General features: G+C 40.4%; 1 protein-coding gene across 3 annotated transcripts; it reads left to right on the plus strand.

Annotated features, from left to right (window-relative positions):
• Nucleotides 1-2,274: 2,274 nt before the first annotated feature.
• On the plus strand, nt 2,275-141,405 carry PDGFD (platelet derived growth factor D). 3 transcript variants are annotated; one of them, XM_030477399.1, is made up of 7 exons: nt 2,275-2,783; nt 81,655-81,841; nt 85,743-85,923; nt 109,465-109,524; nt 114,085-114,286; nt 125,684-125,898; nt 137,838-141,405. In XM_030477399.1, exons 1-7 carry the CDS (start codon nt 2,654-2,656, stop codon nt 137,970-137,972), a joined length of 1,110 nt encoding a protein of 369 aa, XP_030333259.1. In that variant the 5' UTR covers nt 2,275-2,653; the 3' UTR covers nt 137,973-141,405. The 3 variants fall into 3 exon arrangements, with proteins under 3 accessions (XP_030333259.1, XP_030333260.1, XP_030333258.1); XM_030477398.1 differs by having other exon boundaries at nt 2,288-2,783; nt 81,637-81,841; XM_030477400.1 differs by lacking the exon at nt 109,465-109,524 and having other exon boundaries at nt 81,637-81,841.
• The last annotated feature ends 146,953 nt before the right edge of the window (nt 141,406-288,358 follow it).

Consider the following 288,358-nt stretch of genomic DNA (forward strand, 5'->3'; position numbering starts at 1 on the left):
GCTGCTCTATCCCAAAATCTTCCTGTAAGGCTGTACATCAAATGGAAAAATCTGGCATTTTTTTGATACTGGGGCTAAAATAAATATCTGAGAGTTGATAAAGCCGGGCCTCTGTTTGGAACCCCACAGTAATATTCCCTGGGTGTTTTCTGACCTGAGAAAAAGATTTGTCCCTTCTGCTACAAAAATATTATTGGCTTTAGAACAAAGATGCTTTGCAGAAGGAGGAACAGAAATGTGCCGTGAAAGTATGATAGGAGTTATACACAGATTCTTTTGGTATGTATCAGATATTGGTGGTGGAATCCACTTGCCTGTTTTCATCGTTCTGTAATTTATGAGGTCCCGTGCTGTTTTGCTTGAGAGTTCTCTAAGCAACAAGAACCTGTGCTGCAGAAACAGGAACTTCTCTTACACATCACAGCATAAAAAGAGTATGTACAATTTTTAAAAGAAAAAAAAAAAAAAGCTGAGAAAATCTCAGTTCTGTGCCCTGGTCAGCTTGAGGAAGTTTAAACTTAAAGTCTATAGCAAGCCACAGAGCACATTAGCCAAAGAGCTGTGGAGTGTTTTAGGTGAAAGCCTGTTCCACTCTTGTATCAAAGCTGGACCTGTGCAGCCAGGGAGATATGGGGCCAGAAAGATGACAAGAGTTTAGCTCCAGCCCAGCTCCTGGGAAGATGTATGAATTTAATATAAGAAAATTTATATGCATGAAGCTGGATATGGAAAGAGAAACAGCCTTGGAAACAGTGCCCTTTCTTGAATTGTGCAATTGCTCAGATACTGACAAAACACCTTTTGTCTGCCTTCTGGGTGGAAGATAATCTGTCCTTCCTTCTCTTCCACCTCCACCACCTCAAAACAGCTGCTGCATGCCCTCAAGGGAAAGCAATTACAAATTATAGCTCTCCGAAAGAAGGAGGACCTGAGTGAGTGAAGAATGACTTCACAAGGGGTTGTGGTAAAGGTCAGGGTATTGACCACCTCCTTTTGTCCTAAAAGGTACCGGCACTCGGAAGAGAGATTGGTAGCTGGCATCCTACTGACGTGTTCTACCAGTTCTTTGTAATGTAATTGGAAAGGGGCAAATACATTGACTGAACAGAAGACTTCTTCGGAGCTCTCCCTATCTTCATTGGCTGTGTGTCCCCTGTCTGACTTTGCTACTATTAGGATGATAGGATTGGCCACCTTTCCTCTGTTGAAATGGCCACCTAAAATATAGGCACATCTGCTCACAAATGAAGCACTGTTGGATCCTTTCCATCACCTACCACATGGGAGCAGGATTATGGTTCACTGTCAGTTTGGGGGAACATGAAAGGGATAAAGAACCATGAATTATTCATAACAGAGTTGCACCCTACTGGTTCCTTAAGACATACAAGATGTTTCAGTCCCATTGTCATCCTAACATGCTCTTGGAGAAAATATTTCATACAGCCAGAGGCGGTCCTCTCAGTGTAGCAGGACTCATCCAATATTTCTGATATGGCACTGTATTGACATTCTTCTACTAGTGAGGCAGTGTTTCATGGTGTTAAAGGTCCAGCAGCATGTAACAAGTTGTTAGACTGGCTAAGACCATATGAAACATCTTAGGACATAAATTGAGTTGGTAAGGATTTATTAGAGAACTGTTAAAACCTGATTGTTTTTTCTGTCTTCACTTGATTATTTTCATTGCAGCTAATGGAAGGAAAAAGTCTATTAAATCAGCAGTCCTCACATACCTTTGGTTTCAACTTAAAATACTTCCAGGCAGTAATACCATCTAATACAATTTTTAACACCAGACCCAGTTTAATGAAGGTCTAAGTCACTAGGAAAGAACTTCTTATGAAAAGTTTTGGGCAGTGCTTGGCAGGGCAGAAAAGCCCATATATCTGTCCCAGGGACAACTGCGGGTTTTCTTTAGCCCATGTGTTTCTTCAGCAGTTACTCCACCAAGTCTCCTCACCCACCCCAGTGTACCTCGGTGATTGAGCCACTCCAACCTAACAGGTAACCTTTACGTGGCCGCTCCGGGCTCGGGGGCGAAGGGACACTTGGGTGAGGGGCCTCTTTGCTAGCGGGGAGCCCCGGGGTCCCGTCAGGGCAGGTTCACTCCGCACCAGGACAAGCCCCCCTCGCACCACCCGCCCCTCCCGCCACTTTCTGCCCGGGCTGCAGATGGCGCGGCCGGTGGGTGCCGCCCGCCCCCCCTCGCTGCCCGAGGGCCGCCCCCTTCCCCCGGGCCGCCTCTCCCCGCCGGCCCCGCCGCGCACCGCGGGCCGCTCCCGCCGCTCCAGACCGCGGCGGCGGCTCGTGCCGAGCGGAGCGGCGCGGCGCGGCAACGGGGCGCAGGGAGCGCGGCTGCGGCAGCCCCTGCCGGGTCCCGGCACGGGCAGGGCTCACCTTGGCCGAGCCTAGCCGGCCCCTGCACCGCGGCGGAAAGTTCAGCGCTCAGGAAGTTTGGGGGCAGCTCGGAGAGTAACTCGGCTGCTGTGTCTGCTGCTTCGGGTGGCGTGCGGCTTCGGGTTGGGAAGCAACCCGCAACAACAACTAAAAAGTCCGGGAAAGGGGAAAGAACACGGGCGAGGGAAGCACCCGTGGAGGGGAAGAGCCGGGTTTTTTTGCAGAGCCACGGTCTCGTTCACAGCGGATCCCAATGCAACTGCTCATCCTCCTCCTCCTCTACGCTGTCGTCTGTGCGAACTTTTGCAGCCGTCAGGGCACCACTGCCCCTGCCCAGAGCGGATCTATAAAAGCCCTGAGGTCCTCCAATATCAGGAGAGATGGTAAGTGTCCCTCTGACTTCTTTATTCCCAAGGGCTGGATTTGCAGACGAAGCCCGGAGTCGGGAGCGCGCCCCGGAGGCTGCCGCAGCCCCTTCGCCGGGAGGAGGGGGCGGCTGTGCTCTGTCCGGGCGGGGGTCGGCGGGGGAGCGTGTGTCCAGGTGGCGGGCGGAAGGTGTGGGGGGGGCCGAGGGGGCGGCTCTGCCTGCGGCTGCACCTCCGGGTGGTCCGGAACTTCTCAGGGCAACTTCGAGGAGGTTTCCCGAGAGCCGCGGCGCCGGCGGAGCCTTCAGCGTCCGACTCCCCGAGCTGCGGGGGGCACCTTGCCCCTGACAGCGCGGGGTGCCCGGTGCCAGCTGCCGCGGAGGGCCCCCTCTGGCACCCTCGGATCCCGTCTTCTCTGCGTCCCCCTCATGTGCCAACGCCAGGGGCAGTGGGGGGAGGGCGGAGGGTTTGAGGCGGCTGCGACCCGAGCGGAGCCCTGCGGTGTCCCCCGCGGTGTCCCGTCGGGGCGCCGTGTGGGGGGCGAAGGAGCGCTCAGGGGCGGCGGCCGTTGGGCCTCGCGGGCGGTGCCGCCGTCGCCTCAGGGCGCTTTGCGGGAGCGCGGCTCCTCGCCCGGTCCCCCTGCGGCCGCAGGGTCTGGCTCCGGGCGGGCTGTTCGCCGGGTCTGCTGGGCAGTGCCCCGCCAGGACTCGCCTCGTCCCATGTGCCCGCTGCACCGTGTGAGGGAGCGGGATGCCCGGTGATGGTGAGCACCAAGGAGGGCGGCTGCCGGCTTTCGACACTGCCCTCCTGGGAGGAAGGGAGGTTTCAGCCTTCGCGTTTGAACTGTGGTGCATTTCCCGCCGCGAGCCGCCGTCAGAGGGTTTCCTGGGCAGCTGAAGTGCTGCCAGTGAGCGGTCAGTGTGGCCATGTGCGGTGGCCCCGTGGTGAATGAGGTTTCAGGCCGCGTAAGAACAGCACCACTGAAATTCTCCTTTAGAATACAGTGAATTCTTGTTCGTGATTAAAGGTAAAGAAAAGCAGGTCCTTTGGTTTGGGAAAGGCAATGAGCCTCTGGCTGCGAAGCAGCCTGTTGTGTTCCACCTTCACATAGAAGGACCTGCTTTTGCACATTGCAACGGACCTTCTTGCAGAGCAAAATGCAGGATGTTCTCCCTGAAAGTGAACAGAGTTAAGTTCAGTCTTCACACTAACATCTTCCAGTTGCCAGAATTTATATATTTCATAAACCCTTTTAAAAAACCCAGTCACTTGAGCCATTTCCAAGATTGTACTCTGTATTTGCCAGTGTTTACTTTTCAGCATGTATACAATGTGTGTAATGGGTATACAGTTGATTTAGGAAGATGTTTTTGTTTCAGCTTTGGAGCCATATTGAACTTCATAATCTTTTGTATGCCTTTCCTAGTCACTGAAAAAAGGCATAGAGAAGGTGAAGAGGCTTTTTCTTAGAACTGAGATAGTGAGCCTGGAAACAAGATAGAATTGCAGTTCCTTCTGTCTCAGAAGTCATATTTAATCTAATGGAAAATTTATGTGTTTTTAATAAAATAATACATCCCTTATTTCTGTTTTATCCTTTAAAATTATAGTGTATTTTATCAAGCTTCGTGTCTGGTTAGCCTGCCATCTTAAACTTTATGGAAGACCTGAGACTACCTCTGAACTAAGCTTAAACTCCAAACAAGCCTTTTTGTAGAAATCTGCAGTGATTTACTTAGAACTTCAAAATGTGTTTTACTCCGATCTTCTCTGCAGAGTCAGTGAAGGAACCAGTAACCCCTAATATAAATAAAATTTTCAGCTTACTGGCAGCGTGATGGATGCTTTACTCAACCGAAGATGACTTCTTGTGGTGAAATTGCTTCTTGGAGTGATTAAGAGAAGAAGCCTCTGTGAAATGATTAGTTAATTGCTCTTTTCCTACCTGTGATCCTTGAACGTTGTGATTAATCTTTGTACCTTTAAAATTATCTTCTGCAACTTGTAGTGGCTCGAACTTTCTGGGTATGGGGGTGGACTGGTACTGGGGCTGTTGGAAAGTAGCAGATCCATATGAAATTACATGCTACCTTTGCCCTGCCCTGGGCTGTATGCTGGTGAGGCCTACAGCCATAATGAAACACATCCACACCGAAGTCAGGCACCTCTGCAGTCCTGTAGCGGATGTCATCCATGTGCTGAGGAGGTAACACACTTTCAAAAAGACCACGTGCAGACGCCTAGCAGGCTGCAGCCTTGCTGTCTCATTGCTTGGGAAACCTCCTGCTTTTTCCCTTCAAAGGATGGTGTGTTCTGGTGTAGCCAGTGGAGCTAGGCACTGGGTCACAACATCTAAAGCAGATCAGCTGCTACTCACCCTGATGTTACTCAAATGAACCAAACTGTTGCTTGAGTTAGTTGACTGAAGGTCTGTATTTGTGCAGCCAAAGGCTGTGAGCTATGTTCCAAATGTTGCATGCATGTGATGAGCTCACAGCGAAGTGTTTAGACCATAGTTGGCTGTAGGCCACTAAAAGTATTTCTGTCTTTTATAATTTTCAGTGGTTTTTGTGTCTTGTTTTGGTCTAAAGTTCTGATATGGAATATCATTAAAGACATGTGGGTTGCATTGCTGAGAGAGATGGTATTTTTGCTTTGTAAATATTTGCAGACATGACAATATGGAGTAGGATCTAAGAGCACACAATACACTGGGGGTAATACGTTCCAACGATCTCTCTCAAAATGCACAACAGGGATAAAAACTAATTTAATATTATGTCCTGGGTTGGTGATCATGAATGTTATGTTGTGGAATTAAGAGAGATACTGAGGAGCAAGCAATGTCTGTTCAGCTCTCTAAAAAAATGTTATATCTTGGCAAGTCCAAGACCACCTGCACATTTTATTGTAAAAGAAAACAATCCTTTGGATTCCAGCTCTTTGTTACCTCCAAGCAAGATAAACTAGTGATACTGCATGCACAGAGCTTTAATATGGAGAGTTGGTCTTGCTTTCAGCCAAAACAAACCTTTGCACTGTGCCCAATTCAAGATTGTCTGTCTTCTTTTAGCCTAAAAGAGGCTGGTAATTGTTCTTACTTAAGACTGAGGTTGGTCTTCGAAGCAATCTATAGATGAAGGGCAGCACATAAAAAAAAAGTGCCATTTCATGGCTACCAAACCTAATTAGACTGTACTTCCTGCTGAAGGTATTAAGAATATAAATAACTTGCTTACAAGACATCCTCTTGTCCTAGTGGAAGGACAGGCGTTGATGACTCAGCTGTCCAGTGTAACACTAATCAATTATTTAAAGTGTCCTGGAGATGCCAGCCTAGTTGATAGCACATGTAGTGGTATTTGCTTAAAGTGTTTGTTAATGCGATTACCTGTTAAATCCTTTGAAGTTCGTCAGAATAGCACACAGATAGGGCTTCCAGATGCTTGTGTTGTTCTCTTTGCCTCAGTTTCCAAATTTGCAGTCTGAGGTACTACTGCCGAATTACAAGTCGACTATTTTGTTTCTGCTATTTTGCTACTATGTGCAGTTGGAGATGAAAAGTGGAGATGAAAACCACTAAGTAATATTATTTACTGTATGGTGTCTAACTGAAATGTCAGTTGCTTGTTCTTATTTGTTATTGAACAAAACGTCTGTATGAATGCTCAAGCTAGGAAAGTATGCCTCGTTTGTATACTCAGACTAAGCATCACTATACATATTTTAAACTTTAAAAAACAAAGTTTAAATAAAAGGCAGAACAGAACAGACAGCATAGTGTCAAATCATTTCAGTATATAAACAAATGAAATCCATGGAATCAGTATCTTCTGATGTGGATTTGAGACTGTAACATCAGGCAATGAGATAAGATTATGGGCTCTTGTGGTTTTCATTGGGATTAAAAAAAAAAAAGTCAAATTAGGAGTTTACAAACTGTGGTCGGTTCGTACACCACCAAAATACAAATAAAAGTTCTTTACCATTCAGGGGAAATGGGAACAGGTTTTTGCTCTTTGGTGGCCTGTCCAAAGCGATGTGTGCCATTAGCTCTACCCTCCTCTTCCCTGTGCTGGTTTGTGCCTAAACATAGGGAAAAGCATTTGATGATTTGGGCGGTATTGTCTCACCAAATAGGCGTTAACTGTCTGCTAATGGGTAAAGATATAATTGAGGGGGTTTTTTCATACTACTTTGAAACGGCTTTTGTATGACTAGTGTAGGAACCTCAGTTTTGGAATGCACGTTTTGAATTCTTTAGTAATAGGCTTATTTACATGTTTTTTTAAAAGATTTCTGGTAACATAAAATTGTGTCAACTGGAAAACAGCTATAATAAATCTGTATTTTTAAGCTTTATTTTCTTGATTGTTTTTGTAGGTTTTGTGAAAAAAAAAGAATAAAGGGTCTTTCAGGCTTCATCAGATTAAAAAAACCCCACCTTAACAATTTACGTGTAGTAATGCACTTTGGTCTACAATTGTTTGACTTTGATGATGTCTCTTATCTGTATAATTACTGTTTGGGCTGAAGTATCAAAGCTTATTGCATGAGAATTCCAACCCTGACTCAGCAGCAAGCAGTATGAAAGAATTCTGCAAAGGAGCTTTGAAACATGTTTTATCACGCAGTTGTGTATCATATAGTGGAAGCCACTGTAAACTCTCCAGCCAGTCTCTCAGCACTTGCTGTTTCTTCTTTTTTTGGTTTAAATGTAATTGTATGAAACTTAATTAGGCCAGGTAATTCTTAAAACACTTGCAGAGAAAACTTGGTGATTGTATTACTTTGATTCTTAGAAACTGAACACTGCTGAAAATTCTAAAATAATGGATTTTTTCCTACTGTGATCCCATAGAGAGGTTGTGTTATAAAACACCCAGGAATAGACATAAATAGGAAATTCTTGGGGAATCATTAGTGCAATAACATTTTTCATGTCCTTAACTTTGAGAACTTTTATAATTGCGTTAAAGTCAAGGGGCTCAGTCCTACAGGATTCTGTGATAACAAAGCTGGAATAGCTTGTATGCATGTGAGATGATGTCGAGTATAACTGTATCTTACAATGAAGCAAATGTACAAGTATTTGCAAAATTTAGAATAATAGAATAGTTTAGTTAGGAAAAAACCTTTAAGATCATCAAGTTCAACCACTGCATCCATCACTAAATCATGTCCCTAACGGCCACATGTACACATCCTTTAAATCCCTCCAGGAATGGTGACTCCACCAAGTCCATGGTGATCTTCTTTACAAGATGTTGTTAGCTATGCAATTTATGGAATTTAGGTTGAAAGAAACAGTTGTGGTTAAAATATTTCTCAGTTTTCCAGGTTGCAAGTGGAAGTTTTGAAACTAATTTACATGTTGTTTTTTTGGTAAAAAGGAACTTATAGGGAAAAGGATTCTGGAAGGCAGAAATTCTTTTTACAAAATAATATACAAATTCAGTACATTAAATTTCTAGCACTCCTTCTTCAGACTGAGTGTAAATGCTAGATTAAAGGAACAGACCTGCAAAATCAGTATTATTTACACAGCAAGAAATTCATTTTGGGAACATTAAATTAAAAGGACAGGGAATGGCTTTCATTTCATACCTATAATAATACTATATGGAAGAAGATGCAGCAGAAGTTTATGTTTTATGCTCCAGTCTTTTCATATGGATAATCTTGCTTATATTAAAATATATCTGCAGCAAATTACAGACTGATCTCTTTAACAGCAAATAAAATATCTTACAGGACTCATTCTGAACACAAGAAAAGTAGACAGCTGCCTGTGATGTCAGAGTCTGAAAGGCTTTAAAATGTCCATCTCATTGTTGCCTCCAGAGCAATTATAAGGACCTCCAGAGGTTTCTTCCAACCTCAACCATACTGGCACCTAGTCCACTGACAAAGGGGTGGCAATTGGTGGAACACATCCTGCATCAGAAGCAGTGATCATCTTCCCCGTCTCTTCTGTCCTGCTCTCCCTCTTTCCCACTGTCACTCCTTTTTCCATGTGCAGCAGTAGTAGGAACATGAAGTCTGGTTCTCCCCCATATCTGGACCTAGCTGTGTCCCTCCTTGGCTCCCTTCTCCGTTCCTTGTGTAGCAACATTCAATTTTGCCTATGCAACTGAGAAACCTTGAGTTAGCTCTCAATGTCCATAGCATATTCCTAACCCTAGAGAAGAGCTATCTGCCCCTGCTTGCTCTGGCTTTTGTGGAACTGCAGGAATTTGACACTAGGATATTAAATGAGTCCTAAGAAATACCATGAAAGTTCCATATTGGCATTCTCTGTAGTAAGAATTTGCCCACTAATGCAGGAAAATTTGGTAGTACTCCTTGTAGTTAGTTGATTCAAGCTGTATTCAAGAATTGCCTCCAAAAATCCTATTGTATTTATGAGGTTGTTTACATCATACCGCATTTTGGATAAAAGAGACCACTTATATCCCTGCTTCTGTTGAGGATCTCTTGGCTGAAATGCTGGACTGTGTTAGGTTACTTGGCAGTTTGTTTCAAATCAGTCTCCTGTTTACAAAGCTAAGGAAATGTCCTGTTTACAGTGTCAAACTGGCTAGATTTTCTTTGGGGAGTTTGCATTTGGCTCCAATATTTTTGGTAGTGAATAAATCCTACATGATCTCAAGCTTCTATTGTACTTGAGTAATCTTCAGTTTCATGCTTCGTTTTTGATCTGTGTCCCATGCTGTGAAAGCCAACATCCCCTATTTCTGCTTTGGCAGTCAGAGCTCTGCATATTTGGAGATGGTGCAGGAGAACACACTTTTACCTCTGCAGAGACTTCCTGCCAATGTATTTTAGCCCTGCTGTGCATGGGTCTTGATGATGTTAGACTCTGTAAAAATATTTAATAAACACTAGGTCCATGAAAAACTTGAAAAATAGCTGTCTTGACCTTTTTTGCACTGAAATCAATGACAAAGCTTCCATCAGCTCTTACTGTAGCAGGGTCTGGCTTACAGTTTACATGAATTAGTACAGGATAAAATAAAATGGTTAGGAATTCAGTGATAAGTTTGTTACAGGGTCATAACATCATAGAATAATTTAGGTTGGAAAAGACCCTTAAGACTGAGTCCAACCATAAACCTAACGCTGCCAAGTCCACTACTAAACCATGTCCCAGACTGCCACATCTACATGTACTTTAAATCCCTCCAGGGATGGTGACTTCCCTGGGCAGCCTGTTCCAATGCTTGACAGCGCTTCTTCCTAATATCCAATCTAAACCTCCCCTGGTGCAACTTGAGGCCATTACCTCTTGTCCTATTGCTTGTTACTTGGGAGAAGAAACCAACATCCACCTTGCTGCAACCTCCTTTCAGGTAGCTATGAAGAGTAATAAGATCTCCCCTGAGCCTTCTTTTCTCCAGGCTAACCAACCCCAGTTCCCTCAGCCACACCTCGTGAGACTTGTGCACTAAACCCTTCACCAGCTTCCTTGCTCTTTGGATGTGCTCTGGTACCTCAATGTCTTTCTTGTAGTGAGTGGCTTATGTAGATAAGCTTTACAATACTCACAATTAAGATACTCAGTTAGCGTCCGTGCACCAAAAAAAACCCCTAAATCTTTTGCACTGATAGATGTGAAGTGGTAACAGATGTAATTACAATTCATGTAGCAAAAGTACAGAACAAAGCCTCATGGGTTCAGTGTATCTAGCTGCTTTTTCTCCAATACTGACATTCTTATGTGTCACCCACAGGATATCCTACAAAAGACTTTAGCTGCAGTACATTTCTAAACAATACTTTAAGGAAACCTGTCAGTATTTTTCAGTGTCTTGCATTGTTTCTGTTTGTTTTTTAGTTTTAAAGAGGTGACCAAGAGTAATATATGTGGGTTTTTGTTATTGTTTCATCTTGGATCAGTTGCAGAGGATTTTTGTCGTACTTTAATATATTTCTAATCAGATGTCACCCACAATCAAAGTGTATTGAGGATAAAACAAAGGCCCAGACAGTTTAGAGAGAAGGAATAAAAATAGTTACAATGAATGTTGATTACTAGGACTACCGTGGAATTTGGAAACCCTTTATGTGCTGTTGTGCCCTTAATTTGTCAACCAAGAATTTGCTTGAAAGATAAGTCCTTTGCTTTAGCAAACCAGTGACGGTAGTGCTGCATGAAAACAGCAATTAGGTGGTAATAATGCCTTGAGATTCTTTGTGGAAATGGACCCAAAGCAGCTTCTTAATCATGATGTCTCAGCAGGGATAAACACTGTTAGGAATGATTTCACTAACACATCCAGATGTCAGTGAAAGGGTTTAAGACCTAATCACAGAAGCCTACAGAGAATTTGCTACTTTGAAATTGATAGAAAGCTCCAAAGTTACAGCACTGTTTCTTTTCCTGGATCAGGTTGTAGGCCTGTTCCCTTGCTGCTGGAAGTCACCTTCACATTGCTGTGTTAGGTTGCTAAATGTTTGTAAGTCAGCACAGGGGAATGCTGGTTTACTTCGCTGTTGTCCTTATGGTGTGACTTGGGGCTCCCAAACTCCCATGCCAGCATGCATCACTTGTTCTGGTAGGATGGCTCTGTAGTTATGAAAAGGGAAAAGATATTCTTTGCTCCTTCCACCTTCATAATTGCAGAGAACAGTTCTTTGTCTGGGTAGGCTTGGTTTTATTTTTGTTTGTAATTAAGATTTGTCACCCAGGTGTGCTTTTCTCACCAATTCCCATTGTTCATTAGATCCTGGAAAGTGGGAGCCAAAGTTAACCTCTTCTTCTAAGAAAGAGATAAAATTCTTGCATCACATATTTGTGAGATGGCTGCTCCCAATATATATGTGATCTGCTTTTACATAATTAGCACGTGCAAACATATGAACCTCCAAAGTAATTTCTCTGATGGTGCACACCACGTTTACTGTACAGTACACTCAGGGTGTTTTGAAGTGGTGCTTCTAAGACAACCCCACCTTTGCAGCATCCATGAGGAATGCTGAGGTGTCTTGAGTCTGTCTGTGGACCTGCATGGCAGAGCCGGGTTTTGCTGATACATCCCCATCTCCATACATACAGCCTGCCTCCCAACAGGCTTCCAGAAACACATAATTTGTTTAGCCATATGACAACATGGAAACAAGCATCACTTCAGAAAATAAACTTGTTTGCACCACAGAAGAACCTCATGCCATCCTCTAGTGCACATCTGGGGACCAATCCTGGACCTGCATTGTTCCCACAGTGGCAAGCAAAGGAGGATGAGAAGTAGATCTGTGTGACTGCTTAACCTGCTCTTTGACCAGTCCCCTGTCCACATCAATCGTTACATGTGGACAAAGACTGGAGATCCTTGCCAGGGTGCAGCCATCATTAAAATGCTGTGGCCTTGCTGCCTGTGCTGTTTTACCTCCTGCCGGTTTTCCTGCTCAGTGTTGCTACTGTTTTGAAGGCTCAGAGCTGTGTGACATACTGAGGTAAAATAGCAGGGCACATGGATAGCCATTTGTGGGGAACAGGGAATCATACAGAACAACAGTATGTTATGTCCTGCATAAAAGTCGAATATCTTGGCTTTCACATCTTTGCCTGGAAATAATTCAGTCTCCCCGCTGAAGAACCCTCAGGACAAAACAGGGAAAGCTATTATCCTGGTTTTGTTTCGTTGCACATTCTTTGGATTTTGTTTCATCTAGTGCATAAGGAAAGAGATGAAGGCTATGAAGAAGAAATAATAATGACTTGGTATGTAAATTCAGGTTTTTTTTTAAGAATTACTTTAAAGGCTTTTTTATCAATAAGTGCACGATATTTTTTAAAGGCTTGCATGTGCTGCCTTTTATTTTTGTACAAGGATCTTGTCTCAGGATTTCTCTCTGCATTGTTACAACAACAGTGCTGTTTCCTGATGCTACCGTTATTTTTTGTGCCATCATCAACTTGTGCAGGACCTGAAGTCAAACCTCGTCAGACAGATTGCTTTTCAGCTTACCTTAGGCAAGCCATTAGGTAAAATATGGGCTGAGAAAAAAAGTGTCACCTGTTTTTCTTATTTAAAGAGAGACAGAATGTATTTCTATATATGCTTTAACAATGAAGTGATTGCAAATTCAAGTACACATTGTTGTAGCTTTGGCAGTGATTTTCTAGCACCCCATTTTGAAAAAGGCCTTCAAAGATGATTGGCCAAATGAGAACAGACATACCCAGAGCTGCCTTGTTTCTAGAGAGGACAGCTAGCCTGGTCACCTGATGCAGCTTCTGCTTCTCTTCTGTTTCCACAAGCAGGAGACAAGCATTTCTTTGCTTATTTATTATAAACCAGTGTTGCCTTTTTTTAATTTTTATTTTACATTTACTGTGGCTAAAACAAGGCCTGTGCTTGAGACAAACCAGCATGACCTTCACAGTGTTGTCATTATTTTGTTGGCTTGATGTTTTTGCCAGTTTAAAATTTCTTATAATTAGCAGATAAAATAAAGGATCTGATGCCAGCATGTGAATCCAGGCAGTGCTGTAGATTGGTTTTGACAGAGGTTCCTACCCATACAGCAGCAGCTGGCACAGCTTTTCCAAGAGCATGAGTGGGCCTGCTGGAAGAGCTGACTGGAGAAACCCAGGCAGCTCCTATTCGGGACTTAGCTGAACTGTTGTCAGACAGCTACATGCCACACCTAAGATACAGTGTGCTTGCTCACCATGGATACTAATAAAGAGTTCATACCCATAATGGTTGCTGAATTATTTCACATGGAATGATGGAATGTCTTCCCCCTCCCCCCCCCCCCCCCATACATATGCACCAAATATGCACCGTTTCTGTTAAAAAGTTGGTAAATTTATAGTTTTTGATGCTGGCATCTGAGACCCAGGAAAACAAAGTTGGGAATAGACTGACAATACTGGAGGCTGAAAATTTCTATTACCTGTCAAATCCCTACATTTACTATGCTGAAAACAAAAACCCTGCCTTCACAAACCTTTTGTCAAATATTTGCTTTTATAATAAGGCAAAGGAAAGCAACCAGAAAGGAAGAACGGAAAAAAAAAAAATAAATTTAGCAACAGAAACATTTTAATTTCAACTCTTGTCAGGATGAAAAAAAAATATTGTCAGATGACTGAACACATGGGATTAACCTGAAACATTTTTAAAATGAAATTCAGAATCTCATTAGGTGGAATTGACTACACAGCCTTATTGAATGTACAAAATAAAGAAAACAAGGAGAACTAAAAATGCTATCTTTCTTTTTGTCAGGTTCATTTTGGGGCTGGACATAGCAGGACTAAAGGGTAAAACCATGCAAACTAAGCATGTGTGTTACCAGCTGCGTATGGAGTGTCAGAGGGAAGATGGGGAAGGAGCTGCAGCCCTGCCTCAATTTCCCAGTTAATCTTCCCCTTGGGTGTCCAAATACAGTGCAATAGAAAGGGTGTTACTGTAAATAATGACTAAGGCAGAGAGGCTGGAAGAAGTTGGATAGTGTGTTAAGACTCCTCCTTACTCCTGGCTCCATTCATGTCTTGCTGATGAACATGGAAGGGCATTCCCTTGTTTCAATGTGCGCTGGACAGGGCTCCCTCCTGTTCTTCCTTCTGCCCAAAGAGCTGAAGCCACAGCTTAGCCCTGTGCCAGCAAACAATCTGATATATTGCCAGATTTGACTTTTTGCAATTCCTCCACATGGTACTGCAACTTGTGCTAAGAAAAACAGATGATGTGTTCAGTCTCTGTCTTCCTCACTGAGCTGTGTGGGAAAGACAATCTACATGGGCCTCACCTGAGACGTGTATATTTTGTGTCAATGGATGCCATTTTCACTTCCCACAGAAGATGGATACTGGGTATAGATATTGTTTTCATCTTGCTCCCAAGACTGGGAAAAATAGGGCTTTAAGTATCGTGTGACTGTGCTCAATTTGTACAAAATTAATTTATTGTAATTATGACCTTATTAACGAAGTGTAGTTTCAGCTGCTGTTCACCTCTTACTAATGACTGGTAAATAAAATGCTAATCTATTATACAGCTTTTGTGTTGCAAAAGTTCAGGTATACAGGTAACTTAATTAGCACCTAATTTCCACACTACACTGAACAGTTGCTTTAATCTGAGAATTTTTAGACATCTTCGCTGAAAGGAATCAAACTGTAGTGAAACTGTTAGTGCCTCTGCAGTTTGAGTGAGGTCTATGCTTCCAGTAGTAACTGGTATTCTTACATTCATACTCTATGGATCTGTATTTGACCTTTAGTAGAGAAGAGAAGGAATAGAACTGGTTAAACTATGTATGAAACAAGAACGGTTTTTCTTCCTTGTGGTTTGTAGGGGAGAAAGGAATATTACAGAAAGCATGAGAGGCAGCATCTTCATGTGTAGTTTCCTTTAGATCTAGTGGCCAGAGCCATCCTGTATGCAAAGAACCATATATTGAGGAATCTTGAGAGAAAAGTGTCTAGCATTGTGTCTGATAAATCCATCAGGATCACTAAGTCAACACTGGGACAACAGCTGATACCATCTAATTTTGAGCACATAAATTATGAGTTATTCTTTTATAAGCTGTATTATCCTCTAGTGGTTACGGTCTCTCCCCGTGATTATTCTGGCAACTTCTAAACTAAAATGTAATCAGTACAGCTCAGCCACCTTTGGTTGCCCTTCCCATGGAGAAGTCCTCTGCCAGAAGGGTGGTTCAGGCTTGCATTCATGCTACCACTGATGGGGGTGGTAAATGGAGGTCTTAGGGCTTCTTTGGAGAGATTTCTGGTTTCCACTACTCTCAAGGATCTAGTTTTGAGACTTCAGCCATATTCTGTAATCGTCTCCTGCATCCTATTTTTCTAAGAGAGAAACAGTGGTTCCTGATCTGGGTGATTCTGTATGGACATGTATCTGTGTATGTAGCTGCTAGTCTATCCGTGGAATCGTAATCAAATGCCATGCAGTATTACTTGATGCTAGTGTAAATATCTGTGTTGCCATAGAGCAGTTTAAAGATAAAATGCAGCCTTTATGCTATAACATTTGTATTTCATTCCTTCGGCTCTTCCTGACAGAGTATTTCTAGAATAATCCTTTTCTATATGCCTCTTTTGAAAAGAATCCCTGCCACAGACCAAATGACATGATCAGCAGTGAAAAGGTTCCTGTGTCGCTTATAGTTAGGGTTTCTCTCCAACGAGTGCAAAGTGTTAGAAATTTATTGAGTTCCACTGTCCCTGGTACTATGTATAGGATCTAAGCTGATGCACATCTCTGAGTATTTGGGACCTAACTCCAAATTCAGGTGTTCAAATGATACGATTTTGTTTAACAGGCCCTTCAACCTTCTATATAAACTCTTTACAGGACTTTTTATTCTTCTAATAGACATAGAAAAGCAGGTCACATTTGCTTTGCTTCTACAGTTTTGAAACTACAGCTGGACATAAAACTTTTATACTACAGTAATAAGTGTGGTGTTCTCAGGTAAAGTCATGTTTTATATTTCAGTGAAAGTCCTTCTAATCCTATGTTGTTTTGAAGAAATGATGTGGTATCTTGATGAAATTAATAGCATTGTGAAGGTCTATCTACAATATTTTGTATTGTTTACATCTGTTGCATTACAAAATGAATGCTGGTGGGGCTGCTATGCTCTGGAGACTATTCTGCACAAATCTTCATAAAATCTGCATTTTTTTTCTTTATGATTAAATATAAATTTATTTTTATTAAAGATAGGGCTTGATTGTGTAATAAAAACATTATTAATCAAAAATGCATGCTTGCTACTTTGAAAAAGAAACCCATTTGAAATCATGACAGCTTATTTGAAGATGTGAGCAAAATGTAATACTTTGCAAGATGTAGCACATGGTATTGGATAAATGCAAAATGCTGTTTCATTGAGTTCTGTCATAGTCTACTACTTGAAATATTGCTGTTTTCTTAATCATGTATGGAACTGAAGAACTATTTATATCTCTTGACGTCAGCTTAAGTTTTGTGACCATATCACAGTAAGATCTAGTTCATTAAATACCTGTATTTTCTATATTTAGACTAGATTGAATGCTGGTGTTGGCATGTTTTTCAATTCTGAGACTTCATTTGCTGCTGTACAGATATTTTGCATTCATTATTCCTGGTTTCAGTTTGCCTGGCAAACGTAGAATTAATATTCTTTTTTTTGTTTTGTTTAGCTCACTCTAAATTGAGAAATCAGTGTGGGCTTACAAAACCCCAGAAAACAACACAAACAGAATGATTTGTTTTCTCGTTCAGTCCATAAGTAAAAATAACTCAAGTGTATGCAGTCAAGATTGCAGAGAAAAACATCCAAAATACAAAGAGGACATACCTGCATAGATGCTTTCAAAAAGAGTTAAATTTTCATCTTATTTTAGTTTGGGGTCCACAGATCATTTCAGAAACAGGTTGCTATGGTGTGAACAGGAGCAATTGGAGTTCATTGGTAGGTAGTATATTTCCTTTATTTACTAAGTCAAACTTAAATGCAAACCATGTTATGGTACTTTTTCTGATGTTTTCAACACTATCAAGGTAATTTAATTTAACTGAGAGCTATTTAAAATGCTGGGGTATGCACATTTTAATTAAATTCTGATTTCTATCCAAATGCAGCTTGATGCAAATCGCAGTCAAAACAATAATTTTCATTATTATGGATATGTTCTCTGACATCTTAAAAAATTATAAAATTCAGGATGCACAAAAAATGTATGGTGAGACAAAGTAGCTTTAAATATTACTAGACATAGCACATCTTCCTAGCGAGCAGAAAGAATTACTTGATCTTATGCTGTTATATTTAATTGCAGACAAATATGTTCTTAATGGTTGTGTCTTTAAATATTCTTTTAAAGCAAGTCTGAAAAGTAAAAATGAAAAATCAGATTAAAATTAAAGATAAAAGGTTAGGTTTCCTGTGAGTAGCTTTAAATTTCAGCCGAAATCTCAGATGTGAATTAATACATTTTCCCAAGTCCACAGTAGATCAGAAAATATATAATGAAGTCAGTCATTTTATCTCAGATCCTGACTGCAGACCTTTAAAAAGTGTGAATGTGTGTACACACGTGTACATACATCTATATGTACATGTGTGCATGTTCAAGTGCTTAAGGGATTGTTATACATTTACATTTAAATTCAGTCTGCCTTACCATGTGTTTAAATGAGGCAGAATTGTAACTGGTAGAGAAAAAAAGTTAATTTTACTGAACTTTGGTGTTTTGAAAAATGGGGCATCTTACTAAAGCTTTCCTATGTATAATTATATACTGTTCATCCTGTTTGCTTTAGATGTCTGTCTTCAGGTGGGATGAATTACTTCTGCATGTGCCTTCTTTTTGCACTCAATACAGAACAAGTCCAGGTCAAGTAGGTCACTAGCACAGCAAACTCAGAGAAGTACCTAAAAATATTCCAGTTTTTATCACTCTGAGAAATGTGAGTTGGGTCTTCTTGATCTCTTCAAAATGCTGCATCTTTAGGATAAGATCAAAGATTTCTTTAGAGTGATGAACAGTAGCATTATACTAGTTATTTCTGACTAGCAAGTGATATTAGTGTATCACTGGGACTGTGAGCTTCAGAAGTAACATTTGCTACTACTGCTTTTGGGATAAAATGTGGAGGGTTGACACTACTGTTGGAATAAGAGCATGTTTAGGATTAGATTTGGCTTCCTTTTTTTTTCAGAATCACAGGCAGTTATTAAATAGACTTAGACCAGAATATATTTGCACAAGATCTTGTGTTAGCAGTTTTTTGTATGTACAGAGGTCAACTGAGATTAATACGTATCACCCCTGCCAGCTGTTTTAGACCTCATAATGGCACTAGGCTCTGACTCATGGAGAATGAATTTGCCAGAGGTTTCTGGCAGGGTCTGAAATCACTGCTTGTAAGGAAGCAGCTCTCAGCAGTGCCTGGTTGAAGGTACACAGTCACGAAAGTTGAGCCAGAGGTTGCTGCAGAGTTGTAAGTACTGGAGGGAAAAAGGTTGGTTGAATGCTGATTCCCAAACAGCAAAGATCATTAATCTTGTTGTGGTAGCGTTCTTAGGAAGCTACTTTTGGGTGTGGGCTGGTTGTATGAACATAGAAGTGCAAACGTGAACCTACACTTTTTGAGCCCATTACCTTTCTACCTTCTGAATCTTTGCAGTTTGTCTTGCTGCTCAACTGAAGCCTCTTTCCCCTTTCCCTTTCTTCCCTCATCCTGACCGAACCCATTCAGACATGATGATAACAGAGAGACGTGTGCCTGCAGATCTCCTCTCTGGACCTGCAGCTGGATTGCATGTAATCATTGACTTCAGCATGTGTTCCTGCACCTCAGACTGTTTAATTTGGTGGCTCTCTACCACTCATATGTTTTCCCTTGTTTATCAACAGATCTAAAAGCAAAGAAAAAAAAAACCAATCCCACATATATTTAGAATTTGTTTTAAAATGTATTTTCTTGCTTAACTTAAACCTATCTAAATGCAGATATAAAATGTCTATATCTTACTGTGTTAAGGCCTTAAGCTGTAGCCAATATATTCAATGCAAATAAAATGTAATTCTTTGGACAGCAGAAGTAATGCAGTCTTAAAGTTTTGTACCTCATTGGTAGGCTGTGCTGTGAAATGTGAGCTGCATCTGAAACTTTTTCCGGTGTTCAGATATACAGTAATGTTCTCCTTCTGGATTGCCTGCTGGCCACTGAGGAGGAGGCTTGTGCTGCCTTACTGCTTCCAAGGATGCATTAATAGAGTCTCTCTTCTCTCTGTTTTTCTGCCTGTCTTCAGAAAACTAACAGAACTGAAATACCTTTGAGGCTTTTATCCTCAATTTAGCCAACAGGTTCAGTAGTTATTAGGGAAGCTCACAGATGGAAATATAGGCATACAGCAAATAAACACTGGTCATGTTATTGAGTGCTTAAGTATTAAAAAATAGATTTTGTGTATACCTACAAGTCTTTTTATGGAAGCAGTGCTGCATGAAATCAGGCCTCAGTGTTGCCTGAGCTCTCTTCCCACTGGAGCATGGGATAAAACTAGCAGTGACTTCAACGGGAATAGTGTATTGAGAGCTTTCAGAAATCCCCATCCCGTCATATTTTTATTTCTCAAAGGATTATGAATATTTCAGATAGTAGAATTTAAACACATGAAGGAAGAAAGAGTCATAGGAGGTAGGGTATTTATCTTCTTGAAAAAAAGAAAAGGAACGTCTCTTCTTCAAAATGATAATAGTCAAAAGAAGTTAGTGAAAGTAAGAGTCTGGAGAGATTCTGTGCCATTAAGAATGGACATAAGGTGTGTGTATCTCAATTTACCAATAAAGGTAGTTAATGTGTAATTCCCATATGAAAGTAGAATATGTGCGTTACACATATCATAGATGACAGACTGCATGGATGAAGTAGAGAGGTAAAGCACATTTTAGGTATTAGACTAAGTAGAAATACTATCTCAGCAGGAACACTGTGAGGTTTGTTTAGCATTGTGCAATAGCTCGGAATCCAAAACAATTGAAACTAGAAACTGAGTATTTTCTGGACATCAAAATACTGTTTCTAGTTCACAAGTACTGCATTTACAACACAAATAAAACATCATAGCTCAGCGTGCCCCATTTCATCCTTTTCAAGAAAAGATCCCAGTCTGTTCTTATTCAGACCTTCACATTATTTCCTTCCAACTACTGGTGTTTAAAAAAGTATTTGCAAACTTGGACTTTTGTCCCCACAAATAACTTGTAGTTTAAATGGTATAATTAATAATCAGTTACCTTTCCAAAGTTAAGCTTTGAAAACTTTAGGTTATGATACACCAAAAATACAAACCTGAGGAAATACAGACATGTTCAGTGGGGTCTTTCAGTCTTGCTTCTTTGTCTTACAGCTGTGAGGCATCTTTTATTTGGGTAAATAAACTGCACTAAAACAAAAAAACAACAAAAAAAAAAGTGAATAGAAATGCAGAAGTGAGAGGGTGTATGAATTATACAGTACAGAATAGCTGAAATGGGATTCTTTCTTTCACCCTCTTTGGGAATACATGATGGAACTCAGTTTAACTGAAAAACAGTGATTCTGCAGATTCTGTAGTGTTTCTGGATGTATTTACACAATAAATTCACTTGCAAAAGTTCAAGTCGTAGAAGGCCTGATTCAGAATATTTCTAAAGGGTGTTTGATTACATCTAATATGAGACAAATGGTTTAATAAGTTTTGAGCAATGCTAAGACACTTCTGGATTTCACCGTATGCCCTGGAAGATAATGACATTGCTACCATTGTTTCCAATGTGCAGAATTTGGCCCGAAATGAAACTGAATAGAAACTATCATTACATTCACAGAATGTTTATAGGGCTATGAGACCAAATAGAATTAAAAAAAATCTATAATAATAAAGATACTTTCTTTTGTTATCTAGTATTACAAAATTGCTTATGCCTATTGTGGTTTTAAGATGCCCTCTGAGGAACTTGACACAAATACTTCAAGCATAGTATAATTCTTAATTTATAGCTCAGCAGGTGCAAGCCACACATGCGTAAAAAGTACTAAGATAGTTCAGCAAAAAAGACTAAAGACTTTTGACTAAAGAATTTGGGTTGAAACAGTTTGAAGGACAGTCTCATGCCTATATAAAGGACTAGCTCTGTCTGTTTACCATGGGCCTTTGCAGAAAGTGGAGATAATATCGATATTCTTGAAATATCAGCATATACAATCAATTGAGGTGGTCAAGTGTCAGAGCTCTGAAGTTTTGCACCTCTTGGATTTTATGTTGGTTTAAGGTGGAAGAAAGGGGGCAAGAGCATTTGCTCTCATGATTTACTGGATATTAAATACCAAATTCTCCATCAGAGTGTATCCCACCTTCCAACACCCATTTTTGAAATCTTATTTTCAAGAGCTTTACTTTTTGGCTGTGAATCAAGACAAGAGTCAGGCACGTACTTCCATCCCAAAGAAGCATTAAGCGTCTTTGTGTCCATGCATGTACATTGTAAATGAAGGTCTAGCTGCAAATATTATGTAAAATCGTTGCCTAAAGGTGAAAATCTGTTTCCCAGATGCACTGTCAAATCTTCATACTAAGGACATCACAGAGCGTCCTGCTGCACGCCAGCAACTATCGCTAAGGGGGCTCTCAGCACAAGTTTCATGTCACTTCAGGATAAAACATGACCAATATTTGCATTTGTTCAGAATAACCTAATACATTTGGTATTGTTAATCGTTGGGGATTTGGGTTTGTTTTGGTTTGGTTTTGGTTTTGTTATTTTGTTTTATTTTGTTTTGTTTTTCCTTATTGAGAGGGGCATTTAAGAATGAATAAGCCTGACATAAACAGTACAATAAAAGAAGCACAAATACTTTTTTAGGGTGGAAAGACTGAGTAATCTTTCTCTTACACTGAAGCTTATTTACACTCCATGTATTATCATTATTCACATTGTGGTTGCTGCTCACGATGTGGATGTTCAGTTGAAAGACTGATCTCACCATCTCTCAGCTCTGAAAAAAAACTCAATTTTTTGAGTCTTCAAGAGCTCTCTCTTGTTTCATGCCAACTATAGCTTGTATGATTGCAGCAGAAGCAGGGTGCTACAAAGGAATGGCCTGATGTGTAAGAGCTGTAATGCTGACAGTGACTTTTCAAGTAATTCCATTGTGTGGACTTACAATATTGTTATAAATACAGGTCTATTTATCCCAGGGTATTTATTCTGCAAGAGTAGTTCCTACAGAACTTGTAAGCAAGTTTTAGACCAGAAGAAATGGCTATATTTATTCTGGCATTCTTCTTTAACCAGACTATAATATTTCACCAAATGATTACTTCATTGCAGTGACACATTTCTGATTAAGTTTAGAGCAAATTTTTGTTTCATTACATAAAAGTCCTATTTTTAAACACTTAACCTTGCTAGAATCCATTGTTAAGTTATTCCACTGGTTCAGGGTTTAATTTGATCTCATTTGCAGTCTGTTTGTCTAGACTTGTCTGAACTGTAGCAGCTTGCTGTGCTTCAAATACAAATATTTGCAATAATGGCAATGGGAACAGAAGAAGTGTACTGGCTAAGAAAATTCTCAATACGTAAATTTGCTTTAGTGTGAAAGACTTCTTAAGGCAGAAAGACAAACTTGTTCTTTATGTCAGTTTTATACACTTTTGTCACCTATGAGACTGACTAGAATTCAGATTTTTCAAGATAACTTTGCACTTTCATAATAAAGTTTAAAATAAGATGTGACATGAAGTCAAATAGCCCTGCTGTACCTATGTGAGGTATATCCCAGGATGATTTCCAGACTCAGAGCAGCTTATGATCTACTGGTGAGAAGCATGGTTATAAAACGGCATCTTTGTCAGAAGTACGTACTTTGCTTTATATCTTGGACTCTCCAGTGAGTGTTATTATTAGAAACAAAATTTTTCCCCCATGGCTTTTCTGTGTCTGTTCCTTTCCATTTGGGAGAACTGTGGAATTAGCTGTTTCCCAGCTGGTATGAGGAGCCATGTATCTCCCGTCTTCCACCTGCTAAGGTGTGTTGTGTTCCCTTTGACTTCTGCTCTCCTCTGTTCTCCTTGCAGCTGAAGAAAGTCTCATGTAGAACTTTGGAAGTGTGAACCATTATGATTCATGCTTACCAGTCCCCAGAAACCTGGACAGTGGTGGGACAGCGGCAGATCTACAGTTGTTTAAGCCACGGGCTCTGGATGACATGATTTTATGCGTAAAGTTCCTTTTTCCTCCTATCATGATCAGAGCTCTTTAAGTTTGGTTTAGGGAGTATCCACATAGGATCTCTTTCTCCAGTATGGTCATCCTTCAGATTTGGTGTGGCTTCATGAGTCATGGTTAGCCCCATGTATAACCACTCTGTGAGCAGTTAGCTCTTGCTTAACAGAAGCTTGGGGTTGTGGTAGAGTATAGGATGTCATTCCAGAAAAAGGACATTCTGAACTTAACTGGAAGTTATATTAATCAATTACTTGCTTTAATGAAACTTTCAAAGTTCAAGATAATACTCCAGAAAACTTGAGACTCCTGCAAATTCTGGAAGGAGCGAATATCAAATAGTTTCTAAGAAAAGAAAATAAAACCCCAAACCAAACCCAAGAGTAGATCGTGGAGGTGGTAGGCTTTCTGGTGGGAGAGTATTTCCAGCATTGCCTAAGATGCCAGAGACACAGTGAAACATTGGCAGTGATTTCTCTGTACGCAGTGTTAAATATTATGCTGGAAAATGGTAGCATGGGTTTCCAGTTAGTCATTACAGGAGAAATACTGATGAACTAGTGTGCCAGAAAGGGTGAAAAATAGAAACTGATATCATCTTATTTACAAGGAAATTCAGTAGAACATAGATTTGCAGGGGTTCAAAGGCACACACATGCACAGATGTTCCCTGAAGCTGCCTTACAGTTATTTTATTTTATTTTATATTTTTATCCTTGTTGAAGAATGTCCCACTGAAAAGGAGCAGAGTTGGTGACAGCTTTGGGTTCATCTCACTCAATGACTTAAGCAGTGTGTATGTGAAGCTGGCCATCTGTGTTCTGTCTGTAGGTAATGAACAATGACAGGCTCACCCTGAGAAGGCTTTACACCACCTCAGACTGATGTTAAGACAAGGTGATAGCTTTCCTGTTTTTTTCAGCTAACCTTCTGATTGTCCTGTGGGACTGGTTTTGCACAACAGAAGTCTGCATCCCCCTAACTGTTAGCATTTCAGAGCACGCTTAGCTGTTCCTTAATTTTCATTCAATGAAAAACTTTGGTTAGGGCATTTCCTTGATCTATGACCTGTCTTCTTCCTCCTTTTCCTTTTTTTTTTTTTTTTTTTTTTTTCCCCTGGGCCCTACGGACAATATATTAATTTACATTACTTTTTATACTCCATTTCTTTCTCTTTGTAAATTAATATTCTAGGTCATGTGTTGCTCTGAAGAGCTTGTAGCATGTGCTAAATGTTGCACAACGGACCAGAAATGGCTGAGATGGAAGACAGCATGGAAAAGCTGAAAGCCTTCATAAGCTGCCAATTTTTGTGTTTGTGTCCTGTTGCTAGAGAGAAGTTAATATATTTAATATATGATAGAAAAGTCTGTGAAAGGAAAGAGAGTATTCATGAGAAATGAAAAAGAAATAAGAATCCAAAATATTTACTAAGAGCCTGCTCCCTCTACCCCCCCAAATAATTTTAATAGCCTAGATTAAATGCATCTTTCCTTGTAATTTAGCAGAAGCGGCTCCGGTGCCTCAGATTTTGCACAGCACAGGCCAGAGTAAACCATGCAGCAGAAGTAGGTTAATGTGGGTGGTAGCAGAGGCTGCACAGTAGAATGAAGGGACTTGAGCAGGTATGATCACGAGTGACCTCACCGCCTGTATTTCTCTTTCCTCTGCTTCCTCACAGGACCCACACAGCAACATTAGTAGATGCAACACAGTTGCATAAAAGTCGTTCTTAATATATTTTTTTCCCCAAGGAGAACAAGCTGACCTTTCGTTTCCAGGCATCTGTCTTAGTTGTTGGTCTACTACCATTCTGTATTGCAGATACATTTCTTTCCAAGTACTAATGGTAGTAGCAAGTGGCAACATTGAGCAGAAGGTCCTGGAGGTCAGGAGGCAATGAGCTGGGGAGGGAGGGGCAGCCTGTGCTGCAGCTGGGCTTGGCAAAAGAAAAGCAGCACCAGGTACAGAGCAGGAGCAGAGGGGAGCTCCTTTACGTGCAGTTGCATGGGAGATACACATTAGATCTATCTGTTGGAGCTTGAGATGCCAGCTCCAGCCAGGATCAGGGCTGGGGGAAATCTCTGCTGGGCAGAGGATTCACTTCTATGCCCCATTTGTGTGCTAGGAAATTCACTGAAGGCAGCTTTGATTTAAAATACTCGAAATTCACTACATTGCTGCAGCAACAGTTGTTCTGTGACTAATGGATGTGCCTTTTGACGTCATTCAGTGACACTGCAGTTGTTCAGTCTTCTTTCCTTTTGCATAAAAGAGGGGAGATTTCAGTGCCTCATGGAGGAGCATGAACTTTTCTTTGTCTTATCCTTATTGATTTCCTGTTATAACTTGTAGCATAATAGTGATAATAGCTTGAGAGCACTGTTTTTCTCAGCAATAAAACGTGATAAACTACTGGTCCTTTTGTTTCTTCATTTGCCCTGTTGGCAGCCACATTAAGGCTTTTTCACATAGAACAGTGATAGTTTTATTACTTTATGCAATTAAAACAGCAGACAACCTGAGTGAAGGATGGAGGTACAAATGTAGTTCACATCTGATGCCCAGAAAATCTGGTGTCTGGAACTGGATGCTGATTCTTACACACAGTGTCAGCTTTGGTTCTGTGCTTGGTCATTCCAGCTTTTGCGACTACAGAGGAAACTCTCACTCAATTTAGACTGCGCAGGTAACTTCAGATGACTTATCCCAGCTAGTAAGCCCATTTCTCCTTGACTGCAGGGACTGTGTGTATACCCAATGTAATTTTGTATTACCTTGATTACACATTGCCACCAGCAGAAGTATAGAGCTCAGGATAGGCGGGTAAGCTTGCCTAAGGAGCTGGATTTGGTAGTTAGTTCATCTTAAGCTTTATGCTGCTGCACGTGTACTTTTACAACTCTCCAGATTTAGGTAATTTGAAGCTAATGCAGAGGTTTCCACAAGCTGCTGTTGCTGCAGACCATGGTATAATCATGTCCACGTTTTTCAGTCTCTGAGATAAGATCCATCTGAGACATAATGCATATGTAATACCTCTGGAAGTCTGTAACACCTGACTAATATCCATGTAAACTTTATATCATGGCTTTGAAGCTAGAACTATGTAAAAACTGATTAGAATTTGCTATGTCATCAGTTATTCCATCATGCCCTCAAGGCTGTACTGTTTTAATATGGTATTTCAGTACAGAGATTTTTTTTTTTTCAGATGTCAAGTTGCTGTGCTAGAAGCTGTAACAGCTTCTTCTTTGTAAAAGTTCCTAAAGAAATAGGGGGATTAATAAATATTTTTTCTTTGGGGTTTGTTAAATGAGACTAATTGATTATATGTAGCATATGCTGTTCAGGATCTTTGCACAGAAGTTAGCAGGGCTCATTGAAAGATCTTTAAAGTAGATTTGAGGATTTGAAGGGGAAAAGGGATAAAACCAGACTTGCTAGACATAAGCCTGGGGGCAGCACACCAGTGTTTGAGGGAGAGTGTGCTAGTGAGGTCCTTTTGTCTGCCATCTCAGTAGAGATAGGGGATGGAGATCCATGTGGCAGCAAAAATGCAAGGGTTGTTTGTGTATTAGAAGCCACAGAAGCACCTGAGAAAGGTCATGTAGGAATTTCTCACACCAAAAAGGTGGTGGAATCAGTAGCCCAACTGAAGTGCATCTGCAGCAATGCAAGTAGCATGGCAACAAACAGAGGGAGCTGGAAGCCTTTGTACAGCAGTAAAAACTATGATGCAGTAGCAATCACTGAAACAGGATCATGGAAGGGTTGAGGTTGGAAGGGACCACTGGAGGTCATTTACTCCAACCTCTCTGCTCAAGCAGCATCAGCTAGAGCACATTACTCAGGATTGTGTCCAGATAGCTCTTGAATATCTCCAGGGAAGGAGACTCCACAACCTCTATGGGAAACCTATTCCAATGCTCAGTCAACCTCACAATAAAGAAGTTCTTCCTCATGTTCATGTGGAACTGCCTGTGGTTTAGTTTGTTGCCTCTCTTCCTATTGCCTGGCACCACCAAGCATAGTCTGACCCCATCCTCTTGACACCGTTCAGATACTTATATACATTGATCAGACCACGATGAAGAGGTAGATGAAATATTCTATAAGTAGCCCTTATTCTCATGAGAGAATTCAACTTAGCAGATGTCTGCTGGAAGAACAATACAGCAGAGAGGAAACAGTCTAGGAGGTTCCTGGAGTGTGTGGAAGAGAACTTCCTGACACAGCTGGTGAGGGAGCCAACTAGGGAAGGCTCCCCGCTGAAGCTGTTTCTTGTGAGTGGAGAAGGACTTGTGGTAATGCAATGGTTGGAGGCCATTTGCTTGGTCTCTTCTCCCAAGTAACAAGCAATAGGACAAGGGGAAATGGCCTGAAGGTGCGCCAGGGGAGGTTTAGATTGGATATTAGGAAAGATTTCTTCACTGAAAGGGTTGTCAAGTGTTGGAACAGGCTGCCCAGAGAAGTGGTAGAGTCACAATCTCTGAAGGTATTTAAAAGATGTATAGATGTGGCACTTAGGGGCATAGTTTAGTGGCGGACTTGGCAGTGTTAGGTTTGTAAGTTGGACTTGATGATCTTAAAAGTTCGTTTCAACCTAAATGATTCTATGATTCCACTTTTCTATGTTTCTGTTTCATGTTTAAGACACACTTTTCAGCTGATTAGTTACCTTCAAACTGCTTATAAGTTAGTGACTGCAGAAAGAGGACAGAAGCCAAATGCCTTGCCCAGGGCCACAAACGAAGTACGTGCCTAATACAAAATAGTTCCTGGCTTGCTTGCTGTAGTCTCTTACATGCAGAAAGGTTATTTTCAGTTGTGCAAAGACTGCAATAACACAAAGGGCGGACCAAAGAATGTAAAAAGCAGAGGAGATGTAGCGACATTTTCTCTGCCACACTCCTCTCACTTTCAGTAATCAATAGTACTATAGAGACTTGTAGAGCCACAGTTTGCATCCAAGCCATCATATTTTAGCTTGTCATAAATCCATCCTCTACAAATGTCTAATCCTTTCTTGAACCCATTTAAACCATTACTCTCTTCCATATCCGTGTAACAGTGAGGTCTCTGAGGTAGTTATATGCTGTATAGAAACTATTTGATTTTTTGGCTGTAAACGTGCTGCCTCTGTTCCACAATATCCATTTTGTTCACTATAATGTGGCTTCCATCCTATCCCTATGCAGAGGGTATGAGGTGTCAAATAGTGGGGCTTGGGGTGCCTGGCTGTGCTTGTGCATTTATTATTGAAACAATCAGATAGTTTTTTTCAGTTAGTTTGAATTAAACCCCCTAAACCTACTTATTCCTGCTAACTAAAAAAGAGAAAATTAAAATCACACATAAACTATCTTTAATACACAACCAACTGTACTTATTATGGTGGACAGCAATAATGCACAAGGTGAGGATTAATATCCGTAGAGATCTGAATGGTTTCTTTTGTTTCTTTTTAATACCAGATTGTGGTGTGTGTGTCTGGTATTGTGTTTTAATGCTGGACCAGTTTCTTTCTCTTAGCCTCCAGCAGAGGAAGAAACAGGGAGTTAAACCTACTGTGGCTTTGGTGCGTCCCACAGAGCCGGTGCAGGTCCTTGTGTGGTAACTGGTCCCCTGAGCAGGAGAGAGACCCTGCAAGTGCAGCGGCATCGTCTCTCTGCAGGACAATGTCTTCCCAGGGTCTTTCCTTGTTTACTTGCTAGGCAGAGTTCCCTTTTGTCTGAGGATGGCATTTTTCCTGATTCCTGTTGATTATTTGTTAGAGACCTTCCCATATGTCTTCCCACAGCAGCTATACACAATACTTTGTCTATGCAGCTCAGCTCGTGCTTTTCAGTATAGATTTTCCTTTTCTCTCCTCCTTACAGAAATAGGAGGGGATGTGGCAGGTGCTTCATCTCTTTACTATGCTGGGCAGCTAGCCAGCCATTCCTGGAGAACATTTCACCTTTTGAAAGAATCTTAACAGTGGAAGGAAAAATGTCATTGTGAGACCTTTCAAGTGTTTTTGGACCACCGCTGGGCTAACAGACAAGGATCTCAAATAAATTCTATAGGCATAAAATGCCTGCTGAAAACTCATGTAACTTCTAATAGAAAATAAGAACAAAAGTTATGTTGTATTTGGAAGATGCTCTACACTAAAAAGCTGCATACCTGTCGTATTTTATATGTGATAGGTCAAAAGACTAGTAGAATGTTTAGCACTGTCTAATAAATCCTATGGCTTTTTAGAGTAATTCCTCTTGAACTCCTAACATTTATATAAATCCTAGATGTGAAATACCTGTTCTGTAGGATTGTTCTGCTACAGTCTGGATTGCTTTGTAGTGTTTTTTTTATGGTGCACTGATTAGCCATGGTGCTATCTCATGGCATTTCCCACAGTGATTTTTTCCCTACCCGGAAGATTAAATTCTGCCTTAAGATGATGATTCTTAATAACATAATGATCTTGTCATGGGATAGAGTTTGGCCTTGGGAGATATGGTTTTGTCAAGCTCCCAGCCAGGAAGAGCATCTTGGGTGTTGGCTAGGGATGGCTCCACACCCACCAGAAATAGCAGCAAAGGCCCAGGAATATTGTTTGTGTCTGTAAAACTCTTTGTGCTCAAGACATACAGGGCCACCCTGGAAGAAGCAAGCAAGATAAACAAAGACAAACTCCTGCTTTGTCTTGGGAAGCCAAGATGCTTTAGCAGCTTCTGTTTCCTCAGTGAGGATCTGAGAATTAATTGAGGTTCCTTGAGTTCAGACCTCCTGTGACATGTGGCTAGTGCTGCAACTGTCATGATGCTCAAACTCATGAGAGCAGTGAGCGGGTCTGTACTGGGTGTCTAGCACTGCAGGATACAGGTCCCCTGCAGAGAACATTGGGCAGCAGGGAGGTGTTGGGACTGTCCAGGGTGCCTAGTTTTGGGCTTGTGATCATCTCTCTGCACTGGGAGCTTGAGGGGGGTGCAGTGAACCATTTGTCCTCCTCCTGACCACTAAAACTGAGGGGGGTATCTGAGTGCACAGGGGGTGATGGGGCGTGTGGGCACCACTCCCCTTCAACATCTCAGGAATAGCAAAGGATCGCTGTAGTCACATGCAACAAAGTAAACCGTCTTGTTTTACTTTCTTGGCAGGGAGCATTGAAGTACAGAAGGTTGTTTATACAGGTAAGGCCCTGAGTAATTTCGATTTTATGCTAGTGGAAGTAAAGCATGCCAGCATTGTGTGCGTATTTGTGTCCCACCACTGGCAACAGTAACTCTCACTGCTGTTTCTACCCCTGCAGTACAGGAAGAGGTTGGGATTTTCCAGTGCCAAACCATAGAATTCAGGCAGACTTTCTGTCTGTCACAACAGTAGTCTTTTTCTTGTGCCTAAACAATGTTTGATGTGACCAAATCTTTATTTATATACTGAAGTTTTTATGAAGTAACATCTTTGAAGGAAACTTTTTAGAGTATCTCTAGACATTGAATTGCTGCAGATAGCAGACATGCACTCCCATGAGGGAGTCTGCCACCCTTTCATTTCCAGCACGGCATTCAGAGAAAGCTAGTACAGTGAGTGAAACGAGTCTCTGTTCGAGGACATGCACTTGATGCTAGCTACATCGCAGCAGTCAAAGCTCCCCCTGTTATGGTACTATATCTCTTGTGTGCAGGAATACAGCAGAGCTAAAAAATGACTGCATAACTGATTGTCAGGTGAATCTTCTTTCTTCTACATAAATTTGTCCTCTCAGAGTAATAAAGGACCTGTGATATTTTAAATTTACAGCTAGAAAAGTTTTAACAGAAATCAAATATTGCAGTAACCTTATCTCTAAAAGAGGAATTCTTCACACTGACTTTCCTCATCTTCTTTTTTGCTTAGGTGGAGTTATTTTATCTCTGTGGTGCGGATTATTTACAAATTTGAATCTGCTTCTAAGAGACAATGAGGCGGTCGTGAACGCCTCCTCTTACCTTCTTTTCCTGTTGATTTTAGTACTAAATTTTCAGTCAACTTGATTTAAGTATATGGCATTTTCTTTAGTCTGATGTACCACCCAAACCTCAGCTCAGTCAATCGCTTTTCTTGCATGGCTGCAAGGAAGGTCAGGAAACATTGTTTCCATCACTTCAGAAAGAAAAATCAAAGTAAAAAGTCTCCAGGCCAATATGCAGGTCAAACAAAGCCTGTGACTTTGCTAGAGTTCAGGTTGGTGGCAGAGCAGGGCTTTGACGTTGGGAGTACTAAACTCATGTGTTAGCTCTGGGCTTATACTTTGCAATAGCTAAACCTGCTCCTCATGCATCTGCAGTGCAGAGCTGTGGCCTCTGTCCTTTGCCAGGACTCTGTTGGTCAAATGCAGCTTGATCTGTGGTCTCTGCACCTAGCTCTCCCTGCTCGAGGCTAAGGAGACAGGCTGTAGGATTGCGCTGCAGTTACCCTCTATTCATATAGGGCACCTTCCACAGCAGCAGTTTTGCTCCATGAGCGAAGCCCTCCCCTTCTACAAGCTGTCAAGTGGCAACTGGCAGTTAGCATCCGTTTTGCAACCCAGAAACACCAGGTTCATTTAGATCCTTGACCCATACTTTTAATACAACAAACAAGTAAGAAAGAATAATGCAAGTCTCCCTGGATAATAATAAATTTCTCCTACTTGTTCAAGTCCCAACTTGCATAAGGACAAAACATCAGATTTATGGAAAAATGTTCAAAAGCAGCATTCTTAAAATGTCATTAAAAAGTCAGAACTACATTACGTATATATTTTGCCTTTCGATATTTTTTTCTGCAAGTTTTGTCATTTAAAACAAAGTGATTAATTAAACAAAAGAACTTTGTAATTAATGACTTGATCTGTTTATTTCTGATAACTGCCTTCCAGGTTTTAGAGCTGCAGTGCTCATCCTCTCAACCCATGCTTTTATTCACACGATGAAATTGGAAAGCAAGCTGTCTCTGAAGCTTTTCAGTTTAGGGTTTTTTTTTCTTCCTCAACTCTTAGTTGGTTTCAACTTGGAATTAATTATTCAGTGAACCGAAAATATTTAAATAAACTGTCAAGAAAGATACATTATCTGTATTTGCAGAAAAGACTAGTGCTGTCAGTATCTGTTTTAACACTTCTTATTCTAGGTGCTTAACCACTGTCTTCCATTTAACTTGTTACTAATAAACCACTTTAGCTATTTGACTTGTCTTAAAACTTTGACAACAAACATGTACTGTTTCAATTATTCAGTGTAAGTAAAACAGCATTAATATTTTATGTTTTAATAGATATAATTGTTTTCAATTTGACTTTAAATAGGTATATTAGAGACAGATGCATTCAAATGCAATAGCATAATTTAAACAAATAGTGGTTGGGTTCTGCTTGGTCTTTCTTAATTGATCCTTACTCACCTGTGGTCAGCCAAGAGGATTCCTGGAAGCCCAAGGTCCATCAATTTCTAGTTGTTAGGCCACAGACAGCTGAAGCTTGTGCAGAGAGACATGAGACCCCTAAGCACCCATACATAGAATCATAGAATTGTTTAGGTTGAAAAACACCTTTAAGATCATTAAATCTGACCATTAACTCAGCACTGCCAAGTCCACCACTAAGCCACGTCCCTAAGGCCCATATCTACATGTCTTTTAAATACCTCCAGGGATGGTTACTCCACCACTTCCCTCAGCAGCCTGTTCCAAAGCTTGACAACCTTTTCGGTGAAGGAATTTTTCCTAATATCCAATCTAAACCTCCCCTGGTGCAACTTTAGGCCATTTCCTCTTGTCCTATTGCTTGTTACTTTGGAGAAGAGATCGATCCTCACCTCACTATAACCTCCTTTCAGGTAGTTGTAGAGAGTGATAAGGCCCCCCCTGTGCCTCCTTTTCTCCAGGCTAAACAACCCCAGTTCCCTCAGTTGCTCCTCATAGACTTGTGGTCCAGACCCTTCACCAGCTTCGTTGCCCTTCTCTGTGCCAGCTCCAGCAACTCAATACCTCTCTTGTACTGAGGGGCCCAGAACTGAACACAGGATTCGAGGTGCAGCCTTGCTAGTGCTGAGTACAGGGGCACAATCCCTTTTTAGTCCTGCTGGCCACAGTCTTTCTGATACAAGCCAGGATTCGGCTGGCCACCTTGGCTGCCTGGACACACTGCTGGCTCATATTCAGGTGGCTGTCAACCAACATCCTTTTTCATGAGACATCTTTACAGCCACTCTTACCAGGTCAGTTGCCAGTGATTTTTTTTTTTTTTTTCATCTGTTGGTGTTTTTTATTTAGATCTGGTCTTCATTGGAGACTTTTCTAGGATGAGATTTGGAGAACAATGGATAGAAATCATGTTTGTGTCTGTTTGCCCCATGCATGTCCACATTATCACCTCCTGCATTATTTGTAATATCCACAAATAACTTCAGGTGACCTTTATGACACTTTAAAATTGTTCTGTTTCAAGGATTCTGTAGCAAATCTAGCTTACTTTTTCTTATGGCACTGAAACTTTATGTATTCTACAAAGCAGTCTTAAGGTAGTGCTCATTCAAGGTAGGTTTTTAGCCTTTCTACTTCATTCATGGACATGGAAAAGAGGGTTTCACTGTCTTGTGGTCTACAGTCTGGATGTCCCCATGTCTTCTGCCATTTCTTATGCATTTGTTTTGTACTCTGTGGCATTCTTTCTTCTGCAATCCCAGATGTTCGTCAGGAATGGTTGTGTTGTCAGAGTCCCTGCAAAACAGCTGAGCTGGGAAAACAATAGCTGAATAAATTTGATGGATTGAGCAAACATTTAATGAGGATCAAGGGAGCTGAGGAGTGAGGCTATAAGGAGCTCCTAAAGTACTGCATTTTCCCTCTGGCTCTCATCTCCGTCGCTTTGCTGGGTACAAAAGAGCTGAAGCCAGCTCTCTTTGGCATTTGAATGCAGCAAGTTGTAGCAGCTGATTCTCATCCCTGACACAGTCTGTGTATGCTTCCTGTCAGCATTGAAGTGCCATAAACATGCTGCAGTGGGGAAGGAGAGCAATCCGCTGATACAGGAATGATACAGGCCAAGAATTCAGTAGCTTTGTCACATCCCCACCGCAGACCCCACCATGAAATTCAGACTGCAAGCTCCCATTCAGTGCTACAGGAATTCCTGACCACATCTGTAGCTAGGAATTGGCCTGAGCTGATGCAGACCAGTTTTATTTTAGCTGTGTTTTGGAAGCTATTTTGCTCTTTGCAATTGTCTTGAACATGTGTAGGAAAGAAAGTACGTCAAAAATGCCACACTCTGGTGGGAATGTCTGTCATCCAACTTTTGTTCATTTAAAAGTAAATGCATCCCATTCTAAGATGCATGGAGGGTGAACCCCTTTCCAGGGTAGCCTGTCTTTGCTAGCTATAGGAAAAGCCTTCAGGTGGTAGAGATAGATACCTCTGCTTTAAATCACTATAGTTGGATGCATGTTTTTGTTATATAATTCTTTGGAGAAGAGAGGAGAGGATATTCCCTGTGTGGGTTCGAATTGGTACCTATCTTGGACTCAAAACATGAAGAGTGGGCAGGAGTGGTCCATTCACCTCTGGGAGAGTTTGGGGTCAGGAGTAGTTAGTTGCATGACACAAACACAACAGTTCAATCTTTCTGATCAGAATGCATCAGGAAAGTAAGCGTCAGCTTTGCCTTCTTTTTATGGAATTTGTTACGTAGAAATCCTGGCTCTTTGCAAGAATCTGCATTCCTTTCTATCACTATGTTGATTTCATTGTGGCTTTTCTTGTTGAGAAACTTTTGATGATCTGTTTCCAAACCTAAGAGCAAACAGTGGCCAAAATATCTGTGTCAAATCTGGTTTAGCCTCAGAACTGCCAGCTTTCTCATCCTGGTTGCTCTGAAAGCTCCACCTCTGTCATACATCCCAGCCATCATGCCTGCAGCTGAGGTATCTGCTGGGGTCTATGCCAGACCTGAGCCTCGCTGTGGGCTGGCAGTGTCTCCTCTGACACATGGAGCCAATCTCTGCCTCCAGATTCAAGCCCAGTGAGAATGAGCATAAGGAGAGCTCACCTTAGGGGCATTGTGTGAATTTCCTTTGGCGTGAAGGAGGTTTTTGGGGGTTTGTTTTACAAGCAGCATACCACTTGCACATTTCGATCCCTGTATGACACTGGATAGTTGCAGCGAGTGAAACTACGGAAGTGGCCAGAATTACAAGAAGCCTTTCAAAAGCAAAGCAGTATCGAGTTGTGGTACTTTGCCAAAATGCGTTAGGCATAGATTTTATAAAGCTGCCTTGTCTGCTAAGCCAATATAAAAGATGAAAGTGGGGGTGACCACAAGATCAGATACCAAGCTAGAGGTTCACTCCAGCTGAGAGGCAGCAATTACAGCCTGTCCAGAGGCAGAAAGCACTGCCAAACCATTCGAAAGCTTTAAGAACGCTCATGGCTTGTTCTCCAAATAATGTATGTTACAACTCCTGTTTATTTTTCATTACATTCATAAAGTGAGAGATTCTTCACATCTGGGTGACTAGTTGGAGCAAATAGAGTGTTTTTGATTTTTTTTCTTGTATAAATACATAGACCTAAATATATATATATATTCAGATTTAAGAAATTTGGTGCTGATGCAAGGCACTTTCCAGTCTTCTAATAACCTGATCACAGGGCTCTCAACAGCCTGAGTCAACTGGAATAGCTGTGCTAGTCTTATAGGCCTCTTCTTCACATTTGGGGTCAAGTAAGCAACCTTTTTTCATATGAACTCCAACTGTAAGGAAGTGATCTCACTGGCATCATATGAATTAAGGTTATTTGCAGGAAACAATACAGGAAGCTGCAGGACTGTGTTGGTGCCACTGACGTCCATTACCTACAGTACAAAAATACTGGTGTTGGTAGCAGAGTGGATCGAGTGGGTCACAGTCCGTTGTTCAGACATCTTTCACATTAGCAGTTGGGAGAGGAAAGAGATTACAGAGAGGAGACTCAGTAAAGTGATTTTGTATAAGCAGGGAAGGAAGAAACTGACTTGAGGTGCAAGGGTCACTTTTGAGGACCACATGCACCCTTTTTATTGAATGTCTATTGTATTCCATGGCTTCCTTTTAAGTAGCTATGGTGTGGTTGCTGAACCACCTGTGTTTCTAAGAAGTCAGAGCTGTAAAGGCTGGTCCATTCCTCTTGGAAAGGTGGCCCAGTGACTGTCCCTGGACTCCCACCAGCCAGCCCCAGGTGGCTGCTGGGCTTCGGGATTCTTTTGTGATGGGTGCCAGAACTCTCCTGGTCAGACTGGGATCCATCTGGCTCTGGAGATTTTAAAATTAAGCATATAAACTAGGGAAAGATTCTGTAATCTTTCATCCACAGCCGGTGGAAAGAGCTACCCACTTCTGTAAGGTGGGTCATCCAGGCCTAGAGGCAGTATCTCTGGTAGGTGGTGTGAACCACCCACTGGGTATTTCTGGTGTTCTGGTGACAGCAAGGGAAGCTTCAGCTTGATTTCACAGGACTAAGGTTGAGCCTCGATTCACTGTGAAATGGCAAGAATAAAGCTGGGTGCTGGCAAGGGCATAAGAGTGTGGCTGTGTGGGTGCTGTACAGCAATGATTTAGACACTTCCTTGCACAGAGAGAAAACAAAGCACAGTCATATCTAAAAGCTGCTGATTCCAGAGGTATATAAACAGGTTTCCTTTCCATTTCATCAAATGCGAAGTGAACTAATGTCAAATATATTCTGTTTTCTTTCCTTCTTTGAACCCTGGTAAGATTTTCCTTGTTTAAGGAATTAAATGCTTAAATGGTTTTATTTGTAATTTAGTCTGTTAATAGGGGTAGGGAGAGATGTTACCATTAAGTTTTGTTTGCTTCAAGACTTTTTGTCCCATTTTTACGTAGGATATGTTCATAAAGCCATTACTATTTTTGTAGTAAAAGTTAATGTTACTTTAATGGTTAGCTGTGCTGAAGAAGAAATTGTACCAACAGTGCAAAATTGTTATTCTGAAGCAAAAGCGCAGGGTACTTAGTACCTAATTTATGGAATTTGGACATTTAGTGGAAGTTAATTTACATGATATTTTATTAAAAAAAAAATAAAATCCCACTTATTAGAAAAAAAAACACAAAACAAAAGAAAAGAAAACAAAAACTAGCTTGTTTTTATCATGAGGACTTAAAGGTTACAAATATACATTGATCTTCTTCTTAAGGCAAAGCTGTGTTAGACATAGGGTAGTAAAACTTAACTCTTATTTGAGTCTGAAGTTCTATAGATGCATGTAAAAATGTATGCTAGAACTGTGTCACTGCCCCAGGTAGAGGCATCCCTCTGCCCATGATGGACGAACCTCCTCTCCGCCTGCCCCATCCTGTCCCTCAGCCACATAAATGCAGTGCACTAGTGCGGTGGAATTTCAAAAGCTTTGTGATTGTACAAAAATTCGAAATGTTTTTAATATTTGAAATATCTGCATTGTGTTACAGTGGAAATAATTTGTGTATTATAACTGCAACTCTGCCAATGTCTCCTCTGCAAGTGTGTTGTTTTACATTCCCAAACACATGCCAGACTTCAATCACAATACTTTTTTTTATCCTTAACATATAACCATGCTATTCCAATATGTACTTTGAAGAACAGAAAAAAAAGCTAACTTTTGCCATAGCTTTTGAGACTTCAGGCAAAGTACCATCTCAGTCAGCATTTAGGCAGTACACTGTAACTAAGATGAGACCTTTTTGTTTGCTTATAAGTGTGAATTCAGTCATTAAAAGGCAAAAGATGCCAGACGTAGACTGGAAATCAAAATACGGTTCCATGTTCATTTCCTGTAAGTTCTTTCTTCTTCTTCATCAAAAACTTCAAGAAGCTTGAATTCCTGATATAAGTTCCTCTTTCTTCTCTTGAATTAGTCACAGAGGGAGAGACTTCATAGAGGCTGTTACAGAGGGACATTGACTTCTCAGGCCAGCACTAGTTCTGTAATAATAGTTTGCTTTTAAGTACTATGCAGATGACAAAGCCCAGAGGATGTTTGAAGGTAGTAAGTATTAGGCCTCTTAACAAGAGCATGTCATGATAGGACAAGGGGGGAATTAAAGGGGCTTTAAAATGAAAGAGGGTAGATTGAGAGTAGATATTAGGAATAAGTTCTTTACTGTGAAGGCAGTGAGACACTGGAACAGGTTGCTCTGAGAAACTGTGGATTCCCTATCCTTGGAAGTGTTTGTAGCTAGTTTGGTTGGGGCTTGGAGCAACCTGGTCTAGTGGAAGGTGTCCCACCCTGTGGCAGGGAGGTTGGAACTAGATGATCTTTAAGGTCCCTTCCAACCCAAACCACTCTGTCATTCTATGATTCTAAAAGAACACTTTAAACCCCTGTGTCTGCTACAACTTCCATTGCAATGCCTATTGACCAATTCTCTGTACAATGTTAATGAGAATTATTTTGGGGACTGTTGGAGGATTTTCTTCTCTCATTAGTATAAAACAATGCCATCTGATGTGCTAACATCCCTTTTGTAGCACAGACCTGAATTGTCTGTTGCAGTAATACTCCCTTGCCTTACAGGAGTTTTGTGAGCATACATGTGTTAAAGATTTTACAATCATAGAATCATAGAATAGTTTGGGTTGGAAAGGACCTGAAGATCATCTAGTTCCAACCCCCCTGCCATGGGCAGGGACACCTCACCCTAGAACATGTCACCCAAGGCTCTGTCCACCCTGGCCTTGAACACTGCCAGGGATGGAGCATTCACAACTTCTTTGAGCAACCTGTTCCAGTGCCTCACCACCCTCACAGTAAAGAACTTCTTCCTTATATCTAACCTGAACTTCTGCTTTAAGTTTGAACCCATTACCTCTTGTGCTGGCCATAGGAAAACCACGGACATGTCCTTACGAAAACCTGTTGGGACTGAAATTTCAGGTCAGGATGTTTGTGTTCAGTTGTTCTTATATGGAATATGTTCCTGCAAAGGTAGCATTATAATACATAATTTGATATTTAGGTTTTTGGTGGATTTGGAGATGGTGGGATTTTGTCCTTTGAAGAAGCTGAGTCCATCTGGATCTTAAAGCAAGTAGCTTGGAGGCAGTCATATCCCTGGGTTAGGATTCTCTTATTTTTACCCATTCTTAATTTATTAAAAGGGATTTTGTATAGATCAGCTTACTGCGAAAGTTGTGGGTTTTTTTCTGAATATCCATAGTCAGTTTTTAAAAGGACACTTCTGTGCACCCACTAATGTGTCTTCTTTCTTCTGGAGCAGGGTGGGTTTTGTCTTCTCCACTGAGAACATGGGGCACTGCTGGTATAAAGGCAGAGTGAGCCAAAATTCTCAGACCATGCTCCTGTCCCTTATCCAGTCATTGAGAAAACATCAGGGCTAAGTTTCTTAGAATTGGAATAATAGCAGATGTCATCCAGTTTGGCTTGTAGGAAGCCTTAGATGAAGCAAATGTTTTCTGGCCTGTTCCTACTTTTTTCTGCCAAATTACCTGCTGAAGCCACCAAAAGTAGGTTCTTTGTCAGGCCTCCATGCTTTGTTTGATGTCAGATCTTCTAAAAAGAAAGTTAAGATTTATTCCCCTATAGTTTTTTTAATAACCTATCTACAAAAAATCCTTTAAAAACAAATAGGGTGTTTGGTATCAGGAATAAATGTACATTTTACATTGAAATAATCTCAGTGCCTGACCTATGGTGTATTGTTGCTGTGTAAAGAATGTATTGCAATAGGTGCAGGCTGGTTTTATGCCATCACAGTAGCTTGTATGAAACATTTATCTCATTTGGTGTGAACTAAGCAAATTATAGTAGAAGGTCATGAAATTCATAAACTCTAAGTTAGATATCTGTTTGAAGCTTGAGAGCAGATGCAGCAGTTCAAGTAACCAAAAACACTCCTGTATTGTAGTTCGTCATGTTACTGAGTTTAGTTGGTAAATGCTTTTAATGCACTGAAGATTCCCTCATTTTTTTCTTCAGTCTCATATAATGTTCAATAGTACAGTGTTCATCACCCAAAATTTCACTGATGTTCATCTTGTGGGCGATCATAGCTGAGCATCATATTGAACTAGTATATCATTTCCTCATTGATGATATTTTTTAGAAGGTGAAGTTGTTATGTGAAGAAAGATAATTCAGTTTTCTCCAATCACAATCACAAAACATTCAGCAATTTAAAAAATGTCTTAAAATGAATAGAAATTATGGCTTTTATTTCAGAAGAAACTTTAGCAATGTTAAAGGGGCAATGCCAGCTTAAAGTTTGTGTTTCAGTATGCTGGTTCCCCTTTTGCTGCTGGTAGCAGTACACATTGTAATCATGTAAGAACGTGGTTTGTAAGTTGGTTACATTCTGCAAATGTACTGAGACTGAAAGGATCAAAGAGAAGGATCACTCCCCAGTCAACAGGTCCGGTCTCTGGTTCCTGCACAGGGGAATAATGTTGCTGTGCTTGTGTTCCTGATACGATAGAGAGAAGGTTAATAGGGTTCAAAATTTCTCAATAAGAAAAAGTAAAAGCTGTTTTGCTGAAGTATGTGAAACAAACTGACATGAAAATGTACCCAGGTTTTATTAGACCTCTTCAAATACAAACAGACCTTCTAGTTTTACTATGGCAAGTGAGGGCTTCTGGACTTGATTTGTATACTATGTGACATATCCAGAGGAGTTACAAGCTCTTGAAATGTGAATGGTTTGGTCTTTGTTATGTGTGTATGTATTGAGAGGTGGAGGTAATGAAATTGTGAGTTGACCTTTTGGTACAGCAGCCCTAGCAATTGCTGCTATAATAATTATCCTCCTTTCAATTCCATGGGAAAATGGAAATTGTAGTTCTACAGATTGCTTCTAATTTTGTGCCTGAGCTTGTTTAGAGCCGTCGATCACTGAAGAGCATGTTGTCTCCTCATTGCAGCTTTTAAACAGCTTGTATCATGCCCATTATATTTGATGGCATATGATGCTGCATTCGGGCTGACCAGATCAAGCCGTTGCCACATGTGCATCCTTGCATCAGCCAAGCTGAGTTGCTTTACTCCTCTACCCGTGATGACAGGTGGTGGTGAATGCTCCTGGTTTTCCCAGTGGGAGTGAGTGACAGCCCTACCCCGAGCACTGGCCAGGGATGGAGTGGGGCTGCCTCCTGTAAGGATTGTACCATACTACCCTCTTAAAAGCACTGTGGCCACCTGAACTTAATTAGCTGATGATGATATGATGTGGCTCTGTGTTGTTCAAAGACACAATGGTACCTTTGGGGTACCATTTGAGAACAGTTTCTGACCTGTCATCGTTTGGGTTGGGTTGGGCTTAGTTGGGTTTGGTTGGATTGAGTGTTTTTGTTTGTTTGGGTTTTGTGTTGGAGTAAGGAGAGAGCATGTGCTGGTTGGTTAAGGTGACACGAGAAGTTGGTGTCTCTCTATGACACTAATTCAAGAAATACCTTTTATCCATATGTCATGTTTACTGTCTTGTCTTGTGTGTGGATTCAGGTGCTTTGCCTGAATCCACAAACTGGTTTCCTCTGGAGGTATATAACCTCAGTGAGCCAAAACTGGAGCTTTTTGTAAAGTCCTCATTTGAGCAGTAGTCCCATAGCCTTTCTGTGAATGTTTCACTTGAGTGAAGTTGTGTTAAACCAGCATAATGCCTTCAGGAAAGATCAAAGTGCCAGGCATGGGGGTCCATGGGGCTGAAGGAGGGCTCAGGGCTGTGCCGTGACTGGAATGCACTATATGGAAATGTGAAGACAGAACTGTTAACATGATGGGGTCAGAGAACAGAAAGCTGGGAGTAGATTTTGAGAGGGGTCAAAGTCAAGGTCAGAGAGTCAGCCATGGGAGAAGACTTCCAGAAGAAGTTAGTGGTAGGATAGAAAAATAGAAGACTGAAGATAACAGGAGTGGTGCTGCATCATGCTTAAGGCATAGTGATGTTGACATCACCATGTACCTCACCTCAGATGCCTCAACCGGAATGATTATGGACATTGAATTATATTTGTGCATCTAGAATTGATCCCAGTGGATCCAGGGTATAGTGTGTTTGGAGGATATAATGAAGAAAGGTTGCATTGCTACCCATGCATGTCGACAATTTAAATACAAGCAAAAGCAGCTAAACAATTTTTGAAGGTTATTGTTTTAAATTTTTGGTTGTTTTTCTTCTCTCAGCTTCTCACAGTGTTCATCTTTCTCTATAGCCACCTTAGGACTCCTGAACTCAAAAGTGCAGAACGGGTCTTTGTTTCCCTGGTATGTAGTGAACATGTTTGCAACAAAGAGATGGGCATTGCTAAAAGGAATCCTAGGGAATAGCTCTTCCCACACCCTAAAAATAATAAAACAAACCCAAACCAAAAGCAAATTCATACTAAACAAGAGGCTAAAAGGAATGTACAGGAGTCTGAAGATCTGGGTGAAATTTGGCTTCAGTGACATTAGTGGTAAAACTTCTTGATTTACCATGGAGCCAGGGTTGCAGCTTTGGATTTCATTTCCATCACTGCCATTAGATGTGCTGCCAGTCCCCCCATGTAATATGAACGCCGTGACACTTTCCCATCGTTGTAGAGTGTTGCAGGGGTCACTGTAAGGAAAGTCCATACTGAATCTGGGTACTTACTTGGTTTACAACTTACTGTTTCATTGCTGGTTTATCATGGGATAGAAAGCGTGGGGAGGTTTCACAGCTGTTTCTAGACACCTCCTGCATGGAATCTCCCCTTCCTGACAGCTGAGGCCACATCACCTTGTCTGCCATACCAGTTATTCCGCCAAACAAGACAGATAGCTACAAAAAGCTCAATGTGTTCATGTGGCTTCAATTCCCCATCTGTCTAGCATCTTGCAGCTTTTAGAGATAGAGAATTTTCCTGCGGGGTAGAAAATATTCCCTGGAGCTGTGGGATTAGGGGTGCTAATGTGGGGCCACCAGCTTGAGAGGGTATTTACAACTCAGGGAGGCCTTTTGGTTTGTTATCAGACTTGCTCGGTTTTGAAGTGACTTTTCTTGTATAGTTTGTCTTTATTTATATTGTTCTAAGTTATTGTCTCTCAAAGTTTTTCAAGCAGCTACTTATCATTGTGGAAATATATCTCCAGTTGAGAAGAGCAAATGGGCACCTCTCTTCAGACTCAGTGGGGAATTAGCTTTGTGAGTCTGTCTTATAAGCAAGCTGGATTTAGGACCTACAGTTTGCCTTCATTTTGGAAACAATATTATGCATTCAGCCAGAGTACTAGCCTATCTAGGAGTGGTAAGGCTAGCACAGCAGTTTCTGTACATGCGTGCAGTTAGGGTACAGTGAGTGCATCAAATACATTTTCCTCTGATTGTCAGTGCCCAACATGCTCTCTTTTAGGTCAGTCAAGTTACTAACTGCATTTTAATATAAATTCTAATGCCATGTGTCTTCTATCTAATATTGCATATATCTGTGCATGTAGGTATATTTTGTATGTATCTGTGAAAAATGACATCATAATCTTGCATAGATAAAGAACTTAGTAAAGTAAAATTAATCTGAAAAATTGACTTGAGAGGACAGGAAACTGCCAGTAAGTTATTAAAAGTCTACTGGTAGACAAGAAGTTAATGCCTCTTCTTCCTATTTTTAGGATTCTTCCTATTTACAGGATTAAGTGAAAGCAGTGGTGGTGCTTAAACAGTATCATATGTCAAAGAAGTGAGCACATAAGGAAGGAACATGCAAGGCTGGAAGATGTATAGTTCTGTCTGCACAGTCTCGCTGCAGTGTGGTGTGTCTGCAGCTGTGCACACCTCCTGAAGCTGGGCATCATACCCGGGCAGGGAGGAGTCACGCTTACTCACACCGGAGGGGGAAGGTGGGGAATTTAGTAGTATGGGACTCTGATATTAGAAACAAGACATTTCAGCACTAATGCTGTTAGGAGGGATTTGTGGATATGCACTTGTGCAGAGTGATCTTGGCAGCTGTATCCATTCTGGTTCTGGACGGCTACCCCCCATCCCTCCACCCTAAATACCAGCTGCTCTTCTAAAAGCATCTGCTTTTCTTCACCCAAGCACCTGCCTTCCCTACCACCCCAGGGCAGCAGCAGCCCACTCTCACCTTTTCCCTCCTTAGGTAGTCTTCTAACCCCACTGGCAATCAAAGATTAGTCCCTCCCTCTCTTCTGCAAAAATAGCAGTTTCTTCCCAATTACTCCCTCAAAGCCAGCCAGAGGAGCCCAAAGGCCTGCGAGCCGTCACGGGAGAAGGCATTTGGCTGCTCAGCCAGCAATTCTTTGTGCTGCCCAGGGAAAAGGCAGCAGGCTGAGTGGAGACACTGTGTTTGACTCACTGGCTGCCAACTGGGCCATGCTGCTTTAGCACATTCCAGCCATGAACAGTGTAAAATGATATACCAGGGGTACAGATGTGGTTTACTCGCTGGCGCTTTGCTTCCCAACATTCCTGATCCATGTAGCATGCACATCACTCATATTCTTTTCCTTTGATTGAAAAATGATGAGTAAGGAATAACTGCTTTTCTGCTATACAGGGACTTGGGTCGATTCTCTTTCTTGGCCACAGAGCAGAGATTGTGGTACAACTTCCAAGCAGTCAGAAATGCACAGTATTGCCTGTAAAGGCATCTGCTACTACACTTGTGTGGACTGCTTGTGTATATATGCCAACATGTATGCATTTTTTGCTGTCATGCTCCTAAAATGCCGTGTAATTCTGCACTGGAGGAAGCCAAGTATCAGGATTCTAGGAAAAAAAGAATCACAAAGCCACAGAATCACAGAATAGTTGAGGTCAGAAGGCACCTCTGGAGTTCATCTAGTACAAATCCCCTGCTCAAACCAGGATCAACTAGCCCAAGGCTGTGCCCAGCTGCGTCTTGAGTATCTCTAAGGATAAAACTCCACAATCCCTGTGGGCAACTCCTTCCAGCATTTAACTGTCCTTAAGAGTAAAGAAATGTTTTATATGATATTTAGATGAAATTCTGTGCTTTTCAGTTTGTGCCCATTTCCTCTTTTTCTTTGTGCACCACTGAGAAGACTCTGGCTCCATTTTCTTTACACCCTCATCAGGTGATTATACACATATATTATATACATTGATCACCCTGAGCCTTCTCTTCTCCAAGCTGAACAGTCCCAGCTCTCTCAGCCTCTCCTCGTACAACAGATACTTCAAGCCCTTAATCACCTCTGTGGCCTTTTGCTAGACTGTCTCCAGTGTGTCCATGTCTCCCTTGTACTGGGGAGCCCAGCACTGGACCCAGCACTCCAAGTGTGGCCTCACCAGTGCTGAGCAGAGGGTAAGGATCATCTCCCTTGGCCTGCTGGCAATGTTCTGCCTGATGCAGCCCAGAAGGCTGTTTCTATAGCCTTCTTTGCCACAGGGACACATTTCTGGCTAATGTTCAACTTGGTGTTCACTGGGACCTCCAGCTCCTTCTCTGCAAATCTGCTTTCCAGCTATTTGATCCCAGCCTGTCCTGGTGCACTTGGTTATTCCTTCCCAGGTGCAGGACTTGTCATTTCCATTTGTTGAACTTCATGAGGTTCTCGTCAGCCTGTTTCTTCATCCTCTTGAGGTCCCTCTGAATAGCATCACATGCGTCTGATGTATCAGCCACTCCTCCCAATTTTGTGTCATCTGTGCACTTGCTGAGGATTCATTCTGTCCCATTGCTCAGGTAATTAAAGAGGATGCTAAACAGTATTTAGAGCTGGGCATAACTGAAGAACTCTCAAACACAGGAATTTTGAAGCTTACCTGTGGAATGAGTTAAATTTTATTGAGCCATTGGTAGCTTTTATTTATTACTTTAATTTTTTTCTTGAATGAATGAAAGTTCACATCACCATTCCCTGCAAGTCTTGGTCTAGGAGGTTTGTACTATGACCTGCTCTGCTTTTGTAAGTGCCCTTGCATGAACAGTCCTTCTCTGATCCACTAAATATTATCTCATAATTCTATGCAGTGGCACCTACAATAGCAAAGTCATGCTATAGTTACTCCTGGCCAAAATGTTAACATCATTTGGAGAAAATGTGGGTTTGAATGTGGAGCGTGCAAGCACCATTCTTTCTGAAAAGACTTTTGAAGTATATGCCAAAAATAGGGGCATAATGAAAATAATATTTTTGTTCCCTCATGTTGTAGGGAGGTTTTGTTGGTTCTGTTGACATGTGTGTGTTCTTGTCACTTTGATCTCATTCTGGCCTGTACCAGTACCAGTATGGACATATGCCTTCCTGAAACTGGCTTTGGGAAGAGGCATCAGTACAGAAATGCCTCAAGTCTTGCACCTGATACTGCTTTTAACAGGTTTAGTTCCACTTTTTTCCTAGAGGTGCATTCTTTCTCAAGGACAAGCCAGTGTTGGGCTCTTGCTTTTTCAGAAAGTGACAGTGGTGATATAATCAGTTCCATACTGTCAGTGTGTCAATTCTCAGTTGGCTAGCACAGCAATAGATTAAAAACTTAAGTGGGTGGAAAACCAGCTTTAATTAATTAACATGGCTCCTAATTATTTCTAATGTTACTGTTCTCTGAGGACATAGATAGTCACCCATGAATATGCTGCATTAGTTTGGAAAAAGCTAATTTCTCCAAAGGGAAAGATAATTTTATTTTAAAAGTTAACCAGTAACAACCTATTTAGATATTTCTGTATATTTCTTTTATTGCAAGTGGATGTTGTTAGCATGGTTCAAAAACGATGGGTTACACTAAACAACATAAAACTGCTTTTTTCTGCATCTGTCCAATCTCATGGACCTCAGTTGAGGACAATATTTGCCCCAGGATGTGTTCAGGTAAGTAATTTTTTTATTGATAAGAAACTGTGCAGACTATCGTACAACGCTAAATGTTTGTTTTATTCAATATCATCCCTTTCCCCCAGAGCACTTTATGACTATCCAAGCTTTTGATCACAGTCTTTTTACATGATCAAATTCACTTTCTGTCTCTAGAGGCTACAGAGACCAAAAATCTGATATCTTTTAGAAAATTAAGCTTCAGCATTCATCTTTAGTATCTCTTTCTAGATCTGTGGCACTCCCTCTGGTGAGTACTTGCCAGGAATGCTTTCTGTGGGTATTTATAGCAGTATTTCTTTTGTAAGCTAAATCTTTTTTGATAGACTTTGGCTTTTGGGTTCATTTTTATTCCATATCTCTACTTGGGTTGTACAAGACCTCTGACATGCAGTAATCCACTGGAATGAGAGAAGAGGGTTCAGTTTACTGAAGGTTTACACAAGTTTGGGGGCTTTATGCAAGTTTTGTGATATATTCAAACAATTTTTTTCAGTATCATTATTGTTCAAGTCTTCCAGATCTTTTGCAATATATTCTGGTAATTTTTGGCTTCATAATATATTGATCATATAAATTATCTGACTAAGCAAACCATCTGGGTGGAAATGAAGATGAAGTATGTGAAATATTGAAAATGCATCAGTAGGACTGCTTCTTTAAGCTGTGCAGATAGATCATAAGTCTCAAAACAGGAGCAGAAAGATCTGCCTGGTGGCTCATCTATCTATCTATGTATTCTTCCTTGCGTGAAGATCTCTGATCCAGAACATTGGGTTGCTCAGATAATGTTTTAAGTCAACCAAGGCTGACCAATAAGAGAGCTCCAATTTTGTTTTGGAAGTTTTGTTGTCCTTTTGCAGATTTTCTTTCCATTGTGTACATATCTGATGTGACTTTCCACATGTGGGTGATTTCCCAGCACTAACTACTTGGGAATGTCCTTAGCTTGAAGAAATAAATAGGAATGTTAGATATTAGTTGCATGTTATACCTGAGAACTTCCCACTATCCATCCACACTACTAACCAGGACTATACCCCTCTCTCACCCAGAAGTAAGCATATGCTTTCTTGCTTTCCCATGGGAAAATTTCATCAAATGTGTAAGAGTCCATTACACAACTGCAAATTTAGCTTCTTTCAGAGTCCGAAGTTTTAGTCAATGTAATGACTTTCCAAAATTCCTGGTGTTTGTCATCACATTTCTATGTAGTTTTAAGCCCTGGGAAATCTCTAGCTGATAGCCTCCTCCCATTAATTTTAATTTATTTTTTACCCCTTGACTTTTGAACAGATCTGTGCCAAAAATATTGTTTTACACGGTAGTTTGGTAAAAAATGCTGCTGAATAACCTGAGTAATTTACGGATTGAAGGAGGTGATTCTGTTTTTTGTTTTCTTCCTCCAGCTGATGCATGTAATTTTTCATCCCTCCTTCTTTTTCTCTATTTCATTATCCTCACTCCTTCATTTCTGAATTTGTGATAGCTACAATAAATATGTAGAAAAAGAGCCACTCACTGCAAATGCTGCTGAGATTGCAGCTCTCTTAGAAATACCTGTGGTACCTTAAAAAGAGCTGCAACATTCAGCATGCGGCACTGTGCTCTGTGTTACGATAGCTACCCTGCTGTGAATACTAAGATAGCTAATTTAAAGATAGCTCAAATATGTTCCCTTGAGCTCCAGTGACTGGAGTGTTGACTGTGAATAAGTACTCTGATTACACGGTGAATAAGTATTCTATATAATATATGGGGTATACCCAACAAGATAATGGAAAACGGAAAAGGAAGACTGCTTTTCTTCATTTGCAGGAATTCGGATTCACTGCAGGAAATGAAAAAGGTGAGGAAAATTATGGGAGGGAGGAGCAGGACACCATCATGATAAGGATCACTGTGTTTGTTTCTTCATGTGATAGGGCAGCATTAAAATTCTGAGCATCACAGCAGCACGTGCGACATCGGTGCTTCCAGGAGCAAGCAAATATAATTCAACAGCACCTACATTTGTCAGCAGATCATGCTGTTGGGAGCGAAGGGGGAGTCCACATGAAAGCTGTTAGCATTTCTGCACTGACTTAGGGTTCCAGAATAGCGTATTGTCTAGCAATTATTTCCTTTAGAGTCGATCCAGTGAACTTTGCTCCACTTCTGCTGTCCCACATCTGTTTTGTTAGACAGCTGTAACTGGTTTAGAGTCATCATAATAAAAAAGAAACCTTTTGTCTTTCAAAGCGATCTGTAGTTTGGCAGGGAATAAAATGGCCACTTCAGCACTAGTGACAGAGAAATCTGCCTTTAATTGACAGAAGTAGCTTTCTCCAGACTCTTGTTTAGGCACACTAACTGAGAATGTGTATTCCCTGAAATACCCTAGGGGTTAGCATGTAGCATAAAAATGCAGTTTAATCTTTTGTATTTTGTAGTCTTCTTTGCTGTGTGTCTCTGTGAATTCTCCTCCCTCTTCTGCTGTAACACTCCGTTCAAGTTCATGCATTGCTATGCCGCAATGCTGTACCACAATTTCTCTCCTTTATTTTTTGCAATAAAGCACTGACTTTTTTTCATAAATCATTTGAATTTCTCTACTAGTATTTTTTGCAGGATCCTTGCTTCTGTTATGAACATAAACTCTGTGGAATAGGGTGCTTTTACAATCCAAGAAATTCCAGAGGCTCCGATCTGACCTGCAGCAACTTGAGGTCTCCTGAAATACCTTTAGAGAGCAAAATGTTATTTGATTAACTAAACACACTCAGCACAGCCTCTGAATGCTCTCCCCCTACTCTCAAACCAATGTAGAAAACAAAGACGAAACACATTTCACCATTTTTGTCACGCATCGTAAAATAATTTTCAAATCTCTAGTGCCTTCTGAAGCTGCAGACTCAGCCTTTGGTAAAAGAGAGTGTGGAGTTGCCTCTGAGCAGTGGAGATGGCAGATTTCTTCAGCAATCTTACTCTACAGCCATTCTGCCTCCCTCTGTTTTCCACAAGTTCACGTCCAACCATTCAGCAGGGAATTTACAAGCCATAAAACTGCATTATTCAGTTATGAAGTAACAGCCTCATCACGATGACTTCAGCAAGGGCTCGTAAAAGCCAGCGTCAGATTTATAAGCAGAGGAATTGCCAGCTATGTCTAACGTATGGTTCACAGTGACAGACTTGCAGTTTCTGTCAACCAATAATGTAAAATTCTTGTTAGGTAGTTTGTGGATGGTCTTTCTTTGTAAATGATAAAATCGGTTAAACCAAAGTCAAGTATTTCATACGGAGCACTTTGGGAGATAGTATTGTCCCCTTGGATGGGTTTTCTACATTGCAAATGAGCTTTCAGGTTCTTCATTGTTTTTCCTGAAAGCAGTTGTGATGCAGAAAGCAGCTGTTCTTCCATGTCACAGTGTGGTCAGTGTCTCATGGGTAGCTTAGCAATTTGCTCCTCTTTTGATACTACTTCAATGCAAGACCCAAGTGGTATGTTTACCCTGTGGGTAAAGTAGAGGACTAGGGACTTTGGAAGAGACAGAGGCTTGTTGCTTTGGTCTTTGGGTAATTGTTACCTCTATTTTTTGAAAGACAGAGGTCACATCTTCATTTTTCTGTTTCTTTTTTTTGTTTCTTTTTTTTTTTTTTTGGGCTGGGGGAGCTCATTAGGTCTACGCAATCTTTCAAAACTAATTGCCAGTGGCTCAGAAAGTTAATTTATTCCCCTCCTGCTTGAGGTTGCATTTCGTAGTGGATATTAGTGACCTGCAAAATATTAATGAAGACATCAAGCCTTTTTTTTTCCTTGCAGGGGTATGAAAAAAGGTGAAAGACGCAGAGATCCCATATATCACCCACACATATATATAGCTGGAGAGTAATCACACTGTTTACTTTGAATATTTGAGGAACTGCCCTAAGGCAAAAAAAATAGCGTAGTCTGAAGCCCATTGTTATGAACGAGCTGTACAGAGATGTTGAGAGGTTATTTGCTTTACTTCAGAATAGCTGTTGCCCATTAACCATGCCAGGACCCTCTATTGCATAAGATTATAAAAGGATTTTAAAGATCATTAAAAAATTAGGCCTTTGAAGATCATTTAGAAGGTGGTGAAAAACCACCTGCATGACCCTGGAGATCTTACTAGGCCCATGGACACTTCTGTTTTACAGATTTGCCCTGTACTATTTCAGTAGTCATGAAATCATAATTGCATTTTCAAACATTGAGACTTCATGTTAATGTTGGCATAATTCCTATCATTTCATGTAGTTACATGAAATCCTGTAACTCATGGAAGAGTGGGACGTTGTCTCATTTTTCACTCAAGAGGTGATTTGGTGACATGAGTCAACAACACTATAAAGAGAGACCATATCTGCTTTGGTTTGCTGTCATTGCCCATCTGCTGCTTCTCTGTTATTTTCAATTATTTGTCTCAAAATTAAGGAAACATAAAGACAGCTGTTCTGGTTTTGTAATAATGTTGTTCAGAGTCTTATTCTACACAATCATACAATTCTGAGCATAACATTATACAACACAAGACTACAAACAAGAATATTTCCAAGAAAAACACTCACTACACAATGAACTTTTAGCAAGTTAATAGTTCCTGACATTCATGTTTGCCTGAAGGTCAGAGTGATATGAGCCTGGTTTGAGTGAGGGACATTTTGTGTTTCCTCAGATGCCTAGTGCGGCATGAGCACGTCAGTGCTACCAGCGTGTTTGTGCACTGCAAATAATTTAGTTCTGAGGTTGCACAGAGCATTGCAGTGTGGGAGTGATGCTGAATTATGTTTCAAAATGAAACAAGATGTGGAACATAAAAGGGGGAGTGGAAGCAACTCTTCAGAGGTGGGAGCTGCGAGGCAAGGACCAGGCAATAGTCTGTACTTCTCGGGAGTGTGGTGAGCATTGCCCATGGTCCCTTAAAAGTGGTCTGAGTATTTGGTTTGTTCTCCTCTTGATGAATGTCAGGAAAAAAAGGCACAACAGTCTCTTCTTGTAACTGCTTCTAACCTTCCTTCCAAGGATGCCTTTTGAATAGCAATCTCACAAAGGTCCTTTAACACATAAAAAATTATGGTATTAAAAAAAAAAAAAGAAAAATAACAACTCTATGAAAGCATATTAAGGCATTGACATACATCAAAATACCATGTTAAGTCAAAATATCTCTTACCAATGCAACATGAAAATGTGGTGATATTTGAAGCAGCTAAAACATTACTTTGATGCTTATGAGTATACCAAAGTGTTATGATAGCCCTGGAAGCAGGGGAAGATACATCTGAAGATAAATGTTGAGCTGTACACCTTTGTGTGCACATCATAACTTAGCAAGTTTTATTTAAGAAAGGATGACAAAGTCTTTTGCAACCCTATGAGGTAGTATTATTTAGTGGTTCCGAATTACTCTTGTAGTCTGCATGGACTTTGTGATTATTAAACACTGATTAGGATTAATTGGGACTATACAGTTATATAGATATCGTAGCACTCTAGTGAATATATTAGAATACATTAGAAAGTTGGTGGTGCAAAGTGGGTCTGTGGGAGGTACATGGTTTGTATTTGCAAGGGTTGAAGCTAAAGCTTGTAGCCTTTTGTAAAAACTGATGAATGTGGTGTCAGCATGGGCCCTGCTGGTTTTGAGTAAAATAAACGATAATGATGCGTGCTATTAAGAACTGAAATTAATTAAGCACAGACAGACTTCTATGTCTGCTGCAGCAGACTGCTGTGGGCTTGGGTGTGCCCTCTCCTGTGGGATGCATGCGATCTTCCTGAGCCACACCAGCGTTGGTGGGACTGTGCGGGAGGCTGAAGGCACTGCCAGCGACCTTTTCAGCTCTCTTTCCAAGAAAATTTGCAGGATTTTGGGAACTAGGAGCTCAAATCCCTCTGTCCCAATCCCTCTGTCCCCCCATCCAAAATTCCAGGCAGATGTTGAACACATAGCTCACTGAAATCAAGTATTTGACTCTCATTAATTTTTTAAAATGTTTACTAAATTTGTTTATTTTTTTTAGCCTTTCAAAGCATTTGTATAAAAGATAGTGTAAGTTTTCTATTGATTTTATTGTGACTTCCATTTCAAAAAAGACAATTCCTACTTATTTCTTTCTGTAAAAATTGCTCAGAAGTCAGTTTTATGCTGGCACATCAGAAAATGAGACCAGTTGTACTTCAGAACAACACTTCAAAGATTTTATTGATTTTTGGGTTTTCAGAGGGATGTTTCATCAAGGGCTTTCGGTGAAGTTCTTTCTTCAACACTTCTTGTAATATACGGTGCTCTAAAAACACAATATGTCATCTTAAATGACTGACCTTCAAGGGCAAAGGCAACAATGCCTGAAGAGTTTCAAAAACGTAGAATAAGTTAAGATTAAGTATATTTGTTAGTAATGAAGATTTCTCTGTTAATAGCATTTAGAAGTATATCCTTGGAAGAAGTGAAATGTAAAAGCAGTTTTCAGTTAAAGATGTCTTCTCTGAGAGTATCTTTGTTCACCTTCTCTCTTCTCTGTGTGTGTGTGTGTCTATGTGTGCACATTTTAATCAATTTAAATCAGAGAAATCTGAATGTCATAATGTGACGAGTGCTTCATGTTGTTAATTTTTTAAAAACAAAACTGGGGTAAGGTATTTTGTGAGGTTATTTTTTCAGGTGTAATTAATATAATTTGTATATTTTATACAAGATTACTCTCTTGAGTATGTGGAAATGCTCTCAAAGTCATATGAGAAGCAGCAAGGAAGGTTGAAGGGAAAAAACAGTGTTCTGTGAGATATGAGATAAGGATTTTATTGTGAGTCTTTCAGGGTCTGGCTGTATTACTGGAGATGAGGCATGACAGAGTTATGTACTTTTCTCAGCGGAGTGTTGATAAAACCTTGTGTCACACCAAAGCAGAGGAGGTCCATGCTGGAGATGGATCAGGGAAGCTCCTTGACAACCATTTATAGTGCTCTTAAAAAAATATCTGTAGGATTATTAATGATATCTATCTGCCTTTAAAGCTAGACTTGATTCACTACCATGGCCTGGAGTTTATCCTTTTAATTCTGTGTGCAGAGTGAGGGCTCACTTGCTGGCCACCATGGCCCCAGGGAGGAGTGGTGACAGCTGCCGCTCAGCACACTCAGGGGCTGGCCTGGCACACACACTCTTGGTGGGATGTGTTTTTGGAGCAAAGATCGGCTCAGCTCAGCTCTGCTTGCAGTCCCATTGAACACCCTTAGGAATAACATCTTTTACGAAGACCTCATTCATTTCCTTTCTTTTTCCTTTTTTTTTTTTTTTTTTGAGATTAATGACTGTGCTACACTTTGACAGCTTGGGATGAGTTTTTCCAAGATAGGTATCTGCCCTGAGCCATATTATTTTAATTACTTTCTTTGGGAAAATGGTGACCAGAAAATTTCAGGCATTTCTGGGAATAAAACAAGGGAAGAAAATGTTTGTTTTCCGATCTTGATAAATGTGGTGACTTCCCTTGAGTAGCTGTAACTCCTCTGTTTTTTGATGGAGACCTGAAATTTGTCAGCGGATGGTTGGTGGTAAGGATGGTGGGCTGAGTTTCTGATAAGAAATTGCTTTTTGATGTGCTCCTCCTATGTTTATCTGAGAGAAAAGCTCAGATAAACAGTGTGTTTGTCTGTGCTCAGTGGATATTCCCTGGAGCACCTGTGGGTGCGGCCATGTAGAGCATCTCCCGCTCAAGGCTGAAGAAGACTTTCCCTGTGGTGGCAGCAGGGCTTCCATGGGGAACACAGGGCCGCATGTGCTTTCTGTGACACCCCTGCTGACTGAGTGGTGTAGGGGATCGCTGATTTGTGTGAGGGAGGCACCATATTTACCAGTGTGCACCAGGAGGAAGGGACTGCTCAGGAGGGACCCCTACACTCTGCTCCTCCATATGAAAGCAGTGGGTGATGTGCAGCCTCACCTCAGGTATGTTGTCTCCAGCACATGAACTGGAGCATGCTCTCATGCATCATTGGCTGCTGCAGCATTTGGGGTCTGGTTCGCTCCTCACAGATTCCTGACTCGTAACTCACAGTACTCTAAATACCCAAACTGGCAGCATGAAGTTGGAAATCGCACTCCTGCCATTAAACCCAGCCAGCAGTGATCGCTAATGGTGAGGGTTCTCTTTCTCACAGGTGCCCTGTGTAGGTCTGGTTTTGACTTGTGTAAAAGTGCTTAGTGACTTTATCTAAAGCTGGATGTTTGAGGGTGAGGTAACTCTGATACACACCCCTGGAGAGATTTTAGATGAATGAGGCACTTTGTCTCATGAAATTGAAATGTATGCAGATGGCTTTTTTCTTACATAAAGGGTGATCCCGCGGCTTGGGGGCTGGCAGTTGCATTTATCCTTATTAAGAAAAGGACAAAGAGCTAAGATTTGTTGTGGTCCCACAGCAGCACCAAATGGTGGCAGGGGAAGAAAAAGAATATATCAAGCCTACTCTTTTTAACCTCTTTGTTCCTCTTAAACTGTGCTAGTTTGGGGAGGGTTTGCGTAAGGAATAAGGAGAAAGAAATACCTGCAAAATCCAAGGTTGTGCTAGTAGGTGAGAACAAGCAGTCAAGTATTCTGGTTTTCAAAAAGGAGGCAAAATCAGGTAAAGTTGTCAGTATTGTCAATCCTTGCAGCCTTAAACAGCTGATGTCAAGTCTGTTGGAGGCATGAGTACTGTATCTCTGATTTTGAGTTAGCTGAAGGGAAGAAAAAAGGGTGAAAGGTGGTCTTGTCCAAGAATAGTGAACCTTGTTTTTAACACGCACAACCGAGTTAGGAGGGACCAAAGTACTCCTGATTCAGTTTAGCTCTTTGCCTCTCACTAAAAATACAAACCATTTGCTTCAAGTCGTGTATGTGAAGCCCCCATTACTCCAGTGCAGGCAGCGTGTTGACAGCAGGGCAGGCAGTCCAGGAGGCTGGTCCATTCTTCCTTAAATCAACTTGCTGTCATTATAGAGGTGATCTTAAAGTCCGGTAGCTGATTAAAACTTGTGGAAGTGGTCCCTGAGATCCTCAGCCCTCTCAGTGAGACCGGATGCTGTCATGATCTCAGTTGTACCTGGTACCTGGTTATGTCAAGGGGGGCTGAAGTTGGGAAGTTACTGCAGGTCAGGGCCTTGCCCAGGTATGAGCAGGTCAGTGGACCAGTGTGGGTCGTCTCCAGTGTCTCCAGAGAGGAGGCAGAGAAACCAGAAGCCCCATGCCCTTGCCTGCTGCCTACTACTCCAAGGTGGCCATTACTATAACCAAATTTAGGTGGGCATCCTAAAGTGAGACAATGCAGCTGTTCCTGCCAGCAGATAAACATCTTAATTTGCATCTTCTGAATAAGTAGAGCTCTGTGACAGGTTTAGTAAGATGCCTTACTTCCAGGCAGCTAAAAATCAAAGACATGACCCTTTTCAGAATGTTCACATCCCATTACTGAATATTTTTAGGTTACAAATTAAAATCAGTCTTGCTTTTTGCCATCAATACAGTTGGGCTTCTTCTTTGTTCTGAGTGCTGCATGAATGAAAAAGAAGAGGAGGTTACTCTGACCAGATCAAGTCCAACACAAGCAATGGCAGGCTAAATTTACAGACTATTGAGAACAGCCCTGCAGAGAAGGCTTGGGGGTACTGGTAGATGAAAAATTGGACACCCGGCAGTGTGTGCTTGCAGCCCAGAAAGCCAACCAGTATGCTGGGCTGCATCAAAAGGAGCGTGGCCAGCAGGTCAAAGGAGGTGATTTTCCCCCTCTACTCTGCTTTTGTGAATCCACACCTGCAGTACTGTGTCCAGCTCTGGGGGCAACACCACAAAATGAATGTGGACTTGTTAGAGCAGATCCAGAGGATGGGCCAGAAAACAGTCAGAGGGCTTGAACACCTCTCTTATGAATGTAGGCTGAGAGGAGAAGAGAAGGCTCTGGGGAGACCATATTGTAACCTTTCAACATATAAATATGGTTTATAAGAAAGGTGGAGAGAGACTTTTTACAAGGGCCTGTAGTGACAGGTCAAGAGGTAATGGTTTTAAACTGAGTTTCAGTTTAGAAGAAAGAGGGGAGGTTCAGATTGCATGTAAGGGAGAAATTTCCTATGGTGAGAGTGGTGAAGTGCTGGAATAGGTTGCTCAGAAAAGTTGTGGATGTCCCATCATTGGAATTGTTCAAGGTCGGGTTGGATGGGGCTTTAAGCAACCTCATCTAATGAGAGCTGTCCCTGCCCCTGACAGGGAGGGTGAGCTAAATGAAGGTCCCTTCCAACCCAAACCATTCTATGATTCTAAAACAAGTTAGCATAATAAACAGCAGTTGGACTGACCTTGCCATTGTAAAGTTTTCATATGCATAAAGTTTTATATGCAGGAGAGTGTGAGGAAGCATAAATAAGTTCCTCAGGGTCTGGTGGGAAGATGCATCTTATAAAATTAGATAGCAGACTAACTATACTGCATGGATTGCAGATCACAGGCCATAGTTTACCACTATAGTCATCAACAGTTTGATAGCGCATAAGAAGTTATGGGTGAGCCATAACAAATTCTACAGGCTTTGGAAGTCAGGACAAATACCTTATATTTGATATGACAGATCAGAGTGGATCAGCGAGTGAGATGAGATGATATAGTGAAAGGCCTGGGAAATGACGTCTACAGGAGGTCTCAGTTTGGATGTGAATGGTGCACAAGTTCACGTAATGGAGGTAGAGATGACAGCTTAGGCTGCATTTCAGCTGTACAGATGGCTGTGAAAGTCTGTATCCTGTTACCCAGAGAGAATCAATACAGCTTATACATGGCATAACAAATACAGGATCTGGAGTGAGAAAATGCTGCCAATGCTAAGGGCCAGAAATATAGTAACGGTGCCCCAATAAATGAGATAGAAGGCACTACCCATTTCTTTTTTCCTCATGTCAGTACAACTTTTGTCACAGATATCTGGCTGGATACAGCAAAGCTCAGCATTTGTCAGCTATTAATTGAAATGCATTATCCCAGGTTTGGAGTATTCAGCAAAGCTTTGATATCTCACTGCCTGGCAGTGACAGATTCTTAATGGCTGCTGTTGGGTTACATGAAAAAATAAGCAGAGAAGCATGTGGACATTGTGACAAGATCAGGTTTGGCAATTTCCTCAATTTTCTTCCTGCTTAGAATTGCAGAAAATCAATGTTTTCAGTCCTCAGAAATTTGACACTGTACAAGGTTTGTGGTTGTTGCATCAGTAAGGAGCTTGGCATGGTTAGCTTGGCACATGGTTGAACCACACGACTTACTCTTGAACAAGGGAAAGCAAGCAAACAAGGCATTTCAGACTCTCCCCCCTGAAAGCCATAAGAATGGTGTTTTAAAATGGCTGTCATATGTTTAAAGGCATCTCTACAGTACTTACTCGAGTAATAAAATTTGAATTCATTTTTATTAGAGTTCTACCTTTGGAACAAATATTTCTGAGAGGGAAGGGAGTGAATTTTGCATGTATTATTCATGCTTGCTAGAAAACAAAGAGAATATAGTGACCCTTGTCTTCAGGGCATTTAGGACCATATGTAACTTCAGAGATGTGACCAGTTGTACCAAGCGCTGTTGAGGGACTTAAATCCGTTTTGCAAATGTCCTCAGTCCATCCAGTCTGAAGATAGGTGAAGCCCAATGAATAGCTGCCTCTCAAGGTGAAAAATGCTGCCTATTGAATATGAACTTATGAAAATATCTATTTAAAATAAAAATATTTTCCATTATTAATATTCCTGACTAAGCATGATCTGAATGTCTTCAGAATCTCAAGGAGGAGCTGCTGGGCCCCGTAGTAGTTTTCTCTGACTTACATTATAAAGACAAGGTGCTGCTGTGAATGAAAAATCCTGCAAGGTCCCTGGAATTCTTCTTTTATAGTGTAATAGAAAACAGTCTCCCCATAATTGAACTGTACATATTTGTCTTCTAAATTGACAATTTTTGCTTTATTTACCCAAACAAAAGCTTCCTTCCTTTATAATGGACATCTTTATTACATTGCTGCTACTACTGTTGCTGTTTTAAGACATTTTCTGGATTGCACAAACCCTTACAATGCTGCCACCAAAATGGGTAGTGAGATTGTTGGTTCTAACCTTCCGTTCTTTACCTAATTCTGCAATTGCCCTGTTACATTACGTTGACCCTTCCATTTTTCTTGAATGTACCCATGTGAAGGGTATATGAAAACTACCTATGACACAAAGATTAGATAATACTTTGTTAGCAACTGTTTCTTCTATACATGTTGAACTTTTCCATCAACTTAATGAGCATTGACAAACATGCTCCTTCCAATGCTTAGGATTCAAAGTGGAATAAATTGATATAATTGCTCATCTGTTTTTCTGCTTTTTCGATATGTATGTACTTTCAAAACAGGGTGTGGAAAATGTGATTGGGATCCATAATGAATGGTAACAAGTAATGATCATCATGTCTGTCAAACGCATAAATATGCTGTCACCCTGGATAAAGCTGAAGGAATGATGTTGACCACTTGCTATATAATAATTTCTGGGAAAAGACAGGGTTAGAAATTAATGCATCTGGGAAAGCTTTCTCTGCATTCCTTTTATATTCAGTATTTTGCTTATTTGAAAGATTGCTAGCTTAAATACAATAGGCAGTCCCTGAGATCTGGTTACATCCTATTCAGCCAACATGTGCTACTAGTCCTTGTCAGAGTGCAGCTTTGACACGGCATTTGGAGAATTAAATTCGTGCCTGAATTTAGTGGAGGAAGACTGCCATTACTTTTCTGATGGCATTTTAATTAGTTTCGCTCCTTATCCCTAGAGGCATCTAGAGGAAATCGGAGTCATTAATATATACTCCATATTGCTGCTGGAGTCAAGCTGGGAGACACCTCTGTGTTTTGTTACTAATGTTTTCCTGTAAGTAGCCAAAGTGCCATACCTCTTTCCCATGTATAGGTATTAGTTACCACCAATCTATGTGGACACATACACATATATATGCGTATAATCATTTTATCAGTTGTCTCCTGATCTCTGAAATTCACAGTTAAGGTTCAGAAAAGGTAATTTTGGCATCATCTAGTCCCAACAGATGTGCCTGATCTGTCTTATTAAGACATTCAGTCTGGAACCAAGAATGGGGCTGGTTTCAGACACTCAGTCTGAAACCAAGAAAATGCTCACCATGAGCTCTTGCCCTGGCTGAAAGTCAGGTGCTTGCTGTTCATGTTAGGTTATTCTACCAATTCTCCCACTGTCTTACTGCATGGTCTCAAACTGGCCAGTTAGTTAAATGCTGAAGCCATAATATGTTTGGGAGCTGTTTGCTGGAGTGGTCTATGGATGTTGCCAAATACTGTGTGGTAAGGTTTGTAAGGAGAAAGGCAGAGATAACAGAATATCTCAGAATAATTCAGCTCAGAAGCTGAGCAAGCAAGAGAGAGACAGTAGGAAACTAATCTTCATTCGTTCTGCTGTTCACAGAACTGTTGTTTCAAACCTAATACATTTTTGCTTTGGGCTATAGCCTGTATCCTGCTGCAAGTTATAACGGGTGTTCACGATGCTCCCTTCTGGTTTTATCATCTGTGAACTGTTTGTCTGGCAATAATGTATTTGTTGATTCTTGGATACATATCAATATCTATCCCTTGTCCTCATTTTTCTCTTTATTTGCTTTTATTTAAAAAAAAAATATATATAAATTTTATGACCTGTTGATCACAGATTTAGACAATGATTTGGGTTTGGCGTGATTAGGTTATTGATTAATTTATTTATTAGGTTGTTAACTACTCCCTGTTGTCTCAAAACTGCTCTGAAAATACCTCTTGAGTGAGGTCTGAGAAGAGGGGATCCCAAACTTTAATTATTTTCTTGAAGCTATTTTATTCCGCTTTCAGCCATGGATGTCTAATGAGGATAGTCCTGTATTTCTGCCTTTTCCCCCAAGACCTGTCTAGGTATTACTGTAGGTGCATTAGCACCTTTTAAGAACAACTAAGAGACATGAACAGTAATTTGCTATCCATCTCTTATCCAGTTCCCTTTCCACAGTAGGTTTCACCAGCTTTTGCATCCATGAGATGAACAACTTAATACTGGTCTAAGTTCTGCTGCTACTAGATTGTTCTCTACAGAAATTCTTATTCTTTGGGAAATTATTTATCTCAGTATTCCATAAAGTTGGTTGATTGTCACAAGAATAATTTTTAATCACAATCGTTAACCTTTCTTTCTGGAAATTCAGTATTAGGCAAAAGCTTTGCTGAAGCAAACCGTATGGGAGAGAGTGCATTCAGGTTTGGATCTTAGGTCCCTAGTCAGTTCTGAGTCTCTTTTTCTAATATAATTTCATTATGCAGACATGGAAAAGATCATCAAAAAAGAGCATGATTGGTATCAGAAAAAGTGCTCTGAATCATTCGAATCCAGTCACAGAATGCAAATACACATAAGGCAATGCTCCACATATGATTTTGACATTTGATCATGGGGTTAAGAAAAACCAAAGTAGCATTGCCCATGGTTTCTCCCTGGCAGGAATGAATGAGTATTGCTGCTGTGTGGTTTAGACCCAGCCAGTAACGCAGCACTATGCAGCTGTTCGCTCATCCCGCCGCCTTTCCTCTCCTCTCCAGGGCAGGATGGGGAGAAGAATAGAAAGAATGTAAACCTCACGGGTTGAGATAAGAACAGTATGGGTTTTTTTAGTTTAATAAATAAAATAAAGTAAAATATAATGATAATAAAAAGAGCATTAGCAATAGCAATAATAATAATAATAATATTCAAAAACAACAAAAGAAGAAATGAAGGCTCAGAAAACACAAGTGAATCACAATACAATTGCTCTTCACCTGCTGACTGACACCCAGCCTGACCCGAGTAGCAATCGGTCCCTTCCGGGTAACTCTCCCAGTTTATATACTGGGCTGTGGTATGGAATACCCCTTTGGCTAGTTTGGGTCAGGTGTCCTGTCTCTGCTCCCTTCTGGCTTCTTGTGCCTCTCTTCACTGGCAGAACATGAGAGACTGAAAAGTCCTTGATCAGGGTAAGCGCCACTTAGCAACAACTAAAACTTCAGCTTGTTATTAGCATTGTTCTCAGACTAAAGCCAAAACACAGCACTGCACCAGCTACTAGGAAGGAAAATAACTGTTACAGCTGAAACCAGTATAATTGCATAAAACATTGCACCCTGAAGAATAGCGACTCCTTGCTCTTAGACTGTGCATAATGCTTACACAACATCCATAATTTTTGATATTCTGTCCACTGCTTCCCTTTTCTCTCATTTCTTAGCCTGTATTTTATGGTGGGTTTTTTTTTGTTTGTTTGTTTGTTTGGGTTTTTTTTAAGAAAAAACTATGGAAGTTTTTTAAAGAAATGCAGTTTCAGAGATTAGTATGGGTTTTTAGCAACCACTTTCTAGTGATAAATCCTCACAAAAATGGAAAAATGGTGAAATACAAATGATTGGTGATTAACACTGATGTCGTTTGTTCCTTTATGTGTTTGATAAAAAAGTCTATTTAAAACACAACTATAAATAATAATTGAATCTTTATGTCCAAGTTCAGATGTCATTTTGTAAGAAAAGCTTGAGCATTTTTTTTCTCCCTCTCTTTCCTCAGCTACTTTTGCACTGATTTTGTCATAAATACAGCCCCATTTTCCGGCCTTTTTCCTTCAAAGGAATCAAAGTAAAAAGTCATTTGCATCCATACTTTTGCCACTGATGGAATCTATTTTTTTTTTTTTCCAACATTTTAGGCATGTGCTGCTACCTCTGAATGGACACGGATTATTGAACAATAGTAAGATAATTCAAAGAAATCCTCAGTCTCTCAGTATGTCAAAAATACTAGCTTTCTTCTGCCTTTAAAGATTAATAGTTTCATTGGGATGTGTTCAACTCCTTTGATGTTTAAATGTTAGATGCTACAGCTCTTTCAGACAACATTAAACAGAAGCGGTGTTTCAGTTCAAGTCCTGATGGTTGGCAAAATTATCTCACTAATGTGTACACCAGCTGAAGGGACCTTGTGCACCTCTGCCTGATTCTCGCACTAAAATACTGGGTCCAGAGAATATGAGGTGAATATTGCTTGCATTTTAAATGTGATTCATGGTCAAGGTTTGGGGTTTATATTTGATTTTTTTTTCATCGTTTCTTGATGCTATCAAAACCCCAAGGGAATTTTTGCATTGACTTCAGTAGCATTTGAACAGGGCACATAGGAGTCTGAAAAATACAGTTACTTTGACAAGGAGTTGTTTTCCTTGATCTATTTGGCCAAACATTGATTTTGCTTCCACATGTGCTCTGAATGCAATTTGGAATTAATGTCTGCTTTTATTAGACAGCATCTTTTAAGGCAGAGAAGAGTGTCATGTCTTTCCTAAGCATCTTTACAGAATAGTGGTATCACAGATGCTAGAAGAGCTTCACATTCTATGTGTATTAGTTACTTCTAGAAAGTGCTCAGAAGAAATAAGGTATGATTCAACTTATGAGTTTCCAGCCCTGACATTTCACTTGCAAGCAGGAAGGAAGCCCACTGTTTAAATCAGAAATGTTTTGACCTTTCTCCATTTTCTTCAAGATGTTCACTTTCAGGAGACCAGCTCTGGTCCCAGTAGTCTGGAGAACGTATTTCACCTGTCTTTCCTGCACTCCTGAGTCCTGCATAAGAAGGAGTGAGGCCTCAAAAAATCAACATCTAAACTTCACCAATGGGGCTCAGCCACAAAGAAAAGAGAACCGATGAAAATACTTTGTGCCCAAAGGCATTTTGTTTTTTTAAGCCAATTCAGCTAGTCTAATCAAAAAAAAAACCAACCCACATTTTCTTGCAAAATTTTTTACCCTCACACCACATAGTGTTTTTCTATTGGCAAACATTAGAAATATAATTTGTAATGAATGTTAATGTGCAGTGACTATTGCTTTTCGTATATTCTCTTATCACTTACCATTGTTGCAGTGATCTGTTTTTTGTGCTCCTTCTCCACTTCTTTTTCTGTCCTGCCTGTTATTGCAATAGCTTTTGCAGAAGGCTTTTGCATAACCATATGGTGCCTAGCTCAGGAAACTCCTTGAATCCTGAGGACTACAACTCACTGCCATAACACATTTTAGGAGCAACAGCCATGTTACAAAGAGACACCTCTTCACTGAAGATGTCCCCAGGCAGTTGTGACATGATCCTTTGCCAACCCCAGGGGAAGACTTCCAAGAAGCTGTGGGCACGTATGTCCTACGTCTTAAACATTGCACAGCAGAAACCAGAGACAGGTTTGGGTTTTTTTCTAAGCATTTAATCTATGATTAAATTGGGTGCAAAAACTTTGTGTAGATCTTTATATGTTTGAAGGGGGGAGCAAACTGAGGAATGTGTTGCCTATCATCATGACCAATGATATACAAACAGTCTGGTGGTTTTCTTTGTGCGCTTGTAGAAGGAGGGGAGGGAAGGATGGCTCACACAGCAGATGATGTGATTGATCAACATGTTAACTAGTGTAGCAAAATCCCATCTGTTTATATGGTTTAAATCTTTCCCAACCATGAAAAAGGATGGGCAGAAAAGAAGCACAGAAGCAAAATCCAGCATGAATGAAAAACTTGAGCCCAATCCTGTTAATGATGAAACTAACACAGCTTCAAGGAGAATAATATCACGTCCTAAAAGACAGGCTACATGAGCATCCACAAATACCATCCTCCCCTAATTCCGCTTGGCAAGAACAGTGGGGGCTTTTCTCTCCAGATTTCTGTTTTTCATTCAGAATGTGCTTAAGCCCCTGGGTGTCTTCTGTAATAATCAATTCCCTTTCTAATGACAAGCAGGATCTAGAATAAAGGATATTATAACAAGGGAGCCTTTCATAATAACTAATTGCAACTTGATTATGGTTTGATTTTTTTCAGTTTCTGTCTGCTTGGTTTCTTTTATTCATGCTGGCAATGTCAGTGATGGGAGATAATAAAACATATTGAGATCCGGGCCTATTCTGATAATTGTATTACTTCCTGTGAAAAGGAAAACTACTTGTGCCGTGAGCAGGTTCTGTGCAGTAACAGCACCCTGTTTGCCTTGCTTCTTTCTATAGTTTTACGAAAGAAGTAGCTGAAGTAGCTTTAATTCTGAATGAAGCAATGTTTATGGTTTCTTTAATCACTATTTACTTTCAGTAAGAGAGATTTTTCAAGTAATGGGAGTAAAACATATTCTTCTGTCAATCAATCCCACCATTAAGAAAGCTATGTAGAAAACTATTATAATTTAATCATAGATGTACTCATTTAGGGAGAAAAAATCACCAGAGGCATGCATGCAGAAATGTCTTAGCTGTGTATACAGATACTCAAAAAATGCCTGTGAATATATAATTCTGCACGCACAGAAATTCAAACTATTAATATTTTGACTTTTATCACAGTATGCAGTGCTCCATGGCATGCCTGATGAAAAACTGTTGTAATCTGCTAGGAAATACCTACTAACACTTACAAATGTGGGATCAGGAGTAATTTGTTCCTAGTCAGTCTGCATGTGGGACCTCCTGGATGTGGGCTGTGGCAGAACATGGAGGATACAGCCCTGCAGAAGATACAGTGCTTCCAGGATCCCAGGCATAGGAGAAGAGAGGTGAAAGTTTTACAGAATGTGCTGGTGAAGTTCAGAAGTACAATTCTGCCAGAACTGTAGTACAGATACAATGTCCAAGTGGTATTTTTGGATGTAGACACAATTTGGGGTACAACAAATATGAGTAATGACAAATGTATTGGTTCTCCTGATAAAGCAATCCAGTGTCCAGGCCCTCTGAAATGTGAACTTTGTCTGAATCCCAAGATAATTTCAGTTCCCTTGGTAATACCTATTCAATACCTAGCCTCCTAGGACTACAGTTTGTTTCCCATTATATTTGTCAACACCTGCCATAACAGAGCTTTGATCTTTGTCTGCTGGAAGTTACTGTTTATTAACAATATTACTGCTACTGTGATAATGCTGATAATTTATAGCTCTAACAATGTCTCTTGTCTTTCCCAGCAGCCAAGCAAGCTCCCTTCTCTTATCTGCCACTGTTAAAGTTGGAGAGTAATACGACATTTAATGTCCTTCCACTAACCTTAGATATTTGTGGTAATGTTAGATGGTTTGACAGTCTTTGCCTCTTGCTCCTTTAGTTTCTGAGAGAAAACCCAGACCGCATACTTCCTCGTAATCAGCCATGCATTATGTTCTGGTAGAAAGTCATTCTCTGCAAACATTTTTACTCTCTAACAGTTAGCCCAGCTTGTGAGTACTTGTCTTTCTGAGGCAGAAAAAAATGAATCCCTATATCCATGCTGTACATTCTCCACTAAGAAAAGAAATCCCCATTTTTTTAATTTCTCTTTTCATTGTTTATCTTATTTCAAGCCTGTAATTGGCTTGACTTTTTGTCCTTCAGTATTCCTTTTAAAAAAGTGCTCTTGCCAATGGGCTTTTATGGAACCAGCTTATCCAGACTTTTTTTTTTTTCTTTTTTTTTTTGTGCTGACTCCTTCTGCCCTTGGATTTCTTGACTTATTTTTATAATACACAAAGACTGATAATTCTGCATCTTGACATAAACAGCAACCTGTATTTGGAGAATGTGAAGAGCTCAGCACATATCTAATTGATTCATAGGCTTTTAATGACTACTTGGTGTTTCTTTCAGGACTTGCTTCTTAAATGCAGTCTTTTTACGGCCACATGGAAATATTTCAGGTGATTCAAGGAGGGGAGGGAAAAAAAAAAAAAAAAACAACACAAAATCAAACAGCATGCCCAGGAATCTGCTGCTGACAAGATTTTAGGTGAATTTTCAATTCAGAACCTGAAACTATGTGTTTGTGTCGGTAACACAATGATACAATTCTAATATTACGTTAGTTTAAAAAAAAAAAGATCACAAATGGTATAGCATGTAAGTAATTTTAAAAATGGTAAACTCTGCACTTTAAAGTCATACGCTTATTTCAACATCTGCATTCTACCTCTATGTGCAGTAACAGAAATTTTGTTCAAAAGGTGTGACCAGGAAAGGAGAAAACATAACAGGAATTATGTTGCCTGGGTGAAGGCACTGATGACTGTTCTGGTAAAGGACTGAGTGTTTTCCTTTGTTCTCTGGTGGTGGCAAGGAGCTCAGGGGTCTTGCTCCTGCTGCCTGAAGGGCAGCTGCCTTCACTGTGGGCTCGCTGCTCAGCCCAGGCTCCAGGACTGTAAATCAGACCAGCTCCCTTTTAGTCATCTGAACAATACTGATTTGCACTGCTTGATGAGCTGATGTTCTCCTGAGTCATACAGTCATACAGAGTCTGCAGTACAGGTGGGTGAGGCTTTCAAGGGTGCCTTACTGACCCCAGCAAATCATAACCACACTAAAAATGATAAAAGTAGGTGGATGAAATTCACAAATTTGGCTAAATTCAACCATTACTTTTATGTCCAGAAGATAATTTGGAAATGACAAAAATGATTGATATATTATCTTTTAATGTTTGTTTAGTAATATATGGAAATAAAATGTTTTCCTTTGGATCAAACAACTCATCCCATGTTGATATAAACAGGAATCTTCCCCTCACCAGTTCAACCTGTGGATGAAAAACATCCATTATTTATTCAACAACTGTAATTAATAGGTCAGATAGTCACACCTTGAATTTCCCCTGATCATAGAATCATAGAATCAACTAGGTTGGAAAAGACCTTTAAGATCATCAAGTCCAGGCCCAGAACTGCCAAGTCCACCACTAAGCCATGTCACTGAGGGCCTCATCTACAGATTTTTTGAACACTTCCAGGGACAGTGATTCCACCACTTCTCTGAGCAACCTTTCCAATACTTGACAACCCTTTTGGTGTAGGAATTTTTCCTCATATCCAGTCTAAACCTCCCCTGATGCAGCTTGAGTATGTTTCCTTTTGTCCTATCACTTGTTACTTGAGAGAAGAGACCAGCCATCTCTTCATATCACTATGAGCTGATTTAATTCAATTTCTCTTGAGTTCAGTGTTTCACTGCACTGGGCGTTTACTGCTCCTGCTCTTTCTCAGATTCTGCAACCTGCTTTTAGAGTTTTCTCTTCTCCTTTTCATCTGCAGCTCTGGTCAGATCCTCAGCTGGTATAAATAGCTATGAACACTCTAAGGATGCTGCTGATTTACAGAAGCAAGTGGTCTGGTTCCAGGTTGTCTTACTCCTTTATGAAAATGGATTTGGTGAGCAAGCTTTGTCTGTAAATGTCTCATCTGAGTTTATTAGCATCCTAATATGCCTCAGACAAGTGGTTTTTAAGGGTGTTTTCATTTTATTTCTTAGGAGAATTTTATGTTTATTCTTTATTACTTAAATGCTGCACTGAAAAAACAAATTGTCCATTGAGATGGGTTTAGTGGAGCATTTGTTTCTTTCTTGACAGAATGGTTCTCTGCATCCATTAAAAAGTAGGAGAAAAGAAAAAGAAAGGCATTTTATTTAAAGCTTTATGTATGAAACAACCAAGTAAATGTGTATATGGGTAGACTTGAATTGGCAGGTGGGGTTTACCAGTCCCTTAATTAAAGTGAATGAATCAGGAGGACTCAAGGCCTTTACCTTGCAGCTGTGTATCAGACAAACCCTCAGCAGGCGGCAACTTGTGGGTCTGCTGGGATTTCAGGTTTCCGTGTTGCCTTTGGGGAATGTGCCTTCTGCCAGCGCATGCAAGCACTAACCCTGCTGCACCCAGGCAGGGATGGAGGGAGAAAGGGAGGACCACCTTCTCCTTGCCAAATATTTGCTGCGCAAATCTTGGTAGTGTTTGCTCATGTCAGTGTGGATTTAAAAAGTATGTATGGACCTGCAATTCGGAGAGTGCATGCAGGCAGCCCATGCTATAGCACACTCCATTCTGTCTGTAGCCTGTGAGGCTCTTGGGGAGCGCAGCAAGGACGATGGCTCTGAAACAGCTCATGAGGCTTGCAATGTAGGAAGTTTGTTTTAGTAACAAATTAGAAGTGAATGTCTGAGAAAGATGAGATGATGACATGTGAGATGAGGAGCACCCTGGGAATGCAAAAAGAGTAACCACTTTAAATCAGGTAATTCAATACAGAGGCAGGCAACTGATAGGACAGTAGTGCTACTTACGCTGCGCACAACTGATTTTAGTAACACACAGTGCAGCTGTTATTTACCAAAGATGTCAATTATTTAATTATAATTTATACTAGAAGATAGTCAAGGTCATAGTTGTGGTATTTTCTTAATTACAGCCTGAGCTATAAAGAAAACCAGAACATTTCACTCTATGGAACCCAAAAATGGTCATTGCCATTTCATCTTATTGAGTACTCTTGAGTGTTTGCTGTAAAGTAGGACTTCTGAAGTCTCTAAATCAAGAAAGGTTTAAAATTTTATCCTTTGATGGACTCTTATTCCATGGTTTCCATGGAAAAGACTGAGATAAACTCAGCAGGAATGACTGAAGCAAGTTTGGAAGTGCAAACAAACAGCAATGAAAAAAGGTCTCTGGCATTCTTTCCAACAAATAGAAACCAGAAAAATACAATTTTGACACCAAATTTGTCATTAATCCTATTTCCATATTTGTTCTGCCAAGCTGAATTTTTTGCTTTTCTTTCTCGTGTCAAACACATGAACTTTAACATTTTTCCTCTTTAGGGCAAGATTTCAATCTGGCAAGAGTGAAGTGGCTTTTAACTTATTTTCTGAGCTTTAAATGCAATAAAGAAACATTTATTATTCCTCTTCCATTTTTAATTTTTTTTTTTTTATGGAAACTGACCATATCATAGTTTTAGGCAGTATGACGGTGAATTTATTTTTATTTTCTTGGTGCTGTATCTTGTAATATCTGGCTCAAGGTTGCTGAAGCTAACAAAAAAAACCACCCCAACATCATATATTCTGTTCTTGTTATGAGTAGAGATGGACTGATGCTTATTTCTTTTTTCTTACTGGACTTTAATCCTAGATGCCATGAAATTGTGCAAAGCTAACTGAATAAGTAATTTGTTTGGATAGTCCAAAGAGCACCAAGGTAGTTTTCTGCATTTCAAGCATTAGTGTCGAAAAAAGTTTTCCTAGGAAATGGTGCAATGTGTCCCCATCTCCATTCAATAGCTCTGGTACAGAGTGTTCACAAAATGATGTGAGAGTGTTGTGTTTGTTGGATTTTCTCACCCTTTTCATCTCAGTTACATAAGCCTCTTATCAGGCTCCTCTCCGGCCAAACAGCTGGTCAGAGCTGTGTTAAATAGTCAACATGCAGCTGTGCCTTTCTAGTGGACAGGACCTCAGCGCATGACGTTCATCTAGACGTGCAACATCAATACCAGCACAGAGCTGGGATGAGACAGCAGTGAAATAGTCCTCTTTGACTTCCCCAGCTGGCACAGATGGCGAGTAGACCTTCTCACCACAAGGCTACCTGCAGCCTACAAGTCCTTGGTGGCTTGGGATTGGTCTTCATATGCTCCTACAGACCTACTCTGGTCATGCCTGAGCCAAGCATCAAAGTCACATCTGGTGTCCAGCCACATGCATACCACCGTTGTGCGCTTCAAGAACAGTAAGGCACAGCCTGCGATTTCTCCCATAAATCCTCTGCCCTGACATCTACAGGCATTTCTCCACAGCATTAGGCTTTTAGCAAGGTAGGGGCAAACTGAGTTTGGTTGATTCACCACGTTTCTCTGGAAACTTTAAGATGAGGGGGTGCTGAAGGTGTCTGCTGGTTAATGTTACATCGTCTCCTGGGTCTTCTGAAAGCTAGAGGAGTGAAATGTGCTGCTGGCGAGATCGGGAGCCGACGCTGGCTGAATTTATCATTGTAACTGCTCAATTCTTCTTCTGTCAAACGTTTCAGTGAACCCACAGTCAGAAGACAACTTTGAAGTTTGGTTTTGCCTCCAGTGTGATTACACAGGGGACTCCAGTTTTCCATTTAAAAGTGAGAGTTCATCGAAGGCCCATGAAAGTGAAGGATTATTTAATTACTTCTTGATTTGCCAACAGTGTACTCAGCTCTGTTCAGAACATAAAGATACATAATGTCTGCTCCCCATGGAGTCTTTGCAGAGTCCTGAATATCATTTCCTTCACACAGGTTTCAGTGTGTTTTCATCTGCTCATGCAGTGTTTGTTGTGGCTCTAACTTACAAACCTAAGACTAGTGAAACGTATTACAAAAGGTTTGGGAACATGTGCAGCAGAGTCCCAGTCCTGCTCTGACCACACGTTTTTTAGCTAAATGTGTGTGAGATGGAATTTATTTAATGGGTGAAATGGACAGAAAACCTTTCTCTCAGGAAGAAAACCTCCATGCACATTTTCATTTTATTGCAACCTAATTTACTAGAAAAGAAGAAAGTAACCTACAGTTTGCCTATTATTATTATTATTATTATTATTTATTTGCAGTTTCCCCATTCCATTTAGGGAGCTTCTGGGTAAAGAACAAAACCTGGTTTGTTTTCTAAGGGCATTGCCCAATAAGGGCTTTGGAATAGAAATCTGGAAAGATTTGATTTAATTTAATTTAATTTAATCTGGAAAGATTTAATTTCATTCTTTGTCCTACCACTGGTTTGCTGAACAATATAAATAGCATTTCTCTGTTCTTCCATCCTTTATGTTGTAAAGTGTAAACTTTTCAGTGGAGAGGTTATCTCTCACTTTGTTTCCATAGTGCACAACACAACGCTGATCAGAATCTCCAGCCACCACAAGATTGATGATCAACATGTTAGGTTCACACAGGCAGGGGGTAAAATGAATGAGACATCCAGGTGGGATTGCTGCAGCAGGGACTGCAAGGGGCAGCAGTACGAGGTGAGCTTGAGTGGTGGCTTAGCTCCACTATGTCTTAGGCTCTTCTTTTTTTTGTCAAACACCCCCACACAGCCTAGAAAGAATGTTTCCAATCACTTCCTCCTGGTAAACAGCCAAACAGCTGTTTTTCCAGAAAGGGCTTGGGAAGTTGGGATGTGTAAATTGAGCCTTTGGAGCCAACTCCATTTCCAATTTTGGTTTCAGCTTACAGTGATCAGGATGTGGCTGTGCTGGTGTGAGAGATTGTTGGTGCATGTGGCACAGCAGCATCTGAGCTTGTGGGCTGTGCTGATGTACATCAGCATCATCTTCCCAGCCACCGGTCCCTATATACTGACAGTGAATGAGCTCTCCTGCTCTTTCACCCCATGTAGTTTTGTTCTTTTGTACAGGACTAAGGAAATCTCCAGATGATCCTTTGGTGCAAGATCATAACAATAAAAGAAGGCCACAGCCAAGAATTTTATGAATGTGCTTGGAAACTTTGTTAAATTGCAGTATCTGTCCACATGACAGCTCTGCAGTGTTCTGATGCCAAACCTCCAGAGAAAATCCTAAGCACTTACGGGAAGGATCCTCTGCACTTAAAGTACTCAGTACTTTCAGTATGTACAACTTAAATTGCTTTCCAGACTGGGAAAATGTTTCTCAACACAGGGGTTTTATCTAAATGATGGAAAGCTGCCCCTTTGGCCCTGCTTGCGTTTTACCTCCATGCTGGGAAAAGACCTCAGTGTGTGCTGCCCTCTTGGCTCCAATGCTGTAGTTTCCAGCAGAAAAAGCCCTGAGGCGTAGGGGCAAAAAGGGAGCCATGGTGTTCTCTGGTCTAAACTGTCAGAGCCCTAGGACAATGTGCCTTGGAGGAGGCGGGAGAAATGCTGCTGGATATTTACTTTGTGACTAAGTCATGGGCTCTGGTCCCTGCTCCAAGAACTGCTTCTGCATTTTACCTCTAACCTTTTCTTTGAAAATGCACAACCCATCTTTGAAGCAGCATCCAGACCTCATCCTTGAGAGGAGGCAGAACTGGTCTGAATTGTCTCAAGCAAATAGAAGAATCACAACACAAGCTCCTATTTCCTTGGAAGAGATTTAGCTGTTAGGCTACTACAGATAAAGGAATAGAGTACAGACAATCATGTTTTAATACAGTGAGATCTGCCTTTTTTCTTTTTTAAAGATCTGGGTAACTTATAAGTACTTAGGTCTATAACACACCTGCTGTAAAGGGACTGAAATATACCCACAAGCTTTTATCTTTGTGCAGTCAGTTGATATATGGACCCTAAGAGACTAAAAGCATACCCATGGCAAACTCAGTCCAAGGAAACAAATACTATTGCCAGAATTTCCATTATAAGAAGCAACCTTTCACTCCCTTCAAGAGATTTTGGATCTTCAGTACTGACATAGAGAGTAAGGAAACTCACATTACAAGAGAAAATTGCTTTGATTTGTCTTTTGAAACAGCTTCTCCTTTTACTGCTTAATGTTCTAATGTATGACCTTCCACTTAGTAATTGCTTGTCTGTCTGCTACAATATGTTTAACATGAAAAGCCTTTCCCCCTTTGACTAGATTTTCTCTTTCCTTTTATTGACATTTTTCTGTCTTTAAGGAAATTTCACATCTTGTTGAGTCTTAGGAGTGCTTGACTGAAACAATTTCTAAAACAATATCCTAAACCAAATTTTCTTTTAAGACTTGAGCCATGCCAGACTCCTGAAGCAAAAAAGTCCTTCCTCAGTCATAAAACTTGGAAAAAAAATGAAGGGAATATGAAAATGGAGTATATTTTCATTACACCATGAGGATTTGAAGGAAGCTTCCACTAAAGTTTGCTTACTTGAAGCCACTGCCTTAAACAGGAAAATTTGGAGTGCCTAAGTCCACAGTCCACTAGTTCTTTGCAAAACAATGTGAGCCAAAGTCCAGTGTTGATATTAGTGCTTAATAGCAATTGTGTCTGCAATTTGCATCATCTTGCCACACAAGTTTGCTATGTACCAGCCTTCTCATGATGTGCCAACACTCTCTGCAAACTTCTGCTCCAGTTACAAGGTTTTCCTTAAGCTCTTTGCTCTTTCCTTAAGCAGCAGGAGAGTCATTTCCCTCTTCACTTTTTCTCATGGTTTCTCAAGGTTTTATGTATTTTTATTCTCATGATCATGGGGTTATTTGCATTAGTCTTACTCCACATCATTAGAGCTACACATTCTTGATATACACATTTTCCTTTTTCATACTTAATTATGGAATCCCAAGAGAAAAATACATTCAATTTGCTGTTGGTTTAAGAGTCCAAGAGAGATGCATTGAAACACTACCACCCATGAAAGAACTATCAGTTAAGAAAGTTTTATATTTCTTGGCCTAACATATGTTACTTTTCTATAGACACTTTTGCTTTAATAAAAGACATTCAGCATATTCTTTCATGTAGAACAAAATCTTTACCAAGAAGTCAAATAAAGGCAAGTAATACAAGTCACTGCAAAAAGCAAACATTGCAGAGTTTAATATCCCCATAAAAATAAGTAAGAAATTGTTTTCTCAATATTCATCTATGGTAGTCGGAGCAGGGCAGCCTCCATAGGGGACAAAGGAGAGTCACAGCCTTCATCCCACCAAAATGCGGTCCATCCTGTTGTTCATTTCAGGACTGTTTCTTTAGTACTGCATTCAAAATGAAGATAATGGTGACCATTCCATAGTAGAAATAATACTATTAAATACAAATAAAGTAATTCTTATTATAGCAGGAAACACTGTAACAGGCTCTCTCTATGAATTGTATTCCTGGACTTCCTTACCAATTACCCACTCGATGTTCTCATGAGTGGTCTTTGATGACGTCCTGTGCAACTGCAGATTGACTACATAATGCCAACACTCATGGGATTGCTCTGCACAGAAGCATAGGCAGACTCTTAACCATTCTGTTATAAAATGGATGTTGGCTCTGAATAGAATTTCAGATGGCTGGGTTTTTTTCAGTCTCTGATACCTTCTGTACTGGTATTCTGCTTCTTTCAACTACAACTCAATTTTTCATTGCTTTGATGCATCCTATATAGATATGAAATATATTCTTCTAGCAAAAATCTCCACACACCTCAGGAGCTTAGAGGGAGACAAGCAAGTGCTCGCAAGGTCTGAATTTGGCTGAACATGCATGCAGCATCTTTTGATATTGCCTCAGTGACAAGTCATGTTTTGTATTTGAACTCTGATGATACCTCTAGTATTTTTCATGCTCCTGTTAAAAAGAAAGGTCCTGTTGATAAAAGAAGGAGCAGGTACCTGGAACTGCTTCTTTGAAATTCAGTGGCAAGCCAACCAAACTGAGGCTTTCATCAACTCCAGTGGGGTTTGGGTCACTTCTGAATTGCTTGGTTGCTGGGTGATAAGTGACACATAGGGTGATGTTAAAATGCTGTTCTTATTTGGGTCTTGATCCAGCAAACTCCTTAAGTATGAGCTTAACTATAAGTTAGTTTGCCCTTGAAATAAACAAGGCTATTGAAGTTGTATAAAACTGAAATCAACCTGAAGTAATGCCTTGGACTGGATCCACTGACCCAATATACTCTTACATATGCATCCGTATACCAGAATAACTGTTTTCTCAGCTTAGTGCCTCCATAACAGACAGTTTACAATTTTTAGTCTGGCCAAAGTTGTGCCATTCCCATCTCATTTCTGGCAATCTCAACTCTTTGCCACGCTTGGTCTGCCACCTTGGAGATCTGGTGAATAATGGTGGGAACAGAGCTGACCTAGGAGTGTTAGGCTTCTGTCCTCAAAAGGGCAGAGATGTCTAAGGCTATTACTAGTATATAGTATTATTTTCTTCATTAGAGAGCAGAATTACAATTACTAGGATTCATTTGATTGTTTATATTTGCTAAAAAAAACCCAACAAAACAAGGTAAATGACCTTACAGTTTTATATCTTCCCAACGAGCTGTGACTAGCTATGGAATGCACTATTTTGACCATGAACTCTGTCATCTTTTCCTCTGATTTATATGGAACCTTATGGGTAACAAATAAAGTTTCTCCTTATTGCAGGAGGGTGGGGGAATAAAAAAAAAAAAAAAAGCCAATGAATATCTGAACATGCTGCCATAAATATAGCTCGCTTGGCATGCCTGTCCCTGAGATGAACTGATTTGTGGCTTGGATTCAAAAATGTTTTACTGTTCTTTGCTTCTCACTCTGTGGATTCAGCTATTTAGATGAGGCTAATTTTCAACTGAAGGCACTGAAGACCTATTATTCTCCTTGAAAGTTGTCTTATTTGTTTAAAAACTGGTGGAAAACCATTGACTGCTGTATTTGTTTCAAAGAGAGCAGCCTTGGGGGTGAAGGGTTATATCTGGAAAACTCCCATGTGCAAACTCCCAAGGTCCTTTCCTGAAAGAACAAATAGTTTCACAAGTGGTAAAATGAACTTCACATGGTTTCCAGCAACTCTCTCCTCAGCTGTAGCAGCGGATGAGCTCATCAGGTTACATTCCATGGGATTTAAGAGGGTATATTTCTTGTCATAAAGCGTGTCAGAATATGGTATCTTTTCAGCCTCTACCACTGTATCAAATTTGTTTATGTTGGCCAAACCACTTCTACAAGGGGAATAAAGACAGAAACAAACTTATACACAGGACAATACCTTAGGAAATGCAGCTAAAATTCCAGAAACCTTAGAAAAGTGGAACTAAATATGCCATATTATTGGTTAGGTCCTTAGACAAGGTCATTCTCTGAATTCTTCTTTCTGAAAGAATTGACACTTATAAACTCTTCTTCCTCAGTAGATATCCAAGAACAGATGTCAGATTAGCTATTAGCAAGCAGTAATTGCCCTTTTTTTTTTTTTTTTTTAATTTTAGTGAAGGAATTCATTGTCTGCTGAATAATGACAATAAAAGTGAACTTTCTGTAGTAAGTATGTCATGACTGGGAGTATATTTAACAGGAATGTGTCAACAGGTTGCTGAAGCTTGGAAGGAAATGCAGGCATCCAGAGCAAACACAGGATGAAATTTGTGTTTCTGAATCTTGCTGTTCATTCAGCACGGCATTAGGAGAACAGGCCCTAGCTGGAAAGGAGAAATAGTGGATCTGCTGGTCACCCACAGTGGGGAGACTTGAGGCGATCGCTATTTGCTGAAGATTGAGCTGGACTTCCCAGCTCCAGGGCTGACACCCAGCTGCCCTCTGTGCAGGGAGAAGAAGGCAAACACTTCTGAAAATGCAGCTGCTTTGAGCACTTAAATGGAAGCTCCTCTAACTTGGACAGCTGGACTATCATGTATACCACTATGTTTAAAATTAGTGGTTGGGAAAGAATTAAGAGGAAAAGAGAGATTAATTCAGATAAATAAAATATAGAGCAAGCTGCTTCCCAGTCAGTTCAAACTCTCTGTGGGGAATTGCCTCACACTGAAGGATGTCTCCCAGCTTCCTTCCACTCATCTTCCTTATGAGATAGTTTCCCTCCCCCAGTGCAAGGATGTCTTTGTAGCGCCTGCCATGTAGAATATCCTTCTTCTGTGTATTGCTTAAATGGCCTTTTTGCCTTATGACTTAACATCTACTTTTGTTCCTTGTGAAATGATATTATACGCTTTTTAGTAAATGTGACAGGCAGTGTATTACCCACTGTCATCTTTTATTTACTCCTATAAAGCAGTATGGAAAACAGTTAACATGTGACATTCAGGATACTGTAATCCTGCATAGTATTGCGTTGCAACATTGCCTTGAAAGAGGCACTGCCTTTTCCTTTGCTTACATCTTTTCCCAAGTATTTTTTATCCTGACTTTCCCCATGGCCAGTATCTGGTTTCCACAAGTTCCCCCAGTGTATCTGATGAGGACAATGCTTGTCTGCTTGGAAAGGTCTTGTAATTTTAGTCTTACATCTTAGTTGCTACAAGAAGTAGAGTAGCTGCTTACATCCCATCAAACTCTTTCCCAGATGCTTGATGATTCATGAGGCGCCAACCTCCAGAGACCAAGCTGGGGTTGACTGTGTTTCTACATTTATCCAAACCAGTTAACTCTGTAAAATCCCACTGAAAATCCCCATAGAAAACTAGTGCTTTTGGTTCCTGTCCTGGCTACCCCACTTCAGGTTGTAATTTAGTGCATGGGGAAAGGGTAAGAGAGAACCAAGCTGTTCCAGAGCTCCTGAAGAGTCTACTCCACTGTCAGGTGAAGGCTCTGAGTGGCTTTGCATTTCATCCCATGTGAATTATAGAAACAGTATTTATGTGCATTCTTGCCGAACATACTTCCTTTTTTGTGGAGAAGGCATATCTTCATACTGTAATATTTTTATATCTATCTATCTCCTGTTTTACTATACTAAGCATTGTCTCCCCATGCTTCTCTCCAGCCTTTCCTCTATAATGACTTTTTACTGTATTTACCATAATAGAAATAGCAAGCCGCTGTGCTTTGATTTTTAAGCTTTTTAACATGTGCAGCTTTGTTTCTCCATTTACCTGTTCAACTTGGATACTGCAGAGCTGCGCCAGCCATCACATTTCTGCACTGACCTTGTTCAGCTGTGATTGACTTGCTGACAGAGCACCCCAGTCTGTGGAATTCAGAGCTTAACTTAAGTGAAATGCCATGACAGAGCCTATCTTCTTGGAATACAAGAACACTGCTAACATACTTTCTCAGCTAAAGTGCACAAATTTTTTGTTTGGGGTATACATACGAGCACATTTAAAAGATACTATACCTAGCAGTCTAATCTCAGCAGCTGACAACTCCAGAGTAAAGCCTGTACTAGTACTGGCTGGGGAAAGAGAACCTTTCCCTCAGAGGCATGAAGCACATTGAACCACTCAGTCAAATGCATGCTGATAGTGGGAAAATGGCAACAGTTTGCTGTCCAAGACAGAAAAGCAAAATACTCTCAAGTATAGGCCAAGTTCTGCCATGGTTTACTGCAGTAACTTTTGTTCAGACTTGGGGAATGGCTGTTTCATTTGAAAGTGCAAAATTTGCTATCATCAAAATGGTTTTATTTTTATCCCTTTTCTTGGGTATTTTGGACATAGTTCGTTGAATACCTTGTCCTCTTGGGTTCATTGGGTGTTTACAGAGTCCAAAGGTCCTCAGAATTTCAGTAGAAACTCATTAGTGCTGGCTAGACATTTTATTTCATTCCAGATTAGGGGAGGGAGGGGGGAAACAGAGGTGTCCTTTTTTTTTTTTTTTTTTTGCTAATGGGAAAAAATAGAATAAAAGATGATAGAAAAGACTTGAGTGTAGATGTTCCTGAAGAAAATTGCAACAAAACTGATAGGTGGGTGGTCTTTGTTTTCATTGAATTGTCACATTTCCAGTGCTTGGAATTTCCAGTTGTTTGGTCAAAACAGAACAAACCAAAACTGGGTGGTTTTGCGCTTTGTGAGATACGGAGTTAGGGCTGTATTTGCTTAGAAAGGGTGGCTCAGAGTATAAGAACATTTAATCTTGAATGAAAGCATCTTAGAAAAATTTCACAATTAGATATTTGGAGATAGTTTTTACAGGAAGCCCAGACTTTTATCTTCTAAGTTTCAGGTTGTTTGTGATCTAGAATTATTACCCTGTCAGAAGAGTAACAATGAACTGTTGACACACAACCACACTTTGCTTACAGCTACATGCAGGGAGGTATTTACAGCCTGGAAACAGTGAACCGCAAGCTGAAAAATAGATGTACTTAGCATGAAGTTTGTCCTATTTCTCTGGGTTCCTGTTTTCCATAAGCATTGTGAAACATATCTATTTCTTTTGGATAAAGAGCTTAGAAACCTTCAGTCATACATAAGATTTTATTTTAAGAAAGAAAGCTTTGATTACAAGACAGATAGCTGTGGCTGTTTGCTTACTTTGGGTTTCTATTTCCAGTGTTCATAGAGTGGTTTGGTAGGAGAAATTTTCTTCCCATTTGCTCTTCCTCAGTAGCCGAATTCAGCAGAAAGCATCAGTTTTATATGTCTATTGCATGTAGTGGAACTGAAGGATGACCTGACATTCAGTGGAGTACTGGGGACAATTCTCAGTTTAAGATTAGGACACCGGAGTTCAGGTGTTTACATGAAAGCAGGTGCCCAAGTTCCCATATTAAGTACAAATTTGGTCGATGCAGTGGGGTGACTGACTCAGGACTTGTCCAGGGATAGTTCCCACAGGCTGCCAATAAGGGGCTCGGTTTGTCCACAAGACAGCACAGCTTCCATGGGAGCTGCTGGATGTGCTGCCAGGCCTCCCTCATGAAGGACTGTGTCTTAAATGGTGTAAGAAATTTCTGCTAGTAACCGAGCTGAGCCCTAGATCCCCACACACCACATGGGGAACACAGATAGCTGTCTCACAGGTAGAGGTTCATATCTGAGTTTCTCAACTAGGAATCGAACCTGGCTATGATCTGCGTGTTGTCTTGGAGCCTTCTGATTCTCAAAATTTTACCACACTAAAGTTGTCAATGCACAAAAAATAGTTATTTTTAGTTCTTTGATACTGGGAGCCAAATTCCAGTATCAGTAACAGCTCGGCAATGCAAGTGCATGATTGGAACTGAGAAGGCATTTTGACTTTTACAGACCTAGGTCTTGCCACAGTTCCTGTAATCTTTGGAGCCAGAGATTTACTGCAGCTAAGGGTTTACCTCAGTATAAGTAATCTTTAGGAACAATCGAGTATTTGCTTAGGTAGAAGTTGTGGAATTTTAATTCAGTAAAGGCTGGGCTATTTGTCTTGAAGTTAGGAAGATGGTTGGTGGGACAGTTTCTGACTTCATCGGTTACATCAGTTGTAAGCATGGAATAGCTTACATGACCCATTGACAGCAAATTATTCACACCATATAAACAAAATCAAAATGGTACCTGTGAGGAAATACTGAAGTACAATAAACAAACTTAGACTCACTCGCACACACTTTCCTGTAGCCTTTTATTGATGCTTTTGTTGAGAGGGCATCTTTTCCCAGAGCATCAAATCTGGGAAGAAGAGCTCTTTACCTTGTTGCTTCACTCCACCTCCCATTGTTCTCAAGCTTGCAACTTTCATTGAAGTTAAAATTCTGCTTTAAAACCAAAATGATGAGAATGAAGTTATATAATCTATATCAATGTAAAAGTAATTACATATTTATCATGAAATAAAGAGTATATATAGCTGAGTACTGGTTTTCTTGTTGTTTTTGGGGGGTGAATTAATAGAAAATACTGTATTTCATGTTTAATAACCACTCCTAGACCCAACTTTTTATAGACTTCAAATGCAAGTAATTTGTTCTATGTTATAAACTGTTGTGTTTTTTGCCTTCCTGTAACTGGAACAACATACTAATTTCTACAAGTTGTGACTACTAACAGAGAGCAATCACCTCACAGACTTGTACCGAAAAGAAGAGACCATCAGCATGGCAGGGAACGGCTGCATCCACAGTCCTCGCTTCCCCAGCAGTTACCCCAGGAACCTCCTGCTGACATGGCGGCTTCACTCCCCTGAGAGCACCAGGATCCAGCTGGCTTTTGATAATCAGTTTGGACTGGAGGAGCCTGAAAATGATATCTGCAGGTGAGTGGCAAGTGGAAGTTTGCAAAGGGCTCCTTAACACCACGTTCAAGCTTAAGGATGCAGCCACTGGCATGAAACTGCAAAACAAAACCTGGATATTTCTGCCTGGGTCTAGGATGGCCCTGCTTGGGGGACAGACCTCCAAGGGCTACTTCCAACTCAAACTGGTCTTTGAGTTTATAAATAAACTGAGCTGTCCTGGACTTGAAGCCGTTTTGGCAGGTTTTGGCCCTTCTGTAATATTTTAAGCACAAGGCACTTGCACACTTAAATCCAGCTACTTAACAACTCAGGTACTACTTTAACAGGATTTTGTCCTCTATCACTTCTGTCATGTTTTAGCCAGGCAAAAAACCTCTTTTTCAGTAGGTGGAGGGCTCTGGGGGGTGTGAGCAAGTAGGTATGTGTTTATATTGGGGTGTAAGGAACAGATAAAAATACACTGAAAAACCTATCTATGTTCTTCAAATTACCTGTCTTTATTGTTAAACTTCACTGGTATAATTTCTTTTAAAACTATTAAATATAGGTCCACAAACATCAGTGTACTCTGCATACTGATATATCTAAGTATATTCTACTATATCCCAATTGCTTTGTTTTCCCCTTTTAAGCAGAAGTGACCACAAGCTCAGTTGATCTGGCTCATTAACCCAGGTGGATAAATTGTTTTGCATTAGCAGAGCACAGATATGAACCTTGCCAACATTCACTGAAACAGTATAAAACCATGGAGTTTTCTGTTTATATTTCTTTTGTTCAGCTATCTGTTCTGCAGGAGAGGCTCAGGCTTCCTGTACGCTCTGCAAGGCAGATTGCTGTGATGCTACTTACATAAAAGGCTCAAGTCTCAGCTACCAGCTCTCTGCCTGATCATGTTGTTACTTACTCCTTATCTATTCAGAGAACTGGCTGTTAGGATTTCTGCACACCCAGCCTCTGCTTATCTTATGTTCTTTGTCAATTAGTTTGCATTTATAAGATTTGGCATCTCTGCAGGGTTTTACAGGGTGGATTTTTCTTTTCTTGTTTTACTTTGTTAATTTTCTATGTTACCGGTAGAGACAACCATTTCTGCAGGTTTGCTTTCCATTTAATAATAAAAGAATGCAGCCTGAAACTGGCTGTCCTTCCCTCTGCCTTGATGGTCTTGACAGCAGCTGCTCTGCTGTGGCACTGTTGGTCCACGATCAGCAGCAGAATCAGTGATGACAGTTACCTCTTAGCACTGCGAATGCTTTCCGAGATCAAGAGCCTAATGCATACAGAAGCGGACTGTTAATATTTACATAGCGGGTAAACTGTGGCTGACCTTAAAGCATTGCAACTTTGAAATAGAGGGCTAATTTACTGTGGGAAAAAAGATTAAGTAAGTCTTCTCTGTCAAGAGCCATTGAAGGTGGTGGCATGGTGAGGGGAAGTTAAGCTGTTACTGGCATTATGGGTTTGGGGACTGTCTTTTTCCAGAGCAGCAAATTTAGGATGCAGAGAGAAGCAAAGGCCTTCCGTAATGTCTGTAGAAGCTGGAGAAATATCACATTCTTCTCTGTAATAAAGCTTTCCCTGGCATTCCTGGAAGACCTTTATTTGCACAGTAGTATTTCCAGAGTGAGGAATTTCTTGGGCAGACAGCTCATGATGGCTTTAAGCCTGTTAAGTACTCTGTGCATAGTAAGATGTTTTACTAATGCTCAGTATGTTTCTCAAAACTAGGTCCTTTCTGCAGCTTCAGTCCCTGACAATCCCTGCAGTGCTGTTTTAGAGAGACAGCCAGGCATGTTTAATTGAAAGGAATGCTGAGAGCTGAGCATGTGCTTGAATACTGTGCACAGTGGACAAGTAATTCAGGACCCCTGCACCTTACCTTCCTTTTGCACTTGCTTTTGACCTTATGCTTTTTTCTTCCAGAAAATTCTTAGTGTTTTCTTTCATTTTTTGCATTAATGCTAATTATTTTAATTTGCATACTATTAAGACTGAACTGTGTGAAATTCATTCAGACTGAGGAATAAAAAGGTATACATTAGCAGAGCTGTTTCAGAAGGAGGAGAAATACTAAAGGTTTTACAGAATTTTCTAGAAGTGCTGTTAGCATTTGCAAAGGCACTTGATAAGAGATGATTCTGAAAAGCAATTAAATCACCCAGCCTCTGAGAGTCCTTGGATGCACAGAAACAACCTAGGTTGCACCTACTTCCATGGTCATCGCAGCAAAGCCTCTGCTGTTGAAAGCAGAAATAATCCCTGGAAGCCCCATTTTTCCTAGCAGTTAGTCTGTTTTACGGCCTCAAAGAGCAGGGAGGACAATTTTCACCAATGCCTACAAGGTTATCTTATTCTGAAACCTCTGCAACCCCTTATGTTAAAGTCAGCATTCACTGGCTATCGTGCTGCCCTGTGGGCAATGGTGGATGCTTGTGCAGGCAGTGCAGAGTTCTGCCCCGGTACCACATCCATACTATGAGGGAGTGGGAGTAGAGGACGCTGGAGAGAGCTTGAGACAAGATTACCTCTGGCTGGAACTAAACTTTGTTGTGTTACAAAAAATGTATGTTTCAGCAGAGTTCGGGCATATTTAAGTGATTTGGTTAAGGCAAATCTGTTATTTTCTGTTCTATGCAATTTGAGGTTGGTGAATGTAAGAGCAGCAGTGCTAATATTCTCAAGCCACGTAGTACTTGTGTGTTTTTCACATGAGCTCTCAGCAGAAAAAGAAAAACAAGTCTGTTATTAGAGTGCTCTTCAGCTCCCACAACTGGGCAGGGAGGCAGGCGCCTGGCCCACAGACTCAGGGGTGGGGAGCAGCACATTGCTAGTAAGAATTGGTTAACAGTCTTAAACTCCCTCTTTGGAGGGAACATATGTTTTGGTAATAAAAACCTTTCCTGGTAAAGACCTTAACAGTACTGTGAGGACGGCAGCTCTTCCCGTCTCTCATTGCCCCCACTCAACCGGCACCTCTTGTCATCACCTCTCCCTCACCGGCTGCAATGTGTGTGGCCTAATTCTGGCACCACAGATATTGAGGGATTGCTTTTCTTATAGGCTGAGGGAAATCATAACTTTGTTCTCTGCCCTCCTTATTCTCCAGCTGCACAAATGGACTCAGTAAATGACCCAGGCAAGTGAATAGACACACTGTGGCACTGAGTGTGGTCAATGTGTCACCTCATCCCTAGGGTTTAGTGTCTGCTGCTCTTGGCAGAGCCCTCTTTGGGCTCAGGGCACCAAGACTGTAGCATGGATGCCCAGCCAAGGTGTGACCTTTCACAAGGCAAGACGTGCTGTTGCATTTCCTCTGGTGACAGCACCCATGCAAACAGTAGAGGAGACCCCACCACGGCACACAGTGTGCCAGCCTGCCCTTTTCCACTGTCTTTCCAAACCACCTAGCAGGAGCGCCATGCCACTTACAAAGAAACTCCTAAAAAGCACCTTGCAGCTGCATGCACTGCCCTGTGTCCTTCCAGCATCTCTCTTTGCTCCCGGGCACAGTGGCAGCCCAGCTCCAGCCCTCTGACACGATATCAGAAACTGCACAAGTGCTTGCAGCTGCTCAGCTTGGGCAGCCTGCCTTAAATAATATTTTATCAGGTCTCTATATTATTTATCCACCACATGAAATGCAATGCATGGGCTTACTGTGCACTAAGCACATGCAAGTGCCTCTCATTGCTACTTTAACGTGGTAGAAAATACTGTCTGTCATGTTCCAGAAGCCCAGAAATCATCCATTTGAGCACGTCCACCATTTGTAGTATTTGTTCTAATGTTTTGCTGTTTTGCAGTGGAGTTCTGCACTGCAAAGTTGTCTTTGTGTCTTTAGCTGTGCTCCTTTCTAATTGCAACCATGTTCTGTAACCAGCGTTAGCAAAAGCTAATCCTTCAAACTGGTTCCCAGGTATGACTTTGTAGAAGTGGAAGATGTATCAGAGACCAGCACAGTTATACGAGGACGGTGGTGTGGACACAAGGAAGTACCTCCAAGAATAACATCAAGAACGAATCAGATAAAGATAACCTTCAAATCTGATGACTATTTTGTGGCTAAACCTGGATTCAAGATTTGCTACTCCCTTGTGGTAAGTCACCTAGCTGTGTCATGGGTGAGAGATAGTAGTGTAAAAGAGTGACAGTACTTGGAGACTGGATGGTGTAGCTAACTGTATTGGATCAAAACACCAATTGACTGAAAGTATTTTCAGTCCAGCAAGTACATTAATGCAGATCAAAGTTTTTTTGATATCCTGTCATTAAACATAAAATAAAGTCCAGGCCAAGATTTATACTAATAGCATGTTTCAGAAGCACCAACACTTTTCTACACTGAGGTTGCACTGCCAGTGCTTTAAGAGGTGCTGCAGAAATAGCAAAGAAATGGCTGCTCTATGAACCCCTTTTTTATGTTCATTTGAGGGCAAAAAAAATACCTTGAGGGGTTATGGCTGTGATTCTGAACGAGATGCAGAGTAGTTTATTCTACGTGCAATGAAATTCTACATGCAAAACACTGTGCTAAGGCTCAGGCTGTATTTTTAACCACATACAAACATTCTTCTTTTTATATGCAGTGACATTAGGAGCGTATCGTGTACTGTTTCAATGAGATTAAAACCTTCTTTGTTTGTATTTTGGTTTTGTCTTCAGGAAGCAGGAATGCTCATTGCTTTAAGTAGGTTTTGATAAAAATATGTATTCCTTTGTATTGTCCTGATTGATATTATAATGCTTTTGGTGCAGTGTAGCTCAAAAGAGGCAGATTTTGCAAACACTCAGGAAATGGTAAGCATTAATTTATTGTACTGTCATCATTGTATTTTTGTATCCATCACACTTCTTATTCCCTTTTTATTCAATCCGCTGTTATTTAACAAGACTAAGAAAGCCTGGAATAGCAATAACGTTAGTGCTATAACAGGAGAGATTCACTGTTCGATTAATTTCATTTCAGCCTCTCGGCTTTGCATGCATGTGTGCCTATGTATGCTAAAAAGAGTCCATAAACAGCACATTGTCAAGACAACTCTAAAGCTATAAAGGTTGTGCTCCCTTGCATTTAAATTGTTAGGCTTCTAGCAGAGTAAGGCATTGCACTGTGAGTAAATCCTGAGCTCTAATTTACACTGATTTGAACGTAATCTACTAAAACTAAAATTTAGGCTGAACAGTCTGTGGAAGACCACTGGGCAGAAAAATGAGACAGTGAAGCAGCCTCTCTTTACACTGCTCATATTTCAGTGTAGCCACAAAAACTCAGCTGCATTTAGCAAGCTTTATTCCAGACCATGTACAGCTGGTCTGATACTATTAGGCTTTCCAAAAATGAATGTTGTCACTCATAAGACACAGGACTTTCTTCACTAGAAAGCTCAGAAAAGGCTACTGTATTTATCTAATTTCAAAACTATGAGTAAACAGAGAATTTTACAGTCTAGCAAATTTATTCAGAAGAATAATCTCCAAGTTCACCCTTTGAATGAAATACTGTTTTATTCCTGAGAAAAGAACAGTAGTGGCATTTGCAAGATGGGAGATGATACGTACTTAGCTAGTCTTCAGATTCCAAGCCGTTCTACCTAAAACTGCAGGATTAATATTCATCAGAGTCAGCCCTTATTTGATAGTCCCCACAGCTGCTTAGAGTTCAGTTCATAGATATGCTGAGCACTGCTGACCCCTGAAGGTTGAAATCAATGTGCATTTTCTAGGTGGCAAACCAGGTAGCATTAATGAAGCAGGCAAAAACATATGGTATTTTGTATAAGATGAAAAGAAGGACCTTTACATTGTTGTTGTTGTTGTTTGGGGTTTTTTTTGTGTTTGTAAATTCCTCCAAAACAAGGCTACTTTTAGGGGCTTTCTTGGAAAAGGGTGCACAAGGTATGTGCAAATCTTTAACTCCTATGTTTTCTCTTACATATGGAGTTTGCCTCTCCATGGCAGTTGTTTATTTGTATACCAGACTCTGACTAATAAATTTTCCAAGGAAAATTGAAGCAAGTGATTAGGAGAGTTCACTTGAGTTTATTGATCATCTACATCTTCTGAACGTGGTGCCAGAATGGCTGGGTGAGTTTCTTCTCATTACACATGCAGCCAAACAGACTTGCAGCCTTGCTCTCTGGCCTTCTCATTTATGAATCTTCAAGGAAGTCAGTTAAGTTTGCTTCATTTGATATGGATCAAGTTTTTACTTAGTTCAGCACTCTGCATGAGGCACAAATGAGGCACTGCAGAGCTTAGCAGAAACATACTTCATTATCTACTTGTGTTTTTGTATTAACTTCATATTTCAGTGCAATTTAGAGAAACAAAAAGGGATTATTTTTCTAGAGAAGACCTAAATTAGACTTGTGTCAATGGAAATCATGTTTGTCATTATAAAACAAGGCATGCAAACTAAGCAACCCATGTAAGATGAAAAGGCTCAGTCACTCAGGATGGTGGGATTAGAATTCAAAGTGATTCTGGAAAATTAGACTGAGAAAAATACAAGGATGATCTTTAACAGGACAAGGTTGAAAGCCACACAGATGCACGGGAGTAATTAACTGTCCCAGTATAAGATAAGGGACAATGGGCAAGGGAGCAGATCTGTGAAATAAAGTCTGACCATCTAAACGCAGTGCTTAGCAACTTTTTCTTGCCAGGCCTGATTCCCTCCACTTTCTCTTCCTCTTCTCCCTGCAAGGCCAGGTTGGACAGAGCCTTGAACCACGTGGTTTAGGGCAAGGTGTCCCTGCCCATGGCAGGGGGGTTGGAACTAGATGATCTTAAGGTCCTTTCCAACCCTTACGATTCTATGATTCTATGATTCTATGATTCTACTTTGTCTACTAGTACCTCTGCCTCTGCCCTCTCTTCTGTGGGGCTGAGGGACTAGGAAGGCTAGAGGGCGAGCAATGAGGGTGATTTTGGAGGGAAGGGGGGCTGACCCAATTTGCTGCTCCCTGTCCCTGATCCGTTCTTCCCCCTTGAAGGCATAGGGTTCCTGTGTAGGGTGGGAGCTCCAAAATGGACCTGACTCCAGGAGCTTATTAGTGAGTTGACTGTGCTCCACTGCTTATCCCAAGTTGAATTAAGAGTCAAAAGTGTCCTAACATGGCTGGAAAAAGTCACACCTCCTCTGGGCTATTTGCGACAGTGCAGTTAGTAAGTATACGCAGCTGGTGCTGGTGTCAACAGACGCTTCACATTCAAATGCTCACTTATAGCTGTGCAGTTTGTTGGCTTAGCCTGAGTATCCACACAGATAAATGTCTCCCTTGAACCTCTTTAAAAATTGTCTTTTCCTTCAAGCTTCACAGGCCTAGAGTAAAAGTGGTCTTGAGCAAGCCCTGGACAGCAATTAGGCATGAGCCTCACTTAGGTGCAAATTTGCTTGAAATTCTTCCCTGCCTGCCATTATCACTTAAACTGCTTATTTCTCAAACATTTTCCTTTCTTTTTTTTTTTTTTCAGTTGGCTTAGAAACATTAATTTTCAGTATAGAAAGCACTGAGGTATTCCAGACTTTTTTTTTCTTACGTATTATATCATTTCTTGCTCTAAGGACATAGTGTTTCACAGTAAACACTGTAGAAATACATGATTCAGAGGAAGGTAAGTAATCTTAAGTTACTTACACAGTTGCTGGAGGGGAGGTAACACTGTCGTGAGAAAGGCCTCTGGGTTACACACCTTGAAGTAGGTGATGTGAAAACTCCACATTACCACAAATGTAACATTTCATTCCACTGCTGCTTGCAGTGCAGTTACCTCAATGGAGGGATCTTGCGTGTAGCAAGTAAGTATTCAGTAATTACTAAAAATACTGCATCAATTATTTTGAGATGTAGGAATGTAAATTAAGTTACACTGTTACACATGGAAAAGATCTTTGATTGATTGTAGGCATTTTATACAATCCCCTCTTTCCTTTTGAACTGAAATTCTTCCTATGTCCTGATTCTGGAAGGGAATGTTAACAAGATTGTACCCCATGTTTTACAAGTATATTAGCATGGACATTCACTAAAATAACCTAAGAACTCACCCAGGAACATGTTCCAACAATAAAGGTGAATGTTTTGAATTAAAATTCCCAACCCTGCATCTAATTTCATTTTAATGAGACAACTAGAAAATGTTGGATTCCATTTGCTAATTAAAAACATTAAGTTTATTGTAAAAGGCACATATTTGTTGTACATTTATAACAGTAAATTGTTATTGCCTTACTAGTTGTTTCATTAATCCTAAATGAAACCCATATTTTGGAACTTTGACTAAAATCATTATTGGAAACAAGGGCTACAAAAAAGCTAGGAACATATGTATATGTACAAACATGCATATATACAAAGATGTAAGGTTAAAATATATATTTACATCTTTTTACGTATATACACATATATATATATATTTGCTTTTACCTTTCTTTTCTTTATAATTCCTAACTAGGAAACATCACATGGCATTAAGAACAAGCTTTGCTTATTTGGAATTTGCAAACCAATTCTCCAAACAGTGGTGGACATCTGGTGCTAAACAGGAGAACATAAGTGCATTTGTCCCAGGATAAACTTCTGTGCCAAAACGTGTATCAGTGTGTTAGATAATGAGTAATTTTTCCTTTTTTGAAATGACATTTTTTGAATGAAGAACCCATAAAAAAATTTCCAGAATGGAGGAGGGGGGAACTTTGGGGTTTGATCCATCATGTGGAATTTTACAGAAAAGTAGTTTTCTGCTACTTTCCCAGGCTATAGGTCATCAGTCATATGATTTAAAAAAAAGAGCATTGGTCAAAAAGTGGGGTAAGACACCACAGTCAGTCTAATAAAATTTTATTACTTTCCCATGCAAAAAATATTGACCAGTCAAAGTTAGTTCAAATACCAAACTTGAGCTCTTTGATACTTTCCTGCTAAGCTCACAAGAAAATACCAAAAATTCAAAGCATAATAAGAAAATTAAAATGGGCAGAATAAGAACCTCATCCTGGTACTTGTACTCACATACAGTCACTGAATTAAGCAACTGGCTCCCTGTATTTTACCAGTTTTGTTTGTACAAGTAGTGCAGCATCAGTCTGCAGGGATTTTAAGTAAATCAATAAACTCCCTTGTAAGAGTTAACATGATCACAAAAAGATTTAGCCACCAGTGTGAATTCAGATTCATAAAGACCATAAAGAATGATTAATTCTTTATCATCGGCTACAAAACTGAATCCAGCCTGAAAGCTGCATGAGTCGTTGCTGCTGTGCTTCTGTTGTAGCTTGTCACTTCTTTCACAAAATAGACATTTCATTTCTGTCTCCAAGACAAAATATCCTGCCTGAAAACCCATATAATATATCTCATGTGACCACAGTCATGATAATGGTGCATGAATACCTTCCCTGCTTTTAGATAATCCACAGAAGGAATCCCAGTAAATTGCTGGGAGTACAAAAGGAGAGGAATGGCGGGGGCCGGGGCGGGGGTGGACGACGGATGGGAATGACAGACAGACGGGCGGGCAATGGGTTGGTTATTAAAGTGGTTGAACATGGAATAGATCTCACTATGAAGAAGCAAGAACTTACACATGGATGCTTTATCAGTTGTTTGTCTGCTGTTCTTTCTCTGATTTCAGTTTTGATTTCCTGTCTATGATAGACAGAAAAGATTTTTTTATAAATACAACCCATGTGCAAAACTCTTAACAATCTATATGATGAAACTTCTCTTTTCTTGTGTTCTGGCAGAAAACTATTTTCTGTGGTTTTGCTCAGGGCATACCATCCTCATAAAATTATCAGGCAGAGGCTTGTCTTTTAGGAGAGAAGTAATTAAGTCCTTCCTAATTAGATAAAACTTGATCAAAATCTTTAGCATTCCTTCCCAACTTTACATAAGCAGATAATTTAAGAGATTATCTATGCACAGGGTTTGGTTTGGTTTTGTTTAATTTTTATTTTTTTTTTTTTAACTCTGGAGCATCTCAGAGTAATTTTATATGGGAAGGAGGAATGCTTTTCATTTAATGAAGGTTTCTGAGAATCCAGCAAGCCTCAATCTGCTGCTTAATTCATCTCACAAGACCTAACCCATCCTTCAACAGGGTTTGATGAAGAAAGTGGTGAACAAAAGTAGGTGTCAGGGAGAAGAGGAATCAACTACAACTTGGCGTCAGAGCATGATACAAGTACTAGAGGGAAGGACTGATACAGGATCATTCAGCAATGGCAACAAAACAGCAGCAGCAGCAAAGACAAGGGAGGAGAATTAAGAATAGTCCAAGTTCAGAAATAAAGGTAATTGTGGGCAAGACAAGTGCACACAGTGGAAGAGGAAAGTCCAGAGGGAGAGAAGGGAGCAGAAGTGCCAGAATGTAATGGTCAGAGAGACAGAAGAAGCCCCAAACAAGCAAAGATTCTTGACAGCTGGAAGGAAAAAGAGAAAAAGCCAAAGAACAAAGAGTGTGTCACTGAAAATATCAAACTTAGCAAACACATCATGAAATATGAGGAATAAGCCTTCCCTCTTCACCAGGAAGATGCCCATGTGTCACTTGTTCACTAAAGTAACATGCAAACAGTTTCAGTTGGACTGAAGAAGGGTGAATGGCAATTCAGGAAACACTTTTAACAAGGGAATGAAGGGAACGAGGAGTTTGTGTAAACCGGAGGAACTGGACATCATGGTTAGGAAGGAAATGCGCCAAATGAATTGGAGATTTTAAACAGGCAGTGGACCTGAAATAGGAAAGACTGGGTCTAGGAGAGGAGAGAGGGCAGGTGTGCACCAGGTAGGGGTAAAAAGCAGGACAAAAGTAGGACCATTTCACTACATCAAGCCTCTTTGGGCAAAACCTCTGACTGAACTTGAGGAGTAATAGGCCTGGATTTGGGATGTGTCAAAGGTGAAAAAAGTCATCTGGGAACATGGTGAGGAACTGAGTTATGGCAGGGAAATACAAACCTTCTGGCAAGGAAGATACCAGAAACAGAAGCTGGTAAGCACACAGAAGTTCCTGGAAGCTGTCAGACTTCAACTGATAAAACAGTTGTTTTAATCAGAAAGGAAAATAGACCTTAGTGTCTGTGTTTTCCCAGCTGCAAGCATGTGTGCCTGGCAGCTTTGTTATTTGAATAGCATGGTGGAGAAGTGGACATTTGCTCTCCTACATCTTTGACTTGTTGACAGCTCAGTTAAAGTGTGGCTCCTTTGCAGGACATTGTCATCAATCTGTCTTAACATAATAGCAATCCTGTTTATGTCCAGTTCCTGTTGAAAATGTTGCATCTTTAATCCAGTCGTGTGTTATGCACTCTTTAAAAACAGTGCATAACTGTTCACCTAACTCGTGGTAGTGGCCAAGGACAAGAAAATGTAGCACTTCACATCTTCAAACAATTATATGAACACAAGCGTTATTTTCAAATCCAGTATCCTGTCCTAAATACTTGATTGTAACAAGACTTAGAGGCGTTGTTCATTTAGGACAGCTTTAGGTTTTGAAGGACTGCAGTTTCTGCTGGCAGTACTTACCTGTTTTAAAATCTCCTGAGGAAGTCATTGACCCAGAGGAAGTTCCTACTTTTCCAAGGTAAGTAAAAGATACAAAGACAAACCAGAAAGACACCATCATGCACAGTAACCATGTTAGCCAAAAAGAAATCATAGTTTGTTCTTTGTAGAAGCTCAAAAGGCTTATTCAACATCAACATGTTTTCTTGCAAAATACAGCAGAAGCAAATTGGAAGATGCAAATTCCAAGAAGCATGCGACCATATTAGTAACGAAATCAAACAACTACATAGTGTGTAAGAATAGCAGATAAAGGCCACAGGAATGTTGCAATTGTTGGGAAGTGTGTAATACCGGCAGAATAGTGACTTTGGGGTTTTTAATTACATGAATGAAGGGAACACCAGTCGCATAGCAACTGGCCATGATCTTGGCTAAGTGAGGGGATGTGTGAAGACTCGTGATGAGTTGTCTGTCCCTTCAGCTTGCTTCCCAGTCTACTTGCTTCCCACGCTGCTTCCAGTCTATCTAGAAACTAGTTTCTAGAACTAACATAGCTGGATACATAAAAAAAATTCTATATGAAAGCTAATCTTCTCCTTATTCTTCAAACGTCAGTTAGAGTCAAGCAATCTGTTAAATAAAAATACAGAGTATACTACAAGGTTGTATTACAGTGCTGCAAAAAGGTATTATTTAACTCCTACTGCTTTAGTGTGGCAAGGCTGGTCCCTCCTACCACTGTGGCCACAAGGGAAGAGGAAATAACCTGTTCGTCCCACGGCCTTTTCCTGTCTTTGCTCTAGATTTTACACAAAAGCTGAAGGAGCAGCTTAACTTTAATGTATGCCAACTGTGCTGGAGAAGAGCAGAAAGTCAGTCTGATTCAGGATTTTCTGCTGACAGACTTGCAGAGGAAGTGACTGGTGAATTGAAATATGCTAGATCTCCAACCTGCACTGAAGAACTTGTGAAAACCTGTCACTGCAGGTTTTGGTTGCAAGTTGCTTTTTAAATCAAAACAAGAACTGCATGTCTTCACAGTCTGGTGCAGAGGTGGACTTCTAGGCTCAACTTCATGTTTTGTATTTCACCAATACTACATCTTTGACCATGTGTCAACGTTATCTTAGAAAGCCTGCCAGCAAAATACTGCTCTTGTACTGTTCTAGCCCAAGTTTGGGTTGCAGAGTCTGTTTCAACCTTAGCACTGCTCAGTGTGGTTTTGTCATTCTTGGCAAGCCAGGGAAAACAATGCATTGTGTTTAATTGCTTACAGAATAAATCTTTGCCTTGTTTGTTGCAACAGCTGTAACTGCTGGAAGATACTTACAGCCCTGGATCAAATGATAGTGCTTGTTTTAAGATTTTTGAGTCTAAATTTAGGAGGATTGTAGGCTTTTTTTTTTTTTTTAATTTGTTTAGTAATGTATAGTGCAGCCAAAACTAGAATCCGATGATTTAAAAATGTGAAGTCATTCAGCCCATTTTTCATTAAGGACAAGAATTTTCTGTATTTAAATCCATTGGTTATTCATCTAGTATAATTTTTAAATATAATGAGCATAGGAGCATACTTCACGGAAGATGAAACCATAGACTAATAAATCACTGTTGGAAAGGCATTTTTTCTTCATTAATCAGTTTTAATTTTCCTTTTTTTTAATGCCATACCATTGCCTGCAATTACATTCCTTCCTAATTTATGATAAAGAAGCCTGTTCACTTTGTCGTGGGTGTCCATCTCCTTCAGACATTTGCAGAGTGCTCTCACACTTCTTCGCATATTGCTTAGTCAAGAAATTATGTCTGTTTTTAGCTTTTAATCTTTCCTAAAAATTCAGGCTATCCAATCCCCTCAGAGTTTTTTTATGTTCTTTTCAAAACTCCCACAGATTTTCCCAGCTTTTTACAATGTCACTGTGGTAGTGAAGGGAGCTGAATCTGGTGGTTCAAACATCACCAGGGCTGTGTTATGGGTTGAGTGTCAACTGCCACAGTACCCTGCTTAGGCAGGTCTGTGGGCAGTAGCCAGCTTGGCTGCCCTAACACTGAGAATGTATCTTTTAATGTGTTTTCCGCCATCAGCTAAGTCCTTCTTTGAGCTCCCAAGTTTCCTAGGTTCCTCCTCGTGCTCAACTTGTAATTTAGGAACACATTAGGTTGCACTTTTCCAGGGTGAACTTTCCCCTTGCTGGGTTGTGATACTTTGTGATTTTTCCATGTCCTCAGTGAAGATGGCTGTGCCTGCTGTTGCATTGCCTGCAGGTTTGGATGCAGCATCATGTCCTCGGGGAGGGTGCTGGCCTCGCAGCTGCAGCTCCAGGCCAGGCTCCACCACTGCTTGCCCTGATGCCTTCTCAGAGCCTCAGGTTTTTCCATCTCAAAGACAAGCACAACAAGTGTTTGTAAAATGCCACAAGATTAACTTCTAAAAGAGGCACACTGTGCCTCTAACAGAGGCACGCTGTGCTGCTCCTGCTTGCAGTCTGGGACACTGTGCCAGAAGGGTGGGCTTCATTGCCAAGCTGAGGCGGATGAACAAAGCCATTTGTCTGCTTTGCTCTTTTATTTGGATGCTTGCTTTTTTGTGTGCCTGACAGAATTACCTGAGATCCTCTCTAGTTTGAGAAATTGTATGATTAAAAAATGGAGAACAGGAATCCCACATTCCAAACCAGGAAGGCTGAAACAGGAAAAATTGGCTTCAGACCACACCAACCACTTGCAATTGGTTTTGTGGGTCGGAGAAGACTTGTAGCTATTCTCATCACTCCCCGTCTTCATGGGCTGCATAATAACTAGAGCTCTTGGGATGTCTACACTTCCTTTTAACAGTTCTTAGTCTTATTCTGACTCTGCAGTTCCAGACACAGATCATCACAGAAGGTCCTTCCTCCGTGCTGGAGAAGCTGGTGTGCTTGCAGGCTGGCACTGTTCTTTGCTCAGCACATTGCATGTAGCTTCAATAAACTTCATGCTACACACTATCTTTCCAAAGGCAGTCATGACACTGTATAAATCTGATTTTTATTTTCTATGCATATCATCTTTATTAAATTTACAACCTTCTGTTTTGCTCTGAGCACTCGGTAAAGTCCATGCATGTCTTCATAATAACACAGATGACATATGCCACAGGGTATTTCTGGTTTTCCCTTACACATGCATATTCACACACACATCTGTTACTAGTTGCAGGTTTCCTGTCACTTTAGACTTGATAGGATAAATCTTACTAGAAAATTCGTGGCTAAATGGCACTGTTACATAAAATAAGCCCCTGCCTGGTGCTGAGCTTTGTGCTACTGAAGTGAACACCTCCCCAAATCCAGTGCCTGTTGTTACCATAATCCTTTGCCTACAACCCCCTCTTTGTTTTTCATACTACAAATTTCTCTAGATGCTGAACTGATTTTGAACATACACGCCATGCCAAAAAACAAACAAACAAAAAAAAACAACAAAAAAAAAAACCTAACACATTTTCAATCTCTTGAAATACCAAGAAAAATGTAGTTCTGTTTTCCTTGGTTGTCAGTTTGATGACCAGTCCATGCTTAAGTAGAAAAGGTTTGAGCCTGTAACTAAACAGGCTCAGATTTTGCAACTCATCTGGAGCACTGGAAGCTAAAAATAATGTTTAGATCTGTGGAATTTGCATATCTATCTTGTTGTCAGACCATTTTAAACAGAATCAAATAACATCCAATTTTTCTGTGACCCTTGACAACAGGGGTTTGTTGGGTTTTTTTTCTATTATAACACTTTCTATTTGGGAAAATATTTTAATGGTACAAATTGATGTTTTATGGCAGACAAAACTTATTTTCCAGGTCCCCTTCTTTTCTTAAGCTGTAGAAGCCTTTTTTAGTGTATGCTAATAATACTTGTGATGGTGACAGCTGTAAACATGCTTCTTTTTAATTAATATCCAGGTCCTGATGTATTTCTTAGGTGATGTGTGGTAAAAAATACTCTGTAATGAAAGTTTTCCTTGGACTGTAGGAATCAGGCACTGTGTTGTCTCATTGCATGTTCTTGATTCTAGCATTGTTGCTGTCCAACTATCAATCATACAAAGAAGCATAAATACACGCTCTTGCAAGACCCTCTAATAAAGAACTATGTGTATCCCAAATTGTTAGCAAAGACTATTAAACAGGCTGGATGTGAGCCAAAGCATAGGCACAAGGTTGTTTGCACTGACACATTTTTAGCATGTCTGGTTTGGGGCCAACACAGGCCTCGGGCTGTTTCCAATACGCAGTTTATTGTGGCCACTCTGTTTTGCAGAGTAATAGTTATGTCCTAGGACATGATTCATACTATATCTGATCAATTTCCACCTCATTTTATTTACTAATATACATGTAGCCCAAAAGTTCTTACACATGGAAGTCAGTCTTTAATTTTCTCATTAGTGCTTGACAGCACAGTGAGTGACAGAATTAATGGCATCTGTTAGCCCTGGCTTTCAATGTTTGCAGGCTTACAGGCAATTTGAAAAGAGAATATTATCTTGGGGAGAAAAAAAAAAAAAGACAATCGCCTTGAAAATTTATTTCACACCAAGATCTGTCCAATAAGCTTGAAACAAAAAAAAAAATCCTTGGAAGAGGACAGGTAGTCTGACTGCTCTGTATGGTTTTTGTTGCATGCTGAAGAAGCTGCTTGTGATGGAAATAGGCTGCTGAAAATTTTGCTTTCTCTAGAAGTGAACAGAAATTGGGAATACTGTGTAGGTGTGAATACCTAAACCAAACAGAAAACAATTGCTGTTTTTACAGAGGAGGTGAAACTTTTGCACCCTACCGGAAATGACATCCTTATTTCAAAATGAACATTGTACTACATGTCCATATTAGCTCTGAGCTGCCTGTCCTCTAGGCAGGCATGATCAGCACAAGGTCTTATGTGTTTATCTTATGCTCATGGTTAGCAAAGAGCCTGGATATCTCAATCATATTCATATTCAGGCCTTCCACCCCTTTTCTGCATATGCATGAGTTTATACAGAAAAAAATGGTACTGTTGAGCTCTGAAGGGAAAGAAGTAAAAAGAGCAGACAGGGCAGATAATACAAAGCAGCAGAAAATAGGACAGTCTGCTCGCTATATATGTAATTTATCTCTATCAGAAATTTGTGAAAGTAAACACTCTGCCTTCCCACCTTGGCAGCAATTTTGTGTGCTGGTATTGCTACTTCAGTGCTAGTTCAGGTACATTTTCCAGGTGCATTAAGAAGTAGATTAAAAGCGGAGGAAGCACTTGTAATGCCAGTAGCTGAAATCTGGAGGATTGCATGGCTGCAGGTCTTCCTCTGGTTTAGTGGCTTTCCGGGAGGGTTTGCCATCCTGAGCAAAGATGGACAGGGTGGCCACAAGGGCTCTATTAGAACCAGCAGTAAAAACAAACTGTAGGTTTGGTACATTAAAAATGCCGTCTGGTGTTCAAGAAAGACTTAGAGTTTTGAATCAGAAAGTCTTTCTGCCAGAGGGTACAGGAGTACTCTCCCCCTGTTTTCTTCCCATACACTTGCATTGCTGATGGAGGTGAGCAACCTAAAAACCTGGCCTGCTCAGACCAGCACTCCAAGGCCAGGATGGCGTGTGTTTGGTGTTACCTTGGCATCTTTGTAGGTGGGGTATGTAGCTACCTCCTACAGTTTTTATAGATCTGATATCACACCCAAGTAGATTAAAACTGTCCGTGCCTGTTGTCTGGAGAATACCCAGCACTGGTTTCCAGAGAAGCTGCTTACACTCACAGACCTCACTCTTTTCTGAGCATGACCCTGTCCTGCACCCATGGGAAGGTGGTGAAGACAAACAGATGTTCACACACCCCCACCTCTGCCTGTGGTCCCCTGGGAGGTGGTGATTTCTGGTGGTGTGGTACTCTCTTGGTATAGGGAAGAGCATCTCCTGTATCCTGGGGGAGATTTACCGTGTGCAGGCATAAGTCACCATGCATCCCATGCCACCATGTCACATCACAGGTTAGTTTCATGGTTTTTTTGTTTGCTCAGCCCAGGCTCTTGGCACAAGTTCATTTCTGAGTCCATGTGTGCCATCAAATAGAGTTCATGGATTGTATCTTTTTCTCCATTTGCATTCTTCTAAATACGAGCTTATTTTTATTTCCTGCCTCTGCTTCTGACCTCCAGTAGTCCCAGAATATTTATTTGTATTAAACAGTGTTTACAACTTCTTCTTTTTTTTTTTTAACTTTAATGTTATTTTTTTTTTCCCAGCTTCAACTGTGTGAAATTTTCCAGGTCATTAGTATAAAACTGAAATAACCTGTTCCTCTTGATTGTCATTGTTTGGAAAATATTTAGGCCATTATAATTCTACAGCAATCCTTAGTCTATTTGGTTATGCTTGTATTTAGTTAGAATTTAAATAAAATGTGTCAAACACTAATTCTGACCCAGTGCATACCTTCCAGATCCTGAGATCATGGCCTCAGTTTAATGTTTAGAAGGATTTCCCAGGCTGGCTTTTGGTAAGCTGATCCCAAAACAGATTATATGGTTTAGTCAGATTGTTTAAAAAGTTATGACAAATGTAAGGTGTTTTCTTTTTACCTAGTGTTGATTCACTGTGTTACTTATAACGAATATTTGTAAGAATAAGCATAAGAGAAATGAGAAGTGTGACTGTTACAAAGGTACTTGTATTTAGCTTTAACAGCGTCAATGGCATTTTTAGGAATAGGCTGAAAGTCTAGTCTGGATAGCTTTCTTTTCCTTCCTCTAGCTGATGAAACCTAAGTTAAACCCATGTTGTTTGCAATAAATCTTGATAGAAATGAGCCACGGGATAGCATACCGCTGTTGGAGTCCAGATCCACAAGGCAACTTAAGTGCATTTATGCCAATGCCCACAGCATGGGCAACAAACAGGAGGAGCTGGAAGCCACTGTGCAGCAGGGAAATCATGACATAATTGCCATCACAGAAATGTGGTGGAATGATTTGCATGATTGGAGAGCTGCAATGGATGGCTACAGGCTCTTCAGAAGGGATAGGCAAGAAAAAAGGGGTGGTGGGGTGGTGTTGTATATCAGGGAGTGCATCAACTGCCTTGAACTCAGTGTTGTGAGTGAGAAGGCTGAAAGTTTGTAGGTGAAGATCAGAGGGAAGGCCAACCAAGCTGATCTCCTGGTAAGAGCCTGTTACAGGTCACCTAGCCAGGATGAAGCTACAGATCTGCTGAAGGATAGGAAGGCTCTGCAGAGGGATCTGGGCAGGTCGGATCAATTGGCTGTGGCCAATGGTATGAGGTTCAACAAGGCTTAGTGCTGGGTCCTGCATTTGGGCCACAACAACCCCATGCAATGCTGCAGCCTTGGGGAAGAGTGGCTGGAAAGCTGCTCAGTGGAAAAGGACCTGGGGGTGCTGATTGGCAGCCAGCTGAGCATGAGCCAGCTTGTGCCCAGGCAGCCAAGAAGGCCAATGGCATCCTGCAATAGTGTGTCCAACAGGGCCAGGGACAAGATCATCCCACTGTACGGTGCACTGGTGAGGCTGTACCTCGAGTACTGTGTTCAGTTCTGGGTCCCTCACTACAAGAAAGACATTGAGGTGCTGGAACGGGTGCAGAAAAGGGCAACAAAGCTGGTGAGGGGTCTGGAGAACAAGTCTTATGGGGAGCAGCTGAGGGAACCGGGATTGTTTAGTCTGGAGAAGAGAAATTCAGGGGGGACTTTATAGCTCTCTAGGAGGTTCTACTGAGATGGGGTTGGTCTCTTTTGACAAGTAACAAGCAATAGGACAAGAAGGAACAGCCTCAAGCTGCGCCAGGGGAGGTTTAGACTGGATATCAGGAAAAATTTCTTCACAAGGAGGGTAGTCAAGTAGGCCCTCAGTGATATGGTTTAGTGGTGGTCCTGGCAGTCCTGGGGACATGGTGATCTTAAAGGTATTTTCCAACCTAGTTGATTCTATTATTCTGATTCTGTGATTCTAAATCAACTGGTTTTGATCTTATAAAAAACCTGGGAAAGCTAAGATAAAATGGTTCTTATATTCTTCAGAGATTATGTATTCTTGCTATTTTTGTGATTATTGTTATAATCTTAGAAAGTTTGTTTATTGGTCCTTTTTTGTTGTCCTAGAAAAAGCAAGGCCTTCCAGTTAAAACAGGAGGGTGAACAAATTGTTTTGCTTTGCATTATCTGTGAAACATAACACATGCTCCTGCTGCATGCTTACTGCAGAATGAAACAGCATCCTCTAGGAGAGAGCTCAAAAACAAATGGATCCTTCAAAAAAAAATCAATAGGCTGGGATTGCTGCTAGGACAGCTAATGTCCCCTTACCAGTACCTTTTTACATTGTGTCCTCAGCTCTGCAATTAAATTTGCTTAGCTCCATTAGAGTTTTTCATTATTATTATCATTCCTCCCATGTTTCTTCCAAATCACATCTGAAAATGTGAGCGTGCATGTCAGAGCACTTAGCAGGTACTCCTAGTAGAACCACAGAAAAGCTGGAATATTAAATGAAATTAGGCTCTATTTGCAAATGATTATTTCCTCTGATTATAGAGTGTGCTTAAATCTATTAAAAAAAGGTAGAAACCCAAGTGGAAAGAAGACTGAAAATTAATAGGTAGCTCTTACAAGGTTTTCTTTCATTAACATTTTTCCTTATACCCATAGTACTGGGGCCTCTCAGTGCATTCCCATTTGGTATGAGTCACATCAAGAAGGAGAACCTGAAATAACCAGCTGTCACTGCCTTCTGTTAACTCTGAAAGACTTTTTTGTCCGCCTGGACACTGCTGGGCAAGTGAAGTGTCAGCTTTTTCAGTTTTGCTCAGGGCAGATTACTAGAGAGGCTGCTTCAAAAACCTGTCAGTCTGCATGGCAGAAGTCCACCAAAGCTCTCTCAAGGGCACTGGACTCTGACCTGGGAGAGATTTTTTCACTCCTGGGGTCACTCTTCCCAGGCTTTTTTCCACCTGGCAGCACGCCAACACCACGTGCAGCATCACACCAACCAGGACCCCTGTTGACGTCCACTTGCCACTGCCCTGGCAGAGCTGGGGCATCACAGGGGGATCATAGCAAGCCCTGTGAAATGGGCTGGTACTGTGGCCCAAGTATGCTTAGACACAAGGTGAGAAAGTACCCCAGTTGCCTTCAGCATCTTCTGCTGTTACTGCCAAGAGATGGGCACCATAGACTATAAGGCACAAAGAGTCACTGCTGAAGGCAAGTCTCCCGTTCTATACAATAGTAATATAAGGGGAGCAGGGAGCAGCCAGATTCTTATCTTAACAGACCTGCACTTGGCTTGCACTTCTGGATAGCGAGAAGGTGAGCTACAGCTCACATGGAAACTATGAATGCATTGGCATTGTGCAACATCAATGGCAGGAGAATGGCCAGGGCAACAGCACCCTCATTAGTCTGACCTAGAAAGCTTATAGGGCACTTGTCAACAGAGAAGGTGGTTAAAGATACAGGAAACTAGAAAAAACTCCAGGTCTCTGTATCAAAGGAGCTCATGCCAAACTGGAGGATAGTCTGGAGAGGAAGGAAATGCTGTATAGCAAATCTAATTGGACTTCAGGGGAGCATCTCACCTGGTGCTACACAGGATACGATCACTTCCTCTGAAGGAGATAGATAGCAATTAATAAAAGAGCCACAAGGCAGCCAAAGGAGAGACAGTATGCTCTAATGCAAAAGGAAGTATCCAGCCAGGGAGAGCTCACTAATGGAAGTTTCTAAAGAGTTGGTCTTATGATTGGTTTTATTTTCAGGGGAGTTTAGGGACCAGAACACAACCTTTCATAGTAGCATTTTAGTGGCTGTTGCAGCACACATGGAGCTGAATTGCGTTACTCATGAATGGGAAAATCAGAGCGTCAGATAGGAGGACTGAATGACCCTGAGCACTGGAGAATTGATTTGCAGTGAAATGCAACCGCCCAGAAAGATCAAAGAGGTCACTCATGTAGGGATTAACAACAAAAACATTTTCTGTTAAATGGCATCTCATTGGTTCACAAAAAGGGGAGAAGAAAATTTCTGAATGTAGTAGGCATAGGACCAGTGAGGAAGTATTTGCATCTTTTCCTGAATAATTTGTACAGTTTCAGTTCCCGTAGCATGGAACAACCACATCTTTCTTGGACTGTGTTCAGGGAACAGCTAGAGGACAGAGAGGGGAAAAGAGGACATTTCTTACTGAGGGCCAAGACAACTTGGCTTCTTAGTGTAATACAGCAGATTACAGAAGTCTTCAGAAGTACTGCAGGAAGCAAACCTGGGAGAGGAAGAAAAGGAAAAAGCTGGCACTTACATAAGTGCAATAAAGATAAATTTAGCTTGGAAACAGCCAACCAGTGTGAGGGGTTTGGAAATGATGACCTGGAAGAGCCTTTCAAGTTTTGTGTCCGGGTGTTTAACTGCAGAAGTAAAATTTGCCAATCAGGTAAAAATGGCAAAGGAGGGATAACAGAGAATTTACAATGAATGTTAGTTGATTTATATTTTGTTTACGATTGCTTAACTTCAGTATGCACCAGAGTAGCTATTAGCAAAGAAAATCCCTTGTAAGGAGAGGTTTCTGTGATGAATAGAAAAATTACAGGTAATGCACAATTTGCACCGCACAGCAGTGAAGTCCTGTGCACTTTCTTGTGGGTATGTGCATCAACAGGGTGTTCATTGGCAGTATAGTGTTAGATGACATCTGAGTTTTCAAAGGCATAGCTATCATCTCTTTTGTGCAAGTAATATCTGACCTTTTAGAGAGATCATTTAAATGTCAATGTGTTGGGGACTCTTAATATGCACCCAGTAATGCCTGATTCCAAAACTAGGTGAAGGATGAAGAGAAGTATTGACCAAACATAACTTATTAAATATATCTTTTGGTTTCAGTTTTACTTCAAATTTTCATAAATAAATGTATCAAACTGCAGTTAACCTAAATAATGATTACAGCCTTAAACTTTTGAAATTTTAAGTATCTTGTCCTTCCCACTCAGTTATAGCTAGTAAATGTGTCAGAACAAATCAAAGAGTTATTTTATATGTCACTTTGCACTAGCATTAACTTAGTCATAACCGATAAGGTTGTAGCTACTGATAGGTAGTGGCAACTGGGCTTCAGAAACTCAATTTATGTCTTTTTTTAAAGGGCAAGAATCATACTATCACATTAGGGATCAGATACTTTGTTGGCTGTCTGACTTTTTGTTTCTTACTTTAAAATAATGGTGTCAGGGATGGCCTGCCTTTATGGGATTACACCAAAAAATAGGAAAGAAAATTCAATATGGTTAAAGTTATTTGTTAATTTCTTATCTGTTCCAGTAACAGTTGCCATCAGTGGTAAAATGTGCTTGTACTTCCAGTTTGAAAATTAACTGCTTTCAGAGTACAACCACCTGATTTTGTTAAATGCTTTGCACTGCTAGATAAAAGAGCTTGTTGACATTGGTAATGGCCTCTTGTAGCTAACTACAGATTATTATCAGGAGAAACAAGTTACCTCTAACCTTCCTGAAAGACTCTGGCCTTCATTTAGTGTTGCAATCATTGCAAGGCATGATTTCCAGATAATGAACAATCACTGTTGCATGCTTTCCAAATTCAGCATCTTATATTTTAAAGCCTGGTCACCAGAACTGAACAGAGCAGTTACCCATTAACATAAGTAAGAAAAATGCAGCCTCTGACTTCCTAGTGAGTAGCCTGCTGTAGGAGAATAGGTATCTTTCAGCATCCTTAGGAGAAGTGGTGATAAATACCATTCTGATATGAATATGAAAACTAGCAATGTGATGAACTGAAAGTAACATTAAAGAAAAAGGCATTTTAAGGTGTATATCTCTGTGCTTTCAGTTATCTTTAAGAACAGAAATTGGAGTGTACTAACATGCTATGTAGGAAATTATAATTAATCAGTGGAAGTGTACAAACTTGAGTATTTATCATAATGATTCTTTTAAATGGAACTGTGACTTTTCTTTTGTCTCTTACTTACCTAGCGCTGTTGTTGTTACACACTGTTTTCTGAGTTTGGGGTTTATTTGCTTGAAATGCCTGTTGCTTTATGTATAAAATGTAATCTCTATAAATTCAGTGATCAGAGAAAATATTGGTAATTTTTCCTTAGTTTATTTCTGTTTTCCTCTTTCTCATCTTTACTTGCCCCAAGAACATGCCTGCATTTTCACTCTCCCCCCCTTACTTCTCTTCCACTCCTGTGACCAGGTCACAGTAGAGAAGGTTACTCCTTCAGGAGAGGACCTTATTAAACTAGTAGGCCTTAAACATCAGTCTAGGATGCTGTCTGGACTCTTCTTTACCACAACACTTTTGTGAACCTTTCCTACTCCCTGAAGCAGAGCGCATCACCTCAGTTTTTATTATCCATAGTTCATGGTTGTTTTGGCAGATAAACAATCTTTTACCAAACCTAATCTAATCACCCAGAGACTTGTTGATTCAGGGAAAGAATTTATAGAGGATCTTATAGAGATATGGGTCTGCTTCTTTTCACTGAGAGAACTGCTGGTGTGTTGTGCCCATGCTGTGGTGGTTATTGCATTTCCCAGGCATCATGCCTCATAGATGTCAAGCACCAAGACGACTAAAGACTGGTCTACAGTGATAAAGTATGTAAAAAGTGAAGAACCACAGGAATGTTAGAAAGTGCTTCTTGCTTTTAATTTGAGGACCAGGCAGTAATTCAGCATGGCTTGGAGGACTCACATGTTTTGCTGTATTTGTGATGCAGAAAAATGAGTCATGGACAACATGCTTCTCAAAGTGATGAGCTTCCCAACCTCATCCCTAGTGTCTCTCTGGTGCCTCCCTGTTCCTACCCTTGCCAAACCCAATGGCTTGACCCTGGCAGAGCCTGTGCTGATACAGGTCATGGACCCCCAAGCTGCAAACCATCTTTCACAGCAACTAGTGCTATCTGGCTCTGCAGTCTCATATATCCTGGATAGCAGTGATTTTGGCTCATGCTCTCTGTTTGTAAAAGCCCTAGGTGAAACAAAGAGTATTCCCCTTGACTCCTAGTCACTTATTAGAGATCAGTCATGGGAGACAGGCTATAGACAAAGTCTGCAAAGGAGAGAGTAGCTTACCTTTGTCTCAAACAGAGCCAAGAAAAATTTATCAATGTCCATACATATTTAACTCTAAGGACTGACTCAGGATTTTTCTGAGGTGTAATTTTGGAAGCTGAGGTATGGAAGTAATTTTTCTACAATAAAAGTAGCTGCTGTCAGAAGGTAATTACTAGCCCTGTTGTTTTGCCTGTATTTTTGCTGCTTGTAGGACAATTAATGTAATGTGTTGCTGAAGCCTCATTTAATGTTGTTATGTTACCATGACACATATACGAATATAGAAGCACTGTTGTCAGGGTGATGTAGCCAAATTATTACTACCCTGTTTTTCCATTATTTGTTTAAAAAGATCTAATTTTTGTTAATTAGATATTATAATATCTAATATAATATACAATTTTAAATATTGAAAAAAATAGTTAAGTGATCATATGCAAATTCACGTAAACAAGGTATTATGAATTTAATACATAGCACTGAAAATAGATTTGTCCTTCAGGTTCTGCTAGGGACAATGCTGAGAAAGGAAGAGAGGGTTTTGTAATGTTGAGAACCACTTTGATATTATTACTTGAAATAGCTGCAAGCAGAAGCCATAGATAATAATAATCTTCAAACTGGAGAGGTTGAAAGCTTCGAGAAGCCAAGAATGACTATAGCTGCCTTGAGTGATGGTGGAACAAAGCCATATAGTTGTGAACAGTTTATGCAGATGAAATAAAACCACAGAGTCAAAATGTGCAGTCATCAGGTTTTAGATCCAAGAAGCAGGTGGTACATGTCTATCTCAGGATTTTGGAGGGGTTCCCTGGCATCAACCATCTCAAAGAATCATAGGCTAAAGCAACAGTTTTGACATCTACAATTAGATAACACAAGGGCACCATCACTTCAAACACAAAATTATTCCTTGTCTGTGGTTTTCTCCAGACATTCAATGAGGCAGATTGTTCCTGGTTTAAAAGAATGCCTCAGAACAAAATGCCACTTTTTTCTGGAAGTGCTAAATGGAAGCTAATGACAGAGAGGAAATGATTTCTAAGTTTTACAAGTGGCAACCATTACCAAAGGACGCATGAGCTTTTCAAATCCATTTTTATTTACTTTAAGTCACGGCTTGTCAAGAACTGGGCAACGAAATGTGTAAAGAATGTGGCCAAGGTAGTCCACAGTTCCTGAATTATGTATGACCTGGTCATAGCATTTGCAGATCTCTTTACTGTTTGGGTTTTTTTAATATCTGCATTAAAAATTTCACCAATAATATTTTGCTTCTGTATTCCTAGAATAAAATTACCACTTTAGTTATTAATGCTTTAATAGCCCTGCAGTTTCAGTGGTCACTTAGTGACGTTGCAATGTGATGGGGTTTCTTCTACTGATTTTCTTTTGTGCCTCAGTACCTCCCTTAGCCCTGTTCTGCAGGGCTTCTATTTCTACTACTTCTAACACCTCAAATTTGAGAGAAAGGAGCATTTTGAGAAGAAGAAACACCAGCAATATTGAATAAACAATGACTTTTGAGATATTTGAACATTTTTCTATAGGAAATGAAAAAAATTAAAATATCATGTATATTGAGTCTGGATCTGAAAGTGGCTCTGTTTCGTCTTGACTAAAGGAGAATTTTACTGATGAACTAACAGTTTATGTGATCAATTTTCTCTTTTCCACTCCTAAGAAATAATTGAAATATATACATATATTTATGGTCCAATGCAGCATTGAGTCTAGAGAAGATCAGCAGAGCAGCTACCTTTCCATTTTCCCCTTCAGTTACCATCTGAAAAAATGCATAGCAGATACTAAGTCAGTGTAAAATGGTAAGCACAGGCACTGATCCATCTTCTTTAAGTGCTTTCATTATAAATTCTGTTATTAGAAATTAAAATCTTGGTATGCTGTCACTTCAGTCCACGTTCATTACCTGCATGCTGATCATTAGCTATTCACTGCATGTGTGTGTTTAATAACCGTTCTGTAATGCTGCCTTTTTTTCCATTTTTAATGGTTTCATTATTCCATTTGAAAATGAGTAAAAGTGCCAAAAGACTAAAGAAATGGCTACTTCATTATTTAAGTAATGATTGCTCATCACTAGTCAGACAAGTGGGTTCAGATTCAGGTGACCACATGTCAATATCTACAATTTTAACATCTGTATCTAAGCTAGTCCTCCCAGGCTCCCTTTATAGACAATGGAGAGAAAAAAACATTTTTAGAATGCAATGTCATCCGAAAGTAAGCTTCTAAAATAGATGATTTGCACCCTGGAAATGCTAGTTTCAGTTGATTGTAAATGGAAACAAGAGTGACTAGCTTAGATGTTTGCTGTGTAGATTTCCAAAGGCAGATGAGATGAATCCCATCCCTGTGCTCCAATTAATCATTAATGCCCACAGGTTTTGTGTGATGACACTTCCAATGTGAACATACTGTGGCTGTGTTTTTTGATGTAAAGGACATAGTGCTATTCAGTGCTCTGCACAGATGAGGAAGTTCTGTTCAGCACAACCACCAAAGGCAGTACACTGATGTTAGGACTGCATTTCAAATGGATTAGATTGTCCTGCTTTTCACCTTGGCTAAGTAGTACCAGAGTATTGTCACGTCCACATTCTTTCCAGAATGGATCAGTTTGAGGAACAGCATTAATACTCTGTATGTAGACATACAGAGGCAGTGTTTAATATTTCTGATGGAAGATAAATGTAATGGTCTTGACCAAATTAGATCTTGCTATGCAAAGGAACATATGATATATTACAAATAATAATAATACCTATTTTTGCCTCAGCAAGCTCACAAGGAGCTAGTTTATAAACAGTGAAAAGGGAGGACCCTGAATGGAAGCAGTATTATTTAGGAATGGCACATAGCAAGGGCCTCTTGCATTAAAGATGGTTGAAAAAGGTGACAGATAGATATTGAATGCTGAGAGACTTTTTAGGTTCTGCAGTTAATTTAGGACATTGCCTTAATGGTGATTTTTCCTGTGGGTTTTTCCCCTTAGGGTGATTTCCAGCATGCAGCCTCAGAAACCAACTGGGAGTCAGTCACAAGCTCTGTCTCAGTAAGTAATTTGTTACTATTTTGCCCATGGGTGGGATGATAGGAAGCCAACTCACTAAATGGCACCTGTACGGAGGAACCATGTATTCGCCTTTAGCAGAGGAGGGACGAAATAAGTGTTTCTCCAACTCAACCAGTGTGTTTTTAAGGAGAAAAGACTGAGGATATTCCATTAGCTGTTGTAACCACATTAGATAGCCACTGGGAAACATTTCTTGCTTTCAAGCTCATGCTGCCAAGATGAAAATACAAGATACAAACTCCTTATAATTTTCAGCTGTAAAATGTCTTAATCTAAATAGAAGACTATACTAAAACAGGCTGGCAGGAAAATGATTCTAGCTTTTCATTGTCAATAATGAGCAACCTGATGTAGTTGAAAATGTCCCTGCTCATTGCAAGGGGGTTGGACTAGATGACCTTTTAAAGTCCCTTCCAACCCAAATTTTCTATGATTCTATGATTTTTTTTAAGTGTTTGTGGTGAAGTTAGTGTAGCATCAGAATTCATAATATGGCCAGTTCTCTTCTGTGCGCTCTGCTGGCTGGTCAGCACCATGTCACAGCTCTTGTATGCTCCTCTTAAAACACGAGACAAGGGTAAGTACGTGCTCAAAGCAGACTTGAGACCAATGTTTGGAGCATCCATAGAAGAGGGTTTAGTGGTAGCGCCTTTGTTACAGTAGCTGCCAGGAGTTGCCACTGGAGGAGCAGTAAATATTGACAAATTCTACTGATTAGCGTGCAAGCCAGGCAGCAAGTAGAGAAATTATTCTGTATTGCCAAAATTAGAAGAGGTTAATCCAATCTCACTTGTGTTTACCCTTGAGCTTGCAAATAACACTTGCACTTCGTGATACAATGCATTTATAGCCTTGAACTAATTGTGTTGAAAGTTCTGAGTAGTAATGTTAGCAGGGCTGAGATCTACTTGATGTGTCAAGCAGGAGATGCCAAAACACTGTGTTACTGAGAGACATGAACTCATTTTTCATTCTAATATTGGGCTGGAAAAAAAAATCTAGAATATTTTGTTTAAAAATATGGTAGGCTGATATTTGAAAATGTAAGCCTAGGGCTCCCTCATCAGGTAACTACAAAAATGAGATTAAGTATATGGTAAACGCCATGTTATTTACCATCCTTAACACCATAAGACACAAAATACGCTAAACAATAATCCTGTATTATTTTCATATATATATAAAAGTTCATTTATCTTTCACATCTATTTGTTACTGAAAAATTGTTAATGTGTTACAGGTAGGGTAGTTCAGTACAAATATGGCAGGTAACAAGCTGATGCCCAAGGTCACTTGGAAACCTACAGCTAAACCAGAAGCAGAACCCCAGTTTCATTGGTTTTCCCATGCTATCCCCTACCTAATAAAACATATCTTCTTCCACTGCACAGCCATTGCATCCACTAGCCTTTTCTTATCCTCAGGTAAAATAATGTAGAGAGGTTGAGTGACTTTTCACAAAGGCACAATGAAAAAAGTCTGAGGACATCCAAATTCTTCAGGACAGAAAAGTTCAGGAATTCTGCTGTGGTCCTGAGGAGCAGAAGGACAAACTCAGACCTGCCAACAAGTTGGCATACTGTTCTGCTGATACTCAGTTTGCATGACAGTTTTGCTCCTCAAACCCACAGGGAACCTAAATACTCATTTTAGTATCTGGGTACATTACAACTCTCAGAATGAAAACTTTAGAGGCAGAAAATTATTTCTTTTCTGCAGTCATGTTTTGTAGTTCAGGGTAGGGTTCTTTTGTTGTTTCTTGGGGGTTTTTTTTCCTCAGAAAGCTAAAACTAATACTTTTGCCCATAACCCAGCATGGCAAATTCAGGAAAAAAAAAAAAAAGGAAATAAAATTTACTCCTTATTAGGTTAATTTCCATTACCTATGAAGTAATGTTATGACCAACAAACAGCTGTGATGCACGTTGAACTGCCTGTCAACCTCACATTACAGATAGAAAATAGAAAAGAATGGGGGAAGAGAAATCAAGGGTAAGAGCACTGACAAAAAAAAAAAAAAAGATACCTTTGTTTCCCATGAAATTGAAAATACTTTCAGTGCTAAGAAATGTAGAAGTACATAATGTAGAAAATCTTTGCTCTTCACTGCTCTTCTCTGCTTCTTGCATTTCACTCCTCCCCTTGCCTTGTTTCTGGATGTGATCTCGGAAGCCAGATTATGATGAGCACAGGTTCTTCTAAAGCTAGTGCCTTGTTCTTGGCAGGACAGAAGAGAGGCAGTTGGGTTGGCAGCTTTGAAGTTGCTTTTGGGCCTGTCACATGGTGTCACTGCCAGTAGGTTATCTGAGCTGTTGAAATAATTCCTCTTGACTAGACTGTCACTGAGAAAAAGCTAAGCTTTCTTCTGTGTGTGAATGAGGTAGCATGAATCTCTTGAGTAGGAGCTTTTATATGAAAAGAAAATGGGGAGCCCCTGCTGCTTGTTATAGTTTGAAATGCCCTGTAAATTCACAGCCTGACCTGCAGTTCTGTAATTAAATGCATAGTGGAACACATGAAAAAAGACCTCTTGCATCATCTCAGCCACACACCTATGGCCTGATTTTTATGCTGCTATCTCTTGAGCATCCTTGCACCATCTCACTCATTTTTGAAAGGCAGTCAGGGCCTGACATTTCCCTATTGGGCTGCAGTCAAGAATGAGCCATGAGCTCCACGGAGCTCTCCACAGTAAGCAATAATATTTGGGTCCATTTTTCTTTTGTAACCTCAAAGAGTGCATTAGCACAGCACAGTGTCTCCTGCAGCATTGCTTTAGATAACAACGTTGTGTTCACTTGGCTGGTATGAGCTTTGCAACTCTTTGAGCTCCTGTCTCTCTGACAGTCTCTACTCCAAGCCACTTAGAAGTCTGGAGAGATGCTTTGAGATATGCCTTCCCTTTTAGTGGGTCATGAATTTTTACAGCCATCTGCACTGTCTGATTTAACACTATATTGTAGAGTCATTGCAGTCACAAGTTGGCCCTCTGAAACTTCTTGTGCTGTTGGTGATAAGCAGTAAAGCACAGCTATGCTTTATTGACCACTCTATTGTAATGTTTTCTATTTCTTCTCTTCCTTTTTTAAATAATTTGAACTCTCCATACTTTCAGCAAACATATGCAGTAAAATATCAAGTGTCGTTACTTTTGTGGTATAACTTACCATTAAAGACAACTGGTTTATTTTAAAAGACATATATACTTTAAAAATATATACTATTCTAGTAAGCTTTGAAGGACACAATCTTGCAAAAAGTAAGTAACTTTACTCAAATGAGTTGACATTTCATTACTACCCAGTTGAGTGAAGTTGATCACAAAGATCAATAATTTAACATATGCATTTACTTGGGAAAAAGATATTTTGGGGAGCGATAATCTTAAATGTCATGTTTCTACCACCTTACTTCAAAGATGGTTTTTAATAAGAGGGTTTCTAGTTTCTTTTCCCCCCAATGTTTTTACTCACAAGACCAAAATTCAAACAAGTCTTGCTCTTTTTTATGCTGCTTCTTGGACAAAATCAGGTATTTTGATTGTGGTCCTTCAGAGAGTAACAGATCTGCATTAATAGTTTTTCTTGCACGTATTTTACACATACTATTAGGCTTTGTGCTTGGACAAGGGAAAAAGTGATGTCAGGATAGTGAATATTGTGATTCTAACTAAAGATTATTAAAAATGTTCGAAGTCCTCTCCAGTAAAATGAAAGTGCTTCAATCTTTCTGGCAAATTCAAGTTGTGCCACTAGTTCAGTGGGAACAAATATACTCAGAAAATGATACTTGGCCCTTCTTGGTGGGAAATAATATTCCATTTGGTATTATGTTATAATTGTAAGGATATCACTATGGTGGCAATCACAATATTCATTGTTACACCACTGAGATCCAAATATCACACTTTTTCTCATTTGCTTAGTAACTTGTATTTTTGATAAGAAGGTGGGAGAATTGACGTTCTGTGTTTCATAATACATTTAATTCTTGGGAATAAAGGGCCATCTTTTCAAGTCTTTAACCAAGCCAAATTTGTTATCCAAACTGACCAAGGAAAGGAGGGAGGTCTAGTGGACTTGTTGCCGTTGTCTTTCTCTGCTGTTGTTTCTCATCTGCCTATTATGGATTTGCTAACAGAGCTGGCAGAGCTGTGAAGGCACCACTTCAGCACTACAAGGCATCTCTGTTCTTTGGTGATGGCCATCACAGTGGTTTCAAAAGACATTTCCATTACATCTTTGTGTATGTGCAAACCATCGTCTCCTTTGAGGAGTGGGTGTGCATGTTGACAGACCAGCAGTGGCAGTGCTTCCACTCCCTGTGTCTCCTCTGGGATTTGTTCGGAAGTGCCTTGGTATCTTTTCTCCTTACAAAAAGAAAACACAGATATAACACAGCCTAGCCCACCTAAGGACTTCAAAAGATGGTCCAAAGTAGCTGTTTTAGTCAATAATGAGTTTCTCAGTGACTGTTTTGAATTGTTTTAAGTGGTGCTATAATTTGTTCCAAGTACACTGAGATGTATGTCACTCTTAGGGGGTATCCTATCCCTCTCCATCAGTGACCGATCCTACTCTCACGGTGGAAGCACTGGATCAGACCATTGCTGCGTTTGACACAGTGGAAGATCTGCTCAAACACTTTAACCCGGACTCCTGGCAAGAAGATCTTGAGAATTTGTACACAGAGAGTGGCCACCATTATCGAGGCAGAAGCTACCATGACAGGAAGTCCAAAGGTAGGAAAAGACACTATATACATGATTTGGGGCAAGACCAGGATATTCCTTCACTCTGCATAGAAATGTCCATTGCACAGGTATTAGATTCTAGTGCCCATGTTCCTGTTGGAGTCACAGGGCAAAGTTCCACCTATTAAAACCAGGGATAAGTTATTTAATCCTTAATCATTTTCTGACTGAGTAGCATCTCACCTGAGAAATCAGGCTGAAAACTGCCCATAGTTATGATGAATTCACAAATAAAAACATAAGCCTGTGTGTAAAGGACAGATGGTTCTCAGCTTCACCTTCTTAAACATTGCTTTGTGTGTAAGACATGGGGCTCCTAATTACCTGCACTATCATCCTTCTTTAAATACCCTGCTTAGGGATCGTTCTCTGTTGAGTGAGGAATAATCATTTTTATCACATTGTGCTTAGGGAAGCATCTGGTGCAGACACCTGTATGTGCAGCTGGTTTTTCAGGATGTGAGCATCTCGCTGTTTTTCATTGTGTTGGCAGGGAACATTGTTATAGTTTAACATCTTTGTAATTGAGCAAAGCACGCATTCTGGGTTATGTTTCTTGTTTCCTTCTGTTAGTTCAAATCATCCACCAAATGGTAAAGCTAAGGGTTGTTAAGATATAAGTACAAACACATAATGATAAAGAAACACTATTTAGAAGTGTGTCATGCTCTGGGGCAACCATGGGCTGAAGGGCCTGGTGAAATTGCCCTTTATGTGCAAGAACAGATCTAGGAGGTCTGTTAGGGTTCTCCAAGATGACAGTTACTGTAGTTTTCACAGAAGATCTGGAGTGAAATATTTTATTGGAGTTCTCCTGTTAATATTGCCTTCCATTTCCAAGTAATATATTCATATGCATTCTTCTTTACAATTTTAAAATTATAATGCCCAAATCACAGTTCTGATTCTGTGAAATCTAACGTTTATTTGCATCTTAATTCCCATCCTCCCTATGTTAAGCATGTGCTGGACAGGGAGAGAGGATTTTAATTCTATATGAAGTTTACTTGCTATGAAATGATGAGGTTTTGATCTTAAAAGAGACATATAAGTTTCATCTGTATTAGGGAAAACAGTGTTGAGTGTTCTTAGGCCTTGAAACTCAATCAATCACCATATTGCTAAATTGTCAGCCTGGTGTCTGCTTAGTTCTAGGCCAAATGTCATTCTCTCAGGTCATTGCTGGACATGAAACAGGAGTTGGCAGAGGCCAGCTGCCATTCCTGGTGGTAGTTTGCATTGGCCACTTTGTATTGTAGAGTAAGAGATAAACGGTAGGGATGCGGGCTGTCCCATGGATGTCGACCTCCGTGCAGTAGAAGGACCTCAGGCATATACAATGTATTGGTAGATGTGCAGCCAACTTGGTGTACAGTTTCCAAAACACTTTGTCCATCTTTGGTTTTAGTCTTAGCACTTCAAAGGAATCTGCAATAAAGCCCTGAGTACCCCTCCAGTGAAAACTGAACCCTTTTACTCTGTACCTTTTTGGTATGTCTATGACGACAGCACGTTTTGTGAAAAACGTCACCTAACTGCCACTGCATCACTTCTGAGATCAGTTTGATCTCATTGAGGGGTCTGTGAAACATGATCTGTGTGTCCCTTATTCCCAGGCTGTATTTGGCATCAATAAACGTGTATGCAAAAGAAATAAAGGGTCTGTTTTGATTTTAATAGAAGCTGATTAGAAACCTAAATACTGTACTAGTCCTGCTCCTCAGATTTCATTTGATTCTCAGATCATATTTGGCCTAGTACCCCGTATATTTACATGACCAAATATATATGAAGTAGCATTTGCTGCTTTGTTTTGATGCAGACCATGTAGGCTAGAGTTACCAATCTGATCTGTTAGTGCTCAGAAATTCAGATGCGTAAAGTTTTCTTCATTTGGTGTAAATGTAGTTCAGCTTCTTGCACAACAAAGCAGTGTAAAAACATAAAGAGTTTTCCAGTTATTATTTTAACACTTTGTTTATTTTAATAGGAATTTTTTGATTGTTGTTTTGGTTACAGAAATAAGAAAAAAGTTTTATAATATTTTTTTCTCTTGTCTTCAAACTAAAGGCCAAATTCCCTGACTGTTAGCAGCTTTCTGGACAAAGTACCTCACCACAATCAGATACTTAAAAAAATCAGTTAAGAATTTTTATTTAGTCATAAACTTCTGACAAGACTAAAGGCTTATTCTTGGATGATATCAGGAGTAGGGAATAGCTTTAACAAGTCCTTAAATTAGAAATGCTTCGTGGATTTTAAATGCAGACACTGCGGATCTCTGAGGAATGTTTATAGGCAGTAGGATAACCTTGCAGCAGAGAGAGCAACAGATTATATTATCATTTATTTCAGATATCTATCTGTTTCTGCTTCCGGCTTGGGTTTCATTTTTTATCCTTAGTTAAAATAGCCTTGAAGCAGATAACAACAATTTGATGTAATCTCTGCCTATCTTTCACAGAGTTTTCAGGAGATGTCATATATATGGTATAAATGAATCACTAATGATTTTGCTCCTATCCAACTCTCTGCCCATACCAAATTGTGCCACAAAATTGAGCTTAAGAGGCAGTGGTGCTGAATACCAATTCTGATGACAGGGATATGTGATAAATGATATTTAAATGGTATGTTTTCTTAATTTGGCAATCAATCAGTAATCTACAAAGATAATGATTAGGGTAAGGAAATAAGATGTACAGTGTTTTAGCATAGCTGAAACTCAGAATCACAGAATAGACAAAGTGGGACAGCATCTCAGGAGTTTACATAATCCACTCACCCAGCTCAAGGCAGGGTCACCAATAACAGGTTGCTCTGGACCATGTCTGGTCAGGTTTTGCATATATCCAAGGATGAAGGATACACAACCTCTCTGGACAGCCTGTGTCTGGCCACCCTCCAAACAAAGGAGGGTTTTTTGTTTTCTTTTAAATATTTGGATAGGTTTTCCTATGTTACAAGTTGAGCCCAGTACCTCTGTCCTTTGAAAGAAGACTCTGGCTCCATCTTTTTACTCCCTTCCATCACGTATTTATTATACACATCAGTATACACATAGATAGATCAATCCCTGAATACCTCCTGCAAGAACCTTAAAGGTGAAAAGTGTGTTGATTAAATCTATATATGTATATGAGAACTCCATTCTGTCTACAGAATCTGATCTCACACCTCTACAGCACTGATGCAGCTCTATTGATTTAAATGCATTTCTTTCTATTTACACTGTTGAAGTGAGATATTGGTATCAGGTGTGTCTCGATAATAACCACATGAAGTCTGAAATTTAATTCTACATATGTTTAGTGAGGTTTGCTGTTAACCAGTTCAGACTGGCAGAAAAAGACAGAAAAAGAAGGAGAAAACACACATGCACATTTTCAAAATCCTCAGATGAGATGGCTTGTATAAACTATAAACTACAGCATACACCTCCTTCATGAAAATAACCACAAGTAGATGTTTCATCCTTTGCAGCAGTGGTAAATATACTCAAAAAGATTTGCTAGCCATTGCTGCATTTTAGAAACTCTGAAAGTATGAATATTCAGCCTTAAGCTCATCCTAGACTCTTAGGAAAAAAGCAGGTCATAACAAATAAAGTATATCCTTTAAAATAATTCCCTTTGCATTGCTGTAATATGTTGTAGTATCTCACTGTCATAGTAATTTGGCTGTTACAAACATAAAACATGTATATATCACTAGCTATTCGGTTATTTAATACTGTTCTTAACAAGAACACAGGTCGATATAAAAAAGAAAACAACTATACTCTATAATTTTGTTGAACTTCTAGACAAACAGATTTATATTCTTTTAGAGTCGTAAGGTGCATTCAAATGTGTTTAAAGAAAAACCCTTCATCCTATAATTTAAATTTTTGAAAGCACCAATTTATCTGCTTGATAATATCAGAACTCCTCAGACATACTGTTGTAAACAGTTTCAACCATCAATTAAACATTATCTAACTTTTCCCATATGCTTGTTTGTATTTATCTTCTGTTGTTCATTCTAAAGTTTTACCTCAAACTGAAAAAGGCTTTATAGGTTTTGAAAGATCTCTGCCTGTGAAATGGCTTGTCTACAAATGAAGAAAGCAAAAAGAAAGAAAAAGTTCACTGTTTCTCATCATAAAAATGTCGAGGGGATGGTACCTAGAGAAAGGGATCATCTTTATAAGAAGACTGGGGGGTTGTTTTGTTGTCGTTGTTTTGTGGATTTCGAGGGGGATTTTGTTTGTTGGTTTGGGGTTTTTTTTGGGGGGTGTTTATTTTTCAGGAGATTTTTTTGATTGGTTTTGGTTTTGTTGTGGGGTTGTTTGGATTTTTTTTTTACAAATAAACCTGGGGAGCAGGAACACACATAGATAGATACATTCTTGTAATTAACAAGACTACACATGCCTCTGAGCTCATTTTCTTTTTTGGAAATAGTATGCATGAAGCCTTTGGCTATCAGAGGAAATTAATCAGGTGGTACATTCTTGCAATAACATCTGTCTGCAATGACAGCTTTACAAGTTAAATAAATAAACACTTGCTGGCATAGCCACTCTGTTCTCTGGAAGGAGAGTAGCAAGATGAGACCACAAGTCTGCATGGAATGTTTCTGCTGCCCATTGCCAAACAAGTTCCCAAGATCAGGCAAGTTTCTCCATGTCCTTAACAATAGTTTTTAGTTGTAACTACTCTCGATGGTCTAGCAAGAAGTTAAAATTTTATCTCAGGAATGTAATTTCTCAGGGGGTTGCAAACAGTGGGCAATAAATTACTGCAAACATCCATATACTCTTCCTTGAAAGGTTCTGGGATGGCTGCCAGCAAGTTTCAGTGCACCAGATAGAGAGTGCAGGCATCACAAATGCTGAATGCCTGCTCATTCACAGGAAATGTGAATATTCTAGGTACCTTCTCAAATACCTGCTAATTTAAAGTATTCCCCATGCTTAAAACCCAGGATATTTCTTCCACCCATCTTCAGCCAGGAGACAATTTGTCTGTTGCATGCAAACTACACACGTCCATTCATTTTACAATCTAATTCAGATCTATACCTGTACTCTTCCCCTTCTGCAACAAATGTGGTTTTCCCTCATGCTTTATGTGACATTCCTGGGTCACTGCAGTGAAAGCTTTTCTTATTAAACTCCTTTTTTAAAATACTAGTGAAACTTGCAGCAAATTATTTATTGCTGGAATAAGCTGTTCAATCCCATTGATTTCAATGAAGCTATGCCCGTTTGTGACACTGATAGTTTGGCCTGCTTTTGCTACTTGACCCATACCACAACTAATAATTGGTTTGCTAGTCTATAATAGGCCTATATATTGTGAACTGTGTTTCATGTGGACAATTATAATCCCACTGCAATTCTGATCTCTCATCCTCTAAAATAATAGTTGCTGTATTGAGGAGGTTTGTTTTGGCATTGTGATTCTGTAGTAAATCCAAATTGCAGCATCTTTTCCCCAGCTCCCACGAGAAAGACTTGGGCATCTCCCAAAGTTTTCAGGTAGATTTAACTAAGTACTTATTGTGATATCAGTAAGTATGTGCAGTGGAACAGTGAAAACCTTTAACTGTATGTGTTGAAGACTAAAAGCTACAGTGTTTGGTCAACATTTGCTATGGAGAATAATTTCATCAGTGTCAGTGCATTTAGGTGATTTAACCAGAGGAAGATGTGACTGTTTATCATACATATGAGATTGCATTTTCCAATTCAAGTTCAACTGCACCATAGCTTCAGTCAGCTACAGCAGTGCTCAGAACGTCTTTCACTGCTCTACTCTACCTGACACAGCCCTGACACACACCTTTATGCTAGTTGAAAGTGAATGCTGGGAAGAAAGGGTTCAATATATTTGTAGTTCTCTGTGAAATGCCATGTTCTATAGGAGGAATTTTTTAAACCCAAAAGTTAAAATTAAAACAGCAACACAACCTTTGTTGTAAGCTGTAAGCCACACATGAAAATGGATGATGAACTCTGGATCCCCACTTGACACACAATAATTCAACCACACTACAGTTCCATCCCTTGCTGATGTACAAAATATGAACAGGAGCAAGCGATTCCACAAGCTATTCCAAGTTGGATAATTTGTCCCAGGGTTTGACCACCTCATGGTGATTAGTTTTTCTTAGAGCTCACTGAAATATCCCTTGCTGCAACTTATGATTTTTTGCCTTGTGTTTTTGCTGTGCACATTCAGGAAGAGACTTACTTCATGCTCCCAGTAGCCCCTTTCAGATAGCCAGAGAGTTATTAGAACCCCCTTTAGTCTTCTTTCCAGGCTAAACAATTCTGGTTCTCTCAGCCTCACTGTGGCTGTTTTGGACCAGCACTTTAACCATCATGGTCACCCATGACTGAACTTCTAGTTTGTTCATCTTCTTCTGCTGAAGGGGGCTCAAACCTGCACACAGTACTGCAGATGCAGGTTCACAAGAACTGAATGAACATGAGTATTCATCTCCTTCAACCTGCTGACAAATTCTTCCTAATGTGTGCAGCCTGTGTCACTGCAAGGCAAACAGCTGACTCATGTTCAACCCGCTGTTTACCAGGATGCCAAGGCTTTTTCTTGCAAAGCTTCTGCTTAACCAGTGTGTCCCCAGTCTGGACTGATGCATGGGGTTATTCCATGACAGGCACAAGAATTTCCATTGGCCATCACTGAACCTGGTGAGGTTCTTGCCAGCATATTTATCCAGACTGCTGAGATCCTTCTGAATGGCAGCCCTGCAGCACATGGATGAATTCCCTTAATGTGATGTCACTGACAAACTTGCTGAGCATTCATATCATTCCATTGTTCTGATCATTAGTGAAGATCTTCGGCAGTGTTGACCCCAGCATTACTGCCTGAGGAACATGGCTAGTAACAAGCCATGAGCTGTATTTGGAATTGCTGACCGTTTTGCTCAAGCCTCTTAGACCTTCTGGTTATCTACCAAATTTGTAGTCCACCTATCTCATTATATCTCAGCAGTTTGGCTGCAAGGATACTATGGATCACTGCCAAAAATCAGCAGATGACTCTGCTGATTTCACCTCAGCCACCAAAAGAGTTGTCTCATCATATCAGACTTTCAGGCTGGTCCATCACGATTTGCCCTTGGTAAATCTATTCTGGCTGTTTCCAGTCACCCTCTTGTCTTTCATGTACCTGAACATTGTTCAGGAGAATTTGGCCCTTTATTTTACACTGGGATGAGGATAGGCTGCCTGAATCCTTCTTGCCTTGCTTATAGATGGCCTTGACATGTGGTGTAGGAATACCATGGCAAGGTGGCTACCATGTTTTACGCCTCAGCTCTGGTCTGTGGCTGATGCATGAAAAAAAGCGTAAAATTTTCAGGTACGGCAATGTTAGGGCCATGTATGAACTTGGAACAATAAAGTCTTAAAAGAAACTCTAACAGACTGCCTGTCTTTTTAAAATTAATCAGTGACCAGCAGCACAGGTTTTCTCTGCAATCTTTAAGACGTCCTTCTTAAATAAAACTTGGTATTAGCTGCAATCCCTGATAACAGCCCTTTCCTCTGATTAAGATCAATGTTTCAAGGCAAGCACATGCCATAGTACTATGTGAAATGAGGATGGATTTAGACATAGGAATTAAGAGGGAGAAGGGGACAGTGTACCCTAACTATCCAGCTTACTGCTCCAGTGTATCTTTTTATGTCTGCCTTGCCCTTAAATTGAATTCTGATGCAGACATTCTGTAATAATACTCTGAAGTTATTTGCATCCAGTCTAGAGAACCTTTTAGTTCTAGTTTTAAATTAAGGACTACAGTGGTTTCAGTCCTTGATAAGAAAAGCAGCAGGATTTCACACCAATCACACCAAAGCTCAGTTACATTTTAGTTGCAGCAGTGAAGTGATGCATAAAACTCACTGTACTGTAAAATCTCATTGTTATATGGATGAGGAAATGGACTGGCTCCAGACAGTAAAACAATCCCAAGACAGGGAAAAATGCATATCAAAGCTTTCAGCAGAGAAAGTTGTTCAGAGCAAAATGTGTTCTTTTGTTAGGGCACTGCAAACCATGGTCTAAAGCTAATTAGGCAATAGGAGCTGTTCTTGTGTATCAGTCTGATGATATCAGAGTATGGTATGCCCTGTTCACAGAAGACATTGTGTGCTCACCTTCTCCCACCAATCAGTGAATTTCTGTAGACCAGAGTCAAAAAGAGTGTAGGTGTTTACATCCATATATTTTTGTGGAGGATGACTTTTATGTCTCTTAAACCCTTTATTTAGTCTTTCCTCTGCTGCTTGAAGTTATTTTTATTATTTCAAGATGACTAAAATAAGACGTTTCTGCTATTACATTTGTCCATTCCAACCTGGACTCTGATACCTAAGATATGGCAAAGTGCAGAGAATTCACATCTTAACGGATAACTTTGAGATTTGGGGTCCCCAAAAATGCTAATAAGTCAGGATCAGAATGCCTTGAGGTGACACCAAGGAGAATTCATGCAATTTTCAGGCAATCTATTGGAAAATTTCCCATAGATTTTTCAAATATAGTTCAACGTAGAAAAATTCACTAAATAAAATGTATTTTGCTACCGGTTGATTACAGAATTCCTTAAGAATGCATCCACAGAAGGTTTTGAGCCCTCACCGAAAACAGCTGATTCCTTCATACTGCATAGAGAAAAAAATTATCGTAATTATCTGGTTATTCCCTCCTATGCTTCAAGCAAGTCAACAGCTCTCCACAGTACTGACTCAGCTACAGCCTAAGAGACCTTACAAAGACTTCTGAAAGTCAACAAAATGAGGCTTTTGACGGCTAGTGAGCAAAGCCTTCCCTCCAGTGAAAGCCTTTTGCTAGGTCACCCCTTGCCATTTAAATGGAGCAGCTTAAGTACTGAAGCTAATATGTGTAACGCTGTGATGAATATAATATGGTCTCTGCAGGAAAGCCCCCCCCGCCCTGGCTCTTTAAAAGCCAGTGCTTTCCCTCTCTGCCAGTCTCATTACGAAGACTCATTTCTGTGTTGATAATGCAGCAGTGATAATAGGTATCAGCTCAATGCAGGAAGGGGGACTATTGAGCCGAAGGGGAAATTTCATCTGTGATAGATCAAATTTTGCTCAGTCCCCTGGACATCTTCTCCTGGACACAGATGTCAGTCAGTTCATGTGACGTGGGTCTGGGCCCTCTTTAATGACCAGTTTGTTGCTGGAAGCCTTGTTTCCTACATTACTTCAGCTGAATTAAGGCTGATTTAAGCCTTTAAGAATTTTATTCTTACTGTGTAGAGAGGCACCATCAGCAAATACCATCCTAGTCCTTGTTCAACCTGTGCCAATAGGAACCAGTATCCATTCCCATGGATTGCTGCATGAATGTGGATGATCCAGGCTTTCCTCTCAAGAAATTTAATTAATCATGAAGACACAAAATTATCTGCCCTCTTTTTACAATGGTTAATTTTCCCTTCACTGGCTGAAATGAATAGTAACCAGATACCTCTTTGCTATATTGGTAAGCAAAGCTGATGGCAAAGGTCCCGATGAGAACATTTAGAGTAGAGAGAAACACTTCCCTGTGAGAAGAATTAGCCTGAGACCCTGCAATGAGAAGGGGTGGCTTTGGAGAATGGCAGCAGACAAGAAAATATCTTCTGTTGAAACAAAGAAATCAATATTCTCTGGACTTGTAAGTCTTGGCTGTGGACATTTGTAGTGTATTTTTCTCCCAGTGCATGAGTATACCAGCAGCCCTATTGATTTTGTGCTTCTATCAGGAGGATGATCTATACCTCTTTTGAAGAGATGCTAGCTCTCTGGAGAAAGCCACTGAGATTTCACGGTGAGATTTATCACAATTGCTATAAAATCACAATTTATCTGCTAAATTTTCATTGATTGAGATAACACCTTGTCAGAAAAGTGAAACTGCTATGATTTTCTATAATAGCACTTGTGACATTTATGAGTTGCATCTTGCATATCTGCCTTGTGAATATCTTCAGGCCAGAATGTAAAGGTGCATGATATTTACAAATCCCATCTTTCTCCACAGTTTACTTTATGATGTTGACAAGGACTGATTCATGGAGGTGTCTTTGTGGAAGGTTTTCACATGCTTATAGTAAAGCACAAGCATAGGTACTATCAGGACCAGAGATGGTGTTGAGCTATTAAACGTGCTCATGAAAACATGATATGTTCACCAACACTACACCATTATCTCATTTCTCATTTAAACCGTTCCTATTTTCCTGATGATATTTCTATTAGAAAATACTGTTCAGGGTGGGAACTTAACACCAGTTGACATGTCGTCCAGTCGTGATTGAATTCCTGAGCTTTTGAACTCTTAGTTGGTGGACAGAATCATAAGGAAAAGAAGAAAGCAGAAAAGGAGAGAAATATAACTCTGAAAACTTCTAGAGAAATAAAAGCCATTAAATTTGTTACTTTTATCTGTGCTACAATTGTGGAAAATGTATTTATGGAAGGGGGTTTTTGTTTTGTTTTAGCTTTACAAGCTAAGGCTAGAAACAGCACTTAAACTCATAATTGATAGTCTATAAGTTATTTTTATGGTTGGCTTTACTACTTGTTTACATGACATATCTCACAGAGAATACCAGGCATTTAAACATCAACCAACTACTGACATTCATTGAAGCTCATTAGTTTTAATTGTATTTATTTGTATGCCTATTATAGTAGCATTTACCAGCTGAAATTAATATCGCTTAGATTGATTTGACCATCTAAAAGAGAGTTATCTAGACTCTACCTGTAAACAATACACACAGGCAACTTGAGAAAGCAAGTCATGCCACCTGTCCTAAATGCCCTTGTGAGGAAGGGATGAATCACTCTCCAAAGACCTTTCTCTAATAAGCACAGCAATAGCCATGTTTAAAGTGTTTGCCTTTTGTATGCCAGCAGTTAGGCAAAAGGAGTTATGCCTATAATAACAAAAAAAAAGCCCATCATCCAAGTAAGCCAGGTATAAGCAGAGGAGGGAAAAGAATAGCAGAGAGAAAATCTACTACTCAAGGATGTAACAGATCAGTGACAAAGCAAGTAAAATAACCAGTCTTCAGCTTTCAGGCCAATATTTCGGGCAAGCCTTCCCTTCACCTTTATAGTCAGCATAAGCTCTGCTATGGGAGTCAGCGGGCACAGGATAAGAGCCTGGATGGCCACCTGTAATGATTTAAAATTGGTGGGTTTATGTCTGTCTGTTTGGAAATCACTGCTATATTTCACATATTTTCCAACCAGTGTCACACTACTTTGTGTTACTGACTGCCTGGGGAGTGGTTCAAACCAGAGGAACATCCCACTCAAACCTCACTAATGAAACTTCTTTTGCATTGCAGTTGACCTGGACAGATTGAATGATGATGTGAAACGTTACAGCTGCACTCCAAGAAACTACTCTGTCAATTTAAGGGAGGAACTGAAGCTGACAAATGTTGTTTTCTTCCCCCGCTGCCTCCTTGTCCAGCGCTGCGGAGGAAACTGTGGCTGCGGGACTTCAAACTGGAAATCCTGCATCTGCATGTCAGGGAAAACAGTGAAAAAATATCATGAGGTATTTTCACTCTTTTTCTTGGTTTTGGTACTTCTTTTGGGTATTTATTGCTTGCATGTATTCTGAAGGCTGTTCTCAGAGCCATGTATGGCTGCAGGAGGCCTGATTTTAAGTAAGTTTAATGTTAACATCTTTGATGCCACAACATCACCCAGTGAATTGTATTTGGAAGTGGTGAATGAGCAGAGTCAAAAAAGGTTATATATGTGTTAGACAGGAGTGTTAACAGGTATTTATGGATAAGTTAATTTAGAAGTAATTGGAGAGAACTTTTGACACCTTTCTGTGTGGATGCTACCACAGCTTCCTCCTGAACTTTCTTGCAAGAATGAGGTTTATGTTGGTCTGATTTTTCCCAGAAAAGGATTGATACAATATGAATGTATATGCCACTGGAAATACTATTTTTAGTAACACAGAGACATGTGTTGCTTGAGACATTTGATTGCATTTCCTCTTGTTTTGTGCTACATCTTCTTAAACCATGCTTGGAAACGACAATTAAGTCACTTGTAAACTCTTTTCCCTCCAGATTTGTTAGCTGTGGGAAGCAGATGAATCTTTCAGCCTTAGATTCTTTCCCAGTCAACATTTTTTTAGGAAGGCTTTATGTTTGCATAAGAGCAAAGTCCATTATAATATTTACAACAGCATGTAGTGACAGGACAAGGGGAAATGGCTTTAAACTGAAAGAGGGCAGATTTAGATTGGATATGAGGAAGAAATTCTTTACTGTGAAGACAGTGATACTCTGGAACAGGTTGCCCAGAGATGTTGCAAATGCCTCATCTCTGGAAGTATTAAAGGCCGTGTTGGACAGGGCTTTGAGCAACCTGGTCTAGTGGAAGGTGTCCCCGCCCATGGCAAGGGGTTGGAACTAGATGATCTTTAAGGTCTCTTCCAACCCAAACCATTGATTCTATGATTCTGTGATTTATTTTTCATCCATTCAAAACACATTTAGAGAGGAAGGAAACAAGGAAACAGCTTTTTATCTTCTTGCCTCTAAATCAGTATTTTCAGAACCAGTGTGAACAATATTTACTAAAGTGAACATATCTAGGAAAGTTACTTGATACTATCCTTTCATTTGTCTGAAAGTAGGTAGCTGCATGCCATTCTGACTTAATTTCTGGCATATATCTTTTATGAGAACCTGATTTACCACTTGGCTTAAGTCTCAAGTGAAAATGAACTTTAAAGGCATTAACTTGGGAGACCTTTGCTTTGCTGTGAGCATGTGGTTACTCTTTTCGAAGGCAAGAGATTTTTTTATCACAATTAGCTGCAGAATACAGCATCAGCTAGGACTAGAGAATAGTTCATAGTTTTATCTAATTTTAAGCAAGATGCAGCGGATGACCCTGGTAATTACAGAGCAGAAAGCCTTATCTCAGTAGTAGAAAAGTTAATTAGAAAAAAAATTAATATTAGAAACCACTTAGATGACTATGAACTGATAAAATGAACTCAGAATGCCTTATGTATGAATAAATATTTATACAGAACAACATTGTACAAGAGTGCTAAAAGACCTGGCATCTCCTTCAAAGAGCAACCAGACAAGATCAGACATGGATTAGAAGATAACGAGTAAAGAGGTTGAAGAAATGTGCAATTTTCTACATAGGAAGTGGCTATCTGTAGCTGCCTCCAGCACACAGATTAAGTGTTATTTCACGTATAATCAATCTGGAGGAAGGTGAACAGAGAGGTGGCAAAAATGACAACTAGCACAGGAGATAATGTAACAGCAGAGAAGACTATGAGGGATTTCAGAACGCCTATGTAACTACTTATAAGTGCAGTTCAGAAAAGCAGCGTTAGGATGACTAGTCTAAGCTATTCATGTAACACTGGGTGTGTGAGGAGGGAGAAATAAAGGGTGGAAGTTGGAGGAAAGGTCTAGTAATGAGTCACTGTGAAGAGTTTCAGGAAAATAGTTATTTAGTGTAGGATAATAGGAAAAAAGGAAGTGACAGTCTTCTGCCAGAATAGAGGTGAACAGGAAGTAACACAAATATGATGGCCTGCTTAAACTGGTGGGGTACTTATACTGGGTTTTGATGACCGATGCTTAGAAGGATACAAGCAGGAGCAGAAAAGATGTATAGAAGCAGAAAAAACACATCAAGAAAAGTACGGGAGAAGATATACATCAATAACATATGTAAGGAAAGTGGCTCAAAAGTTTTGGATAATTTAATTTAGAAAAAAATGGGAATTAGAAAGGGCACAGTGAAAGATAGAAAAGAACAAGAGAGAGATTGAAAGGGAACTAATTTATATATTTCAACCTTAAATATAAGTGGCACATAATTCGGAAGGATTCTGAGAGAACTGGAAGTAAAATATAAACTAAAGAATCATTGGTAATATCTGTATCAGAACTTAAGCCAACTATTGACAGTAGCTAAAAAAAAAACTTTTGATTACAAACATGTTATCAAGCACTTATTTTTTTATTTGATGTTTGGGAGCGTGTAGTGCTGGGGCACCAGAATATCACACTGACCAGGTATTGGTCAGACCCAGGACGTCATGACTTTTGACCACCCCAAGTTAAACACTAAATTCAGGAAATTCAATATTCACACTAATACATCACTGCAAATTTATTTCACTACTCCTTTGTTCTCTGAAAACCATATGAATTCAAGAGAGTGTTTCAGCTTTAACATTAAATGGCTTTTGTAAGTTTAAATTTAAACTTAATCCCTTAGGGATGAATTAACCGCTCACTGAGCAGAAATTCAGGCAAGTGGCTCCCATTAACATGAGTGGAAGTCATGCAGATAAATTCACGTATGACATACTAAAGATGTGTCCATTAATTTTAGTCCAAAATATTTTCCACTTTATTATTATTATTAGCCACACACAGCTAATCAGTTTTATTCTTTCTCATCCTTAGGCACTTAACGATAATTTTATTTAAATGCCTGGCAGTAAAGGCACTGAGGAGGGGCCTCTCAACATGCCAGTTTTAGAACCATGGAGTTGGTTTACACTTTTTTGAAGCCAATTTGAAATACACTAACCTTAACCAAAAAGCCTTTAGTTGTGTAAGGAAGGTTAGAGCTTCATACTTTATGAAAGCCCCACTGCTGTTAATTTGGTTAAAAATCTCTGCCTTCTGCTGCAGGAGAATGTAGGCAAGATTCAAACACAAGTCTCAATTTCATTGATTTACTTGCTAAAAACACCAGAAGGAAGTATAAGGTAGTGGAGCAAAAAAAGTATTTGTAGCAGCTGAAACTGAATCTTGTAGACCCCAGACCACTTCTCTTGCCAGGCTGATTTTGCCTAACTGCTCTTCTGGAGTTTTATCTACTGAGCTCCTGGACCCACCAGAGTAGTTTGTCCTGCACATGAGTGTGCTTGTCCTCAACAGTAAAAATGCAACTGGGAATCACTTAGAAGTTGTCTGGCATTTCTGAGCTACCCAATATTTCTGGGTGAGAAAGACAGGCAGGCAAATTTTCCAGAAGTGGTAGGGTCCTTTTTGGAGCCTTTTGACCACTTTGTGGTCAGTGCCTTGCAGTGCCAGAGTAGCTGCATGCCAGCAGCTGTGGGGACACTAATGCTTAGAGTGTTTGTTGAGAGAGAAGCTTCTAGTCCAGAGATTTCAAGGTTATCTTCTCCTTATGCTCTTAATTTCTTTTAGTTCCTCCTTAGTTCCTCTTCAAAGCCTCACACTGTACTCACCACCAAGCACTCCCTCCTAGTATCTCAGGACTAACAGCTATCACGTGTAGCCTTTAATTTCGCCAAGCTGTGAGTGCTGCTCCAGTTCCCTGAACAGTCTGTACAGGTCTTTCCTATCATGTCCAATTGTAAGAAGCAATGCAACAGCAGGGAAAATGAGAAAATGAGAATGCCATGGTAAGAGGTATCTTTTTCCTTATTGCCCTGGGAAATGTAATAATAAGATCTCAGGTCTTTTTTGTGACCTCGAAGTTTGCCATAACTTTGCCAAAATACTCAGCAAATTCCAGAAGTAAATGTGTTCATAACTTGAGTAAACAGATAATTTTATGGAAGGGCGAGGAGGGGGGGCTGCAGGAGTCTTGTGATGCTCTGTGGTTTTCCACGGCTTCCGGGTTTGCTTGAGTTGAGAGCTCATGCAAAGATACTCATGACTTACCACATAGTGTCACAAACCCCACAAACCAACCAGGCCGAGCTCTGGCAGTGTCTCAAAACATATCTCAGGCACAGTCTACCATAAGTGATACTGAGTTATGCATCAGGGCTCCATGAAAAGGAATGACAAAGCAATACATCAAAATGGATGCAGCACACCTTGATCAAATGCTCGTCTACTGTTGTCCAACTTGCCAAAGGGGAGCTGAAACGAAAGTGTGTTTTCCATTGCAGTGCTTTTCTTTGGAAATGCCTGAAGCCTGTTTTTAAAGAGAATGAAGCTCTAAACCTGGAGAACACCCAGCCCAGAGGAGGTGTGGGGGAGCTCAAGCCAGGACTCAGTTCAGCTCGGGCTGTGGCTATGTCGTCAACACAGCATGCACATACCTCCAAGAAACAAGAAATCAGTTTCCCCATCTCATTGCTGTAACTGATGAGATGTGAAATGAGCTTCCACGAGGAATAAATGCTCGTAAGGTAGCAACCAGAATTTGTCAGAGTGTATAAACCTCCACAAACACAGTGCTGAGCAGCACAGCTAAAAGGCATATAAAGAAAAAAGCAAGTGGTGAAAGTGATTGCATCTTTTACCTACTTACTTGTCCCTCCCTGTAAAGACTGGTGCATTTTTCACTTTCTATGTGGTAAATAGAAGCATTCTTACTTTCTGTATGGTGAATAGAATTTCAACCCTTTTTGAAGTGTTACATGTCTCCCTCAAGTTTTGACTGGAACTTGTCTGGTGCCTTCACAGGACATACATGCAATTAATTGTCAATGACAAGGTTTAGATTAGTGTTAGGGTGGCTACTTCATAACCTCTTGCTGCTCTGAGAAAGATAGCAGGCACCTCAGTACCTACACAATGCAAAGTCTTTGCACAAGTTGCTGGGGCATTGGCAACTGGACCCAATATTATAAAGGGAGAATAAGACAGGGAATATTATTGGGGAGAAAAGAACAGGAGAGCATGGAAGAAAATAAAAAGGTGACATGAAACTTCAGTAAGACAGAGGAGTTGTTGCAATCGAGTTAAGAAATGTAACTAACACAATTTGGTGCTGTGGAGACTTTTTTTCCTTTTTTTTGGGGGGCGGGAGTGGGGGTTCTTTCCTTTTTTCAGAGAAATGGGAAGCAAACCTTAAGGAGGCACCTGAGAGAGCAGACAATAATTCTCACCCTGTCACAGGGAAATATAAGATAACTGGACAAAAATCATACAAATGCTGCTAATACAGAAAAGGAAATTTGCTAAGGGGTTAAATAAAGCAAGCATCATCAAAACAGTGTGCAAGGAATACAGTCTGATTCTTGTATGTCCTGGAGTTGATAGTACATGTATAAGGGAGATAAAAGGTTGTTATGGTAATAAAGGCACAGAATTAAACTGACAAAAAAGTTAATGCGTAGAAATACTATATAAGAAGCAGCAATGGGATTTATTTGGAATGCAAATACAAGGAAACAGAATGAGTCGGAAATGACTGCTAGGTCATGGGATGAGCACAGAGAGCACAGAAGTGCAGTGAAAAAAAAAGGTTTGTTTTTTACTAAAATGAAAGTTCTTGGGATGACATCTGGAAGTTAAGCAAGTGAGACATCCTGCAATACATATCTGGGCAGAGTGGCAAGTGGGGAAGAGGAAACCCTTGCATCTGGTCAAAAAAATTAATAGCTGGAGCCATAATGTGTGACAAGATCATCAAAAGTGAGAGACTTGATGCCACGTATATCAAAAGCATCACAGCGTTAGTGACTGTTTCAGATGCCTGAATTTTAAGCCAGTTAATTTTTTTCCCGCATCTTTCCTGTGTTAAAATCAGGTATTTCTTATCCATACAAATAAAAAAAAAAGTGAATCAATAATCTTATCTACATTTAATAATCCCTTAGTTTGAATTCTGCCACTGATCAGCAAACTTTTTTCTTGTCTTGATATCCCGTAATTATCACTGGTAAGAAAGAATACAGCTTAGAGCCCGTGTCATTGTTTTAGGCTATGTTCCTACTGGAATAAAGGTCCTTATGCTAAATTATGAACCACATTCCCATAATGCTTGGTTTCTTATGCTCAAAGCACAGCTAAACTGTGTGTGACCTTTGGATTAAATAACTTCCAAAAATTGCAGAGTAAGGTTTTTCATCTCTATCAGAATTTGGATCTGTGTTGAATGTTTTGCACTTTGAATGCTTCCTCTTTCATGAATCTCAGACAAATATAATTTGTTTTGCATGCTAGAACGGTGGTATTTTTAGATGAGCAGAAGGAGATTAGATAATGCTGCATAGCAGGATTTTAAAATAAGTTCTGCAAAGTACAAATTTCACTATCTAAAATAGCATCCAGAGTTGCTTTCCATCCTCTGTCACTGGAATATGAAGCTAACCGGAAATTTGGTAGGCCATAGTCATGTTATTGACTATTTATTGTCTTCTTAAGTTAATAATAATTAAAAAAAAACCCAAACCCAAGCTATTTTTTGAGTGAGGCTTGATATTTCTATTGGTGTTTAAATTACTGGTCAAGAATTTGACAAAGAATGTTACTATTGCTCCTAATGAATAAAGTAAATGATAATAAGGAAGAAATGGATATGATCAACTGGATACCCCTTTTTTTATTATTATTATTGGAAATGTTACTGGGTTTCCTATTACTCTTTGCTTCTTATTAAAGCAGAAATCACCAATCATGGACTGTCATGGCTAGATATTGTCTGAGTTCAAAGGTAAATGGCACATGGCGAGGGACATCAGTGAGTGCTGGAGAGAGTGATTCACCTCATCTGACTCTACCCATCTAAAGCTGCAAGTCCAGCCTTTAGGCTCCTTTCCTAATTATCAGAGCTAGCACCACCAGAGATGGGTGTTTGAGGTGAATTGTTCTCTGGAGTCACCTCTTTGTTGCTGCTTCTACTGGGGAAATACCAGGTATGGTTCAGGGTGAACAGGTTATCTCCATCTGGGTCCTTTCCCCAGCAGTCGTCGCTGCTCTGCTCTCCTGAGCTCCTGATCATGAAGTGCTCCTACATATCTGCTGAGATTAGAGGGGCTGCCTGTGCTCCACAGGCCCCTGAAGAGCACCCTGCTGCCCCGAAGCACGACCCAGACTTGTGCTGTATACCTTCTGGGAAGGCAGCCACGGTTCCTTGCAGGGCTGTCCAGGCAATGAGTGGGCCTGACTTAAACAAGTGTGCCCTAACTCCAGTTTGTGTTTTTCTGGCTCCAGCTTCTAGATACTGTTTTTTGTGATGGCTTTTCCCTCTCATTTAAAGAGTCCTTCAGAAGCTGGCATCCACATTCAATGCATGATCAATGCGCAAGATTCTTGGCAAGGAAACACATGCAAGCATTTCTTTGTATTATGCAGTAGCCACAGGAAAATTATGCAGTAGCCACAGCCACCTCACCCCCAAACCTCTCAGATGCTCAGACACCTCTACAAAGTAAAATGACATCCAGCATATTGGTGCACTTTTATGGAGATGTTTACACAATAAATGCTACAAGGTCCTGTACCTTTTTTTGCACTACCTATATCTATTTTGCACTACCAAATCCAGCTCAAAAGCTAAGTATTTTGTCTTTTTTTTTTTTTTTTAATTGCTTTAATACTTTTATCACCATAATTAACTTGGCGTTTGATGAGGGGGATATGGCTGTAGTTATATACTCTTTGTGTGGCAATGGTTTGAACAGCCAAGGCACCACATTCTGGTTTGTAGTGACAGATGTTGCTCCTTTAATTTGAAAACTGAAAGGTTATTCTTCTTTTTTGCCCACATAAAACAAACTTTCTGAGCGTTCCAGACCTTCTTCACATCCATATTTTCTAACTGCTCCTTTTTTGGTGGGAAAATCCCCCATCAAAAAAGGAGCAATAAAATTTCTGAGCAAAATTTCTTTGAACTGTTTTCATTAATTCAGTAGTTCCTCACCTTCCAAGGACCTGACCATGTAATGGATAAACAGCAGCTATTTTTAGAATAAAGGGTTTTCTTTCAGCTACTCTAATCACAAGAAATGGCTTTACTTCCTGATTCTTTTCAATTCCCTTGTATTTAGATAGAACTAAAACTATTAGATGGAGAGCTTTGAGCATCAGTTCTATGATCATCTATTAAAGCAACTCTACAGAGGGATCTGGACAGGCTGGATCGATGGAATGTGACCAAATGTATGAGCTTCAACAAGGCTCAGTGCTGGGTCCTGCATTTGGGTCACAACAACCCCATGCAACACTACAGGCTGGGGGAAGAGTGGCTGAAAAGATCCCAGAGGAAAAGGACCCAGGGTTGTTGGTCAACAGCAGATGAACAAAAGCCAGCTTGTGCCAAGGCAACCAAGAAGGCCAACAGCATCCTGGCCTGTATCAGAAACAGTGTGGCCAGCAGGACCAGGAAAGTGATCATCCCCCTGTAGTGGGCACTGGTGAGGCTGCACCTCAAATCCTGTATTCAGTTCTGGGTCCCTCACTACAAGAAAGACATTGAGGTGCTGGAGTGGGTGCAGAAAAGGGCAACAAAGCTGGTGAAGGGTCTGGAGAACAAGTCTTATGAGGAGCAGCTGAGGGAACTGGAGTTGTTTAGTCTGGAGAAGAGAAACTCAGCGGAGACCTTATCGCTGTCTACAACTACCTGAAAGCAGGTGGTAGTGAAGTGGGTGTTGGTCTCTTCTGCGAAGTGACAAATGATAGGACAAGAGGAAATTTGCACCAGGGGAGGTTTAGGCTGGATATTAGGTAGAATTTCTTCCCCAGAAGGGTTGTCAGGCACTGGAGCAGGCTGCCCAGAGAAGTGGTGGAATCACCTGTAGGTATTTAAAAGACATTTAAATGTGGCACTTAGGGTCATGGTTTAGCAGTGGACTTGGCACTGCTAAGTTAACAGTTGGACTTGTTGATCTTAAAGCTCTTTCCCAACCTCGGTGATCTTATGATTCTATAATTTCAGCTGTGTTCAAACTGCTTTTCTGTCTTGTCTGGGGAAGTGCCTGCCAATTCATTTTTCTACTCTTATCAGCAAAGCCCATATACTGTGCTCATGTTTCTGAACATAAAACACAGGGAAAATCCCCAAGCTGTCAGGAGGTCTGTTAGCTTAAATACAGCCCACATCTTTGCTCTCATCCCATTGCATACTTTCATTTGCTCTCAATTGAAAAAAAGCAGACCTACCTATCCAAAGTGACAATCATCTGAATTTGCCAGGTTTTGATGAAAGGCTTATTTAAATAAAGAATTTTATAATGGGCTCAGCAGCAGCAGCTGTACTTGATTTTAAAAGTATATTTTCTTAAAAAAGCATCTTTGAAGATCCAGTCTATTTTCAGCTCTGTAATAATTACAGCAACCTGATTGGGTTCAGTTCGTCTGTTTTTTTGATGACAGCGTGGTACAGTGAATTGTCCTGGTGTTCGTCAGGATTTATTGCATATATTGAGGCAGTCAATGTTTGAAATCAAATTAAATCCATTAAAATTTTGTTTCATTAAAAAGAAAAATAAAATTACATCTCTGCATTTCTAACAGGAAAAAGTATTATATTTTCCAAACACATTAAAGCAGTGTTTGCACCTGGCTTAGGCACAGTCCTTCATCTTAGTATTACATAGGTTAAACATGAATTTTATCACAAAAGGGAGGACAAAATAATAGACTTTGTTCAGTGCTTATCACTTTTGTTATATCCCATGGCCTTCCTACCCTCGAGGCATTAACATTAGAGAACAAATGGTCTCATACAGAAGGCTGCTCACCTGACTGCCGTTCTCCTCTCTGCACAGCATCCTCTCTGCACAGCATCCATGGTTAACCTTTGGCAAGTCATTCACACTCACTTTTGGGGGCTTTCTAATTCTGTTGAAATTGCTAATACTTTGTTGATCTGGTATGCAGCCCCTTATTCCCTCTCCTTCGCGAGACCATCTCAATTCTGGTATAGTGTTGCAATGTCAAAGTATAGAAAGTACTTTGCAAAAAAAAAAGGATTATTAATTCGTTAACAGTTTGATTTGTTAGTTAGGGGACCTGTTATTCAGGGCAGAGGTGTGGATGTTTCTGTGGTTGAGATGCTAAAGATGCTTAGGTCCCACTTCCCTCTGTAGCTTTGGCACATTATAGACAAGACAAACTCTTCTCCATCTCTTGAACAAGCAAGACAAATATAGCTGATTGGGCAGTCACTTGGCTAAGCTAGCATGACTCACAACAGCCTGCCAGGAGGTGAGATGCATCAGTTCTAGTACCTTCCCAGTGCGTGGCTTCTGGACTCAAGTGCTTGAGGCCACAGAGAGCAGAACTTTCCCACCTGCCTACTGCCAGCTGGGGAGCTGCAGCCTTGCTTTCTCTTTGTTCTGCTCTCCATCAGTAAATAAGAGATTTCAGAAGGGAAAGGACCATATAATGTCACTGGTAGTTTTTCTACTGGCGTATTGCAGAGCCTTGAGCAAATCAGTTGCAGATTCCCCTTCTATACACGTTTGGCAATGATGCATGTCATTCTGTGCGATGTGCTGTGAGACTTGGGAAGAAAAATGCTGTATGAGTGTTAGTGTTCTTAGTCTTAACTCATTTGTTGTACCTAATCCAAACTAGTATTTGAGCTTCAGGGCAGAAATTGGAAACTAATCTCTCTTTTGTTAAACTACTGTAGGCCCATCAACAGCAAACTAATGAAACAACAGATTTCCCCCCTCAACCTGCACCACCATACTAGTGGGGGTATGCACTCTTCCACAGCAACTCAACCTCCAACGGTGGGCTTGCAAAACATACTCCTGCAAACTGCCATCTTCCTCAGCTCTTTCCAGTCCATGGTTTACATACTTACGCTATCACAGAAGATTAGATGGGATATTTCTGTGTTCCACATAATCACAAGACAATTTTCAGGGAATCATAGATTCATATAATGATATGGGTTGGAAGGCAGCTCTGGGGTTCATCTAGCTCCATCTCCCATTCAAAGCAAGGAGAAATTTGAAGTTAGAGGAAGTTACTGAGGTCTTGTCTTGTTAATTTTGACTGTCCTCAGGGTTTCTGCATTCTCTTAGGGCAATCTGCTCCAGTGTTTAACCGCTTTTAGTATTTTCTTCCATATACCCAACTAGGATTCCTTTTCTTGCAAGAGAAACCTCTTATATGATGCATACTTCCCTAGGAAATAACTTTTTGGTTAGTTGAGGGGCTTTTTTTCAGATTATTTGCAGCAAATTCTTAGCAGATAATTTAAATTGAGGCAGAGATTTTTAAGATAAGCCAACAAAAGTCAGATTCCAGAGAAACTCAATGAGATCTGGCACATATTTTGAACAAGCTCCATTCATCTCCTTCTGCCTCACACAGGCATTTCAGTTTTGGTCCAATGCTAATGATATGTGCTTCACAAATTTCAAATTGCATTTAAAATTGTTCCTTGTTCTTCAGAGCAGAAACATTATACAAGTGAGAGAGGGGGTGAACCAATTCAAATATGTATGAGACTGCAAATATGAGCCAAAGGAAACATGCTTGATCATTTGCATGCAAAGGAGCAACTCTGGATATGGTTAGGGAACTGCACGATCTAAAGATACCTGATGTAGGAAATAATTCAATCTGTCAGTGCTCCAGGACAAACAGTACAGCAGGATGTCACAGAGTAGAAAGAAAAAGCTGGAAGTAAAACAAAAATGTGTCCAAATTAATGCTGGTTAGGGTCATTAAAGGTTGTTGGTGCCCTGAGGGCCCCAACACTCTCATCCTCAAATCTAACAGTGTTTTCTAATCAGTGCATTTCTGTTGATCCTTTCAGGTGCTGAAATTCGTCCCTGAGGCCGGCCATCCCAGAAGAAAAGGCAGAACCAGGAACAACATGGCCCTAGTAGATATACAGCTGGATCACCATGAGCGTTGTGATTGTATCTGCAGTTCAAGACCACCCCGATAAAAAAGAAAGAAAGAAAGAAAGAAAGAAAGAAAAAAAAAACCAAGACACACTAGTTGCAGCTTACCAGATGTTTACTTTTAAGCAGGATTGCTCTGAGGACGTTTACTCACTAATCGTTTGAACTTTGCTACTAGCCTGCCTTTGCAATTAGCAAAAATGATCGCTATGTTTCAGCATAGCTTTGCTGATTAGTGCCATGGCAGCCAAACAGGTATATCATAGATTTTTATGTATCAGCATCCAAGAGAATAGGATTATCATTATCTGTAGCTAGATTCTGAAGGCTGAGATTTTCAAAGCTCACTTACAGTCCTTAGGCATGCAATGCCCACTGAAATTAAACACCAGTTAGGTATTTGTGGTAGCTGGCAATGAAATAGCATTGTGTTTCTGTTTCTCACTCACCAGTTCCTACATTCAAATTCTGCTGCCATTTCTACCTGCTTAGCTCTCCTGATGGTCAGTAGGGTTTTGTGGGTATAAATGAAGACAGAATTTGGGCCTGTAGGAGTGTAAAAAGGCTTCTCCCACTCCGAGAGGGAACTTCCCAGCATTCTGGCCCAACAGAGTGAGATTTACTGTGGAAAATCTATCACTACATAAAATAACACACCAATAAAGTCAAATCTTACTTTTTGTACTCGAGCAAATCGTGTGTTGAAATTAGTAGATGCTTTGCATAAGCCAGGACATTGGTGGTGGTAGGGATGTGTGGAGCCTGGTACTTTTGCCATGGAGCCATCACCCAGGTGCTTCTGCAAGAGGGGGCTCCTGCCAAGTCCCCAGGTAGATCCCTGTGGACTGGGGCTGATTCTTGTCTCTACCTACCTGGACTGGACTCCTGCCCCTTGCCCAGAGCTGCCCACAGTTCCCCAGGAGAAGCCCCTTCTACGTAAAAAGGGAGAGATAACCCTCCCCTTTCATAGTCCTCACTGCAGTTTGAAGAGTGTCATGTTTCCCCACACAGGCAATGAAGAGAGGGCACTTGTTTGTTGAAAATATTGATTTGTTTTGCAGTTGTGCTACTGGGAAACAAAACTGTGCTTGAGATTTAATTATCATTATTTGGTTTGGGGTTGGTTTGTTTGTTCATTTGTTTTAAATATGGATTATTAGAACTTTGTCATACATGCATTAGTCTTAGTTATCTGAGGTAAGTTGTCTTATTTCAGCTCTGTGTATTGCCATGGTTAGACTGTTGACAGTGAATTTCTTTTTGATTGCATTTTGCTGAGGCATATTAGCTCATTAAGCAGTATCTGTCTGTCATGGAAAATGTGCATCATTTAGTCACTTCTACAAGAATATTATTAAACACCACCTCATAATAAAATAAGCACTTTAAAAGCTACAGCATAGCTTCCTATGCCTTTTAAAATATTATGAAAGTGCTCTAGCTGCAAAAGGAAAAAAAAATCCTTCTAAACTAGCTTTAAAGGTTTTTAAATGCTGCTCCAAAAATATAAAATACAGACAGATTTAAGCCTGGCAAAGAATTGGAGTTTTGATCATGAATGTAGCAGGGGCAGCATATTTAATGGCTGACATTTTATATTTGATAGCAGACATAGACTACATCGATTCCTCTTGTTTGTGTTGTGTTTTGTGTTTCTGTCTCTGAAAGAGTGAAGTAGTTTGACAATAGTGTGTTATAATTAGTGGAAACTGGCATGTGCTATAATATAATATTGAAAGCTTTCAAGCCAGTAAGTTTTAGCAACCTACAATTTTTTTACAAAAGTGCCCTAATATTCTGCTTTTCCCTCTCTATCAGCTCAAGTATTTTATAAGTGCTTTTTAATAATTTTACCAAAACTTTACTGAAACATCCCTTAGAAATGTTGTGTTACTTTCTTTCCTGTACTTTAACCTTTGAGATTCAAAAAGTGTGGGGGTTTTATTATTTATATTAATTTTTTTCCCCTCTGGCTCCCAGATGTCTATTTAAAGATGCTCCTGAATGCTGACTTGGGAAGTGATTCATCATTTTTCAAAGCAATTCACATTAAAAGAGCAGCACTGTAGCCAAAGATTGACAGCTTCATTTCATAGTTCAGGACTGTTTAGCAGAGACTTCATTCTTTTTCTGTCTCTAGCTTAACAACCAGATTGACCCAGCCCTTCCATAATTTTTAGATAATTTTGGAAGAAATTTGCATGTGAAACCTTGGCAGTACTGATTGCTTTTGAGACAGTGCACTCCAGTGTATATTCTTGACTGAATTATGCCCAAATTACGCCTAAGCAGTCTGCGCTTGTAGTTAGCAATGGTTGTGGGAAACATCAGTTTCATATGCTTTTGTGCTTTGGTCCTTTAATTCCCATCCCCCAGGGAAAAACGTGCACCAGGCATCAACTGTGCCTGGCATCTCCCATGAGCCTCTGCCTGCTTGCCCAGTCTCCACTCCAACAGCCATATACTGGGAGGGGTATTTACACCACCTAATTTTGGAAATCCAGCCTTTTCTGTAAGCCCAAGTTACTGCTGCAGGCAACTGGGAGAGAGAGGCTCTTCCAAAGTGTGCCTTAGCTCACACCTAGTGTGGCAACTTTTCTTTCTCTCTTTTCACTACGTAGTAAGATCAGAACACTGATATGGGCACCTAACTGACATACAGAAAGGTAGATGGTATGAATACTCATTTTAAAGACTGAACAGCTAACAGTTTAGCTAACTGAATTGGATACAGGCAGCATTAGATGCCAGGGTCCAGCAGAAAAATGCAGCTGTAAAGTAAAGAGATTGATATAATCAGGTTTATCCTCTTGTTTAATGTTGGGTTTATTTTCTTAGACATAGGCTAAATTTGTCACAAAATTTTACTGGGACACTTCACTTCATAATGAAGGAAACCATTCACTGCTTCATGCTGCTGCCTGCCATACAGACTGCATGTGCAGGCGAGTCAAGGATGGGCTTTATGTTGCAGGGTGGGGATGATAATATACATGTGAACTAAGAAAAACTCCCCAAAATCCGAGCCTTGAGCTGCAGTGGCCCTTGTGAAACCAAATATCAGCAAATTGTTTCCTTTTTATTTATTAGCAGAAATTGCAGAGATGTTTTTTCCATAACTTCTTTATTCTTTTTTTTTGTCTATGTAATAATTGTTATGTTGTTTACATACTATTTTAACTTAAAAAGCAAAGTTATTAAAGAAACTAACCTGATTCATTTTATTGGTGGAATTGGAACCGCCCCCCAAAATAAATACCTTTTCAATGGAAATTCAGAAAGATTCCTAATTTCAAACCACTCACTAGCTTTTTATTTACTGTATTCTTCTGGGATAGAGCCTACTTTCTCAAGTGCAATCTATATATATTTTTTGTTATCTCAGTTAAATGCAGCTTTCCTAGCAGTATTTTTTACTTTATGCAGTATGTAATGTGTCTTATCTTGATGAAAAAATAAATACTGCTTTTGGAAGAAGTTACTCTGAGTGATTATTCAGAATTCAGATGAGCTAAAACCTGCAATTTACTGGAAGACATTTTCACAACATGACACCTTCCATGCTAGATCTTGTGAATTTCAGCAGTCATTCCCAGGAGCAAGAGGAAGGTATTGAAGTGAAATTTGGGGGTAATCCAGTTTGAACCCTGAGGTAGAAGAGCGGACAGCTTCCTTGCAAAGCAGCATGACAGCAGCACAGCATTTCATATAGTCAGATCAAGGTGCTTCCCCAGACATAGTGCTGGTCTTAGCCCCCACGGGCTTGGCTCCAGCAGAGATGTCCTCACTTGTCCTACTGAAGCAGCTTCTTACTGGCTGAGGCTCCACAACTCACCTTAACCAAGGCAGACCTAAGCATCCAATTTTTGTGTACAGGGCAGCTGGAGGAACCCAAAGCCTCTCAAGGTGGGGAAATTCAATCTACCCTTGTGAGTTCAGGCCCTTCCCCCAGCTTTGGCAGACACAAATTTTGTTCTGTTGCATCTGGAACATATCTTTCATAGCTTTGGTAACTAACTTCCAATTTAAGGCTCTTGTGTTAAACTAAAGCTGTCTTAGGCTTTCATTGGATCTTGAGCTGAATAAGAACATGAAATTTTTGTCAAATTAATTCTTCATTAGCTGGATGCCCGGTCTGATACAGGAAATACAGATAGCGTACAGTCCAGGGACCCAGCTTTGCAGCCTGTCCTCATGCATGTGCACCTTGTTCTGCACAGTAATGTCACTGAGATGGAACAGTCAGCCATTCAGATAAGCATATTTATCCTCTTTGGCTTGGTCATTGTTACTGAGAGAAAGAATTCATATATCTTGATTGTTTGGGGTTTTTAGGGGAGGGAGGAAGGCAGTATGAAGAGCCATTTACTAACAAAGGAAGCAGTTCCATTCTGTACAGTGCACAAGGACACATTAATAGGCAAGGAATAAATTTTTTTCCCCTTCAGAAACACACTGTGTAGAGAGCAGCTCAGCAACTGTTCAAGCAAGTGTTCGAGGATGGCACAAAGCTCCTCCCATCCAGCATTGCTACGTACCTGTGTAACTAATGGCTGGCTAGCATTATTAGTTTGTCCTTGTGCTCACATGAGTGAAAGCTTTTAGAAATCTGCAACATAAAAAGTAGCTTTGTGTCTCTTTAGCTGAAAAAGTATATGGTTCCTGAGGTCATTCAAGAACTCACCATTACCTTTTTTTTTTTTTTTAATAAGTATATTTAAAAAATTCTTCTTCCCATTTTTGAAGAATGCAGTATCTTCTAGCTGATTTTAAGGATCAACAGCTATAAAAATACTTCCCTGCAAATTCATTTAAGATTTCCCTTTTCCCTCGCTCTTTTCTGGAGAGCATTTCCCAGTCACGCTGCTGTAACACAAATTCAGCAGATGTCCAATTTGTACTTATTCTCCCAGGACTCCAGAGCAGTACCTAATGAAAATACAGAAATTAGCATTCTGGTCTCTCATTCTAGGAACTTTAAATTTGACTTTGTTTATTGATAGTCTTGGTCAAATATGCTGAAATACAGAACATTCATAATTTACTTGGTCATTCATTGACAGGCCTTGAAAATCTGTCTTAAGTGTTTAAAATGCAAATTTGATTTTGCACTTATTTTCACAGACTTCTTCAAGAAATGAGATTTCCAAACCAGCAAATTTTCTGCCATGAATAGTAGAAAAGAAGTATTCTAGGTTTTAGACTATCATCTTCTGAAATTGATATGACTTATGACTTGGTCTGAACTTCCTTTATAGTTAGTGAAAATGATATTTCAAAACTGAATTTATAAAATGTGATTTTTGAAACTGAGTTTCAAAACCTCATTTATATACTGCTTATAGAAAGTTGCTGTGGCACAGACATGCTTTAATAAAAGTGGAACTAGTTACGTAATACTAGTTACTGTATTAGATGCTCCAATTTCAAGCTGACAAAGGATTTCTGCTTCAGTTGAAAGAATTTCTGTTTCAGAACCAGTACGAAGAAAACAGGATGAAAAGAACTGGGTACTTTTCAAATATTTTGAGGTAAAGGGTGATGACATAAGAAAAAAACCTTGGCTTTTATTCATTGCATTTTATTAGATAAGTAATAAGAGTAGACAATATAACCTTTTCGTTCTGTGTTTTTTAGATTGGAGAGTATTATCTCAAGTAGTGGGTGCACCAAGATGAGCTCTCTCAACTCAGTCTGAAATCAGTTAACCCTCTCCAAGATGAAGGTGGTCATATCAATACAAATGTATCAAATCTTTCTATCCACTGTCATAGTTTCTTTGCCTTCTACCAAACAAAGAATAAGCAAATAAATTTGCTTTGGTAATATGGTATTTCCACTTGTACCTAGTATATGAAGAAAGAGGATTCCCTCCCGAGAAATGAAAAACTATTATGCACTGAAGAATCACATACTGGTTGAGATGGGAAGGGACCTCTAGAGATTGTCTTGTCGAACCCTCTGCTCAAAGCAGAGTCACCTACAACAGGTTGTTTAGTAATATCCGGTTGGATTTTGAATTTCTTAACGAAGGAGACTCCTCTGTATTATTAGACTTCATGTAGAGCAGGGGAGACATCAGTTTGTTTTGACAAACTGGATGGAAACAAGAGGTGGAGAAAAGTCTGACAAAGTCTTGGACCTCCACTGAGGGCTGTGGCCCAGGGAAGACTCTCCAATCCTTGGTGACCAGACCCTTCTCCCTGCCAAGGTAGGCAGGACTTTGAGCTCCTGGCTGCATACTTACCCAACAGTATCAGCAGTATGATAATTCAAGGACCAGACAGAGTCATGTATCTTAGGTGTTGTGGGGAGAAGGGCCAAACACCCCTGCAGGAGGATTCTTCCCCTCAATAATAGTGAGTAAATGTCTGGTTCATTAATAACAAAGACATAACTTGTTAGGTTACATGGCTGAAGACTTGTCCCTACAGACAAGAAGGAACAGAGCACAGGAAAGAAGAACCAGCACAGGAAAGAGCCCCAGTCTCCTCATCATACCAATGGAGCCCCCAGCCCCCTCAGCCCCAGGTTGCTCTGGGGAACTTCAGTGCATGGACAGGGGGACACTTATCATCATAAGCCACAGGAGAATCCTAGAATTATAGAATACCAGGCTGGAATAGACCTCAGGGATCATCTGGCCCAACCTTTCTTGGCAAAGCATGACCTAGGCTAGATGTCCCAGCACCCTGTCCAGCCGAATCTGAATACTGTCTTGTGCTGGGGAAGCCACCACTTCCCTGGGAAGATTATTCCAGTGTCTGATTGTTCTCACTGTGAAAAATTTTCCTCTTGCGTCCAGTTTTAATCTCCACAGGAGTCACTTGTACCTATCACCCCTCATCCTTTCCATGTGACTCCTGGCAAAAATGGGAGTCTCCCTCTTCTTTGTAGCCACCCTTCAAATACTAGAACATGGTGATAAGGTCCTTCTTTTCTCTGGGCTGAACAAACCCAGCTCTCTCAGCCTTTCCTTATATGGTTTTCCAACACTTTGATCATCTTCATGGCCCTTCTCTGGACCCTTTCCAGCCTGTCCACATCTTTTTTGTACAGCAGGGACCAAAACCGAACAATATTCCAGGTGTGGCTTGACAAGCACTGAGTGGGATGATTACATCTTTATCTCTGCTGGTGATGCCCTTGTTGGCATAACTCAACATCCTGTTGGCTTTCTTACAAGAGGGTCACCATCACCTGATAGACTGAGGGGTGGTCACAGCCCGGGGCATGGGGACCACCATGGGATGGCAGGAGAAGGGTATTTCAAGATTGTACAGGATTTCTCATAGGATGTTTGGGGCAGGATGGAGAAATGAAAGATCAAAGTGGTTTGGGGAGGAGCGAGTGGGAAAACAGCAGGACAAGGGGACAAAACCAGACAATCATATGCAAGCAGGGGCTGATCAGTGCACTTGCCTGGCCATGCTCTGTGTGTGACCAGCACAGTCTGTCCTGGCCTCTCACTAAACCCCATTTCTAGCCATTTTCCCAGGCAAGAGGTTCTGTCTTGGGGGAGTGGGGGTGGTGGTGTCTCGGTGATAGCCCCTGCAATGTGACCAGGGTCTGGAGGCCTGTGTGTCCTTGGTGCCAGTGACCGCAAGGCCCCGTTGGCTGCTGGACACACCAGAGGGTCAGGGTCAATTGTCTGAGAGATTGTGGGGCCTTGGGATCAACTGAGACCTACGTGCACGCACACAAGAGTGTGTGTCTATGGGAACAGTTGCTTGGCCCCACTGCTGGCTGAACATGAATGCACAGAACTATGGCAGCCTTGCCTTCATCAGAGCACCAGACTCAGCAGCCACTACCACTGTTCAGCAAGCCATTACAGGGAAATCTTTCATAATTTTGGCAAGATTGGAGGCTGCAATATTTTGCAGCTTTCAGATAGATTTTCTCATTAAGTCATAGGAAGGTAAATTGTCCAGCTTTACTAAGTACGCAGGCTGTGCTGCGGCACAGCCCCCAGAGCATCCTCCTGAACTCAGAGAGCACCTGGTGTAAAGAGGCTTTCATTAAACTGTTCTGGTGCCCGACAGATGACATTCGTTGCAACCTTTACATCAAAATACCAACACTTGGATTCTGTTGCTAATTTATTTCAAAAGGTCAGGCAAGGATTTGTGTACCCTCAAGGAACCGATTGCTTTATAGGAAACTGCAGTTTTAGTATCCAAATAATTCACCTAGGCAAAATGCTTCAATTTTCCCATTAAACTGTATCTGAACACCAATTGCACAACTGATTATTAAATGAAGATAAACCATGTAGGCTTCCATGAAAAAGACTTCTTTTTTTTTCAGTTAAAATGAAGACACTTGGGTCCAAATTAAGACCCTGACAAGAAAAGGTAAGCAAATTAGTTTCACTGAGAAATGCAGGTGCTGCATACCTGAAATCTTCAGGATTGAACAATGCAGGCTAAGTCAGCAATTTTGATAATCAAAAGACAAGTATCCCTTAAAAAGTTCTTCTATATAAAGCTAATTCAAGGAACAAATGAAAGCTAGTCCTTGCATTTTAATATCACTAGCTGATGACACTGACCTCTTGCCAGCATCAAGTACTTTTTATTTTATCTGAGTGTATAAGTTCTCTTATCTCACAAGCATTTTAACAAGCCATGCAAGTTTCATCAAATACTAAACTGCTGTTCTTTGCCCTTCACAGCAGTTCTTATTAAATAACAGGGACAAAAGAGTACTCCTTGCATAGAGCAGAGCTCACATGGACATGCAAATGTCTACATTAAAAAAAAAAAAACAAACCACAAACCAAAATCATGTTTGGAGTGATTTGTATATGTGCTGACAGAGTTTACTTGTTGCTGGCATGTTTTTAAAGATAACAATTTACTTTTAGAGTCCAAAATTCAATGTTTATTCATGTAGACCCTACTGAATAATCAAGAGTTGGCAAAGTGATAACTCACCTATAAACTAAGTGAGGCATCTGCTAAGTTAACTGTTAACGTCCATTGACACCTCCTGCCTTTTCCACTTGCATTATGACACTCTAAACTACAGTGACTGATACCCCGTGACACTGGCCTTCAGGGGCATACAAGTAGACACTCTACAACTGATTTGACCAAAGGAGCAACCTGGCATTTGTTTAGCATATCAGAGTGAAGGCTGACACACAATGTTGCTATTTGCTCTCTAAAACACCTCTGTAAGCTATACGATTATGCAGGTGCAGTATAAATTAGGCAGAAAGTGGCCTACAGGTAAATGCTGGAAATCTAAACGGCCATGCTAAGGCCTTTAACTTGGAGAAATTCATGGAGACTGCATGCTCCAGGAAAACCAAGTTATCTGAGTGGTCCTTGAAAACTAACATCCTTGAGTGTAGAGCACCTTATATGGTACTGATTAACTGAGAAAACTGCCATTACAATAGCATATGATGTATTACACTGAAGTTGTGGAGCTTTTTCCTAGTCTCTGAAAGTTTTTTGAGTAATTCTGCATTTGGTTCCAAGCAGTTGCTCCTCTTCCATTTAATCCAAAATGGAACAATCCTCTGAGCAAAGTAATCTTGCCAATATATCTGTGTGTGTATAAATATAGCCATGTATGCATATATATAAACAAAATACATATTACAGGTACATATACATATATATGTTTTTTCATAAATCCAAATTATAAAAACAGCAAGAAAAAATTTAAATCCTACTCTACCAAGGTAAAATTAATCAGCAGGCAAAGAGAAATATTATTCTTACACTACAGCTAAATTTACTGTCTTCCTTTGAAAATCACTGAATGCTTTTAATACAAGCACTAATGCAAGACCCTCTCATTTTTCTCATCTTCCAGGCTTCTATTTGCTGACACAGGAAAGTCTGAGAAGTCTGCTCAGTGCTAATGCAGTTACTGAAGGCTGTTAGCCGTAATTCTTTAGAACTCTTTGGCTGAATTTCTTGTTATGATTTTGCAGTTTTGCTTCTTCTACAGAAGTCTTGAAAGACTGATAACAGCCATGCTTCGTCTTTCAGGTGTTTACATCTACAAGACATCAAAGAAATGTGCCTTTGATGGAGAAATTCAATGGATACAAAAGAGGAATTGTTGCATACAACTCTGCCAAGGCCTTTGAATTAGGCATTGCTGTTGACTTCAGACATCTGTTAGAAGAACCCAGAGGTCTTACTGTCTCAAAATACTAGTAAAGCCTGAAGATCTTGGGGAAATGGTGAACTGTATGAAAGCCTGAATATCCTCATTACGTCACTTCACTCTCAAGGGGCAACACCTTGAGCTGTAACACCTTGAAAACGTTCTAGCATTATCACTTTTATCTAAGCTGATAACTAGTCTTGGGTTCATAGGGCCATAACCTACGCAGAGAGAAAGAAAGACTTAAAACAATTATCTGATATATACTATACCAGCTTTCTCAGAAAGGGAAAAAACACACAGAGGATGAATGATGAATATAAGCCTTCTTTCCTCTAAAAGCAGCAAGAAGGTTAGTCTGGCCTCAAGAATCTTAGTTTCAGTTTCACATTATGATTGTGCATTACTTATTAGCACTGGAAAATTAACTGGGTCTTTAACTGTGTCTTTAAAAACCTAGCAATGTAGAGATGTCTGACAAGACAGGGGATTCCTTTGACTAAATGCACAATTCTGGCCCAGCCTACGTCTCCTGAGAGCCACAGGAGAGAAACAGGTCCATACAGGGCACTTTCCCTGACTGTAACACAAGCATCTAAACCACATCAGGGAAAGAGAACAGATTGGAACAAGCAGTCCCTTGACAAAATTACCCAAAAGCCCAGTTCAGGGCAAGTGCTATGGGTGAGCCATCCTAGGTTAATTTTCTAGTACGTACAACTGACCAGCAAGTGGTACCACAAGGAGTAGGGACTGGTGATGCACAGGGAGAGCAGCTCATACAAGGTAATACAGAAGGGTGAGTTTAAGTCTTGCTTTTGTTGAAGATCGAAGGCTGGTCCCAGTAGACACAATTGTATATGGAAAGCTGAATAATTGGGTAGAGGAGACACTGGTAACTAAACACATCACTCCTTGGGCTTTGGATAAAGGTCACCTAGATTTACTGTTCCTACTTGATTATGTAAAGATTCCCCAACCCTTTCCAACACAGTGTTTTAACATGCCATAGTTCTACAGGTTTCAAACGAAATATGATGTTAAATATGGTGTTGATATAGCATTTATAAGAAGAATGCACAGATACTGGCATGCTTTGTAGCAGTAAGATAAATTCGAGCACAAGCAAACTATTGCATTGCAAACAAATATTTTTCCTCATTGAAGAAAATGAGTGTTACAATGCTATTGATTAGCACTGCCTATTCCAAGGCATGTTTGCCCACTATACTGACTACGATGGTTACATCATCCACTATTTCGTGCTAAAAGCTTGTGAAACTGAAAATAAACATGAAGTTCTCTACCCTGTCTATGGGCAAACAATACTCTCCATTCACCTCCCAGTGATAACTGAATGGCAGGATGCAATATAACAAAAAAGTCATAAAAACTGCAGAAAGTATAAACTTCCTGCCTATTAATTCTAAACTGTTAGGACAGGCTAGAGTTACAAAGTACATTCCAACTAATAACAGGAAGACTAAGTTCCTATAAAATAATTATTACGAGAGAATGTACAAGTGTCTGGGAAACCTACGATGCCTGAATGTTGTTTGGAATTCAGCTGAAATGGATGGAGTGATGCAGAGGAAACTATATGAGTACCTCTTTCCATCGGGATGGATGACAGATGGTTTTATCATGCTTGTATAGTACTAATTCTTTTCAGGCATACAATGTCATATATCATGTCATTTGTGGTATGGATCATTACAGTTGTTTCTAGAGATCCTTCTATAGCAAAACCCCAGCTCCCAAGCTTAGTTTGGAGCTATCAACTTTCAGATTTATTTTTCTGTTATTTCTAATCCGACACAACTGTTTTGCTCCACTTTTTTCAGGTCCCTCCATACCAGGCAGTGTATAGAAGCAAGATATTTCATTTTACCTCCATCTCCATTTATTCTATTTTTTTTTTTTTTCATTGGAGTCACAAGTTAACTGATTCTGGTCCACAAAGAAACAAATATCTCAAAGGAGGGTGCCAGGAGGATGGTGCCAGACTCTTCATTGGTGCTCAGTTACAAGATGAGGAGCAATGGCCATAAACTAAAACACAAGAAGTTTCACCTCAACAGGAGGAAGAACTTCTTTACACTGAGGGTGGCAGAGCACTGGGACAGGCTGCCCCAGGAGGTTGTGGAGTCTCCCTCTCTGGAGACATTCAAAACCTGCCTGGACATGTCCCTGTGTAACCCGCTTTAGGTGGCCCTGTCTTGGCGGAGGGGTCAGACTAGATTATCTCCAAACGGCCCTTCCAACCCTAATAATTCTGTGGTTTTGTGATTCTATGAATTATTCTTTCTGTTGTAGTCATGCTGTTTATTTTACATTAGATCTTGAATGAAAGAAAGATGTTTTGGTGAAATAACAGGCAAACCTCTTTGTTCAATTCGGAATAACCATGCTTCACGTAAGCCAGTTTTCAGTCTGTGCTGACTATTTATTTACATTCATCAATGTGATATCACCACAAGCTAGAAAAACATTCTAAGTGCCACATCAAAAAGTGAATACAAATCAGGGTTTCAGTTTCCCCAGCTTTCCTGATGTGTGATGTTATTTGGAAAAATAGTGAAATTTAGAAACTGTTGTTATGCCCTCCCTACAAATATTTATATTCTGTAGCGGTTTTCCTTAAAGGATGAAGATAAAATCTCACCCAAAATCATTTGTTGGAGAGAAAAAAAACCAAATGGGTACCAATAAAAACTGCTGATCACAGATTTCTAGTTGCATTAATGAACATAATGGATATTTAAAATCAGCTTTGAAAATCTGAATATTTGTAGACTACTAATATGGTAATTTACTCAATGTTGGGCCCACTGGAGTGTGTGATGCACCTCTACAAAGGCCAAAGAAATAATTCATCAAGATAACATGGAAAGGATGAGCAATATGAATTTGAGAAGAGACATTAGGTTAAAGCAAGCCATGGTGCAGTAAGCCTGATAGGAACTGTGTAAAGACTGAAAGCTGTGATGATTAACTCCCCATGACATTCAGGTGTCAGAGAGGGTAGAATTGATCTTATTAGTTGAGGAATGGGTCAAGTAGCATGTTATAAATTATACTTTTGCCCTCTCAAAAGTCTTCTTTGTACTTCTTATGGTGCTAAAGGAATCCTAGATTGCAGAGAAACAAATGCTAGAAGCCTTGCAGGAATTAAAGTGCGAGAGAGTTACTGTGGCGTCTTATTTCTAATGCTGTATTTCTTTGCAGCACTGGCAGCATGATAGAGAAGATAGCATTTAATTTAGTGTTGCTTTCAAACTGTACAGAAACTCTGGATTAATTTTTTTTGACCTAGTAAGCAGACACGGCTTCTAAACCCTAAAAACAGTTTGTGTTATAGTTTATTTCTCAAAACCTTTTTTTTTTTTTAATTATACACATCAAGTATCATTAGTGAGCTTAAAAATATTACCTGTGGAATTTCTGAGACAGAAAACAACATTAGCCAGAAAGATAACTTGCAATAACTGTTCCACAATGAGCTAGAAATAGCAGTACACTATTTATATACAGAATATATAAAGCATCAAGATTCTTCAGTTAAAAAGATTTTGAATTTAAGATATAGCTGAAGGGGTAGAAGGGTCCAAAAGCTAGAAGCTGAGAAGAAAATTCATCATAAGCTAGAAAACAGGTTAATTTGGATGCTATTAATCTGGGTGCTGCTGGTTTGGTTTTGTGAAACTGAGCATGTCTAAAGGCTAGAACTTCAATCTCTGAATCTCAAAAAGACTTGTTTAGGACTGAAATTCAGCAAAGCTTGTGTGTACATGCTGAAGTTAATGTCATTTTGACTTAGGACAGTCTATGCTTCATTCAAAATGCTAAGTTCCGGTATCTTTGATATCACTTTAGTGGATTTTAGTTTCTTCTGCTTCAGCTCCACTGTTCTTAATGCTTACACGGTCATGCAAGGAACTAGACCATGGAAGTATCTGGATGAAGATTAACCAAAAAGAAAAATAAAATCAGAATCAGCTGTCTGAGCTGGTAGAAAAAGCTGGCTGAGGAAAGGCAGTACCACCCTGTTCCCTGTCAGCATTGTGCGGAGCTTCTTCAACTTTATATTCTTGCATTCAGAAGTAAATATTTTATCACAAAGTTGTGAAAATTAATAATTAATTGTTTCAGTTAACTAAACTCAAGGCTGTTGTTTACTGTTTACAGAAGGAAGGATAGAAGGAAGGGAGGGATGGGAGGAGGGAGGGATGGAGGAAAGAAAGTTGATTAGAGGGAGTGGGCTACATGTATAGAGAAAAAAATCCAATGCCTAAGAAAAGAGCTGCAGCTGTATGAAATTATGCAATGAGATGATTTTGAACAACGTTAAAAATCTAGGAAGTTTTAAAAAGTAAAGGTCCATAAAATGATCAATCTGGCTTTAATACCCTTTTGATTACAGCTTTGTGATACAAGCAATACCACCTGCTATGAGGAACAATAGTCAGATTGAGCATTAGTGTTATTAATAAAATGTGATTTTTTTTTTCTTGTTTGAGTGTTCATAGCAGAACATGTAGGCTTTTAAATGTGTAATTAAATGTTACCTGCCACCCCTGCTGGCTGCACTGTAAATAATGATAATTCCTCAACAAATTTTCTTTGAGTAATGCTGTGCTGCAGTCAGCAAATGATTCTTAAAGCTCTGCAATCAGAAGAAATATGCTTTGAGTTTTACACAGTCTTTAAAGTCGTAGAAACATTAACCACCTTCTCAGTTGCAAAATGCATACATTACCGCTTTGGATTTTGAGGAAGGAGTCTGAACAGCTTGCCAGGGAAGAAATACTATCTGAGCAACCCATGCCAGCAACCCATAGAATCTACAGAACTTTTTACTACGCGCAGGAGGGGTATGTTTTATTGCCAATGAAAACATGATTTCATTAAGGAGCTTTATCATATGCAACATTACATAAACTATCTTTTATACACTGCACAAATTCTCATTGAGATCAATTGGGCAAGTGTCCAATGCTCAGACTAGGGATCCTCTGTAATAAACAGAATATGAAGCAGCAGAAAATAGTTGTGTTTCAAATAAATTATGACTTCTAGCTAGTGTCTAGCATTGCCTTATGAAGGATCACGTTTGCCCATTGAAGTCTGAAACCATGGTTCCATAGCCCAGAAAGGCCTCTGAGTACTCTCAGGTGTGTCTCACAGGGCTCTTTGACCTCAGAATGATGCTGAGGATTGCAAAAGTTCCACATCAAGCAGAAGGCAGGTTTTCAGGGCAGCAGTTCCCAAGTAACAGAAAATATCTTTTCTGCCCACATTCCCTGAGAAAAAAGTAAGAGACTGTAGTTACTTGACGCTACTAATGGTATTGCACTGTATTATATTTTAATATGCTTCCCATTATTCTCCAAGTATGGTGTATTTGATGCAATACCAGTACTTATCTACCTAAATTCTGTAATATCAATGATTCAGGCTCTCTATTCAGTTCTGTAGAATTACAAGAAATTAAAATATTGTGTATATGTTCTAATAAGAAAATGCGAGCTATGTAAGTGGCTCGTTTACTTTGATGAAGCCTGCCTTGCCTAGCTGAGTAGAAGCTAAGTTCATTTAATTTTCCATATGGATGCTGTGTTTTGTTGAGTTCTGTCATCCCTTTAAGAGTTCCTCCTGACTCCTTTCCTCACTGATTCTATCAAGGACTTTTCTTTTTGTCACCTGCAGTTCCACCTACTATTAGCTCTCTCTTTATTTTATAGTTGGGGTGACAGCACTGCTTGTCCTTCTAGGCCATAACCTCCTAAGTTCTCCTCTCATCATGGCTGTACAGGAAGAGGGATAGCTCTGATGTTTGCAGACACTTATTCTTACGATGACCAAAATGAAGAACAGATGAGTACAGCAAAGATGGGTCTTCTAAATTGCTACAAAGTATTAAGATGAGAAGTTTCACAGCAACAGATGAAGTTGACTTGATCTGAAGGAAATCAGTAAAAGAGAGTTTCAATTTCTGTATTCAGTTGCAGAGCACAAAGAAGAAACATATTTATTCAACTTGCATTTAGGCATGGAAGTTTGGAATTTGTGTAAACCACAGGATCCCTCTATAGTGAACAAGGGTGAGATTCACTTGACCAAGTGTAGATGTCCATAATGTAAGCATCCACAGTTAAATCAATGATAAGTACATGTCGTATATAACCGAAATAGGCAACCTAAAGTGGATTTCTACATTTAGTCAGAAGAATTATGCCCAAAAAATGCTTATTTCCCCACATTAATTTAACAGGATCCTTAGTATCTGCACTGATATGACCTCTAACAACAGGTGAGGTGAATCCCAGTAAGAGTCAAAGGTGCCTCTGAGGTGGGATGAAGTACCCACTGGAGAAGGGTGTGTGTGGCTGGAGATGTGTTTCTCTATCCCTGTTTTCCTTTACTGAATTTAGTAGTAAGATGTGGATAATCCTACATCAAGTATCTGACTTTAAAAATCAATGCATTGTCTGGGGACCATACAAGCCATAAATTTCATAAATAGTATGACAATCACAAAAATTTAGTACCTAAGTCCATATTCAAATTATTGTTTTCCTGTTCTTTCAAAGTTACTGAGTTCACCCATCTGTCTTTGTTTTCTGTGGAAAACATATGTTCCCAGAACTTATACCTAAACTGTCTTTGTTTTTAAGAGGTCCGTTGAGGTTAAGAATATGCAGTGCCAATGTAATCTGATATATGTAAACAAACTACAAGCTACTGAAAGGAAAATAATGTAAACCAGATGCAGTGATGAATTCTCTGAAATATTGTAAACGTAGTACCTTACCCAAAGGTTAGTACTAAGGCAGTATTGTGTCTTCATCATTGACCTATGTGTGAAGAAAAAGTAAGACCTTGGCAAATCTGTGAATGACACCAAATTGGAGATAGAAAAAAAGGAAGGTACTATGTAAGACAGTGCATGTTAAAAGTGTCAGTCCAGAAGGACCCTGACAGTTTTGAGAACTGGGCCATCAGAAATCACATAGAGTTCAGTAATGGGAAGAGCAAATCTCTGTGCCCAGGTGGACTAACTCCACCCAGCAGTACAAGCTGGGGAATGACAGGTCGAGTAGTAGCCATGCGTATAGGAACAGAGAGTTACTGTCAGCACCAGCCTGAACATCAGACAACTATGTCTGATGTTTGCTCTCAGTCCAAACAGTGCAAACTTCATTCTGGGACAGCTTAGGGTAAGTGCCATCAGCAGAAGAGAAGGTGGTGTGCCACCAATGCCATTTACCACCACTGGTGAGGCAACACCAGGAACACCAGTTTTTACCACGCCTAGTTCAAGAAAAATATTGAGACACTGGAGAGAGTCCAATGGAGGACTGCCAAAATGGTGAGGGACTTAGAGCTCACGGCCCATAGGGAAAGGCTGAGGGAGGTGGGGTTTTTACTCTGGTGAAGATAAGACTGAGGGAAATTCTAACAGCTGTCAGCAGCTGCTTGAAGGAGAGTTACAGAAGCAGCAGAGTGAAACTCCTCTTGATAACACCAGATGGTGTAGCAAGGAGCAACAGTCACAGTTCCTGGCTTGAGACATTCTGCCTGGACACAAGGAAAATCTGTTTCACTGTTACAGCAGTGCAGCCCTGGCACAGGCTGCTCAGAGAGGCTGTCAAATCTCCATCCTTGTAGGCTTTCAAGACTTAGCTCAGTAAAGCCATGCGGCCATCATCTATTGTCAGCAATAGCCCTACTTCAGGCAGGAAGTTGGACAAGAGACTCCAGAACTTCCTTCCAACCTCTTAAGTGACTCGCTAAAAATCCACATAGTCCTGATGTGTAGGAAAAGTAGGAATGACTGAGGACTTGATTTTCACAAGTTAGTTAAGTAATTTCAAAACCTTTTAAAATTACACAAGTTATGAAAATGGTAACAGCTTTGTATCCTCTTCCTCTTTTTCTACCTTCCTTCCCCCAGGTCAGATCAACTGATAGGTAAGACACATAATGAGTGGAGTTCAGCTGCCTGAATGCTGGTGTTCAGAACCACGTTGCTCAGATGTTCTGTGGTATCCAAGACACTCCACTGGGACTAGCAGATGTGAAACAAGGCCTATGGAGTCCCAAGCCCTTCTCGGGAGGCAGCTTAAAATCTGTATTTAGAAGTGTGCATCTCACTCTGTTAGTCAAATAACTAAATCTGAGAAAGCACAGTGCCAGAATAGCTAGAATAACATTTTGGTCAAGCTTTTTTGTTTAAATGTGTCAGTTGTGATGGACATTTAATGCTAGCAATAATTTACTACTCCTGATTAAAACATAAAACTGTAATATCTCGTTTAAAGCCATTTTCTGGGTCTTAGGACACTTCCTCGAGTATTTGTCATCAAACACAGAGTGAAAAGGATTTATGAATACCCTGGGGAGCACTACTATATTTTAACAACTATTTTCATTTAACTCTGTAATCTGTGTATTCAAGACTGACACCAGTGATTATAAATCACAGCCATTCAAATTAATAATTGTAATACTAAAAATTTTGAGAGAAAGAGAAGATAGATACAAGATTTTCTGGGCAGGTTATAATTTGCTGGTGTGCAACTCATAATTTGCAGGAGAAATTAAACAGCCAAAGAAAAACAGAAGATAAACATAGCTTTTTATTTTCAAGATACTGTGTTGACAGTATTCTTCAACAGTTTTGAGTGTTAAAAAGACTGGAGTTGCAACAGTTAAGACATAAAGAAAATATTTATTATGAAAGCCTCAAAATAGATCAGACAAATAGTTGTTTATTATGCCCACACTCAAGAGGGGAAAGGGATTCAAGTGTTGCCAAAAACACTGAGAAAATAAAGGGTTTAGCTAAGACATGGGGACTGCTGGAATTTTTTATAATTAATTCCATGTTTAAACACCTGTACTGTATTTTTTTTTCTTAGGTTGTTTGGGGTTTTTATTATTTTATTTTTCGAAAATATGAATCGCCCAGAGACCAGCAGAGACATAAAGATTTGATTCAATCAATGCTTATTATACCCAGCAGAAAGCACAAACACAGATATGATGGTACACATATGCACCACCTACCTTTCAGTTGTACTTATTTATCCTTGGGTTTTTTGGGGAGTTTGTTTCTTTGGTTTTTTTGTTTTTTGTTTGTTTGTTTGTTTGTTTTCTAGCCTATTCCGATTCTGAGTCTGATTTGGTTCAATTAAATAAAATAAGATATTCTCATGAAAACATGTTTTTGGTTTGACCAAGTCTTCACAGAGTTATTTATTGGACCAAAATAATGTGAACATCCATCCTGCTCTCTTTTATTGCCTTGATTCTGGAATGAGAACCCACAAAACACACAACTCTGTGAATGGCTCTTAAAAGACATTAAAAAGCTTAAAAAACTATAAATGACTGTTTACAAAGAGAGGAGATCACATGAGAAGGGAATACCAAAGATTAAACATCACAGTTGAAACAGCAACACTAACACTTGTACCAGCATACAATCACCAAATTAGTGTTTGCTTTTTAAAACTTCCCTTCAAAACTCCAGCAGTAAAAGCAGCTGGTAACTTTTAATGACCTTCAGAAACAGCACTCCCATCTTAAGGGAATTGAGATTGATTTTCCACAGCTACCAGTGTGAAGACCTTTTGCCTGGGAGTGTACAATGATATGAAGGTCAGAGGATTTGAAGGCAGCAACTTTTACAGGGTTAGACTTCAGCAATGTGGTGTTTACAGCTACCAATTAATTCCTGCCGTTTTACACCCTGGAGTCACCTCCAGTTTCAAAACAGATTAAGCAAAGTGGTCCCCTCAAGCTCATGGGAGTAATTTTCTGAAGTGAAGTGTCAGACTCAAAAGAGTCTGGAAGAAGGCAATACATAAATCAAAGCTAATAATGAATTACCAGTGCACTTAGTGCTGGATCTGAAGTCTTTGCATGGTATAGCCAAAGTATGTGCTGTTCTCTGTTCCTAATAGTGATGCTTTTTGGGAAAAGTGGGCTAATGCAAAGGAGGAAACAAAGTTGAACTGTCTGATGGATGGACTTTTAAACAAGGGACAGTTGTATTTCTTTCTTTAAGAATAATTTAGGGTCCCATTTCTCTTTTTTCTCTCAGGGTCCCACACTGAAACAATCTTGCTCTTAGGTAGACAGTTTAATAATACCATGTACTTCCTCTCCATCACCATCTTCCCCACATGTCTTTGAAATTCTGAGCCTGTTCTACTGTAAACCTAGAGTATCATTCAGTCAGACAAGAACAAGAGCAGAAGGAAAATCTTACATTTCTGTATAAACCCATGAAAAGGAAATGCTGCTCATACAGAATATAACGAAATACCTAAGAAGACATAGAAGTAGTTTACTACAGTAATACCCCTGTCTTGAAGCATAAACCTTTGGGTTTGATATAATACACTTAGGAAATTTAGTCTTTCCTTCACCTGCTTTCCATCCTGTGCTGCATAGCAGGCTATCTGAAGGGGTGCATTGCCTTGGATTGGAAAGTAATTTATTGTATTCATGCTACCATATGATCTAAACTACTGTAGATGCAGTGGTTATGTGACTGAATATAAATGAATTAATTTACATACGAAACATGGCTAACTTGATGCCTTTAATAATCTCCTGAAGATGCCGCACTAAGACATTTAGCCAAAGTGATCGACTGCCCTGTAAATCCTTTGCATTCAAAAATGTTCAAGTGGCATACAAATCCACGCAGACATGTTTTTTAAAACTACTCTGCCAGCAGGAAAACCCATGTAAATGGAAAGGCTGAGAACTGCTAATTATTTGAACCACTTAAATAGTGGGAAGTGTTGGGCTGTGTATTTAACAGTTTTGCATTGTGCTAATCTCTGCTGGCAGTAGAGTCAATAAAAGCTCTACAGGGAGTCTGAGCACAACGTGATTTTTCTAGCCAGATAAATCTTCCCCATGCCCACTATCCTTATTATCCTTCTGACAATGCATTTAACAATTGGAATAAATGCGTAATCGAAATCTATGCTATAGAGTGAATTTGCTCTGAAAAATTATGCAGGAAACAGCCACAAGTGAAGGCTCAAGTTCTGTATGAGTTGTATGCAGTTCTCATTGCTCTGGGGGAAGGCAGTCTCATCTAGAAAGCAGGAATGCGCATCAGTCAAGAAACTGACTTCCAAATGCATTTCTGATTCCAATTCAGTAGCTGCAAGGCTTTCCTGAAGAAAAAAAGAAATCCGATTGCCAACAGCTGTGGTATTATCGCAGGTGTTTATTGCCTGTGTTCATCCTGATTGAAAACAAGAACGACAAACTCTGATCACAGGTATCACTTCGGATGAAAAGTGGAAATGAAATGGCAGAAACAAGAGCTAAAATAGACTGAATGAAAAAGAGCAATTTCCTAATAATCTTTCCATGTAGGCTGCCAAATCTTGCCTCAAAGGCACTTGCTAAGATGATGACTATAAGACTATAAACCAAAACAGGCCTTCCTGAATCACCCAGTCTCTTGATGTTACATTCAGGCATATTTAGAATCATATTATAAGTTTATTTTCATTATCTTTAACACACTCTACCTTAAACAGAGTTGGGTTTCTCTCCCCAGTTGAAAGAGCTTTGGAAAGCAAAATGTGAGCATAAACTTTCAGCATGTAGGAGATTCTACCTAGTAGAAACCCAGGTAGTATGTCTTAGCCATGCATGCTGACACAGCTATATCTGTCTGGCCTGTAGTCTGCACTCTGATTTCCAACTAAATTTCAAATCACTTTTGAGGTCTCTGTATATTTCCAAGACACTTAATGGCCTGAGCTCACAATATGTACATAACAAAAAAACAAACCAAACCAAAACAACCAACCAGAAAAAAAGCCATGTGTAAACCTCACAATAGAAGTCAGAATAAAGCATTTGTTAATAATTGTGCTCAGCTGGTACTATTGGGACTCTCTAATCAGGTTAAAGTTCAGACATGCTAGAGATTGTTTTGGAATCTGTCCTAAGACTTAAATTCTTTTGATTTTGTTCTAATACACATAAATAAGTGGGAACCTGCACATTAAAAATGCAGACAAAACACAAATGTTAAGAATTACCCAGAAAGCAACACAAAACAAGCTATGCCTTTGAATAAAACTGTGTTTCAACCATATCTAGGCTGCTGGATGCAGTTCTGGTTCCTACAGCCCAAAGGAATGCTGCAGAAATATTAAACATTCAGACAACAACCTGGATGATGAGCAGTGTGTTACTCTAGGGGGCAAACCAAAGTTCTGCCTGCTAGCTGAAGAGCTGTCTGTCCAGAAAACCTATGTCTAAGTGGGCAAGTGATCCTGCCAGCACAGCAGCACCTTTGAGCATTCAAAATCCCCTCAGAAGAGGGATTCTTCTGCTTTTGAAGGCTCCTTATCAATCAGGTTACTGCCCAGAAAAAAAGAGAGTTGTTTTCTTTCCTTCTCTGCAGGCTGTAGGGGTTTGAATCTCTAGTTCTTGGTTCTTCCCTTCCTTTCCCTTCTCTTCACTTCCCTGGGAAGACAGACAGTTATTTCATCAGTACTACAGAGGGAATTTCTATATTTTTTGGTAAAATGGGAGGGTCTGTTCTTCTGTCTCTGCTTTTTGGAAATACTGCAAGTAATGGGAAAAAGGTGCAAATAGAGATAAGTGAGTACAAACGAATAAATCATGCTGGTCAGCAGAGGCAGAGGTCCTTTTCCTTGTGGGAAATCGGAATTCTTGTTATAAGCTAGGCTTCTCACAAATATTGGCCAGTCATACTCTACTCACCTGCTTTTGATTTCTTCAGTTGGATTAATTACCATGTACAAGAGTCAAGAATCAAATTTGGTCTGCACATCCCCCCCTTCCAGCTGCCTGGCCCACATTCTTTTTCCAAGGTTTCTTGTAGGAAGTCCCTGTCAAAAACAAAGGTCTGCATCAAAGGTCACAATATTTTGGTGCACCAGCTGTAATGCTGCACTACAAGCTATCTATCTCATTTGGGGAAATCACAGTACAACTAATTGTTACATGAAAATAGAATTTGCATAGGGGTACTTATGACATTCCCATGAAAATCACATTAGTTCATCATGATTAACACTCTTTCACTGAGCACAGAACAAATTAAACTATGGATGTTTTGTTATACCTGTGCCCAGAAAAGCAACTTGCAGAAGTAGATAGGGGACATGCATTGTTTCTGTCATAAGATGACTATTCAGCATCTGCTTCAAACCAGAGCAGGTGAAAAGTAAACCATGTCAAGGCTCTCTGTAAACAAAACCAGAAGAAATTCATAATTCACAAGAATGGCTAAGTGACCCAAAACCACACTTTCTTTTTCTATGACCAAAAGAGTAAAAGCCAGGACTATTTCCAAAAATAATTTCATTAGATTTTTTTTCTTTTTCTTTTTTTGAACAGTGGGGCTAATTATGTTGAATTTGCTAAAAATCTTATTTTCAGGCCAATGACAGCGGAGATCAATTGATGTTGAACACACAAATCCTTCACTTCTTCAACCAATGTTTAGCTGTGATTCACTGGTGTGATCGCTTTGACCATGCTTTGGAGAATGCAACTCTTGAAACCGAGAGGAAATGCAAAAACATATAAATTCTTTGTTGATGTCGGTTCCCACAGATCACAAGTGGCCCCAGTCTGTGGGGAGGAAATGGGATGGGATGGGATGGGATGGGATGGGATGGGATGGGATGGGATGGGATGGGATGGGATGGAAGAAGAGAAGGAGAGGAGGGGAGGGGAGGGAGGGAGAAGAGGAGCAAAGGAAGGGAGGGGAAGGCAAGGCAAGGAAATAGTGCTGTGATATTAAGAATTACTAGTACAAGAAGGATTCTTCCCAGTACAAGAGAGACATGGACATACTGGGGTGAGTCCAGCAAAGGGCCACAAAGCTGATTGATGGCTTGGACTATCTGTCATAAAAGGAGAGACTGAGGGAGCTTGGACTGTTCCACCAGAAGACGAGAATGGAGAGCAGGAGAACTTATTGCTGTCTCTGTAGCCACAAACTTACCTGCTGTGAGGCTACAAAGAAGATGGAGAAAGGCTATTATCAGACCAGCATGGTATCTCATGCTCCAGATAGACATTAGCAGGTTAAGCCTGAGCCAAAACCGACCCCAAAATAGCACAGAAAGCCTCTATTAGCAACTAGCCACCCCAGAAGCCCATCATCCTCTATAGAAAATGTTTCTTCAATGCCATTCCTTTGTTCAAATGGCTTTGAAGAAAGATAATGTTGTCTCAGTACCTACTTGGTGAAAAAGTGTTCAAGGCTACTGGTGGGAAAGTGCTGTTTCATAGCTGAACTATAGTGTTTTCTGTCCAAACCAAAATCCTAAAGATTAGTTAAAAGAAAAAAAAACCACCAAAACCCTCACTAAGAGGATAAACCAAAGAGTACAGATCTCTACAGCTCAACACTCTAGGAAATCGATAACTCTAAATAAAGGATAGTTTGTTCACCTCCAGATTTTTTAGTTACCTTAGTATTTCCTCAAACATATACTCTACAGTAGAATTTTGAGCTGGTCAGCAATTGCAATCCTGAAGATTAACTTCCCAAACTTGGAGCCAAATATATTTTGATAAACATGTTGACATGTTAACAAGATCAAAGAATTAGAGACAAGATATTCACAGATGCTACACAAGCCCATTGCAAAAACGCAAATGACAGCAGTAGAATAAAAAGCAAGCTTAAACTTCTTCCTGGTCATATTTTGAGACATAATGCTGGGGTCATCAAACTCAATTTCTTCATGGCAGGTATAAATAATTTGATTGGTTCTTTGTATGGAATTAATTTTACCTTCTGTCTTCTTCAGTAATGAAACTCATCATGTTGGCTTATAACTGTCACACAGCTGAAGAAGTAGTGAAGAGAACCACTCACAAATGACCCATAACCTAAAATCTGTTTGGAAAACAATCATCAACTTATGGAAACACCTTAATAAAAATATCTTTCTGTTTATAGAATTTATGAACACAAAGTCAAACCTGTATTCCTGAAATAAAAAAAAAAAAATCCAAATTTCTTGAAAAAATACCTATTCTGTATAAGGTTACGAACTTCAGCAAATGATTACCATACACTCCTCAATTTTCTCAAAGAACTGTCTTGGAACCTGGAGTTTTCTGTATGTATCTCTGACAAGACAAGAATAAATCTTTCTAAGGTCATTAAATGGTAAAATAAAACCTTTGTGGTTTGCTGTTGCTCTTTGCTAAATTAAATATTAACATTTTCTATTCATAGAAAATGAATAGAAAGTGGTCATATAGACCACTTTTAAAGACATCAAACTTTCTATGCATGATGCTTCATTTGTTTCATAATAAAATTTAAAAGCTGTAGACCAGTTAAATTCCCCTCTGTGATTATACCCTTTTGAGTTAGCAGTAAATTCAAAAGCCCACCAGGCAGATACTGTCTCTTTTCTACATTTTCACTAAAACTTGGTATACATAATATATATATAATGTAAAAATATATTGGATATATATAATACAGCAAGATGTTTTCCTTTCTTGTTTTCCTTGGTTAGTTATTCTTGTGTACAGTAAATGAGAGTGGTTTTGTTAACTAAGTCCTTGTGAATTTGCTACTTGGCTGCACTGTTCCTGCTAAAATTTTCTAATTTTCTTCCTTTGGATCACTGTGTAGTTTATATAAACCCTTTAAAAGCAGTTTCAGAATTTCAGTGCAAATTGTGAAAGCTGTTTTATTTATTCATCATAATAAAATTAAATCTGAAAAAATCTACAAACTGATTCACTTCCCATTTAAAAGATTACAATATCTATTCATATTTCTGAAGGTATTTTGAACATTTTTCTCCATGTATTCATAGAAAACTGGCAGGTTTTTTTCTATAGTAATACCAAGTGTTTGTTACTGTACAGCTATATTGTCAAGCAATATTCAGCCTTTATTTAATCTTACTTAGCAATGCATCCCTAGATGATTTGGATGGACTTCATGTGCTTCTTTGGGAAGCTTGTGTGTAGACAGTGGAAGAACAGTTGTTCAAGACAGATTTTTAAGGACAAGCTAAGGGCTTTTTTGGCTGAAAGTTTATTAGCTAGTGCTTTTGTACTGGTAGCTACTAATAGGAAGCAATGACATGCCCTAGGGAGGGAAAACTTCCACTTGTTGGGATTGGCACATATTGCTGGGTAAGGAAATGGTGCAAAGCAAAAGGTGCAGATCAACTCAAAGCCTGAAGAGTGCTGCAAACTGTGATAAGTGTGCATAGGTCTGCATGGGTGCATAAGCATCCATCAGATGACTTAACTTTCTTCCCACCACCCCCTGTATTATGTACTAGCCAGCAGGGCTCAAGTGAAGCCAGATTAACAGGGAGTTCCCAAATCACCTGCAAAAAGATGGCAAAATGTAGTGTCGTCTTCAGTTTTCTACTCATATGAGTAGGTCTAGCTCTGATACTTTCTATGCTGCTTGCATCCTCAATTATGAGGTAAAACTGTGACAACCATTGCAATATGACAACTATCCAGTGAAATTACCATTTATTCCAAAGGCACAGCTGATATTTAAGTTCCAGACTTCTGAAATTCACTAGGAAAACAAATGTATAACTCTGGTTTGTGCAACTGAAAATATCCTCACAGAAAAGGTATTATCATCCTAAAATATTGTGGCTCTGTAACCCTTTCTGCTGGATTTTGTTATAAACTGGGGTATAGTTACTGCAACAGGGTTGTCACATTATTCTTTCTCCTCTACCAAATGTGCCATCAGAAAAACAGTCTAACAGATAGAGAATTGTCTCGCCAACATCTACAAGGATCAGAGTGATAATAACCAGAGTGAAAGAAACGCGTTTGACTGCTCATTATATTAGCATCCCTGTTAGAAATACACCTCAGCTCTTAAGGAATCCCTCAACGTATTCATGATTACAAAATATGACATGGTATCAGTCTATTCTCCATAGCACAGTATATTTCCTGACAGCTAATGTGCTTTGCTGCACTGTTATTAGCTGTCTTGCTGCAATGCAGTATGTTACACAGAATGTGACTCTGCCCTGCTCAGCCTCTGAATTCACAGTGTAAATGCTGATTATCTTGAAATGATAATAACATGATTTCCAGTACAAGGCACAGCAGCAATCACATAGTTAATAAAAGCTGTGACTGTCAGCCAAGTTGCATACTGAACACAATGATTTGAACCATTACTTGGAGTATAGCATTTCCTCTTGAGATAATGATTAAAATTGATGCTGATAGATAACTTTAGGGTAGGATTGAAAACAGAGATTTTTAAATGCACATGGAAGTCACACCTTTAAGGAGAACTTGCTGATAAGCCTGACAGTTTATCACTGCTGCAATAAGGAGAAATAAAAGCAGAATAGATGTAAAACAGCAGCATTCAATGGACAGAAAACCAACACTGCTTTCTAGGCAGGTCCTGTAAAATTTGTGCTGCTGTCCACCTGCAGATGGTCTGAGCACCTTTTATGTAAAATCAGCAGGCATAATGAGGTGTTATTAGACACTCAGCAGGAGCCTCTGTCCTTGTGTTTCAAAGGAAAAGCTCCGCTTGCTGGGCTGATGAAGCATTAGAGTACATTGGCCCAGATCTTCAGAGGTGCTCAGGTAACTAACAAGTATTGATTTCTATGAGCACTATGCATCTGGACACCAAGATACTAAATCACTGTCACTATATAGTCTCTCTGTCTGTAAGGGTTGTATACCATCATCTAATGATGAATAAGATCACGCCTATCATGGTAACATAGTACCATGAACTAACATTTTATGCCTACATAAGCTTCGTCCCCATCAGCCATAGGTGCAAAGCAGCCCCTGCCTCTCTATAAAGGATGGGCAAAACCCAAGAATGTCATGATTTGCATTTGCCAGCTTGCCCTGCTCTTGACCAGCTGTGAGTTTGGCTGTGCGGGTGCAAGCTCAGGCCGTGGAAGCCTCATCTGTGCCAGCAGCATTCAGTGCCCCAGCTGCTGGTGGCCAAACTGTGGGGCTGGAGGCAGTGCAGGGGTGGCTGGTCAAGGATGTCCAGGGGCCACCAAGGGGAGCCCTCCAAACCCAAAACATTGAGATCATCCTGGAAACTCCCCAGATTAACAAAGCTGCAGGATTAACAAATCATTATGCCATTGCCAAACTGCATACGCATGCATAAAAAAATGAAGACATGCACAAAGACCCACACAAGTTGCAGCGGTCAGCGGTACTCAGCACAGTTAGTCCCCGTTAATCTACTGCAGGATGAGGATGGGAAGGTTAACTTTGTGCCACTTTAGCTAACTCATTTTAACCTTCTAAACTCCCAAAAATCTGGCATACATGAGCAGTAATCATGAGGAAAGAAACTGCTGAAATTCAGTTTATTTTGCCCTTCGAAAAAGAAAAAAGCCCCAAACACCCGAAGACTCTGAGGCTGACATACCTCATCATATTTTTTGTGAGCAACATTTTGGACCCAAACCCTTATCTTGTAACACAGTTTTGTGTGAATGCAAATACTCAAGGCCTTTATTTTAGGTGCTGTAATCTGTATATTGTTCTTAGGTTTGAATAGCCGATGTCAGAAGAGAGGACAGACACCGCACTGCCAGAGCAGAGACAGCTTCGGTAACCCACTCCAGTAGAATGTGCAGATCCTGGGAAGCCAATGCAGGTATGCACTCTGCAGCAAAGCGTTTGTTCTTAAAAACATTACGTCAAAAGCCTGCAGGGTGGTAATAAATTACTCTAACTTATAAATGTTCAAGTCCATCTTATAAAGTGTGAGGATACTTGACTCCTGAGAATTCCCTTGTCTATGCACATAACTGTCTGAGTACTGAAGTATTGTACCAAAATATGAAAAGGTCACTAAGTGCATAAAAGACCTGCACCGCACCACCACCTTGTCTATTTCTTTCCTTTTAGCATGTGACATCTTTCTGAGGCAGGACAGACAGTCCCATTTTTCCTGTGCTGCACAGGAAGCCACAATGCCTCTCCCAGGTGCAATACTCACCAATAAGCTGAATATATTACTTACCTGGCCTTTGCTGCATTTGTCTTCAGGAGGATTTATCAATCAGCCCCTTAAGCTTGCTTTAGTTCTTAGTTTAGATTGAAGAACAGGTTTCCAGACACGGGTCTGGATTTCTCCAGGCTCTGTAATTAAAAAGCTAAACCACAACAGAATAATCTAACAGCATGTTTAAGGGTATTGTTACAAGTTTGAAAAATAATGCCCAGGAGAGATACAAAGCAATAATTGTGAATACAGAATGGCAAAGAGATGCTTATAAGGTCAGGATTTTCTTGCTATGGAGGACAGAAATTATCACTGTGTTCTATGGGAAACCTGAAGAATGCAAAGATAGGGCAGTATGCCCACAGCACTGTGAGACCCAGAGAAACGGGAAACCACCTGATCTTTATTTTTAACATTTATTCTCACATCACTGAACGTCCACTGCTCATTAGACATCAATTACTAAATTAATTCAGAATCCATGGACCAAATCTCACATGTAACTGCTAGCTAGCTTTTTCTGCAAGCTGTCCTCTCTGGAAAAGAGATGTAGTGAGACTTTGAACAAGCACCATACAATGCATAAAATATGTGTATAAAATTACCCTCTTGAGCTCCTCTTTGGTGCCTGACAAAGGTTTCTTATTGAGGTTCATCCCAGCTTCTGCTGGTTCCTGCTTTATTTGTTTTCTCTCTCTCTGTAGATTGTTTGTATTCTCCCCACATTGACTTTGTCGCTGAAGTAATCCATCACAGCTATCCATCTTGCATGTCATTAACGTTGTTGCCATTCAGGCAGCAAGACATGGGTAGAAATATGAAATATAAAATGATCCTCGTCTCTCGAGGAAACAGAAAATGAAAATTGGTCATTGTGTAAGTCTGGTGTTTTCAGTTCTAGGAATCATTCCCTATTGTCTGTTCAGAGGAAGTTGTCATATGTGTGCAGCTAGGGTATAGGATAGAAAAAATCTTTGATAAACATCAAAGCTGCATAAAGGGCTTGACCCAAGAGTCGCCCTCTAGGATTTCAGCTTTTTTTTCTAGCAATTACTGTCATTCTCAATACAATCATTTGTACTGACTCACGAAACAAAAGCACAACACAGATAAGGAAATTACCATGACTTGGGTTTTCAATTTATATACAAAAGTCTACAGTCAAATAGCTATAGCTTTCTCACGATTCAGTCCAAGGACTGCTAGCACAGCCTCCTGCAGATGCACCTCCTCTTTGTGGGGTTCCCAGTGACTTCACTGAGAACTGCTCTGTGCTCCCGCTCCTGGAAGCCAGGCAATCTCCTATTTACCTGAGCTTCCTGGCCTCACATCTCAGCTCAGATCATAGACGAGTTTGAGTCCTCCGGATACTAGATTTCTGCTCTCAGTAAAAAATTATTAAGGACAGCTTCTTTAATTTAAACTTAGGTTTTATTTGAGAGAAGCAGGGTACTGCCTTGTTATTAGTGTTTACAGGCAGGTGAAGCAACACATGATATTAGGGGATCGTTCAATCCTGTGGCCTAACAAAGGCAAGTCTACCACATCTGATACCATCATGTCCAGCCAGCAGTAAGGCTGAACTGGTGTTCCCAAAAGGCACACGTGCACAGAGCACACAAACATGCAACATATAAACATATGTACATCATATATACATACAAACCCAGCTGGCCACACAGACCTACACAAACAGAAAACAGCACTTCAAAAGACACAAACAGTACCAGCAGTCTAATCCTGTTTTCCCATCTGGCAGTTCAGGCTGAAGGTCCCTTACTAGGGAATACAGTCATGCAAGGTGGATCCCTTCAGCAGCTGGGCTTAAGACACTCAGTTCGCCCAGTAGCTGCCCCAGGATCCCACAAAGGCAAGTGCACAGTCCTGCACCTGAGGAGGAATAACCCCATGCATCAGTACAGGATGGGGGCTGGCAGCTCTGCAGAGAAAGGCCTGGGGGTCCTGCTGGACAACAAGTTGTCCATGAGCCAGAAATGTGCCCTCGTGGCCAAGCAGGCCAATGTTACCTTGGGCTACATTAGGAAAAGCATTACCAGCAGGTCAAGAGAAGTAATCCCCTCCCTCTACTCAGCCCTGGTGAGGCCTCACCTGGAGTTCTGGGCTCCCCAGTACAAGAGACATGAAGCTCCCAGGGCAAGTACAGCAAAGGGCTACTAGAATGCTTCAGGGTCTGCAACATCTTTTATATGAGTAAAGGCTGAGGGAGCTGGGTGTGTTCAGCCCAGAGAAGAGAAAGCTCAGGGGGAGATCTGATCAATGTATATAAGTATCTGAAGTGAAGGTGTCAAGACAATGGGGCCAGAATCTTCTCAGTGGCGCCAGGTGCCAGGACAAGAGGCAACGAGCATAAACTAAAGCACAGGAAGTTCCACATGAACATGAGGAAGAACTTCTTTACTGTGAGGGTAAGTATTGGAATGAGCATTGGAATAGATTGCTCAGAGAGGCTGTGGAGTCTCCTTCCCTGGATATATTCAAGCACCATCTGGACACAATCCTGGACAATGTGCTCTATCTAGGTAACCTTGCTTAAGCAGGGAGGTTGTTTCCCACTCATACCTTCACAAACCACTTTGATCCTCCCTTTCCCCATCCTCCTCAGAACATCCCATAAGTACCATGCAATCCTAAAACACCCTTCCCCTTGTCCTCCATCCCTACATCCCTGGCAGTGATCCCATGGACTGAGGATCCCCAGGGCAGACCAGAGAAGCAAGCTGGAGCTTGCATCTGTGATGGGTCATTGGGGGTCTCCCCATCCTTGTGCCTCAAGGGATGAACCTTTGCGGGGATGAGCCTTTGGGGTGCCAGTTGCTCTCCTTTGATGCACAGGAGCAGCTTGTTGGGGTGTAATTGGGATCCCCCCGCACTGATCCTGGGGAATTCTCTGTGCGTGGAGACCAGCTTCTTACCACAAAACCTAATACAAAAACTATTAAATAATTTGTCTAAGGCTATACATTTTCTGTCGATCAATTACTTCATTGAAAGCTTTGATGTTTAGGAGGTTTTGAAAACTTACCTTATTTTTAGTTACCAAAATCTTGATTGAAAAAAAATCTACATTTGAAAAAACTCAGCTGAAGAAATTCATTTAAGTGCTCATTTCCTAAAATGTACTCTTATGTTTAAGTGGGTTTATATATAAAAATTCTATTCCAGAGGAAGTGTGTTTCCTGCGGTATCACGAGTGTTTCTACCTGTAGGACTGATATGAAGTACCTAGGTGACTGCAAACTTCACCTATGCATGAGTCCTCTAAAAAGCCAAACTAACTGTCTGGGAGCAAGCTGGCAAAAAAGAATACATTCTGTTGTATCTGAAATCCTAAGTAAACCAGATTTTTATATTCTTCTATCCTCCTTTCAATAGGAAGTTATTCTTTTTATAATAATAAAATAGTACAGGGAGCTGCTAGCACAATCGTAATTCAGTTACAGAAAAAGCTTTATTACAATGATCCAGTGAAGAAAGCTTTTTGCTTAAACTGAAATGCTGTGCTCCGAAGCTTTTATCATAGTACATAATGCTATGAGAGAGAAATAAAACACATCTTAGCCTTGCAAAGAAGAATGATTACAATGTGTGAATTCGTCTTATAAAAAGTGATAGTCTCCCTATGGTCTGAGGAACTTAAGTGGCTTTGCTGAACAGCTAGGTTATTTTTAGAAACCAAGATACATTATTTGTAATGTAAAGAATAATTCTGAAAAGTTACTGATCCAAGACACATCTAAGCTACAGATGAGAAATCACAATTTGATAAGGCAGTATGACTTTAAAAAACAGTTGGTCTTAGGAGCTTATTTAGCTAATGAAAAGTCCATAGCACAGATATAAAAAATAACATTACTTTCTCATACTTCACCTCTTCCTTTTTTTCTTTTTTTTTTTTTTTTTTTTGAGGGGTGTTGTTGGTGTTTGATTTTTTTGGCTTTGGTTGCTGGTTAGATTTTTTTTTTGTATTGGAAGTCCTTTCACTTTCTGCTTTGATCCTGGCAGTTTCTATAATTCCACAAGTTTAGTTTGTTGTAATATTTAGGCAGAGAACTGATATAAGCTCCAAGAAAGACGCTCAGTTTTTAAGCACTATTTCCTCTACTCTGCTCTGTTCTTTGAATTTACTTGGCATTGTAGTTTTCTTTCACCTTTCTTACTATTTCTGAAATTACTACAGGCAGCTTATGGGAATACCATCCTTTTACCTTCTCTTATGCTTTTACTGTGGGCAAAATGGAGAGAAGAACTTACATGTGAAGACAAGAATTTTACAGTTAGCAGAATTAACATTTTAACAGGCTAATATTCCCATTTATTAGCTTAGTAAGAACACTGTGGACTTATAACCCAAATTAATACAGACAAACCTCAATACCTGTTAAAGGTTTTATATAGAAAAACCTTATCAGTATCTCCTCCTTGTCTTTGAAGTTATGCTCCCCCTGCAAGTCTTATTCTACATGCTAATGCTGACACCCTACTCCCTGGGGGTGCCAGCATCCTGGGGTCTTTGCATGGAGAAGGGCTTGGAGAAGAGGTGCCTTCCACCTCTTCTCCAGGAGAGGTTGAATCATTATTTTGATTGGTTTACGGTCCACATGGGGTTATTATTGTATATTTTCTTATTCTTTTCTCTTAATTAATTCCAAGGGATATTTTTTCTGTCCTCTTTATGTCCTCTAAAACTGTTTTTTCCAGAACAAGATCTTTAGAGCAAGGCAGAAGTTTTTCCTCAATCCATCTTGTCCATATTATGGGTTGTCCAGATGCTACCCTTTTTTAAGTAAACCATATGTCTTTATACTCACCTTTGTGAAAAAGAGTATGGATTGTGGGATGTGTCCTTTCTTTCCAGCCTCAAATAATTGCTGGAGTTACATTTATGTTCAGATCTCACCTTCTTTGCCCTTTTCGCTTTTCTTCTCCCACCTCAGTTTTCTTAATTTGATTAGGAAATAAATTAAATCATAAAATCATAAAGCTACTGGATGTACTAGCACTTAAGTAAATTATTAACGTGTTGTTTGACATGCCAAATAAAACACTTGGGCAATGCAGTGTTCCAGTACTAGCAACTTGCATTGCACTATACAATTTGTAATTGGCAACCATACTTCATAGAAGCAAGATGTTGGGCTTAGGCCAGGAAAAGTAATAGCCATTACTTTTAAGTCTACGCAAATTTTAATATTATTTTAAAAATTACTTTTAACTTTAAAGTTGCAGTTGATTTTAAATCAAGGAAGGTAAATATTTCTTATCCCTGCTGCTGAGGGATATGTAAAAGAGCCCTACAGCACAGTGTCCTCATTGTTTAAAATACCCAGCCTTTTTTGGTTTTACTCAGCCTTCTCACGTTTACATTCTTGCATTTATTTAAGCTTCTGTGCCTTCCTGCTAGAGCATTTAAATAGACCTATACAGGACAAAAATGAGTAATCAGAAATCCATTATATATGGTCAGCAGTCTGCACAGTCTTGCTTAAACTGGAAGATGTCTGGGTCAGGGTTTGTTTTACATAGTGTCTATATAGCAGAAACCCCATTTCTTGCTAACTAACATTACATTACATGGCTGTAAAGTAAACCCCATCATCTGATACAGTCTCTTTTCATGAATTTTGCACATGCCAAGAAAGCTGCAGATATTTATGTTATGAAAGTTTAAGGATGTTTAAAAATTATTTCAACTTGCCTTCATATCCTTTTGGTCTTAAAGTCATGTATCCTCATCACAAATTCAATAAAGCCAGACTCAGAGGGAGCCATAAAACTTTCTGTAGATGATATGAAACACCTTTTGCTTCCACAAAATGTCATCTCTTAGTGTCCTGGTACTTAGGCTAGAAATGAAGAATGTGTATATCTCATAGAAAAGTTGGAATCACTCCTATAATTTCACAAAGTTTCAATTTTTATATACTAGTTTTTACCATACAGCTAAATTTCATCCATGTTGCATCTGAGACGCGAATATGTTTGAGGAGATAACACCATAGAAGGAGCCAACACTGCCATCTTTCTTGTTACTTATTATTTTACACTGAGATGAAGGTTTGTCACTACAGTTATGTAGTGACCACAACCTTTCTATTTGAGGCCTTCTACAAACACAGAATGGAGCAACCATCTCTACCAATTACCTACTCAGTATATCTATACTAATAAAAATAAAAGAGGTGCAGGCCTAAGCCCTGCTCTGTAACCAGGCAAGGCTTGGTCACAAGCATGTCCCTTGGAATAGTTTCAGCTCAGACATGCTAGTCCTCTCCCTGGCCATGTTCAGGCACAGTCTGGAGATGGCAAGTGCCAGGAAGTGTTTTCCAGTGAATGGATGGATGGATGGATGGATGGATGGATGGATGGATGGATGGATGAATGGATGAATGGATGGGGCCACCCTGTTCTGACAGAGGAGAGTTTAGCTGTGCAGAGATAAACCACACCATGTCCCCTGTTCTCTGGCCGAAGAACAGTCCCTGGCCCATTTCATACAGTAGCATAAAGATAGCCAGAGAGTTTGATCTCTCTTCTATTTCAATAAAAAATAGCCCCTAACATGTAGTTGAAAAGATTATTTCATGATTCTTCTCCACAAAAGAATAAATATATTGCTACTAGATACAGTCAGGTCAGACACACACATGCCTGCCTTTTCATGATCCCTGTCTGTGTCTCACACACCTCACGTATGGCAACGTTACTTCTGTTTTCCTTCCACCATCCTTCATGCAAGACGTGAAGGTTTCCAGAGCTGGGAGTTGGGCTGTTCATGGGTTCCCAGAGCAGGAGCACATCAGGAGCATTCTGCAACTGGTGCTGTGCGAAAGCTGTCCTGGGAAGCAGCCTGCATCTGTCAGCTCTGCCCAGAAATGTGGCCAGAGAGCTGACAAGCTGGGGAAATGCTCGACTTGCTCACTTCTCGCCAATGAGTAATGACTGAGATTGTTGAGGGACAATATCCTGAATTATTTTCCTTTGCTTATCGCGAAGATGTGTACATTCAGAGTTATTCCTATAAAGGATGTACACAACATAGGCATTTGTCTGTTGAGGTGATGTGTATAATATCAGATCTATTACAGTGTAATTCAGTAGAAAACCATTCCTTGTATTTACATTCTGCTCATTTATTTTTGTCAACACCAATTCCCAATTTGAGTCTCTCAACAGGTTACATCTATCTACATATGTGCTTTCAGTCAATATCATGCCTATGGTGTCTCATAATCATTAAAAGCTGTATCCTGACAGCAGGATACAAGGAACAGTCCAGAATGAAAAATGCTGCTATCAAGATTCTAATTTATATCACAGAAATAAGCAAAACAGAGATAAAACATTCTCTTTTGGCAAAACCTGTACATGGCAAAGCATGCAGTAGGATTGGCAAAACTTGCATTAAATCCACTTTTAAATTTATATTGATTTTTTTTTTTTTATTCTTTTGAATTATTCTTATTAAAGACAAAACTCTTTTCCTATTGCTCACCTGCATTTGAGCTGTCATCAGTCTGTTGCCACACAAGCTTTGAAGTATGGTCTTTGTGAACCCAGAAAGGATTCAGCAAAGCTTTTAAATACTTGTCTAAAGCCAGTGGAATAACTTGAGACACAAAGCTGGTCAAGGTGAGTACCCTGAGGAGCTGTCGGTTTCAGGGTCATGCTCCATCATCCACTGAAATCAGCAGGAATCCATTCATTGACCATAATGAAATTTGGTTCAAGTTCATTTTCACTTAAACTTGCAAAAGACATGAAATACAAGCAATAGTAAACAAGGGAAATAATTCAACCCTTTTTGCTCAAGCCAGTCAGCTCAGAAGGTCCATCCTTACAGTGCATAGACATCCACCAGCATGTGAAGCTATTCCTGTGCTATGAGGGGAGTCTGTACTTTCTGGGAAGTGAAGGAATATCATGACCCAGAATTTAAGCTCAGGGACTGCTGGCAGCTGCAGAGGCAGCAAAGGTGCTGCAGAGTCTGGAGCGCTGCGGCAGGGGTCTGCTCAGCTGGGCCACAAGGAAGCTTAACAGGCTTGAAATGATAAAGTGAGCTGTCATTTAAGAAGATGTATCATATCAATTATAGAAAAGCAAAAGGTTTAGCCTAGACCCACAAAATATAAGACAAAGCAAAAATAGGAAAACACATATCAGATACAAAGGGATATGAATGATCAAACAAAGACATCTGCTATTTTACTTCTCCCAGGCTCATACAAGGCCACCAGAAATTACCTCAGGTATTTTGATTTTGACTGGGATAGAGTTAATTTTCTTCACAGTAGCTACTATGGGGCTATGTTTTGGATTTGTGCTGAAAACAGTGTTGATAACATATGGATGTTTTAGTTACTGGTGACCAGTGCTTACACAGAGTCAAGGCATTTTCTGCTCTTTACCCCACCCCACCAGCGAGTGGGCTGGAGTTGCATAAGAAATTGGGAGGAGACACACCCAGGACAACTGACCCAAACTGACCGAGGGGATATCCCATGCCATATGGTGTCAAGTTCAGCATATAAAGCTGGAGGAAGACGAAGGAAGGGGGGACATTTGCAATGATGGTGTTCTGTCTTCCCAAGTAACGCTTACACATGATGGAGCCCTGCTTTCCTGGAGATGGCTGAACACCTGCCTGCTGATGGGAAGTGGTGAATGAATTCCTGGTTTGGCTTTTACTTTACCCTTTAAACTGTCTTTATCTCAACCCATGAGTTTTCTCAGTTTTACTCTCAGGTTCTTTCCCCCACCTCATGAGAGGGGAATGAGCAGACAGCTGGGTGGCGTAGTTGCTAGCTAGGATTAAACCATGACATCGGGTAATGCAGTTAGCAAGATCTTCTCATGAAACATGCATCTTGGTTTGCTCATGTAAGTGTGAGAGAAAAAAAGGAAAACTTAGCAAATCTTTCCTTTTCTTATCTGAAAATACAGGTCTGCTTCCCAGGGAAGTAGTTGTGTCTCCAGCCCTGGAGGTATTTAAAAGATGTGTTGATGGGGCACTTAGGGATATGATCTAGTGGTGGACTTGGCAGTGCTGGGTTAACAGTTGGACTTGATGATATTACAAGTCTTTTCCAACCTAAATGATTCTATAATTATATGATTATATGATGCTAAGATTCTATGAAGTGATCACCTTTCAGTTGCTGTTAGCACACTTTCTCATGCCGCTCCATACTGAACAGGTCACTCCATCACAGCACACAGAGGAGTAGCACGGCAGTTGCCTGTGTCCGTGTCAGAGCATGAAGGGGAAGCTGTGTAGACAAAGGAAGCAGCACAGACGGTGTTAGTCATGCTGGGAGGCAGGCAGAGGAAACGGAGCAGGAACAGAAACAAAAAAGCAAACCCAGCTCAAGACTGAGCTATGCACAGAACAAAGGCCCAACTACAGAATAATTTATAACATTGTAAACAAGAAAGGAAAATACTCTGTACCTGGAATGAGGAAAACAGCTGTGTCCATTGCCGTGTTCTCACACCCTCCCAGCCAGAGACATCCCCTCAGTGGTGTTTCACAAGAATGCACCAAATTCCCCTGTGAGGGAGGTGGTGACCTGGACGAAGGCTGCATTACCTCCCAACCTGTGCAAAAGCTGGTGCAGGTTGACATGCACTGATACACTTGACGTGTTTCAGCAACCGTGCCAGGCTGGTTTGGGGCTCCACGTCCTCTGTATTTCCCATTCCAACTCACGTGCTAAATGCTAAGTGGAAAGAAAAAGCTTCATAGCACCCTGGGTGTCATGTGGGTTTTGTTGATGAGTCATTGGGGTTTGGAAGGCAAAAGTTGTTTATTTTAGAAGACATATGACAAAACTGTACTCTGGACCATGAAAAAATGCATTTCTCTCCAAAGAAAGCACAAAGTATCACCTGCATCCCAGTGAAAAAGAGGCTGAAATGTGAAACTGTTTTGTGTCTGAAGATGAGGACATGGCTTTTCTGTGTCTGAAGAATCTATGAAATATCTCAAGAGAGAAACATCTATAGAATCTAAAACTGTGGTTAAGGACATAAAGCAATGGCTTAATATCTTGGCTACAAGACACTGCCCTAGGAATTGAATATTTTACACTTCAGCATATTTTTCCAAAGTATCTATAACTCAGCACTGCTAGAAATTCAGTAGCAGACAGGACAGCCAGCAAACCTGATCCTGCTCACTGATTCCTACCTTCATGGCTGCTCATCCTCTAGGGTCAATGAAGTTTTCTCACTGACTTCATGGCAGCCAGCTGTCACCACAGACCACAGACAGTGCTGCTTTGCTGCAGAACCCCCCTCAGGTCCAAGAATAAACCTGTAACAGGTAAAGTCATGCAAGCTTTCCATCACCAAGAAAGTTTTTGTAGGACCTACTTGGCTATTGCATATTAGTGCTTTGTTAAAAAAAAAAAATGTAGTTTCAATTTCTTGCATCAGTGTTGCAACAAATTCCCCTTCTTCCTCAAATTATTCATTTTATTTTCTGCTCTGGAGAAGTTTGTCTCAGTTCCAAGAAACCACAGACCCTTCTATGGCAGATAAAGTTTCAGGTCTCTCTGCAGATGATGGACTTTCTAAGCACCATTTCAGTCCTCAAGCCCTCTGCCCAGCTACAGACTAGCATTACAGTAGCCTAGAGCTTAAACAGACAGCAACAACCATTAGGTGTTTATGTTCATGCCTGTGCAATTGTTCCAACCTACCAACGATATGTCCCTGCTGAGCTGCTCAGAGCTCACATCACAAGCTCAATGCCTTACTACTAACCTCATTTGAGGCTAAACATTGTCAGTGCCCTTCCTGTCTTCACAAAACACAGCCAAATAAATTTCTTGAAGAAGGTTCAACCCAAGAGCTCAGTGGCTTGAGGCAACAATTAGTAGGGATGTACACTCTACTTTCCTTCTCTCTGGAAAGAAACGTAGGAGCATAGGCAGAGAGTGAGCCATGGATTATTCAAGTATGCTCCAATAGAGATAATGGGAAAGGAGGGAGGGCACAAACCACACCTATGGGCCACACTGGCAATAGCTTTTTAAGTCTTTCATAGTAAAGGATTGACCCAGATCAAGTTCCGGCAGCCAAAGAGGATGCATTGACTGGGAATGCCAAGTGCAGCTCAGTATCCATTACTTTTAAATGGTAAGGATTTGGAGGGGTCCTGTCCTATTAGACGTATCATGTTTAACTCACCGCTTTCTCTAAAAATTCTTTCTTTACACGCTGATATGTCTCCTTGCATAGCACAGAGGAGTCCACATGCTGGAGATGTTTTCCTGGCTGGCAGTAATAGCTGGTGACTGCAGCAGCTAATGTCCTGATTGATTCTGTCAAAGGAAATGCACTAGAAATTATTATAATCTAAGACAAAAAGCTCAAAATTCAAGAAGTGCAAAGGCCTATACCTCAGTGGTGATTGTAAGAATACTTTGCATGAATTTGGAGGAGGAGAAAGAGAGGAGGAAAAAAAAAAAAAAGGAAAAATAGACTGAATGTCAGTGTGATTTTCTTTGTACTGAGGCCTACCAGACTCTGGAAAGCCTCCCAAGGGAAGTGATGGCAGCTCCACCGATTGGGTAATATAATTGCTGCATTTTGTGCCTTTGGTAGAGCCTGAGAATCCATCTCTGAACTTAGTCCAATCCAGAATATGCCTTTCTAGAGAAAGCAGAATTCTTAATAAAGCTGGCAGAATACTTACTTAATTTTTGCAGATTTAATGCCTCTAAGTTGAACAAGCATGCCATATACTTGTAAGCCAAAGCATCCATTTTATGTTTTGAACTAGAGATATTCCCTGGAGTATGTGAAAACTTGTAAAACACTTATTTTATTTTCCACCTTCATAGCAGTTTTATTTTTTGTCTCTCCAGCCCCTCATTTAATTAGGTGTTGGATTCCTAAGTAAATCTTTGCTACGCTTGTTCTTCCCATATCTGGGCTCAGGGCAGCCAGTGTTCACCACTCAGTTTCTGATTTATAAATTCAAGGGAGGAGGCAAACTAAATAATACATAATGGTTGCTAATTTTGATCATACAAATATTGTAGTCAGCATCTGGCGCTTGCCTATTCACATGTGTACACAGGAAAATCAAGTCACACACATTCAAAAGTAATATAGAGAGTCATTTCAGCAAACCTGTTGGGGGATTAAAGAATAACAGTGAGGATAAGCATAACTGGATCATAGCTAGCATATTTTGTCCATAGAGCGTAAAGTTTTTTACGAAGTAGGTATCAGAAGCTCACAATTTAAAATGGAAAAACAAACACATAGCATATTCTGTGATGTGCAGGGGATGTGAAGAGGGTGTATTGTGGGCCCTCATGGAAAAGCTGCTCGTGTGAAAACAGATTTTATATTTAGGATCTGTTTTTCAGATCTCCTTGTCCAGAAGTTAGTGATTTCCACTAGCTCTGGTAGACTATAAGCATGTCTTTTCCATTCCCACTCAAGACAGCACTGACTCACTAATTTTGAGCAACAACCAGTGTTTAGGATTCTGGGCCAATTAGCTTCCAGGTGGCTGTGGAAACCTGCTTCTGAACTGGTAGACCTGTCTCACTGCAGGCTGACTTGCTTGTCTCCACTGTCACACAGAAATCCTGGGGGTCCTGACGATAGCTGCAAGCCTGCTATAGCCCCACAGCTCTGTGACCCTAACCCTTTGGTGAGCACAAGGGAATCTGCAAGCATCATTACTTCAGTCAGCCATCTCATACATAAAGATGGCAGTTTATATGTAGCTGGATATGCTGCAAAATTTGAGGACCCTGAGCTACTGGTCACACTCCCTTCGCTTCATTATAAAACCTAAATTTAAATTCTGCTTCTGATACACAGTTTGCCTTGCTTCTGATACCTGGATGTGCTGTTGGTTGTGATGGAAACAGTGGTGGAAAAAAAATTGTGTCTTTGAGTAGTTTGAGAACGCTCCTGCTTAGGGCTTCTGAAAGCTTTCAAGATTCAAGGCGGGACTGTTTACTGGAGGGCACACATGAGGACCCTGCAGCATGCCCCCAGCCCAGAAATCCTAGCAACTTGTGCTGTGAGAATAGTTCAAGCATGAAGACAATTGCAAAGATTATAAATCATGTGTGGCTTGCAAGCGTGAATAGTTCTGGCTGGGTCAGGCTAATGCACTTCTCAAAGTAATGGTTCGAAATTGAACTTTACTCTTCAGTGAATGAATAGACCACATTTCACCTTCAGACATACTTCACATCCTGGCCTAATACTGTGCTCTGTGTTGAACTTCAAGATCTACCTCCAATTCAGGGTTGGTTTTCAGTTAAATCTCATACATTATCAGTTTGTATTAGTCAGGGTTAAGCACTGAACTCTCCCATTATACTGCAAACTACCTTTCTGTTTACCTGCCTGGCTCACCCTGAGATATGTACCACCCAGTGTATGTATGGGTGAGATCATTTCTACAAATAATATAGCAAATCAAAAAAGCCCATTCTGCCCATACTTGTATTTTGATGACAAATGATAATACTTTTTTGACTGGCAAGCTTCTGCCATGCTTTGTGTTACTAAAGATAGGACTCCACTAATTTCATGCATCTTGAGTTGGGTGTTTAGTTCAAGCTGATGTCTGAGATCCTTTGCTGTCAGTGGAAAAATATACATGCATCTAGAGAGCAATTTGTGGTCTTTTGAATGGACCTCCTGGTCTCTCAACAGCAACTCCAAAGGAAGCTGAGATTACCTGAAACAAGATCTTTGGACACCTGGAGTTAAGAGGGTTGTCTTCTACCCACCTAGCTGACTAACAACACGTTTTGTTCATATCTGCCCAATTCTTTGCTTGTTACCAGATCTAGGCTGAGAAAGCGCCATACATTTCCCAGCTTATTTTGCTTTTTCAGAACAAACCCTCAAAACTTCAAATATTTCTGAACAACAGGAGGGTGCTTGGTTCCTGTACAATGTCTGGTTTATTACCCCACAACCACCCCTGCTGAAGCCAACTTACTGCACTTGAGCCAGGCAAGGATCCTCCCACTCTGGTCAGGTTTTTGAAGGTGTTCCAATTCATTTCTGAAGGGCGAAGGAGAAAATTCATTTGTTTCACTATTAGCATTTTGAATCCTGATCTCTGCCCCCTGACTTCTAGTTAGATTAATCCACAGACAAAAGCATCTGACCACACCATGTCAAGAGCACAGCTCTTCATAGATGAAGTCTAGTTCCAGCTTAGGAAAATCACAAAGTCTTGCTTTATGTTTTATCATTCCTCTTCAGACAGTTTCTTCCTTGCTGCCATCAAAGGTCCAGATTCTGCTTACATAGATGGATGTAAGGCAGGACTGTCTATGACCTGAGCAGGCTATCTTGACCTTATCTTTGTTTCTATGTACAGTAAACATGAATGTGGTCAGCAATGAACAGGGTAAACAAATAGGGGAAATAGATGTTGTTGCTTTTGGTATCTTTCAATACTTGGGAGAGTTTAACATCATTTATTCTAATTAACGCTACAGGACCAGGCTACAGTTTTGCTGCGTCAAAGATTCTTCATTTATTACTCCAATGCATTCTTCATTTTTACTCACAGACCCACATAAAAGTAATAAATTCTTTTCTCTCTGTGAACTGCAACAGCTCGAGACAATTGATTTAGTCACAGGTCCTGGTTCTTTCTGTGTTATTCTGACTCTACACTGGCACTCATGCGCTGATGACTTAGGCACAAGCTTTTTAAGTCCCAAACTTTTTTTGGTTTTTGAGTTGATTTAGTATTTAATGCACAATTATGACAAAGACAAATATGTGGCTGTGCTTATTGTCAGCTGTGTGCGCACTATGCCATTATTCGGAAGCAATATATTTTGTGTGCACAAACTATCCTGTTTACCTGGTTTTGTTTACTGTTGCATCACCCCTTAACCAAACTCAGACTGTTTTTCTCCGTATTGCGCATCAATGTCATTTCATATCCTTCTACACACCCGTTCTTTTCCTACGTAAATAAAATTCTGCCCATTTAAGTGAAAGCAGAATCACTGCTAATGCACTTGTTTCGGGTACCCAGTCTTAAATATAAAACACCCCCAGTTAATTACCCAGTATAAATTCCCTCAATGCTGATTATCTTGAAAAAAGGCCTTCAGAATTGGCAATCGTTTATAATGTAAGAGGTAACTACATGACATTTTTAAAAGTCTCCTTTTTGCCAGTTTCCAGATGCCAGAAATACCCAGATGCTGAAGCAACTGTTGAGAGAGAATGGAGAGAATGAAACTCATCTGGGAGGAATGAGGAGTGATCAGTGGACACACTAAAAGCACAAACAAACAAAATGGAAGTTCAAATAACTGGGAATGGGTAGGTCCAGCAGTAGCATGCAGAAATGGCCTTGCAACTCACTGACAGCCACATGACCTGTAACAGCAGTGAGAAAAGATGAATTAAAATTTAAGATGCAGCTAGTATTCACATTGTTGAAGAGATTGGCTTGTCTCACATGCACTCACATATTACAATTCAGATCAGCATGGACCAGCAAGTGTTAGCGCGAAGAATATTTTATTGTGCTTTTGAATGGTAAAACTCTGCTGGAAGGATCATCTTTTGACCTGTGTTAGTACAGAGCCTGGCACTGTGGGTTGTGGATGGATGGCAGGTATTCTTTGATGTTACTGCAATAATAGCAATTACAATAGCAATAGTGTGTTGGACTGTCGTGGTTTAAGCCCAGCTTGTAACTCAGAACCATGCAGCCTCTCACTCACTTCCCGCTTTTCCCTACCCTCCCCGCCACTGAACCCAGGACATGGACTTTACGGACTTTCTCAGTGCCCACCTCTGTCAGTGGTGGTAACCTACAAGTCAGTCCTTTCTGCATGGACTATATAAATAAATCCTTTTACCACACACTTTCTCCTGCTCTTGTCGCAGGACAGAATGGAATATTACTGTCTGCTTTTCTTCCTGCTTACAGCAAAAACAGCAAGAAATTTTGTAGCTACATGCAATCTTCATTAGCAACAGGCCCTCTTTTTTTTTTTTTACGAAGTCATATCACTTGCTTTTAGATATCTAATGAATTTAGAATCTAACTAATTACCTAGCACCCCTGTAAGACATGATAGATAGAAAGAACTCAGTCTTTCAAATGAACTCTAATCAGGCTTGATCTTGACTCATTTAATGGGTCATGCCACAATACTACAAGGTTTCCAGATCATCCCTAAATCAGGGATCTATAAGAGTCCAAATGCACTAATCGCAATGGAAAATTATGCTTGAAAGGTACAGATAAATTGTAATTAACATTATTTATCATGTACACCTTATCCTGTGTTAGACTTGATTCCGTAACACTATACTATGAAGTTTATTTGCCAATCGCATGTACAGGAAAAATGGAAAATTTAAAACAAGCAGAAAATTAACTGCTGGACTTAGGTATCTATTTGTGATGTTTTATTGAGTTAATGAGCCTCAGATTTTGCTATTTTATCAGTCTTAGATTTTGCTATTTGGTAATTCAAGAAAAAATCTGAGCATAAAATACCACCTTGCTTTTCTGAATGGTGACATGTTTCCCTGGTATTGAGATCCTCCCACTAATCACTGTAAGAATACTTCACCTCTAGACATCATCACCTTTGAGCTTTTACAAATCTTGAAACCGGAGATGCCTAGGGGCCTGTCCATGCGCCGAGGTCCTGGTGGGCTGCCTCTGCTAACCACACTCTGGCTCCACTGGAGGGGACAGCAGTAGCTGTAGTGTTGTTCACCTCCATCCTACCAGACGAGCGCAACACTGTGCTGTTGCGCAGTGCCATGTCAATGCCATGGCTGCATTCATGTCTTCACTTCCACAGCTATGCAATTTTGATGATTTATGAGTATCTTTTCATGACAAAGTGGCATTTTGACCCTTGACTTTCCTCAGCTGGAATGACCTCATGTATACTTGGCTTTGCACTGCTTTCCAAAAACTTGTGTCTTATCACCCCTTTAACAAAATTAATGCACTCAGTATCAACTTTCACAAAATATTTGCTCACCAGCTTTTCATTGACTGTGTTAACTTGATGACGGTCAGAGGCCTTTTTCTTTCCTTTGCTTTCATTAATCTTACACAATCATGTCTTGACAGTGGGACTAACAAGAACAATAGCCACTAATGAGAGTGTGAAGAGGCATGTGAGGATCCCCATAAGGCAGCTGTGCATAACACTTTTCATTGCCAATGCCACCTGGAGCTGTGAGAACTGGGGTGGTAGTCTGCTCCAGCCTGCCCACTTTGAGAGGTTATGGAGAAGCCTGACTCATTAATGTACCATGTAAGCACAGAGCGTGCACATGTATCGGTGAATTAAATGTGCCCAAGGTCTTTCTTTGTCCCTGAGACCCACACCTGGACCAGCTTGCATCTATAGAGCAACCTCTCAAGGCTTTCAGCATTGAGTGGCTGTATCCAGGCAGCTTCTTGGAAATAGCCCTTGTTCCATATCCAGGAATAGTGTGGGTGAGGACAAACTGGCACAAACAAACAGCATATTGGGGAACCTCCTAACAGGTCCTGTGCCCCCTAATTAAGCTCCTGTGCTCACAAACATTTTTTCATCACTGTTTAATCCACAATCATCTGTGGGGGAAGGAGAAAGGCATCTGCTATATTTTTGTACTTCCCATTTTACTGGAGCTTTCTCTATCTTTACCCTGGAAGCAACAAGTCTTGCAATGTCTTTGCAACAGATATATCCCAATGGAAGCTGTTAGGGAGAAGTGGACTCCTACACATAGCTTAGCTACATTGAAAAATTACGAAAGTCACCTTCTCCCTCCATCAGTCATCTTTGTTAAACCATGCCCTGCGTCTTAAACAGTGCTGCATTAGCCCTCCCTGTGTCTGCAAGCACGTGCATGATACCTGTGACGTTCTCAGCAGCAGTAAACTGGTGGTGCGAGTCTGCCAAAGCCTAAGACTGGGTTGGGCAATATGCACTTTCTGAGGCAGCTGCCTGACTTTGATTCACACAAATCGTGTGTGTCCCTAAAAGTCATGTTGAAGAGTTGTATATAGTCCTTAATAAGTAACATTATCCCTTTCTATTTATTCCGGTGTGCAGGGAACGAGACTTTCTTTTTAAACCTGTGTCTGTCCCACCTTTTTGACTTCTTTTTCAGTCTGGAAGGGTAAAGTGCTGACCTTTCATCTCTGAAGGAAATGTAAGTAGGAAATATTTAATATTGTGCAATCATAATAGAATTCTTCTTTATTGTTCAGATTCAGTGACCAAATCTGGAAGGACTCGAGGATCTAACTCCCCAAAATGCTTGATACACAATAGAGGTGAATCACAGTTTCCTGGCTCCAGGAGCTAATGCTTGATCAGACCAATCCATTGATTTTATGCATTGCTCACAAATAAAGCCTGTTTTTACAAAAAAAAGCTCCCCTCGGAGCTTTTAAATCGGCCTTCTGTATAGAAAAAGCTTTTCTGATTCCTGTAATTTGTATGAGATGGATTCAGCGGGATTGTTTTTTCCTGTCTTTAATTACTTCCTAATCAACTCAGTTCACAATGCTCCAAAAACACACAAATAGTATCCTTCAGCATTTTATCTTCCTGTGAAAAAAAAAAACTCTGCTCTGATTCTACCCATCTTTGAAAAAGATGGTTTATTTTCCTGCTGCAGAATGACAGCATACGAATATAGAAACTTATCAAATGGTATTCACACATGAACAAGCAACTGCAAGCATTGGCACCGTCAAAGGAAAGCTGTCAGGGAAACATCACGTTGTCATAAACCAAGAGAAGCTACAAATCAAATTAGATGCTGAGCATATTGAAGACACAACCAAGAACTAACCGGTTCTTTCCTTTTAAGAAACCTGAAATCTCCATTTTTCACATTCTAAAAACCACACGTCATTCCAAAATTACATTTATACATTATTTAAAATGATTAATAGATATTAAGAGTGTGCTACAGGTCTAAACTGTACATGTAGCAAATGATTTTAAGTATATCATATACATGAGTACCATGATAATTGGCAAACTATTGACCTGCTGAAGTCTATAATAATCTGTTATTTATCAAAATATCTACTAATCATCCAATAAGCCCTTATACATTATTTTATATATGAAGGTTTAGTAAAAATGACTTCTTTCCTGCTCATGGAGCAGTGACTCATAACATAGCTGGCAATGCTATTTAATAACTTTTACTATGGAGCAGTGCAGTATATAGAATCATAGAATCAGAATAGTTAGGGTTGGAAAGGACCTTAAGATCATCTAGTTCCAACCCCCCTGCCATGGTCAGGGACACCTCACACTAAACCATGTTGCCCAAGTATCTGTCCAGCCTGGCCTTGAACACCACCAGGGATGGAGCATTCACAACTTTCTTGGGCAACCCATTCCAGTGCCTCACCACCCTCACTGTAAAGAACTTTTTCCTTATATCTAAACTTCCCCTGTCTAAGTTTGAAGCCATTACCCCTTGTCCTACCACTACAGTCCCTAAGGAAGAGTCCCTTCCCAGCATTCTTGTAGGCCCCCTTCAGATACTGGAAGGCTGCTATGAGGTCTCCACACAGCCTTCTCTTCTCCAGGCTGAACAGCCCCAACTTTCTCAGCCTGTCTTCATACGGGAGGTGCTCCAGCCCTCTTATCAACCTCGTGGCCCTCCTCTGGACTCGCTCCAACAGCTCCATGTCCTTTTTATGTTGAGGACGCCAGAACTGTACACAATACTCCAAGTGAGGTCTCACGAGAGCTGAGTAGAGGGGCAGGATCACCTCCTTTGCTTCTTTTGATGCAGCCCAGGATACTGCTGGCTTTCTGGGCTGTGAGTGCACACTGCCGACTCATGTTAAGCTTCTCATCAACCAACACCCCCAAGTCCTTCTCTGCAGGGCTGCTCTCAATCTCTTCTCCACCCAACCTGTAGCTGTGCCTGGGATTGCCCCAACCCAGGTGTAGGACCTTATACTTGGCTTGGTTAAACTTCATAAGGTTGGCACTGGCCCACCTCACAGGCGTGTCAAGGTCCTTCTGGATAGCATCTCTTCCCTCCAGCGTATCAACAGAACCACACAGCTTGGTGTCGTTAGCAAACTTGCTGAGGGCGCACTCCATCCCACTGTCCATGTCGCCGACAAAGATGTTGAACAGGACCGGTCCCAACACCGATCCCTGAGGGACACCACTCATTACTGTTTTCCAACTGGGTGTTGAGCCATTTACCACAACTCTTTTTGTGCTTCCATCCAGCCAGTTCTTTATCCACCAAGTGATCCACCTATTAAATTGATGTCTCTCCAATTTAGCAACAAGGATGTAGTGCGGGACAGTGTCTAACGCTTTGCACAAGTCCAGGTAGACGACATCAACTGCTCTGCCCCTGTCCATCAGTTCCGTAGCCCCACCATAGAAGGCCACCAAATTGGTCAGGCAGGATCTCCCCTTAGTGAAATCATGTTGGCTGTCACCGACCACCTCATTGTTTTTCATGTGCCTCAGCATGCTTTCCAGGAGAATCTGCTCCAAGATTTTGCCAGGCACAGAGGTGAGGCTGACTGGTCTGTAGTTCCCCGGGTCTTCCACCTTCCCCTTCTTGAAAATGGGGGTTATATTACCCTTCTTCCAGTCATCAGGAACTTCACCTGACTGCCATGATTTTTCAAATAGGGTGGACAGTGGCTTAGCAACTTCATTCGCCAGCTCCTTCAGGACCTGCGGATGGATTTCATCAGGTCCCATGGACTTGTGCACATTCAGGTTCTTAAGATGGTCTCGCACCTGATCCTCTCCTACAGTGGGCCGAAGGTCTTCATTCTCACAGTCTCTGCATCTACCTTCCAAGACTTGGGTGGTGTGGTCAGAGCAATTGCTAGTGAGGACTGAGGCAAAGAAGTCATAAAGGACCCCAGCCTTCTCCAAATCCATGGTAGCCAATTCTCCTGATAGCTTCCGGAGAGGGCCCACATTGTCCCTAGTCTGTCTTTTATTTGCTATGTACCTATAGAATCCTTTCCTGTTATCTTTCACATGTTATGAGATGATCTAAAAAGAATATAATATTAAGTATTTGCTTTCCAGAGCTGAAAAGGAAAACATGGTATGGCAGTATTCATGTTGATTTTTCATTACTAAGAACTACACTCTGAGATTGGATGAAAACTAGAAAAAAGAAAAGAGGACTTTCTCCTTTATGGGTAATTCTATCACCTACCAGTAGAAATAAACTCAAGATCTGGTCACCCCATTGTTCCTCACACCCATACAAGGATCCTTAAAGAAATAAATACTCCTGGAAAACACAAATGGAAATGTATGTTTGGAGGCACTATGTAGTCTCCAGAAGGGTTCTTTCCCTTACATTTTTGTTATACCATTCAGTTTTACAGCCGCGGTAATATTTTGTGTTTGCTAGGCAGCTTTTATTCCAAAAGCTCAAACCCTACTGCAGACAAAACCACCCTTTCACAGTAGGCTGGATAATTATATGTTGGCATTACTATTTCACAAACTGGCCAAGGAAAGCAGCACCTTACTCAAAGTCACACAAATAGTTGAGACAGGAAGGCTGCTCTGAGTATTTTGAGCAGTGATTCAGAGGAAAGGCTTCAGTAGATGCTTCAGCTGCTGAATGTGTTTCTTGCCAGTGAAGACTGGCAAGGCTCACCCTGCTCACTGAGCCTACAAAGCAGGTTCGTGCCCATCCTCAGGACTGCCATGCCTCCTTCTTTTCTCATATTGATGCAGATGTCAAAAGAAAGCAGTTTCATCTCTCAGCTGCTGTTCCTGCTGCATATTATTCCCCTTAACGATAGGTCAGGCACAGTTACTTCCTGAGGTCCCCAGACAACACCCAGTATGCCACTCAGCCACAAAAAAGAGGGAGAAATGCTACATGTCTGCAGACAGACAGACGATTAACTACTGTAATTTACATTTTACCCCTACACCCAACAGACTACAAATATGGTAATGTAATTTAAAAATGTGTTTGCATGGTTTAAGAAAAAGCAAATATACATGAGCTGCCTAATTAGCAGCTCGTGTAGGGCTGTGCAGATGTTTTCATCTGTTCTCTATGCCATGAGAAAACATTGAACAAGCCCATCACAGAAAATAGGAGGTAATTTTTTAGTGTTCTTTTTAATTATATAACAGATAGATCTTTGTAAAAACAGTCCTTATTAATGAACCATAAATAGACACCTCCCTGAGGGCATGTTGTACTCATTGTGAATAGGACACTGGTCAGATGGGATTTAAAAAATTTCATATAAGCTCATAAAAAGCTCATAAAATACATGCTTATTATTGTCTTTATTATGGCAGTGCTTATGAGGAATGCACTGAGATACTTGTAATCTATCAAGTAAACTGTATTCTAGACCTGTGCAAGATTATATTCTAGATTCTGTGCAAGACAATGGGTCTGAAAATGCAGGTGAAAGACAGATGTAAATCATTTGTATTTTTTAAAGTTTTTTATTATTCCAGGAAAGCTCTTAAATGATTTTTGTCAAACTTCAGGTTGATGTTATTATTTATTAGATTTTTTGTTTGGAAAGTGTGTTACTGTAGGATACTGCAGGCACTGTACCCTTTGTAGCTCCATGGTTACAGCTCTTATGTATTCTTAATTCTACTCTTAGACATGTACATGATGAAATGGTTGAATAATAGTTTCCATCATCAAAAGGCCAGTAAGCTGCCCAAATCTTTCTGAAACCTCTGCATTTCTGAATCAGTATTGATTATGGCCACTTAATATCCCTCATCCTATATAGGAATATTAGTTTAGAAATGCTACAGATTCTTGTGGCCCAGCTCTGTCTTCAGTGCCTAAAATTAGTTCTTAAACATCCCTTTTGTCCAGCTTTTAGATACTCTGGCTAACAAGTACCATTTAATTGAAAAGGATAGTTAAGTGCTTGGTATATTTGAAAATGGGATACTTTTACCTAAATATTAAATATTTAAGACTAGATAATTGGAATTCAGAGTACTTGAAAAATATCCAAATCCAAGCAAAAAGTATGGCTAGCTGGCAGTTTTCTCATACCTATAGCTAAAAATGACATTTACATCTTTTCCTTAACCACTCTTTCAATCTGAATTCTTCTCACAGCCTTCTTTATCAATCAATCAAACCCAATTCATTTATCACTCTGAAAGACCAGTGCTATATGCTGTGTAGGAGGCTTGCCTGTCTGCTGGAGATGTTCATACTAAGTACCACTTTGCTCTACCTTAAATAGTAGAATAATTCTCTGCTGACAATGTACACTGAGGGACTAAAAAGTCATCTGAGTAAATGCCAATATCTTGAATTCAGGTATGTAGTGTAACTGCCATGGATTTTATCCTGAGTGGATGTCTAGAATGGACTAGCTGACACGCAACAGACATGACCATTTCCCTCCAGAACAAGTCAGCTATGGCTGCTAATAATAGGGATGTCTACAGCTAGGTAAAAGGTGAATTCCTCCTGTGCTTCTGATGATAGATGTAGAAAAGCCCAGGCAGCAATCTTGCAATGAATTGAAGGGAGGGAATTGAGGGAGCTCAGTTGTCTAAGAAGGAGCTCCTTTGATCTTCTGCCTTTTAATAGATGGCAATGAATATTCAGGTAAAAGAAGGCAGAAGTCTGTATGTATAGCAATGTTATAAACACACACAAGCATATGCTGGAGCACTGCGGAATAGGAGGACCATCATCAGGATATATTTTGGGTAGTTCTGCAAATGTTGTTGGAAAATGCTTGTGATTATCACAGACACACTTGACTAAGTAATCTACCTCTCCCTCAATACTATCATCCTTGATTATAATGAGGACAAAAATGGGTTAACACAGAAGCTCCTGCATGAAGTAGTCTGGGAAATGCAAGTCAGGCTAAATGTTTTCTGTGATCCTCTCTTAATAGTCTCAAACACACTGGTGTTTAAAAAGCTTGACTTAAGCCTACATATTCTGAGGCAAGTCTTTGAAGAAACAAATATGTTTCTTGAGTATTTGAAGCTACATTTGGCTCCTGAGTTTATATCTTAAAAATAATCAAATGAAAGTTTTATGTGAAAAATTAAATTCATACACAATCACTTGATTCCATCAGCTGGTTCTATTTACAGCAATGCAGAATTATTTCAAATCCTCAGGTCTAAATAGCTGAACCACATTTTTGTCTTGGAATCCGAGAGACCATGAACTTGGGCATTTTGGAAAGCATCTAATATGCTTTTTGGTGTTATAAGATCATAAATGTAACACATCCAATATACTGTGAAAGCAGCCAAGTTAGGAAGTATTAAAGAAATTTTTGGCATGAACCTTTTTGTTATATTCATATAAACATTCTTTTTCGGTGGCCACAAGCTCTCTGTGAAATATGAGAACTTTTTTATTTTGAGGCTGATGGGAAACTTAGTCATTGAAGTAACAGCCAATGGCAATATGAGAACATTCCACAGACCTTGAAGACATCTCAAAAACTAGCCTTTGCTAGTTTAACTACAGCAAATCTTAACATATTTAGCGGTATGATACAAGTAAAAATAATGCAAATGTGTACATGCAAATTATACTTTTCTAATCTAATGAACTGGTTAGGTCTTGCCAATATTTGTGCTGGAGGGAATGTTTGGAAATATGCTATCCTTTAATGTGTATGAAGCTTACACGATTGGTTCTCAAACACGTAATCTCTATATATTCTAAGTAAGCCTTCCCTGAAAAAATTCTTCAGATAAACAGATTTTACTTCTAGTAGTGACTAAAACAAGGACAATAAAAAATAATTTCAAAGCTAATTGTGGTTTACAGGCTTTACTTAGAGTGCCTGATATGGCTTGCTGAAATAATAAAAATTATCTGCTGAGCTGGAGCTTCAAAAAACCTTGTCAGTGCTGTGTAAAAGCCAATGGGGACTCAGAAGTGTTTTAATGAAAGACAAAAAAATATAGAAATGGTTTTGCACACTCTCCAACTAGATTTGAGTACTAGAAAACAATCTACAATTTTTTCCATAATGATCTGAATTTTTATTTAAATTACTCTGGGTTATTATACAGGAAAGGACTGTTCCATATATACCACCACAAAGCTGTCTATCTCTAGGCTGAACAAAATTTTCTTGGCTAGGGCAGTCTTACCATGAGGTTCTGAAATCCAAGTTGGCTCACTGTTTCAAATGTTATCATCAAATCCATAAAAAATTCTCAGATCTTTAGATACTGCTTTGGGTACACTTCAAGGAGTTTTCAAGTCGTAAAAAATGGTCCTTTTTTTTTGCACTTTATCCAGTGTGACATTATGATTCTAGAAGTTTCTTTTCCACAAAAGCACCACTCAGCCCAGGACATCCAAGAGAAGACCAAGACAACTACTGTCAGGTTCTTTTTTCACTTAAAGTCTTTGATGTGACTTACGCCTTACAAAGTCCAGAGACACAACATTCATCAACATCAATCAGATAAAGAAGTTAATGCAGTCATGAAGTTGGGAGGTTGCTGCTGGATCAAGTATCTAGCCATCTTTCCAGGTTATCATGAAGACACTGAACCCCATTTGTTCCAGCTTGTCTAAAACAGCAACAGGCTCCTCAAATCACGCACCTGTTTGGCAATCATAACACAAAGATACTGAGCATGTAAATCTAGGAATTGACATATGTCTGGACAGTCTTTGATCTGTGGCCTTGACTAGCTCCCTATAATCAATGCTTTTCTAGAAACTGCCTCTACCTGTGCATGTATGGTTATTGTCAGGCTATGCATTCAATTCATCAGCCTTGGCACAAAACTGGGCTTTTCATACAAAAGTCCACATGTCATAAAGTCCATTATGACCAAATCAGGTATGAAAAAGTCCATTTTCATACCTGATTTGGGCTCAGCTACAAACTTCTGTAAGAGCCACCTTGCCACTGCTTGAGTCTACTACACCTAACACAATCCTTACTTCTTATTTAAGCAACTGTTAACCAAAAGAACTTTTGTATCATTCAAATTAGGAATTTGATGAGGGTAAGAAAAGAACATCATATAAAGTTTGCTGTTCTTTGTAATATAATCATTCTTGGAAAGAGTTTCAGAAGCAGATTCAGCAGCTGTCAGTTTCAGACTAGCTCTTTATGATTTCCTGCAATGTAGTTTTTTCCAAAACTAACCTCAACATTTGCTTTGCAGCTGTTAGGCAATGTTTGGGTTGAATTTTGGATGCAGCTTTGTGTTAAGTCCTGCAGTGACCCAGCGAACAGTAATAATCACACATGCCAAAGGTTATTCCAACATGACTTATATTGCTATGGTAGCTTTGACAAAAACTTAGATGCATTTAATATTTCTTTCTGGTGTTCAGCTGTTGGAAAACACAACCAAGTTCACAAAGAACCATATATCCTGCTGCTCGTACTGTCCATCTCATAAGCTCAGAGACTTGTATCCCGACTTATATGTGCATCCAAATATAAAAGTCTAACAAGATTCCAAGGTACAGCTGATGAGCGCACTGAGCTCAGCGTAGTAGCTTTCAATTTCCTCTGAGAAGTACATCATAGATGACATCTAAACGCTTATGATGTTTGCACACTGTTCTTGTAGAAAGAAGGAAATGTATGCCTCAGGCAATTATTTCTGCTTCTCAGTTGGTTGCCTAGTTTAGCCGGAATTTCAGTATGTATGACAAAGCCAAAATCCATTGGATGCCATTTCTCAGCAGAACAGATTTTTCTTGAGATAATTAATAGCACCCTACAGCACACCATATTGTCTTCTACTTTTTCCCTTTTGAGTATATATAGGCAGTCAAAAGATCTTTTACATTTTCCGCTCTCAATTCTATGCCATCTTTACAGTAGATTTTAAATTATCTCTCATTCTCCTAAGCAAAAAAACAAAGAATGCATTTTTTTATTAAAGTTCGAAAAGCAAGGAAGCTTTTTCAGAAATAAAATGGACATATTTAAGTTGATGGTATCTGACAAGACTTTCTGAATTAGTATGGCTTACTGCAATATTCAACCGAGAGAGATTTTATCTATACAGTCACGTGAAAGATTTTGCAAGTAATAGTCCATGAAACAAATGTAGTGAAAGAAAAGGAAAATTGCAAAATATGTATCAGTGAAATCTAAGGCTATAAAAATCACAGAAGTAAAACAGAAAACAGTGAAATGAGAAATAAGCAACTGGAGATTCAGAGTAGCACCAGCTAATAGAGGCAAACAAATACAGAACAAGAGCAGTAGTGACCAATAATGCAATGCTAATAAAAAAAATTTCCTAATGAAGATTCACCAAGAACTCTCAGATCAACTTAAAATCGGTACTGTGGGGAAAAGGGTCAGAAGCTGACCTCGCATGACATTTTTGGAGTGGAACAGAACAGAGTACAATAGAATACAATAGAATATTTCAGTTACAAGGGACCTACAACAATCACCTACGGCAATGCCTGACCATGTCAGGGCTGACCAAAAGTGGTTTTTGGTTGGTTGGGGTTTGTTTTTTGGTTTTTGTTTTTTTAATATGGTCCAACACTATGCTGAATTTTTAAGGATTTCAAGTCAGTATGAATAATGATGCCATTGTACATGAAAGTTTACCGATCAAGAAATCCTTAAAAAAGCACTGTGCAATACAAACGAAATCCAACAGGCAGGTATTTTCAGACAGGAAATCTGAGTTACTTGCTACATGTTTCTCAATGTATCAGTGAAAGAGATTTAGATACCAAAATCCTTATGATTTCCTGCTCTAAGTCCAATTTGACACTTCCAGATTCTCAGAAACAAGGTAAGGACAGGATATATCAGCACAGGTACAGAAGATTATATTCTCATGAGATATAACAGATGAGACAGTTTACAGAAGTTATAGGGGCATGCTCAACACGGGTGGATGTCCCATGTTCCATCAAACCCTATTGACGTAACCTGGGTTGCAGAGGATGCCTGTGAGTGTGAGCAGTGAGTGTGTATCCTAGTTTCCACAGGCACACTAAACTTCCTTTTGAGTGAAGCATAAAGGAGGATGAAAGGTCTATGTTAACGAAATACAAATTCTACTTCTGACACTTAAGACTTTCTAGCCACAGCCTGTTTTCAAACCATCACTGCAGGTATTAGCCAGTCAACTGTTTTCATTTGCATTGATCAGTTGACACAGTCTATTCTCAGGAGAATTAACCACAAAATTGCATCCTAAGAGATACAGGAACAGCAATCTCTGTGTTAATTTTATGCCACTCTTAATTTTTCATATCTCCTAGGTGCTGCAGACTGTGCACATGAGAGCATTCATGCATCACTTAGTAATGAGACCTATTTGAGTTGCAGAAACTTCTTTCTCATTTTCTGTATTCAGGTAGCTTGAGAGCTGCAAAATACTATATGATTGCTGCACAGCCAATTCTGCCTATGAGTGCATGAGCATGATCCCTCAACACTGAGGAAAATCTCTTTGGTTCATAAAAACTTTGAGCTTGTTCCGATTTCCTTTTTCCACCAGTTTAAATTGAGAGTAATTCCAGTAAAACTGGCACATCAAGAAATCAAAATTCACACCCCAAAAGACCATGTGAAGCTATATTAATAATCATTCACTGGCAGATTAAACTGACCTATGTAATGAAAACAATTAAAATAGTGTAGAAAATAATGTACATATGCTGGCTACCCAGGCTAGTTGATAATGAGAAACGTTTCTGAAATGTCGCCATCAAAGAAACTCTGATTTCATAAAAGCTAATACATCTGAGTCTCCTTTCTATGAAGGTTCCAAAGACACTTTGAAAGTCAGCAAAAAGACTTTCCAAGGCATGATCAACCCCTCAGGTCTATTTTATATATACTACATTGGACTCTACAACTATTGTCCAAATTCTTTCAAGTTCTTAAGAGTTTTATGAACCAAAACACATTTAAGATACTGGGCTACACTAATGTATTTGTATGTGTATGTTTATATGTATATAAATATATATGAATGAAACAAAAATACAGCCTCATTTTTTAGAAAAGGTACAGAAAAGAATCATCCTTCATGAAGATGTAAAGGAGTTAAAGGTGATAGAGAAACTGTGTGGCTGAGGAAAAGAGGATACAGGGAGTGTGTGGAGTAGAGTTACACAACCCCATGCTATTTTGGAGTGCCAAACATTATTCAGAAACATTGGATGTTGGAGCTTAAAACCAAATAGCACAGGGTTGTGTAGCTCCCTGTTATTGGTGCACAAACTTTTCATTGCCATTAATCATAAACAGGCTCTTCACATCAAGCTAATTAAGCTCTTTCTATCAAGCTGGTCAGGCACTTCAACCTAAACCCACCACATAACAGGTTAAATATTCATCAAATAACAAATGATGAATAGCAGGCTGAGTGTTCACCAAATGTCTGAGGGCTTCTGAAGAAAAAAGTCATGAGGGAACAGGCTTATGCAGATGATTTTTTCTGGAAGGCTGGATCCAATATCCTGAACAGACACTGACAGCTCCTGTAGGCACTAAATATTTCAACAGTGGTTTTATGGGTACAGTTTTGTAGGTGCTCTGTATGAAAATGTTTGAAATTATTTGAGATTACTATATATATGTAATATATATAGCATATCTATATGAAATATATGAGAGATATTATAAATGTCAAAATGTAGCATAGGTATTCTTGCCTTTCCTGATTAGTCCAGTGATAATATATTATGGCTTTCTTTGTAAGCAGCCAACACAAAGATCAGAGAGGGAGGGATACGAATTATGCAAAGCTCTGAAGTAATGTCCTTTCATGCAAAAATTCCATGGCTACAAATATATTTTTAAATAAGAAATTGAAGGTGAGGAAGGTAGTCTAAAACCACACATCTAAAGCTAAGCCCAACCTGCTCACCTTCCCTGCTTTGCCAGCTCCACTTTTGCAAATTCATGGCTTACGGCAGTTCTCTGTTCCAAATTGTGTTTGTACCTTCAAGTTTTGAGCTGTCAGAACACAACAGATTACCCTGGGCAAAGGGATAACCTGCATATTTTTTTTAATAAACTTTGTTTCTGTTTGGTAAGTTCCCAGGAAGCATATGGCTGTAACTTTTGCCCTTCTTAGCTTTCCTTTCTGTGAATAACTCTGCATAATCTTAGCATACCCAAGCACAGCTTAAAGTGGGTTGGTAGTGGTGTGTAAATCCTGAAGGTATATGTCTCAACTAAAGAATATTCAGTTGTAGCTAGCTTGGCTATTAATTAAAAGTCAATTAAGAGTTTCCACAGCATCCAAACAAAGCAAAAGAATAGTAATTATGTTCTGAATTTGGAGGGGAAAACTACAGTAATTGTTTCTGCTGATAGGTCTCTTTCATATTTCAGGAAAGAGGGACAATAGAAAATTAGCAGAGAAAAAAATGTACTGAATAATCTGCAAGGCAGGGGGCTATAACTAGCTAGAAGAAAGAGTTCCAGGTGTATAACTTAGCAGAATAAATAAGAAAAAGTGTCAAAATGTTGCCTGTAATCACTCCTTTGAAAAAGGTATATTTACTCTTTGAGCGCTTTCCAATATATGATACGGAGAAAATCTAAGCTGGTGCAGCTCTAGTAAATTATGAGGCTTTTTTTTTTTTTTCAGTCTGAAGTCTAATTTTATCCCTACATTTTCTAATAAAAAGAGCTGTTGAAAAGTTTCATTTTCCATGTGACATGTTCTTTTGTTCAGCCATCCTGAAAGACCCACTGAAGAGTGAGCCAGACAGCCATTCCAGCATCATCTCTTCAGGCTTTCTGACCTCAGCCATCAGCCTGAAGTAAAGTCATCACATCAATGGAAGAAAAAGTGGTAGACTGCCTCAGGGGTAAGCACTTAATTAGCCTAACTGATATTTCTAATTGTAAAGGGGCTTAGAGATAATATAGATTCTGCCATAATTCTACCCACCACTATTTCTCTTTCACTGAAGAGGAAGGGCTCCAGCCCATTTCTTGTTGCTGTAGCAGCTCACTTGATTTGGGAAGAGAAATAAACTTTAGAACAAACTTCAGAATTCAAAGGAAGCAGATTCAAAGTAAGAAATTTAGCAAGTCTAGATGGCTCATAAGCAAACTTTCCTTGGAACATGGTTTTAGATTTCGGGAACTAAGATCCACCCCAACCCCAGTTCATTGGTCTATTCTGGTTACATACCTAGCCTTTCACCCCTAGAACAGGGGGCAGGCAGAACCTAGTGATCAACCCCACAGAGAGAAACACTTCTGAGTGGCCAGCAGCCAATTTCTTTTAGTGTTTACAACTACCTTTGTAGACTTTACTACAGTCCCTGCTGAGTCAGCTGTTCAATTGCAATAGCTGAGCAATTTTAAAGTGATGTATAAGCCATAGGCTCCTTTGGAACTGAATGACACCTAAGTAACCATTAAGGGTGCCTGAGACACAGCCAGTAATATCTGAATGACAAGTTTGGCTATTACTGGTGTCAGTTCCTATTGACAGTGGCAGAGCTGAAAAGATGCATAAAAAGCTGCTCAGTGGCTCATTAAAAGGAGTCTTGTAACTTCACTTTACGGAAGCTACCACTAGAACTAACCTTTACTGGAAAATTAACTGCCAGTCTTAACATAGAGAACTAGTCAAAGAGCTTCTCAGAAAGGCTCACAACAGGATGGAGGGATTTCCACCAGTGCTCCCTGTACTGTTTTATAGCCAGCAAGGTGCTCTTGAAGTTGCTGCCAGTCAAGCAAATTAAACTGATTTTTAATTCATGTACAAATAAGAAAAATTCCAAAAGATCATTTGTTTGTTCTTGGGGCAAAGGGAGAAAATCCTATTGTCCCTCTGTGACATAAAAGCTTCAGAGTACACACCACCTCTGGCTGGATGACCTGCAGTCTTCAGACATAACCTGCGCTAAGTGAGCTAATGAGAAATTCATTAGCTTCAGGTTTACCAGGTGAATAGAAAAGTTGAGGGAAAAAAAAGCAAACAAAACACGTCAGAATAAAATTCACTTTGAATATACTTTATTAACAAGGAAAGTCACTTCAGGAGAGTCTTTCACTTTGTAGTTATCATTCTCTATATCTGTTTACCAAAACCTTTCATTTCTGCACTTTATATGTAGCAGGGAGCTATGCATACAGGCAGTGAATTTACATGGAACACCAAAGGAGCTTCCAACTGCTTCTTCACCATGTCTTGCGGCACAAGGCAGCTTGTATTTATAGAGTGAGAATTTTAAAGCTGGTAAAAAAAAAAATAAAGGGTTACTTTTGTTTCCCATAAAATACGTATTTATGCAATTTATTGCTATAGGGAGTTTCTAAAGCCAGGAATCAACCACTAGCCGTTATTAGGAAATTTAGTGGGACACATGGATTTCCACACCTCAGAGGCTAGAACAAGACCTCATCCCTTACGCTATTTGTCTTGTATCCTTCTGCTAAAATTTTTCTAGACGTCTCTGGAACACCTGCAATTTCCAGTCCATTTCCAGTAGTGAATGTACTGAACATGCAATCATGGACTTGGAAATGTGGGTTTGCAACTTCCTTGCAGTTCCTCAGGTTATAGGCATCAAAATGAAAAGAACCTCTTCGTGTAACCAGCTCTTCTCTCACATTGGCATCAAAGTTCTTTCTTTCAGGTTTTAGGCTGCCTCTTTCAGATATATATAATTTAACATAAAGTGAGTTGTATAAGTGTATAGTTTCAGCAGAAGCAAACAAGGCACATACTAACCTGAAATTATAGTCAAAGCTCAAGAAGACTGAAGGAAAGACGAACAGTTTCTATTCTCAACAAGTGCCAATTAGAGCTTCTACAACATGAACTATATTTCTGTGGCTCACAGTGGAAACAAAATTAACAGATTAGAAGTACAAAGTCAACATATGGATCTGGGAAAGGAACATGCTGTCAGCTAATGTTTGTTCACAGACACAGATATCTCTTGGTGTAAAAACATTGTATTATAGTGTTAAATATATTCTGTAAGCACTTGTTACTCACATTGTTTTAGAGTTGCCCGTCTCTGAAATAAAATTCCAGCACTCCCCCTCTAAATTCTTGTGAGGTAAGTCAAGTGCTCTGAGTGCATCTTCCTCAAGGAAATCTCTTGATGAAGTCAAATTTTGCCTGTGTAAGCAGTTCAGAACTGAAACCTTGATAGTGCTCCAGAAGGAACTGGGAAGGGTCCTTGGTATAACAAAATCTGCATACAAGTAAATGAGCAGAACAGCAACACAGAGCAAATACACATGAATAGTAGAGGCTCTGTAAGCTACAGCCAAACAGATTGATGATGAAATTTTGAAGTCTTTTTTTGTTTCATTTGTATGATATGCAGTTTATAGGACAAAGAAGTGCCTGACTAGTAAGCTCGCCATTCATGACTCATATGTACTTTAAGAAAATATATAATTTATGGCAGAATGTGCTACATAATGAAAGAATGGCATTGATTAGAACACTCCATGTGAACCTGAGAAATGCATACAGACACCTCTTACCAAGTATCCAGACTGTAACTGTCTACCTACCTGGTTTACCTCCCACTTTCCTTCTTTTCTTTTTTAGCTTACTTCTCTACACATGAGAAATAACAATTTATTGCAGTGTTCATTTCAGCGTCACTTAATAAACTGAACCATTATGATGCCAGGCACTGACCTCTGTTAATTTTCTGCTAATGTTAAATGTTTTGCACATGAGGCATTGGAACATTTAGTTTAAGGAGGTTCAGATTTTTAAAAAGCAGATGACAGAACTCCTAATTTCTTTCTAATCAGACCCTGTGGACTAGGGCTCAAGAAACCAGGGGAAGGGGATGAGAGAGGAGAGAATGTTCTTTTATGTATTCTTTTCCCAAGCATATGAAAGATAGAAACAGAGGATTTGAAGCTGATTGACATGTTTATTCAGGAACAGGAAGTTAGGAAACAAACTAAAGAAGTGATTTTACAGTTTCAGGTCTTTTTTTGAAATTCAACTTGAAAAAAGGAGGAAACACTGATAAAACAAAGGTAGCATATGGCTACTTTCAATATTCCAAACAAGAAACATTTCGTAACAGTTTTGTCTTTGTGAAGAATTTTGTGTCCATGCATTGTGAACTAGGGAGTGCAAGAACCAAGACGGAAAAGCAACTGCACAGAAGAAAGGACTCCTTCCTTGACACTTTTTTCTAGCATTATGAGTAAGATCCACAGAAAGACTCACATAGAAATTGACAAATGCAGAAGTTTTCAAACACAGTAGTGTTTCTGTGGCATCGAATTAACCTCAGGAACAGCTACAAAAAATTACCAAAATCAGGTGTTCAATTTTTATTTTTTTTTTTAATTTTAATTTTTGTAGCAAGTAGAATTATTGGTTTTTTTCTTAAAGGAATTCCTGAGTTGCATTAGGATACTGTAAAAATTATGAGGGGACATAAAGTTCATGCCTCAAATATAAAATACTATCTCAGATTAGAAAAGACATTCCTTTGTGCTACTGACTATCCTATTATTCTTTATTATGGGCTTGTGGCTTCCTGTGAAGTATCTGGGCCTGGGCACTGGCAATAAGAGAAAGAAAGTATTTTGCTTTGTGTCTTCCAGTCCAAATATACCTTTGAGTATTCGTGAGCCAAACACTGTTAGCACTCACTGACCTCCTGTGGCACTCCCCATAACATCTCTTCTGTAAGTTTCCTGTCCTCTATTGTTTCCCTGAAACCCCTGAGCACCTCACGTGGGAGGGGAAAAAGCAGATCCTATAAATCAGGAAGTGCTGCAGTAGGGAGTGTTACTTTACCACACCAGCACATGCCTAGGGCACCCACAGTAACAGAAATAAAATCTTACCAACCTTTTCATAAATACGGTGAGGCATTTCAACATCTAATAAAGTAAGCATCACCATTAACACTGCTGTAGTCTGCCTTCCCCTCCTGGCTGTATTGCAGGCAGGTATGCTTGAGAATAAGAATTTGCACATGCAGAAAAGTCTGTGAGCTGGCTGAAGTTCAGAGTATGAGCTTTTATAAAAGAAATCGGAGGCATTTTGTTGTTATTTCCCCTAGTTCGATCATACTGCATTGCAGAAACCCTCAGACACAGCAAGGATGACACTTAGAACTTTCCTCTGAAGGTTTCAGATGCCTTAGCTACTGTAGTGGCTGCTAGCAGTACTCTGAGGTGCAGTTTCTGCAGCCCAGCAAGAACTGCGAGAGTGCTTTCAAGCTTCTGCACCCAGCTGAACACACTGACTGCATCCGTACTCCCGACTTTTGCCAGCCATCAGATATGCGTTGGTTTCCCATCCTCATGTCCTTGCATGTTGGTCTCTATAGAAAGGAAAATCAGGCATTCAGTAGGTGCAGCATGCTCTCACCAAGCTGAGAAATAGAAAAACAGGTCCTCAGCATGCTGCAGGGTATATACATATATACATGTATAGCTTAATTTAAACACAACCTATATCATGAAGTGTGAGAGAGGGATGAGAAACACATTTCCTAGCAGGTTTCACAACTACTGTTGATGGTGGATGATTGGTATATTCACCAGACCTGTGCTCCATTTCTCAAATAGGGTGAGAATTGAAGCCTTTCCCATGAAGTTTGACTCTCTCATTTTTGTTTTCTCCACATCCTCATTCCAGTCTCATTCCTTGACAAGCCTGTACTAAGTTTCATTTCTCAGGCTGCCCATCCTGTCAGTTCCAGCTGCTTCTAACTCATTTCACAGTTTCTCCATTCCCACTGATGCTCAACAATCTTCACAGGCACCAGACCTTACCTGCCTGTTCTTTTCCTAGCCAGGGTATTCATTTTTTACACAGTGAAAATGGTGCCATTTTTTAATCTTTGCTCCCAGGTCCCTGTGCCACTACTGACTTTTTCTCCAGCAAAAACTTAGAGCTGTGGGGCTTCTTTGAAATTATGTCGGTACCCCAGCGATGTTCATGCTGATGCACCATTTTTATATCCATTGAGTAAACATAAAGTCATCTCAATTATGTGATCCACAGTTTAAGCTTCACACATAAGGTTTTCATTCATTGGAGAAGTCTGAGGTTTCTTGCACTGAAGTATTCCTTTTCATTCTCTCATGGTCCGGCTTATGTCCTTGATCTTTTTGAGACTGATGAATTCTTCCTTCACACCACCCAAACACAAACTGTAAGTCATTAACTGTACATTTATAGGAGTAGATAGAAGATGAATAGGAAGTAATCTCTTGATCTGGAGCTGGGTGGTAACCTGCTCCCATTTCCATCTCCTGGAAAAGCTTCCACCTGAGCTTCCTTTTTGCATTTGAACTGCATCAGGAATCCTTATTCAGCCCAGCTGACCTTCTGCAATGCCTGATTGTTTTCCTGCTGATCAGGATAGAAGAAAGAAGCTTTAAGGAGAGCGGTTATCTCCAGACCCTTCTGCTGACAGCACAGAATTGTCACATCCATACTAGATAGTACTTGATTTGGGGTCTCCTCTGGAACTCCAGGGGCTAAGTTTCATTTCTCACAGCAGAATTATTGTTTTGTGTTAAGCTTAGATTCTTTTTTTCTTCCCCAGTTAAAATCACCTGAAATAATGTGAGGTCTGTACAAACACTGGGGGGATTTTGCTTGAAAATGAGAGCATATATAGCGTTCACTGGGTAAAGATATTTCTCATAGGATTTGCGAGTGCTAAGTCTTTTGGGACACTCTTGGAAGACAGAAGGACCTGGTACAGAGCCATTCCTACTACCTTAATAGAAACAGTCCCTGAAATGAACAGCCTACTGAACCTCCTAGACTATTACCTCAAAATAAACTAAATGAAACAGTTCAAAACAGAGGATGCTCAGGGTTCTAGAGCTCAAGTTCACCGTCTGAGACTTATATTCAGCAGAAAAATACAGAAAAGATGATAGTTTCTTGGGTTGTTCTGGTGTATATCAGCACCCTGGTGCAGAGCAGAAGGAAGCAGCAACAATGAGAAGGTTCAACTTTGCTCCTAAAGTATATACAGGGGTGATAACAGCTTCATTGTCTAGAAAAACAAAGTGAATGAAGGATCTTCGAAGTTGTCTGGAATGCACTGAGAGTACAGCCGCTAAAGGGCAGCAAGTCACTTGGGAGCCTGTGAGAACTGAACATTTTGTGAAGCCATGTAATTCTGTAACACTGAAGCAATTTTGACAGGAGTAAAATAGTAATCTCTAGCATAAATGCTGTTCCTGAGAAATGTGAAGCCTTTTTTCCAAAGCAAGGGTGCTAATTCCAAGGAATGGATGAAGTTCTAAAAATAAGAGGACTGAATTTTTCCCTGAGTCATAGCAACTGCTTTTCTTGGATGAATCAAGAAGTTTTGGACAGAATGGTTGGAATCTAGCTTTGCTGTAATTTTGCTTTAGCTTTGCCAAGTTCTTCTTCTAGTACATTTCTGATCATGCTTATCTTGCGAAGTACATTTTCTCATGAGTCACATTTCCCATAATATCATTTAATTCATGATTATTGTGACGTTTCCAATAACTCCCAGGAAGCATGGATACAGAGAAATTAATAAAGAAAATAAATAAAAAAGTAATAGTAAAGCCCCTACATAAATACAGATTATTATGAAATATTTAGTATTATCACATAGTATGAAGCATATTTCCTCACTAGCTGAAACTAGCTGAAACTATCTTTGTTCTTTCATGAATAATGGTCAATAATAGGTCATGGAAATACATTTTTCATAATTCTTCACTCAATCCTAATTCACAACTGTGAACTTTACTAAATTTACTGCCGACTTTACAAGAGAGAAGTGTTATTTTTAATTTTTCCATGGTTTTCATTTCCTCTCTTGTTTAGAATTTTCATTTGATAAAGTAAGTAAGTGACTCATTAACTCAGTTAGGAAGTCCAAATTAGATGCATCAACACAAAAATATAAATATGGTGATCAATATGTGCAGCAAGGCGTAAGTGATCAGATTTTACCTTTAAATACACACATTTAATTTCACACATAGTAAATTTCAGCAATAGGTGCACATATAGCAGGGCAGAACTTCTATTTTCACTTCTTATTTTAGTTCATAGCAAGATGCATTGTTGCTTAATGTTTGTATTGATTGTGAACTCATTAATATTTAATTTCTTAGTTAATAGATATCAATTTCTGACAGCAGAGACCAACTTCTGGTTCTTACTTGATGTCTGGATTCAAATGAGGGTTCCCAGAAAAGGAAACAACAATTCAAAAGAATAGTAGTTATAAAATCATTATGGTATAAAATTAAACAGAAAAACTATTCACAGTAGATTCCTGGAGAAAGATAAGCTTCTGTAAGTCTTATAAAGGGAGACAGAACCTACTAAGATCATGTAAGGCACCATACAGAAGAAAGCAGAAGATGTCACACCATGGTTTTAAATTTCAAGTGTTTTGGAACCTGGAATATTCGCTTTCTGGAAGAATTACTTAAGAAGATGATAACATTAATGACAATTGAGCTAAAGTGGGAAGGCTTTGGTTAGGATTCGTCTCCTGTATCCATGCATCCATGTTAGACACCTAAAGGGTAAAGCACTGTTTTATGGTGCCCACTTTCTCCCCATTAAGAATAGAAAGAAAATAGTTTGAAATTAGTTACGTGTAGGTAGCTGGGATTCATCCCAATCTTTATTTAACCAAGCAGTAAATTTTAATTAAAAAATCAGTATAAGAAAATAATGGAACCCAAGTTTTTCTGTCTGGTGGTTTTGATCATACTAAAAATGTTTGTGTTATGTGTGTTTATATATATTTATGCACATGCATTTGCAGTTTACCTTCAAATTGTTTTGAACTGCCAGTGACTGTCTAATTGCCTTATCTTCAAACGAACCCATGACTGTGATGACTCCTGTTCTTAATTTTTAGCCAGGATGGCAGTCAAATTATTGATCACCATCAGACCTTGAAAAGTCTTGCAAGCCTAGTGAAGCCTTCTATGGGCAGTGAATTGCAAAAATATAGACAAAAGGGTGATATATTGATATTTGTTTTTCAGCCGCAGTCAAAGTGGAAGAATTATATATGATTTTGCTTCCTCTTAAATGCTTAGAAGAAGAAACTAGCCTATAATTTGTGAGTGATGGCTGTAACTAGTACTGACTACTGAATATTGATCAATGATCAATAGAAGCTTTGGGGTTTCAACAGTGCCAAAAAGCAGAGCTTTAATTCGCATAGCTGTGCTCTGCTCCATTTTCCTCGTAGAGCCCAGAACAGGCCTTTTTGGAAATGATGCTGTTCAGTGTAGACAGCATCATAAGGACTGAGCGTTGAGTTTTCTCATTTGTATTCACAATGCCATTAAGACTATGCCATTGAGTCTCTCATGAATCGCCATGACTTAGCCTCTCCAGTTGTAGATAAATAAGAAGGTAGAGCCAAGAAGAAGCAGGCAAAATCTAGTAAGAAGCTGAATACAAGGTAAATCCAAATGAATCGGAGCAATAGCAATCCCCAAAATCAACCTCCCAAAACCAACCTGGCTACTCACAGATGGTTTGCTGGACTGACATAATGTTGTTGCAGCCAAAACACTAACAATGCACTGCTGGTTACTGCCAGATTACCCATAATAGATAACCACCATGGGAAGATTTTATAGAATCACGGTTATCTCAGTTGTAAGGAACATTGTGAGGCTACCTAGTCCAATGTCTCACTTGAAGTAGGTCTGTTGCCAACTCGACCGTGATCAGGTCAATCATAGCTATGTCTAGCCTACTCCTACAAACCTCCAAGGACAGAAATTGTGCAGTCTCCCTAGGAAATTTGTTGTGGTGTTGTGCTCTCCTCCTAATAAAAATGTTTTCCAATGATTTCTTAAATGTAGAAGATTTGATTTGTTACTTAGTCTTCACAAGCCAGCCCCAGAAAGGGCTAGTAATACAGTAAGTGGTATGTGGGTGAACTTTAACTACCTAAATCCAAAATTATGCTTACTCTTGCAAGAGAACTCACAGTGAAAAGAAGGGCAGCATTATCACCATCTACAGTGCCTGCATTTAAAAGTATATTTCAAATAAAGGGGCATACCAATTTTCCAGGACAAACTTAGAACTGCGAATCCCACATGGAGGGAATATGTCCTGCACCTTTAATAAAGGGGCATAAGAAGCAAGACCTCAAGAGTCATTCTTTGCCTCAGTATTTCCAGGAGTTATTTTAGGTTGTTCCATATTCAGGATGTTTTTACTGAGTCCTAAAATATGGTTTGAGGTCCATTCCAAGGGCCACCACACCTAAAAAGTTTATCAGTCTTTGCTGACTGCTACGCAGTCATCCCACTGAGATGCAACCAAGGAAAACAAACTTCATACCAAATTTAGCTCATAATTTTCCATGGGAAGGCAATGTTGAAAAGGCATGCCAAGATTTTAATGAATATAATAAAAGTTTAAATGATAACACTAGGCATGTCTTCCACAGGGACAGGTAATGAAATTTAATTAACAGTTATATGCTTTGAGATCCTCTGATACAAAACACTGTGTAACTGCAAATTAGAAGGATTTCTTTACAAAATATAACAAGTGAAATTCATTCCTTGTCTAATTTTGGTAGGGTTATTCAGGGAATAAATTCTGCTGAATGTAAACTTGAATTATTACTTCATTGGCATTAGAAGATAAATAAACTTTCACTTGCAAGCTTCAAACAAAACTACAGTGTAAACACTCTTGACAAAGACTGTGCAACAATTATCATCTGCAATTTTTATGTTATTCACAGATTTTTCCATCTTAAAATACATGGTAAATACACTGGAATTACCTTTTAATGATTTTTTTTTTTCCATTTTGCAGTATCCTTTTCATAGTGTTCAAACAGCTGAGAAGGAATGTAACACATGGGTACCTGTAAAGTACACTGGATTTCATTTAGTAATCTTCTGTCTTGTTCCTATTTGAATTAATTATGACTTTCTTATTGTCTAAAATAGGTGTCATAAGAGTATCCTATGTATTGTTAATCCTTATTTTTGGCAAACACTACTTCACAACTCCGTTGACTTAAACAACTCCATTAACTCCACTTTAACTTAGTTAAGTAATCATGGAAAAAAGAAATCTACCAAAAACCTGAAAATAAAGTTAAGCATTGTGTTATATTGAAGCAAGGAGTAAGGGTTAACTGTAATCCCTTACTGAACAGGAACCTTGAGATTCCTTCTTCCTGCATAGAGGACAGTAAGGGGAGCAGGTTACATTAATTTTCATTTCTGTAATTAATCATTTGTAAGAGTCACTTATATGTAATAGGTTTTCATTAAGTGGATCTTAAGTGTTGCCCAACACTGGTGAATAATTGTTGACTTACTTTCATACCATTGCTAATTTCTCAATTCATTGATTAGGCTTCAGTTAACTTAGGCTGGAGAAATGCATTATTCAAATTTAGTTAGTTTAATTACAGTGATCGAATTTTAATATTATTTTGATGGATTTTGATTTTTTTATTACTTAACCCATAAAAACGGACAAGAGTTTTTGTAGGGGTTTTTTTCATTTCAAATTGTAATAAGAATGACCAAACCAAGAAAACAAAACATGAAGCTAGACAACAATTTTTCATTCTCCTTTGTTTGGCTTCGAAGCCTCCATATTCACATGCCAGAAATGGAAAGTAATATCCTTAGGTAAAGAAATCCTATCTGGCTAATCAAAGATTAATATCAAATCACCTTGTTTGCTACCTGAGTTTAACAAAAACCCTAGAACATCCATGATTGGATTAATCAAAATTAATTCCTTTTGGCTGAGAGTTAAACATCTACTGGGAGTTATGATCTAAACTATGTCAGTAAAGAGAAATAAGAATCTTAATATAGTGCTTTATCTCAACTATGAAGGTTGCCTCATATGGGCAAAGGTCTCTGTTCTAACACGAAGGTGTCTTTGTCTCCATTACCTGTCAAGGGAGGCCACATAATGAGCTCAGGCAAGAAACTTTTTTATAGAAGCCAGGTACGGAGTCCATGCCTAATCTACGTAATTCCCAAGAATTTTTAAGCTTTGTACATTCATGGAAGTTGGTTTGAAATCTTAGAAAAGCACTGATGTTTTCAGTATTTCTAGTTGCAAGCCCAGATCAAAATATTCCTCAATAATGAAATGAAATGCCTATTTCTACTTTCTTATATACTACAAGAAAAATGCAAGGCACTTTAAAAACAGTCACCAAGCAACATGAGATGAGAAATGAGAAATCTTACGATACCAGTTAAGTGGGAACCAAGACCTGAATAAAAACAGAAAAACCTGATCCTTGATCTGAATTTCCGATTAAGACTGTCACATGCATATGACGCAAACACTTCATTTGCGTGACTTTTGCATGTCATTTGCATAACTTTTCCACATTGCAGAAAAGCCTAGGACTAGCAATAAAGGGAACAAAGCACTTCTTATCATGACCGGTCTGGGTCACAGTAAGTGTAAGGACTCCCAGGGGTTTCTGTGGGAGCGGGAACCCACTACAATTGCTGTGTTCCCTTGCCAGGACTGGAAACTTTTCATGGATCCCACTTAAAGGGTTTTGCAATGAGCCACAAAATGCAAGCCTAACATCACATCTGAAACCAGCAGAAATTGCAAAACAGAATAAAAAGTTACCTGGATTTTTGTTTAAACTTTGGATTAGGACAAAGGTTCAGGCAGTTTCATCTGAGCTGTTTTATTTGCAAGCAAGTGAAAACTGATTACTAGCCAAATAGTTCTTGATATTCTATAAATAACTCCTGTTCAGAGGCAGTTTCCTTGAAAAAAGTAGCTTACATTATTTCTTTCCTAGTAAGAAAACATCTTATTAACCAAAAATCCTGAGCAGAGCTTTTGCTATGTGCAAATATTAACATGCCCTTACATTGGTTTGTGAAGGATTAGGGTCACCTATTGAAGTCATGGGAGGGAAAACATAAAATGCAAATTTGTTGAAATCACTGAAACTTCTGTAATATACAAAAAGCAAGCAAAACCATAATATATGGTAGTTACAGGAATATTAACTGCTTTCTTGCATTTGCAGAAATGTAACTAATACATTGCCTTACAAGCTAGAATACAAATACCGTGATTACAGTCAGGAGCAACACAGAGCAGTATTTCACTATCTGACAGGTTATGCTAATGTACACTTTGCATTTAAATGCTGTTGGTGCTTGCCTGCCTTTCTTCCCTCCCTGTCAGGATGCAAGTAACTTTTCCTGATGAGCAACAATGATGATAAAAGCTATGGTCCCACAGCAAGACATGTTAAGTGAGCTATTACACCCACTGGGCTGAGATGCTCAGACTAGCTTAGACCTTTGGTCTTTCCATGAGAAAATGATCTTTTCTCATTTATCAATTCCAATCTAGACCTTTCCTGCAGGCATGTAGCAGGGAGCAGCTGCAATCTTCAACTTTGTCTGGAGAGGGTGAATACTTTCTTCTAGATAGTATTTAAGCTGTCACTGATCCATCCATCTAGCAGGAGTCCTGCCTACATCCCAGGCTATCTTTGCACTGGTAGATCATGCTAGCAGAAACCACAGGGATGGACTGTATTTTGGTTTTTAACAAGACTTGCAAGCAGTCAGATTGCTGAAGGTGCAGAATCAACTTTACATGCTTGTCAGATAATGCAAACCTTTTGTCTAGCATGTAGATCACCAGAAGACCTACATTTTAACAGTTTTATCAGTGCCAGTGAGATTTCTATTAAATTCTTCATAATACTACTAGTTTGGAAAAGGTCGTCATAGACATGGAATATTTAGAAATCCAGGAATAATCCCACAGGGGAGAGCATGATAACCTAGTAACCATACACGTCTCCCTCTTCCTCCCACCTAATTTCACAAACCATCGATTCCTCAGCTCTGACATTGCAAGAAAATTTATACTCTTAGCTAATAGTCATAGAGGGGGACAACCACACAGGGTTTGATATCCAGTGAGGCTCTGGACAATTATACCTCCAGATACATATCATTTTATGGAGATTGTCCCTTGGGTACAGTTGCAGATATCTCTGTGAGCAGGTGTTTGATATTGGTATATCATTTGATATACCAATACCCCTCAGCTAAAATATGACTGCCTTTAACCTGCACAACTGGAGTCTGTGACCTTCAAATTATCTGTGAACCCAGCTCTGAAGAGAGGGCATAATGCACTCACTAGGAAAGTGAAATTGGTTATACAAGAAGTAGGTTAATATTAAAAAAATACCAGGACAAAAGGTAGACAAAAATGAACATGGCAACTAAATACCTGTGAAGTGTTAGTTACTTTTCACCTTCTTTGGGGAGAGGGATTTGCATCCAGCTTTCTAGTTTTCTAGTGAACATAGGGTTTAAGCTGACTGATAGGCAGTTTCCCTTCATTTTTAATGCAAGGTATTTTGAAATCAGCTTCAGACTTACTTGAAATTCAAATTCTAAACACTAGTTTTCTCATTCCCTTGCTAGGAGAGGTGCTCCAGCCCTCTGATCATCTTCATGGTGTTTCTCTGGACTTGATTTAACAGGTCCATGTCCTTCTTATGTTGGGGACACCAGAGCTGGACACAGCACTGCAGGTGGGGCATCACAAGAGTGGAGTAGAGGGGGAGAATCCCTTCCCTAGACCTGCTGGCGACACTCCTTTTGCTGGAGCCCAGCACATGGTTGGCTTTCTGGGCTGCAACCACACACTGCTGGCTCATGTTGAGCTTCTCATCGACCAAAAGAAGATAAAGCAGATAAAACTGCCGGATTAACACTGCCTTGAGTGTAGGGAAACTTTAAATATATGTAACCTGGGGTTGAATTAGCAAACAAAAATACAACCTCCTTCTTCTCCCAAGGTGCAAGTCCAAAAGTAGCTCACCCTAGACTACTAGGTACCCAAAATATAGGAAGACAAACAGGAGTTTAAAAAGACAGAGGAAGAACCACAAAATCATAAAAATGTTTGGGTTGGAAAAGACCTTAAAGATCACGTAGTTCCAACCCCCTGCCACGGGCACGGACACTTCACACTAAACCATGTTGCCCAAGGCACTGTCCAGCCTGGCCTTGAACCACTGCCAGGGATGGAGCATTTGCCACTTCCTTGGGCAGCCTGTTCCAGTGCCTCACCACTCTCACAGTAAAGAATTTCTTCCTTATATCTAATCTAAATCTCCTTTATTCAAGTTTAAACTGATAAAAGATTTATAAAGTTTTTCTTCCTATTGCCACCAACTTGTCGATTACTTTTTCTCCCAATTACATTTTAAAATAGGGCTCTAAACATCTGTATTTTATTTATAAAATCAGCAAAGAAGCTAGAGTTAGAATATTTCCCTAACAGCATTCTAATTAATCTCTTGATTACCTGCAAGCATCCTGCTCTAGGAGATACTCAATCTTGACTGGTGATCTAAGCAATAAGACCTTCCAACGTCAGGTATTGGTAACTTCAGGGTAAAAGCAAGCAACATGCTTTTTCTTCTGTTTCAGAACAGACATTCTACAAAAATATGTCATGTTTCAGGTAGATCAAGGTTTATTTTAATGCATTTCATAGCAGATGGGGATTTAGATATTTACTGAAAGCAGAAACAGGAGGTTTAGTCCAAGATATAAAGCAGATAAAAAGGACATAGCAATGTAACTGTTATGGACTACCACGGATCAACATTGTCTTCCGTGCCAGTTAAGTTAATTTGGAGCCATACAGTTGAAGCTCACAGTCACTCATAATACAACAGAATAACTTCCATTAATTTTGCCAGGAACAGGAGAGGATGAAAGGTCAGCTTTTCTCAGGATCAGGTGTGATGTATGACAGAGAAGGGAAAGTAAATTTAGTTTAAACAAAAGCTGTCCTTATTACCTTTAGTGGGTTGGTTTTTTTTTCTCCCCAAGATGCTATGACCTTGGATAAAAAATGGAAAACCCATCCAGAAATATTACTGGATAACCTACTTATCCCATACAGCATACATATCGACCCTCAGAAAAAAAACTTTTCTGCTTACTTTGCACTAGGAAGGTTTGTAATCCCATTTCCCACACAACAATTTAAGGACCATATAGATGAAGTGCAGATCTGACATACAGAGGAAGACAAAAAGAAACCTACACTGAAAAATTAAGATATGCTTCAACTCAGCCAGCATATTATGGGACTGTTAACATGTGCTTCAACTCAGGCAGCATATTATGGGACTGTTAGCATGTCTTCTCCAGTGTTGCTCAGAGTAGGACCAGCAAGATTAACCTTTAGGTTAATCCAAATAAACAGTAGAGCCGACTAGCCAGTAATGATAGAAAATTCCCTTCTTTAGATTAAAAAAAAAAAAAAAGAAAAAAAGAAAGAAAGAAAAACATTGGGGATTTTCTACATATATTTGTAATTCTTTAATGCAGGCAAAGGTCCTCAGGCAACTTTTCTGCCACCCTATGGCCAGAGGGTGGTCTGATTTTTTGCATGGTCATTACTGGTCAGGTCGTGTGATTTAATATTCATCCTCATACATGAAGGAACAGAGGAGCACACTGGCAGGTGAGGGAGCCCCAGTCACCTCTTCAGACCGCTGGACACCCATCAGGATCCCTATCTACAGAGGTGTGCCATCGTTATGGGATGCAGGGGAAGAACATTTTGTGGATTGCAGATGAGTTATAATAAATCTGTTGAATACTCCAGAATTTAACATCAGATCTAGGGCATCTGCATTAAAAATAGCTCCTAACAGCTTGAATTTATTGCTGTGTCTTCTCCTTGGAATTTCTTAAGCAACTCACTCGGCTACTAGCCCTCATGATCTTATCTCAGAGGTTCTGCAGTTTTTATTTGAGCTGAGCTACAAGAGCTAGACAATTATAGCAGAACCTCCATTTTTACTTAAAAATATATAAAGCAAGCTTCAGCCTTCAAGACTGAAAATACAAATTAAGGGGTTTTAGAATTCAGAAAACAACTGGAAGCCCTAAGGATATTTATTACCTTCTGAAAGCTTAAAATTCTGAAGTCACCCATGTGTTTGGCACAGTTGGGACTGCTGATACTGTATTAATCTCTTCATTTAAAGTGTCAAACGTATTTTGAGCACCTGGCCATATTTTTCCCTAAATTGCTAGGATCTTGTAACTGCTGTCCTGTTGAGAACTGTTTCTTCAGTGAAAATCTGAAGTTCTGCATAATGAAATCAGGACAGCTCTGGAATCCACGGAACAAGATTGCAAGATTTATAAACCTATTATTTGGGATTATTATTCTTTGTGATTGATAGTCTATTTACTTAATTAAATAGTCCTGCAGTCTTCAACTCACTTAACCTTACTCTGACACATTGCAGTGCCAACTTCCATTTCTTCCTCAAAGTAATAACCTTGCTAGTTTTGCTATTCAAACAGCAGCGCTCTTCATATATGGGTGTTTGTGTGGGATACGTGCCTGCCTTTAAATCTTTACAGAAATATGCTACCAGGGAGTTCTCGTGGAAACTGTGTGCCTTTTCAGGGGCTGCATTTAGACCATCCTAAGGAAAGCATCTCTGGGATAATCAGAATTGCTTCCACATGACATGTACGGCACAGGACTAGGCAAGAAGAGATTTTCAAAGGCACTAAAGACCAGCTAGGGGTCTAAAACGTTCTCAGAGAAAAGTAATTGGCATTTAGATGTCTAACAGACACAGCAGCCATTGAAAGTCCACTTCAGTCCTATTTTAAATTGTCTTCTAATTTTCCACTTTAAACATTCAAAGTATGGTAAAAGTCTGTTTCCTTGTGAGTCAAACTTCAGGTTCAACTGGAGCAACTTTCTTATTATTCTCCAGATGGAAATATTTACCACTGTTTGTTCTAAAAATAGATATAACCATCACAGTCTTTCTAGGAACAAATACATAAAATGATTGCACAAAAATTGTTAACATAATGAACTGCAGCATAAAAGGAGAGCCTTCCTGCTACTGACTCCTCAAGCCAGAGGTCAAATGGGAGAAACTGAAAATTAAAGACTAGTCATCAGAGTAAAGTGGGAATTGAAATGTTACCAAACTTCTGGTTTCAGTGTCAGAATCAAGGACAGATGAGTTTTCCTTACTGGTGTGAGGCGGAGGGTAAGTACAAACTGAGCACCAAAAGTTCCCCGACATGGAGAATTAAACCTAAAATTAAGAAGCCACACTTGCAGTTCAGTTTTTAAGGAATGTCTCCCTTTCTGTGTCCTTGCACATTTTATAAAGCAAGAGGACCCCAAGTGTTAGTCAAGAGTCTTTTTGCCAGTATCTACGGTAAAGGCATAGGTTTATCATGGCCATATACGACAAAGTGCTCAAGTCTCCTATGTCCTAAAGTCTGAATAATAATCTAAAATCCATTATCTTTTCCCAACTGAAGCACAGAAGCCTTAGGCAAACTGCAACTGAGTGAACTTCCACCATAGGTCACCTAGGTCTGACGGTCTTGCACAACAGATCTGCTGCACTCCTGCTGTTTTCAATGCACAATGCCTCCCTTCATCTTCATTACATAGAACTATATTTTTTATATCAACTATTGGTGTCAGAATTATGCTACTTTCCATGCTGCTTTACATGGTGTAAAGCTTCTTGTAAGAATGACTGTAATGAATTTCACTCTTGAGCAAGACATATGTTCCATTTCAACATGTCAGAACAAGGCATAGCAGTGGCAACTTCAGTTGTTTTCCTTCTGTTTAGCATGTAGGGGAAGTTAGGGACCATTTTTTCAATTAACAATGTGATATTTCAGACTGAACATTCAGGTAATTCAGCTCTTCCTTGGTCTTATTATTGTAAAAAATTGCTGAATTGCTGGATAGTTATTTCTGACATGAGCACAAAAAAGTGTGGTTGGCTGTTCTTACCCCCAAGAACCTGCAGAGTCTTGAGCCTCTGTGAATGGGTATGTTGTGGTTCCTGTTCCCCATCATTCATCACTGAAAGAAGCCCTACAGGACTCTATAGCTGGAAGGTAACGAACCTGTTACTCACATTCATAAGACTTACTGGCAGCAGGGGATATTGCAGAAAGCATGTCCTGAGCTGCTAAGTTTTGGTCCCCACAGAGACACCACCAGAAGGAGAGAGCCTAGTTCAGCTCTGCCTATATGGTTTGCAGCCAGGAAGACACTTCTTTCCCTTAACCTGACATAGACAATGTGAAACTGAGATACAATAATATCAAGATTCAATGCAAAATGTGGACACCACGATTCGGTGTCTGAATGAGATGTTTGCCCAACAGAGCCACACACTCCATTACAGAAAATGGAGAAGCAACAAGTACAGTCAGGGGGGCCTCGAAGCACTTCATCACATCATTTCCGAACTTCTTTGGTGAAAAGTTGCATAAGCAAGCACATCATGTTTTTGGGAATTTTGCTGGTGTAATCTGGTGCTAACCTCTGTAGCTCAGCTATTGTCATGCAGCATGAAGACCGGGTGGCCTCTACACAACTGATTTAAGGCGTCAGCTATAAACGGAGCCTAATGGAGGAGTTTTGATGAAATAGGGCAGTTGTAAAAGTGACATATAACCTTTCACCAGACAGGCAGCCAACTCAAAACCCTACCCCCACCAGCACATACGCAATACAGGGTGCAGTGGTTTAACCCCAGCTGGCAACTAAGCACCACCCAGCCACTCACTGACTCCTCCCCAGTGGGATGTGGAAGAGAATCAGGAAGGTAAAAGTGAGAAAACTCGTGGGTTGAGATAAAGGCAGTTTAATGGGTAAAGAAAAGCCGCACACACCCGCAAAGCAAAACCAGGAATTCATTCACCACTTCCCTGGAGATGTTAATCCAGGAAAACAGAGGTTCATAATGAGTACTTGGGAAGACAAATGCCATCACTCCAAACATCTATCGTTTTCTGCTTCTTCCCCCAGTTTTTACTGCTGAGCATGATACCATATGGTATGGTACATCCCTTTGGTCAGTTAGGGTCAGCTGTCCTGGCTGTATCCCCTCCCAATTGCTTGTACACCCCGAGCTTACTCACTGGTGGGATGGGGTAAGAAGCAGAAAATGCCTTGACTCTATGTAAGCACTGGTTATCAGTAACTAAAAGATCCATATGTCATCAACACTGTTTTCAGCACAAATCCAAACCATAGCCCCATAGTAGTGATTGCAAAGAAATAACTCTAGCTTGGCCAAAACCAGCACACAAGGTCATTCTTACCTGTAGCACAATCAACGCAGGCATGCCCACACTAACAAATCACCTCATTTGCACAGACGCTAGTCAATTTGTTACCCTAGGTGCCCTGAAAAAGGTGTAAACCTGAGTGACATTTAAACTGTTTGCTTCTGTTCAGTTCATAGCTCTAAAGGTGCCAATTAAAAAGACAGCGGGGCATTAAGAAGATGTTGCTTCAGGCTGGTTGCAGTGAGAATTTGCTATTAGTTATTAAAGCTTTCCAAATGCCTGCTGGGAATTACTCTCCAACAAAATGCCAGAAACTTCTTGAAACTACCATATGAGTCATAGATGACCAGGACTTTAACATCACACACCAACACATTTTGTACCTAAGTCTTTTTGGGTTCCCTTTGTATTTAAATTTAAATTCCGTTATACCTTTGTACGCATTTTAATGGCTAGATAGACTTTGTAACAGCTTTCTCAGACTCATGAGCCGGAGGTTAAATACACAAATTCACTTCAAACAACCATACTGTAATAGAACATGGAGATGAAAAAGACTTATTAGTTTGCCTACTCCATTTCTCTGGCCATTACAGAATTGTTCCCTAAAGTGTATTTTGCAATACTTTGTCCAGACTACTTTTATTTGACTGAAAAGCTGAGCATCTGACCAGCTGCTCTTGGGACATTTTACCACAGCGTAATGAACTTCACATTTAGGAAGTATTTTTCCAGATGTTCAGTCTTGTAGGGGTTTTTTTCCCTTTTTATAATGTCTGCTTATAACATACCTCCCATACTTAATTGAAAAGTTTACCTGATTTATACTCTTACTAAATGTGAAAAGCATTCCATACTGGATAAAGAGCATGTTTCCCTCTGCTGTAAACTTGCCAAAAATTACATTTTCCTTTTCCTTTTCTAGCCTACACAAAAGATAAGAATCTACTGCTACCAGAAATTTTTGAGCAATTCTTTTGGCTGTCAGAAGAGTGCATAAGTTTTTCAGATATATCTGATGGCCAGAAACTCAAAAAAAAAACAACCCAATTCTAAAGTAGCATTTAGGAAGAATGCAGTCAGGAAAGTCCTAAATGGAAATCCTGAAAGTTTCTGGCTCAGCTGCTGTGCAAACCTGAAGTCGCAATCTTTGCAGCAATATCTCTTCCAGCCTAAAATGTCTCTTTGTGCCTGAGAAAACCTTAAAGCATATCTGTCAATTCAATTTGAGGTCTGAATTTTCTCAAAACTGAAGAGTGTTGGATCTAGGATTTTATTTCATATTTATCTGTGAAGCTAAAGAAAAGGTTTATACTTTGTCTAAGTTTTCAGTAAGGAAGTCTCTGTATTTATTAAACTTGCACCAACAGTTTCTCTTTTGCTTCAGACCTGGCACACTAAAAATGGTGGATAAGGGCAGGCGTGAGTGGGAACATTCCCTTCCACTTTGGCAAAATTTATGGTGCGATATGCTACAGCAGAGTAAATGTTTTATAACAACAGTGCAGAAAAAATAGAAAAACAAATATTTAAATATTTTAAAAAATATATAAAAATATATATTTATTTGTGTGTATATATATATAAAAGTACGTGAAAAGCCAAACCAAAAAAAAATAACACTGGGAAATAAAAAAATAACCAGGGAAGTGAAATAAAACTTACAAAACAAAAAACCAAACCAAACCAAAACCAAACAAACAGCAGTGCCGTCTGAGTGTTACGTTATCTTAGACCCCTCATAACTGTAGGTGCTGCTGCCCACTTTGTGTGTACCTATCCTAATTAAAGGTTTTGCTTAGTCTCAGATAAAGCACCATGGTTTACCTCAAGGTTTTACTTTCTAAATGTTCTTGGAAAGCTATGTCCTGTCAGACTAAAACTGCAAGATTACATTCAGCTACAGCTAAAATTCAAATGCTTTAAAAAGGAAAGCATTATGCAGCAGTTCCTCTTTGCAGCTTGCACTTCCTTTTAATTTACTGACTTTTCTCCCTGTGTCACTGTGATAATACTCCTTTTTCTGAGTCAGAATCTTACTCTCCCTTCAGTCCATGCTGACTTGTCTATAATAGATAGTTTAGTAGCGCCATGTACAATGTGGCTCCTGAGCTCTGTAGAGAAGTTAAACTCTTGTGCACTCATTTGCATCTAAAGGATTTATACAACACTTCCAAGGGGTGTTTTTCTGTGACAGCATGTTTTTTTACATTGTTTCTTTGCAAACAGATATCATAAGGCACATGATGAAATCTTATTTCTCTGGTACACAAAGTACACACAAGTATTTGTATTCATGCTGGTGTTCAGCTTGCTCTGATTTTATTTTTTTCTTTCATTAGAAACAGGATTTCAGTATGGGATTTCCACACAGGACCACACCTAGGTCCTGTGGAAGAGTCATAGAAGAATTGATGGCAACTGAATTAGGAGAAATATGTGCTGCAGAAATTACAGTTCTGGAAATATCTTGAGAAAAGTCTGTTGGGCTGCACAATACAGAGCTGTGTGCTGGGCTGCTTCTGTGCACACTGCAGCCTGGGGCAGGCAGGGGGAGAGCCAGAACAGTGGACTTGTACACTAACATCTTCTGAAGCTGACCCTAAAACATCAATATCAAAGGCACTACCACTGTTTTCAGTCTGCTTTAGCAGATACGGCTTTTCACCTGAGCTGCTCTGAAGGGAACCTCAGCATCCCCTGCACAGATGATTGCTGTGCAGAGAGGGAAGCAGTCACCGAGGGGTTGACCCACAGTGTACAGCAGAAATCACATTAATCCTCAAGAATTTTTTTCTCTAGCTTGGTGTCTGTCTGAGCCAAACTACAGCATCCTTAAGAACCGTTAACCTCTGTCAGAATGAAGAAGTGTCACACAGTGAACCCTCCTTTTTTATTTTTATTAGACTCACTCATAGATGGAGAAAACAGATGTCTGTATGTAGTATAGAATCTTGCATGCCTGGAAGCTTATTTGTGTTTTCAGCTGCAACTAGTAGGTCTGTTAAAAACTATGTCCACTCTCCTTAGACCTTGCACTGTTTACATCCTTCACAGCTACATCAACATTGTTATTGTCATTGCCAGATCAGTTGAGGTAGCTGGAAAATAAGTTCCACATGGATCCCACAAGAGCTGTGAAGGCTATCACCACTCCTAATCATGTTATATGTGAAACAACTGGAAAGGGCAAGAAACCATACTAATCTCATGGCTCGTGTGCCACCTTTGATTACTGAAGGTGTTATTAAAAGCAGATCAGCTGTGTAGGTAGATGAAAAAAAAATTCACAGTGCTAACTAGACTGGGTCTTTCTGCCTCTCCTGACAGAAAGAGATGTCTAATGGAAAATGCCCACATGGCTCAGTGGCCCTGCAGGCATGGTTTCTGAGTATCACTCAGTACTGGGGGAGCAGGGATGGTGGCATGGGAAGGGGTCAGTGGCTGCTGCTCAGCTATGCTCCCCCCAGTACTGCTTACCCTCTGTCTACCTGGCTAACAGCACCACATGGCTTCATATGGGCTCACTTGATCCAGCCCCTCCAGTGGTGGGTATTAACTGCTGGGTGAAGAGGTTAAGTAGGAACACAAGTTGTAGCCCCCTTTGATACTACCCACATCTCCTTCTGTGAGTCACCCTGTGAAGTGGATGCTGAAAGATTTGGCTTTGTCAGCAAATGCTTATTTTGAAGATGTCCCTGTCACTGCAAAGCATTGCTTAATTCATCCTTTCGAAAGGGAAAAGTATTTAGCGCAAAGTTGAAATGCAATAAAAATCCTGTGCAGATGGAAACTACTTCTTTTTCCAGCTGTCCTCAGCTCAGCTTAACTGCCTTGGGGACTGTCATCAGCTCCCAGAAACGTAATGCTGTAACTCAGAGGAAGACCAAGGGAAGCTGACTTACACAGAAGACAATGCAGGGGATTTTCTTGTTAAACAAAACATGTCTTCTTTAATAAGCACTCAATGGTGCAGGGTGGGAATGAAGATGAAGGGCCACCTTCCAGCTTGCAGGAAGGCTCTGGGCAAAGGTGAAGACCTGCAAGGGCTGTGCCACCTCTCCTTCTCTCCCAGCTCAGGAAATATTTGGCCCTTGAAACAATGACATTGATGTGGGTTTTTTTGAAATTCTTGTGCATCCATATGGCTTTTGAGCAATTAAGGAATGCTACTTCTTTGTGTTGCTTTCCAGGTATTTTGCAGAGGAAATGGAAGTCCCTGTTGTGACACAGCAGCTCAACAGTGGGGAATGTGATTTGTCCTTCATTTTTGCCTGAAGTATCCTCAGATAGCAAGTGTTTTTATAGGTTAATCACTTCCACCATTTCTCAATATATGTAAATAGAGCTGTCAGAGGAATGTTTCAGCACATGCACCAGCCCCTGATTAGTCTTCCGTAAAAGTCACTAACATTTTTGTAGATGCTGCAGCTGGGCACATGAACTTCTACCCAGTCAATTAGTACATAACTTCATGGACATTAAACTTACTTTCTTAGTTGCCATCTCAGTGAAATGTTATGCCCTAATTCACCCTGATGCTGCCCATGGTGAACCTGTAACTTCAATAGATTGCCAAGGAATACCATAGAGTAGTTCCAGTTTGCAAAAATAAATCCCTTACCTCTGAACAACACATAGTCGGGAACTACGACTTTCAAAGTCTTGACTTTCAAAGAGATTTATGCAAGCCTAAATCCTCCCAGAAATCCTGCATTTGAACACGTGTTGGAGCATGGACCTCACTCTTGCCTCATTCTCTTCTTTCCCAGCACACTTTCCATGAGTTTTTACAAAAAATGGGGTGCAGATGCACATCTCTGTAGCCTTCCAGAGCTATATCAGCCCCATTTAGATTTACTGATTAAGAAATTCTGACTTTTACAGCTTCTTTGGAAGTATTTGAGCCTGAAAATAATCCAAACCACGATAGCAGAAAGGATAGCCTAAACTCCAATATTAGTGTGATGAAGTCTCCAGAGGCAAAATGTAACGTAAACACAACATGATTATTAAAAAAGTTTATCTAGATTTCTCCCTTACTAAGCATTCATAAAACCCTAACTTCTGGAAACATCTGTCTATATGGACTTCAACTCCTAATAAAACTGGTCCTGTACTCCTCACTAAGGCAGAAGCCCCCCTGGCCAGCTGGACTGACTCATTTCAAAGACAGGTTTACATCAAATCATCATGACTTTACAATACGTAAGCCCTCCATTACTCTCTGGGAAAAAGGAGTGGAAAAGATTTGACTTAACTAAACTGGAACAGCTCCTGTAAACAACTATTTTCCTTGTTAAATAAAAGCCACTTGCATTTTTAAATACAAGATTGAAAATTAATCTGAATTCTAATAAATGCCCCAGTCTTTTGTATTCGTACATAAATTATTTGGAAATAGCCAATCTAGCTGTTTCTAAGGAAAAAGTGCAGATCTAAAATTCATGCACTATGTTAGAGCAGTGAGTGAGTCTTTATGACTGAAGACAGAGGTTTGTAATGGAAACTGCAACTCATTCTTAACTATGCCAGTGTGAACATGCTGTTCTAATATGCACGGTAAAATGTTATAAAATAACAAGACTGCAAAGTTTACTGCAACAACTGTGTATTAACAGGCAATAAAGCACACATCAATTATAGCAAATTCAATCAGTTATAAATTTCAACACTTACTTCAACTTTATAGTACCTATAATGAACACAGAGCTGCAATTTGCATTCAGATTAAGTATGTAAAAAGCAACTCAGGAAGCCATGCAGTGCTTTCATAAACACAAAGTGTGGTTCTCTGTCAACTGTTGTGTAGCAATTGTACAAAGGGATGAGGCAGAGTTCCTCCAACACTTCCAGTAAAACATAATTCCGCTCTCTGTTAACGGAATGCATTGAACACCCTCACTTTCATAACACATATCACAGCTACTCCAGGAGCAGCTCATCCTTGAAATAAAAGTCAATGCAAGTGAATACAGATCTGCAGAACTTCTAATGAAAGGTAGGGCTGTGTCAAGCTACAGAGAAGGTATTAAACAAGATCTAAGCACACTACATTGATTCTTCAAGTCTGTGAATCTCTTTTTCCTTTCCCTGTTTACAAACTTAGAATTACACTTTGCTTCAGCCACAGGCTGGTGTTAATCACTGAATCATAGAATGGTTTGGGTTGGAAGGGACTTTAAAGATCGTCTAGTTACAACCCCCTGCCATGGGCAGGGGCACCTTCTATTAGGTCGTGTTGCTCAAAGCTCCATCCAGCCTGGCCTTGAACACTTCCAGGGATGGGGCATCCACAACTTCTCTGGGCAACCTGTGCCAGTGTCTCACCACCTTCATAGTGAAGAATTTCTTCATAATGTCTAATCTGAATCCACCTTCTTTTGGTTTAAAGCCATTCCCCCTTCTCCTGCCACTATATGCCCTTGTAAAAAGTCCCTCTCCACATTTCTTGTAGGACCCTTTAGGTACTGGAAGACCATTATAAGGTCTTCTCAGAGCCTCCTCTTCTCCAGGCTGAATAAGCCCAGCTCTCTCAGCCTGTCTTCATAGGAGAGGTGCTCCAGCCCTCTCATCATCTTCATGGCTTCCTCTGGACTTACTGGAGCAGGTCCACATCCCTCTTGTGTTGGGGGCCCCAGAGCTGGACACAGTATTGCAGGCGGGGTCTCATGGAGGTGGAGTAGAGGTGGAGAATCACCTCCCTCGACCTGCAGGTCACGCTCATTCTCATGCAGTCCAGGACACAGCTGGCTTTCTGGGCAGCAAGTTTACACTGCTACTTTTAATACCTGACTTTAGGTCACTGAAAGTATTTGAATGGTTAAATGCTTTGCAGATGAAAGCACCCCCTTCAAATTCACCTGTGGATGAGATGGTCCTCCAGCTCTGAGCCTACCATAGGATGTTGTCTCACTGCCATTCTTAGAGGAAATAAAGGGGGGTTTTGGACTACATCTGTTCCACAAAACCCAGAAACTTTTTTACTTCCAGGAACCAAGTGCACAACACAGCTGCCTCCTAACCTCACCACATGCGGAGACTTGAGCACAAACCAGCTCCTACTGCTTCTCTCCTACTCCCCAGGACACATGCTATTTTCCACATGCAAGGAGACTGCCAGGAGGCAGTGGGTACTCTGAGCACCTGTTGTCTACATAATTGACAGAAAAATAGCAAAGTACAGCCATGGTCTCCAAGAAATGAGCAGCTCTTCCTTTTGCAAGATTAAGTTCTGAAGTCCATTCACTAACTGAATTTAAGTCCAATAGATCACACAATAAGCACTCTTTACTTGCAGTGGATCTCGCTGGGCTGGAATTAATTTTCTCTATAGCAGCCCATGTGGTTCTGTGTTTTGGAACTGTGACTAAACAGTGTTGATAACACAGTGATGTTTTGTCTGGTGCTGAACAGTGCTTATACAGCATTAAGGCTTTTTCTGTCATTTTGCCCATGGGCAGTAACATTGGGGTTTATCAAGAATCTGGGAGGGGACACAGCTGGGGAAGCTGACCCAAATTGACTGGAGGAATACTCCATACCATATGATTTTATGGCCACCAATTATCAAAAAAAGATGTGTGTGGGTTGTCTTCCACAGTAGCTGTTGCTCAGAGACTGGCTGGGCATTGGTCTGCTTCTGGGAGGTGGTGAGTGATTGCCTTCGCATCAGTTGTTGCTTTGGTGGTTGTTTTTAATCTTTCCTTCATTTTAAACTGCCTTTATCTTGACCTACAAGATTTCTCACTCTCACCCTTCCTGTTCTCTCCCCCACCCCACAAGGGTGTGCAACGAGGGTGTGCAGTCAGTGAGAGCTGTGTAGGTAGGTACTTATCTGCTGGCCAGGATCAATCCCCCTCACTACTGTATCCTGCATGTCCATGAAACTGGTTCTGAATTGGTAGGCTGTGTTAGAGTTATAGCTGATCACTGATGACTACAGATTTTGATGCATGTGGTCATCAGTCTGGCAATGGCTCACTTAAAAGACTGCAGTATCATGTACGCGTTCTGAATTAACTTACGTTAGCACAAGTAATCAACAGAAACATCAAGAACAGACAAAAGACTAATCCAGTATGAAAACTATTTTGAACAATTGTTGAACAGATCAGATTATTGTGTTACACCATCCTTGATTTCATATACAGTCTGGAGTCTGGTTGTCTTTTGGCTGAGTAGTAGTAGATGGTGTGAAGCTGTTAGGAAGAATCAGCAGGATTGCACTTGGAAGGCTAGCAATATTACCTGTATGTTGATGTAGCAATTCTACATTTCACCTGTACGGATGACCTGTACAGCATAACCAAGGTGAATTGCATTTCCGAATTACACATACTAAAAGGAGATATGCTTATATATAACTAAATGTATGCCAATTTCCAGTACTGTGAGAAATATTAGCATATTGCCTGGATAGAGTGGGACCAATGACAATCACCAACGCACACCTAATACCTTCTTCTCAGTACTCAAATAGTTTAACATAAACCTGGGGGGTGCTACTGAAGACAATGAAGGCTTCGGGGATGTAGAAATGTAACATTATATTATATAAAGTGAAGTTTCCTCACTGGAATGGTGTTTGTTTGTATAGGCATCATGGTTTAAACCCAACTGGTAACAGTACCACGCAGCTGCTTGCTCACCTCTCCATTTCTCCCCACCCCAGGCAAGATGGGAAGGAGAATTGGAAGAATGTAAAACCTGTTAGAACAGTTTAGTAATTGAAACTGTGGTTTTTTAGTAGGAAATGGGAAAATATGGTGGGAGAAAGAAAGTGGCTTAGAAGTAGTGCAGAAAAACAATTCACCTAAGCTTGGAAGGTTTCTGGCCAACTCAGAACTACTGTTTTTGTCACCGATAAATCTAAGAACCAGTCAGAGTTCTTGGGCTCTGATACATCACTCAAGAATGTGTGTTAAAATCTTAACAAGGGACCACCTGTCAAGTGAATTTCTGCACTGAGTATGTGCACACTGTCCCAGTGGCAAGGTAGAACATCATACTTTCTTAATTTCTACATAAAAGACAATATATGAATGTCTTATGAAATGTATGTAAATAATTTTTTCAGTGTTTCTTATTTCAGTATCAGAATTTAATCATCTCACCACTCTTCTGCATCTAGATACTTGTCATATATTATATATATTGCTAAAAAAAAAGAAAAAAAAGAAATTTGGAAATTTGAGTCAGCTGAAACCTGTACATACTGAGAATAAAATGATGACAATAACCAGAATTCAAATAGACTAAGTTTATAATAAAAATGTATGCACATGAGTCTCTCTACCTGCTTTACTAGAAAATATAATCACACTTTTCAAGTTAAATAAAACTTTCACGTGGATTAAAAAAAGAATATCGACAGGGCAGGGATTACTGGAGAAAAATACTGATGAAATTGTCTTTTATTTTGACATCTGAATGTATTTTGTTCAGTGCTTAACTCCTCTCCATAGCAGTAATGAACTAGGTTGTTTTGGACTTCTAATAAGCACATCCTAATAAAAATTAACAATATATAAAAAATTAACAACATATAAAAATACTGAACTGAAGGGGTGAAACAATTGCAAATGATGAATACTTGGCTTTAATTGTTTCCCTTTTAGAACTGCCTAACAGACAGCCTGGCTGACCGACCGCAGTCCTGTAAAAAGCCGCTCCTCTTGTTACTAGAATTAAAATTATTTCCCCAATGATTTCATGTTTTTCCTGTGGAGCAGGGTCACTGAGACATCACACATCGTTGTCTGGCTGTGACCTATCATCATTTGCAATGATTTCAACATTTAAAATAAACATTACCAACTGTTCAGTTTCTTGAGTTTGCGATTATATGTAACTAATCCCTGGCTGTTAGTGTGTTTAGACACCAGCATTGCCAGCTCAGCCACACACACAACACACATGAGAGTACTTAGGGCTCTCTGCTGTGGATCAGGCTGTCCCGCATCATTTAACCTAGGGCAGCATGATATGAATCATCACAACCCTGATCTCTCCTGGCCAGGCACTGGGCATAGGTTAAATACAGAAAGTTCTGGCAAAGCTAATGACTGAAGAGGGGGTAAAAATTTCACTGAGATTTGACTTCTCAGCCGCTTTTGCACAGTAAGAAACTACTTGCTCTTTGCAATCAGGCTGCTACTTTTAGCTTCTATGAGTAGTCTGGAAGCACTTCTAAGGAGCAATTCATAATATTTTCAGTTTCCTGAGCTTATTAGAAGACCAACTGAAGTTCCAAATTCTGAAAGGAAAAATGGGTAATATAATGCCAAAGGCAATTGCTGCACACTGAAGATGTGGGGAAAAGATGGACACTGCCGTACTTGTTGGGATCAGTGGCACATCCAGTTTACAGGATAATACATATTACTAGGTGTAACAGTAGTTAAAGCTGTTGTTAGCAACCTAACCTTAATTCAGCTTGATTGCAATGCTCATCTTACAATACAGATGCAGTAAGCACTGGTTAAAAGCACGGACAGATGTATAAAATATGGTAAATTTAGATGACTTAAATAGACAATATTTGTTGGTCATGGTCTTTCATATATTTTATGGGCTTATTTCCTTCAGGAACCTCTTGGTGTTGGATCCATATTAAGAGGGTCATAGGTGTGTGACTAGCCCAGCTTTAGCACTAGCTGCTAAATGACTTCTTGCAAATTTTCCTTTTTGGAGAAAATAAATGTCTCAAAATAAAAATAGCTGTTTCATTTTGATATTGCTTTTGTTCGCTTTTTCTCCTGGAGCTGAAAACCTCTATTTTTCTCTATAAACACACTTTTAAGAAACTACGTGTGATATTAAACATGTCAAGATTCTTGCTAAATCACTTATTTTCTTCAGGCACATATCGTTTAACTTCACTACAGCTGTCTCACTTCATGCCATTAAATATTATCTCAAGGTTTTCACCATAATAGAATTTTGCAAGTCGATGCTCAGCATAATAAATCCCAGTCTGAACTGAACATCAATCTTCAGAACTTTGGGGAAACTTATTGAGCACATCAGCCTTTAAGGGGTGCTTTTAAAGAAAATGACACAAGCATTTTATGTGTACATTTTTGCCTTGTGTGGATCTAAAAACTCTATGCAGAGAGAATAAAATAAGTATGGCCATTATATGCAGGTCAGCCTCGGTAAGAGTTGAATCTTGTTCTAATTACTCTAACTGGTTTCTTTTAAGCAAGGTTTATAAGTTTTGTTATATATAGGTTTTGTTATATATAGGTCAGGTTATATTCCATGCTGGAAATCTTCAGCCAAAGCTTTTTCTTCCCAAATAGCATCACGAGTATCGTGCAAACTGCACACCTTTTCATATTTCGTATAAATAGCAACTCTTGCCCCCATATGTAGTGTTCAGGCCATTATTACTATGCAATGACACTGTAATATATTAATGGAATCTGGAAACAGACTTGAAGTCTCATATATTTCTTAACATATTGAAATGTGTCTCAGCATATTTTACTAGCATATGGCATTGTCATTTTCCATCAGGTGAAGAACAAGAAGCAAAGGAGGGAGACTTCTCTTCCTCCTACAAGCACTGTAGTAACAACAGCTGAAATTAGAATGAGAGGCACTAATTTCATTGAGACTAGCCTCCTTTATCAATGCTTGATTTTCTTCAGAATTACACAACCCCTGCCTCCCCAGAATTCAGATATCCATTCTAAAATACGATTTAAATTCTAGTCATGTACTAGGTACAGTCTGTGTGAGTGAGGATTGCACCAAGGTGCTCAGTACTACTTTTTCCTACATGCCAATAAATGCCTTGCATTGATTTTTTTTTTTTTTCTTTTCCCCAAAATCAGAAACATGAGACATCAGGTCATGTTTAATATTTATAGGCAATTATAAAAAGCTGTTTTCTGTCACCCAGGAAGACTGACTCAGGTAAATTGATCCAAATCATCACTTTAACCAAACTTTACCTCTTCAGCACAGCCTCTAAAATTTATTTATTTGCCATCATCTAGTAAAATCTTAATGGCATATTTGATCTTTTTTGATGAGTAAAAGTGTATATTGTCTTCACATATATTTATCTGAGAGGGTATAAGTTGGCATACATTGTTAGAAACTTGATTTCTCTGTTGATATTATAGAGACTGAAGAATGGCAACTTCCTTTTTTACAATTCAGTTTGAGATTTGTCTCAGACTGTATTAGGCAGAAAACTGAGATTGAGTTGAAAACAACCAAGAGAGAAATGTTGCATTTTTAAATAAATTTACCTTTTATTTTCTTAGCATACCCATTACATGTGAAAACATGTTTAGAATATCACATATGCCTGTTCTTGAATAAAAGTTATCAATATACAGAATTTAATAAATTTTGGCCAAGGTAATCCTTGGTCAAAATTTCAAGATAGTTAGATGCTTAGGCATGTGTATATACGTTCATGTAATCATACTGGGCAGATAACTGTCATTTTGATGCCTAAACAAGTTTTTAAATATAACCCTATGACCTTTGAATCTTTATAATGAGAACTTCACAACCTTTCTAACTTCTTTTTTTTTTTCCACAAGGCAGAAAAAAAATGGTAAACTTTGATTTTTTTTCAGTTATTGCTTGGTCTTTTTACTTCAAAAGAGCAACTCTAAATGAATGCAATACTTTCATTATAGCAGACAACTAGTCTGAAAGAACATGTAAATAAACAAAGTTCTTGCCTTCATTATGCAAAAATCATACTGAGCTTTGAAAAAAATTAATGCTAGCAGTATGACACTAAAAATTTGTAAAAGGGTCAGTTGACCTTTAGAAGATTAAGATATTCCCCATTTCTTCACAAAAATAGAAGCAGAAACTCTGTTAAATTCATTAAATTTTGAGATTGCTATGATACAGCAGTAAAAAAAATTAAATAGGACTGTTAAGCTTAGTAAGAAAATGCAAGCCTTAGCATAGTTTAGCTCCAAGTTTCATTTTAGAGAGCTGTAGTTCTGCAAACTGTATTAAATAAGAACATGGCTTTGTTTTCTTATTAACTGAAGACACATCTGAAAACACTAAGGGAAAAATTCTGGTATTTTCCTAGAAATTTGACCTTCCCTTATAAGAATAGGATTTAAAATACAGATTTTTCCTCAATTTACTGGAATTAGAAACACATTCCTCACAGTAAATACAGGTTCAAGTGATAACCTGGTTTCAAAATACAATTCAGTCTAACTGTTGTTTATTGTATCGTTTGGTGTGTATGAGCACGTGGGGGAAAGAACACAGATAGATCGACCAAGTATCTGCTGTATGACTTCTTAATACGTAAGTGTTTGTGTTTAACACATCTGTTAGCAGGAAGGTTTTAACATGACATTACCCTGAACAGATGACTCCAACCACTATTGAGAAAAATGGTGTCACTCTTCTGTGTTTCACTCCTAGAGCTCTTACAGAACGATGTGTAGGACCGACATTCTTTGGTTATTTTAACTGGATTTACTACCCACAAAAAGTATAAAACTAATATATTACATCTTATGTTAAACAAGGCCATTTGTTGTTTTTACCATATAAATAAATGATTTAGCAGTTTTTCAGAGCCATCAAGCAAGTTGAAGTACTCACTATGATGCACAATGCAAAATTGAATTTCTAAGGCAGTTTTTTGTTTGGTTTTTTCCTTCAAGCAGGGTAGCATTTAAAATGTGCTCTAGTTTTTCAAGTTCATCTTCTACAACCTGTTTTATGTCTATAAACTGGTATGTCTTTGATAATTACAATAGCAATAAGATCACATATAATGGACAGGTGCAAATTAAAGATCAGCATAGATATAGCACGTAGTGAAATTATGCTGATTATTCTTAAAGTGATCTACTAGCCAGTCTCAGAACAACATTTTTAAAGAGTAAACAACATTTATCAGGACAAGCAATGCCATTCAGTAAAGTTTTTCATGTTGTGTAAAAATGTTGGTACTGGATACTTGATGGTCTCTTAAAACAATGAAAGCTTAAGGACAATTAAACTCTGAAGGAGTGTTCCCACAGGTCTCATAGAAACAAGAGAACTGGAACAAATGTAATTTCCCAACACCCTTTCAAACAACTGTGCTGCATTTACATACAGAAACTTTCTAGAGGGCTCCCAAGACCTCAGAAGAATGTTGTCTCTACTGACATTTTTATGAGAGTATATTTGAAACCAAATCCACCTGAAAACCCACCATTTCAGAATTTTGAGGCTGAAGGTGGGATCTGGGCACCAAATTAATTGCTTAAGGTAGCTTGATTGGCAGTTCAGTTATAACTGCACGTTGTGGGCCAAGTGGCCCCGCATGGGGTCATTTTGGCCTCAGCAGCATCAGACTGGCAATGCTTCTTCAAGCTAAGTCACGCTATTCTTGATATCCAATGACTCTAGCAGAGCTTTTACTGTTTTATGGCTTTCGTCTTAATGGGTACAAATAATAAGCACTCTGTAGTTCTTAATCAGTATCTCAGAAATCCAAATTCTATTAGACTAGAGAGTCGAAGACTGCTGCTAAGAAATAGAATAAAATGTATATGAAGCACGCTAAAGAGGATGTGGAAACACTAATAGACTTTTTATAAAAGGCTGCCAAAGTTAAGATAAACTGCCAAAATTATGTCCTCGCACCTCCTGAAAAAAGAAAAAAAAAGGATGCCAAAAGAAGAAGAATCAAAGGAGATGGCTACATGTCATAAAGGGTTGAATCTGTGCTCACACATCTAGAACAAACCATAAAATAAGATTAAATGGCTAGAGAAAACCACTGAAGATAAAAATCAGGTTAAAGGTTAAATCTAGTTTGTCAAGAGAAAGATGATTAGTACATTCACTTATCACATTTGTAATAATGAAATTTTCTGTCAGTGATTAGACCATAAAAATTCCAATCTCCAGTTGTAATGAGATACTCACTTTCTCATGGCTTAACAGCTGAAGCTTGGACAAGATTAAGCCTTCATAAACAGACTACCCATAAGTGTTTCTTATTATTTAAACCTTATAGGAATAACTTTATTAAAACTCTGTATATTTACACAATTCAAGGTTTCTAGGTTTCTTTCATGAAGCATTTATGTTACTTATTTGACTCACTTAATGTTTCCATAATTAGTACTTTCAGAGAAGTCCTTCACATTCAGAAAATATTCACATGAACTTCCTAACCAAAATTTTGCGCTGTAGCTGAGTAAAAATGAGTTGGCCATTACTGGTAAGAGGCCAAAAACTTTGTATTTACCCAACAATACAGGCTCTCCAGATTTGTCTGCAATTCTCTTGGCTTGAGCTGATTTTATCATGTCACAGCTGTGGTAGCAATTGTCTAGAGGTCAGATAGCTATATCCTAAATTGTTCTAGCTTCAGTTTAGCTGTGTGCAACTGTGCAGCGCAGTGCCTACTGCTAACTAATAGGTAATTATAACAAGTAGTTATTCTGTGTAGGGTGAACTACCTACGATCCTGGAATAAAAATGTAGAATAGCATAGCAACAGACAGATACTAAAACCCCCATGACTGTAAACACAAGTGGCAGTGATCGACCACTGGGCACTGAAGGAGTGCAACCATATGTGTCTAGTAAAATAGGGGTTTTTTAGGATAATAAAAGAGAATATAAAAGCAAGCAAAATATGAAATTGGGAAGCACTGAAGATAAAGTTTTGTTTTAGATAATGTATAAAAATCATCCAAGCAGATCCCAGGTTGATGAATGCCACTCCTCCCTGCGAAGAACTCGGGACTCTGATCACTTTTTGAAAACCTGCACCATCCTCTTGAGGGAGCTGTGCCAAAAGGGGGGAAGAAGATGAGTGAAGAGAATAGCAGGGAAGACGAGTAGGTGCCAGAAGTTTTGCATACATTAGCCCTGATTGTATTGTTAACTGTTTTAGCACTATTGTAACTGAACCAAGAATAACTTCAGTTAGACTGTTCAGATTTTAATTAGACTAATGATGGATTCTTGGCTCCACCTAGGAAGCTTAGTCCTCATGAAGACTTTTAGTGTAATAGGATTCATTTTGGACAATTTGTTTTTCCTCTGTAATTCAGATTTCATCTTCTCTCTTCCATCCTGTCCCTTCAAAATACGCAAAACTGAAACAGGAAGAAAAACAGACACTGCAGAATATTCCCTTAATTCCTGTAGGTATTTCTTAATGTTTTCAAGTTATGCAGTATTGAAATATTTTGTGAGCATGGTAACGTAGTTTTTTAACGTTTATTCAAAAAATAACCCACAATTCCCCAACAAACTGAAAGCTTCAATTTTTTGTAGCATTTTGGGGGAAAGTAAGTGTACTGACTTGAATGTTCCCCAAGCAATTCCATAGTGTGTTGCAAGTTACCAGAATGGTAATTTAATTAGTTTATCATTTTATAAAAGCCAAAATGATATGGCTCTGTTTACCAACAAGCAAGTACTTTGCTTTTGTGAGGAAGGCAATTAATTCACTGAAATGTCTGACATTTTCCCATTAAAGTCTATGAAGTCAGAAGAAGGAATTCAGTAAAATATCTCCACTTGTCCCATGATGAATACACTGACATGGAGGCTGTCTCTCCATGCCAAGAAAACACAACAGCTCTCTGCTGGTGGACAGCCAAGAGCAGAGAGACTTCTTCCTTGGCTCAACTCCAACTCAATGCCTCCCATATTGTGCTCTGGCTGTTAATATCAGACAGAAAGTCAAGGCCAGGGCAGCCTTATATCAGAAAGTGCTTGCATCACTGCAGCTACTTGCAACAGTGAAGGAGGATGGAGCAAAGTCAGGCTGTGTAGACCTATGCTAAGAGCCAGCCTGAGGAACAGCTAAACCAGAAAACAAACATTGAAAAGGGAGCTTACAGCCAACTCTGCGCTCCTCCTCAAAGCCTTACCATCGTCCCCAGAGGCACAGTCAAGAACTGAATCCAAAGTCTCCTGGACCAGTATATTTCCTTGCCCAGGATATCAGCTCTTTCAGTTTGCGTAGTATCTTTTTTTCCAAAACTGCAAACACAGATTTCCTTAAGAGTCATGCTCAACAGGCATTCTTGTTTGTATTAATGCACATGCACTGGGACAGGAAGCCACAGCACTTCCAATGCATTGATAACAAAAAATAATAAAAAGATACATTCTGTGCAATGAGGTGTAACTTCATACGTCAATGAGTGATTGTTAATAGACAAAAGCTTCACTTGACTCAAAAATTTTCACCATTCTTTGTACTTACGGAAAATAAATGTCATTTCCCTTACTTGAAATAGATCTGTAAACACTGCAGGAGCCTAAACATAGGTTTAAACACATCTAAGTTGCCCTAACTCACTGTGGCCTCCAGACACCGCCTGTATGTTCTACACTATGCTCACAGAATACCTGCCAGGCCTGTGAAGAGGTCTCAGACACCCTGGAGTATCTCAGCTGGAAAGAGATAGGCTTCCATGATTAGGAATGGCATCCATTTCTGTCTGTTGACACCATCCTCAGATCAAAGAAAGATCTCTGTACAGAGAGAAAACAATAGATTAACATCTCTCCTCTGTACTGCAATTTTCAGGTACTTAAAATCTCTCTTAAGCTCACATAAGGTAGCATTTCAGTTTATCATGAGAATTCCAGTGCTGTGTTCATCATGTTAACTACCCTCCATAATGAATCCATGAGAAATTATTTGGGAAAAACGTTATAAGTATTGGGTCTCGCCAGGGCGGAGTTAACATTCCCCATAGCAGCCCTCTAGTGCTGTGCTTTGTAGCTGGAAGGTGTTGATAACACACCAGTGTTTGGCTACTGCTGCGTAGTGCTTGCACAGCATCAAGGCTGTCTCTTCAACCCTCACCCCATCAAAGGCCAGTACACTGGGGGTGAGCGAGAGGTTGGGAGGGAATGTGGCTTAGACAGCTGACCCAAACTGGCCAAAGGGCTATTCCATACCATATGATACTGCACTCAGCAATAAAAGTTAAGAGAAAAGAGGAGGAGGGAAGGCATTTGTTATTAAGGCATTTGCCTCCCAGAGCAACCACTACATGTACTGTGCTCTTGCTTCCCAGGAAATGTCTGGACATTGCCTGCTTATGGGAAGTAGAGAATAAAGCTTTGTGTTTTTCTTTGCCTCTGCATAGAGCCTTCTCTTTTCTTTATTAAACTTCCTTTATCTTGACCCATGAGGTTTTCATCTTATTTTCTTCTCCTGCTGAGAAGTGGGAGTTAAAGAGCAGCTTGGTGGGCACCTGGTAGCCAGCCAAGGTCAATGCCCCACACCATCTTTACATAAAACCGATCTCCATAAAAAAATTGTTTCTTTGCAGTTTTTTTCCCTATACAGTCATATTTTGCCATGTGGTTTGGGTTACTTTAAAATATGAAATTGAAAACTTTCTTTGCCACAGATTCAGTAGAAATTGAAAACATGGTGCTGGTAAATGAAGACAGGTTCTTCAATGGACCATGGACTATGCAGTTTAGCAATCTGGGACACAGGTGGTAAAGGTGCCATGTAGCCAGGTTTTGATCAGTGGGCAGCTTGCTTGACAAAAGACCTGACTTCTTGAGATATGTCTCTGGTATGCAGAAGAAAATAAAACAAAAAAAAACCCCCACAAACAAACAAACAGAAAAACAACTAAAGAAACAAAAGCCCTAAAAGTTTGTCAGTTGTTGCTGGCAAAGGTAGTAATTTGGTGACATTGTACTACTGGGAGTAGAGTATGAACAAGACCCTACTTTCAACAATTGTCCAGTTTCTACTCCCAGCATTGGAACTTTCTTTGGACTAAGACCAGTCTTATAAAAAACAAGACCAGTGGGAAGGACCACAAAACAAATTGTCCAGAGACCAATTTCTGCAGGAAGCCTATGCGGTATGACAGACATTACCTTACTTGCCTCTCTTTGCAAAGTCACATTCTGCTAAGTGGAGCTTGCTAACTGTTTGCCTCAGGCTCTATTGTTCCATCAATCGTCAGAAAATGAGGCTGTTTGGTTACAAGTAGAACATGACAACACTACATGAATCATAGAACACCGGGTTGGAAGGAGACCTCAAGGGTTACCTGGTCCATCCTTTCTTGGCAAAAGCACGGTCTAGACAAGATGCCCGAGCACCCTGTCAAGCTGAGTCTTAAAAGTGTCCTATGTTGGAGAATCCACCAATTCCCTGAGGAGATTATTCCAATGGCTGATTGTTCTCATAATAAAAAAATTTCCCTCAATGAAAAAATTTTCCTCTTGTGTCCAATAAGAATCTTCCCAGGAGTAACTTGTGCCTCATCTTTTCCATGTGACTCCTTGTAAAAAGGGAGTCTCCATCTTCTTTGTAGCCAGTCTAAATACTTGAATGTGGTGATAAAGTCTCCCCTGAGCCTTCTTTTCTAAAGGCTAAACAAACCCAACTCTCTCAGCCTTTCCTCATATGGCTTCCCAGTACTTTGATCATCTTTGTGGCCCTTTTCTGGACCCTCTACAGCCTGACCACATCTTTTTTGTACAGCAGGGACCAGAACTGAATACGGTATTCCAGGTGTGGCCTTACAGAGTGGGATAATGACTTCTTCATCTCTGCTGGTGATGCCCTTGTTGATGTAACCCAGCATCCTGTTTGCTTTCTTTGTCACAGCTGTACGCTGTTTGCTCATACTGAACTTTTTGTTCACCAGCACCCCCTGTCTCTTTCCACAGAGCTGATCCCTAGCTGAGTAGATCGCAGACTGTGCTTCACTCCTGGATTATGTTTTTCCAGGTGCAAAACCTTACACTTATTCTTGTTGAACTTCATAAGGTTCTTGTTAGCCCACTCATCCAGCCTAGCCAGGTTTTCCTGAAGGCTGGCTCTTCCTTCCAAAGTGTTCGCTTCCTTACTCAGTTAGGTATCATTAGCCACTTCTGAAGATATTAAACTCTGTTGGGCCTAATATTGATCCCTTGTGCACCCCACTTGGGACAGGTTACCAGTTTGAAAAGGAGCTATATGACTAGGCCAAGGCCTTATATCATTCAAGAGGAAAAATCAAAACTTATTTTATGTGAATAGTCATCCAATTGCACAACTGTGCAAGAGGCACAAGGAGCCATGTGGGTTAACTGCCCCAGTGAAGTCCTGCGTATAGGCAAGTAGTCCTTACCTCCCCACTGGAGGTTTCCTCCTATTGCATTACCTCACACAGTAGACCAGCGTAAAGGAAAGAAGTTGCCAAAAGATCTGTGTCAGTTTTGTTCCTTTGCTAATAACAGGAAGGATGAAGACTTGAGCCAGCTACAGCTGAGTCAGAGTCTGTCCCACCCTGCTCCATGCAGTGCTCCTGCTTACCCTCTCACCCAAGCTGGAGTCAAGGGAAACTTCTGTGTCTTGGGGCAATTTAGTGACTGCCGAAGTGACTCTGGGTTAAGACCTTCATCCCAAGTCCACGACTGTGAGGACCTATGAGGCATGCATTACTGCTTCAGTCAGATCACTCCTAACCCTCCCAGTGCCAGCCAGCCTTTGGGTGATGGAAGTGCACCCTCCTGACACAACTCCAGGCCATAAGAACCCAGAAGTGAATGAACATAATGAAGCAGAAAATGAGAAAAATCCTTATTAGAAGTGTGAGTGTAGGGAAACTCTATTCTGAGCAGTTTCTTCACAGAGGAACAGAGACCTAGCCAGTGAAGAACAGAACAGCAATTGCAAGAGTAAGAAGTTGTGCAGAAAAAGGTCTGGAAACTTTGAGACAACAGCACAGGGGAGAAAGTGGGTGAACAAACAAGGAGGAAGGAATGAAGCGGGAGATGAAGGGAGAAACAAGAAGCTGTCCAGAGACAGATATTAAATTACTTAAAGGTGACATCAAAGGTGCCAACCCAAAGGTTTTCTTATCAATGATACTCTCTTACGTTTTTGAAGCTAACATTGGTAGCACTCAGTCTGACTCCTTTAACAGAGAAGCCAGTGTCTGCTGAACAATGTGGTTATTTGCTGTATATAGTGAAAGATTTTCGCTGGAAAATAAAGTGGCTGAATACTTTTCTCCTCAAGTGTACCTGCACTGTAATTTCAGAAAATGAGTTGTACAGGAGAGGTTTTCTTCTGTAAAGCAAAATAACTTGCATAGTTGGGAAAGCTAGCTCATAGCTACTAACAGAGGAGACACTGGGAACTGTTCATATATGTAATTAATGTCTAATAAATCTCGAAAGAATATATGAAACCTGAAGTGCATACAGAAGTCCCATCCTTTCAATCTACCCCTCAGCTGTAATTTTTTTAGGACAAAATTTGTCACTGTATACTGCTTTTAAGTTTGGCAGCTGCTGTAATACAAGCAGTCACTACACAGCAGAATATATAGAAAAGTGAACAAGAAGACAAGAGAAAAAATGTTCTATTACTGAATTCATCTCACCCAGCGTTCAACACATGTGATGGAGATGTCTCCGTTTAAGCCTATCACTCAGTGCTGTCTCTGCAGCCAAGAGAAAGAAAGAGACACCCCAAAAAGGGTTCAAGTCACTCTGAGCATTTAGTGTTGGCAAACCTGAGAAATGGTTAATCTGACCTACTTCTCTCCACTAACTGTAAAAGGAACCACCCCTGCAGGGGACTTTGGATTCAGAAGACTGTGTTTTAGATGCTTCAGATCTCAGCCATGGCGACAGTTCGCAGACAGCTTTATGGCTAAATTTCGGTTAAAATTCTATTTAGTCTGCAGTCACTTTTCTCAATACGTTAATATCCCACATTAAAAATCCACCTGATCATTCACATTCATTCACGCCCTTTCTTATCCAGATCATTGTTATCAAACAACTGTAATTAGCATGCCGAAAATAAAATGTTTGAGAAGTTGCTTATAGATATAGCTTGTTTTCACGTTTTTTTGCTTTGCCAGAGTAAAACAGACAAATAATTCTAGCTTTGTAGGAGTTCCCACAGGATCAGTCAATGCATTAATGGAAAATCATATGGCCTGTGTTACCAGTGAATATCAAAGCGAAATGCAGAAAGGGGCATATTCCCAAGGTCACATGCATGTACAAGAAGCCAAAATCAGCAGGACAGTCCCCACTTCATAGGAAAGTACATCTGCCGTTCCCATTGTGCAACAAGCAAGCGTTTGACATGTTTATTCCATTAGGATTTTTTCCCCTTCCTTGACATCTTTAGAAAATGGTTAGGTTTAGGAAAAAGTTATCCATCCCTTGGTTTCATGCCCACTTCTTATGTGACTGAACAACCTAGTACTTCACAGAAAAACACACAGGGTTTTTTTCTACTAGGACAGTTTAATAATGATCTCTTTCAAAACAGGATGCTCTGCTCATTATTGTTCTGTGCGCTTACTCTGACCAAACCCAGCAGTGAATTTTTGACTCTGAGAGGAACTCTGTGAGACATTACTGTTTGGTTCAGCACGAAGGAGTACTATGCCACCAAAACAGAGACTAACTGTTACCTGATAATTATTTACCACTAAAATTAAGTAAAATCCTTTCTGGATTAGTCTTTAAACAAACATCACTTCCAGAAGAAAAGAGGTAAAGTGTGAGGAATTGTTCTCCTTTGTGTGCTTAGCTACTCCAGTTAGTTCAAATGAGAAGTCCTAAACACTGATGCCTATTTACCACTTACTTAAGAAAATTGAAAATAAATAAGCAAACAGTGAAGATGGATATTCTTAATTTATGTCATGATACTATTTAGTCTCATATGTGACTTGAATTGACCTGTGTTAAGCATTATACAGGTGTATATAAGACAAGGAAGAGAAAGTCTGGCCTACAGGTTGGATATTGTCTGTGACACTGACTTATCCGGCCCTTGTCCTGCCCCTCCTGTATTTTCTTCCAAGCTGCATGTGTAGCGTAGTCATAAAAGTAGGTAGTAGATCACATGACATATTCTTTCATGCTCCCAGAAACACTTAAGAAGTCATGCCACCTATGCACCCTAACCCAAGCTTTTCACCAGGTTATCACATAAAAACAACCCAAGACATTGCAAAGTTGCATTTGCACGGGGCCATTCTGAGGCATGAATGGTCTTCGCCATCCTCTGACTGCTTCATCTGGGTGAATCTAACTTTGTGTCCCTTTTGGGGGTTTTGAAGAGAACAGAACTTATTCTTCTCTCACTTGGTTTTGTCTCCTACCTCCTTTCCTTTTCTTTCATTTAACAGGAAGCCAACTTGTGGAATGTCACCAACTTTAGCTAAGATGATTCACACTTCCTAAATCCCCAGCTCTTTGCTGAGTTCCTTTCCCCTCCGCAGGAGTTCCTCAAGTTTACATGCCTATCATAGTCCTTAGAGAGGACTTGCAAGTCCTTCTAGCTTGACTGGCTTTTTTCCAGATTACAACTTATCTGTAATAGTAGTTTATAGGCAACATATTAGAAGAAATAGCAATGTACTTATGTCTTAGTTTATCATTTTAATCTTGATAAAGTCTTCTTGCAGAGACCACACATTGCATATTAATAACACAAATAGCAGACTTGGCCCTTGAAGTGTTTTACTAAACTATGTTTCTGTTCTCCCTTCCCTCTTAGGCAAGCACTTCGGTGAATCCAGCCATTCCAAGCAGATCTACTTCTGGTCACATAGATAAAGATGATGGCAGGGTATACTTCTAGACTGACAGAGAGGCTACATAGCCTGTCATACATAAACCCTCATGAATAATATTTTGAATTAGGTTGCTTCATCATCTAATGAAAGGAAAAATAAAGGCAAATAAAAAATGCTAAGTAGCCTTTTGGAGTTTTGATTTCTAACCTATCAGATACAGGCTATACTTCTTAGACCATGTTTCTCTCTCCATGATTCCTGCTCAGTCATGCAATTTGACTGCATTTTCCTGACAGAAGTGTTCTAGTGTCCACTTGCTATAGAACAAAGTTTTGTCTGCAGCTTAGCTTCCTCACACCACCTCTTCCCATTTATTTCACCTTGTGCTGCCAAAATGGCATGTATTTGATGGATTTTGAGAAAAAAAGGTAACTGCATTCAAAAAAAAAAAAAAAAAAGAGAGGATTGCAAAGGGAGCCATTCAAATGTAAAATCTGAGTTCAGTCCTCATGCAAGCATTTAGACAGAGGAAAGTTGCACATTTCATAATCATTATAGTTCCCCCTCCAATATTCATAACTTATACAGTGCCTAGAATGAACAGTGCTGCCTGAATAGTAACTATTCATAATTTATATTATACTTCTTCAGGAAGTCGTGCACTGAATTCTTTACTGTGGAACTACCCAAAAATATATCTACAGTGAAGCTATTACTACAGTATCTTAAATAGTAGAACTATGTGTATTTTTGTCCACACAGAGAATTGCATATAAGACTAAAGATGAGTGAAACGAGAACAGAAATGGGGAAGGAGAATGAGTGAAAGACATCTTTCATTCAGCAACAGAGTGTAAAATTTGTAGGTACAACGCTTCTTTCAGAAGTGAAATTTTACAAATTTCAAAGATCACAATGAGATTAACCTCTCACAATCAAACAAGTCCCAGGTCATTACAAGAGTAGAAATTATTATTAAACTCCCAACACACTGAAGCTTTTTGATCTTGTCCAGGCAGGTACCAGAATATAACTGTTGTAATGGATGTACAGAGGAATTACATGTCCCTCTGACAGCACTGGATGGGAGGGAAGATGATGATCCCATGGTGAGCTGTCTCCCCTCTGAACATTTTATGAGTAGAAGTTAAAAACATTTTGCAATGTCTCTGAAACAAGGGTGACATAAAGCAGAAGTAATTTAATGAATGAATCAACACACCTAGGATATAAAATTGTATAACCTAAATGTCTGTAAAAGTTTTAAGGACAATCAATACATATCAAACCTCAGGTTCTCCAGGTTGCTGAGGACTAGGAGAAATACTTGGGCCAGCTCTCTGGAGAATAGCTGTAGACATGGAACTGCAAGGACTTACTACCTCTTATTTACTTGGTTTAATGATCCCTTGTAAGTTGTGCAAAATGCTGTTTCCATATTTAGAAAATTGTACTTGATTCCATACAAAATAAAATAAAGGCAATAAACCCTGTGAACTTGAACAAGCTCCACATATTCCCAGAAGATGCAATTCAACACCATGCTGAGGGTAAACACCAGGAGAGGTCTGCAGAAAGTCAGCTTGGGGCCAGCACGATCTGTGAGAGCCAGGCTGTGCTTGTGCTGGAGCTGGACTGTCCCTGTGCAGAGCAGCTTAATGCGCTTAACCTCATTCATGGAAATGGTGATGTTTGTAACACAGGGTGGATGTTCAAGATGTTCAAAGTAGTAGCCAAGAAACCAGGCGGAGTGCAAGGTTAAATACTGAAAATGAAAATCTAATTAAACATATGTGAAATTAAAGCAATGGTTAAGTTATTGCAACCTGTTAAAGACAGAAGTGGAGCAATATGTGTTCTCCTGAGGTCCTGACATCCACACTACAGGACCAGCAGAGAGGTTTTGCTTTGGACTGGCTCTGGTCTGGTGCTGTGGACTGAAAGCCTCCACATATGATTTCCCCAGCAATGTCTCATGCGTATACTTCCCCTTTCTGCCTCGTCTCCAGGGATTACAATTCATCCATCCACAACCACTCTGCCTGGGGACCCATAGCATCCATAACAAGGAAACCAGGAGGTTTTTACTTTAGAATCGAAACCAACATGGCAACACAGGCATATACTTACAGGACTTCCTCAATGATCCATAAAAAAAACAACACCCCAGAGTGGTAACTGTTTGTCAGCAGCCTCCGATGCTCATCTGGCTTTCTTTATAAGAGTCTGTGAAGTACTACAGATACCAGTTGTGCATATTACTTTTTTTCTCTTGGTAGAATTGTTTTGGTTCAGCTCAGTAATAACAATTATTAGCAAATATTTACTGCCAGGATTGCTGGCAGATTTATTTATTAACTCAAAATCTTCTATCAACTTTTCTGATATAGGAATTTTAGCTGGATACTAAATCCTGCTCAATTGCATCATCTTGAACTCCAAAAGATTGATTAATTATTGTAATTAATACAAATTACAGGTTAAGCAATAGCCATCTGTCTTTGCTCCAATTCTTCGCCAGCATTTCAGGGATGTAAATATTAGGGAAAACAATTGCTTAAGCTAAAGGCCATGCTGACACAAGAACAAATGGGTATAAATTGGCTATGAATTAATTTTAGGCTGGATATTACAAAGTTAAGCATTACAACATCAAGGACCTGAACAAGAATTTTTACAGGAGCAATACAGGACTGAAAAACTTACTTTTAAAGCCAAGCCAGATAATTTTAAGAAATATATGAATATGGAACTTGTTAGAGAATGGATAAAACATAGTCCCTTCAGAGAGGCTCTTCTACAGCCGTTTATGTGACAGTACAGCTATAGCCAGATCTCCATATGGCCCAGAAGCAGGCAGAGATTAATCTTCAGATAATATTGCAGGTTTCTTGGATCAGGCACCATTAATTGCTTCACTTTACCTGGCCTAGATAAGATCTCATAGAATATAGCTCCACAATATTTTCTTTAAAGTTCAAAATATGTAAGTTTTGCTTGAAGCAAGAAAACATATTTTAAACACCCAGAAAGACATGTTTGTGCAGATGAGAATATTTGTAAAGTAGGTAAATCATCACAGACTACTGCAGCTTTTGATGTTGAAACACGTCTCTTCAATTGGTACCACTTTGGGCTTTCACTTTTTATAAGATCATGTATAGGCTAATATTATACTACACAATCCCTACAGAGATCTAAGAAGAAATGCAATACACAAGGCACCAAGAAAAGGAAATATTTCATGGGCCAATAACAGATGAAAACATACCCCATTCCAGAAAGTAAAAACTCCATTACACGGTTTAATTTAAGCAATGATTAGTGAAACAATGTAAGTTTTAAATACATTTCTGAAACCATTCCTTGCATTTTTCACAGCCTTTGAATGTATTACAAATTCATAATAAAAATTATGTGGTTTGTGGAGCATATATGTTAAATTACCTCCAATTCCAACCTCTCCTGCAATCTTTTCAGCCCTCATCTTTCTTTCTCTGTATAATATACCTGTAATCTCTATTTTGCATTGCAATTTAGTATTCAGCAAAAGTAAAGGGACCGGACTTTCACTTTAGAAATATTTACATTAATTCATCCAAAAGAATAAGAATAACAGTTTTCTAGCTGCTACCAGCTTATTGAAAATAAATAGAGTATTTTTTCTATTAAAAATGTATGAAGAAGCAGTTTGTCCAAAGGGATACACAACCAGTAGAGAAACTGAAGGATCATCTAGCTTAAATACAGCTGGAGGAGACCAGCTTTATTTGAATAAAGCCTACCTTTTATTTTTGGACGGCTGCACTTTCATTTTTGTCTAGTTTGCACCTGCTCAGGAGACTTTCAAATTACTGATTCCAGTGCCCAATACCTGCAAAAGAGAATATTAGTCAACTAGTGAAAAAGAGGGAAATGTAGCTGTCTGAATGTTATCAGCTTTTTCCAACACTCTGTGAAACATAACCCGAAACACCAAACAAAGCAGATGATATGCAGAAGCTCAGAGGCTATCTATCTTCATTACTCTATTAGCTCAAAAATGCTGAGGATGAGAATGTGTCTTTGTGAATCTATAACATAAGCAGTTAGTCTCAAAATCTTGGCCAGTTGCTTCATAGATTTGCTAAGAATTTTCGTCAGCTTAACTAAAAATTAAAAAAAAAAAAAAATTTGAAAAGTGGGTGGGTTTTTTTTCACCCAATATTCATCCACTGGGAGATGCTAGCAACATCTGAAACCTCTGTGCTGAGCAGGACTGAACCATACACTTCTCCATCTACTCTCTGAGGCTGACCTTTTATCCCAGCTCCCCAGGGGATCCAGACAGCTGTTGTGTGCTTCTCAGTCAAATGCCTTTTCTGGTGCAGTCATGTGCATGATCTCCCATTAGTTAGCTCCAGACAGCTCTCTGCTCAATGTGAAACAGTGCTGAATTGCTCCACTGAAGTAAGAAGGCTCCCAGTACAGTCAGCTGAGACAAGTAAATCTTCCACTCTTGACCATTATCAAGAGACTTTCAAGGGTGCCTGTATCCCTGTTGACTACATAGAGAGTCTGGGACCATACCTAGGTGCTTTGCATCACACTGACAGGCTGTGGACTCACATGTAAGACATCATAATGTCTGACTTTTACAAACTTTATTAATATGGCATCACAGGCAGAGCTGTTTTGAGTTAGGACTTCATGATTCTGACTTTTAGGTCCATTGGAGGACTACTGAAAGAGCCAGCTATGGGGAGCACATGGCCTGTGAGAAAATGTTGAGACATGGTCTTGTTTGGTGTGGTAAAAAGCTGGTCTACAGCAGTCTGCAACTGTATGCATGGGAATTGTGAAGGGTTCAGATTCAAATGCTTCTTAGTCAACTCTTCTTAGTCCTTGATACATGTTCTGCATATACAAGGAGTGACAGACACAAATTGTGGCTTGAGAAGTTCATCTGCTTTAAGGAAAATGTTTTCACTGGTGGGTGGTATAGCAGTGAAGCGTGTTATCCAGAGTGGTGGTAGATCCCCGTCACAGGCTGTACTAACCTGGTCTAGTGTTGGTGACTGTCTCACTCTGAGTGGCAGGAGGGACAAGATGGCCACTGAAGTCCCTTCCAATCAGTGCCAGAAGGGCTGTGTTTCTACCTGCACCTCTGAACTTGGCTTGTAAAAACAACCCCTCAGGTTCAGAATAGTAGCCATAAGAAAAACATAGGGACTCCAGTGGTACGAAGTAAGTTCATAAGAAACAGGAAGATCCTGTTTCTTTCGACTGTCCAAAGTTCTTCCCATTCCCCGGTTGAAACAGGTAGAGCTGACAAGATGTGTAGAGGACTTGTGCTATGTGACATTACGGTAACCATAATGCTGAGGACAACCCACAGGACAGAGATCCTAAGAGTTATTTGCTGGCAAGCAAAGGTCATTGGAGCCTATGAAGTGCTTAACCTGTTAAGGACATGGGGCTGGATGTAATATTCTTATAGTGTTTCTTATAGTGTATGTCTTATAGTGTTGATTTTCTTACAGCAACAGTTTACATGTTGCTCTGAATCAATTACAGAATTACAGCTGATATTCAAAACCAAGAGTGGGTGGATTTTAATATACTTTAGAGAAACCAAAGAAGTAATTGGTAACAAGACACAAGTGCTGTAAGAAAGTAAAAGCATCCACTGAAATGACAGTAGCAAGCAAAAAGTCTTACATTCTGTCAAATTCATATGCTTATAATGTACACAAATGAAAAAAAGAAAATTAAAGTAGGCACTGAACAGGTATTTCCATTTCGGTGAAACACTAAAAGATTTTGAAACTTTCATAAATTGAAATATATTAGAACTTCGGAGAGAAGAAAAATTAGGCAAGAGAAGGGCATGCCAAGGGGAGCACGGCATTGCACCGACATTGGTCCTTCAATGCATATCTCATCAGGAAAACCCACTCAACTGGAAGATGTCTCAGCTGCAACATGTAGTACAAATTAGGGTTACTGTTAGGGTTAGGGTTCAGAGAGCCACAAAGCCTACAATTGCAAGAATACTTGAGCTGAGAAAAGCATGTCAAGGGGAGCACGGCACTGCACTAACATTGCTCCTTCAACACCTATCTCATTTGGGACACCCACTCAACTGGAGGACGTCAGCCTCTGCTCCAAGATGCCCTACAAATTAGGGTTGTGGTTAGGGTTAGTGTTAAGAGAACCACAAAGCCTAAGGATGCAGGGACACTGGGGCTGAGAAGCGCATGCCAAAGGCAGTACGGGACTGCACCAATATAGCTCCTTCAACACCTTTCTCATTTGGGACACACACTCAACTAGAGAGTGTCTGCCTTCACTTGCAAATTTCCATGTAAATTAGGGTTAGGGTTAGGGTTAGGGTTCAGAGAGCCACAAAGCCTACAGCTCCATGGGCACTGGGGATGAGAAGAGTATGCCAAGGGGAGTACGACACTGCACCATCATTGCTCCTTCAACACCTTTCTCATCTGGGACAGCCATTTGGCTGGAGGACGTCAGCCTCAGCTCAGAGATGCCATGCAAATTAGGGTTAGGGTTAGGGTTCAGAGATTCATAAAGCCTACGGCACCAGGGATACTGGGGCTACCAAAAGCATGCCAAGGGGAGCATGGCACTGCACCAACATTGCTCCTTCAACACCTATCATCTCATCTGGGACAGCCACTCGTCTGGAGGACGTCACCCTCTGCTCCAAGATGCCCTACAAATTAGGGTTGTGCTTGTGGTTAGGGTTAGTGTTAAGAGAACCACAAAGCCTAAGGATGCATGGAGACTGGGGCTGAGAAGGGTATGCTAAAGGGAGTACAGGACTGCACCAATGTAGCTCCTTCAACACCTTTCTCATTTGGGACACACACTCGACTAGAGAGTGTCTGCCTCAGTTGAATATTTCCATGTAAATTAAGGATAGGGTTAGGGCTAGGGTTATGGTTAGGGTTAGCTTTAGGGTTAGGGCTAGGGTTCAGAGAGCCGCACAGTCTAGAGCTCCAGGGGCACTGGGGATGAGAAGGGTATGCCAAGGGGAGTACGACACTGCACCAACATTTCTCCTTCAACACCTTTCTCATCTGGGACAGCCAATCAGCTGGAGGACATCAGTCTCAGCTCAGAGATGCCAAGTAAATTAGGGTTAGGGTTAGGGTTAGGGTTCAGAGATTCATAACACCTACTGCACCACGGATACTGGGACTACCAAAGGCATGCCAAGGGGAGCAAGGCACTGCACCAACATTGCTCCTTCAACACCTATCTCATTTGGGATACCCACTCAACTGGAGGACATCGGCCTCTGCTGCAAGATGCAGTTCAAATTACGGTTGTGGTTAGGGTTAGTGTTAAGAGAACCACAAAGCCTAAGGATGCAGGGACACTGGGGCCGAGAAGCGTATGCCAAAGGCAGTACGGGACTGCACCAATATAGCTCCTTCAACACCTTTCTCATTTGGGACACACGCTTGACTAGAGAGTGTCTGCCTTCACTTGCAAATTTCCATGTAAATTAGGTTAAGGTTAGGGTTAGGGTTCAGAGAGCCACAAAGCCGACAGCTCCAGGGGCACTGGGGATGAGAAGGGTATGCCAAGGCGAGCACGACACTGCACCAACATTGCTCCTTCAACACCTTTCTCATCTGGGACAGCCATTTGGCTGGAGGACGTCAGCCTCAGCTAGGAGATGCCATGTAAATTAGGGTTACGGTTAAAGTTCAGAGATTCATAAAGCCTACAGCTCCAGGGACACTGGGGCTGAGAAGGGCATGCCAAGGGGAGCATGGCACTGCACCAACATTGCTCCTTCAACACCTATCTCATCTGGGACACCCACTCAACTGGAGGATGTCAGCCTCTGCTCCAAGATGCCCAACAAATTAGGGTTGTGGTTAGGGTTAGTGTTAAGAGAACCACAAAGCCTAAGGATGCAGGGACATTGGGGCTGAGAAGGGCATGCCAGGGGAGGACGGCACCGCAAAAACGTAGCTCCTTCACCACCTTTCTCATTTGGGACACACATTCGGCTGGAGAGTGTCTACCTCAGTTGCAAATTTCCATATAAGTCAGGGTTAGGGTTGGGGTTCAGAGATTCATAAAGCCTACAGCTCCAGGGACACTGGGGCTGAGAATGGCATGCCAAGGGGACCACGGCACTGCACCAACATTGCTCCTTGAACACCTATCTCATTTGGGACACACACTCGACTAGAGAGTGTATGCTTCAGATGAAAATTTCCATATAAGTTAGGGTTGGGGTTAGGGTTACGGTTAGGATTCAGAGAGCCACAAAGCCTACAGCTGCAGGCATATTTCTGCTGTGAAAGGCATGCCAAAGGGAGCACCGCACTGCACCAATATACCTCTTTCAAAACCTTTCTCATCTGGGACAGCCAATCAGCTGGAGGATGTCAGCCTCAGCTAGGAGACGCCATGTAAATTAGGGTTAGGGTTAGTGTTAGGATTCACAGATTCATAAAGCCTACAGCTCCAGGGACACTGGGGCTGAGAAGGGCATGCCAAGGGGAGCATGGCACTGCACCATCATTGCTCCTTCAACACCTATCTCATTTGGGACACCCACTCGTCTGGAGGACGTCAGCCTCTGCTCCAAGGTACCCTACAAATTAGGGTTGTGGTTAGGGTTAGTGTTAAGAGAACCACAAAGCCTAAGGATGCAGGGATGTTGGGGCTGAGAAGAGCATGCAAGGGGAGGATGGCACCGCAACAATGTAGCTCCTTCATCACCTTTCTCATTTGGGACACACATTCGGCTGGAGAGTGTCTACCTCAGTTGCAGATTTCCATGTAAGTTATGGTTAGGGTTACGGTTAGGTTTCAGAGAGCCACAAAGTCTACAGCTGCAGGCATATTTCTGCTGTGAAAGGCCTGACAAAAGGAGCACCACATTGCACCAATATAGCTCCTTCAAAACCTTTCTCATCTGGGACAGCCGTTTGGCTGGAGGACATCAGCCTCAGCTCAGAGATGCCATGCAAATTAGGGTTACGGTTAGGGTTAGGGTTCAGAGATTCATAAAGCCTACAGCTCCAGGGACACTGGGGCTACCAAAGGCATGCCAAGGGGAGCACGGCACTGCACCAACATTGCTCCTTCAGCACCTTTCTCATGTGGGACAACCACTCGACTTGTGGACGTCAGCCTCTGCTCCAAGGTGCCCTACAAATTAGGGTTGTGGTTAGGGTTAGCGTTAAGAGAACCACAAAGCCTAAGGATGCAGAGACATTGGGGCTGAGAAGGGCATGCCGGGGAGGATGGCACTGCAACAACATTTCTCCTTCAACACCTTTCTCATGTGGGACACTCATTTGGCTTGAGGACATCAGCCTCAGCTCCAGATGCTATGGAAATTAGGGTTACAGTTAGGGTTAGGTTTCAGAGACTCATAATGCCTACAGTTCCAGGGATACTGGGGCTACTAAAGCCATGTCAAGGGGAGAACTGCACTGCACCAACATTGCTCTTTCAACACCTTTCTCATTTGGGACGCACATACGGCTGGAGACCCTCTGCGCAGCCACAAATTTCTATGTACATTAGGGTTAGGGTTCAGAGAGCCACAAAGCCTACAGCTGCAGGGATACTTGTGCTGTGAAAAGTATTCTAAGGAAAGCACGGCTCTGCACCAATATAGCTCCTTCAACACCTTTGTCTTCTGCAACGCCATTTTGGCTGGAGGACCTCAGCATCCCCCAACTCAGGGATGCCATGCAAATTATGGTTAGGGTTGAGAACCACAATACCTACAGCTTCAGGGACACTAGGTCTCAGAATGGCATTCCAAGGGGAGTACGGCACTTCACCAACATTGTTCCTGAACACCTTTATCATCTGGGACACGCATTCATCTGGAGGAGGTCAGGCTCAGCTCCAACATGCCAAGGGAATTATGTTTATGATTAGGTTTCGGGTCCAAAGAGCAATGAAGACTTCAGGTGGAAGTTAAGTGGGGCTGTGAAAGGCATGCCAAGGGGAGCACAGCACTAGACCAGCATTGTTGCTTCAATACATTTCTCATCTGGGACACCCACTCGACTTGAGGACATAAGCTTCTGCTCCAAGATGCCTTACAAACTTGGATTGTGGTTTGGTTTAGGGTTCAGAGAGTCACAAATCCTGCAACTCCAGGGACAGTGGGGCTGAGAAGGGCTTGACATCAGGTGTATGGCACTGCACCAATATAAAGCCTTCAACATATTCCTCATTTAGGAGACTGAATCGCTCAGGGATTCTGAGGCTGATGACCTCTAGCCAAATGGGTGTTGCAGATGAGGAAGTTGTTGAAGGAGCTATATTGGTGCAGTGCCATGCTCCCCTTGGCATGCCTTTCTCAGCACAAGTATCCCTGGAGCTGTAGGCTTGGTGGCTCTCAGAACCCTAACGCTAATCGTAACCTTAATTTGCACAGTATCTTGGAGCTGAGGCTGACGTCCTCCAGTTGAATGGGTGTCCCAGATGAGAAATGTGTTAAAGGAGCAATGTTTGTGCAGTACCGTGCTCCCCTTGGCATACCTATTGCAGCACACATATCTCTGCTTCTGTAGGCTTTGTGCCTCTCTGATCTCTAACCCTAACCCTAATCGCAACCCTAAATTGGCACGGTATCTGTGAGCTGAGTTTGACGTCCTCCAGTTGAATGGGTGTCCCAGATGCGAAATGTGTTGAAGGAGCAACGTTCATGCAGTGCCGTGCTCCCATTGGCATAGACATTGCAGCACAAGTATCTCTGCAGCTGTAGGATTTGTGTCTCTCTGATGTCTAACCCTACCCTTAACTGTAATTTACATAGAAATTTATAGCCGAGGGAAACACTCTCCAGCCAAATGGGTGTCCCAAATGAGAAAGTTGGTGAAGGAGCAATGTTTCTGCAGAGCCATGCTCCCCTTGGCATTCCTTTCTTAGCCCCGTTATCCTTGGAGCTGTAGCCATTGTGGTTCTCTTCACCATAACCCTAACCCTAACCCAAATTTGCACAGCATTCCCAAGCTGAGGCTGACTTCCTCCAGGCGACTGAGTGTCCCACATGACGAATATCTTGAAGGCTCTATATTTGTGCAGTACCGTACTCCCTTTGGCATGCCATTCTCAGCCCCAGTCACTCTGGGCCTGTAGGCTTTGTGGCTCTCTGAACCCTAACTCTAACCCTAACCCTAATCCTAATTTGCAAATCATCTTGCAGCAGAAGCTGACATCCTCCACTCTATTGGGTGTCCCAGATAAGACATGTGTTAAAGGAGCAAAGTTGGCGCAGTGCCGTGCTCCCCTTGGCATGCCTTTTGCAGCACCAAGTGCCCCTACAGCTGTGGGCTTTGCGGGTCTCTGAAACCTAACCCTAACTTTAATTTACGTGGAAATTTATAGCTGAGGCAGATGCTCTCCATCCAAATGTGCGACCCAAATGAGAAAGGTGTTGAAGGAACAAAGTTTGTGCAGTGCAGAGCTCCCCTTGGCATGCCTTTGGCAGCTACGTTACCCCTTGATGTGTAGCCCCACTTCCTCTATAGCTGTAGGCTTTGTGGCTCTCTGAACCCTAACCCTAACCCTAACCCAAATTTGCATGGAATCTCTGAGCTGGGGCTGATGTCTTCCAGTCAAATGAGTGTCCCAGATGAGAAAGGTGTTGAAGGAGCAATGTTGGTGATGTGCTGTGTTCCCCTTGACATGTCTTTCTCAGTCCCAGTGTCCCTGGAGCTGTAAGCATTGTGGTTCGCTTAACCCTAACTTTACCCCTAACGATAATTTGCAGGGCATCCCTGAGCTGAGGCTGGCATCCTCCAGTCGAATGCATGTCCCAGATGACAAAGGTGTTCAGGAAGCTATGTTGATGCAGTGCTGTACACTCCTTGACATGCCTTTCTCAGCCCAACTAACCATGCAGCTGTAGGCTTTGTGGCTCTGTAAACCCTAAACCTAATCGTAACCATAATTTGTACGGCACCTGGGAGCAGAGACTGACTTCCTCCAGGTGAGTGGGTGTCCCAGATGAGAAATGTGTTGAATGAACCATGTTGGTGCAGTGCTCCCCTTGGCATGCCTTTGACAGCCACACTTCCCCTGTAGCTGTAGGCTTTGTGGTTCTCTCAACTCTAACCGTAACCCTAATTTGGACAGCATCCCTAAGCTGACGTTGATGTTCTCCAGCCAAATCGGTGTCCCAGACGAGAAATGTGTTGAAGGAGTTATGCTGGTGTAGTGCCGTGGTCCCCTTGACATGCCTTGGTCATCCCCAGTATCCCTTGATGTGTAGGCTTTATGACTCTGTGAACCCTAACCCTAACCCTAACTTACATGGCATCTCTGAGCTGAGGCTGACATCCTCCACTCGAGTAGCTGTCCCAGATGAGAAAGATGTTGAAGGAACTATGTTGGTGAAGTGTCGTTCTCCCCTTGGCATGCCTTTGGCAGCCCCAGTATCCCTAGAAATGTAGGCTTTATGACTCTATGAAAGCAAACCTTAACCATAACCCTAATTTGCTTGGCATCTCTGAGCTGAGGCTGATGTCCTCCAGCCGAATGAACGTCGCAAATGAGACATGTGTTGAAAGAGCTATACTGGAGCAGTGCCATACTCCCTTTGGCACACCTTTTTCAGCCCCAGTATCCCAGCAGCTCTAGACTTTGTGGTTTTCTGATCCCTAGCCCTATAACGTAACCCTAATTTGCATGGCATCTGGAGCAGAGGTCTTTCGCAGCCCCACTTCCCCTGCAGCTTTGTGGCTCTCTGAACCCTAACCCTATACAGCAACGCTAATTTCATGGCATCTCTGAGCTGAGGCCGACATCCTCCAGCCAAATAGCTGTCCCTGATGAGAAATATGTTGAAGAAGATATGTTGGTGCAGTACCGTACTCCCCTTGGCAAGTCCTTCTCAGCCCCAGAGTCCAGCTAGCTGTAAGCTTTCTGGTTCTCTTAACCCTAACCGTAACCATAATTTGCATGGCAAATATGGGTACTGCTTCTCAAAAGGCATGCCAAGGAGAGCACAGCACTGCACCAACATTGCTCCTGCAAATCCTTTCTCATGTGGGACACCCATTTGGCTGCCTCAGCTCTGAGATACCGTGCAATTTATGGTTAGGGTTATGGTTAAGAGAACCACAAAGCCTACAGCTGCAGGGATACTGGAATTGAGAAAGACGTGCTAAATGGAGTACGGCACTGCGCTAACATTGCTCCTTCAACATATTTGTCAACATGGGCACACATTCGGCTAGAGAGCGTCAGACTCTGCTCCAAGATACCGTAAAAATGATGGTTAGGGTTAGGAGATCCACAAAGCCTACAGTTCCATGAAAACTGGGGCTGAGAAAGGCATTCTGAGGTGACTACAGCACTGCACCTATATAGCTTCCTGCACACCTTTATCATCTGGGACATGCATTCGACTGGAGGACGTCAGCCTCAGCTCCAATATGCCATGTAAATTAGGGTTAAGATTAGGGTTATGGTTCAAAGAGGCATGAAGCCTACATCTGCAGGGGAAGCGGGGCTGCGAAACACGTGCCAAGGGGAGCACGGCACTACACCAACGTTGTTCCTTCAACCCATTTCTCATGTGGAACAGCCACTCGATTGGAAGATATCAGCCTTTGCTGCAAGATGCCTTACAAATTAGGGTTATGGTTAGGGTTATGACTCAGAAAGCCACAAAGCCTAGAGCTGCAGGGACAGTGGGCCCGAGAAAGGCATGCAGAAGGGAGTACAGCAAGCACCAACATAGCTCCCTTAATATATTTCTCATTGGGGACACCCATTCGGCTGGAGGATGCCAGCCTCAACTCAGGGATGCCATGCAAATTATGGTTAGGGTTAGGGTTAAGAGAACCAAAAAGCCTATAGTTGCTGGGATACTTGTACTGTGAAAAACATGCCAAGGGGAGCACAGCACTGCACCAATATTGATCCTTCAACGCCTTTCTCATTTGCGACACCCATTTGGCCGGAGGACTTCCACCACAGTTCCAATATGCCATGCAAGTTAGGGTTACGGTTATGGTTAGGGTTCAGCGAGCCTCAATGCCTATATCTCGAGGGATAGTGGGGTTGAGAAAGGCATGCCAAAGGGAGTACGGCACTGCTCCAGTATAGCTCCTTCAAAACCTTATTCATCTGGGACACCCATTCAGCTGGAGGTTATCAGCCTCTGCTCCAAGATGCCCTGCAAATTAGGGTTACGGTTAGGGTTAAGGCTCAGAGATTCACAAAGCCTACAGCTCCAGGGACACTGGGTCTGAGAAAGGCATGCGAAGGGGAGTATGGCACTGCACCAACATAGCTGCCTCAGCATATTTCTCATCAGGGACACGTATTCAGCTGGAGGACTTCAGCCTCTGCTTCAAGATGCCATGCAAATTATGGTTAGGGTTAGGGTTAAGAGACCCACAAAGCCTACAGCTGCAGGGATACTTGTACTGTGAAAAACAGGCCAAGGGGAACACAGCACTGCACCAACATTGCTCCTTCAACAAATTTCTCATCTGGGGCACCCATTCGGGTGGAGGACATTAGCCTCTCCTCCAGATGCCTTGCAAATTAGGGTTAGGTTATAGGGCTAGGGATCAGAGATCCATAAAGCCTACAGCTGCTGGGATAGTGGGGCTGAGAACGGTATGCCAAAGGGAGTACGGGAGTGCACCAATATATCTCCTTCAACACCTTTCTCATCTGGGACACCCAGTTGGCTGGAGGACATCAGCCTCAGCTCAGAGATGCCATGCAAATTAGGATTACAGTTAGGGTTTGCATTCAGAGAGTCATAAAGCCTACAGTTCCAGGGATAGTTGGGGTGAGAAAGGCTTGCCATGGGGAGAATGGCACTGCACCAACATAGCTCTTTCAACATATTTCTCATCAGGGACACCCATTCAGCTGGAGGATGTCAGCCTCAGCTCACAGATGCCCTGCAAATTACGCTTAGGGTTAGTGTTAGGCTTAAGAGAACCACAAAGCCTACAGCTGCATGGACACTGGGGTGAGAAAGGCATGCTAAGGGGAGTACGACACTGTACCTATATAGCTTCCTGAACACCTTTGTCATCTGGGACACGCATTCGACTGGAGGATGTCATCCTCATCTCCAATATGCCGTGTAAATTAGGGTTACGTTTAGGTTTAGGGTTCAGAGAGTCATAATGCCTACATCTCCAGGGATCCTGGGGATGCCAAAGGCATGCCAAAGTGAGCATGGCGCTGCACCAACATTGCTCCTTCAACACCTTTCACATTTGGGACACCCATTTGGCTGGAGGATGTCAGATTCAGTTCCAAGATTACGTGTAAAGTAGGGATAGGTTTAGGGTTAGCCTTAATAGTGCTACAAAGCCTACAGCTTCAAGGATATTGGGTCTGCCAAAGGAGTGCCACGTTGAGTAGGTCACTACAACAATATAGCTCCTTTGACACCCTTCTTATCTGGGACACACATTCAACTGGGTGACGCCAACCTCAGCTCAGGGATACCATGCAAATTAGGGTTAGGGTTAACCCCAAATTAGGGTTATGGTTCAGAGAGCCATAAAGCATACAACCACAGGGATAATAGGGCTGCGAAAGGTGTTCAAAGTAAAGCATGGCACTGAACCTACATTGCTCCTTCAACACTTTTCTCATCCAGAACACCCATGTAGCTGGTGTACCTCAGCTCCAAAACATCATTGAAATTCAGGTTAGGTTTAGGTTTAGGGCTAGGAGAACCACAATGCCTACAGCTCCAGGGATACTGGGGTTGTGAAAATCATACCACGAGGCGTATGGCACTGCATCAACACTGCTCATTGTGAGAGACTGATCTGAAATCAGACTCCGTTGTCCACGGTCTCAAAGATTGGTAAGAGAAGCTGAGATGGGATTCCACCTATCTTTTGCCTCAGAGATGGGTGGGAGGAGTTAAGATAAGACTCTTCCACTGTCCATTGCCTGAGGGATGAGTGGGAAAGAGCTAAGATCTCCAGGACTGGTGTGAGGAATTGCCCTATATCACAAGAATTGCTGCAGATACGTGCAGTTGAAGAGCTGGCTGGTCCACCAGGAATGTGTAATATGTGACATGAAGAACAGAGGTACTCCGCCCAGCTCATTATAAAAGGGGGAAAAAGTAATCACCAAGATGCCAATCACCAATGGCCAAGGAGCCATTGCCATGAGGATGACTCCAGAAGGACACCTCTGTGAGGACACTCTCCACCTATGACTACTGCGGACCCTGAGGGACACCCTCCATGAGACATCGCCATGGGGGTCGCCATGAGGGCAACTCCACGAGACACAATCCATGGGGCACTTTCAAGGGGATGACTAAAGAAGGACACCTCCATGAGGACACCCACCTCCGATGACTACTATGGACTCCTGGGGGACACTCTGCTCCGATACCAACTACGAATGCTGAAGAACTCCCACCACCGACGACGATGACAACGGATCCCCAGGACACTGCTGGATCCACAGTGGTGACTATCTCTTTTGTCTCTCTCTGCACCCCGAATCCTTGCTTCATTTCCATCCTTTTTCCAATCTGTCCTATCACTATCCCCTTTATTACAATAATTTCCATTTTTATAATAACTGTCTTTTTGCAATAAACTTACTAATCAATTACACTACTTGACCTTGCTTGTTTCTTAATTTCGCTCTTGGGATCACTTACTCCGAAACAGGGTCTGGCACTGGGGTTTTCTCCAATCAGACCCTGGCATTCCTTCAACACCTTTCTCATCTGGAACACCCATTCAGCTGGAGGACGTCAGCCTCAGCTCCAAGATTCCCTGAAAATTAGAGCTAGGGTTAGGTTTAGGTTTCAGAGAGCTGCATATCAAACAGCTTTAGGGATACTGGGGCTGCGAAAGGCATGCCAAGGGGAGCATGGCACTGCACCAGTATAGCTCCCTCAACACCTTTTTCATCTGGGACACCTCTTCGAATGGAGGACGTCAGCTTCAGCTCAGAGATACCATGCCAATTAGGGTTACAGTTAGGCTTAGAGTTAGGCTTAGGGTTCAGAGAGCCACAAAGCTTAGAACTACAGGAATACTTGGGTTGCGAAAGGCATGTCAAGGGGAGTATGGCACTGAACCAATATAGCTCCCTCAGCACCTTTCTCATCTGGGACACCCATTCAGCTGGAGGATGGCAGCCTCTGCTCCAAAATGCCATTCAAATACGGGTTATGGTTAGGGTTAGTGTTAGGGTTCAGAGAGTCATAAAGCCCACAGCTCCAGGGACAATGGGGCTGCTAAAGGCATGCCAAGGGGAGTAGGACACTGTACCAACATTGCTCCTTCAACACCTTTCTCAGCTGGGACATCCATTTAGCTGGAGTACCCGAGACTCAGCTCCAAAATGCCATTGAAATTTGGGTTAGGTTTACGATTAGTGTTAAGAGAACCACAAAGCCTACAGCTCCAGTGATACTTTGATCACAAAAGGCATGACAAGGGGAGCATGGCACTGCACCAACATTGCTCTTTCAACACCTTTCTCATCTGGGATACCCATTAGAGTGGAGGACATCAGCCATAGCTCCAAGATTCCATGTAAATTAGCATTAGGTTTAGGATTAGGGTTCAGAGAGCCACAAATTCTACATACTTGGGCTGCCAAAGGCAAACCAAGGGGAGTACGGCACTGCACCAACATTGCTCCTTCAACACCTTTCTCATCCGGACATGCATTAGGCTGGAGGACGTTAGCTTCAGCTCAGGGAGGCCATGCAAATTAGGGTTACAGTTGGGGTTAGGATTATGGTTCAGAGAGGCACAAAGCCACTAAGGGTGGGGGGGATGTCATAAGGATAACTTTTAAGTCTTTCAAATTAGAGTTGGAATATAAACTTATGTTTCTTCCCTGAAATGCACAGGTTTAAAGATAATTAAGTAGTCAAAGAATTTTAAAAGCTGTCTACAGTCTCTCCAGTTAATAACCATAGAATGAATTGTTGAGATACCTGTTTTTAAAGCCAGCTCTAACACAGGTATGCTTAAACCAGTAAAGATGTGAGAGTAACTGCTGATTTAGTCTTCAGTGTGCAGGAAGTTTAGCCCCATTAGTTCTGTTGTTAAGATGTTAATGCGCATTCCTGCATTTTGTCCAGCTCCCATCCTTCCCAATTCTTCCTGTTTGGTGTGACATCACTTCTGGGATCAATGCAAGCACACCAAGCTCAAAACTTCTGGGCTGCATGGTACAGATATGCCCAGCATTTTTAAGAAGTAGAATTAACGCTATCATCCTTACTAGTGGATATAGTTCTGTAAACGTATGAACAAAGGTACACTGGTAGAAATCATTAAGCTCAAACACTTTTTTGTTCACAGAAGAAAAGAATTCCTTACTCAGATCTGAGCCACTAATTCTGAAATAGACTTATGTGATTATGAAAGAATCTGTTATGGTTAAAGATATTTACTGATGATAGAAAGTTTCTGATACACACTTCCTTGTTTAGTGCAGCAAATTAGTTAATGTAATTATAACTGATACAAACATAAAAATCAAAACTGATCCAGATGTTGCGATACCAAAATGTTCAAGAAGATTAATTTAATTTAGTGCTAACATTAAATAAAGAGAAAAAGAGTCAGTCCTAAAAAGTTGTAATTGCATTACATATTGTAAGATGCTTTGAGGTTGCAACGAAGAGAAGTTGGCTAGTGCTGCCAGCAGTTGCTACATAAGTAAAATGACTTTTCATTAATTTTCTGAAGTTGTTTTCAGAAAAACATGCACTAGAGTAGTGTAATGTCCTTAAAAATACATGAGGCTCACAAAAAAAGCATTATTTTTTGCTACTGTGCCTACCTTTAACACCTCCTGGTGAAGGTTCTCGCGTCTTCTGCATTTTCAGTTCTCTTCCCTAAAAGATTGTGTCCATCAGTGTTAATAAAATCTTTATGGGCAGTTTTACACTGGCAATAGGCATGAGTCACCTGGGAGTGTCCAGGAAGGCATTGCCTGCAGTGCTGTTGATGGTAGGGAAAGCCAAAACAATCTTCAAGATTCTTAAACACTGCCCCATTGAAGTCCTGTTCAACACTTCATTGCACTTGGTGTACCATGAAAATACGACTCCTTTCCCAGAAGGCAGTATCACATGGACCAGCAAGTCTTTGGCCAGCCCAGTTGAATGCACTAATAACTAGACACCAATACAACATTGCCTAAGGGATGAACAGGAACTGCTTGGGTTTTGGCTCAACCAGTGTAAAGTGCAGGAAAACACTAGGTCCTCTTAGATTAGACCAGGTAGGAAGACTTCCATGGAAGTCTCAGAAACACTCCAGCATTTAAAATTTGACTGCATAGTACACTACAGTGGATAATTCTGCAGCAAAGGGTGGAGCTGTGACTAAATGGGCCTTGATTGTGTAATAAAACGCTGTATGTGGTACACAGGTGCTGAATGAGGAAAAATAAAAGCAGAATTTCAACATCTGCTGCTATTGGATTAGAGGCAGATTCTTACCGAATGCATATTGTTTCATTCTTTCATCCATTTATCTGACTATGATATTTACTCCAGCAAGGATCTATCCAGTGGAGTCTGGTGTAGAAGAAATTACAAATGAACCAGAAAGAGATTCACAGGGGAGTTGTTTCCTTTAGTAACAACACAATGCAAATTCAGCCAAAATTGCCAGCCAGGACCCAGATGAACATTTCAGTAACAAGTATTAGAAACAAGGCAGGGTTGTGTATAGCAGCACACTAGGGACTACTTGAAGTTCTGTGACTGAGAGAAAGAAGTCATCACCATATTGCGGATGGTTTTTATTACGTGCTTCTTGTTCATCAGAAGGCACTTAATAAAACAGATCAGAAAACAAAACAGACTATACAGCCAAAGCATAAAACCAAATAAGCAGTAAAAAGTTAACCCTAAAAGATGTATTTTTTAGCCCTGGCTTTGCAAACGCAATAGGCAGAATGTTGCACATTTCAGGCAGAAGGATTTCAGAGGAAGTCAATAGCAATACACTATCTTAAAACCCTCCTGCCATTCTCGTGGATGAGACTAGGGACAGCTATGCATCTTGTCTTAACAAATAGTTTTCAAAAAGCTGCCATGAACATAACAAACCAAATTCTGCTTTTAGCCATACTCCGTATGAGCCCACTGGCTACAGCAAACAAGTCTGGTATGCTAATGACAACAAATTTTAGTCAAAGGGATAGCAATTCATTCCAAAATGCAGAATGAATAGCAAGCTGCAACTGCATTTCTGTCATTCTTTCTACCCCAACTACCTAGGGGCAAAATTGTAGCTGGAATCTTATCATCCAAATCAACTGATTAAGAATAACTTTAGACTAAGCTGATGTAACCATATATGGCTAATGACTGCATTTCAAAATATCAGTAGGAGAAAAATAAAAGTTGAGGCAAAATTGACTGAATTATGTAGCACTGTTCTTACTACATTATGTTGGTTCTGTGTCAAAACAGAGGACATTTTGAGCAAGTCAAATAATCGTTTCTCGAGGTCCTTTCTAGTTCTGCTTATTTCTCTCTCCATGAAAGCCAGATCATGCAAGCTCCATGAAGTAAAGCACTTCATGATCTTCAGATTAAAAGTAATTTGGAGAGTAAATTATTATTTTAGACAAATAAATGTCATATTTTACTTCGGCAAGACAAGGATATAATTTGACTGCTGTTGAAAGAAATGGAAAGTAGCAAGAAAGAGACTGCAGAATGATTTAAGAGGGCAAAGACTCATACATTTGTCAAATATAATAATGTTAATGGATTACAGTCCTTATGTTTTGATAGCAAAGGGTAGAGTTTCTCTTGTTGGCAGTGGTTGGCCTACGGTTGGTTTAATGCAGGGATGTAGCTGATTTAATGAAATGCAAAGAAAGATAAAGAAAGCCTAAGAGATATTCTAGTAAGAACGAAGCAGAATAATTTTTTGCATGGCTATAATGTTATACAAATTGACAAGTCTCTTGGAGTAAAACCATCAGTTTAGCTGGAACAACGAATATGATATGTATTAATGATTACTCAGTTTCTTGCTTCCCTTGAAATTAAAGAAAAGATGAATTACTGTAGACGAAGTATGTTAAATTCAGACAGAGGTCTGTTGAATCTAGGGACAGGTTTTAATGTAATTTACATCACCTCCCAGGCCATTTACCAAAAAACTTATATTACTAGATTCTGACTCTGTGACTGAATAGAATCATAAGTATCTATTACTGGATAATCTTATATGCATCTGAAAATTATTTATACTCTACTTCTAAGATAGTTTATTAGTTTAACAAAAAAAAAGAAAAAATCTCTGTGAAGAGCAGGATTTCCAGTTCACTGAAAATTTCAGTTTTTCAGAATTTGGTTTCAGTCCAATTCAGACAACATTTTTTTTCCAAATTCTTTCCAGAAAGCAATCATCTAAATTGGGGACACACTGCACTAGGTAGGACTAGTTGGTTGGAAAGGTGGAAGGAGTGCTGTCACCCCTGAATCCCTTTCAGTCCATCACCCATTTTCAAAATAAAGAAGTTTCTCCTGCTTTGTCAAATGGCTTATCCTGGAGCCCCAGGACCTGAAGGTCGTTCCCAGGACCAGCACCTCCCAAGCCATATGTCTGGCCAGAGCTCACTCCCATGGCCCCACTTACTGGCTGATGAACAGATGGGTCTTAGACACTGTTCCACAGCACAAAATCCAGCAAGTGTCTACCTCCACAGCTAGGGGACAGGAAGCCTATAAGCCAATGAAGTATATTCACATCCTTGCTGGAGAAACATGGGTCTTAAAACGTCATGTTGGCAACAGGGAAAACTGAGTCAAATGCCTGAAGAGCATTGCCATGGATTCAGTTAACCTGTTTTGCAACAAGAAATTCCGCAAAGATCACTTCAGGCACAACATGATATTCTCATCTATCAGCACTCTGAAATTCTACCTTTTTTAAGTGAGGAAATCTCCTTTCATGTAAAAATGACATAATTTATAGAAAACTGCAATTTTATATTTCTGGTAGCAAATTCCAGGAGAAGATGCCAAAATAGAAAAATAATTTCATGTTAATAGGTAATTTACTGACATATATAGCTAGTTCAAGGGGGAGAGGATTCATACATTTTAACATGAGAAGACTTCTGGGAGTTAGAGGAGTTAATGTAGGTGCCTTCAAGAAGTAAACAGAGATTCACGGATTCAACTAATCTTTGCTTTAACTACATACAAATCTTGGCCCCACTTGTACTACCTGTGAACACTTTGAGCACATCAGCCCAGAAACAAGTGTACATCCAAGCTCCATCCCCACACAGCACAGACAACACGGGCACAATCTGTTTTCCCAGATTTTAGGGTCTATATCCAGTTGCCCACATTTGGTGTCTTGTGACATTGGGGTGGCCTAACATAACCTACCTCGCCTTCAGCTGCTGGTCTTGAAAGACATGAGCATCTGTATACATTGGAAATACACCACGGCACCTCAAATCCACAGATTTTATGTAAATATCTGCATTATATATTTCTCAAGTTGATAAAATAAATGCCAATAAAAAGACAGGTCAGCAGTGAGCGTGAGAGTGGCTTTGATTGATGTACCCACAACTATAAAAGTTATCTGTCTGAGTTGTCTCACTGAGCTCAGGAGTCTGAACAAACATAGCACTGACTAAACACGCATACCAAAAAACAATAGAGAGAAAGGCTAGTGGGAGTTCTTCCTCACTGTAAATTTAAAGCTAGCTTTCAGTAAATGTTATTTGGTTTCTACTCATTTATTTAACCATATAGTCAGTTAATATCTAGCACATGTACAGGCTATAGCCATAGTTTGCTATGAAAGCATTCAGGGTGAGAGATCTGGGGACAACTCCATCTTCTCAGTGACATAATTCTAAAACCTGCTGTGAAATTATTTTTCCCTCATCAGCAAAAAGCAGCAAACTAATAGCTATGTTAAAACAGTAACTGCGTGTTTCTGGCAAAATTAAATGCCCAGAACCCAAACTGACAAAGTAGCTAAGTGATGTACTACAAAAAGTGTTTGTCAATAAGGACCAACCGGCAGCAGAAGCAGCTTTCAGAAACTGAGTCCTCAGTAATACAAGGGGAACAGGAAAAGACGACAATATCTTTGGCCTTATAGTCCTCAAAGCTTTTATTTCTGTGAGGGAATAATCTCATACTAGTGTATCTTTGTTAAATAAGATCTTAGCTAAAAAATTCCCCAAAGGCTACAGCTGCTTTCATGCCCAGCAGTAATAATGGCAGCACCTGCCCCAAGCCCTCCACCTCAATGCAGCATCCAGGCTGTGTCTGTGGAGGTGCTGTTTCTTTGCTCCAGCTGCCATTGCTATGTTCATTGAAAGCACAGTGGGCATCAAGGATCATTTCAGGATCACTCAGATCCTGTCATGCCAAGGATACCTGCACCAGGAGGTTTTTCCCAGGGGACCTTCTGTATTGGTAGCACAGGTGGCAGACACAATGCTCAGAGCAGCTACATCAGATGTCATCTCTGGAGACATTCCAGGCCAGGCTGGATGTGATTCTGAGCAACCTGATCTAGATGAAGATGATCCTGCTCATTGCAGAGGGATTGGACTAGATGACCTTTGAAGATCCCTTCCAACCCAAACTATACTATGATTCTATGACTCTATGTCTGACGTCTTCTGTGGGGTGTCATGCATCCCCTCATCAGGCGTGTAAATCCCAGGTTCTGTCCCACATTTCATGCCCAGCTCAGCGTGTCACAAAGAGCTAGTTGAGGTCTGGATTTCGACTGCCCGTTTGGAGCACCCCAGTGCTCTGCCAAGGCAAAGCTGTCAGAGGAAGCTGAAGTGCCAGTGTGAGTGCTGGACAGATCTGCAGGGAGAGATATGTGGAGCCAGCAGAGAAACAAGGACATGGGGAAGTCCTTTGTGAAAGGAATTATTACAAGTAAAAAAGAAGAAAGAGGCAAAAGGACAAGAATCAGTCCTTTCCTTATTTCACTGTTTTCCTTATTTTTCTCCTACCCTGATTACCTCTGTTTCCCCCTACCTGTCTCTGATTACCTCAAACTGTCCACAGTCACAATTAACAGGTGGGATAACCCAGCCTAGTGTCTCAGCAATACAGCGGCACTTGCTGTTCATTTCTTACCTAGCTTCACCAGCACTACTTTGGCATTCAGGCACTGGCCTAACTCTACCTGGACACCTTAGAAAAAGCTGTAGGTTCAGATGGCAGGCAATATTAGTTCATCAGCATCCCACTTAAGTTGGATCTGAATGCTTTCTGCCACCTTCTTCTCAGCAGATTTTATAGATGTGTCAGCAGCCTGAGATTCATTAATTCCTGGAAAAGGGACTCCAGGAATGTGGCTGGAGTTACTAAACCAAAATCATTTCCATAATAAGATGCTGTTCATTTCAGGAAAATGCAGATGTAGTTTGTAAAGTTTGAATCAACTCAATAAGGGATAAACTCAAGATCCTGGGACTTAGAATGAATTTAGAAGGAAACCAGCTTTGAATTAGTTAATTGGGATCTGAGAAACAATTCAAGTCATTTGAAAGAAGATGATAGACTGAAATCTTACTATCATTTTAGTGTTTTAATTGCGATATTGGCACATATTCTTATAGAGTGATTATATTGGTAGCTGTGGACATTGCAAGTGTGATTGCCCAGCATCCATTGCCAAAGACAAACCTTTCATAGATTCTTGTGTCTCCTGCACCTTTACCTCCAGAGGCTCACATGCTTCTGCATTGGTGCTTCTAATCCAAGCCCAGTTTGTGACCTGGATAGGCTCTGACATTCCAGTTCCTGTTTATGCAACGCAGTGTTAAAATCAGAAATCACAGCACCCAGAAACAGCATGGAGGTTCTCATCTGGGAAAAAGTGTAATGTCCAGTAAAGGCAGAAGAACTGCAGGAAAAGACCCAGACCCTCCCAGATGCACATTTTAGATATTTTAAAAAAATATGTTTTAAAATATTTTTATAAGGTACCTAGAAAATCTCCGATATTCTGGAAACCTGAGAAAGTCCAGCTTTCTGGAATCTGGGACACTGTGGGATGGCTCCCAGAGGTGCCCAGCCACAAACTCAGTTTTGCTGGGTATTTTTCATGGGCACACATACACATGGATGAGTTTAACAAAGAAACAGTGTAGAGGAAATGTAATGCAACACTTAATTACGTAGTCAGCAGGTGACCAACCCTGAAACCTCCTATGCTAAGGTATTACTACACATTGCATCTGCTGAACACACAGATATCACAGACAACAGAACTTCTTCCTATACAGAGGTCAACATTGTCACCAGATGTGCTCCTAGGATCACAGTGGGGTAACAATTTATTCTTATTTTTAGTTTTAATTTTACTTTTATCTTTACCTTTATTTTAATTTTAGCTTACTTAGATGTGGGAAAGAAGCAGACGAGACATTTTAACACGATACCATAAACAAAAAGTCAGCAGGGAAGATTTATACAGAAATAACAATGTACACAAAAATGAAATGAATTAGTACAGCAATTAAAGTTCCTCAAGTTGAAGAGCTGCTGGCAACTGATTTTCTTAACAACAGAGAGATCTGAAAACTCAATAGTAAAAGTCTCAGCAAAATGCAGTCTTCCTCATTTTCCTGATGATTTCAGGAGGAGTGCAAGACTACAGTCCCAGTTTCCTTAATCAGGCTGATCTCTCTGCAATGATACCTTTAGTCAGAGCGTTCAGCTGGAAACCAAATGGCTTTAAAAATACAGATATTTTTCAATGACGGCTACTAATCACCCACACGATGTGTCACTAAACAAAGAAAATCCAGGCCTGTCCTCATTAAAGGTCATTTCAGGGTTAATTTTTTGGATTAACCTTCTCTGCAGTAGAAAGGCCAGAGAGAAACAGATTATGAACCCTTCGTATGTGTGGGAAAGTCTTATGAGAGAATCTGTTTATGTTTTATGCACAGTTTTTGTATCATTAGCTCTCTAATCAGTTCATAAACAAACATTCCTAAAACAATTCAATTTAACCAAGCAGAAGTATTTAATAATACAGGCTATTTCTATCCTATTACTTCAGATAATACCTTTTTATTATGTCATTTCTTATATTGAAATAGTCTAAGTAGTATGACTGTGTGAATCACCTTGAAATTCAGACTCCTCTCAGAGCTTGAGCAAAACCACAACTATCATGGCAGTTGCACAGCACAAAGCCTACAATGTATATAAGGCAGGAATACTGCTGAATATGCCCTAAATGCATGTGTTTGAAATCCAGAAAGTACATAAAAGGATATGGAGAAGCCTGGCCTAGTTACTCCTAAAATTATTTGTACTTGCAAGAGATGCTATAAAAATGCACTGCCTCTTAAATTATAGCAAGGTCCATACAGAAAAGGCTACACAGCCTGGCACCATGCCATTCAGACAGGCCAGTAAGTAGGCACAACAGGAATATAAGGTCAGGACAAATACCAATTTATCCTTTCCCCAGTACATCCTCCCACTTCCAGTAACTCCAGATTGGGGACTTCCAGAGCCAGAGGTTTACTCTGCTCCTTTATGCTTCAAAGCAAGGCATGTGTATGTGCGTGTGGGGGCTTCTTTCATTCCTGAGGATGTTTTCACACAAATCCTAATCACTTCTTTTTCTTTTTATGCCATTTATATTTTTATGTATCTATACCAGATGTCTCCTTTCCAAACCAGAGTGTTTGTCAATTCAAATTCTCTTTATAGCCATGCTATTTTAAAGTCCTGATCATACTGGCCAGTCTTCTTTTACTAGCTTGCACTGGCATATGTGGAAGCAAGTTATGCTTTTGATAACCTTGTGGTCAGCACACTTTGCTAAGGGTGTCCACAACTGAGAAACCAACTCCCCCCACACCTCACAGGCTCCATGTGGCTTCCCAGACATGTAAGGCTCATATAAGAAAGATGGGGAAAAAATTCCTTAGTTTCATTCTTATTATGTCCTTCTCTCCCAAAAAGACGTGTAAGATTAAGATCTATGACAAGTCCTTGACCCATCCACCACCTAAGATGTCCAGCTATGGAAAATTTTACTCCTAACTGTCTGAATTGCCAAAACCACAAGGCTTGAGAAAGAAGCTCATAAGATCAGCAGCATGAACAAAAGGCACTGTGAGAGCTCTGCCTGTGGTCAATTTTGGCAGCTAGCGCACCATTCTGCTGGCAACATGCACTCTCTGTAAGCAGAGGTCAGTACTGATATGTTCAATTTCAGAGGCTCGGTGCTGTATCTGTTCTTATCAAAGTGTATATTTTTGTGCTTGACCAGTCTATTCATAGCTTATGTTATGTAAACAGTGGGCAAATCTTAAAGTCCCCTCTTTGTGCAATTGCCTTGATCCATTGTCCCATCCATGTGTTTTGTCTCTGGAAAAAGAGACATGCTGGGCAAGTGTGGCAGCATCCAATTCCTGAGGGCACATAAAATGGCAACAATGATTACTGGTTTAAATAAATATAGCAGCAGTGGTGGCAATGCAATCTACTCCCACAGTGAATATAATTTAACATTCATGTTCAGATACTTCCTGTTATCCATCCATTACTGGATCAGAAAAAATAGCGTACTCAGACTGAGCCACCTGGGTAGTTGCACTGCAGATAACAGTTATGACTGTTCAAGGAGTAGATGAGTCAGATGGTTAAAAACTCAAAGGAAAGCAAACAATTCCTGTTTGAAAATCTCAGATTTTAATCTTTCACAGCAAGGACTTAATTATTAAAAAAAATAAAAAAAATTTCTGCTTCCCAGTCATAATTTCTGCAGCATATGCATGGCAGCTGCATGAAAACAGGAAGCAGAAAGATCAGCTGGATCTGCTTTGTCAGTGACAGTCTCAGACCCTTAACTAGAGACGAGGGGATTCCTTTTGCAGCTATCCCTCAAGTGATCCCTGATATTAAGTTTTATTCTGTCACTTTTTGAATTTTTTTGAACACTTTAACCATCTTACATATTCTTTACTGTTATGTGAGAGGAATAAATACATACTTCAACATCAGAACATGAGACTAGTTCTTTGTTGGCCTTACACAGATAATAGTGCAATTCTGTAGTGTATTTAGCAACATCCACTAGCTACATGCTTAGCCGGATAAAGTTCCCAGTGGGCATCAAACTAGTGAGCCCTTTATTGAGCAGGTATGTTCTCCTGCAATATAAAGGGAAAAAAAAAAAAAAAAGAAAAGAAAAAACTAAGAGGCACAGAGAACCAATATGAATTTGAGAAAGCAATACTAAGAGACAAGTATCAATCTCCTTTTCAATAAAATGACTGTTACTGCAACTAGAAGAGGAAGGCGTGAAGGGTTCTTGGTGCCCAGGTTGCACAACCTAATACCTAGAGAAACTGGTATCATATCTGTACATCAAATGTCCTGCTGCCTCCTAGACAATCACTAAATGTGCTAACAATGGTGTTATTGCCAAAGAAATCAAAGAATGGCTACTTTCTAGAGCATGCCCTCTTCTGACAAACCCCTCATAACTGCAACTCTGACTTAGTGAATTTAATTTTGGCTTGATTTGCAGCAAACTACCGTTTCAAATGGAGTTCTGTACTGCGTTAATAACAATGCAGGAGGGAGTACTCACCTTGGGGTAAAAATAGAGAGAAAAAGAGAGGAAATGAAAATGTAAGACCAAAATTTAAACAATAAGTAACAAAAGGCACATCCGTGGCCCCCATCGCATTCCCTGTCCTATGTCTGCTGTTCATTACAAAAAAAAAATAGTTATGAAAGCTTTTTATAAAATTTCCTATGGATGTTTCAAAATAGAAATTGTTTGGTAAGTTAAAGCAATCACTGCCAGACCTCCTCACTTTAAAGTAATAGAATACTTTTTCTTAGTTATAATTTTCATATGTTTTCACCCAGAATTGTCATTCCTATTGATTATTTGGTTTTCAGACTATTTTCTCCAGCATGATAATTTTCCACAAGTTACTTTACTATTTCCTTTTCTGATGTTTCCTTCTCTGTTTTCACTTGAGCTTTAAAGGCTGTGAAGACCATTAGCTCCTGGTTGTAGATGGTAGCAAAAACCTTAGTTAGTCTTCCACAGTTATGGCCAGGTAACATCTTCTGTGGTTTTGGATCATATTTTCATATTAGCAATGTTAATATATGCACGTTTTGCTACAGCTTTGTTTTTCCTTCATGGATATGAAACGAATGCTCAGAACTTCCCATTGTGGTAGGTCTGAGGAATCCATTAATCCCACTCAAAAGCCATATCACAAAGAGTATGTACAGAGCACATCACAGAGAAAGGCACCCAAAACTCTGACAGTAACACTGTTAGGTACCTTCCCTAAGGGGGTACACTGGGGCTTCACTTATCAAAACATTAGCACCTTCATCAGTGTTCAAGATAATACTGTTTAAGCACAGAGCACTTTTTGCACTATCTTATGCTTTTAAATAGTAAAAAAATGTGATCTGATGTGTTTGAGCTTCTTGAACCTGCTTGCTTTGAAGCACATGTTGTGATTGCTTGCTCTGGCCAGGAAGCCTGCATTGTTGCTCAGACTCTCTAGTCTCATGCATCAGCCCCTTCATACACAGCCTATCTGGCAGTATCTGGTGTAAACATCAGACAACAGCCACCATGTTGCAGACATCAGAATGTGATGTCTGCATCACATCTTTCTTTAAAAACAGAGTCTTTCTTTAAAAAAAAAACCAAAACAAACAATAGTATTTTTCCTTCTGCTTCCCAAACAGGAGCTGAATGATTGGGATAGCTTGGGAGACTCTGTGGTGTATGCTGCTAAGCGCAGACGTCAGTCTTAGAACACCCAAACTCAATTACTGAGGTGTTGTTCCAACCCACATAAACCCACACAAGAACCATAGCACAGGTTCCAGCCCTCTATATAGAGCTCTCTATATAGGTTCTTTATATAGAGTTTCTTACCTGAGCAGACCCAAAGCTTGCTTGGAATTGTGCCCAGGCATCAAATGGCTGAAGCCATATGGCTATAGATACTAACAACTGGTACCTGTGGCTCAGAGAGCTGATTTTCTGTACATCTTCCTGGGTTCCAGTTAAGGTTTTGGTTTTGCTGTTTTAATAAAGACTCAGCTGAATGGAGATACTTTAGCTTGGCGCTACTCTCAAATAAGAAAGCATCCTCCAGAGCCTGACAAGATAAGTCAGGACAATGATGGAGTAGAAGGCCATCACTGAAAGGATGCAAAAGAGCTAGTCTGAGATTCTTGCCCCTGTGGAATTGCAGCTAACTTAGCTTTCCTTTGTCATGGACTTTGCTTCCTGCGCACTGAGTTTTACTGTTCACAAAAGAAAAGAAAAAGACTGGAAGTGTTTCTAGCATGAAACCCAGAATGGCTCCATTCAATTAGACCAAGAGGGACCCCGGTGACTCTCAGATTTCTCAGGAAGAGGGAGACATTTTTAGGAGATTAAATGGAGAAAAATATGAAGTAGAAGAGAACAGAAAGTAGGAAAGAAAGGACTTTGTCTGGTATAGGTTACAAGAGATTGTCTCTGGGAATCCTAGAAGAACCCCTCTTACTGGCCAAGTTTTGTAGGAACAGTTGGATGTGCCATAGCATGTAGCTGAAAAGAGCTAATGATACAAATACAAACCATCAGATGTAAAACTTCTAAGCAAGGCTACAAGTGCCAGGAAGAAGGAATCCCAGAGCCCTTTAATTGTTCTGTTTGAACAGAACTGCATCAACAGCTGCATCTATACTCGTATATTGAACAATGCCAGGGAAGGTGCCAGGCCCTGGCACTTGATAATTTATACTACTGAACCGTATTACAGCATGTAGCACGTTTTAGTCCAGGCTGATTAGCACTCTCCCGAAGAACTTATAGGCACAATTTGGGTGTTAGCACAGATCAAGGACTATTCTCTACAGGCAAGGTAAATACCCTCATGGTGTAGGAAGCTATGAAGGGTTAATAGTGTGGATCCAGGCTATTCCACACTACTTGGCCCTAGTGTCAAAGAGCAATAGCAGGCAAACTGCGTTTGTCAGAGTAGACATGTCCTTTTTGCTCCTTTTTTCGGGTCTCTGCCTTACCTTGAGCCCACAGGTGAGCTCATGCAGTTTGTGAAGTCTGTTCAGTGGTTGGCTTTCCAAAAAAAAAGATTTTAAAATTTCTTCGTAATTTGACTTTTACTGTTTCTCACACCAACAAGGGATTTGTTGTTCGAATTATTTCTTTTCTAATTATGTTATTTTCATATAAACAAAGTGCTTTTGTCCCCATGAAATAATAAAATATGACAATCATAGACTCATAGAATCATAGAATCGTAAGGGTTGGAAAGGACCTTAAGATCATCTAGTTCCAACCCCCCTGCCATGGGCAGGGACACCTTGCCCTAAACCACGTGGCTCAAGGCTCTGTCCAACCTGGCCTTGAACACCGCCAGGGATGGAGCATCCACAACCTCCCTGGGCAACCCATTCCAGTGCTTCACCACCCTCACTGTAAAGAACTTCTTCCTTATATCTAGTCTAAACTTCCCCTGTTTAAGTTTGAAGCCATTACCCCTTGTCCTACCACTACAGTCCCTAAGGAAGAGTCCCTCCCCAGCATTCTTGTAGGCCCCCTTCAGATACTGGAAGGCTGCTATGAGGTCACCATGCAGCCTTCTCTTCTCCAGGCTGAACAGCCCCAACTCTCTCAGCCTGTCTTCATATGGGAGGTGCTCCAGCCCTCTTATCATCCTCGTGGCCCTCCTCTGCACTCGCTCCAACAGCTCCATGTCCTTTTTATGTTGAGGACACCAGAACTGTACACAGTACTCCAAGTGAGGTCTCACGAGAGCAGAGTAGAGGGGCAGGATCACCTCCTTCGACCTGCTGGTCACGCTTCTTTTGATGCAGCCCAGGATGCGGTTGGCTTTCTGGGATGCAAGCGCACACTGAAGATGGCTCATGTTAAGCTTCTCGTCAACCAACACCCCCAAGTCCTTTTCTGCAGGGCTGCTCTGAATCTCTTCTCTGCCCAGCCTGTAGCAGTGCCTGGGATTGCCCCGACCCAGGTGTAGGACCTTACACTTGGCTTGGTTAAACTTCATAAGGTTGGCATCGGCCCACCTCACAAGCGTGTCAAGGTCCCTCTGGATGGCATCCCTTCCCTCCAGCGTATCAACCGAACCACACAGCTTGGTGTCGTCGGCAAACTTGCTGAGGGCGCACTCAATCCCACTGTCCATGTCGCCGACAAAGATGTTGAACAGGACTGGTCCCAACACCGATCCCTGAGGGACACCACTCGTTACAGGTTTCCAACTGGACATCGAGCCATTTACCACAACTCTTTGCGTGCGGCCATCGAGCCAGTTTTTTATCCACCAAGTGGTCCATCTATCAAATTGATGTCTCTCCAATTTAGAGACAAGGATGTCGTGCGGGACAGTGTCGAACGCTTTGCACAAGTCCAGGTAGATGACATCAACTGCTCTGCCCGTGTCCATCAGTTCCGTGGCTCCATCATAGAAGGCCACCAAATTGGTCAGGCAGGATTTCCCCTTAGTGAAGCCATGTTGGCTGTCACCAACCACCTCGTTGTTTTTCATGTGCCTTAGCATGTTTTCCAGGAGAAACTGTTCCAAGATTTTGCCAGGCACAGAGGTGAGACTGACTGGTCTGTAGTTCCCCGGGTCTTCCACCTTCCCCTTCTTGAAAATGGGGGTTATATTACCCTTCTTCCAGTCATCGGGAACTTCACCTGACTGCCAGGATTTTTCGAATATAATGGACAGTGGCTTAGCAACTTCATTCGCCAGTTCCTTCAGGACCCGTGGATGGATTTCATCAGGTCCCATGGACTTGTGCACGTTCAGGTTCTTAAGATGGTCTCGAACCTGATCCTCTCCTACAGTGGGCCTAAGGTCTTCGTTCTCACAGCCCCTGCATTTGCTTTCCAAGACTTGGGTTGTGTGGTCAGAGCATTTGCTGGTGAAGAATGAGGCAAAGAAGTCATTAAGAACTGCAGCCTTCTCCAAATCCATGGTAGCCAGTTCTCCTGATAGCTTCTGGAGAGGGCCTACATTGTCCCTAGTCTGTCTTTTATTTGCTACGTATCTATAGAATCCTTTCCTGTTATCTTTTACATCCCTTGCCAAACTTCATTCTAGCTGGGCCTTAGCTTTCCTAACCTGGTCCCTAGCTTCTCGGGCAATGCTCCTATATTCTTCCCAGGCCGCCTGTCCTCACTTCCACCTTCTATAAGCTTATTTTTTCCCTCTAAGTTTCCTCAGCAGCTCCTTGTCCATCCATGGAGGTCTCCTGGCCCTCCTGCTGCACTTTCTTCTAGTCGGGATGCAACACTCTTGAGCACGTAGCAGGTGACCCTTGAATACCGACCAGCAGTCTTGGGCCCCCCTGCCCTCTAGGACTGTATCCCAGGAAACCTTACTAAGGAGGTTCCTGAAGAGGCCAAAGTCTGCTCTTTTGAAGTCCAGGGCAGTGAGCTTGCTGCACGCTCTTCTCACCGTCCTGAGGATCTCAAACTCAACCATCTCGTGATCACTAGAGCTAAGGCTGCCCTGGAACATTACATTTCCAACCAGTCCCTCCCTGTTGGTGAGCACAAGGTCAAGCATGGCACCTCTCCTCGTCGGCTCCTCTACTGCTTGAAAGAGGAAGTTGTCTTCCACACAATCGAGGAACCTCCTGGATTGCTTGTGCCGGGCCGTACCGTCCCTCCAACACGTCAGGATGGTTGAAGTCCCCCATGAGGACCAGGGCCTGCGAGCGTGAGGCTGCTCCTATCTGTCTGCAGAGCGCTTCATCCACAGAGTCCTCTTGATCAGGTGGCCTGTAACAGATCCCCACCGTAATGTCCCCTGTTGCTGTTTTCCCTTTGATCCTGACCCACAAACACTCTGTTACCTCATCACCCGTCCCCAGACAGAGTTCCATACTCTCTAGCCTATCACTGACATAGATAGCAACACCCCCTCCCCATCTGCCTGGCCTGTCTTTTCTAAACAGCCTGTAACCTTCCATTCCGACATTCCAGTCATAGGAGCCATCCCACCATGTTTCTGTAATACCAATGACATCATATTCCCGTAGCCTTGCACACATCTCTAATTCCTCTTGCTTGTTCCCCATACTACGGGCATTTGTATAGAGGCACCTTAGCCGAGCTCCAAATGAAGCCGACTCAATGGCTGGGGCAGCTGGAACATCTCTACATCGCTCCAAGCACTTATTACAGGTGCTGGCATCTGACCAGGAATGTTGGGATGGATCAATGCTCCCCTCCCCCAACACATCTAGTTTAAAGCTTTCCTGACCAGCCCGGCAAGCCTCCTACCAAAACAGCTCTTCCCCTTCTTTGTCAGACCAGCTCCACCAGCCTCCAGTAGATCTGGCCTCCCAAATGGAGCCCCATGTTCTAAATAGCCAAACCCCTGACTATGGCACCAGCATTCTAACCATTTATTAACCTGCCAGACACGCCTAGCTTTTTTAAGGTCCTCCCCTTTGCCCTGGAGAATCGATGAAAAAACTATCTGAGCTCCAGAGCCCCTAACCACCTCTCCCAGGGCTCTGTAGTTCTTCTTAATGTTTTCCAGGCTACTGCTATCTATATCTCTAGCACCCACATGGACCACTAGGAGGGGGTAATAGTCAGCAGGACTTACTAGAGCAGGCAGCCTCTCAGCAACATCCCTGATCCAAGCCCCTGGCAGGCAACACACCTCCCTCGAGACTGGATCAGGCCGGCAGATGAGTGCCTCTGTGCCTTTCAACGTAGAGTCCCCTACTACTATGACCCTCCTCTTTTTCCTGGAGGCACCAGTAGCAATCCTCTTTACTGGTGCATCAGCAGGGTGCTCATTAGGTGTGGTGGGTGCTTTCTCATTAGCCCCCTGCAGAACTGCGAAGCAGTTCTGGGTGGGGACATCAGATTTAGGAGGAAGCCCCTTGTCATTAATTGTCCTCTTCCTCCTTTTTTTGTTCGTTTTTCTCGTGACTAATTCCCAGCTTCCTGGGTTGCTGCTCTCCTTCTTTCCTATATGAGCAGTGCTAGACGTTTGCAGCCCCTGCGCAGTTTGGGCCTGGAGCAAGCAGCCCAGCCTCCTCTCAGCTTCCCTGGCATCTTTTAGCTCTCCAACGGCCTCCCGCAGCTCAGCCACCTGCTGCAGGAGGACCTCCACCAGGGCGCACCGAGTGCAGCCCTGTCCATCGTGCACCCCCGCCTCACGAGACCAGCCGAGGCACTTTCTACACTCCGAGGTCTGCGCCGCAGCCTCCCCTCTCATCGGCTCTGTCTGGGTGCCTACGCTGGCCACCGCCGGGGCAGAGCTCCCAGAGCGGGCCCGGGTCCTGAAGCGAGTGCTCACCATCCCGCTTGCTGCCCGCGCCAACTGCCGCGCCACACCCTGACTGACGTGCCACGCCCTGTTCGCCGCGCTCCCTGGGTTGGGTTTTTCCCCACTGAGGGCTGGTGCCGTCACTCCTGGCGCCGCCCCCTGTGAGTCAGCTGCTCGCGTCAGCTGAGCTGCCGGCTCCTGGGCAAGTCGTGTCGAGGACTTGAGGCTCCCTCGGTCGCTCTTGCCGCTCCGAACTGAGGCTCCGGGACGCTGTGCTTCCTCCTGCTCCGGTGTTAAAGGCGTCCTCTCTGGAGATACTCACCTCGGCAATTCATAAAATATGACAATCCTTCCCCTAAAAATTATGCATATTAATCAAAATGTATTCTTAAAAAGCAGCTAAAGGCATGAGTTAAAGCTCTGGCTGGGGAAACCCCCATTTAAAACTGAATATTTGCATTTTATTCTTTCCTGTAATTATCCTACTCTTTTGAGGAATAAAGAAAGCAGAACTGCCCATCACCATCCTGAAGATAGCTGCAGTGTTCTTCGCATGCTGGGAGAGGCATGAAGAGACAGATGAAGCAGGCAGGAGAGTAAGATTCTGGTATCAACAGAAAAACTCTTCTTGTTCCAATATAGAGTCTAGGATTTCACCTTCAGTGTTGAGTTTTTAGAGCTTCCGCGAAGTGCACCAGTACCATGAAACACCTATGCTCTGATATTTCAGAATCCCAGGTGTTAGCCATTTTAAATCCTCCCCTCTTTTGCTCAGATGGGTGTAGAAAAAAGTATCCCAGTAAATAAATATCTGTCCCAGAGTGAAATTCTGGCCCAAACAATGCCAATGGCAAAAATCTTATCACATTCATTCAGACACATGGTTCTATTCTGCACTTTAAATACATGTTAATTGGAAATTTAATTGTACATTTTTGTACTGCTACAATCCACTATTTATTTGATCTGAACTACTGTCCTTCCCCCTGCCAGGTCTCAAGCATCAAGGTCCTGTTTGTTTGATTTAATTGACTATGGGCAAATGAGTCTGATACGTTCCTCTTCACCTTGATGGTGAACTGTCGTTAATTGAAAGTAGCTGATTATAACACAAGGAACCTTACTGTGTGAGCTGGAAATGTCAGGCCAATATGTGCAGTGCTGGGGTATTTTTAAATTTTTAAGGAATCGATGCCAGCTGAAAAGCTAGAGTGCTTGGCTATGGTCAGGAGGTAAGTGTATACAGTGACCACACTTCTGGAGGGTGGCAAGGAGATGTCCTTCAAGTCTAGCGGGACATGTCCTTCATGTCCTTCCCTAAATCCATGTCTTGTCACTATCATACACTTATGGAGTGAAGAGGTAGTGTCGTTTTTCTCAGATGAATGTTTGCAGTCATGAGCATAATCCAGAATTTCTCAGTTTTATCAAGTTACAAGTAATTACCATGCATCGCATCACCTGGAGTGCCATTATGCAAATTTGCATATGGCTTGAATGCTCTGCTTAGACAAATATTTATCATCCTTTAAAGCTTCTCTTGGAAGAGAATATCATACCTTCTGCTCTGTCTTATTTTACATGTGCCATGATTTAAACAGAAGCCACAGCTGAAGAGAAGGTCTGTGGAGAAAAGTCTGGTGCCTGCAGAGAAATTCCTTTCAGAATTCTGTGAGAATAAGACAAAAGGAAAATCATAAATAAATACCATATAAAAAGAAACATCTAGTTTAAAGGTCTACTTTGTTCAGAATGAATCTAATGCTCTTCTCCCAGCTTATACTCTATGTGCTCTAGGGCTGCTCCTGAGCCTGTGCAAGAGGATTTAGTAATCACTGCAATAATGCTATTACAGAGCAAGACCTTCTCTCATGAAGGTTGCTGGAACATTTGCTACCATCCAAAAAAAGCTAGGTGTTATCCTTGCTTCTACCAGCTCCTAAACTCTCTCAGTGAATGTTGATAGAATAAAATACGTACTGGAAAGTCTGTAAGAATAATGAGCATGAAAAATATGGTCTTACTTAGATTTCCTCTGGATGTATTAAGGATTATCTGCCTAAGAAGTGAATAAGGACTAGCAATTATACTTCAGCCTAAAAGGTAAGCATCTACTACACAGGTGCCGTCTAAGCTTCTGAAGTGTAACTCATTTAGTAATCCCAGCAAGCCACACATTGTGAGTGCAAACATGCATTTGGGTTTAGTAGAAAGACGAGGAGCAAAGGGAAAGGGATCTTTTTTATTAAAACTTTGGGTTTAGGCAAGTATCAAACTTCACTTGAGATCCTGGCATGGACCTCCCATTCTTGATGTTCTCTGAATGGCCAGGTTGACAAGGAGGCTGCACAGCGGGATGGCAGAGATGGCAGATACAGACTATGCCTGCTTGGTGTACCCTGTCCATGCATGGTGTTTTGGGGGCCTGGAGGGAGTCAACAAATCTCTCCGCATCACAGTGATGAGCTGCTACATCTGGAACCAGAGTCTTGTAAACAATTCTGTTGATTGGGCAGAGAAGTACCAATTGCTGATGAATGTAACAAATATTCACCACCGATTCACCCTGCTGGAAGTAATTTCAGCCATTCAGAATAACCGAATTGCTTTAGGCATTGTCTACGCCTCTTCTTGCTGGTGTTGGTACTTCTCACAGGGTTTCAGAGAACAGCACCATTGCATCAGTTGAGCACAACACCTCCTCTTGTCATTGGAGGATCCCAATCACATTTTGGAGCTGAAATTCCTGTTCTACTTACTTGCACAGATTGAATTTAAGGCAGAAAAGAAGGCGCTTTTTTTCCCCCCAAATTTTTGTTTGCTCTTTCCTACAGAGCACTGCAAAAGATATATAGTGCCTTCCCAAAGGCACAACATAATGCAGCTTCTGATTAATGCAGACCAGCATCAAGACATAGAGGAAGAAGAAACAGCTTTTTCCACATTATAACAAGAAACCAGATAAATTTTATGTAAGTCAGGCTGATGCGGTAGAAAAGTAGGTAAATAAAGCAGGGAAGGATATTTTGTATCATAGGAGGGGAACTTAAAATCACTTCCGGAGGTTAGCAATCTTGATTCTGTTAGCTGAAGCAAGAGTTACAATGATGTACACATTCAGATAGTAATTTGAGATGTCTTGAAAGAGTCTTTGATCAAAGGGGTGGCGGTGGGAAAATCTTTGCTAAGTAGAAAATAGTAAAATAATGATTTGTTAATTTTCTTACCTGTTTTTCCTTAATTGTCTTTGTCATGTGAAATTTACAACCAAAGCTGAACCACAACATAGTAGAATGTTGTTAATTGCTCACATAAATTAGATAAATTAGCTATTTTTACCATTTTTCTTCATGAAAGCTTTAAGATAAATCTGTGTTGTCTGCCCATTTGTAAGAAAAATGTCTGTTCCTTTATGTGTTGATAATGTGGGAGCTTCAGGAACTGTTGCATTAGCCCAGCTCTTTCTTAACATACGATTTTCCCTAAAATCGTCATGTTCACCTGCTGTAGAGCTATCTGACCCTGCTTCCTCTAAGTACTGGAATATACTCAGAGCTATGCACTGGGTATGAAAGAATTTTAAAACGCTGTCATTCTCTTAAGTCTCTAACTCTAGTCTCTAAGGAAATGCTGCACAAGACTTTCAAACACGGCAAAGTGTTATTGCTTTATTCATTTTGGATGTGCCTTGTTTCAGAAATCTTACATAATCCCGGAATTTCGGAGGGAAGATGCTGACCTTGCTGTCACCTTGGACACTGGGCTCCTTTGTGGTTAGTTGATAGATGATTTGGCCATGATCATAAAAAGTAAGTCCATATTCTGTTTCAGACTAGTGAATGTCCATGAACAAATCAGGAACTAAACCCTGATTAGGGAATGGCAAGCAACTATTACGATCACTGAGCAGCCTTTCTTTTTACGCTGGAATTAAACTGTTCCTCCTTTGTTAAACCAAATCCTGTTCTGCTTTTTGTATTTCATGCAATTCATGTACTTCATGTACTTCAGCTGGCATGAAAGTCTGTTTGGCAAGCCATGTTCTGAGGAAGAGTGTCTCCATCTCTACTAATTCTATCACCAATGACGGAGAGCACACCATGATGTTGGGGTAAGTGCTGTTGACTTCCTCAAGTCCATAATGTGCATGGTATCTCTGCCCAGGTTTCTCCCTTGGCAGAGGCCACCTTGCCCAGCCCAGAAGTAACTAACCAACATATATATGTAGTATGGATCTTTGGGGCATTGCATTTGTGGGGACAGCCTGAGTATTCCTGGATCTAACAAACCCTGCCATATAGATTTTACCACTTATTGCTTCAAAGCATGTAATATTTTTAATTCACTAAACACTTCTGTTGTTATTCCAGTAACACCAAAAGAACCTGAGCAATAAGGAGGAAATATTAACAATGTGTTAAATCCAGCCAGCAGAGTCTTCCACTTTCCCCTTTGAGACAATAGTGGTATTCTGTGATACAGCTGAAGCACAAATGCTGTCCCCAGGGTTAGTGTCCACTATGAGAGAGTAAGACTTCAGCCATTTCAATTGCATTCCCTGTAGTCAAAGAGAAACAGCTCACACTATGGAGGCCCTCCAGCCTGTTGATCTGTTGATAGGCAAGACTTCCCTCCTCACTATAAACTGCGTGAATCACAGATGAACGACTAGAACGGACAGCTAGGGTGGTCAACCTATGAACTTAGTGCAGGAGGTTTAAATACATCATGTATAGAAACAAAAGACATAGCCTCTGCAGGCCACCAAGGTTGATATTCATATGGCACTCTTTCTTCAGTAGCATGAAAGCAAACATTCCCCAAAGATAAGAATTGGAAGGCAAAGGTATTGTACAGTTAGTCGCACTGCATGATGCTCAGCACAAACAAAGCTACCATACATTTCCTGTTGTGGTATCAATTTATTGTGTTAGCACTCTTAGAAGTTTGGCTGCTATTTCAGGTGTTATTTCTCTTGACTGAGAGAAACACAGTTGTAAAACACCAAACTCCATCATGTACTGTAGTTAAAGAGAAAAATATTTGATGGTAATAGTAAGTCTGGAATTATTTCAAAACTTCATTTGGCTCTGGACAAAAAATGTTTTCTGCTCTTTTTTTGTTTTTCATGAAAATGTGGATTTTCATTCAAAAACTAGCAGAATAAAGAACATAATCTTTGTCGTCTACTCAATATCATGGGATCAAACTTCAATGTGAATTCGTCCTTTTGTTTGTTCTGTTGTGACTGTGTTTGCACTTTTACGTTTTGCAGCATGCCAGTGGTCATTTCTGTCAGGACTGGATTACATAGCACACACTTACTAACTAAATTTCCATGAATATAAATTCTTTGTTTCATTCCACCTTCTAATTGCATTTCTTCTGAATAATTTAATTCTTGTTCAAGCAAGTAAAAGTGGATGTAAAGCACATAGCATGTTTATTAGACCATGCAGAACATGTTCAAAGTTCCTTCTTCCCTGTCTCCTGCCTCCCCTACACACACATGATTCAAGAGGAGAAAACAATGCTCTGCTCAGAAGTTGTTGGAAGGACAGAAACTTTAAATGGAAAATGTGTATGCACATGCAACTATGAGTTAAATCTGTTTCAGACTCACCATCAAGCTGAAGATTAGGACTATCCCACTTTGCCAGATAAGCCTCAGTTTTCAACACCATCTCCTGGGACTCTAGAGAAATCTTCAGCTTCAAGCTCTCCCTAACAGCCAGTGAAGAGATACCACATGGAAATGGCCAGGTTGGATGGGGCTTTGAGCAACATGGTCTAGTGGAAGGTGTCCCTGCCCATGGCAGGGGATTGCAACTAGAAGATCTTTAAGGTCCATCTCTGCATAATGCCACTGTGTAGGAACATGCTTTGAGAAGCAACACTTAGGCTATGACCAATCCCAGATGCTCTCAGATGCAGAGGTGTTTGGGGATCACAGGTCTGCTACATGGGATCCTGTTGGCCTATTTTGAAAACAACAGCAGATAGTGCAGACATTTCTGTTTTGTTTGCAAGCTATTCATATACTTACTGGAAGGTGCGCACTATTACACATGTCCTCATATCCTCTTGTATTCCCACCTACCTCTCCTGTATTGCAAGCTGCCCAAAGCTGGTCTTTGATTTGTCTTAGTTAGGCCCCTTTCCCTCTCCTTTTTAACTGAGGACATTCTCCAAGCTGGTATGGGAGCAACTGCCTGGCATTTCTCCATGATGTAGGAAAACTGAAAATGGGCCACAGGAGGCTGGTTAAGACAAACAGGAGGAAATCTGAACCTTGAAAGAAATTCAGGTGCTGTCTTCAGGAAGTCAGCAGGAATTTCCAGAGAAGAACAGTGATAAATTTGGAGGCTTTTCTTAAGAAGGACACTTAAGCCTTGCACCATACAAGGCATCTCTGATCTGCCACCACAAGAAAATATTTTTAATTATACAAAACACAGGAAAAATATTTAGCACTGGGAATGGCTCAGAGGAATATGATTTTCTTTGTGTGAGAAATGGCAGCATTTAGAAATGTGTTTCTGCTCTGAATTACAATGTTTATGAAGAATGTTTAAATCTGTGGAAAGAAGAATGCCTCTGTTAAAAAATGTGAAATGCCAACTAAAAATGTTGGTATTTTCAATACAAATGAAAGTATCCCATTTGCTGAAAGAAAATAAATTTGAACCTGACAAATGGATAGTGTGTTCTTGTGACTTACTCATGTTTAAAATGTTGGCTCTAAATTTTTCCTTTCTGTTTTCATCATCAGAACTGTTTTTTAACTAATGGAAATTAAGATTTGTTCAGAGAAATTATTTACCTACGTTACAAAATATTTTCTGAAGGGAATTCTCCTGTGTCAGTAGCTTCAAGAAGCCTTGACCACAGCATGTGATGCATGCTTGGTGTGTACCTGTACACCTTCACACAGATGTACACCATTCTTTCCCAAAGAACCAATACAAAATCTCTGATTCTTAGAAAAACAGGCTTTAGCTTCCATTGTATCAGGCTCCCAGCAGGGTCTCTCCACCTCACTGCAGCAACTTTACTGCTTGCATTAAGCTTTGCTGCTCTGCAGTATGTATACACTTGTGAAGTGAATTCTGGCTACTGAGATACTACTGGAGCCCTAGTTTAAGCATGGGAAATATAGCTGGAATTAGAAATGCTTCTGAAAACACTGTGAAATCCTGAAGTGTGCCTACTGTTTCTGTAAATTACATCTGCCTGGGAGATGTAACGCTATATTCTCTGGGATTTGTTTTATTTAGCTTGTTGTTTGCGTAAGACCATAAGCAAAATAAAATCTAAGTAGCTGTAAAGTTCAACTGTGAAATAAAAAGCAAAATAGAAACATTTCTTTCTCCTAGTCTCCAGGTGGAGGGTTATTGCAATCAAGATAATTATTTTCCTAACTTCTTGCTTGTTCTTGGGAAAAAGCTAGCAAGCACAGCCTTCCCAAGATACTAACTCTCTCCTGCCCTCAGAAAAAATAAAAAGAAAACCTCTTTCCTGTAAACCCAACAGTTACAGGAAGCACCTTGGATTCAGATTTGTCCTTAGTTATTTCAAAGAATATTTTGTCAATTTAAATTCCCTTCATGCCCCTCAATAGTTGGATTTCTCCTGTTTTCGCAAGCTACCCACTCACCATTAGCATGGTGAATATTTTTCAGATGTCAGCCTTTACCTTGAGTCACAGCGCTGCTAAAGCACTTTGACTGTGGTGTTGGATGTCGAACACAGAGTAATTTGATTAGGGTCCCTTTTAAAAATCTGATACGGGCGACAGTTTTTATATTATCTCATTATATGTGCAAACAAAATGAAGGCCTGAAATTAATAGGCTATGGAGAATTGCATCAGCTGCATGAGAGACAGGCTAGCACTGCAGTGTGCTGGATTTAACCTTCAGACTCTGGAAGTTTAAGAGCATACTGACCACATACAGCAGGGCTAATGGTTATTTTCAGGCTGGTGTTTACCAACAGGGCTCATGGTGTTTAGGTACAATAGTTTATAATACATCAAAGGCTTAAGTTGAGTGAATAGATTAGTGAGCCAGGAAGTAAGTGAGAATAGACAAGACAGCAAAAATGCTTAGTTCATCACTGTTTTCCTCCTCCAGACTGATGGACTGTGCTCCCGAGCAGGGTCAGCTCCAAGGTACAGTGTGTCTCAAATGCACATCCCAGGATAACAGAGGAACACATTGCTTTTTTTCAAATGCAGTGTGGGAGCAGAAAGTGATAGAGGTTTGTCAAGAGCCACAAGAAGGCAGAAAACTGTAGAGGAGATTATATGGATTATTGTCAGTACTATCCCAAGCACATAACGTGCTACTCACCACTGAACAGACACCACAATTGTGAAGCTGGAAGAAAGAAAAAATATCAGAGCCATCTGAGACCCTCAGAAGTCATTCAAGTGCCCTGATGCATGAATGATGGGTCTTGGAGGGGTGAGTACAGCATGAAAAGTATCATTAATAAAACAAAACTAACTTAACTTGTACTAAAAATAGACTTTCTTAGGTATCATCAGCAAGAGAGAGCATGCCAAAAGTCACTGATTAAGCACATCTCTCTCTACAAGACAGCTGTAGAAGTTCATAGATGTATCTTTGACATAAATAACAAGATGATTCCCATGAAGTATGTCCCTTGTCAATGCTGAGGACCTAAGAATGCTTAATAAAGACTATTAATTCCCTCTTTATACTGTTTAGATTTTCAGACCAAAGCCATTTTTCTAGGGAATATACTGCTAAACACATTGATTTATTCAAGTTTTCTCACTCAACTGACTGATATGATAAACAAGGTTCATTGGTTTGAAAAATCTTTTCATGAAAAGCAAAACACTCAGCTTACAAATCCCTCAATAGCTGGAACCTCACATTTGCCAACTGACTTCACAGAATCTTAAAATCACAGAATTGCACAGGCTGGAAAGGAAGGTTGGAGGTCATTTGGTCCAACCCTCCCATGCAAACCAGGGCTAACTCCAATGCACATCAGGTTTCCTGGTGTCTTGGCCAGCCAAGTACCTCCACGGGTGGAGATTCACAGCCTGGGCAAACTGGGCCACGGTTTTACTACTAGTGCTGTAAAGATTTTCTTTTCTCCTTAATGCAACTCTTATCTGTTGCCCATTGTCTTTCACAGAACACCTCCACAAAGAGTCTGGCTTCTGTGCATCCTCTGATCAGGTAGTTATAGGCACTAAATAAGATCCCCCTGAACCTTCCCTTCTCCAGGCTAAACAGTCACACCTCTTGCAGCTGCTCCTCAAGTGTAAGATGTTCCAGCCTCTGCATCATCTTCACGGCTTCTCCCTGGACTCACTCTCATATGCCATGTCTTTCTTGTACTGTGCAGCCCAGCACTGGACCCAGCACTACAGATGTTTCTCATCAGAGTCAAGCAGAAGGGAAGAATCACTTTACTTGACCTGCTGGCAATGTTCTTGCTGATACAGCTCAGTACATGGAAGCTGCCAGGGCATATTGCTGACTCCTGTTCTGTTTGTGGTCCCTCAGGTCCTTCTCTGCAGAGCCATTTCCCAGCTGGTCAGCTCCAACCTGTCTTGGTCCCTTGGGTTGTTCCTCCCCAGGGGCAGAAGTCGACATTTGCCCCAGTTGCCCTTACTGAGCTTCATAAGGTTCCTGTCAGCCCATTTTTCCAGCCTCTCCAGGTCCTTCTGAATGGCAAATGTGCCCTGCAGCTTGTCAACTGCTCCCATCAGTCAGGCAAACCCGTGTTCATTCCCAGAAAAAATCCCAATCTGATACCAGATCCTGAGAAAAAATCATACAGCAAACACAAAAATAAAAACCACCATAAAATAAAAACAAAAACCAAAACAAAACACCACACATCTCCCACACTTGTGCATCACCTGAAAAGACATTCCTGGGAGAATAATCTCTGTATGAAAGGGGCACATGCAGAAATTACCCTGTGTGCATGGTGCTATGAATCCAATGCCATCACCTGCAGTTTCCTCAACAATTTCAGTTGTCACCACTAGCAAAGACGAGAAAGATGTGCTGAAATAGCACTTAGTGCTGAGCAGTAGCTTTGCCTGTGTCATTCCCTGGTCTCCTGAGCATTGGTTCAGCTGGGACAGGGAACAGCCTGCACCCATGTGTATACCCTGTATACCCACCTCGATGCCTACTGGTGTTTCTCTGTAGACCTGCACAAAGATCCTGTTGTAGAATGTGATGTGAGAGATAGCTATTGAGCACTATTTCTATACATCCAGGACAGCTGTACTTTGTGAATACTGATTTCTCTCTCATTGCACTCCTTCTTTCTTTTCCTAAGGTATATCTAAGCAAATTCACTTACAAATTGCTATCAGCCACTCAGCATTAAAAGTGGTAGCTTTCAGGTGACAATTAGGATATTTTTCCAAATGAATTGAACAATCAAGATAATATAAAAGAAAGCAATTTTTACTTACAGTACATTTGCAGGCAAAGCAGGGGGTAGACATTAGAAATATTGAAGAGCATGAAGGTTAACAATACCCAATTTTGCACTGGTGGCAGAATATTTGTACTTAGGGGAAAAAAAATGAACATTTTCTGCATAACCATACTGCAACTGTAATTCAATAAGACCAGGAAAGCTGTGGAACAGGGAGATAATGCTGGTTTAATCCATGACTAGCAGAGGCTGATTTCCATTGAGAGTAAAGGCAGGAAAAAAGCTAATGTAATTACTTTTCTTTAGAACACTGCAGTCTAAGTGAAATAGCATATCTTTATTTTCCATGGTATTTTTGTGTACCATGTACCATGTTTTTTGTGTTAATGATGTTGGAAAGTGAAATACTGGGATGGTAAGAACATCTAGATTTTATTTTATGATACACGAGAAATCCTGCACAATGCAGAAGCCTCTTCTTTATACACTATACTTCTGAAACTACTATCTGAGCACCTGCAAAAGATGTTTTGCTTGTCCCCTGTGATTTAAACAGTGAGCTGTGTAAGGTCTGTTATCATTCCGAGGTTTTTTTGGTGTGCCCATTTCCTACAGAAGACGCAAATCTATAGAAAGAACAAATATTGTAAGAAGCAACAGCCTTACATCAATTATTTTAACAAACTAATAAATTAATTGTCATCATCTCTGTATAGTTTAGAAGTCACAAGAGAGATCTGATGAGTTACTATGATTTGCTGCATAGCACAGACAACCTAAAGCTGATTTACACACCACAATTAGTTACATACCAAAATAAAAACTGACCTGAATTTCCACTGGTGGTGCTCAATGTCTTTTAATAGAGACAGACTTTGCAGGACTGCTTAGAGAAAGAGATCTGACAAAGTACCAGAATTTAGGAATTTGTTGAGATTAGATGCTCCATGGCAGTGATGTGACAGCAGCTGAGAAGTGCTGAAGCTGCCAGGGTCACCTGGTTCCCCGGCTCACCACCATCTTTCAGGCCTTCCAGAATTTTCAGATATTTTCACAGCTATCTGGGGCAGTCTCCTCAAGTTCTGCCAGCAACTGGCAACAGCACTGGCAATTATCAAGCCTATTTCAGGCATAGCCTCCAGATATACAAAAGTTTCAATCTCCCCTGAAGCCCTCCAAATGAACTAGAAATCCTAATTATGGTTTCAACAATAACCGAAGCCAAAATGAAATCAATTGGATTTTGGAGTCCATAATTTTCTATGTTTATAATTCTGAGCAAACAAGATGAATGCACATGGGAATGTGAACAGGCTAATACAAATTATTTACATTTGAAAACATCTTTTCAGCAGAAAAAATTCAAACCACAGCTATTTTATCTTAGTGAGATCTTCATGATAACAAACAGCTTAAGTCACCTGTAAGAATGCTGGGCTTGCAAGAAAATAGTAACTGACTTTTCTAGCAGAGCACAGTTTTCTGATACTAATAAGTTCTCTGCAATCTGTTGACATAGAAGGATGCTTCACTTTACAAAATTTGAGCATCTACAGTCATAAGCTTTTTCTTCCAACATAGCAGGAACAATGCTATACTGCACATCATTTGCATGTACTGCCTCATTATTTTACATCTGCTGAAGCTGTCAAAGTTTTGCTTAATGTATCAAAGAAAGATTCAGTCCTTGAAAAGGCTTTTACTAGATCTGTGAAAAGAAATATCCTCAGGCATGCAACTTTCTGAAGTAAAG

The sequence above is a fragment of the Strigops habroptila genome, chromosome 2 (assembly GCF_004027225.2).
Source record: "Strigops habroptila isolate Jane chromosome 2, bStrHab1.2.pri, whole genome shotgun sequence".
NCBI lineage: Eukaryota > Metazoa > Chordata > Aves > Psittaciformes > Psittacidae > Strigops > Strigops habroptila.

What these genes read in the sequence shown, in the direction of transcription:
- PDGFD (XM_030477398.1), top strand. Translation starts at nt 2,654, where the DNA reads ATGCAACTGCTCATCCTCCTCCTCCTCTACGCTGTCGTCTGTGCGAAC. An exon ending in CTCCAATATCAGGAGAGATG is followed by an intron (nt 2,784 to 81,636) that starts GTAAGTGTCCCT and finishes GACTACTAACAG; the next exon opens with AGAGCAATCACCTCACAGAC. An exon ending in CAGTGAAAAAATATCATGAG is followed by an intron (nt 125,899 to 137,837) that starts GTATTTTCACTC and finishes TGATCCTTTCAG; the next exon opens with GTGCTGAAATTCGTCCCTGA.